General features: G+C 42.9%; 3 protein-coding genes across 5 annotated transcripts; all 3 read left to right on the top strand.

The window, feature by feature from the left end:
- Positions 1-37,013: 37,013 nt before the first annotated feature.
- On the top strand, positions 37,014-70,031 carry cpeb4b (cytoplasmic polyadenylation element binding protein 4b). Of its 3 annotated transcripts, XM_061739479.1 has the most exons (12): positions 37,014-37,436; positions 38,651-39,883; positions 51,167-51,257; positions 56,527-56,577; positions 59,614-59,637; positions 60,597-60,767; positions 60,998-61,087; positions 61,402-61,520; positions 62,599-62,713; positions 63,197-63,378; positions 65,349-65,616; positions 65,747-70,031. In XM_061739479.1, exons 2-11 carry the CDS (start codon positions 38,699-38,701, stop codon positions 65,574-65,576), a joined length of 2,256 nt encoding a protein of 751 aa, XP_061595463.1. In that variant the 5' UTR covers positions 37,014-37,436; positions 38,651-38,698; the 3' UTR covers positions 65,577-65,616; positions 65,747-70,031. The 3 variants fall into 3 exon arrangements, with proteins under 3 accessions (XP_061595463.1, XP_061595464.1, XP_061595465.1); XM_061739480.1 differs by lacking the exon at positions 65,747-70,031 and having other exon boundaries at positions 37,014-37,443; positions 65,349-65,739; XM_061739481.1 differs by lacking the exons at positions 59,614-59,637; positions 65,747-70,031 and having other exon boundaries at positions 65,349-65,739.
- Positions 70,032-72,261: 2,230 nt separating this feature from the next.
- On the top strand, positions 72,262-161,724 carry nsg2 (neuronal vesicle trafficking associated 2). Its single transcript, XM_061739478.1, has 5 exons — positions 72,262-72,630; positions 72,983-73,152; positions 96,686-96,796; positions 150,320-150,430; positions 159,922-161,724. The coding sequence occupies exons 2-5, from the start codon at positions 73,024-73,026 to the stop codon at positions 160,126-160,128; spliced, it is 558 nt and encodes a 185-aa protein (XP_061595462.1). The 5' UTR covers positions 72,262-72,630; positions 72,983-73,023; the 3' UTR covers positions 160,129-161,724.
- An 80,962-nt stretch (positions 161,725-242,686) lies between these two features.
- msx2b (muscle segment homeobox 2b) lies at positions 242,687-245,353 on the top strand. Its single transcript, XM_061739476.1, has 2 exons — positions 242,687-243,172; positions 244,079-245,353. The coding sequence occupies exons 1-2, from the start codon at positions 242,788-242,790 to the stop codon at positions 244,531-244,533; spliced, it is 840 nt and encodes a 279-aa protein (XP_061595460.1). The 5' UTR covers positions 242,687-242,787; the 3' UTR covers positions 244,534-245,353.
- Positions 245,354-275,842: the final 30,489 nt, after the last annotated feature.

Here is a 275,842-nt window from a genome sequence, read left to right as displayed (position 1 = left end):
TGTAGACGGTAGAAAGTACCGGGATAGCCAGATTTGTTTTGAATTTGGATACAGGAAGAAGAAGCAGAAATGACGGGAATTGCGTCATGATGTTCTCCGTGCGTCGCTGGTTTGATCCAAATATCCTGAATGATTAATCACCATGTAAACGGAATATTCTGAATGTTTCAGTAACCGGAATATTAGCAATAACCCCAATTTTGACTGCATGTAAACGTAGTCACTGTGACACAGTCCACACAGAACCTGAGAAACATGAAACAGTTCCAGAGCTGTGACGCCTCCGCGTTTACCACACATCATTGCTCTGACTTTGTTAATGCATATTTAAACCGCTGTGTGTGTTTGTGTGCTCTTGTGTTTGCGTCTTCCCAGGCGGCTCCGTGTTGCCCTAATGGGGCGAGTTAACAACAGGAGATCATAAACGGCAGCTGTGCTGCTCACACCAGGTGTAAGGCTACATGCTTGATAGTGTCTGTGATGGACTACCGACCTGTCCAGGCTGCACCCCCTGATGTCCTCACCCCAGCCACGATATACTCACACGACACAATCACACACAAATGGCTCTGATTGTGTAACATATCGGCGACGTAGCTTTTTGACAACCAGAGTTTTAATAAATGAGCCACTGAAATCACAAAGCAGGGTAATTATTGTTTGTATGCTAATTTCTGAGTAGAAGCGGTTAGATTCATAATTTAATTCTCTTATTTAACAACCCCCAGGCACTACTAAGCATAAGAATAAGCGATTAAGTAATAATAATAATAAGAAACGCATCCAACCCACATGTTCAAACCACGTATGAACCCTCCACTAGTTTAACGGGAGCATAAGTGCCTGCGAGCGACATGTCAGACTCAGATCATTAGCAGCGAGTGCAGACTGCATAGAGAGCCACTTCAGAGTTAGGGAGCATCCTTCTCTTATTTCCTCCCTCCCATGTTTGTGCTGTTTTGGCTGAGGCTGTAACCGCCTCCACACACCTCCAGTTCCTCCATCAGCACCGGACACCGTCGCCAAACAGGCGGAAATTAAATGCTGTCATCAAACTCCCATTAAGACAGCAAACACTGGATCTCCAAGTTTCAGGAGTAATGAAAGGATTTTAGTCCGACAACAAATGAGGCTATTGTCTATTCTCTTAAAAAAAAAAGCCTGAAAAATATATTAGAAAATGAGAATAAATCAAATTTTGCGTGATATGTCTTACTACAGTATTTCATAAAATCCAAATGATTTCTTTTAATCATTTACTGGTTTGACTACTGACCTTGGCAATTTCTACAGTCATCCGAAAAAGGTAATAATAAAATATCACTAACATGCTGCTGATAGTTGGAATAAAGCCCCTGGCACAAGGAGCAAAAATGTGAACAAAAGAAGTTTTCTTAAATTTCTCGGGATAATTTTGTCATCCTGAACGGAGGAGTAGAGTGACTCTGCTGATAGTCTGGGATAAACTATCCACACCAGACCATCAACACACGGCTCTGGACACAGACTATTGGCAGTTGTTACCACGACGACGGTAACCAGAGATACGGGTACATTGATGAGGTCATTTGATGGCCTTGGGAATCAGATCACTTATTACATCAAGCACTGAGCGCTAAATTCATACCTCACACTAGACATCCAAAACCGCTTTTCTGAGTCCGGATACAGACTTTCGAGATGTTTGTGTGTTTTCGGTTAATCTAAAACAAAACATTATCCTCAGTGGGAAGGTGCATGTAATTACCCATTATTTTAACACATTCGGACCACCAGCCAATGTACAGATTGTATTAGAAACAGATAGTTGTTCGTCACTTTGCTTGGAAATAATGAACTTATTTTTTTTTAGTATTAAACCTGCTTAGCTTCACCTACCATTTACGTTTGCACAGTTACTCATCAGATATAACTTTAATTCAATTACAGGTACATTTTTTCCAATTCAATTTTATGTATATAGCATCTATTACAACAGAAGTTGTCTCTAGGATCTTTCCAGAGACCCAGAACATTTATTATATTATATTATAGGGTATTACTATTAATTTTCACACATTTAACAATTATATATTTAAAATATATTTACACAAATGTGTGTATCATGCCCTTAAACTACTATGTACACTCTTATTTTAGTATTAACAACCTCCATTTCTGTGAAAAAAAACAATATTAGCTAAGAACTACATTTCCCTAGAGTCATGCTATACAGCTTTATGCTAATCAGCGCCATATTTGTAGTCACATTGGTTTGGGTTAAACCTAGAGTAACCCTAACCCTAACGTATAAAAACGTTTTAAAAAACATATATCAATTGAATATATCTATTATGCAGTGCATCTGAAATAGTAACTACATTTTATAGAGATTATGTATGTTAAGGAATTGTAAATATATTTGTTTATTTAGGATACTTAATTTAACGTCATGTAAATGACATTGATGTATTCACAGTGATTCAATATAAGTTGTAAATGTACCTGTGTACGGTTTATTTTAATATTTACCGTTCAAAAGCACAATATATTTAACGGTTTACTTCCACGTAACAGTAATCAATGACCACACATACTCGATCCATAAATTGAAATGTTAAATAAAGTTTATAAATAAAAAAAAAACAAAAAAAAACACGTCCACGTCGGGGCCTCGTCACGTGATCAGGATCTCCGCTCGTCACTCTATGATGTAGAGGGGATGCCCAGGGAATTCCCTGTGGTGACGAAATGGGAGAATGGTTAAAACAATGAATTTAAATATCGCCTGTCTCCACTTCCTTGTTCAAAAGCAATTCAAAATGATATTTTGTGGCTGGACGACACTCTGGTTAAAGGGAAAGTTCCGTTTTTTACAACCTGGACCTTATTTCTGGCATTTTTTATGGTCGTATACTCACCCAGGCAAGTTTGGTGTCATTTGGAGTCCTTCGGAAGATATTAGGAGTTTTGTGCGAGCCGCTTCTCCATATAATGGTAGCACATGGGGGCACAGCGGGACACGGACGATGCAGCGTCTAAATAACACATGATTGCCGCGAAACTCGTTCATTTCTTTTATGAATCACTAGATCTGCTTCCAGGACCTGTTGTCTACATCCGGGGCTGTGTGTGTAACAAATAAATCAGTTTGTAAACAAGACCTCTGAACTCATGACGTCATCTCTGTGCGCGCACTCTGTCCTCAGTTCAGTGAGCTCTTCAGCCGTATACTCTGGCTCAAAACGGTAAGGACGTCCATCATATTCAAAGTCGTCGTCCACAACCTCAGAATTTGACAAATATTCAGACATGTTTCAAATAACTAACAGTAAACTAACAGTAGTGAACTCCAGCTTTACACAGAGCTGTGTCTGGGATGCGCGCATATCCGTGGTGCTCACACGGAATTATACCATTTCCGTGTTGGTGCCACGGAAAATAGTGGTGAGAGGTCGTGGGCATTTCACGGATTTTTGTGAGATCAGGTTGTTTGAGACCAAGATTACACATACGGTCCTTACACTTTATTTGAAGATGTACTCCATCTGTTTTGGGTAAGTGATTTAAGACATGAGGCGGGAAAAATAGGCCTGACAATCAAGGGGTCAATGCAGCATTAAAAAGAAAAGACACATAGGAGCATCCTATATATTCATTTACACGTTCCACTACCTGCGTGCATACGTGAGTCCTGTGAGACGACGTGCTGGTGAAAGTGGGGTTAACAAAATGTCTGAGCCACAGACAAGTGAGATTAGGGGACTGGAGCATGATGCCAGCAGGGAAGGTGTTACCTCAGCTTAAAGGGAGATGAAAAGTGGCCTCATAACACCCTATTAGGGCCAAGGAAAATGGATTCAGAGGCTGATGGTGACAAAGAGGCATGTCAGTCAGCACAGCGGTGCCCCAGATAGCCACATGGGGTTAAGCACAGGTGTTGCTCTTCAGAACAGGACCATGTTACGGAAGCAGGTTATTAAAGAAAGCTGCGTGTGGACATCAGGGTCAAGCCAAGATGGCTGGGAGAAAAATGATTACCTCGGAAGTTCATGAAGGGGGGGTGACATCGCGTGTGTGTATGTACAGAGAGTGAGTTTGCCCGTATACAATCACAGTTGGAAAATAGAAGTCGTACTTGTAAAACTGAACCGTTTCACTCTTAGCGGCAGCGAAAGTCTTCGTCCCCGATGTTACATTCATTTGTTTCCTTTTGCTTTACTGACTTGTAATGGACATAATTACTGTTTTGTCCCACATCTAAGCAGCATTAACTCCTCACGTTGACAAACCCTTTAACCCCCCCCGAGGAAGTGTACGGTCAAGGTTTATAAAAAGGCCACGAAATGAAGTGAGCCTCATGTGATTTGTGCAAAACCACAGCTGAGCAAAGCGCGGAGGAGCAGAGCTGACGGGCTGCTTGATTCTCCGAGCAAAGGAGATGCAGTCTGGAGAGGGAATGCACGCTGCTTTTTAATTGTTTGTCTGTTGCAATTATTAAAAAAAAAAATGACAAAGATTTACATAGTTTTAAATATGGAAAAAACAGTTTATTATTATTATTATTATTATTATTATTATTATTATTATTATTATTATTATAGTCCGGAGCTATATTATTTTCCACCCAAAATGCATTGTCTTTAAATCACTATAGTAGTTCGCTACTGCTGCTTGTGACCAAAATACTTGTGCAAATTATTGCTTGTGACTGGAGAATAGTGTTTTTTTTGTTAAGGGAAAAATCTTTTTTGTCGGAGAAAGGATAAAGCATAAAGCAGAGGAAATTACAGCCATCACACAGAAGAAAAGGTGAAGGGATATACAGTAGAAGAGGGGCAAATAGCCTCGTCCTGTTTTTTTTTTGGTCCATGGAGGTTGTTTCCTGGCAACAGAAGGCGAATGTACGTAGGATAAAGTTTTCAGGTGAGGAAACCAATGTTTCCATTTTGGTTTATGCACAGGTCAAGCCTCTCGACTTCAAGCAGTTTTTGGAGTTTGTTTTTGTTTCTTTCTTCTCTTTTTTCCCCCCACATCTTTATTTTCTGTGACCTCACTGAGACTTGGGTTCACGACTCCTGGAAGGAGACCAAAACATTTGGTTCTTATGGATTCTGGTCAGTGCCACCAGTTTGTGTTTGATGAATTTCTAAACCACACATAGAAAATCAATAAATTGATTTAAATAAAACATGAACATTTTCCATTCATTAACCACTGGAAAGCCTGCAGTTCCCTCTGTTTTTATAGTTTCTGATTATAGCCTTTATTCTTCGCGGTTACAGTGCTTGTGCAAGTTTCAGACAGTCTGTGGAATTCATTTGCAGAGTTTTTTGGTCTTTCTGCTTGTTGGGCTTGGTAGCCTCTCGTTCTGAAAGTCTATTCAATGACAGACGTGAGTGTGGAATAACATTGCAAAGATACCCTAAAAAAAGCTACGCCCTCATCTAAATATAAACTTCAATCATATCAAACAATCTCTTTGTTTTTTCTGTTGTTATAAATGATTGTCACTACTTGATTTCCCAGCCCGATGTGACATGAGCATGCTGAAACATGACCTGCACGTGCACCGGGATTCATTTAGCCTCCACCCTATCTGTCCCCCCCATAGATGTTGGAAACCCAGATCCTCTTCCTGGCTGCTGATGTGCTGATGTGGCAAGGAAAAGTATGTGAACCCCTTGGAATGAACTCGTTTTCTTCTTTAATCTGCCATAAAATGTGATTTGATCTTGATTTAAGTCACAGGAATGGAAGAGAACAACATACCTGATAGCATGCAAACAGTTTTTGTCTTTATTAAACAAAACCTTTAAACTTTCACAGTTCTGAAGGAAAACTTAAGGGAATCCATAAGTTAGTTGAAGCAATGAAAACAGTTTAAACATCTGGGGTCCAGTTAATGACATAAATTTCAGACGCTACTTTGAATGATAAAAGACACTGGAGCATTTTAGGTTTTCTGTTCAGAAGAAGCATCTGCTGATTGGATTCACGCCGAGGAAAAAAGTGACCTCTGAATACAAATGAGTGAGAGTAGCTGACCTGCACGGGACAGGAAAGGGATGCACAGTCCGGGGTGGCTGTGGCTCAGGTGCGGGAGCAGGTCGTCCAATGATCCAAGGGTTGGCGGTTCAAACCCGCTCCCCCCACTCATCTGTCATCGTCTACTTGGGCAGACATTTCTCCCTCCTCACCTCCAGGGAAGGTGTGTGAATGTGTTTGAATGTTCTGGTGATGGTCAGATTGGTTTCCATCAGCCTGTCCCAGGTCAGCTGTGACTACACGTGTCATTTACCATTACCAAGTATGATTGAGGAGTAAATGAATTATAGACAACCATTGTAAAGTGACCTTCACAAGTTTAGACAAACTGTTTTGAAAAAAACAGAGACTACTCTTCTAACTAGTGATGGTCGGCCAAGATGCCCCCCCTTCAGGGATGTAAAGATGTCGCTGGAGCTGACAAACATCTCTATTCTTGAGTCCACAACGTGTAATTTATTGAAAAGTCAGGGTGTTCACTGCAGAGCAGCAGAAGAAGCTGCTGCTCTCTGGGACAACGTTGCTGTGGAACCTGCAGATTGCAAAGAGCTCCTCGCTCGTCTTCAGCACTACACACAAAATGTTTTGTGGAATCATGAAACTAAATCTGGACCATTTGGGATGAATGCTCAGCACCATGTCCGGCACAAGAAAGGCACGTCCAGGGGCTTTGTCAAGAAATTTGCCCCCCCTCCCCCCAAAAGAAAACCATTAAATTGGGCCCCGCCAGCACAGCAAAGACAAACACAGAAATGCTATTACCACACTTTCTTGACCCAAATTGAGTTTGTAGTACTTTCACAGATGTGTAAAATCAACTTACTTTATATTAAATACGCCGTTTAAGTTAAGATAACTTCGTTGGTTCAGTTTCAGAGGCATCATGACACTAAAACCATCAACAGAAACTCCCGATTGTCCCGAATCCCTTAATACCAAACGTTCTTAGCTTTGAAATATTGGCCCAAATTTGGCTCCCTTTCCTGGGAGACGTCTTGTATGGGGGCATTTTACTGTTTACATCTGAAAGTATCCATCTGTGTTTTCACTTTCACATATTGTACTGCTCTCTCTCAAAAAAGTCCCTGCTTGCGTGCAGAACTGTAATTTTTGTCCCCAGAATTGCGGTTCTGCTCCCAAATCCGTGGCTGCCCACACAGGCCGCCCTCTCTGCAGCCTCAGCCCTCCCCTATGGCTTTCTGGCTCTTGTGCTCTGGGATTTTTCTCTGTTTGTTGTGGACTAACTCCGTCAAACTTCCCCCAGCCAATTGAAAACCACATTTGATCCTGACCAATGAAATTGTCGCATCTTTTTTGTTGGTGCACTTGTTTTATTCACAGACCCCCCTCCCCCACAGAATGCATCAGTTATTTCCTCCCAAAAATATTACACATTTTACATTAACAGTTTTTCTTGAACTTTCATTAAACAGCTCATTACATTTTTTTTAATGAAATAACAATTACGTTATCTTAAAACAAAAGTGGACCAAATATGACCTACTTCCTGTTGGACTGACAGGGGCAGAAATGACGCCATCTCTGAACGGGTCTCGTTTTGCTGTCGTGGACCAGTGAAGAACCTCAGGTAGGTGTAGTATCCAGAACATATTTGTCAATACTGTTTAATTTTGTTGTCGTTTTGGCAGAAGTAGAAGATGAACCATAAGTAGCCTAAAATCATGAAAACTGATTTTTCCTGATTTTTACATCAATTGGTCTTCTTGAGTGAAGCTATCAGTGTTAGCAATGAATCTGTCCTCCCTACGCCTCCGTTTACGGAGCAGTCTGGACATGGATGAGCGGTGGAAGAAGCTGTGAAGAGGTTTCACTTCTCTCCAGTGACAGTAAGTTACACATATCAGCTGCTTTGAAGCAGAAACCAGTAAGACCTGAGATATTTGCAGTTCAGACCGCGTACGCATCATGGCGGCCACGCGTATCCTGCGTTCATTTGACGCGTCGACGTGCACGGTCTCAAAAAGACACTGAACGCATAGCGACCTGCAGTTCTAGCTCTGACCGCGAGTGGCGCTGGTCCCACCTGGCCACAAGTGACGACGTGGAGGTCGCTGGCGCCGTTTCCTTTGCCGAGATCTCAACCAAAGCAACGTTATAATCTCCTCTTCATCCAATGGTGTCATGTAAACTTGTTTGTTGTTCTTCTGCTGGTGGCGATGAGCATCTCTGAATGCACAACACCGGAACCTGCAGCGTGGGAGTGAGAGAGGCAGGGTAACGGCCCGGTCAGGCGGGGGAGAGGTTTGTCCGTCAAGACTCCTCTCCTTGGCCCTGCCCCTTCTCAACCTTTCCCCGACCCTGAACCTAACCTGGGACTTGCTGATTGGGCCGGAGCTTCGGGAGCTGCGTGCTGGCCTGTCCCCACCCCCGGTCATCCCGCTGCTGCTTCCACCTGCCTGCTGTGCTGTTGCCGTCCCCGACCCCCCAGTCTGGCCTTCGGCAGGAGGGTGATCCTGGTCCTGCTCAAGGTTTCTTCCCTCCTAAAGGGGAGTTTTTCTTGCCACTGTTTGGCTTAAGGTTTTTCTCCCACTATGGGAGTTTTTACCTGCCACTGTTTATGTAATAATTGCTCGGGGGTTTATGTTCTGGGTCTCTGGAAAGCGTCTGGAGACAACTTTTGTTGTATTAGACGCTCTACAAATAAAATTGAATTGAATTGAATTGAATTCTAATCTGCTACTGCTACTACCGCTGATACTACCTCTACTACTAAATATTTAATCACTTTTCCAACTGTTGCTCTGCTTACTGCCCCCTATCGGTCACCGCCGGTGTCCTCGCGTACCACGAGCGACGTTGCGGTTGGTGGTGCACGAGAACGGACGTGAACGGACGTGAACGCAAGCACCAACTGCAAGTATATTCCAGGCATTACCAGTCCAGAAGTGCACGTTTGGTCCCTTCCTGGCAGTAAACAAAGTGGATCTGTCTTCTCTCGCTCCGTGCAGGTTGTCACAGTGGTGACTTGTTGGCGTTTGCGCTATTCAGTCTCGCAAGATCTTCACGCGCCAGTGAGGACCCGAGTGACCCGTGTGACTGGCAGTCATCTAGGGACTCACAGAACCATAGTTACCTACGTCACTTCCGTTATCAATGATGAGGTTTTCCCAAAGAAAAGGAATTATAGAGGAAGCATATTGATTGTTGTTATGACTTGTTATGATGTGTTATCTTATTTTCAGGCCAGTACAGTGAGGAGCAACCAAACCTGAAAGGTTCAGGGTGTGTTTGTGGTAACTGATGTCATCATAGATGTTTTGGTTTGTAGTGATATGTTCAATTGTTCTATTTCTCCACCTGAAGGTTGTTTTGAGGTCCTTCAAGGGCCAGCGCTTCTTTCTATGAAAAGTAATTTTTTTGTTACTTACTACATTATTTTAAATGCCCCTCTAGCCTTCATTTCAGCAGGTACTGTATGGAGAATAATACAAACTGTTGATCAACTTGACAGTTTCAATTCAAGTAATGCGTTAAAGTATTAGTTACCGCCAAAACTAACGGCGTTACTGTAACGCGTTACTAAATAACGCGTTAGTCCCAACACTGTTGCGTCGTGGAGTCAAACCCTCCTCACTCAACAAAAATCACTCAATGTAACCGCACTGAGTCTCTGAACTGTCATCAAGGGGAACATTAATATCTCATATTTCATTATGAGAGGTCGAATATACTGATTAAAAAAGTAAACCTGCTGTAAGGTTACAAGTATTAACACAGTTTTTTAGCATGTGAACTGCTGAGAGTTCTTCAAAACACTAGTGTAGTCTACTTGGTTTCTTAACAATGTGAGAATAAGCCAATTAGACTTTGGTGAAGTTTATTTGAAATATTTTAGTTTGTAATGTAAAACATTTCATTTTCATTCAACGCTGCAGTTACTGTTAAGCATGTAAAAGATCGTTAACCTAAAGACTTTTCACTCTCAGACAGAGTATAAACCTCGGCGACCTTGAGTGCCATGAAAGGCGCCTAACAAATAAAATGTATTATTGTTATTATTATACCTGAATCAAAATGTTGAACAGTAAATATATATGTTAAACCATACACAAGTGAAGATATGGGTTTATTGAATAAATGCTTTTAACATCTCTATACTGTTGGCTTTGTGCTGTTAGTGACTGGTGCCAGCATAAAATCTTCTTCATAAAAACCCTCCATCACACACAGCAGAGATATTTTTATTCATTTTTCTTCTCTGTTTATATTCATAGGCTGTATTAATATTCCTGCTCTGTGCTAAATGTGTAAAGTAGGAGGTCCCAGAGCACAGTGAAAGTTCTGATCTGTTGGTTTGGAGGAGAGAGAGTCATGTTTGAACCTATTTCAGACTCTCCCGGGTTCTGCACGAAAATTGAGGAGGTTAACTGCAAATATACGTCAGCGTACACGCGGCTTTCCCGTTGCCTCACTTTAACGGCTCCTTTGAGAATTTTCACATCATTTTCTACTTCACGTGGCCACTCATTACCAGATGTGACCCGTCACATGCCCCATCTGCATCACGCCCCTGGTGTCTGCAGCGGCGTCACCTCCCCGGCACGGCCCAGGTTCCTCTCCCTCTCAGAGCTAATAGATGCACGCGGTGACAACATTTGCTACTGATTACCTCCCCGCTATCTGCTCATCGTGGCTCTATCTTTGGCTCTCTGTAAGCTTCTTCAGGCTACAAACAACATCTGCCTGTATCACTAAATGTCTGCTCATCACGGCGATGCCTCTCGGTGATAGTGAGCCAGCATCCCCGCACGTTTGAAACCAGAACCGATAAGGCTGTCACACACACGGGCCGTGAGACAGCGCAGCGGACTTTCATATGTAGGAGCTTTTGCACGGTGATGGCGTTTTAACTGTGGAGCTGTCTTCATTATTTATTTATATGCTAAACTCAGCCCCAGATTAGAGCTGACCTACTTATCTTTTCGGCCTCCAAAGCTTTTCCATTTCCCTTCACCATTTTTCATCACACGGCACTAGCTCGCCTCCATCTCTCCGTCTTTCCTCTTTTTTTTTGCCTCTTCTCTCCTTTCCTGTGTGAATGGGTGGATATCTGCAGTGTGAGGCGCGTTGGGGCTGTAGGAGTTACAGCTGGAAAGCTCTATACAAGTGTAAGCCTTTTACCATTTTTACCGTTCCCCCATACGCAGCCGGTCGCTGCTGTTGCTATGGCGAGTCGGTGGCTGCAAAAGAAAAATGGAGGACTGTTTGCATAAACACCACAAATGATAGGTGAAGAGATAGATTTATGGATGCAAGTATGGGAGGAGTTGGAGGACAGCAGGAGGGGAAGGAGGCAGCCTGAAGACGAGGAATGCGGAAAGAAAACGCGTCAAACTGTAAAAAAAAAACTGGGAATGTGAAAGTTAAAGGTCATGTTTCTATCTTATGTGAAAAAGTGTGAATGCGGATGTTAAACCGGAGACGGACGAGTGTCACACGTACTGCTGTTGTTCCTCTTGATGATTCATCACTGTCACCGGGGTTCACCTCAGAAATAACCCCGTATCACGCCCTAGTGTTGTCATGGCAATATCATCACATTAACTTTACCAAACATGGCAATCGGCAGAATCCAGACACCAAAAACACAGAGGCAGGGGAGGATGAGGGAGGTTGGGAGAGATAAAATCATGCTGGGTTCAAATATATAATTCATGTGCACTGCCACTAAACTGTTGGAGTGTTGTGTCCTTTATAGTTTGTGGAAGCACGAGAGAAAATTGATGTCCGTTCCATCTGCGATGATTCACTGCTGCCTCAGGAGCAAAATGGCATCTCTGTTGAGAATGACTGTGCGGTTTCTCTTGTATGGGGACCGGTTTCAGCGCAGTTTAGAAGCTATCCACGCGCTTATCTTTGGTTTGTTTCTGTCTCCAGGTGTGTGTCTGCGCGTGTGTGTGTGTGTGCGTGCGTGCGTGCGTGCGTGCGTGCGTGCGTGCGTGCGTGCGTGCGTGCGTGCGTGCGTGCGTGCGTGCGTGCGTGCGTGCGTGTGTGTGTGTGTGTGTAGCATCCAAGCTTGTGGGCGTTTGGAGACGTTTCTGTCAGGTGCCTTTGTGGAACAAAACCCTCCTGCGGGGCCTTTTTAGATGACCAAATATGACCCAATACACACGGCCGTGCCCACAGTCACACAGAAACACCCTCACAGACAAATGAATATGAATTGGAGTGGAACAGCAAGGTCGCAGTTTTTTCTGGGTGCCACGGCACCCTGCCCCCCCCCCCCCCCCAGAACATGATAAAGTGCAGAGAGGGAGAGAAAAGGGTACAAGAGCAGATTTGTCTTCATAAATGATGAGTTCTCCTTGACCCCAATTACAGCGGCGGGATTATTATCATTTTTCCTTAAAAAAATGAATTTGGACATTTATCCTGCCGTGAGAATGGCACGGAGAGGATCAGTTATCTGAATGAACAGTGGCGACTGGGCTGGAAAAAGACAATATCGTTCACACAGTTGCAGGAACAGTGCGGTTTGTGTCCTTGGGCTGGACACGTGTGTGTATAAATCTTTTACCAGCAGCAAGTCTCCAGTGAATGCATGGTCTGAACCTGCAAATGTAGGGTTTAAATGGGGTAGTTAGAGAAGCAATCACCTCATACACATGTAATTTGCAACAAAATAAAACTAATCACATCTGTAAAAGAGCCTTTAACCGTAAAACATTAATATATTATAATAAATAGAGCAGGAATTGTCGTCCTGTGTTGCAGATTCATGGGGAGAACTAGGATTTTTGCATGTATGTGCATGCAGTAACTGGATGTAGTAACTGGATGCAGTAACTGGATGCAGTAACTAGATGTAGTAACTGGATGCAGTAACTAGATGCAGTAATGCAGTAACTGGATGCAGTAACTAGATGCAGTAACTAGATGCAGTAACTGATGCAGTAACTGATGCAGTAACTGGTGCAGTAACTGGATGTAGTAACTGGTGCAGTAACTGGATGCAGTAATGCAGTAACTGGATGCAGTAACTAGATGCAGTAACTAGATGCAGTAACTGATGCAGTAACTGATGCAGTAACTGGTGCAGTAACTGGATGCAGTAACTGGTGCAGTAATGCAGTAACTGGATGCAGTAACTGATGCAGTAACTGATGCAGTAACTGATGCAGTAACTGGTGCAGTAACTGGATGCAGTAATGCAGTAACTGGATGCAGTAACTGATGCAGTAACTGATGCAGTAACTGATGCAGTAACTGATGCAGTAACTGATGCAGTAACTGGTGCAGTAACTGGATGCAGTAACTGGTGCAGTAATGCAGTAACTGGATGCAGTAACTGATGCAGTAACTGATGCAGTAACTGATGCAGTAACTGGTGCAGTAACTGGATGCAGTAATGCAGTAACTGGATGCAGTAACTGATGCAGTAACTGATGCAGTAACTGATGCAGTAACTGGTGCAGTAACTGGATGCAGTAACTGGATGTAGTAACTGATGCAGTAACTGATGCAGTAACTGGATGCAGTAACTGATGCAGTAACTGATGCAGTAACTGATGCAGTAACTGATGCAGTAACTGGATGTAGTAACTGATGCAGTAACTGATGCAGTAACTGATGCAGTAACTGATGCAGTAACTGATGTAGTAACTGATGCAGTAACTGATGCAGTAACTGATGCAGTAACTGATGCAGTAACTGATGCAGTAACTGATGTAGTAACTGATGTAGTAACTGATGCAGTAACTGGATGCAGTAACTGGAAGCAGTAACTGATGCAGTAACTGATGCAGTAACTGATGCAGTAACTGGTGCAGTAACTGGATGTAGTAACTGGATGCAGTAACTGGATGTAGTAACTGGATGTAGTAACTGGATGTAGTAACTGGATGTAGTAACTGGATGCAGTAACTGGATGTAGTAACTGGATGCAGTAACTGGATGTAGTAACTGGATGCAGTAACTGGATGTAGTAACTGGATGCAGTAACTGGATGTAGTAACTAGATGTAGTAACTGGATGGAGTAACTGGATGCAGTAACTAGATGTAGTAACTAGATGTAGTAACTGGATGTAGTAACTGATGCAGTAACTGGTGCAGTAACTGGATGTAGTAACTAGATGCAGTAACTGGATGTAGTAACTGGATGCAGTAACTGGATGTAGTAACTAGATGCAGTAACTGGATGTAGTAACTGGATGTAGTAACTAGATGCAGTAACTGGATGTAGTAACTGGATGCAGTAACTGGATGTAGTAACTAGATGTAGTAACTGGATGGAGTAACTGGATGCAGTAACTAGATGTAGTAACTGGATGCAGTAACTGGATGTAGTAACTGATGCAGTAACTGATGCAGTAACTGGTGCAGTAACTAGATGTAGTAACTGATGTAGTAACTGATGCAGTAACTGGTGCAGTAACTGGATGCAGTAATGCAGTAACTGATGCAGTAACTGATGCAGTAACTGGATGTAGTAACTGATGCAGTAACTGATGCAGTAACTGGATGTAGTAACTGATGCAGTAACTGATGCAGTAACTAGATGTAGTAACTAGATGTAGTAACTTGCGCTTGGTGGAAACGTATCGTCCTGGTCGTAATTGAGGTGAAGCCGTTTGGTGCGTTCAATGCATGTGCTTAAGGGAAGAAAAATGTCTCTCATGCAGTTCCTCCTCCAAACATCATGTGCACATTCTCGGAGAACTGGAGTTACATTCAGTAACCACAGTTCATGTCGTCTGGCTCGTGTCCAGACAGTCCATGTCCTTGTACACAGCTCTGCACAACATGTACATCCTCCTGGTCCACTTACACACACAAATGTGAAGGTGGCAGCATTTATGTACCATATAATAAACAGTGATTTGGTCTACTTTAACCGGTATAAATCTAAAACAATTGACATTATGTCATCATCTCCAATGGTTTTGTTTTACTTTAATTGTGGTGGTTCTGTTTTCTGCTGGGTTTTTGGCCCCGGGCTGCTGGCTGAGGTCCGTCAGCATCAGCCCTGCTGGTCCTGGTAACCAGGCCCGGTATAAAGCCTGCACCGTCCTGGAGCTGATCCCAGATCATTCCCTCCCCTGGATGGAGCACAGAAGCTGCTGGGGGGCTGTCATGGTGGCTCCTGCCCGCTCAGCCTTACCTAACCCAGCTCAGCAGCCCTGCCCCCCCTGGACCCTCCTGGACCCTCCTGGACCCTCCTGGACCCCCCTGGACTCTCCGGGACCCTCCTGGACCCCCCTGGACCCTCCTGGACCCTCCTGGACCCCCCTGGACCCTCCTGGACCCTCCTGGACCCCCCCTGACTCTCCTCTCTGCCCGTCCACCTGAACCCCGACTACACCCTCCACTCCCCCTCTACATAAATAAATCTCCAGTCTTCACCACAGTCTGGTGTCTGCGTTTGGTCCAGCCATCACCAACGCTGTAACATTCATAGTCTCTAGAGTCTCTAGAGGTTGAAAAGGAAGTTTAAGTGCATATTTACAATTCTTTTATAGACCTATTTTTGGACAACCGTTAGAGTTTAAAATAATTTATTTTTTATTGTTTGTTCTTTTTAAAGGCCTCCTTATGTTTTTGTGGGGGAAAGAAAACCAATATTAATACTGATTTCTCTAAGTTTGATGTGAGATGAAAAACCAAGTTAAAAAAACTACGTAAAATAATTAATTAATCAACAACAAAAAGTAAATCAAACGTGCTTTTCTATAGACCTGGAAAAAGTGGCTGCTTTACTGTCATCCATTTTATTGAAGGGACAGTCGTTGTCAGACAGACACAAAATTCTAAAAGACTTTTTCATGGGGACCATGGATTATCTGCTTCAAATTTAATTGAAATCGGGCCAATAATTGTGGTCAGGTGCCGTGTTCGTCACTGGAGTATTGCTCAAGGGGGAAATACCATTTTGATGGCCATGCATGGAAGGTCAGGGAAGTACTGGCAATCTTTAGTATTCCTCCTCCGCGGGCCATGAATGTCATCGTCAAGTTTTATGAGAGCCACTTCATAGTCAGTGGTTTCACACCAATCTTTGGAGTAGGTGGTGAATCAGCTGACAAGTGACCAACGTACAATATAGTAGCCTACGTATAGAATGTATTTGTTTTATATTAAATAAATGAATTGTGATTTTCTACTAAATTGTATCACCGAAGCCAAGAAGAGTCAAACCACAAGAAAGCGTTCCTGAAGATGACACAGTTATAAACATGATCATTTCATGGTATCTGTATATTTCCCTTATGGTTGTACCCAGTACTGGAGTTGTAAAAAAACATCAGGGGGGATGGTGGATTTTATCATATGGGGACAGATAATTTGTGCTGATTACAAATAATATAATATATTACAAATAATAGCAGTGACCAAAACACCTGCAGAAATACTGCAGGAATGACATAGCAGCAGTTAAATGCAGCCTTCTGTAAGCTTTAAATATCCACTGGGCTTACATCAAATACATCAAAACACAACAATAAAAAACACTTTTCTGAACTTATCAATATGACTCTGTCCTTCACAGGATAAGTAACATGGATCACTGCAAAAACTCACAATCTTAACAAGAATATTTGTCTTATTTCTAGTTAAATTGTCTCATTTTAGTAAAAAAATCTCATTACACTTAAAACAAGACTCATCACTGGAAAAAACAACAATTTTCACCTGTTTCAAGTAGATTTTCACTTGAAATAAGTAGAAAAATTTTCCAGTGGAACAAGATTTTTTTTTTGTAATAAGAAGATAAATCTTGTCCCACTTGCAGATTTTCCTACTTATTTCAAGTGAAAATTTACTTGAAACAGGTGAAAATTGTAAAATAAGTTATTTTCCTGGTGTTATTTTTCTGGTGATGACTCTAAATGTTGAAATAGCAGTAAAACCACATTCATTGATGAAATGACATAAGGGATGGAAAGGAGGGATGGCAGTTTTACAGGGGGGATGATTTGGACCGTTTTTATTTCAGGGGGGATGCCATCCCCCCTCATCCCCCTCATCCCCCTCATCCCCCTCATCCCCCTCATCCCCCTCATCCCCCTCATCCCCCTCATCCCCCCTCAACTCCAGTACTGGTTGTACATATTTGTGTTAATGAACCGAGACGTCAATAAACTAAGAGGAGCAGCTCTCACAACAGAGAAGTTTGCTATGGCAACATACGGGGATCCCAATACTAGAAAGTATACACACTGTTAACAAAAGTAACTAAAATGAGAACTAATTCTGCACAAACATGTTTCTCTTTAGTGTCTTTTGCAAATATTTGACAGCCCCATATAAAAGAGAAATATATCCTCACTTGCCTCTCAATTACTACAAAGAGTCAAAAAAGATCCTGCGAGCGGCTCTAACGGTGTGACATCGTAAATACTTCAGATATGCCATGTGGGTGTGGTTGGGGGGTTGTTAGTTTAATTGAAAGAAAGAAAATTTGTATGTGTGTGATTTCATCAGCAGAGGGCTGATGATTGGTTATCAAGATTCACACTTTCCTTATTTGTGTAGGGAACAATAGTTGTGATTTTACGTTAAAAAGAGTGTGTCACCAGATCTGTGTTGCTATATAATACTAGTTAAGTGTAACAGCGTTGTGGGGATGCATGGCTTGTATTAAATGGGTCTTCTGCTGTGATCCTGATCCTGATGTGGTAAAGTCATGTGACTCTGACTCCTCACTGGTCCATCTCATCTCTCTCTGATCACAGTCAAGGATCCATCTGGTCAGGCTTAAGCCTGTCTTTGTTCTTCATCAACATCTATGCAGCATTTAGACAAATCAAGGTTATCTTCGGGCCGATACGGACGTATTTAAGCGATAGTCTAAAAGAGGCTACTGGAAATATTACTTCAGAAAATAGGAATCAAAACGTTTATCCCGCTTGAAACACTCGTACAATTGTGTTGTGTGATAGTTGTCCTTCAGCAGCCGCTTCATTCATCTTTTCAGCAGGAAAGAGGCATGACAAATATTTTTTTGTGTGTGAGAATCTTTTTTATTATTAATTACAGTGACAGTTAGGGGTTTGAAGAAATAAAAAAAAAAACGACAGTAAATGTTTTCCAATTTGTCTTAAAGAAGGATTATGCTTATAAAGCTGCCAACAAATAGGAATAAGCATCATTTTTAGGCTGAAAGCTAAAAGATTGTCCAGTGATGGCCAGTGCTCAGCTCTCCAAGTATAACAGCGGTGATCCGTCGTCAGGCTGCATGGAGCTCCCCAGGGGAGTTACATTTAATTCAAGTTCTCTCCAGCGATTAAAACAGAGCCCAAGATTCCCCGGAAGTGACCAACAAAATGTTAATTTAAACCGTTGCGTCTTTGTGTCTCTGTCTGCTGTCAGATCTCTTTTTTTTACATTGCTAAGATGCTAAAATAAAGACAAATTCATGATAAACTGTGTATAAACTACTTTTCCAGAAGAACTGTGTTACATTCATTTCATCATCTGCACCAAAAGTTTGACAGTAAGTAGCCTATGAGGGCTATTCTTTATTTTGTCTTTAGTGAAAGAGCATTGTAGCATCTGGGGTTAGCATGTAGCCACGCAGACCGGTGTATTGATGCTGGACGGAAGTGCACCACTTATTTTCCTAGTTTACAGACTACTGAGCTTTATTGCATCTTAAATTGATCCTGGTCCCTGAGTCCCTTCGTGCCTGTGCATCTGTGTCTGCATACGTGTGTGTGTGTGTGTGTGTGTGTGTGTGTGTGTGTGTGTGTGTGTGTGTGTGTGTGTGTGTGTGTGTGTGTGTTGTGATGGTTAAATGGCTCCCCACAACTTGGCAGAGCTGAGTTCAGACCTGGCTATGCATCTTAATGACTGCATGCACTGCAGAATGAGTCAAGTGCTGTCAACACAAGGAGCATTCAGTGTGATCGCTGCCACTGGCTTCAGCTCGGGAAGGCTAAGGTGTCTGTTGGTTCCACCGTCTGTGTGTGTGCGTGAGACAGAGACGGTGGCACAAACCTGCTTTCCCTCTATGTTTCTTAATCAGATTCTGAAATATGAGCTTGCCTTGCAGTGTGTTTTATCAGGTCAGAGGACACCGGAACCTTAAAAACAACAGATGCACGGCCCGACCTGAAGGCAGAGACACCATGTTACTCTGACCTCTGTGCTACTCTGTATCAGGAGTGTTCTGGCGACTTGCATGCATAATGTCATTACAGGGAAATTATACCTGTCTGAAAAACAAACAAACAAAAATAGGCTCATCGGCTCAAACGGAGTTATAAAAGGCTGACGTTTGACAATTACCAGCATCTGCAGGGAGACGTCCGGCTGTGGATGGAGTATGTGTTTGCATGTACGAGCGTTGGCTCTCCCTGTGCTGTATGCATGACTCGGGTATGTTCATGCCTCTTCCATCGCTTATTGCTTGTGTACTCAGAATAATGTAACTATTCATCCGCTCACAGACGGGTGCTTTTGGCTTGTTGCTCCCCGTGGAGAACATTGTGTCACGTTAATTGCAAACCTTTAGAGGCTTCAATGCAATCAATTTCCCACAGTCCCATTTGAAAGCTACGCAGTGCAAGATTTGACTCTAAACATGCCATCTAAAGTACTAAATAAACCTGACTAAAACTGCAGGTTACGTTAGGCTATTGACTCAAAACAAGGAGCTGCTGCAACGGGAGAGGAGTTACCAGTTATATAGTGTGAAATATTATTTATAGCTATGAGTTTTTCTTCTTTTTTCATGTTGATGGTCAAACTATTTAATTTTTTATCAATGCTGTTATGATTCTAGCTGCAAAATTGCTCCAAGTTCACTTTGTCTTAAGTTCAAAGGAACTTTGATGTAAAAATTTGACAAAAAACAGACTTTGCACTTTTTGGAAGATTGAAAAGGGTTTGCCTTTTCATGCAGCCTTCATGCAGCCCCTCCCCACTCTCCTCAGCTCTCCAGATCAATGGCTGGACAGCTGCTAGAGCTTACGTTTAACATAATATTTGAAGAAATCTTACCTGCTCTTGCGTATAAAATATCTGGGTTATTTTTGAGGGTCTGACTTTACTGACCGCCACTCGACAGAAACATCTTGCTGAGCCGGCCGTAATTCTTCTCTACAGCCTGGAAATATGCTCAGTGTTGCAAAAGATACAGACCGAGCATAGTGTGCAATCACATTACAGAACCAGATACCAGTACTGTACACATTTGTAAGACGAGGTCTGCACTGTACCAAACCAGGGTGAGACGAGCTGCAGGATGATTCAGTTCAAAACCAAATGGAGGAGCAGAAACGCCGACTACCGCCCGGTTCTCACTGAGGTGGCCGTGGTTGACTTGGCAACCAAATCTCTGTGGGATTGTTGAGATAGAAACAGACTAATCATTATTAACATCTTTTTTTAAACTAACATGCATGTCAGTACAGATTATGTTTTAGTTGTAAAATGAATAATAAATAATATAGAAGTCCAACTGCTGTGCATCTCAAAGGAAAAATACACAAAACTATTTCATTTTTTAGATGGTATCATTTATTAGATTCATAGTTCTGTTTTCTAAAAAACCTGAGGGACATTTAACTTTACAGCAATGCAGATGTCCATTTTAGTTTCTGTGCCTCCTCCGCCACCTCCACCTCTCCTACTCCTTCTCCTCCGCCTGCTAATCGTCTCACTCTTCCCATCCTCCTCACTGCTGTCATCCTCCTCCTCACACTCTCTTTTTTTCTGTACCTTGACTCATCATCCTTGTCCTCTATCCCTCCCTAACGTCCTTCTGCGTTTGTTTGAGATACGGGACCCTGGGGACTCAAGGCTGCAGTAAAACAAGCCTGATAGATTCAGTATGCCCCGATGAACGTCCTTGACCAAAATTTCAACAATATAAAAGAACCAAAGCCAATACTAGAAGTCTAGCAGAGCATATGGGACGGTTGAGGTTTGAAATGTAGTTGCTCAGGGTTGATGAGCAACAAGGTTTCCTGTCAAGGCGCCATCAGGCACAACCAAAATTCACAGCCTGCAGAGGGAATGTGTGTGTGTGTGTGTGTGTGTGTGTGTGTGTGTGTGTGTGTGTGTGTGTGTGTGTGTGTGTGTGTGTGTGTGTGTGTGTGTGTGTGTGTGTGTGTGTGTGTGTGTGTGTGTGTGTGTGTGTGTGTGTGTGTGTGTGTGTGTGTGGGGGTGGTATGGGTGGGCCTCTGTCAGCCTGTGAGCGTGATGAGTCTGTGTCAGTGAGGTTGTAAATGTTTGATGGGGTTTGATCTGTCCAAACCATCTGTCCAACAGGGATGGTTCAGAGAAAGAGCTGCTGAGTCCATGAGTAGAAACATTGATTAAAAGATTGAATTAAATGGGTAATATGAACACAATTAATCAATAACTTCACAAAATCTGATCATTCATCCTTAAATTTGGGATTGCTGTAAATTTTATGCAAATTTTGCAGGAAATTAGTATGGACATTTTGGGTTTTGGTTATCTTATTTCCCCGTTCATCTGGTTTTTTGGTTTATTTTATGCTTCGGGAGCTGCGTGCTGGCCTGCGGTCCCCACCCCCGGTCATCCCGCTGCTGCTTCCACATGACTGCTGTGTGCTGCTGACGTCCCCGACTCCCCCAGTCTAGCCCTCGGCAGGAGGGTCCCCTCTTATGATCCAGGTCCTGGTCAAGGTTTCTTCCCTCCTAAAGGGGACTTTTTCTTGCCACTGTTTGGCTTAAGGTTTTTCTCCCACTAGGGGAGTTTTTACCTGCCATTGTTTATGTAATAATTGCTCGGGGGTTTATGTTCATGTTCTGGGTCTCTGGAAAGCGTCTGGAGACAACATTTGTTGTATTAGACGCTATTTGAACCTGCGCTGCCCGCACGAGGACTCTACAAATGGCGCCCACTCAACCCACTGAGCTATCCAGGGCCCTTGGCATGCCACGTTTGGCTGATCTGGATAGGGCCTGTGCCATAGGACAATTTCAAGCTGGTGTTTTCAGCAAAACCAAGTTGCAGCATTGTTTGGAGTGAGCCTTAGTACCCTCTCCAAACTGAAGGCCAAGTTCAATACCGTATAACGAGGGATGTGAGAGAGGCAGAGTGGGTGTCCCAAGAAGACAACACCCCTAGAAGACCTCACCATGTTTACTTACCCTACGGTACGTAGGCTGTTTTCTACGAATTAGCAGTCAAGGTTTGAAGGACGATATGGTCATGCCAGGACTGCCCTTCACTGTCAGGCCCGTTTGCGCTGGTGAGTCCAGATTCTTCCAACTGCAGTTGGATTGTAGGGTCAAAGTGTGGAGAAGACATGTAGAACACTATGCTGTTTGCTGCACCGATAGAGTAACATCTTTTGATGGAGGCAGTGTGATGGTACAGCGCAGCATCTCCCTCACGGGAAAAACAAAGATCGTCATCATTCGAGGCAATCTCAATACAGACAGATTTGGAAATAAGATTCTGCAACCAGTGGCAATCCCATATCTCCACAGTCTGGGAGGGAACTCTATCCTCCAAGATGACAACATAACTGGAGAATGGGATAGCATCCCGCAGCAGTGTGTGACCAGCATAAGGAGGAGTTGCCGGGCTCGTATGGCTGTGTTTGGTTCTTCCACATGCTCCTGTTTGTCAAATGGATAAATTGTTAAATTGCCAATATGTGTTGTTTCTTCAAATTTCAATCATCCAATTCACCAAACACCAAACAAGAGTCAATGGCAAAATAAGCTGTTTGGTATTGGCAGAGAAGATTTGGCAAATTCTTAATGGGTGCAACCCACATACTCAGCTTTGCTGCTCATCACACAAATGCTTGCTCCTTACAAATGTGGCACCATTTAAAAGGGAAAGAAACAGGTTTTCCATCAGTATAAGATTTATTGCCAAGAAGCATTGTTACAACAAAGACATAATCTACTGAACACAAATGTCCTTACTTTTTGCGCTAAGTTTAGACTTCCACTCAAGGTTCAAGTTCATTTATGTGTGTTGTTCTTTTAAAATAATTCCTGAATCAGGTCTGATCTCTGACTGGACCTCCCCAAGATTGTAAGTTTCCTTTTATGAATTCATCTCTTGCTTGATGCTGGTGTGTGCCTTGTGTCATTGTTGTTGTGTTGTCCATTTTCAGTTTGTTGAGAGAAGGCAGGTTTTTTTCCCAAATATTTGGATATCTGTAGTTATTAATTTATCTTTACAAGTGGCACTAGCCCAGCTAAAGAAAAGCAGCCCGACTGCATAACGCTATCCCCACCACATTTTACTGTTATGGCGTTCCATCGATGTTCTGTATTGTTTTTTTCCCCGAGCATACCTTTTAGAAATAAGGCTAAAGACCATAGCACATTTTTTCTCAATGGTTTGGCGTGATTTCCTTTTTTTTTTTTTGGTATAATTCAGATGGACTGCATATTCTTTTTTATAAGAAACAATTTCCTTTTTTGCCAGACACTATTGAAGTCCCATGCTGCAGCACGGTGGCTTGGTGGTTTGCACTGTTGCCTCACAAGAAGAAGGTTCCTGGTAGGGCATGTCTGTGGAGAGTTGGCTTGTTCTCCATGTGCTTGTGTGTGCTGTGTGGCTTTTCTCTGGCTGGGAAGCTGGAGTCCCAAAAATATGCATGTTATTGCCAAGTGGTGCTTCTAAATTGCCCGTGTAGTTGTTTTTCAATATGCGGCCCAGCGATGGACAGGTGACCTGTGTATTCCTGATGACAGCGGGGATGGGCTCCAGCATATCCCTGTGACCCCGAATAGGGAAAAAATATACTGAATGGATGGATGGTCATAGACAATAGATGGATGGATGGAGTGATCGGTATCTGCCAGGTATTCCTGTTGTTCCTTTAGTGTTACTGTTGGCTGCTTCTTCTTCTTTAGCCTCCAAGATAAGTTTTCTCCTTATCCTCTCATCAGCGTTGGAGGGTCTTTCTGATCCTTGCAATGTCTCTGGGATGCAACTGGTTCACTCCAAGGACAGTTAGAACCTCCTTTAGAAAGGGCTGTGAACATTAAACATTAAAAATGGGACAATTCTGACATTTATGTTGATATTTATATTCTCATATTTTGAAGGCCTACAATTTTGTAAGGGTTTGCAGACTTTTTAGATCCACCGTGGTCCTTTATCCTCTCGTTCCATTGGCAGACACCTGATTTGGCTGTGTGAGCTCCTGGTCTATTTTTTTGTCGGTGTACCCAGCCTCATTTCTGGTCCATTCAAAACCACATTCTACACCGCTTTTGCCAGAATGCAATAAGCAGTGGGCAGTTTGGGAGCAATTGCACATTCTACAATAGGTGAAAAAGTCCTGAATGGTGTGCTGCTTCAAGAGGAATTTCCATTATCAAACCTTCCTCACCTTATACATTTTCCCAGGATGCAGTGGCCCACGTGCATGACGAACCCCCCAAACAATGAAAAAAAGTAAAACATTACAGCCTCATGTGCGGACATAACATCTGCATCACCTGAGCAACGTGAGGGTAGAAAGTTATATCATTTACATATAAAAAAGTATTATATTAGATTGACATTCTATGATACATTTTTATTTCAAAGAAACTGTTGTTACTATTCGGATGAAGTAATAAAATGTGACTTTTGATCTCTAGTTATTTGCTTGATCTGCCTTTTGACGGGGCAAAATTAGATTAGATGGAGGAATATGCAAGTGTGGTATGGATTTTGTAGCGTATTGACTGCTGGGTGCAGTGGTATTTATGTGTGAAAGCATGCTATGATTAATGTATGTGTACTCAGTGTATATGCTGCATGTAAATGAGTGTGTTTAATGATTTTATGATACAGCTACGCAAGGATGCACACAAAATGCTCCTTTGTGTGCGTGCATGCGGAGACAACCCCTTACAGCCCTCCCAGCAGTCACGTTGCAGGACACCTCCCATGACCCCAGCAGCTCGCTCAGCTCCCAGCAAGTGTGATTTTAGCAGATTGATCATGTTTGTGTCATAATCCAGTCAATGGCTCTAACTACCAACCAGCCAGATTGTGAAATCTGCAAACTGAGGTCAATGAATGCAACAAAAATCCAGGCAGGAGGTTGGGGTATGATTATGTGTGTGTCTGTGTGCGTGTCAGGGGGGCCCAATCTCTTTAAGGCTCTTGCCTAATACTATCACTCGCTGCAAAGGTCAAAGTCCTTCTATTTGATAGTAATGCTAACGTTCCTCACAAAGCAATCAACACCAACCCAGACATCAAATAGGATTAATAAAATCCTGTAAACTCCCACGGCCGCATGACGACCTGTGACTTTCCTTTCACTGTAGCGTTAGCAGGGATTCGTTGGAGAAGAAACTCAGTCTTGAGACTTTACCAGAGATCAGCATTTTGAAAGGAGATTAAGTAATCACAAACTGGATTGTGTTATGTAACTTTGCTCCTGAGGGTGCAAACTAGCACCATATAAGCGCGCCCAACAATCAGGCACTTAAAAGAGTCAAAACTCAAACCCACGGTTCCAGTTTGGCTTTTTTTCCTTTACTGTATGATTTCCGAGGGAGTTGACGTTAATGGTGCGTATACTAACGATGATTGTTGTACCAGCATGCAGCACATGTCATGTCAAATCACGTAACTAGATGAAACTGATGAATCGTATCACAGTGATGTGACTTGTGATGACTAAAACATTGTTTTGTTTCCAGGAAGAGAATATGTAGGGACCAGAAGAGCAGGCAACCAAGATCAGGTATGCATTTAATAAGAGCTATACAGGACTGTCTCAGAAAATGAGAATATTCTGATAAAGTCCTTTATTTTCTGTAATACAAAAATGTCATACATACTGGATTAATTACAAATAAACTGAAATATTGCAAGCCTTTTATTATTTTAATATTGCTGATCATGGCTTACATCTTAAGAAAACTCAAATATCCTATCTCAAAAAATTAGAATATTCTGGGAATCTTAATCTTCTCACAGCCTCACAGCAAGAAGGTCCCCGGTTCGACTCCCAGGCCCGGCAGGGGCCTTTCTGTGTGGAGTTTGCATGTTCTCCCCGTGCTTGCGTGGGTTCTCTCCGGGTACTCCGGCTTCCTCCCACAGTCCAAAAACATGCATACTAGGTTAATTGATGATCCTAATTTGCCCGTAGGTGTGAGCGTGAGTGTTGTTGTGAGCATGGTTTGTGTGTTTCTATGTGGCCCTGCGATGGACTGGTGACCTGTCCAGGGTGTAACCCCTGCCTCTCACCTGAAATGAGCTGAGCTCCAGCAGACCCCCGTGACCCCGCAAGGGATAAAGCGGGTAAGATAATGAATGAATGAATCTTAATCTTAAACTGTAAGCCATAATCAGCAATATTAAAATAATAAAAGGCTTGCAATATTTCAGTTGATTTGTAATGAATCCAGAATATATAATACTAAGCTTTATTAAGGACACAGGGTCCATAGCACAACAGACAACAGACAAAGGGTACAAAAAATAAGGATAAAATCCACAGTAATCACATATCACATCATATTTACATAAAGGCTGATACGCCAATGATTCCAGATTCTGGAGAAGAACCCGACTGAGCTCTGTGCAGGGTTAGTCAGTTTGAAAATGATGTTGTTCCCATAGTCAGACAACCTGCACATACATCTGTGCATAAGGTTACGCAGTACAGCAGTGCAGTACGGCACACCGACACTGACAAACAGCTGACTTCACTGCTCCAGCGTGGAACCTTGAGCAACAGCCTCATCCCATCCTTGTAGGCTACATGAAGTTTCTGCATACTGGTCTTTTTATAGCGACGCCACAAGTGAGCAGTATACATGGGAGTACAATAGGCTCTAAAAAGTGCAGCCTTCACAGGTACAGAGCACACACCAAATTTGCGTACAAGTGTGTTCGCTTGCGCATACAATGCACGACGCTGTCTATAAATGTCCCCATCATCAGACAGGTCGTCATTAATGCAGTGTCCCAAGTATTTAACCTCATTGCACACTTTGAGGACAGTGCCAGACAAAAAGAAGTCAGGAAATGACAGTTTGCTGTCCTCTTTGGTCCTGACGATCATTATGTTGCTTTTTTTTGCATTATAGAGAATGTCAAAGTCGAGGCCATATTGTGAGCAGACCCTCAGTAGCTGTTGAAGACCAGCACTATATGGTGAAAAAACAACTAAATCATCAGCGTACATCAGGTGGTTGATGATGGTGTTACCAACCACGCAGCCTGTACCACAACCACTGAGCAGCTTGGATAAGTCATCCATATAAATATTGAATAAAAATGGAGATAAAATGCTGCCCTGTCTAACTCCATTGCATACTCCAAACGGAGCAGACATAAAGTTACCCCACTTTACATGCATCGCCTGATGAGCATACCAGAAAATCAGAATCCTTAAAAGATACTTGGGAACACCTCTGCTGTGCAATTTATAAAACAATTTTTCATGGTTTACACGATCAAAGGCTTTAGAGGCATCAATAAAACACAGTGTATGACATTTTTGTTTTTTTAATTGCATAACAGAAAATAAAGAACTTTATCACAATATTCCTGTTGGTGTGTGGTCTGTTATATGAATTGCATCATTTGAAAGAAACATACAGTTCAAATTTAAGGCTCACTTTAGCTGATTTTAGTCACTCAGACTGATCACAATCTCTGAATTATTTGGAAAACCCAATAAAAGAAACACAGAGGCACATCTTGCTGCTCAATATGCCAACACACACGCCAAAGGATGCTGACAAGTGATAACCTTGATGGATCAAAGCAAGGAAAAGTGTAATGATTAACCCTTTGTGTACATGTGGCTAAAGCTTCAGGCTTCAGGAGCACGAGCCAGAAAATGCTTAATTCTTAATCAAGATTCTGGGGATTTACAAAACTGCTAGAGGAAGTAATGTTCAGACATGTCAGGAAAACGCCCGCTGTTAGTCACAGCACACATTATTCAGACGGGTTTTTAGTACACCCAGCAGCTGACGCGCACGCCCCCAGTGCGCCGCAGTGTCCTCCAAGGTACAGCTGCGTCCACTGATAACAGACTCTTGGAGCTCCACCTCCAAGTTAGAGAGATCCGGATGAGCCATCTCCTTGAGTGCATACCCCCATCCCTTTTAAAAGCACACACATACTCTCCTTGCACATGCGCACTGCACTGACTTGTGTTTTGAAGAGTTTTACCCATCTCTGATGTGAAACTAACCTCACACTAAGCCTTTGTAACACCCTGTAAGGACTTCTCTAATGAAGGATGGATTTAGTCCTCACAATACGGCAGAGTAAACATTGAAACACATGCATATGGAAAGAGAGAGGCAAACATAAAGGGTTGATGTCTTACGAAGCAAAGCTTAACACACACACATCAATGACTTTGTGAGCTTTAAGGAGGACGCTGCATTATTGATGAGGCCACATGGCTCTGTACCTTTATTGGGGCAGGGAGAGACTCAGGTCTGCCTGACTCAGCATTCCTCTGTTCAGGGCTTTTTCTTTTAGCCTCTGTCAGCACAGTGAAGGTCTGTGTGTGTGTGTGTGTGTGTGTGTGTGTGTGTGTGTGTGTGTGTGTGTGGGGGTATGAATTTGTTGAGACATATACAAAATGCACCATCAACCCCGTTGCAGTCAGGCTTTAACGCCTCATTTGGTGGGAAACTAACATGACAGGGGGCAACAAATAAACTGTTTTGATCTTGTTTCGTGGGTCAAAAACATTTTCCAGGCTTTTGAATGTAATTATAATTGTCATTTCTAGCAAACATTACCTTTTGAATGTACAGTAGACAGTACAGGTAATGGACTGGAAAGGTTCCAGAGCTCAAGATGCCACTTTTTTCACTTTTTTAAAGTAGTTTAAATACAAGAAAAATACAAACCGCGATGGGTTAGGGTTAGGGTTAGGGTTAGGGTTAGGGTTAGGGTTAGGGTTAACTGGGAATGCCGTCCGTCCAGCCTACAGTATGTTTCATGAGAAGGATGGGGGAGTTTCTGCTGGGTGAAACAGAAGAATTAAAAGAACCAGTAAAATGGCTGCAACATATGCAATGTATCATCCTAGAGAAATATGCTAAACAGAAAACCTACTGTTCTTTCAATATTTACCTACTTAGCTCGGGGTGATGGGGAGGTTGGAAGTAAGTATGTGGTTATACATGTGCCCAAGAAGATGAAACCTGGATTCAACGACCACCTCGTTAACATCCGTAACGCTGCAGAGAACAAACTGGGAGCATTGTTGTTCCAAGCAGAGGATCATCTAAATTATAACAACTGACTCTACCATTGATGGAGGAGGAAACACACACACACACACACACACACACACACACACACACACACACACACACACACACACACACACACACACACACACACACACACACACACACACACACACACACACACACACACACATGCTACTTTTTGACAGGGGGTAACATTAAACTGTTGATCTTTTTTTCGTTTGGCTGCCAGTTCACTTGAGAAAGCGCCACTAATGGATGTGGGGAAGCATGGTGGCTTTGTGGTTAACAGTTTTCCAGAGAAAGGTTATTGTTTACTGGTCTGCATGTTTTTTTCTTGTGCTTGGATAGGTTTGTTTTCTCGGTAGTCCAGTCTCCTTGCAGGGAAACTGCCGTACCCAGGCGGATTGGAGGTTGTAAACTGACTACAGGAGTGAGTTAAGGGAATGCAGGTGTTTGGCTCTGTGTGGCCCTGAGATAGATTGGCGACCTGTCCAGGGTGTACCCCACCTTTCCACATGGACACACCAGCAGGATCCTTGGAATACAGAGTAGCAATAAGTGACTAGACGAGTAAAGAAGAACTGGACAAACCCCATTGACCTCAGAGGAGTTATTTACAGGACTGTCTCAGAAAATTAGAATATTGTGATAAAGTCCTTTATTTTCTGTAATGCAAAAATGTCATACATTCTGGATTCATTACAAATCAACTGAAATATTGCAAGCCTTTTATTATTTTAATATTGCTGATCATGGCTTACAGCTTAAGAAAACTCAAATATCCTATCTCAAAAAATTAGAATATTCTGGGAATCTTAATCTTAAACTGTAAACCATAATCAGCACTATTAAAATAATAAAAAGCTTGCAATATTTCAGTTGATTTGTAATGAATCCAGAATGTATGACATTTTAGTTTTTTTAATTGCATTACAGAAAATAAAGTACTTTATCACAATATTCTAATTTTCTGAGACAGTCCTGTACATGCCTCTTTCCCTTTCCTTGCTGCACAGCTTCCTTATGCAAAAGGGCTGAACGACCACGCCTGGAACCCGGGTGAAACACCTCAGTTCAGTCACTGCAGGTTAGCAAATTATCATTAATATTACTTTCAATTCTTTCTGATTAAATCTCCATGCACTCATTGTGTTCAGAGCTGAAACGAGGACTAGCTGGGACCCCTAACCCCCGTCGTCCAGCCTCACACCCGGGAGGTAAGACCCAATACAGCACACAGGCAAACCTGAGAGAATAATCCTGCAAGTCACAGTCTGAGCCAGCGCAGGTCCCAGGAGGCTTCCAGCTGAGAAAGCCTTGATCTGCTGCGGCTCTGGCTCCTCCAGCCCATCCACGCCACGAGTGCTGCAGAGCTGCCAGCGGACGTCCACTGGTGACATCAGAAATGACTGATGTGTTTGGCTGGTTGCATCAAATTAGGAGGAGTGATGTAGCTGCTTAGTGCAGATAATGGCTGGAGGAAACTGATCTGGTCAGAACATTGTTTCTGCATGATTTCTCCATCCCATCATAAATGGATTAAAGCAAAATCCATATCACAGCAAAAAAAAAACCTGACAACTGACCAGCCTGAATCCTCAGACCGCCAAGTAGATTAGTTAAACGTGCATCGCTTTGGAGGCACTGCAGATCTGATTTCACACCCAAATCTGTGCATACACTTTAATGGACATCAGCGTATGTTAACACACATGCACACTGACATGCATGACCACCAATGCTTCTTCTCCTAATGTTTCCCATGTTTTGATTGGTATTAAAATTGAAAGGGAAAATACAGTAAATGCAAAGAAGCAGAGTTGAAATGCTTTGTCGTGAATACTGAACGAGAGAACGAGTATTCCTATTTGACATTGCCATGGCAACAGTAAATTCACACAGTATAGTACACTCGACATCGAGGAACGTGGCAGAAGGAAGTCAGAATCGTTTTTTTTCTCCTGTTCATCCTTGACCCAGTTTCCCCACATGGTGAGATCAATACGTTTTTGTCATAAGCAGGAATTGCATTCAGTCTATGTGTGAATAGATTGTAACATTTTCTTTTCTTAGAAGAATTTGAAAGCTTTCTTATATTAAACTTTCTCCCAATAGTGTGTACTGTCCATATCTCAGTATCCCCTAGCTACACAAGGGGCCAAACTTCATAACCCATATTAAATGTGGGTTCTACGGCACTCTTGAAAAACAGATTTGGAATCTTAAGAATTTTTTTTTCTCTAGTTAAATAAAGGCTAAAAATCTAAATAAAATAAACAAATAACGATTGTCCTCCTAATTCCTTCTCTAAAGTAGGTGCCTTTTTTCTTTTTCCATTCATAAAGTATTCAGCATGTTATCAGTGATGAATAAAATATGAAAATCGACAAGTTGTCGATTTTCATATTTTATTCATTACTATGAAAGTTACATGCTGGTATAGATTCTCAGTCACCCAGGTCATGATACCCCCCCCCCCAAAATAATCTTGAAAAGAATGCAAGTGGACTTATTTTCATGAGTCTTAAAACATTTCCCCTCTCGTCTGAAAGAGGCGCGTTACCGCTGGAGATGCTTTTAGGTGGGCGGTGAAATATGTTTCAAGAAAATGAATATGAATGTTACCTCATCCGCAAACTGAAAATAGCATATTTTCTAGTGTTTTTTGGAGTGCAAACCATTGCATTTGGAAATATATGTTAACACTCTTAAATCCATGTAGGATCAATCAAACATATTGCATGGATGTACCCTCATTTCCAGAAGGCATAGGCTACATTTGGTAATAAGACTTTGCTATTAATTTACTATAACCCTCTATGTAAACCTTTGTAAGGATTTTACAGATGTACTTTTTGCCCATGTAAGGAAGGAAGTACCTTTAATGTGTAGACAGATTTAGGCCCTGCAACATAACCACACACCCCAACTCACGCTCACATCACAGACCCCCAGCTGCGGCTCTTTTGTAATTTATTATCCCCTCTGTACCCAGTGGAGTCATGAAATCAGCCTGGCCTTTGTGGAAAACACACATGCATGTGCGCACACACACACACACACACACACACACACACACACACACACACACACACACACACACACACACACACACACACACACACACACACACAGTCCATGTGTCTCTTTAAACAGCCGTCCAAGCCCACTACCCAGAAAGACCTCTTAGGCTTAATTAGGATACGGTCCCCAGGGAGAGCACAGCAGCACAGAATACACTGGACGGATGAAGGATGCGAGAGGGCTGAGGCTGTCAGGAAAAGAAATGAAGCAAAACTCTGAGATGTGATTATCTGTCATGCAGAAAGTGCATGAAGTTGAAAGCTTTTCTTTCAGTTTCAGATTCTGTTTTGAGTAATTTATGAATGTCGACTTACGGCAGATCAATACGAGCCGTCCCCCTCCCTTTCACCCCGTCCCCAAAGGTCATCTGCATCCCCAGAGCCATACCCAGGAGTGTGTCCACATCATTTTGATAGCTGCATTTAGCATTTCTGAATATTTGATAGAACACAAACACTGCTCTTCCACAGCACATGACGGGGCTTTGTTTGTTCAGGCTCTCAGTCTGCACATCTAAACATCTACATAATTAACAAAAAGGACAATTGCTGTCAGGTGAAAAGCTCATGTTTCCCAGATGTCCGCACTGATATTAAGTGGAAGACGGACCATTTTTTAATTTGTACATCCACATGAGCCCCCTCAACGGGCTTTCCAGAGAAGCAAGACGTTCATCAAATGAGATTCAGCGGCAGAAATCCTCCATAGCTCTGGCTTGGCATGTGCACATTCGTCTTATAGCAGGCTTACAACTGCACACTTGTGCCTATAAACACACTTGTGCACTCTGGGAGGGATTGCACCATAATTACGCCTAAGATAGAGGCGATTAATTTTTTAATGGATCCCATGTTTTATTCATACTACCTATCCGGTGCTGGCCATGGCAGAGCTCGCTGAAAACCACTGGCATAGAGACAGCAAAATGGCACAAATGGCTATTAGCTGTTTCATACCGTAGAACAATTGCACATCCCAGAGACTGTTCATAAGCGGAAACTGTAGATCCACAGATAGAGATTCCATAAATATGTATGCTTTGTGCTTTATTTTGGGGTTGCTCTGAGCATAAAGGATTTCATTTAAAAAAAACATGCAAAAAATCTTGTGTAACAGGCATAGTGGGGGACAGCAGCAGGAGAGGGTGTTGTCTCCTGAGTGAGACCAGTAAGACCGGGTATTCTGTCCTAGAAATCCATTTACAGCTTCTAGCACTCTGCCTTAATCATCCGCCCCGCTGTGAGAGGAATATCGTGTCCTGTGCGGAATATGCTGCAGAGCTGGAGCACAGTTAGGACTTTCCAGCGTTACTCCTTCCTCCCGATTCTTGCCCTCGACTGCATCTACAAGATTTAGCTTGAGCCCGTCTATTTGTGGAGCGGAGCAGGGTTTAAAAAAACGTGGGACAGGACTTGGATGTCACAAGCAGAAATGACATTATTCTGTGTAATAAAAATGCAAGCAGGTGCCAGTGTGGATCTGCTGTACTGGGAATAGTTCAATGATTTAAGTCTATTCAGACTGTCAGGACTAATTATGCCTTTGTAGCAACATAATTACAGAAAGTATAACATAACTGATGCAGATTTTTAATGTCAAATGTACAAGAACGTAATAAATGGAATTATTGATTGATTTTCTGCAACAGTTCTTAGGACTTGTTCTTTTTGTACATTGTGTCCTTGTCTGTTGTAACTAAAAACCAACGTGCTGCCTCATTGTGCTGTAAGTCATATGTAATGAAACTAACTGTAAAAATCAAGTACTCAGATGTTCTTTTGAGACTATTCACCTTCACACATCTGCACATGTGCGCTGTATTTCCCTCACCCATTAGCACGCTGAGAAGTATTATTATCTTACATGTATGCTTTTTTTTTTTTTTATAAATCGGATTACTTTAATCCCTCCTATTGCCTGCTCATCTTTTCTGCGCGTAATGCAGAACAGCGTAGATTCTCTAATTTATCATTGCCGCCCAGCTGGACCTGAGGTGACAGATTTATTAGATAGCCATTTGCAGCTGCATGGAGCGCTACCAGATGAGGGTCGCCGGAGTGGCAGGCAGATCGGTCTGATGACCCCTCTGTGATAATGACCATACCGGAGAGAAGGACACAGAGGAGGACAGGAAGGCAGATAAAGAGATACGAGTGGTGTGAAGGAAAAAAAAGGCTTGACCGGTCAGATATCTGGAAGAGCAGAGTAGTGCACATGTCGGGCTAAAGAAGATGACGTTGTATGAAACTGAGGGTTCAAGACTGGGTTGCAATAAATAATCGTTTACTGTTAAAACAGGGAAAATACAATTCATGGAAATGTTGTCATGTCCAGACTATTTGCAAATACAAAAGGAGGTTATTCTCCAAAGGCACACAAGGCCTTGTTGGGAAATGCATGTGTTGCTGAGACTGGAAAGGGAAGATCGATGCCACTGTCATGTCTGCTCATCAGAGACTGGAAACCGGAGAAACATGCGGTGAAAATCAAGCTACATCACCTTCTACCTATCTGTTTGTTGCTAGGCAACCCAGTTAACATCACAATAAAAGTCAGGCGGCTACTGCAGCGAGAAATAGTCCAGCCTATCATTAGAACATAATTCTTTGTCATGTTTGGATTTCTTTCGTTACTCTGTATTGGTGCTCATTTTTTTTTTTTTTAATTCATAAAGAGAGCCTGAACCCCAAAAACAGAAATCAAATATAAAGTGTTTCCACTGAACTTGTAATACCAATTCCAGGTACTCCGAGAGGATGGGCAAAGGAGTTTATTATATTTCGTTTCCCAAATCAAACAAAACGGAGATAATTGTGTGGTTCGGATAAAGAGGCCATTTTAACGTCCAGAAGATCAACAAGCTGTATATTCCTTGCTGACTACGTCACTTCCAGCGCCGAGAGAAGCACTTCCATTACACTTTTGTGATGAACTGGATTATTGAAATGCCTGAAAAACCAGCTTGTGAACACACAAAACGGTTTTTGCAATATTTGGGAGTTTTTTCGAATTAGAGCCGTTCCCATTGCAAGATATCTGTTTCCATATTTGGATTTTGCGTAAATCTATGGGTAGTGGAAATGCAATTATAAGTACCCCCTTCCTGTTCAGGGTCACGGGGGATATGCTGGAGCGTATCCCTGTTCTCTTCAGGTAAAAGGCAGGGGTACACCTTGGACAAGTGGCCCACGATCCCTCCTATGGACAGTTTTAGAATCAACAAATAGTCCGTGTGAATAGACTGTGAGAGAAAAAAAACAGGAGTATCCAGATTAGCTCGGGGTCCATCCAGGCTCCTCACAGGAAGGCCTGGGTGAGATTCAAACCAGAAACGCTCCATCAGTGAGGGAACACTGTTAACCACCATGGTGCCTTCATTACAATTGAGCTTATACAAATTCATTAGATAGAGTCCAGATTCAAAATTCATGTGATTCATGAAAAACAGCCTAAGAAAGTAACCCAACAGATTGTTCATACCTGGTGTTAGAATCCTTCATTGCTTGCACATCCAGAGATTGCAATGCAATCTGCAACCAGAGCTCACATAGGTGCTCTTTTTACAAATAAATTTGCTACCTCAGTCACTGAAATTTGAAAAGACGAAATGCTAGACTTTGCAATTGGCAAAGATTATCACTTTGAATCAGTATAGCAACTGCCTAACGTTAGTTAAAGAATTTTACTATTAACTATGCGAAAAAGCTCAATTTCTCTATTTATTCTGTTCTAGGGAATATCCACCAGGTATAAAAAGTTGTTAAACGGCCTAAATTACATGATAAGCTCTGCAAGGAAAACAAGGGAAATCATCATAATTTCTGTACAGCATATCCGGCCCTTTTTATAATGATTTTGTACCCTTAAAATTGTCATTTTACTTCACTCAAAGATAGTGTAATCAAGTTTGCTTAAATATATACAGCATTTGTCTATCCTCCCTACTTAAATCTACACCCTTGAGTGCTATCATTACATACTGTGCCTTTAATGACTGTCAGAAAGGATAAGCAACGTTCAAACTTCTATGCAGCTTCTTATTCTGTTTCTTTTCCATCATATTCACATCCCTACCCGCGACAGATTGAGGGCAACTGCGGGTTTGGAATGCTAGCCAAAGGCACTTTGAAATGTCAAGTGAAGAAGTCAAAGATCAAACCACCAACCTTCCAGTTGGTGGTCAATCTCCTCTGTACCAAATACTTAGCACCATGCTTCCTTTTTTCTATACACCAAACCATAAATGGTGCAATGATCAATGGATGCAAAGGGAGGGTGATGAGACGTACATAGGATTGTATAAAACGGAGAGAGAGTATTTACATGCCTTTGTGTTCCTTTTTTTTAAATCATTACAATAAACTAGCATGAGATGAAAAGGGAAAAGCTCAGCTAGGGTAGGGATGCTCTTTTTCAGAGGCTTTTACATCCTTTCAGAAGGGGGGCGGGGTTGGGTTTCTCATTTTTCTCACGACCTGCTGCCGGCTGCATCGTGAAAGGACAGAACCGTGCTGGGAGGAGGATTCTCTCCTCTTTTTTTCCTCTTTTCCGGCCTCGGTGGGCAGTGCTTATGGAGAGCATGGATGCATTATTGGTGCATGACTGCTAAACGAGGAAGGAATCGGGGCCCGCCCCGCCGGCCCGTTGCAGCCAATCACAGGCCGAGGTGTGGCTGCGGAGGGCGTGGCCCAGCGGGCGGGGGGCGGGGCCTGAAGCGGAAGTGTGTGCTCGGCTGATCTCTCGCTGTCATTCGGCCACGGTCGGTTCAGGAGAGAGGGTCGCCACCAGGCAACTGGCTCCAGAGCAAACTACGGCGACAGAAAACACACTCAATTCAAAAGAACAATGAAACCAGTCCAATAAGAGCCTTTTAAAGAGAACCGGCCGCTTGTCACGTTAACGGAGACGCTGTGGTCCTCGCTGGATCCGAGCAGAGAGAGCAGGGAAGGCAGAGAGAGCTGTGTCATTGAGCAGGCAGGACACGTCAGGAGAAGGGAAGAAAAAAAGAAAAGCGCTGACCGACTGCACTAGTCAGCTATTAAAGCCCTGAAAAGCTCAGGCCGCCCCGCTCCCGGCTCCAAGGACACCGCCTCGGCCTCGCCTCGCCCCACCGACCTCGACGCCCAGACGACACCGCCGGGGTGGGAGGTTTGGATCGGAAGGTGAAAGGTTTGATCTCTTCTGTCTGTCCGTTAGCGGCTAGGCGGCTAACGCCTAGCGGCTAGCGGCTAACGTTAGCGGCGGCTGGAAAACTTCGCCTGCTTAAATAACAGCCGGCTTTCCGGTGAAAACGCTGTCAAACGTAGGAATAAAAGAACAATAGCAACAAAATTAATTTAGACCGATGTGTCTTGATGTGTATGTAGTTCGATCTGAAGTTATTCCTGATTAAATGGCCGTTGGTTAATCATAGACTCCTGACAGCTGTCAAACAAGGTCGTGTTTGTTTTACCGACGTTACGGCGATTCATCGGGGATATTTTTAAAAATGACTTTATATGTTAAAATCCTACATCGTCCTTGAGGTTTTAGGGCTGGTGGTTAGATGTCAGTCGTGTATTTGTCGTGTGTAAAACGCCTCCAAATGGAGCCTGAGCCTGACACAGCAGTGGTTTTACTGCCAGCAGCTCAGCTGTGCTCCAACCGCAACGTCACGGGTTATAATTAGATAAACTGGTAATGTTCACTGTTTTTATCAGCCTAATGGAGAAGGAGCTCTTATGTGACTCTAGTTTGTCATAATTATATATTTAGAAATACATTTAAGTGCAACAAGTGTTGGGGAGTATTATTCTAATGAATTGCATTACAGTTCAGTTTAGAATCAATAAGATGTGTGGTTAGTTGCTATGGCAGCAATGTAATTGCATTTCTATTAAAAAATACTGGTGATTAATGTCAGTCATTTATGGAACAAGTTGTAATACGTGTTTAAATAAATTATATTGTCACAAGGACATTCATGTCTAATCACATACAAAATATAAAAGAAAATACTGTACTTTTTCAAAAGCTGTAATTCAACCGAGAACCCAGACCTATGATCTGTTCATAATGGGGATTGTGACTACCACAATCCCCATTACAATATCATCACATTTAGCCATGGTTTACAGTAAACATGTATAGATTTGGACATGTGACACTCCCTGAGAGAACTTATGTCCCCAAAAAATTAAAAGAAAAGCATTGTAAAAGTAATCTATAATCGTTTAGATGCCTCAATAACCTCCCCAATTCTGGACGCAACACAAAAAAGGTCTTTTCATATCTCGATGTTCACTGTCTGGCAGTTTCTAAATCCCTTGATCTATAGGGAAATGAGAGAGGCTGACTGCTAACATGTATGCCATCCTGTGTGTTCTTTTTTCAATAGGACCAAAGAGATCAAGGGATAGCATTTGTTTCTGGGGGGAGAAAACAAATGGGGGATTACGGGTTCGGAGTCCTCGTTCAAAACAACACTGGCAACAAGTCTGCATTCCCGGTCCGAATCCACCCGCATCTACAGCCCCCACACCACCACCAAAATGTGTCTCAGAGCCCTGCTGCTTTCATAAACAGCACCACAGCCACAGGGAATGGCAACACGGGAGGCTCTCCCTGGCTCTTCCCTGCCTCGGCCACCCACAACAGCGTGCAAGATGAAATTCTGGGGGGGGCAGAGAAGCCCAAAGCACAGCAGCAACAGGAAATGCAAGAAACGCAAGAAAAGCAGCAGCAGTTATCTCCTGGGAGTCACCAGGAGGGTGGAAGCAGCGGTGGGATAATTTCAGAACTGGAAAAAGTCAAGGAAACCAAGACGGAAAATGGCACGTCTGAAGGCAGTAATGGAAAAGAGAAGCAGCTTCGTCTTGAGTCACCTGTTCTGACGGGCTTTGATTACCAGGAGACCTCTGGTCTTGGAGGAACTGGCCCGGTACAGTCCAGTACTACATCGTCATCACTTACTGGCTTCAACAACTGGTCGGCTGCCATTCCGCCTGCGCCGTCAACAATCATTAATGAAGACGTCAGCTTTTTCAATCCAGCCTCTGCCAGCAATGGACCTCTGCTGTTCCAGAACTTCTCACATCACGTCAGTCCAGGGTTTGGTGGGAATTTCTCTCCCCAGATCGGACCGGCTGCAGCCTTGTCCCAGCACCACCCCGCTCCCCCACCACACCCCCACTTTCAACACCCCCATAGCCAACACCAACAACATCGGCGTTCCCCGGCCTCTCCCCACCCTCCGCCACCCTTCCCGCACAGGAATCCAGCTTTCAGCCAGTTGCCGCATTTGTCCAACAGCCTGAACAAGCCCCCGTCTCCCTGGGGTCCAGCTAGCTACCAGAGCCCCTCTCCCTCCCCTGGCTCGTCCACCTCATGGAGCCCCGGAGGAGGCTACGGTAGCGGTGGCGGCGGTTGGGGAGGATCTCAAGGCAGAGATTATCGCCGTGGGCTGAATGGAGGGATGACTCCGATAAACTCCATCTCTCCACTAAAGAAGACCTTCCCTAACAACCACGTGGCATCCCAGAAGTATCCCCGGAACAGTCCTGCAGGGTTCAATCCCAAGTCCTGGATGGATGACGGAGTTGGTCGCAATGATAACATTTTTCCTTTTCAGGTCAGTTTGTTTTCAATAGCTTCATTGAATTATTCATCTGTAATCCTGCTTTATTTTAATTAGCTGTAACACGTAAATCTGCATCCAATTATTTATACATACAGTATGTAGATAACCTATGCTCAGAGGTGTGAATATTTCTCAGCTGTGACAGCTTGGGTTCCGAATTGTTAAATGTCAAGGTGCCGTATATCTAAGCTACCGTATATCTAAGCTATGGTATCTGGAAACAATGCCATTTTTAGAAATGATGAAAGGGCATGGATATACACAGTGCTTTTGTTACTGTTTTAAAGCCGTCACTAGACCCTGTGCCTCCACAGCTGTACGTCCACATGATGACTAATGTGGCCCTGTCACTGCAACAGGGTGTGCCGTGTACGTAGGGGGTTGGAAGGGGAGAGAGGGGATGAAGAGGAGAAGATGGGGAGAAGAAGAAGTGGGGTAGAAACAAAGAAAGCAAGAGTGATTGCGCTGAGAACAATCATGGTAATGGTCTACAAAACTGATAAAAACAAGGAAAGGATCATCAAAGGGAACAGACTCTGTTCTTTGTCCTTCTACATAATCACAATTGATCTGTTTGACTTAGAGAAACAGAACCAAATAGTTTTTATTATAACAGTTTTAATAATCACCTATGTCACGGATACAATACCCTAATGGTAAATTACAAAATATATAGTATATTTAAAATGTAAAATTGATCATTTGATCCACATGCAGTTAAATGGATGTAGGAACCAGGTGTGATGGAAAGTGACAGATGCAAGATGGAGATGGAAATTCCTGATAATTAATTTTATTGATCAGTCTCATGATTGATTATATTGCACATTGCAAGGAGGAGGGGCTGTAGGGAGGGAGGTTTCCATAGGTTCATATAGCCTGAAGACCCGAAGAATGATTTCTTTAAATAATGTGCTTATCTTTTGCCTTTTTACCTTTGGACAGTGTTCCTTTATTCACTGGTACGCTGCAGTTTCAAATTAACGTTGGCTTCGTTGTAAGTAATTGGTTGTCATTGGTTCATTATCATAATGGAGTGTTAGATTTTATGAATGGTTGCATGCCTTTTGTTATTTGGGCTCTCTTTAAATGAGCTGATAGTAACAACATTTATCTGTAGGGTACAAGCAAAGCAACACAATTTAACATTTGAAACCAATGCTTATTGTGACCTTTACAGACTTTTTTTTCCCCAGCTCCATTTACAATTAATGACTCACAGAGTTCCAGAGGGTAAATAGTAGGGACCTTGTACTGACACGTCTTGACATGCCTTCAGTGTTTCTGCTGAAAAGCAAAACCAAGTATATTTCAGCAGATATTTACATTAAATGTAGAAAGTTAGTTATTGCTGTTTGAAATCTTTGTATTATTGTGACAATAGAATCAACTATAACCAATCAGGACTTTTTATTTAATTAAATCTACAGCTTAATTGGCAATTAAAAACCATTATAGATACTCTCAATTAGGAGCCACCTCGTCATCAGCTTTAATTAATTCAGATTGCGATTGTACATCTACAGGTATGGATCTGAATTTACCAGAGTTCCTCCTGTTATATCCTCATGCCACATTTAAGCTATGGGTAGCATTACTGTAGCTGTAGTATATTCCTTTTCCTTGTAGTGGAATTAGATCAAATAAAGTAGCATTGTTCTCTTGCCCTCCTTGGCTCTGCAAGGGCAGATGGAGGATGGGCTTTGAATGGCCTTACTGTGTGCACATGCAAGTATAACCCATTTACAAATAAGACACTGATGACATATTTCTTGATTAAAAGGAAATATGAACAAGCGATATTTCCTCTTGGACATTTTTCCGACATGGTGGCCCATTTCCTAGTCCATTTTGCTATAAAATTGGAAACAAACTGAACGACGGTCTGGTGTTCTGGAAGCACTCAGGGTTACAGCCAGGTATTCACTGTTTATCTTCATTTATCTTGACTCTTTCCAGTTGGATTAGCTTTTACTGTGTACTTTATGCAGCTTCTTCTCACCTTTTCCACCACGGGCCCCCTGGCACTTTCTTCATCATCTTTCTTTGAGTCACCTCTCATGTTTTTTTGAAAAACATACTAGCGTTTGGGTTTTTTCTTATCTAGGATTTGTCCTGCAGGTAGTGAACTACAGTAACCTGCATTCCATATGCTCGCACTGTCACAAAGCAGTAATTTAAAAGGGACTCTGATGCTAGCGGTGCTTGGATCACTTCAACAGTTTCCCAGGCAACGACAGACGGATCAAGTTTTGCTGTGTGGAGTCTCCCAAACGCAAATGATTAATATCCAAATGAATGGATATTTGACTTCAGTGTTGTTCTTTTGTTCTGGGTTGGTGGGGCTCTTATTGGTTCAGTTGCTAACCAGGCTCGTACAGGAAACACTGAGATGGCTTGACAAAAGATACACATTGATTCTTAACTCTTAAACTATTGGAGCAAATATTTCTTAAGTGATTTAGTGTTGTATTTGGTTGTCTGTATGACTTTTTAGGCATGCTGAATTCCAAATCAAAGAACTCAGTTTTTAATTGCCCCGCTTCAGAACCTTTCCTCTGATCTTGCCTCTGTGCTTGTGGGGAGCAGTGTAGTTTGGCATAAATATCTCACTTTGACAGTCTGACAAATTTGATCACCATGGTTTTGCCCATGTTCCTCTCCTAGGTGCTCAGTTTGGCTTGAGAAATGTCATTGTTACGGAGAATAGACTCTATGCTAATTAGAATTAGATTTTACTCTGGTTTTACTTCAAACTAGCACATTTTTTTGGGTTGAAAATGAGTTTCTGGCGCGAGTGGGCGATGGACCAGAAACTTGAGAGTGATGAGCGTAGTGGGGCTGCTCTACCGGTCTGACATTGTGAAGACAAAGATAAGCTGATTAGCAAAGGCTTCGATTGACTAGACGATATGTGTTCTGATTCTCAGCTGTGATCATTGCCCCAAGAAGTAAGGTTGGAAATACAAGCAATGAAACCGAGCTGTTTCCTCCCCCTTCTGGAGAGGGTGAGGAGCTTGGTTATCCTAGAAGGTGCTCCCAGTTGTTTCCTCTGCATTGAAATAAATCAGTTGAGGAGATTTGGACATCTATGAAGAATCTCTTATGGTTCCCTTCCCTGGGAGGTGTTGGACTTCTCCCCCTAGGGGGAGGCCTCAGGGCAGGCCCACTACAGATCGTTCAGCTGTCTTGGGAATACCCCATTCTCCACTTGGAAGAAGTAGAGGATGTGGCCGGGGAGTAGAAGGTCTGGGAATTCCTCCTCCAACCACAGCTCCCGTTACCTGGCCCAGACAAGTTGCTGGATGGATAGCAGGAAAAGAAAGATCTACTTTTAGAAGAATATCGCCATTATATCAGATTAAGAATCATGTGCTTCTTTCAATCACAATGATACAATGTCATCTTCAGACATTTAAATTTAATATATTTTATTTGTGGGAGTAATAAGATCATGTTTCTGTGTTCCAGCTGTTTCTGTAGAAACCCTTGCTAAATTATTAAACAAGCAACCCGACCTCGAGTTCATCCAGCAGAACCCTCCTCTTTTTAGCTTGTTCTTAAATGTATATCTTTGTCAGTTTGTAGTCTTTTGTTAGCATGACGGTTGCAACATCCATTATTTGCTTGGGGGATTTACTTTTCCCTCACTTGATGTTGATTCCTGAACAACTGGTCATTGCTTAATTAACTTTGATTGCATTTTTCTTCTCTGTAACTATACTGAAAATGCTGCTCGGCTGTGTTTTTGACTAACATGCCCTGTTCACATCACATTAGCTTACAAAAAGTATTTTCAGGCTTAGCAAATAAGATACTGTGGTTTGTGACCTAATCAGACCCCATCACACTCTTCCACTGGAAGCCCCTCCGACTGCCTCACATACTTCCACTTTTAGCCCCCACAAGACACATGAAGCTCGGCAGCTTTTGCTTCAGAATTCCTGTTGTTCAGCATGGCTGCCATTGCTGAAATAACTTTTCACAGACTATGCCTCGTTATTCAGATTATTTTTATCAATGTGTCGCAGCATAGGAATCTCCAGCTTCAGTGTGGGTAATTGACCTCTTGAAGGTAACACTTCTATAACATCTTCCATAAAATACTTTCATTAACATGGTTTACACAGTTATCCCTTTTTCTAAATGAGGTCCTAATGTTATATTGAGATTGTCTTATCACTTGACTTGCAAATCTTTTTACGAAAGTAAACATGAAAATGACATTTAAGTGTATAACAATCAATACATTTGCCGTGTAGGTGTACAGGACTGTAGCACGCAGAAGGAAACGTTCCAGCTCTGCAGCTTTTGCTATAGCAGGACGTATTAGAGCAGCTTTAATACTCATGACGGGCTCGTGTCCAGGCACATCACTGCTAATGCAGGGTCCAGCCAGTATGTGGCTGCCCACCAAAAATGTCAGAAGAGCTCTGATATCTTTGGTCCCCTTGTCGTGGTATTCTTTCATTCTGTCTCTTATAATTACCTGTTTATTTCAAGTTAAGAAGGCTGCAGTTGTGCGAGGGCTGATTTGGACTGGTAAATTTGGCCCCTGACCAGGTTGAGACGCGCAGGGCCTGGGGGAGAGTAAGCCAGGGCAGGATATTGTCTCAGTAAGCCACCTGGGTAACTGTTGGTTACCGTTCCCACCTTATTGTTTGTGTAGCTCAGAAATACTGCAGCTTTATGTGCTGCTGTTTTCTTCAAGGTATGTTATTAAATTCCCAGTTTGGGTCAGCGCTTATACTGTTTGTGCAGAAAACATGTCTTGTCGAACGTGGGTTTACTTACTCTGTATCCAAATAAGAAAAATAAAGGAAAAAGACCTCTGTCTTCATAGATTTAGACTTGCAAGAAGAGAATGATCATTTTAACACTGGGTGCAAAAGTTGTGTAGTTATTTTTTTAAAACAAGAATTTTCCATCTAATATGAATAGTCTCATGAATTCATAATCATACCTTGGAAATATTTATTTTCATAAATGGTGTTTGGTAGGTATTGATCCTGGAAGGGAAATGGTTTTGTCCAGCAAGTAACAACAAACGGCACAAAAAGCAAAAATACTATGAATTGTGTAATTATTATAAAATACATTGACATTAAGAATAAAACTAAATTATGGTAAATAATCAACGGATAAACCAGTAAATAAATGTTGTAAAAGTGCAAGATGGCATTTAAAAAACAGGAGACAACTTGTCTTCCACTCCATCTGGCCTCACTTAGACCTCCAAAACACGTATCCAAAACACAGTTGAGCTGCTATTCCATGCTCGTTTACTACACCAGCTTGTTAAATTCTGCATATATCCATTATTCTTTTTTTTAATCTCCTATGAGGAGAACAGGGTTACAGAAAGACTGAAAAAATGTCTTTGAGGGGAGAAACAACTTGAATATTTTCAAAGTCGGCATCCATCCAACATGTTTGACGCGTGTTCAAACACTCTCCACCATTAAGCTGCAGAAACCCAAAGGTGCAGCCATTGCCTCCGTTTCTGGTTTTTGAAAAAAATGGATTAGACGGGTTGGTTCTTCAGCCAGTGAGCACTTTTAGCTGTACTAGCAATCTCGTAACTTCATCGCTCAGTCTCATTGGTCGTGTTTCCACTACCCCCAGATTTGCGCAAACCCCAAATATCGAAAGAGTCTTCATTGGAACTGGCTCTAATTCTAAAATACTTCCACATATCGCAAAAGCTTTTTGCGCTTTCACAGGGTGGTTTTTCCAGTGATTTGATCAGATTTATCGCAAAAGTGTAAAAGAAACAGTTTTTGCGTATTCAGGGCTGGGCGATATGACCTCAAATCATTATCATGATAAATTGGGCAGTTTTACCTCAATAATGATAAATGTGCGATAACCCTTAGCCGGCACCAAAAAATGTCTATTTTCTGATTGGCTGATTGGTCGGTAACTCCAGACAGCTGCTCTGAGTTGAGAGCTCAGTGCACAGTAGCGTGCCATGACTTGTTTGTAAGATGGGCTGTTGGAGTTACTGAAGTTCATTTCTCAGCATAAGAAATGCCACATGTGGCGTGAGAGTGTGTGAACTTGTTGAAATGGGCGAGCCTCAAACTAGACAGCCCTGTTATGTCAGCCGCTTCTTCGTTTGAACCATCAGCCATTTTTCTTGGGTTTCCCTTCTCATTCAGACTGGATGGGTGGAGTCACGTGATTACAGACACGCCATCTTAAAGGGGAATCAAACTAGCCTATCAGCACACAGTTAAAACAAACAAAAAGATTTTTCCTATTTTTTTAAATTTATTTTTTATCAAAACACCAAATTTACTGATGTGGGAAAATTGACGTAGGTCATCGCAGTGAATGTTGGTAAGGGTACGTTTTTGGTTTATCGCCCAGGCCTATTCTCGCGTCTCCGTCAGTGCTGGATGTGACGTAGCCATTCAATCTGGAATCACCAAAATCTGGTTTGTAGCTGTTTTTGGCCTCATTAATATGATGAAGTTGTGCTATAACGCTGCTTAATCATCATGCATAACGTAAGGGATTTGCCTCTGAATGATCATCTGCTGCCTTCATCGTCTGACTATTTTCTCGCCAGCAGAAAATGGCAATAATTTTTCAAAGACTAAAGATGTTTTTGTCCCTCTTTTCTACAAAGTAGAAAGAAAAGTCTTGCAAGATGAGATAGAGGAGAGTTACGAGAACGATGCTTATTCGAAGAGCATCCTTCTATGGAAACGCCAACGCCCTCACAGCGCTACCTCTTATCACATATTCCAAGTTTCGATTTTCTTTTGCGAAAAAGTGTAGTGGAAACGCAACTATTGTTCCATTCTCACACCCTTGACGGATGCTCTGAAATAGATTCTATGTGTGCACGCTTGCCTGCATGTGCATGAGCCCCAATTAGTCCTTGGCCTATGTCTTCTGCATATGTGTCTTGACAAAGGAAGAAGACAACGCACAGTTAAAGTGGAGGTGTCAGTTTATATTTAGCCCAGCTCATTGCATGCAATAAAAGAGTCAGTTCAGTGTAATCCTCAGGCAGTCCAAATGCTTCTGGAACTTTTTCCTCTGTCTGTTAAACCCCCATGTGCACACATGCACACACCATTGAGTCATTCAAGCCACACTGAGTAATTGCCTGTTTTTGACAGTTGGGGGTATTTCATGTCACCATGGGACTTTGAAATACTTGACCAGGAAGAAAGATAATCGTAAGCATCAAAAGCTCAACCTGCTTCCCTTTCCTGGGCTCCTTTGTTCTCTTTTTACAATACCTTACATTGCTTGCTTGCTTGCTTTCCCTCTCCTTATCATTCTCCTTTCTTTTGCTGCTATTTCTACCACCTTTTTTGCTTTGGGCTTAGTCTGCCCTTTATGTTGTCTCAGGGATGTGATCAGAATTTCAGTCTTCCCACCAATCACTTTGAGGTGACTGTTAATTTTAAAGGCCTTGAAAATTACACTGCACCCATGTAATTGTTCTTTTGTCCTTTACCTCTAGAGCCAGTCCGCAGTAGATGTTGAGTCAGATTTTCATGCTGCAGGAACATTTTGGAGGCTGCCGAGTAGATTTCTAAACACGCGCAAAAGCCTCCGATGAGGAAAATGGTTTGACTCACCAGGAGCTTCTTGTATGATGTAATTTCACGAAGGAGACACGTGTGTTTATTACGCCTATAAGAAGACCAGACATGTGACTTCAAGGTTAAAAGTCTAGAAAACGTGTGTGATTCCCTGTTGCCAATCAGTCTTGTAGGTTGAATGCACAACAATTGCACAACTCCTAATCACATCGTGTAGTAAGGACCAGAAAATGACCCAAGCACACGGAAAATGGTGCAGTCTCAAAGTTTTACTTTCTCCACTCTTGTAGGCTTCTACAGCTTCCATTTTTCACTAACAGGCATCTAACAAGGATGATTAATGTTGGACTTAATCCCTGACTGCATACTGTGATTAATCTTTTTTTTCTTTTGCTACTCAATATTTCATCAAAATATGATGAAGTTTTCTGGTTTGTGTTGCTTTAACTTTAACCCTGTTTCGAGGCCCCCTTTCCCTTATACAGTTTATATTTGTGGTGGCTATAGGTCTGATTCCTGCCTACTTTAGCTCTGCCTTTATTTTTCTTCCCCTAAAGACTTTGAATATTTTTTTTTTGCATAAAATTTGTTTATATCTATGGCTTTGGGTTACTGTGGGCATAGATTCACATAAGGCATAGACTGTGCTATAAATCTCCCTCTCTCTGTACATATATACTGTATATCTGTCAGAAATGAACACTTTGCTGGTCGGCTGGCCGGTTGCTGGGAGTGAAAAATGCATGAATATGATGATTAATCACTCTGCACCTCTGTAGGATAATGCTAAGCAACCGCAGAGCGCTATCCAAGAGTCCACCTCAGCCACTGAATACATTCTTATCCACAAAAGGCTTATTAGCGATGTATACACATTAGTAGAAGTCCTTTACTTGTTTCAGCTCCTCTTCAATTTTTGCAGGATTTTTTTTTTTTTTAGCCCGAAGCAATGGGCTAAGCCCACATATAGCAATGCGGATATGAGAATGCAGAAGTTGTAGTCTGGTTTACATCCCTGTGTTGATATTTGTTTTGAGGGAGAGAGTGTGTAGCAGGTGTGCCTTCCCATGTCATTTCTGTTTTTCTAGGTTCTCTCTGTCAGTGTGGGAAAGCCCAAATGATGTTAAATTTTGGCTGCAGCCAGGAAGTTTAGATATCTTGCCAGATATCCAACCACGCTTTTTTGACTGATCAGAGACTAAAATTGAGTATTGACTTAAGGAGACGCTGCAGACAGCAGACAGTGGAAGAAAAACGGACTTGTCTGCCTTGAGGACCCTTGGTCATGTGGTTCACAGACACAGGTCTGTTTTTCTGAACCCTGTAGCATTTGACCCCTGCTGAGTTCATGGTAACATAGTGTGCTATGAGCTTTTCCCAGAGGGGTTTCACTTTTTTTCACAATTTTTCTTCTTTTTTCTTTTTTAACTGACATTAGCTACAGCTTGTGAGGGTATGGCCTGGTTTCTGATTAACTTAAATAATAAAGAAAAATGCAGCAAATGAAAACAGTGGCTGACATGTAAATTACCTACGAGCCGACTGATATGTGGGTTAGTTCACATTGTGCAAGATCAGGACGTTATCAGTCAGACGTGCTATGTCGATGCTCATGTCAGGCTGTTTCTCAAAACAGGTGAATTTGACAAAACACTGCATGTTTAATCCTACATTTCTGTCCAGTCATTGTATATCTGTCTTTTAGCTGTTTACAACTCATTTTAGGAGATGGATTTTTGTCCAGTATGAAGCCTCACTTCCTGTTTGTAGGACTTTATTTTGTTTACTTTAGACAAAATGATGAGGTTTTCTGCTTGACGGACAAATGACAGGAAACTTTTGACACACCTGACTTGACGCTGGGTTTTGCTGAACTTGATGTTTTCATTTTAGATTTGAAACTTTGAAAACTGAAGCCATTCACACCATGTTGGTGCCAATTGCTGCATGCTTTGTCAAATCTGGTCTGTCAAGCTTCTTGTCAAACTCCATCAGGGATGTTATTTCAGTCTGAAAACATGTCTGGGATGCTTTCAGGCTGATCTTTTAAGGGCCTGCATCTTTGTATAGCAGCAGCCTCTCCTTCCTGCTGTGTTATTGCATGTAAACTGTTATTGGTTGGTTGTTAGTTTGCTTGCATGTGTGCCATCATTTGAATCCCTGTATCTACTTACATTTTCTGGCCAGTAATCTTCAATTATTTTCCTCTTCGATACAATATAATTAGTTGGGGTTGGAACTAATGGACATAAAAGAAAGTGCACGGAAAGTACTTGCAAACCTTTCAAAGCAGCACCTTGAAATAGTCAGAAATGTACCATTCACACTAAGATTAAAATGTCTTCAGGCATGGCTAAACAATTAGGAGAACAAACCAAACTAAACACGTTTTTGACAGGAGGTAAAAGCCTACGGTAATAAGTAAAAAAAAATTGAAGCCAATAGAGTTGCTGGCTGTTTCCAGTGAGAGATCCCTGTAGAGTTTCTGCTTTTGAGGTGACATTCATCAGAGAATGACTGGAAAATGGTTAAAGAATAAAATGAATAAAAGGAGGAAGGAAGGAGCGAGACATTTAAACGTGTGATACTGTGGGAAAAATTGGACATTTATAACGATGAAAACAATAAAGATATGAATTTCATATTGTAGAGACACATTGGCTGTGCTGAATAGAAGGAAACCGAAAGAGTTTGTCATTTTCAAGTTGTTGTCATGGGCTGAATATTTGGCCGAGGTGGAGTCGGGACAGAAAGCTTATCAGCATGGCACTTGCAGCGCAGTATGTATTTGCATATGAGGACATGTTTTCTGTTTGTTAAAATATTTAGTGTGCACACATTGTATGGGTGTGAGTGTTTACTCATGTTTGTGAACAGCCGTATCCAGTGTGGCTGGTATGCTGAGGATGGCTCTGTTTTGGTGGCAAAGTTGACCTACTGGAATTTGCTCGGCTGCGGCTAAATCCTGCTGCTCGTTTCATTGTTCACTGTCATTATGCAAGGACTTTTATTCTATTCTTTTTTTTTTTATAGAATAAAAACAAGGATGAAAACAAACTACACAGTTTGTCAGCACAAGAACATTATTCAGGTTAAAAGAGAAGCTTCTTGCAAAATAGCTGTGTCATAGCCATCTTTCTCAGGAACTGGCACATTGTCAAAATGGGTACAGCTATGCACAGCTTAAGCATAACACGTCTTGCACTAAAAATATCCATTTGAAAGTGTTTACTTTTAAAATCTCGGTTCTCATTTGGCAAAATACTCTTTTTCTATTTATCTGAGAAACTGTTGGGGTTTATGTCAAACAAATTTTCTTTTATTCCCAATATTTGAATGTTTAAAAGGTTGTTTGTTTTGCATTTGTATAGTAGACTTTGGACATTTCAAATGATATAAGGCTTGTGGATTTAAAAAACAAACATTATTATTGTTAAATATAAAGCCAGGTAAAAAGGCTCCTCTCTCCTCCCATTTCCTTGGTGTTCACTGGTGTTCAGACGGCGTGTAAAGGGTATCTCGATGTGTACTATGAGAGATGTGTCTCGAGTATGTATGCTCTCCAGCAAGTACGGCTTAATTGAGTCAGTCTTACATTAAATGACAAATGTAAGTGCTCCAATTCAAAGATTAAGACCACTGGTTGAAAAGAAATCTGAGGGGCTTCAAAGCAAATGCAGAAAATGAAAGTGTTTTTCTCTCCTTTTAGGAACGTACCAGATCGTTTGACAGCTTCAACATGAACACTCTGGAGAGCTCCCTGATTGACATCATGAGGGCTGAGCAAGACACCCTGAAAGGTAAAAAAAATACTTTTGTCAATTAGTAGCATGAAAACACGAAGCAGAGAACAAGCAAACAAGCACCAGTTGCACCCTTAAATGTCCTGATAGCAGAGATGCAGTCCGTGACATCCCACTTGACCTTTTTTAGCAATAATGTAACGCTTATACATTAATAACATGGAGCTAATACATCATTAAAGAATTAAAGATTTCCATCCAGGATCATCAAGTTGTGATTATTAAAAAGCATGTCAACATCCAGCCTGCACACACAAGCATGCACTATTTATCCATACTACGTTGCCTCACTTCAGTGTTCCGGTTGCCTACAGAATGTAGTAAACACTTCAGAAAATAGAAACGAAAGTAAACTAAATGAAACCATTGTAATCAACCCTGTATATTTGCTGTGCCACTATCTATCTTTATGACGCCCACAATCCTCCTATGCAGTCACTGAGATATGTCTCAATGACTGCTTGAAAGCAAGCTGATAAATGTTTTTCTACGAACTTATAGTACTTACATTATTTAGCCGGGACCTTTCAGTTCCTCCTTGAACCAGACAATGTTGACACTTCTTCTTTTTTCATTTATGGTCAGTGTGTGTAGCTGTCGAGTTACCCTTCATCTTTCTGTCCCTTCCATCCTTTTTATGCAGTCTGTAATTATAGTAATAACGGTAAAAAAAATAGAAACGGAGAAAGGTTTAATATATCTAAGGGGCTGCAACGGATCATCCATGATCGGTTGTCTACGGGGATCAGTCCCTGATCTGTGGCACGTCACTGGAGCCACAGAGTGATTTTTGGTGGAGCAACGTGGATCGTGAGTGCTTAGATGGTGAGCAGTAGTGGTGAACGCGTGGAGCTGGAGGAACTTACTAAGCTTATTTTATTCTTTAAGTCGCCCGTATGGGAGGACTTTAGCTTCCCTGTCGACAAGAATGTGCTTTGAACCGACTCAGTCACATTTCTAGGGAGGTTCATGTTGGACTTTTGAGTAATCCACTGCTGCTTTTTGTTCATAAATGATTTAATTTAATTCCTTGTTGTGAAAGTGTCTAAGTTTAAGAAGGCATCCTCCCTGTCATGTCTTTTGCGCTTTAAAAAAGGCAGTGTTTTATAATTATTCCAACATTTGACCTATTATTATTATTATTATTATTATTATTTTTTTTTTTATTTAAATTTTTTACTTCAGCAATCTAAAAAAGCAATCCTGTGATCTGTGGGGTGTGTGATCTAGTTCAGCACTAATATTTCTTGTGCCTCTGGATATTTCATCCTCCTGCACCTTGAGAACATTATGAAGAAAGAATAAAGAAGCCTAACCCTCTGTATTTAGAAGAAGAATCATGTCTTGCAATTAAGGTTTTTAGTTTTACATTTTTCTTTTCAGCCTCTCTCGCTCACATATAACCTTTAACCGCTGCACGTAATTCGTTCTGGCAATCAGCTGGGTTTAATATTTCCATTCACCAGATTCACCTGGTGATTACAAGCGCGCTCCTTCCTCTTCGTGCAGACTTCTGTAGGGGTTTCGCTTTTAACCGTTTGTCAGTTCAGCTCCCAGTAATAATATTTGGATGATACTAGCTAAACAGACAGGACTGTGGCCACTGTTAGCTATTGTTTGAGAGGGAGGAGCTGCTGGAGAAGTCCTGGTAATGATCATTGTTTGAAGGGAAACACCTTTGATTTCTTAAGGCTTGGGCTGAGTGAAAGGATTTGGGCGGAGGAAACACCAACTGAAGTAATCAACCACATTTCAAAGTACTTATGTAGATAATGTAATCCTATGTAACAACAGTGTTTTGTTTTAGTTTGTTTTTTTTGGGCTGCTTGCTATAATCTTATGATCTGAACATTTGAAACTGATTAACTGAAGCCCTGATAAGTTATCTTAAAGTTACATTCGGTACGATTTAAATTTAAAAAAAAAAAAAAAAAAAAAAAAAAAAGAAAAGAAATCACCAGCTTAATGTTCCTGGAAGGCACCGCCTTGCTGAACAAATGTTCTAGTGTCACTGCCAGGACAACAAGTAAAAGCATTTTACTCAAGAATCCTCCTCCGCTTGTCGGTTTTTTCTTTGCGTTAGACCCGTGAGACTCGGTCAGATCCAGCTGTGATTTTATTTTTTAATGCTGTGAATAAATAAATCTTACCTTCAATATTGAGAGGAAAGCTTAAAGGCTCCTTAATCAGCAGTGTTGCGGCATCTTGGATTCAGTTTTTCTGCTACAGATGAACATTGGATCCAAGAGCTTTTCACCAGTAATCAATACTGTGTAATAAAACCAGGCTGCTGCAGTGTGTGATGCAAAACAGTCTCACAAAAGCAAGTTCCAGCTTCTGATTATGTTCACTGTGCACCCTTCTTTTACAACAGCGTTGTTGTCTTTATCCAGGAAAGAGTTTTCTGGCCGTTTGACTCTATGATGCAACAAATTAATATTCTGATTTCACCGTTTGTTCAGCATTTAGTTAAATGAGATTATTCCATCACAGCAAATGATGTTCCCCTTAGTAACATCCATCTTTCGGTCCCATTCTTATTCCAATCTGTACCACTTTCACAACATGTAATACCCAGGACTCGACTTTTTTTTTTTTTTTTTTACTTTCCAAAAATATATTGCATTCATTCTTTTCATAACTCTAGTTCAGGCTTTCACAATTATGTGGCAAGTGTTGCTGCGGTTTAAGAGCGTGTCCCTTTGCCTCCACATTTACACCACATTTTCTTTGAGTGTTGACTTCTCTCTTGATCTCTTTTGCTTTGTGACACACACACATGCACGTACATACAAACACAACACACAGACAGCTAGCATCCACATCCATATACGCACATGCGCCGATTTCTCATTCCAGCTGAACGTATTGAGTGAAATGAGAGGAACTGAGACAATGCAACAGGCCAAGCAAAATGTCCACAGTAGAGCCGGCTTTGAATCTCTTCCACCATTGTCCTGACTGACAGAAAGGATCCCTCTGTTCAACCAACACACACACACACACACACGCAAGCGCACACAAACACAAACACGATGCTGCGTGACCTTGTGCATTTATGTGCTTTAACCATTGGTTTACTGTACGTATATTTAGCTGGCAGCATAAAAGTAAGGTTCACAGACCAGCAACTCTTAGACCCCGAGCTGCAAAGGGGATGGATGCTCGGGAACCGGTGCTAACTGCTCGGGAACCGGTGCTAACTGCTCGGGAACCGGTGCTAACTGCTCAGAGGCGTTGACTTGTGTCAAATCCAACATCACAGGTTGTGCTAAAATGCACTTTTGACTGGTGTAATTGTTTAAAGCTATCGTTTATACCCTCGGTTAAGTGAAGAGCGACCAGGATTGACGAGGAGTAGGATGCAGTGAGGTGCAGGTTTATTCAAGTGTAATCTGGTTTGGGCTGGTACGTCTCTTTTCACCGCTACAGAACTTGTTGTTTCTAACGCCCGTGATTGTCAGATTCCAGTCCATGTTGTTGACCGTATGGGGATTCATGGTGGGGGTTACCAGCTCTGGTTCTGGTTCCTGCCCCAGTATGCCCAGTGTGGGGGAGGGGCCTGTACCCTCCATGTGACCGGGGCATCGGAATGCACCAATCACCAGGCGGTCCGTGCCCGCACAACAATGGTGGCACTATTTGAGGTCTTTCATCTCATTATCCCTCGGCAGCAAGCTGGCCTTGCATAACTTTGAAGCTTGTTTGGCATCACAACATACATTTGTGTGGGCACTGGTGCGTGTGTATGTTTTTGTGAAATGGCCCAGGCAAATAGCTCGATGTAAAATTTATGATATGAGGCTCGGAGAAGGAGATAAAGATAGGGAAATGGAGGTCAGTGAGCAGGAGAGAGATGGTGAATGTCCTCGAAATCCAGTCACTAATGAGACCTCGGTGTAGGCAACACTGTGCTGAGAAATATCACAACTAAAGCCCGTCCTATTATAACTCTAGAAAGCCACCTTGAACTTTTTACCTCGCTAAAGCCAACCTTTTATCATGTCACTACATTGTGAACAGGAAATGACGCTTGATTTCAAGATTGCAGACATGAAGGAAAGGAATTATAGATTTAGTCCACCATTACCACAAATGAGTGCACCATAGAAAGTATATACAAATGATGGCTTCAAGCAAGCTGTAACAGATGTAGGAATCATCGTGAAGTATGTTCTTGGCTCATGTCATCACTATCTCTAATGCTCAAAAGATGGCGACGGTTGATGTTTTTAGCAGCTGATCCGTGCTCATCTCATGCTCGTAGGCTCTTTCTCTTCCTCTGGAAAGGTTACCAAGAACTCTGCATGGGAGTAGAGCCTTCATAGCTGCCTTTTTCAGATTTTTTTTGTCATTTTGTGGCTCTAGTGGCCTTTATTTGATGTTTAGACAGGGAAGGGGTAGAGAGAGAGAATGGGGACGACATGCAGCAAAGGGCTGGAGGCCGGGACTGGAACCTGCGACCGCTGCAGGAGGACTGTAGCCCCAGTATATGAGCCGCTTGGTTTAACCACTGGGCCACCCAGCGGACCAGCTTTTTTTCTTTTCTAAAAGTTTTCTTTTTTAGTGTCTAGAGTAAAGTCAGAGTTATATAAACATGCTGCGAGGTCTTTATGGATGTGACGCAGTTGAAATGGTCACAGAATATGCTAAAAATAGAATTCATACATTACGATAAAAGAAATTCTTTTAAATGAATCTGCTTGGAGATTCTGCATATTTTAGAATCAGTTTTTTGCAGTAAGGTCTGCAAATGAAGTGCAGCTGCCGATTGTGGGTGCCTGAGTCTCTGCTAAGATGTGAGCACAAAAGTCTTTTGTTGTATTTATTTAATTAATTTTGTTAATAATTTTAGCCAGTAATAGGCAAAAGAAATAACCCCCGGTCCAAGCGTCACTATTTGTGCCTTATCGCTCATCTTACATCCCTTATCTTTTTACAGTATATCCTGTAATAATGAAAAGCATTATCATGCTCACAGCCTTTAGCCAAATTAAGAGCTACTAATGACGGGAATTAAGAGCTAGTTTACCTGATGATATGTTTTGCATAATATTGCTGTCATTTCCTAACAGCTAATCGTTTCTGGAGGATGTGCAATTATGAGAATTGTAACGCTGAAACTATTTGCATCTGCTTTAGTCTCTGTGGAAATTTATTCATTTTAATAATGACTTGGGACAAAATATTGGCTCCATACAAAATTCAAAACCTCGATTAATATTTTACATAATAGACATTTTCTCTGTTCTGTCTTCCTGTGCAGGTCGTCTGGGGTTCCCTCACCCAGGAGGGGACAACCCTCTCCCCCTTAACGGTACGTATTGTCATTTATGCACAGTCCTCAAATATCCACCGGCATTTGGACAGAAAGATAAAAAGATCATTATTTTGGAAAATTAAATTACAACTGACTAGATATGATTTAATAGTCTTTCAAATACATTGAAGTTAATGAATATTTCTTTTTTAGTATTTTTCAGTAAAAATAAACCCTTTCAACCTGTCTATAGCCAAATGAGAGGGCTGGTTCATCTAGCTGTAGTATTTGTCGCTCAAAGCCCTCTTAAATCCGCTGGTGACACAGAAGCAGGTGGAGGTGCTTGGATGATGTGAGATAACCAGGGTTTGTCCCGACGGCTTTGGAGCCTTCTGTTTGCTAGTTCTCCTCGGTTCTTCCCGCTCTGTTCCTTATCGCTTTACAAGCGCCAACACAGAGTAAACTGGAACCGTCTGCTGCTCTGCTCGTCACAGATTTGACTGACAAATCCACTTCTGCGCTTCAACTCTTATTCATTGTGACTTTTCATATTGTCTTTGTCCCTGAATGAAAGAGGGAATTAAAAACAGTGGAATGACAGAGGAGTGGATATTCAGTGCCAGGAATAAGTGAATGGAGGGAAGGAGATGAAAAAGGGCCTATGTGATGGACAAAATCAATTGAATACATGCAACGGTGAAGCAAACTGAACTTTGAGGGTTTTAGGCCTGTGCAATTAATCACCCTTAAACCATGATTTAATTTTTGGTTCCCAACGGAAACAAAAACAATATGAAGAAGAAAAAAGAAGGGTTGTGGTTTGAACCCGGCGTGCTTCAGGCCCAGACGCCAGTTGGCCCCGGCTGAGCCAGTAATGCCGAGGTCATGCTGGTGTTTCTGGCCACAAACCTTTAGGGATTATTGGAGCACTTCTGCCACCATTTGCTCCGTTGGCAGACATCGCTTTTATTTTCATTTAGTAGGAAAATGCATTTGATTGGGAAAACATTTTTACTATGGAATTTTAATGCTTTTATGTTCAACTCAGTAAAAACTGCGCGTTTTAAAAGGTTGTGGATAATCATCTTAAATAATTGGGATTTCAGTGTTAACCAAAATAATTATAATTGGGGTTTTTTTTTTTCAGTAATTGAGCAGCCCTATGTGGTTGATTCTGGGATGGTATTCCTAATTTTGTAGGTTTGATGCTGTATTTTTATTATTTCTTTCTTTTAATCTTCATCCACGCTTTCTGTATTTCTAAAAAACGGCAAAGATTTCTAGCATATTTACTTACCAATTGTGGATTTTTCACAAGTCCAACAGAGTTGGCATATTTGAAATATCTGAAATAAAAGGTTTATTGTTTTCACAACACGTGAAATTCCAAGTTTGTACAAAATAGTTTCCTTTATAATTGTGTAATTGTGGTATTTAGCTCTCGGTGTCTGGCCTTTGGCAGGGATGTAACCACGGAGAGTCCGGTAGTTGGGTCACATGGTGCGATCACATGGTCGTGAGCTGTCATCCAGCTCTGAGACAGATGGTGCCGTGGATAAAGGCCGCACACCGAGCCGCTCGCTCGCTCGGCCTCATAAGGATACGCAGATTGCATTCCTCATTCTCCTGATCTGCCCAAGTCACTCTCATTTTCTCTCACCCCCACACGGCTTTTTATCAGCTCATTTCTCCATCGCTTTCAATCTATTTTTCTATCTCGCACACATCTTTTTATAACACCCTATGCTCTCTTTCAATTTGCTTTTCTCCCTCTCCCACTTGTTTCTGTTTCTGGCTCTCCTCAGTTGAGTTGATGCTTATCTGGTTTGGAAAGCGTTCTGGTTGCTTCTTCACCGTCCCCATGTTCTCCCAGCTTTAGAAGGGTCATTCAGTCCTCACTTTCTAATTATTTCCCTCCAGCATCTCTGCAGAGAGACATTATTTCCCACCTCAAGGTTGGTGCAACTGCTCCTCTGATAGCAGCATCGCAACAAAACCTCTACCTCTGGGAGGATAGATTGGATAGATATTAGTCTTTTTTTGTTTCATTTTTTGAGACTCCACAGATGTCGGGTTACTGCGTTTGACTTTACTGCTGCCCTCAAAGATGATTACTTTGAGTTTTAACACTCCAATTTCATCTTATTTTCCCTGATTTCCTGCGATGTGGATGTAGGTTCAGCCTTTGGATTATTTCTTCGTTTTCCTTCTCCTCGGCAGGATTAATTCAAAAGCAGAACATCTCCCCCTTCTGTTATCCATAATAGCGCACACTTCTGTCTATTGCTTCTCAATAAAGCAGACTAGAATGGAGAAGTTGTGGTTATTTTAGCCAGTGCTGCGTATAATCCGGCCTACCCATTAAGTTCAAGAGAAGCTGCTGTCTTTGTCTGTTGCATGTTTGTGCATGCTGCACTTTGTTTTCATGTATTAATTGGGTTTTCTGTGCAACACCGCTGAAATTCAGTGCCTAGCCCACCTTGAAGAACTCTTTTACCAGTATAGTTTCCGGTATCTGACTTGTTTGGTGAACTTACTTCTCTTTATTAACCATACACGAGGTGCAGCACTTCCTCTCTTCTGAGGGAGCTGGTCTTTCTGTTGCCTTGTTTGCATGTATTGAGTGATCACATTCCTTTTTCATTGTCACAGGAGTTAATGTTTCAATTCTTGCCATTTAACAGAGATTTATTTTCTCTTCTTTGCACCATCTCTTCTGATAATGACACACGTTGCATCTGCATTTTTGAAAGTGTTATTCATAAGGAGGGGACAGAAGCTCCCTCTCAAATATGCTTGACATTTCCTTTCTTTTAAAAAACTGAATGAGGTTTATTGTGCTCATAATCCCGCATTATAACGCTCAAATATGTAGAGAAATAAAATGAATCCCGTCTTTAACGAATATGGAATATAATGCGAGCGTACAGGCTGATTATGATTCATCACTGATTAACAAAATCAAGCGGCAGCAGGCGGACGATGGAACATCCCTTCATTGTCATGAACCATCTGGCACTTCTATTGGTTCAGTGTATTATGCCCCATTTATAAACATCCTCTCCTTCTGATTTATGCTTATTCCACATGCAGCCAGGAATTATAGCAGGAGACGAGGTAAAACCTAATCATGAAATAATTGATCTTTTTCTTCACTTTTGAGTGTTGATGTTTTGAATGATTTTATAATGTGAAACTGTGGTGTTGGGATCTGATTTGGAATGGCCTGCTAGTGTGTTTGGGCATTTAAGCCACGAGTCTTTTGTGCCTTTTTTGTGTGTGTGTGTGTGTGTTCGTTCGTTCGTTCGTTCGTGTGTGTGTGTGTGTGTTTTCAGTGAAGTGACACGTTCGTCTGCATGGTTGTCTGAGTGTTGACAGTTATCGTGAAGTCATCTTTCATTTTAAAGATGCTTCCCTCTCCCTACATTTGCACATCTTTCCCACATTTTCTCAATTAAGTCAGGATGTAATTGAGTGTTACATTAAGCTTGAAGTCGATGAGGCACAGAAAGTGCGGCCCGTCATTTACTCGGCGTGCAACAGAAGCAGCCACACGGCACACGCTGTAAGTTAAACCTAACGCCCTTGCATAAATCTTCCCAAAGCAGCTCAGGGCAGGTTGTATGGGAGCAGGAACAGGACAGGATGAGCTTAGCCTCTAGCAAACACTTCAGACCTGCTCAGTTAAGAGGACAACTGTGTTCCTAAGCCGCAACAACGTTCAGCTTTTAATGTCTGTTATTCCCGCGTCTGCTACACGGGAACAAATTAAGAGTAAATAAATCCAGTCAGAAGACTTCGTTATACAACATTGTTATAACATTACATGTTGTTTTTGTAACTTTTGAATCAAACGGTGACAGTCCTCCTTAGTCATCTCTCCCCAAACGCATTTTCATATATTAAAGTGTCATGATGTTGGATCCAGTTTACAAAAAAGGAAATGCTGCCATTTCATACAAGTGAAAATTGATGTACAAATGTTAATGAGCAATAAATGTCTTCTGGTTCCTATATCACGCTATGGGTTATCTGTTCCCTTACTCGTGCATGTTTCTTCCGGTGTCCTCCCTCAGGCCACTCCTCCCTCTTCCCCATGGAGGACGGCTTTGCCGACGACGAGCGCGGGGACCAGGGCCTGGCCGGCCTGGGCTCCCCACACTGCTTCCCCCATCAGAACGGAGAGCGCGTGGAGCGCTACTCGCGCAAGGTCTTCGTCGGGGGCCTGCCCCCGGATATCGATGAAGGTACGGTAGTTTGTGAGGACTGTTGACCACAATGAGACTGAGTAAAGTCAGAGAATGAGAGTGAAGGGACGGGGCACGCGTCATCGTCAGGAAACCATCCCTGTAAAAACACGGGACGTCTTCCAGGACACCGAGTACACTCACCAGCCACTGCACATCTTTATCAGTGTTTTCCTTCCAAACCCAGCAGAGCACCACTGAGGGGACATTCTGTTTTTGTGTTTTTGCAGACGAGATAACAGCCAGTTTCCGGCGTTTTGGACACCTGTTTGTGGACTGGCCTCACAAAGCAGAGAGTAAATCCTATTTCCCCCCTAAAGGTATCTAAACAGTCCATTATTCACACTGCTGATATTTCTCTAAAGTATTTTACAGGACCTGGGAATCTTTGGTGTAACTCGACCCCTTTTTTCTGCAGCAATTGAGACTGAAGTACTCTTCAGTAAAGGAGGGTTTATGTTAGACTCGTAGATCCTTCCTAAACGGGTACAGGCCTGGCTGCATCTTCAGGCTTTTGTCTGAAGTGTTTCTGTTTGTGGACTTATGCCCTCCGTCTGTGTCGCGATCTGCCGTACTGTCTCCATGAATTCCAGCGAGAGATCCAGCTCCAAATAACCTGTTTCCATCTTTCCAGGCTACGCCTTCCTGCTGTTCCAGGACGAGAGCTCCGTGCAGGCTCTGATCGACGCCTGCATCGAGGAGGACGGCAAGCTGTACCTCTGCGTGTCCAGCCCCACCATCAAGGACAAGCCAGTTAGTGGGAACACGACACAAATCACCTGCTCAACGGAAACTTATTAGGCCCCTTTTTCACAACTCCACACAGTTTCCTACGACCTTAATGAAATGTCTGACATGCCTCATTTAAATGACCACGGTGACAGAATAACCACAAGCCATCTCTCTGTCATGTTTCTGCAGCTCTTTTAATAAGTGCCAGCTCTCGCTGGTGAAGTTGATACCGTCCACTTAGTCCCACTCGTCTGGGGCTCTGCCCTTTTTGACATTGGCAGCATTGTGTAACCATGTAAACGTTAAATACAAGACATACTAAACGTAATCTATGTGCTAACATGTGAGAGAGGGTACGATACTTCACCTGAGAGCTCACGAAGCCACACAGTGCCATCAGTGACTGTTTCCATGCATCAATAACCCTTTTAAAACCCCAATATTGGCAATGACCTGAATTTGCACGGCCATGTAAACACCAATAACACCTTTGAATAACCCGAATTTGCTCATATTCTGGTTTTTAAAAACCCCAATATGAGCCCTGGGTTACTCCTTTTAAAACCTGAATATTGGGTCATGTAAACGCCAAACGGAATATCCCCATCAAACGGAACAGGAATTTGTTTTCTGCTCATGTTCTGTTCACAAGGAATCCTGGTCTTTTGAGTCCAGGAAGTTCTTCTAAACACGGAGAAACCAAGACCAGGAGGAGACTAATCACTTCATAAATGTAATGAAGGATATGAACATTTCTGCATTTGTAGACGGTAGAAAGTACCGGGATAGAAGATTTACAAGAAGGAGAGAGAAAAGTTGCGGGAAGCAGCATTTGTTTTGAATTTGGATACAGGAAGAAGAAGCAGAAATGATGGGAATTGCGTCATGATGTTCTCCGTGCGTCGCTGGTTTGATCCAGATATCCCAAATGATTAATTACCATGGAAACTGAATATTCCCAATGTTTAAGTAACCGGAATATTAGCAATAACCCGAATTTTGACTGCATGTAAACGTAGTCAAGGACTTACTTTTGTATAGAATCTCATGTGAGTAGCTGGTCCAGACGTGTTGATCCTGAACCTTGTTTGTCCTGCAGGTCCAGATCCGCCCGTGGAACCTGAACGACAGCGACTTCGTGATGGATGGATCTCAGCCGCTGGACCCCAGGAAAACCATCTTCGTGGGAGGGGTGCCTCGTCCACTCCGTGCAGGTGAGCTTCTGTCTTTTCACCAGGGGAATTGACAAGTGTGTGTTTATTATCACAACACCTGAGTGTGAAGGATACATGAGGGCTGGATCTCAGGAACGATCAGTGCACTCCCGTATTATCACTCATTCCTCAAAGGCCTTCAAATGTTTGTAGTTTGTGCTTCACGTCTCTGCATATTTGTTAAAAAAACAGAAAGGAATAATAAATAGTCATGCATTGTTTCAATTTTTCTTTCTTTTTCTTTTTTAAACCAAGTGTAAGCAAAATGTTTGGTTTTCCTGCAGTGCAGTCAGATCAATAATGGGTTGGCAGATCAATCCCCAGCTCTGACATATGTCCAACTATCCCTGGGAAAGTCATCGAGCCCCCACATCACCCCTGAAACGTCTTTGTTCCAACGTGATTGCTGGATTTTAACGGGCTGCTAATAAACGCCTATAGCTTTGTATGTGTAAAGCCGTCTGTGCTCTCGTCCCTCTGCAGTGGAGCTGGCCATGATCATGGACCGCCTGTACGGGGGCGTGTGCTACGCCGGCATCGACACCGACCCCGAGCTCAAGTACCCCAAGGGAGCGGGGCGGGTCGCCTTCTCTAATCAGCAGAGCTACATTGCTGCTATCAGCGCTCGCTTTGTGCAGCTGCAGCATGGCGAGATCGATAAACGGGTGAGTGGAAAGAAAAGGGAGTTCAGTGCTCTTCCTTTTCCAGCCCCTTCTGTCTTCAGTTGGACCCCCCCCCCCCCCACCTTGTTTCCTGCTCCGTTGTTTTATGATCACACACTCAACTGCCTTTGCTCCAGTTCTTTCAGTTGTGCTTAACAGATATTTGGTCTGTTACTTGTTATAAAATACAACATTTCTGTCCCTAGTAAAAATTCAGAGAACTGAATAGTCTAAATGTGAACTTTACACAAAATCCACCATCAACAATGGACTAAAATATTCCTAATATTTATGTTACCCTTATTTAAGCAGGGTAAACGGTACATTTAGATGTTAAACATGAATAACAGAAGGTCGTTTTTAAAAGCAATTCATGGAATATATTAATAGAAGGAATGAATGGGAGGATAATCAGGAGCGTTAACAGAACTTTAAGATCAGGGATTGAAGGTTTCACGCTTAAGTGCAGATTAGGAGTCACGGATACCGTAGATTTGTACCTGAAGGGGGTTTTAAGTCAGAACCATACATTCCTAAAAACACTGTTGATCAGCAGTTGAACTGCCGGTTCCCGAGCTGATCTCAGCTGGAGATGCTCCAACACCACTGAACCCCCTCCCCCGACTGCCCCACTCCCTTAGCTCTTCTGTGCAAGGCAGCAACATGGAGATGTTAGAAGGAGCAACACGAGTGCCACGTCCACAATAACGTTATTCTCTATTCAGTGAGTCATCAAGCACGTCATTGGGCTTAATCAAGTTCATTAGGTGGATTTACATTTCAAATCAGATGTGAAACATGTCCTCGGTGATAAAGGGAGCTGGGAACGATGCTGCGGCTGAGCTTCACCATTTTACCCAGAGTCGTGATCATTTACCTTACATAGGTAGCTCATTACAGTCATATCTACTAATCTGTTCTAATGCTGCTAACGACCTGGGGATTACACAACAGGAGAGTGAAGAAAGGAGAAACTTGAGCAGAATATGTTGTGTAGGATATTAAAACCTGGAATGAGAGTACAGCACAAACACATTTACATAATTACTGTGTACATTTTGTGGGTGGAGAGCCTTGGAGACATCCCCTTGTTGATAATGCCATATTCCTTAGTGAGGGAGGGAAAAAAGAAGAAAGAGATGAATATGAATATAGCTTTGCCTTTAAATGTTTCACACAATTTAGCATTTGAACAAATATTAAATGACAAAAAGGTAACTTCTTGCTTTTTCTACACATTTTTGATCAGTGATGACTTTAACGATTAACCTCTCTTATAAATGTTGTTTTATTTTTTTCCATGAGCCTCTAACAGGATGCTTTATTCGATGTAAAGGAACAGTTCTCAGTGATGTTTCCAGCAAAGTATCATGGAAATTAGTATACAGGACTGTTTCAGAAAATTAGAATATTGTGATTTTCTGTAATGCAATTACAAAAATGTCATACATTCTGGATTCATTACAAATCAACTGAAATATTACAAGCCTTTTATTATTTTAATATTGCTGATCATGGCTTACAGTTTAAGAAAACTCAAATATCCTATCTCAAAAAATTAGAATATTCTGGGAATCTTAATCTTAAACTGTAAGCCATAATCAGCAATAATAGAATAATAAAAAGCTTGCAATATTTCAGTTGATTTGTAATGAATCCAGAATGTATGACATTTTTGTTTTTTTAATTGCATTACAGAAAATAAAGAACTTTATCACAATATTCTAATTTTCTGAGAAAGTCCTGTAAAGGAACAGTTCTCAGTGATGTTTCCAGCAAAGTATCATGGAAATAAGTATATAGAGAGATTGATAGTAAATTTCCATTTAAATGCATATATTTTGTCAGAATTGGGTTTTAAAACCAAAGTAAGCCTTGGAACTGTAGAGAACGACAGGACGAGGTTACAGTGCCCCGTATCTGACGTGTAAAGGACTTTACTAGAGGTGTGACGGCTCCCGCTGTGCCCGCAGGTGGAAGTGAAGCCATACGTGCTGGACGACCAGCTGTGCGATGAGTGCCAGGGAACTCGCTGTGGGGGGAAGTTTGCGCCGTTCTTCTGCGCCAACGTCACCTGCCTGCAGTACTACTGCGAATACTGCTGGGCGGCCATCCACTCTCGCGCCGGGCGGGAGTTCCACAAGCCCCTGGTGAAGGAGGGCGGAGACCGACCCCGTCACATCTCCTTCCGCTGGAACTGAGCGGAGCAGAGAGGGAGAGGAGCAGAGGAGCAGAGGCCAGGTAGTGCAGGAGTCGCAAATCATTATAAATAAATGCACTTTTCTGTTGCTGGTTCCTTTTTCGCTCTAAGTTCACTGAACATTTTTCTTGTTTTTTTTTTTGTTTTTTTTTTTTTGTTTTTTTTTTAAAGTTAATATATATTGATATTTTGAAGATAGAAAAAAAAAATTGGAGTTGTATCCAAATATGTCCATCTAGCAAAAGAAAAAAAAAGATGTGTAACATTTTATTTAGACTTTTGATTTTTGAAATATTTTTATTAGTTCTCAAAAAATATATGTTGGAAAGTTTGATGTGTGATATGGTACTGTGTAATTCAATTGGCGTATTTTTCTAAAAAGTATATTTCCTTTTAATTTTGATACAAGAGGCCCTGGAAATACTTCTCCTCATTTGACATTGAGCTAAACCTATATTGTAGCAAAACTATGTCTTCTTACTTTGTACTAAGCGAATGCTGTTGAAAAAGTGAGTTATTGGCTTTGTAATTCTTAAAAGGTGGGATTAGGTTGGAAGAAGGCTCCAGAGCAAATGTAACTTGAAAAAGGTGTTGCTAAAGAAGAGTGCACTTATTTCCAGATTCTAGCGGAGACACCGTATGAGATCTTTTTGTAGTTAACCAAAGCTGAATCTTAACTAACTTTGAAGAACAGAAAGGGCCCACACTGCAGAACGAAATGGATTCTTTTCCCTCCCAGATCAATGGTCCTCCTTTTTTTTATGATTTTATTTTTTATTTCCAAGACCATACGAATATTTTGATGTTACTTGAAATTCACAAGAAAAATTTTTTCGCAACACAGATTTGGGTTTTAATCTCCATTTTGACATGCAAAAACTAATACCTCAAACTCAGCTGCTAATGTGCCGAATACAGTAAAAAGACAAAAAAAAAAGAGAAAGAAAGCAAGAAAGACAACATTAACACTCTCTGGTGTTCTCCTTCCTTAGAAGTCTAATCAGAGGGGAGTGATGCAACCGGCAGAGCGGTATGACTGGCACAGTTTTGTACTCACTTGCTTCACCTCCTTATTTTTGTAATCAAACCCAGGGTTGTGCTAGGGACTGAGCAGAGCATCGTACAGGATAGTGCATTATGGGAATGTATGGCTACGGGAGAGACAGTCAGAGAGAAACGCAGGCCCGCTTCCCCTCCACGTCTGCTCGTCCTCCGCTGAGCGAGCAGCTAACGGGGCCGGCCTGCTCACGGGTCCGGCCCTGGTTCTGTGTCGCTGCACAGCAGGGCTCGGATCCAGACTCTTCAGGACACGGGGTCAAAGCAAAGTCCTCCGCAGAAGGCCGGTCAAACGCGCCGCCTTTTGTTGTGCAGTTTTAACGGGGGCTACCACCAAACAGGAAAATGCCTGACGTTATTCATTTTTAACGCATTTGTGCAATTCTCCCAAGTCTTTAATAACAAAAGTGCCACTTTTGCGTCTAAGAGTGAGCGGCATTAAACGGAAGAAGCAATTAAAGCTGATCTGCTTTTGCAAATCGTCAGCACACATTCGAGTCATGGAGGGATCTGCCCTTTCGGCGAACTCTCTTCTTTCTCCTGCCAAGCTAATCCAACTCAGCATCCAGTGTTTTTGAAGCATAAATGAAGATAGTCTCTGCAGTGTGCTCTACTACTGTGCACTTGTGACCCACATGAAGTTTTCCGCTTGATAACGACATTGCGGGTCCTTTGGGCTGGACCCAGTAGCTTACGGGAACCAAAGATGGCTGTGCAGTAGTGGGTCATACTGTAGCACATTTCTTGTCTTGATATTTTTTTTTTTCCTTCTTTTCTTTCTCATGTATTCTAATACATCTGTCACTTTTACCCAGTTTACTTAATTGTCAAGCCCTGATGGACTCCAGCAAACCAAAGATTGGCCTTGAACACGATCTACACCGCATGTAAACGTGCTGCAGATGTTTAAACTAGAGCGTAGTCGTAAAAGCATCCGGACACCCAGAAGGCTGAGAGACACAAGAGAGGCCTCGGAGTGGAGGTGGCATTTGTCAGGCGCCAATTATCCCACTTTTCTTCTTTTCTTTGTTTGTCATAGCTCCATGACTTTGGAGAAAAATAACATAAAGTGCACATTTCCACAGCGAAGGTGAAACTAATCCTCAATTTTTTTTTTTTTTTTTTTTGGTTGACATTTTAAGTCACTCAGTGGCAACCTTCTAGCCGAGCATTTAAATGTCAGGGAGTTAGTACAGAAACTTGATTATACACACTAGTGAGAATCCTCATATCGGCGTGGTGTCGTCACACCTGTTTTGCACCCTGGACATCAGTTTTGTGGGTGTGGTGGGTGAGCATTTTAGAAGTTAAAACACTTTGTGAAGAATTTGCTGTTAAATGAGATGAAAAAAAAAAGATTATTTTATACATGGCCTGCTGATTTTTGGTACAGTGTTTTCTAGCTAAATTATTTTGTCATGCACATATAAACATTTATTATGCACTACTTTTCTAAATATTTTTTCTTTTTCCAACAGTCATTTTAGGCACATTTTTCACAAATGGGGAAACTCCTTTTTGCAATACCTCAATTTTTCACATTGTGAAAGGTAGCTTTTGTACTTTTGTTACTGAGAGATCTGCATATATGGAAATGTTCATTTTAAGAAAAAAAAAAAAAAAAGTTGAGTGATTTCAATATATATTATTTTCAATTATGCTTTTTATACATTTCAGTGCTGAGGAATCTTTACAACTAAGTGCTCACTTGTGTTGATGCGACTTCAAAATCTGCAGAGGAGAGACCAAAGTATCGTTCGCTTGGTCTTAGCTTTTCATACACTAGATGTGTCCAGTCAATCTGGTCCATAACAGCATGGCGAGAAAAATTAGAAAAATAAAAAACGGAAAAAAAACAAACAACATGTAATCTGAAATTGATGTTAATGTCTCTAAACATGGCTATACTAGTTGGAAATGGTCATTTCTGTCTTGGTTTCCTCTCCATAGATGGAGCATAACTTATTAAGAGGAGAATGCAAAATCTGGTTCATGCTTAACGCTGAATCTTGTACCACAAGAATGGATGTTTGGTGTTTAGGTATTTTAATATTTAAAAAATATATATACATATATAAATATATATATTCTTGAACTTGCCAACTAGCACCTATTGTAATCCTTAGCATGCATGACGAAAAAAAAAGAGCAAATGACAAGTACATGAATTAGATATTAAAATTAATTGTTGTGGTGTGCACCAAATGTTTCTCAACTGTTAAGTTAAGGACACCCCTAAAACCCACTCTCACCTCAGCTCACGCTCCTCCCCTCGACCCCTCGTGTTGACCTCTTTGCTTCCCCATTCACAGACCTCTGCAGGATGCACATGACGGAGAGATTAAACAAAAAAAAAAAAGAGTAGTTAAAAAAAGAATAACAACTTTAAAGCGATCTGGCAGTGCAGGACTTTGAGCATCTGTATAGAACACTGTTTAAAAGACTTGAGAACTTTCCCCGCTGTCTGTCAAGGTGATCTTATATAGAGCTATCTGGAGGAAGGGGAACTTTTAAAGACTTGAATGTGGTAAATGTTGCAAGTTAACTTCAAGTTGTTATGTGCAATACTTCTTTTGAACCTTTTTCCAGATAAAGACTCTTTGCAATGTAATTCTTTAATGCCATTTTTAATTGCAGACATTTAATTAAAGAAGATGTTAATATGTTTTTCACAGTCATTTTCTACTGTTATTGTAATCCTTTTCATGCTGGTGTTTGTAAAAAAGAAAAGAAATCAAACTATTTGTACTAATATAAATAATTGAAGTTATTTTTAAAACATTAAAAGTTTTGTGCTCATTTGCTTATTTTGTTTATTTTAAGCTACTGTGATTGATTGCATTGTAATTATTAGGTCAACAATGTATTTAGCTGTTTATTGGTATATTTTTAATTGGAATGTATAATTGATTTTTATAATTTTGATCAGATTTTTGTTATATTTTTGAGGTGAAGCTTTTAATATGTTAAAGTGTCTAGTTTTTACTAATTGCTATATTGTGCTCCACAATATATGGTTCACATTTTCTGAAGGAAAATAAATATTTAAATATTTGTCTGTTAATGATGTTACTTAATGGCAAGATTTCAATAGTTTTTAACTGTGTTTGGGAAGGTTGTTGTATTTATTATTAGCATTTTTTACTTAAGATATCACCTTAATTTTTATTGTCATTTCACTTTATAAGTTCCTATTTTTGTATTTTCCTTTCTAATTAATTTATGTAATACGGATATGTCCATATTTCTAGGAGTTGGTCTGTAGAAGTGCTAGTGAAACAAAAAAGAAAAATCTAATGTTATTTAATTGTTTGCAGCCAACTATTTATAACAGTATGCATAATTTTTAAATATTTGTAATGTGAAATGTTGAATGAAATAAATCTTAACTGTGATGAAAGTATATGTGTGGTCTGTTTATTTCTGGGGAGCAGGGAGTGTATGAATCTTCTGCAGCTTTTATTTGACTACTAATAGTTGCCTTTTCAAAGATGTGCCATCACGTGGCACTTGCTCCGACTGTTCCTGGACGTGCGTTGTACCTTTTCTGGGATTAAAATAAATCAACAATTTATCAGCAAATGGACCTTCACAAATGTACATTTTCATGAACCAGAGTTTCACTTAAATGTCGTTCTCACGGCAACAATTTATTTGGAGTTACAGTTCATCTTTAAATGGCGGCTGTTCGACACAAACTTTTAAGTGTATTTTCAGACCGACTCAGATAGAAAGTTTGGCCCTGGGTTACCATGGAAACCACTAACTCCCAGGCAGCGCCCCTGAACTCGTCTCCATGGAAACCTCTGACTGCCAGTCAGTTCGCTACAGTTCAGCAACCTTTCTCCACACGCGTTTATGGATTCATCTCAAACTTTTCTGAAGTGTTGTTTCTATTTTAGCTCTTGGAAATGACATGTTGTAGATGTGGACGCAGCGAGGCCAAAGATGTAAAGTAAACCCCCAACCGTGACGTCACGGGCGACTGACCGCGCCCCAAGGTTTCACTATCGAAATAAATTGAAGCTTACATCACATCATATCCCAACACGCCAATACATTTGAATGCCAAAGATATATTGTTATACTATAATCATAAAGATAGGAAAATGCAACACTTGATTATTCCTAATTGCAAAATTCCACATACATAAAACCAAATTGTCCAAAGGTCGACCTTCTTTCCTGTTTTTCTAATCGATTTCAAGAATTACTTTGAATTTATTAAAAAGATTCAGAACAAAACATGTATACAAACGGCTAACAATGTAATGTCTTACTTAGTTTGATTTAATTTCATTTAACTTAGTCATATTTATGTTACTATGAAATATCCTACGGACTTCAATGTATATTTTGTAATGTATCTGCTTATTTTCTTGATGCCAGACTTTGTATTGTTCATGGTCAATGTTCTGACTGTTAAAAATCTTAAAATAAAGGTTTGAAAGAAGACAAAAAGGTACGCTTTCACAATCACTGCAACAAGAGGAGAAACTAGTACACCAGATGTCGCAGAGTGAGTAATATGAGCCTTAGCAGGATCTAATATTTCCTATTCCAACAAATGACATCAGTTAAGGGAAGTCTGTGCAGCCAAAGTGAGATGTAAGAAGAGATTTATGGGGAGTTTGCTGGCAGGAAGTTCAATGAGGAGGTTTTGACTGGACATCTGATATAGATCTCCCCTTTCTGTTCATATTTGCTTGTATTGGTGTGGGAGCTTTTACCAAAATAAACCATTCCCCTTCTGAGCCCATGAATGCCTTCGTACTTGATAAGAATGAAACGACCCTAGCAGGAGGATCTGGTGTTTTCTCAAACTGACCATTAGCTCAGGTATCTGTCTGCATGCTGGGGGCAAAGTTTCTTTTGATTTGAAGAGTGGATTCAACTTTTAAAATATTAAAATATATAAATATACTATGTGATACACTATGTGATATCTAATGCCAAAACTGAGAAATAATCAGTCTACTGAAAGGCTGAAATTAATAATGTATTGTCTGTTTTCCATAGAAAAGTGTATTTTCAATGAAATCAAATGAATGAAAGTCATTCACCAATACTACAAAGAAACACTTTACTGTCACACAGTTGTATAAATATTAATATGTAACTTGGCTTCAGCAAGTTCAAACATACAAGAACACTTTTCATAGTTGTTCCTTGAATTCATTACATCTGTCTTTGGATACTCTGTGACATGTAATTAAGATACCTGTATGAACTCTTTTGGTGGAATAAATTCGTTTTGAAAAACAGTCACAATGTATTTTAAAACGTGTGGGGGTAGAAAATAACTTCAATTTTGTATTGTCAACCTGTGTGTACCTAATTGTACCACCAGGTGGCGCCAAAGGACCAGAAGAATTAAAATGATGCTGCATTTAAGACAATATGAAATAAATCTATTTCACTCGTTCCTTTATATTCTGGTTCTTTTATTTTAAAACACGGACAATTAAGAATATTTCGTACAGCCATTGGGCCAATAAGATCTTATATTGATAAATTTAGATGTAGAGCAATATTTATGAATAAAACCAACTACATAAGGTGGTTGTTAATTCAGAGCGTTCCTCTCAGCGTGAACGCTGACGTTTACGAGCAGTCCGGGAAGGCAACACTAATCGGCTTCCACTTTAGCAAAACAAACGAGACTCTTGACAGTGAGGAGGAAAACAAGGAAACAAGGAATCATCCCTCTAGCGGCTGCAGGGCGGGAGGAGCTCTGGGTGAAGCAGAAAGGCTGTGGTTGATCAGGGGGTTGGGCTGCTCGCTGGTGGAAACCTGCCGAGACACACACGCTTCTGCTCCGGCTGCTCTGCGTTGTTTCCCCGCAGCACCAGCATCAGCACCAGCATCAGCACCAGGACCAGCACCAGGACCAGCATCCCGCATCCCGCATCAGCATCACCTGCTCTCCATCAACACACACTCACACACACCTCCACCTCCGCCGCAGCACTGAAGACGCAGGACAAGGACGAAGATCTGTAAGTCACCGCTTTCGGACCAGTTTCTCTTGATGATTAGATTAGAGACGGGGTATTTGTCATCAGGGTTAAAGGCAATTTTTATGATATGCTCTCATGATCACTTGCCCACTTTAAAAAAAAAAACACGTTTTTTTCATTGTTTCTTCTAATTATTTGCAAATTAGTCAAATACTGTAGGGTACCTCGAACCAAATTATAACAAAGAAGCTTACTTTAAAAGTTAAATCTATCTTATTCTGTAGCCTCGTGTTACATTTTAATGCCACCCCCTCCTACATAGACCCATGTCCATCAGTTTTGCATTGACCTGAAAGGCTGAGCTCCCTTTTTCAACCTTTCCTCCATTCAGGAGCAGTCTCCAGGGAAATAAAGGAATATATTAGGTTAAAGATGGTGAAACTGGGGAGTAATCTTCAGGACAAAGGGGCCAAACCCGTGAGTGTGGAGGATGGCTTTCAGAACGTGCCCCTCATCACTCCCCTGGATGTTGGCAGCCTTCAGAGCCAAGCACCTGACAAGGTGAGAGCCCGCCCACCCACCGTGCAAGTGTGTGTGCACGAGTGTCAGAGCTGCCCTGCATGTTTGCTCATCTGTCTCTTTCCCTAAATCTCCTTCTGTTGCCGTCAACTCAGCGTGGTTGATCTATCCCCCTTTCACTGAACACCCTCTTTTACCGTGTGTGTGTGTGTGGACGGTCTATGTGTGCGTGTGTGTGTGTGTGGACGGTCTATGTGTGTGTGTGTGTGTGTGTGTGTGTGTGTGTGTGTGTGTGTGTGTGTGTGTGTGTGTGTGTGTGTGTGTGTGTGTGGACGGTCTATGTGTGCGTGTGTGTGTGTGTGGACGGTCTATGTGTGCGTGTGTGTGTGTGTGTGGACGGTCTATGTGTGCGTGTGTGTGTGTGCGTGTACTCTCCACGCACAAACACAGCCGCTGCTTCATTCATCCATTCACCCGTTCATTCATCTCACACGCCTCCCAGCCATGTCCTTTTGTTTTTCAACTGAGATTAGGAGACAGATTTGGTGCCAGACAGACTGTCATTTATCATGTTGACATCCCATAATAACTGCGGCGCTGCCGTTAATCCAGTTTCCATGGCGGCAGAGCAGAGAGAGCGGTCGTGGCTGTGGGGTTGGGACGCAGCGCTGCACTGATTGCATCTTATGAAAATGAACCAAATGAAGCACCGGGCAAAGTCATCCTCACTCGTATCACAGAGACTCACATTTCTAGACCGCTGCAGCTTGATTGTACCATTTCTTGATCATTTTAATTCATATTTCCCCTCTTACTGTTAATCAAGTACTATTTAAACTACTAATGATCAGCTCTTGTCTTGTAAAGTTTGGTTATGAGTCTTTTAGAAAGATGAGTTCACAGAAAACGACTAACCAACTCAGACACTGCCTTTGGGCTTTTAGAAACTTCCAGCTTGCTGTTTAATGGTGTGTCTGTGTCAGTGAAAAGGCTGTTAAACACTCATAACACCCTCCTTCCTCATAATGAAGCATTTACCAGAAACAGCCACATAGGTAGGATATATCCTGCAGAACTACGGCTGAGAGTTATTTGACTGCATTCATTTCAGCAAGTAGAATCTGATTGCACTGGTCTTTAAACGTCAAGATGAATCATTTTAATAATGTAAAAAAGGTTTAGAGTGTAATATTTCTTCATATAATTTCAGAACTTGTCATTAAAACCTTTCAAAACTAACTCAAAGATTGTTTCAAAAACCTGGGAGCTGCCTCTCAGTAACAGCTAAACCTTCTAAAGATGAAATAATCAGTGCCCGCGAGGCTGTACGAGGAGGCAACGTGTTGTCAAGCTCATCGTCTCAGCTCATAATGCAGTTAAAGAAATGTGATTGTGCAGGAACTCGGCGGGTCAAGTCGAGGGCTGGATTTCAGGCAGAAGCACTTGTAGCATTAAGGCTGATTTGAACCTGCGTTTGACTGCAAACGCAATCAAAGAAGAATCATCAGTTTGTTTTCCTGGTTGACTGTTGTACTTTTCATTTAAAGGAAGGGTAGGAGAGTTTTGGATGACATGGATCTGTTGATATTTGTTCCAGAACAGCAGGAGCTACAGTAGCTCCTCCTGTCATGAACTCTCCATGCCTCTCCACCCCTGAACCTCCCCCTGCCCGTGATTGGCTGGGACTGTGTTTACTACAGTTCGGGGGGCCAGATCGGCCCCTATCTTTTACCACAAGACTGGCAGCCAGCAGAATCTGTAGGAATGAGATAATAGCTGAAACAGACAGGAGGTGTTCTGGGTTACATGTCGTGTGGTATTGTCTACCAGGCCTTTAAAGAGCCATTGGGGAACATATTCCCTGTGTTCTCATCCAAACATTGAGCTTTAGGTTTGGAAATGAGCATCCAAGTAAGCACGGGGCATTTTGGAAACGATGACTTTGCACAGATTAAGTTAAAATTTCCCCTTTAAGCCACAATGAGCCAGAAGTTTGGAGAGAAGAATGGTGCAGGATTTATGACTTAAATACCTTTTCACCGAATAGGCATGGAGGTGGATCAATCACGCTTTTGTGTTGAGTTGAAGCTTGTAGAGGGACATCATCACTCCTGCTCCACAAACACCCAGTAAAATCACGCATTTCAAGACTAACTACGTGGTTAAAGAGAGAACTGGGAAATATATCACACTGGAGAGGTAAGTATTTTAATTCTCTTTGCAGCTACTTTTACTGCATAAAAGGGACCATAGAGGACATTTTGACATCCCCCTATAGGTGTGGAGGTGGAGCCACTTTTACTGTCGGAGTTTACTCTCCTTCAGTCTCCTGCAGTCACTCATTTTCAGGATGGGAGTCCAAAGTTACTTTAAGTGTTTTTTTTCTGATGGCGGACCGGAGACTGTGAGCGCTAGACGATGTGGCCTAAAAGTAACCAAATCATTCCAACAAATGCAATTGAAATTGATATTCTAACATAGAAATAAAACCTCTGATTTGTTGCTGCAAGTTTTGGAATGAGATATCGGTAGATCCTGAGCTTCTAATGAAATGTCAGACATAATTGGAGTTGATGGTTATTTCAGACGCTCTCGAGCAGTAAAGTTGTTTTTTCTTTTCATACATCCCTTTGAAAAGCTCAGGATGCATGTTTTCAGTTTACATGGAAACTGTTGAGGTTGGTTTACTGAGGATGATCCCGAGACATCCATCCATCTGCAGCGGCTGCAGGGAGAACGTCTCCAGCACAGCTGGAACCCACGCTAAGATTCTGCTGAGAAAACTACTGTCTCTTTCAGTTTCACAAGCCTTAAATGACCTGTCAATCACTGCACTTAAACACACACACACACACACACACACACACACACACACACACACACACACACACACACACACACACACACACACACACACACACACACACACACACACACACAGACGCACACACTTGCATTTTCATTCACCGTGTGCAGTCTGGGAGCTTCCATGTGTTCTGTGAGTGGGCCTGTCTGTGGGTACGTGTGTGTGTGTGTGTGTGTGTGTGTGTGTGTGTGTGTGTGTGTGTGTGTGTGTGTGAATGACATGTCAGTTCTGTTAGCAGCCACCGGTGCATGACATGACATATGTGACATTCCTCTAGGATCAAGAACATTCATACCTGTCGCCAAAGCAGCCAAGGCCTTGACATTATAGTACACACACACACACACACACACACACACACACACACACACACACACACACACACACACACACACACACACACACACACACACACACACACACACACACACACACACACACACACACACATGTTGGTGTTTTCCTGAACTCTGTGACAGATTCCCTGACCCGACCTGAGTGGACTGGGAGTCACTAGGGAGTCATTGATGATGCTTTTGTCACGGAGGAAAAAGCATTCCATCCATCCCTTTCTGTTCTATAAGGGTTTTATAAGAAAATGCATGTTTGCATTTGCTGTCCACTTGCTTACTAGACTGAAAAACTGTAATTTCAGCAGCAAATGGGTCTGTTTGTTCTCACATGGGACACTCTGGCAATTGGAAAGGTCAATTTGCTGCTAAGTCTTTGAATTTTGTCGCGAGTGGTAAGTGTGGGAATTTGTCTTCTTGGCAGGTGATGCATGAACGCAACACAGACCGAGAAATAATTAAATGTGTAATGAGATAGAGTGGAGAGGTTGATGATGAGTGGGTTTAGCAGAAAACTGGAGAAAAAGTCAGCCTGTGGTTCTCCCTTATTCCCTCTCTCTGCCCATAGCAATTCATTAAAGTTCTTTAGCGTATTTCAGTTCCAGCATGCCTTCACATGCACAGTGTTTCTCTTAGTTCTGCTGAACAGGGTCTGTAGAGATCAGAATAAAGAACTGCTTCTACCTCAGCTCCAGTTTCAGATTTCACAAAGCCAGAGTCTACAGGACTGTCTCGGAAAATTTGAATATTGTGATTTTCTGTAATGCAATTAAAAAAACAAAAATGTCATACATTCTGGATTCGTTACAAATCAACTGAAATATTGCAAGCCTTTTATTATTTTAATATTGCTGATCATGGTTTACAGCTTAAGAAAACTCAAATATCCTATCTCAAAAAATTAGAATATTCTGGGAATCTTAAACTTAAACTGTAAACCATAATCAGCAATATTAAAATAATAAAAGGCTTGCAATATTTCAGTTGATTTGTAATGAATCCAGAATGTATGCCATTTTTGTTTTTTTAATTGCATTACAGAAAATAAATAACTTTATCACAATATTCTAATTTTCTGAGACAGTCCTGTAAATGTGTCATCAGTGCTAACAGTTGGTCGTGGCAAGTCAGCGACGAGACCGGAGACATGATGCACTTATTTTTGAAAATGTAGCGATGCAGTGATGGAGTTAGTTGTGCAGCTGTAGTTTAGGGTGGAGTTAGTTGTGTAGCTGTAGTTTAGGTGGAGTGAGTGTGTAGCTGTAGTTTAGGGTGGAGTTAGTTGTGTAGCTGTAGTTTAGGGTGGAGTTAGTTGTGTAGCTGTAGTTTAGGTGGAGTTAGTTGTGTAGCTGTAGTTTAGGTGGAGTTAGTTGTGCAGCTGTAGTTTAGGGTGGAGTTAGTTGTGTAGCTGTAGTTTAGGGTGGAGTTAGTTGTGTAGCTGTAGTTTAGGTGGAGTTAGTTGTGCAGCTGTAGTTTAGGGTGGAGTTAGTTGTGTAGCTGTAGTTTAGGGTGGAGTTAGTTGTGTAGCTGTAGTTTAGGGTGGAGTTAGTTGTGTAGCTGTAGTTTAGGTGGAGTTAGTTGTGCAGCTGTAGTTTAGGGTGGAGTTAGTTGTGTAGCTGTAGTTTAGGGTGGAGTTAGTTGTGTAGCTGTAGTTTAGGGTGGAGTTAGTTGTGTAGCTGTAGTTTAGGGTGGAGTTAGTTGTGTAGCTGTAGTTTAGGTGGAGTTAGTTGTGTAGCTGTAGTTTAGGGTGGAGTTAGTTGTGTAGCTGTAGTTTAGGGTGGAGTTAGTTGTGTAGCTGTAGTTTAGGGTGGAGTTAGTTGTGTAGCTGTAGTTTAGGGTGGAGTGAGTTGTGCAGCTGTAGTTTAGGTGGAGTTAGTTGTGTAGCTGTAGTTTAGGGTGGAGTTAGTTGTGTAGCTGTAGTTAAGGTGGAGTTAGTTGTGTAGCTGTAGTTTAAGGTGGAGTTAGTTGTGTAGCTGTAGTTTAGGGTGGAGTTAGTTGTGTAGCTGTAGTTAAGGTGGAGTTAGTTGTGTAGCTGTAGTTTAAGGTGGAGTTAGTTGTGTAGCTGTAGTTTAGGGTGGAGTTAGTTGTGTAGCTGTAGTTTAGGGTGGAGTTAGTTGTGTAGCTGTAGTTTAGGTGGAGTTAGTTGTGTAGCTGTAGTTTAGGTGGAGTTAGTTGTGTAGCTGTAGTTTAGGGTGGAGTGAGTTGTGTAGCTGTAGTTTAGGGTGGAGTTAGTTGTGTAGCTGTAGTTTAGGGTGGAGTTAGTTGTGCAGCTGTAGTTTAGGGTGGAGTTAGTTGTGTAGCTGTAGTTTAGGTGGAGTTAGTTGTGTAGCTGTAGTTTAGGGTGGAGTTAGTTGTGTAGCTGTAGTTAAGGTGGAGTTAGTTGTGTAGCTGTAGTTTAAGGTGGAGTTAGTTGTGTAGCTGTAGTTTAGGGTGGAGTTAGTTGTGTAGCTGTAGTTTAGGGTGGAGTTAGTTGTGTAGCTGTAGTTTAGGGTGGAGTTAGTTGTGCAGCTGTAGTTTAGGGTGGAGTTAGTTGTGTAGCTGTAGTTTAAGGTGGAGTTAGTTGTGTAGCTGTAGTTTAGGGTGGAGTTAGTTGTGCAGCTGTAGTTTAGGGTGGAGTTAGTTGTGTAGCTGTAGTTTAGGGTGGAGTTAGTTGTGTAGCTGTAGTTTAGGTGGAGTTAGTTGTGTAGCTGTAGTTTAGGTGGAGTTAGTTGTGTAGCTGTAGTTTAGGGTGGAGTGAGTTGTGTAGCTGTAGTTTAGGGTGGAGTTAGTTGTGTAGCTGTAGTTTAGGGTGGAGTTAGTTGTGCAGCTGTAGTTTAGGGTGGAGTTAGTTGTGTAGCTGTAGTTTAGGTGGAGTTAGTTGTGTAGCTGTAGTTTAGGGTGGAGTTAGTTGTGTAGCTGTAGTTTAGGTGGAGTTAGTTGTGTAGCTGTAGTTTAGGTGGAGTTAGTTCTGTAGCTGTAGTTTAGGGTGGAGTTAGTTGTGTAGCTGTAGTTTAGGGTGGAGTTAGTTGTGTAGCTGTAGTTTAGGTGGAGTTAGTTGTGTAGCTGTAGTTTAGGGTGGAGTTAGTTGTGTAGCTGTAGTTTAGGGTGGAGTTAGTTGTGTAGCTGTAGTTTAGGGTGGAGTTAGTTGTGTAGCTGTAGTTTAGGTGGAGTTAGTTGTGTAGCTGTAGTTTAAGGTGGAGTTAGTTGTGTAGCTGTAGTTTAAGGTGGAGTTAGTTGTGTAGCTGTAGTTTAGGGTGGAGTTAGTTGTGTAGCTGTAGTTTAGGGTGGAGTTAGTTGTGTAGCTGTAGTTTAGGGTGGAGTGAGTTGTGTAGCTGTAGTTAAGGTGGAGTTAGTTGTGTAGCTGTAGTTTAAGGTGGAGTTAGTTGTGCAGCTGTAGTTTAGGGTGGAGTTAGTTGTGTAACTGTAGTTTAGGGTGGAGTTAGTTGTGTAGCTGTAGTTTAGGGTGGAGTTAGTTGTGTAGCTGTAGTTTAGGGTGGAGTTAGTTGTGTAGCTGTAGTTTAGGGTGGAGTGAGTTGTGTAACTGTAGTTAAGGTGGAGTTAGTTGTGTAGCTGTAGTTTAGGTGGAGTTAGTTGTGTAGCTGTAGTTTAGGGTGGAGTTAGTTGTGTAGCTGTAGTTTAGGGTGGAGTTAGTTGTGTAGCTGTAGTTTAGGGTGGAGTGAGTTGTGTAGCTGTAGTTTAGGGTGGAGTTAGTTGTGTAGCTGTAGTTTAGGGTGGAGTTAGTTGTGTAGCTGTAGTTTAGGGTGGAGTTAGTTGTGCAGCTGTAGTTTAGGTGGAGTTAGTTGTGTAGCTGTAGTTTAGGGTGGAGTTAGTTGTGTAGCTGTAGTTTAGGGTGGAGTTAGTTGTGTAGCTGTAGTTTAGGGTGGAGTTAGTTGTGTAGCTGTAGTTTAGGTGGAGTTAGTTGTGTAGCTGTAGTTTAGGGTGGAGTTAGTTGTGTAGCTGTAGTTTAGGGTGGAGTTAGTTGTGTAGCTGTAGTTTAGGGTGGAGTGAGTTGTGCAGCTGTAGTTTAGGTGGAGTTAGTTGTGTAGCTGTAGTTTAGGGTGGAGTTAGTTGTGTAGCTGTAGTTTAGGTGGAGTTAGTTGTGTAGCTGTAGTTTAGGGTGGAGTTAGTTGTGTAGCTGTAGTTTAGGGTGGAGTTAGTTGTGCAGCTGTAGTTTAGGGTGGAGTTAGTTGTGTAGCTGTAGTTTAGGTGGAGTTAGTTGTGCAGCTGTAGTTTAGGGTGGAGTTAGTTGTGTAGCTGTAGTTTAGGGTGGAGTTAGTTGTGTAGCTGTAGTTTAGGGTGGAGTTAGTTGTGCAGCTGTAGTTTAGGGTGGAGTTAGTTGTGTAGCTGTAGTTTAGGTGGAGTTAGTTGTGTAGCTGTAGTTTAGGGTGGAGTTAGTTGCGCAGCTGTAGTTTAGGTGGAGTTAGTTGTGTAGCTGTAGTTTAGGGTGGAGTTAGTTGTGTAGCTGTAGTTTAGGGTGGAGTTAGTTGTGTAGCTGTAGTTTAGGGTGGAGTTAGTTGTGCAGCTGTAGTTTAGGGTGGAGTTAGTTGTGTAGCTGTAGTTTAGGGTGGAGTTAGTTGTGTAGCTGTAGTTTAGGGTGGAGTTAGTTGTGTAGCTGTAGTTTAGGTGGAGTTAGTTGTGTAGCTGTAGTTTAGGGTGGAGTTAGTTGTGTAGCTGTAGTTTAGGGTGGAGTGAGTTGTGCAGCTGTAGTTTAGGGTGGAGTTAGTGTGTGAGCTGCAGTTAACGTGACGACCTGTTGGCGGCGTTGTTCATGGGAGGAATCCAAGAGATACAGAATTGAATGAATAATGCATCGGTGTAAATAATATCTTATCAATTCCCCTCCCTGCTGACCTGATAGGAAGCTTTTGTACATTGAGCAAAGAACGGAAACTCGTCTGTCCTAAAACACGATCAAAACCCTCCGGGCAAAAACATTGTTCTTTGATTTTTAAAGTTCAGATTTTTTGCCTCCAGAATAGGTTTTTTTTTCCACTTGTGGAAAAAAAAACAACAACCAAATTACACATTGAAAAGTTAATTTACTTCATTTTGTGTGTTTGACATTTATGCAAAGCACTTTTCATGAGATGATGATTCATTTGCTCATTAACACAGATATTTTCTCAAAACATGCAAATCAAAAAGAAAAGAAGCAGCTGCAGCTTATTGATAAATAATAAATAAATAACAGTTTTCCAGTAAATTTGTGCTTAATTTTTTTTACCACAGTAGTTATAGTTTTTTAATTGTCAGTTTTCTTTTGGAATGACCAAGTAATCCCGCTTTGATGTTAAAACTCTTAAAGATGCAATAACAGTTGTTTTTTACTGCTATTTAACGCAGCAGAAATGAGCTGGGAACACACAACTATTCACGCTTTGCTGTTACTCACCAGCGTTATCGGCTGCTTACATTTGTCTTTGGGGCTGCCTGATTTACATAAATGCAACATTCTGTCCTACTTTGCTTTGTTCCTCTTTGGGAACATATCTGGCTCTTAAGCTGCTAAATGCTCGCCAGCTGCTTGTTAACGTTGCTCTGTGCCAGTTTTAATTCTCCTTGTACGCACAGAAAACAGCAGCAGCTGACAGTAATAAAGCTGTAACAGAGACTAAGAGCTGAAACCCTCCATTAACGCTGCTTCAGGTTTTGCTGCCTCAGACAGAAACAATTCACTGTTAATCAGCTTTTTTTTCTGACCCTGGTTTTATTATTATTGGGTTTTATTTCAAAGCTAAAGTAATTTTGGCGGGGTCATGTGACCTGATCTTTTTAGCAGCTTTAGCAGCGATCCCAGCTGTTTTCCCCCTGATCCACCTGATGACGGCGTGACCTCGGCCAGGGCTCGGTTACCAGGGCTGTTTTCAGGTGCAGGTTCAGGCTAGGGCTGGGGGATATGGACCAAAAGTCATATTTCAATATTTTCTAGCTGAATGGCGATACTCGATATATATCGATATTTTTTCCGTGACGTAATTGGGGTTTCCCCCAAAGCATTATAGCATAGCATCTCTGTTAGCTTCATTTTTTTCAGAGGAAAACCCTTAAAAAAACAGTTTTAATACAAAGCCTCGTGCCAAATGTCACACAGGTTCCTTTATTAACAGAGGTCTGCACAATATCAAAATGTATAAAACAAATTAAACGAAAATAAACAGCCTGCATATATAGAATAAAAATGCTTCTTGAATAAAATAAAACAAATATCCCTTTCCTGCATAACAATTAATTTAAAATACACTGTGCAATTAATACAATGTAGACAGAAACAGGCAGACTTTTCCACTGAGGTTGACAGTTGTGCAAATAACAAAACATTTGTTCAAATCTCAAATAAAACATGTAAACAGATTTTGCATCTCTTTGAGCAAATCTCAAATAATTACAACAAGTCAACTACTGTACATTTTACAGATTTTGTGGCAGGAAAACTAACCCGTCAACACTGTCAGGTTTCAGCGCGAGGGGTCAGTGTTGATGTTCAGTCAATTCGTCGCAAAATAAGCTATATTGATATAAACGATATTGTCTCGTGCCATATCGCGCTTGGAAATATATCGATATATATTAAAATCCTGATGTATGGCCCAGCCCAGGTTCAGGCCCAGGTTCAGGCCCAGGTTCAGGCCTCCCACGGCCCGGGTGGGGATTCAATCTGATTCCATCTTGGCATTTACGCATCGCATCCATCCCTGGCTCACTTATATCCTGATTGGATTGATGTTTGTTTGAAAAAACCAGCGGCCACCACAGTCGAGGGACAGAAATAGACTCTGAAGGATGCAAGGATCTTCTCTGTTTTTCATTTCTTTAAGAGCAAAGCCGAGACTCAAATGCGCGCTTCAAAAACATTTAGGCGACTTAAAATCATCCTTTCATCCTGCTCAACAAGTTTCCTTTTGAAAGTGTGCACGCTTTGAAGCGTCTTCCTTCCCTCCGTTGCTTCAGAGTAGCTTTTAAATCTCAATGGTTATTGATGGCAGTCTGTCCTCGTCCTCATAAATTAGGGATGAATTCCTGCAGGAGCTGGATCTTCAGTCATGCATCATTACGCAACTTTAAATCATTATTTCTCTTTTGTGACAATGTGACGCCTCCTCATCAGAGTAGCCATCAGACAAGTTCAATTTGACAAATCACCACAAATTACACACAAATCTGTCTGTGCTTAGAGGCTCCAGACCGGATTATTGGAGACCTTGAGAGACAAAAATTAATGGAGCAATAATGTCATGTATGAAGGCAAACCTCTCCATTAGTTCTGTAGATGACCAATTTGACTTATTGCTTTGCTCAGTTTAATTTGCGAGGAAGATGATCTAAAGATTCAAATTTGCAGCTTGCTTCAAGATTATTTCCATAAACCACACCCTTGTTAAGTCAAACCCCCAGGGTTTTATATAAATTGGGGCAGTTTGTAATTACTTTTTTCATGGTTTACTGCTCTGCGGAGTGTTTTCTCATTTAATTGATTAATTGTTCGGTCAGTAAAATGCCACTAAAAATAGAAAAAGACATCCATCAATTATCCAACAGCATATACCAGGGTGACAACTCCAAAAGCTTTCACTTGAGTGTCAAATCTAACTGGGAAAAGCAGCAAGTCTTCACAACAGACGGGTTATTCGTTAGAAGGAAAGAGTTTGGCTCTGTAAAGGAACTGCGAATCATAAGAAATGAAATGGTAAAATCCAGTTTTCAGTAGAGATGGGAATTGATAAGATTTTCACGATTCCATTTCTATTTTTGATTCTGCTTAACGATTCGGTTCTTTATTGATTCCCTTATCGATTCTCACAACAATGAGGCAATTGGCACTAATATGATCGGCAGGGTTGGTTGGTTAACTTGTTACCTGCAGTATTATTAGCCCAGGACATGCTAACGTTGCTGCTGGGTTGAGAATTACTGACGTTGGTCCGGAGCGGATCCAAAACGTGACATTCATTGATTGTTATTGGTTGCTGTGTGCACTAATGTTTTTGCATGTTGGTAGTATTTCCTCCCTTTGAAGAAATATTCACTTGGCAAGTATTGTAAGTATTGCCTGTTGTCGTCTTTTTTACTGAAAAGTAACCAGACTTTCAAGCGTTTGTATCGCTTGGGCGCCAGGTTTACTATTGACTGCTGGCAACGTGTGTACTGACGTCATTCCTGCCTAATGGAATCAAAATGGGAATCGTTTGCAAAATTTGCAAGGAATTGAAACACTGGGAACCGGTTCTGAACAAGAACCGGTTCTTGATTCCCATTCCTAGTCATCAGGGTGAAATGGTTTTGATTTGATGTTTCTATAAGAAACTACTAATGCAGATGACTGTGAGTAAACCTTTGGAGGTTCAATCTGAAACCTTCAGATTTCACCTGGTTTTGCTGTTTACTGCAGCCAGAATCTCTTGTGAGTGCTGTGTGTGGTCTTTTTTTAAATCTTTCTTAAAATTCCCACATTTGTTCAGGTTAGGTTGAGAAAAAGAACGTTGTATTGTTTGACAGTCTTTCAGGACTTCATATGAGGGACTAGGTGTCTCAGTTCGGCTGATTTTGACTAAATAAGTCGTTTTGGGTATTACAAACCTATTTTAAACAAGGGAATTATCAGTATTCTTTGTTATTAAAGTAGTAATAAGAATCTATGCAATTTGTGCATTCAATAGTTGTTGTGTTTATGTGGATATTTCATGCTTTCACAGCCACTTAGGACTCCAGTCTTCCAGATCCTGCGTGAGCCAGCAATGCTGCGCTGCTGTCTGTTAGTCGTACAGTTCAGTCCTGCAGCTCAGCGTTCTGCTGTGTTTGTTTCCTTCTAGCCGTGTAAATAGAGAGTGATTTATGCCTGTGATACCAGGAGAATGCTAATAACGGCTTTTATTTACTTGATAAAAAGCCGAGCAGCAGCGCTCACAGTGGGTTCAGAAGAACTGGGCCCAACAACTGGGACTTGTTGAAGCTTAAAGCAACACTACGTAACTTTTCCACCTTAATATCATATTTCCAGAGTCATTGTGATGGAACATCAACTTCCAACAGGTTTAATGAACCTCTGTCATGGTCTGAGGGGTCTGTATCGCCTTCACTGGCACTATGTAACTTTGAGGAGCATGGTAGGAACCCTGCCACACTAAAAAACTACAAATCGTTACGACTTTGACTGCTTTACGGCATACGTCACTTCCCCCTCCTTCCCGATTCGCAGTCGAGACGAAAATGGGCGGGGCTTGGAGCGCAGCTCCGCAGAAGCTGGTAACCCGTTGCTGCGTTGTGGCTGCAGCAGCTCCACAAAACAGACGTGGGGAAAAGATCGCTAATGGTTTAACTTTTCAATGCTTTCCTGCTTGGAGGCAGAACCACGCAGGCCAAGTATCTGATATAACAGAGTAAAAGAGTGAAAGAGTCGTCGGCTCGCTTGGATCGCGGCTGTAACGACCAAACCTTCCACACAGTAAAGCCTGAATTATGGTTCTGCGTTAAATCGACGCAGACCTACGGCGTAGGGTACGTGGCGACGCGTACCCTACGCCGTAGGCTCTGCGTCGATTTAACGCAGAACCATAAATCAACCTTAAACCCCAAACACTCACAGACCGGGTCGGATCAAAACACGGGTTTTATTCCCCATTTCGCCAGCTAAACGCAGTTGCTGTCCAGCTCTCTGCGGTGCAATTAACCCCAATCTTCAGATAAAGCTAGTTTGTTGAGGAAAAAATATTAACTATTTGATTTGTAGCTGCAGAGGAAAAAAATAATCTCACGAGGAAAACAAAAATATTGCTCACGCCTCGGAGCCTCTTCAACATAATATAGCGGTCAAAAAAAAGAAAAGAGAAGTAAGAGGGATACAAAACATGTACTGTATGTTGTACTATTATACAAATTTATTGAAACACATGGCGAGTCAAACATTTACCAAAGCAGCTGCCAAACACTCCTAAACAAGGTAGCCGGAGACGGTGGTTCTGCAGAACTGCAGCAGTAAATCCTTTCTAAAGAGTGCAGCTCCGACCAGGAGCTTCATTCTTCAGTAGGGATTTCATATGGATCCAAACCGTTAATAATCATTATTTTCTCCATATACTGCTCCCTGGCTTCCTTGTTTATGGTATCCCGGTAAATTCCAGTTCCTTTCCAGCAGTTTAACATCTTTTTTTTTGCGTTTCGTCTGTTCACTTGGTGAAACAGAAAAGCGTCCCGTCTTCTCTCAAAACAAATGCAGCGACGGGACAGGAGTTTTCCAGCAGTACGCGCTGGTGCTCATGGGAAACGTAGTGTTCTTTCTGGAAAAGCACTACTGCTTTTGTCCAAAAGATGTAATAATGTCAGATGAAGCGTTCCAAACCAAAAAGAATGAGCCCTCTAGCGTATCTCTCCGTTGCCTTGAACAGGCTGTGTGCTGCAAAATGTGCTGCAATTCCGGGCCGGAATTTCCCGCGCTGGGCTGTGGATGTGACGTCACATGACGCTGCATGCACGTTATCCCCGTTCTCCCGTGCCGGCTTCACTGTTGGCTGCAGTTTCCCCGACGGCCGTCGTGGTGAAGGGTGGCGCTAGAGAGTCTCATTTCTTAAAAGGAGCCTCATGCTCCTTTAAGGTTTTATCAGAATTCAGAATGAGTAATGTAGCAATTAGCACATGTTTATAAAGTCATAAACCTTCAGATTGAACAATTATTTAATTCACGTTATGACCTGCAACCTGAAACTTTTGCAAGTCTGAAAGTTTTTGGTGAAGTGAGTATTTTTGCACCAGACGTAACAGATAAAGTAAGTGGCTACTTTGTTAACAGAGCAGTATTGTGCAGAATTCTTTTCTTTTTTTTTTGAGTTTATGGAAAAATAACTTAACCTGGAAAGAGTAGTGAGTTGTTTGAATGCAGCAGGCGGCCAAAAGCATGACTCCCAATAAGTGATGATCAGTACTCGAGTTGTAAAAAAGAAAATCGGGGGGATGGTGGATTTTATCATATGGGGACAGATAATTTGTGCTGATTACAAATAATATAATATATTACAAATAATAGCAGTGACCAAAACACCTGCAGAAATACTGCAGGAATGACATAGCAGCAGTTAAATGCAGCCTTCTGTAAGCTTTAAATATCCACTGGGCTTACATCAAATACATCAAAACACAACAATAAAAAACACTTTTCTGAACTTATCAATATGACTCTGTCCTTCACAGGATAAGTAACATGGATCACTGCAAAAACTCACAATCTTAACAAGAATATTTGTCTTATTTCTAGTTAAAATGTCTCATTTTAGTAAAAATAAATCTCATTACACTTAAAACAAGACTCATCACTGGAAAAAACAACTATTTTCACCTTTTTCAAGTAGATTTTCACTTAAAATAAGTAAAAAAATCTGCCAGTGGAACAAGATTTTTTTGCTTGTAATGAGAAGATACACTTTGTCCCATTGGCAGATTTTTCTACTTATTTCAGGTGAAAATGTACTTGAAACAGGTGAAAATTGTCAAATAAGTTATTTTTCTGGTGATGACTCTAAATGTTGAAATAGCAGTAAAACCACATTCATTGATGAAATTACATAAGGGATGGAAAGGAGGGATGGCAGTTTTACAGGGGGGATGATTTGGACCGTTTTTATTTCAGGGGGGGATGATTTGGACCGTTTTTATTTCAGGGGGGTGCCATCCCGCCTCATCCACCCTCAACTCCAGCACTCCTTCTCAGCCTCCCTGGTGAAGTCTGTGCAGGGATGCTGGAGAAGAGTCCAAGTGATGGTTGAACCTCCGTTTCAGAAGGATCTCTGTGCTCCGTCCTGGGTGTGGAACACCGGACCAGCGCTTTATCCCCGCTGGGCCACATGTGTATTGTGGACTTAGAGAAGGCATTAGAGTCTGTCTGTCACGGTAACCTCCGGGTAGGCGCTCCGGGAGTATGAGAGGGCATTCAGTCCCCAGATCCACATGGCTGGTGAGTCAGAGTTGTTTCCAGTGAGAGGTAGACTTTGTCCAGAGCTTTTATAGCAGATGATCTGGTCCTTTTGGCTCCATCAACTCTTGATTTTCAGCTTTCACCAGAGCACTTCACAGCCGAGGGTGAAACGACAGGGATGAGAATCGTTACCTCCAAATCTGAGTCCATGTTCTTCAGTCAGAATAGGGTGGAACGCCCTCTTCAGGTCTGGGACCACGTGCTGCCTCAAGTGGAGGAGTTTAAGTATCATGAGGGAGGGAAGAAGAGGTGGAGATGGGCAGGCAGGTCAGGGCAGCATCTGCAGTGATGCGGCCTCTTTAACGGTCTCCTGTGAAAGAGTCAAAAGGTGAGACTCCCTGCTTACTGGTCAGTTTATTTCTTGGATCGTATCCCTTGGCTGGTTTAGAATGCTTTGGTATTCCCGCAGAGGAGCTGGAGGCAGCGGCCGGGGGCGGGAAATCTGGGCCCATCTGTCCAGGCTGCTGCCCCCTGACCCCGACCCGAACTCAGATGAGGGGAAGTAAATGTATGCAGGGATGGATGGATGGATGGATGGATGGATGGATGGATGGATGGATGGATGGATGGATGGATGGATGGATGGTGTAAGAATAACAAGTTATGGCTTTGCAAAAAAATATATATAATAAATCAATATTGTGTTCACAGTTCATGAGCATTCACTGTCAGCAATTATCCCCAAATATGATTGAAAATATCTTGTGTCAGTACAAAACATTTACAATCTCTGCATGCATAACTCATGCATTTTTACTGGGGACTCATCCGACTGTTCCCATTTCATTTTGCAGCTTGAAAACCTCATAAACATTTAGAGCTTTAATCAAAGCCTTGCAACAAATGGCTTTGTTCTCTGCACCTACAAGGCTATCTGTAATTCCAGTCAGTCAAATATGCAAATACTACAAGAGGAGCTGATTAAACATTAATCATATCTGATTAAGTGATCACCTTTTATGACGGAACTTGTGTTATACAACCGCTACAAGGATGAACCCTTTGTTTTCCCATTTTTAAATGGATTTCATTTACGGTTTTATTCATGAGGAAACACTGGAATGAAAGATGTCAAAAAAAGTGTCTGCATCTGCCTTCCATGCTGAAACTTACAACAACTGAGTCTCCGGGGATTAAGGATGAAACAGCAATCACTGTTGTAGCAGATTTGAGGAATAACATACTGGGGGGAAAAACTGCAGAAAAGAGGGTTTGACAGCTTTTCTCCAGGGGATGTCAAATCTGAAAACAAACCATGATTGAAGATGAAAAGATTGGGAGAGGGAAAGACTTTGACAAAATAAAACCATCTCTTCTTTTTTTTATTCACTCAAAAATATGACGTTTTTAAAATATATTGCATTTTTTTCAAGCCTTTTTTCTGTGGTCAACAATCTTCTAGAATAAATTGTTGATTTCAATGATTTACAATAAAAGCTGTGTAATTTGTAACCACAAGGAAGTACAGAGGAATAAAATGCAATGTGGTAATGAAAATACTATTATTTGACTATGTGACAATTACAGATCTTTGGGAGGGGTTAATATTACAAGACACATTTGTACTATTTCCCTCTCACTCAGCTAGAAAACAGCACTGTTATTCTGCAGAAGTCACTGAGGAATAGTGAAGTCCATATTAACCTAAGCTGGGGCTCAGCGCTGGCACATACGCTGCTCATCATAGGCTGCTTAGCTTTACACATCTTCAGCAATATACGTTTTTTAGGCTTGATGGCACATGTGGACAAATGTTTTTGCGGCAGCTCACAAACACCTCTCATCCGGTCAAACATTTGCATTTTTCATAATGCTGTAAATGTATTTGAAGACTTGAGACGGGTTTCCTTCCTTGGCCTGTTTAATGAACCCGGATGGTGAGTTTACAAATGTTGGTTTTCCATGTCTTACAGTACAGTTAATAAACTTCCTGTCTTGAAAGCAGTTAGGATTCCCAAATGTTTTTATTTATTAAGTAAAATGTAAATAATAACAGGGAGATTTATTGACTTGTCTTTAAAGTCCCAACTTTGAGCCCATTCCTCACTGAGAAATGGGTTCTGTTTCCTAGGTTTATACTTTTTATGCCTAGATTACAGTTTGCCACTGCAGATGTGCACAAACTGCTTAATTCTGTATTTGGAGACATGTCCTGTGGTGTGATTTGGCGATTACGGATACTCTCTACCTTTGGAAGAAAAACAAGAGACTTGCAGACCCCGGAGCATCGTCTCAGCTGTGTATTACCGTGGCAGCATGTTGCTGCTGTGATGCAGGACAGACTATGTGGATATATTGAAGCAAGCTCTCAAGACATCAACCAAAACATTCAATCTTGTAAATGGGTCCTCCAAATACCCCAAACATACTTCCAAATGACTTGCAAAATAGTGAAACCACTTAGATCCCAGCCTTCATGTTCAGGGTCTCGCTTGAAAACAACATTCACCCTATTTAGAGAGATAGTCCATGTTCCAGGCCAGATATCAGCACCACTCAAGGTGACCAAACTTACTTATGATTTTTGAAAAGATCCATGTCTGTAGATGATATTCTGGTATGATAACCTTCCTGAGTGGCAGCTGGATCAGAGTTATCAGCTCATGAAGTTTCCACCCCCTTCAGGTTCATTGATGATTCTAAATTGGGTTATTATACATTTCCTGAATCCTTATGATCCTGTGAGTATTCCAGTTTTTGTATTTTTTTGTATTTTTTTTGTATTTTGTGTCTCTAATGTTGTTTATAAAACTAAGCTAGTTCCTTATCTCATTGTTATGTCCTTTATGTGGTGTATTTGCAGATAAAGACCAGTTTGTGACATCAGTGGCTGTTATAGTTTCATAGGAGCCTAATGATGCTCGTCTAGTTTAAGGCTCACAGTGAGCGGTAACAACAATATAGTAGGGGTATATTATACATTTCCTGAATCCTTATGGTCCTGTGAGTATTCCAGTTTTTGTATTTTGTGTCTGTGTTGTTCCTAGTTGACACAGGGTTAAAAAATAGTATATCATTTAGGTGAAAATTATGTAAAAATGTGTGTTGTTTATAGATTAAAGAGCTGCAGTGACCTCTATGTTGGTCAGAAAGATTCACATCTCAGCTTGAATGAATGCTTTAAAGGTCTCCTTTAAAATGATACCAAAGACAATCTAGTGAAACATTGACAGATATCCTGTACATGAGTCTAAACCAGGATATGCAGCAGCATCTAAAATGTAATTTTCTGAAGGTTTTGGTAACTTCATGAGCTGATAACTCTGATCCAGCTGCCACTCAGGAAGGTTATCGTACCAAAATATCATCTATAGACGTGGATCTTTTCAAAAATCATAAGTAAGTTTGGTCACCTTGAGTGGTGCTGATAAGTGAAATGTTGGGCTCTGGCCCCTGGACTAACGGTGGCCCCTGGACTAACGGTGGCCCCTGGACTAAGAGTTAAGGACTTGACAGTGAAGGTACTGGAGTGGTCATCACAAAGCCCTGACCTTTTTTTTTCTTTTGCATTAGTCCCTACTGTAGGTTATGCAAAGAATATACAGTGCTAGCACCTGGGAGCGGACAGAAACATCTTTCTGCAGCACCACTTTGTCCAGTCATGACTCTAAACCTCCACCAGTAGTAGAAGTATTCACCCGCTTTACTGAAGAAAAAGCACTAAAACGAGAGTGAACACGTTCTCATTCACATACTATCAAATATTATTTGTCCCATGCGAGTCTTGCAGTATTACATTTAGGTGTGTGTACATGTAGGGATATAATGAAAACTCACGTTCCACTCTTGTAACTGGTGATTATGTTGGGCTGCTATTCATGATTATGCTCATTAATGTGTTGATTATCACAACTCAGAAAATGTTAAGACTCAGAAAATTATCTTTGAGCCCGGAGAGACTTCATCATAATGTTTTCCTTATCTGAACAAATTGATGGGGAAAAGAAAAAAAGAAGAAATGTACAGGTTTATACTTCTGTAACATTACCACATATTTCACTCGATAAGAGTACAATATTGTCCAAACAAATATGGCATATTGTAAAGAGTTCAGTACTATATTTAAGTGAAAGTAAATTGCAATAACAGACCATAACAGTTTAGTAAAGGTCTGTAAAGGTCTGGTACTATGATACTGGCTTCATTTCCCGGACAAGCCCCGAATTGATGTTACGAGCCGACTCGTTGGGCAGCAGCATAAAAAGAAGGCTCACCATATTTGCTGCTGTTTGCCATGTTGTTGTTGCGGCTCTGGATTCCTCTCAGGGACTCTTACTGTTAATTTTTAATAATAAAGCCTTTACCTTCTTGATTTGTATGATCAGCCTCTCTTTTATGTTGCAGCCTAATGAGCCGGGTTGTAACAGTATATATTAAAATCAGGTGGTCTTTAGTCTGTAGAGGATCCTCTGGGAATCATTATCATCTTATGATAATTCACTTAAATATCCTTGTAGTTCACTAAAGAGCCAAGATATCCAAATCACGGGCTTATGAGAAGGAAAAGTGCATGCTGGGTTGCATTAACCTGCACTGCCATCCATTTTTATTTATTTTTTAGGCGTGTGTCCAAAAGCAGGAGTTCAGGGTAAACCCGCTGGACAGGGACCTCTAACAGGGCCCACCGTCTTTTCGGCCACTTTTTTTTTTTTTTTTTTTGCACATTTTTATCTTATTCATATGCACAATGATAAAACAGTAATTATATTAACAATACAAGGACAAATAATTGTGCAGGAGAGGAAAAGAATAAGAATAAGAAGAAGAAGAAGAAAGAATCCTCCCCCTCAATACAAAATCACAAAAACAAATTAATCAATAGAAAAAGAAAAAGAAAGGAAAAAAGAAAAGGTAAAAGAAACAAAGAAAAACACAATAAACACACAAAAAAAATACATAAAATGGCAATTTCATTTCAATTAGAATAGCCTATTAATTTTCCCTAGATAAGAGATTCCCCACCAAGCTGGTCCTAAACATTTTTAAGGATGATGCAAACTTAAGAGACCGATCTAAAGAGTTCCAGAGTTGAGGGCCATGACATTTGATAAAGGATTTGTGACTGGAGGTTCGACAAAGAGGTAAATGAAAGTTCTTCCACCTCTAACTGAATAAGAGTGAATATCTGATTATAACAGAAAAAAATGATGAAAAGTGCCTGGACTGTCTTCAGCCGCACGCCTCCATCACGCTGTAGCGCCACACAAGAACCTTTGACAGACAACCGTGAGGTCACTGTAATGCACACTTTTTGCTGTTCGCAATTGGCCAGCAACATAAAAGGGACAAAAAAGAAGAATGCAGACGCAGAAGAAAGTGCCTTTGGACAGCATTGGACAGCATTGGACGGGCATACAACCTGTCAGCAACATGTGATGTCAGCAGTTGGGACACCGGTGAATGACTGTTGTTGGTTTCGCTGTAAAAAATTGTTAAATCAAGATGTTGTTGGCAATTCTGCCACCATCTTGGTTGTTTTGAATAATGGTTCTTTGACTCCCCCCTCTGAGTCCTCACATATAATCAGTACTCGAGTTGTAAAAAAAAAATCAGGAGGGATGGTGGATTTTATCATATGGGGACAAATAATTTGTGCTGATTACAAATAATATAATATATTACAAATAATAGCAGTGACCAAAACAGCTGCAGAAATACTGCAGGAATGACATAGCAGCAGTTAAATGCAGCCTTCTGTAAGCTTTAAATATCCACTGGGCTTACATCAAATACATCAAAACACAACAATAAAAAACACTTTTCTGAACTTATCAATATGACTCTGTCCTTCACAGGATAAGTAACATGGATCACTGCAAAAACTCTAAATCTTAACAAGAATATTTGTCTTATTTCTAATTAAAATGTCTCATTTTAGTAAAAAAAATCTCATTACACTTAAAACAAGACTCATCACTGGAAAAAACAACAATTTTCACCTGTTTCAAGTAGATTTTCACTTGAAATAAGTAGAAAAATCTGAACAAGATTTTATTGCTTGTAATGAGAAGATAAATCTTGTCCCACTGGCAGATTTTCCTACTTATTTCAAGTGAAAATTTACTTGAAACAGGTGAAAATAAGTTATTTTTGGTGTTATCTGGTGTTATTTTTCTGGTGATGACTCTAAATGTTGAAATAGCAGTAAAACCACATTCATTGATGAAATGACATAAGGGATGGAAAGGAGGGATGACAGTTTTACAGGGGGGATGATTTGGACCGTTTTTATTTCAGGGGGGATGCCATCCCCCCTCAACTACTGCATATAATCCCACCGTAACTCTTTTACGACTGGTTCTGAACTGGTTCTGATCTGGTTCTGAACTGGTGGAAATGGCCTTGAGCAGCACCAGACCCATTTCACGAGACAGTTTTCATGTAGCGAACGGTAACAGCTGGCCAGGCATAACATGCTACCTCTCATCTGACTTCCTATTGGATCTCACTTTTGAAGATATTGTCAAAGAAAATCACAAATGTAAAAAAAACTACCAAACAAAACAACGGCTGCTTGGACATAATGATGCATGGTAAATTGAAAAGTGCGTAACTGTGTCATTTATATTACCCAGTGTTGTTATGTAAGACGGTTACATTCATAAATCAATGTTTTTCCAGACCTGTCTAATCAGAAAACGGGCCATTGATAGCTAAAGGGCTGTGCAAATGAGGCAACGTTGATTTTTAGTCACTTCATTAGGTAATAAGAAATAAAGAAGTGAGAGGTAGACGAGGGAAAAGTGTAATGAAGCAACTCAAAGTGTTTGTGTTCCTGAGCATTTTGCTGTGAAGTGACTTAAACAATGAGAAAGTTGAACAAAAAAATCACACTGTACTTAAGACTTAATGGCAAGGCTGGCATTTGTTGTTGCTACTCAGAGCTTGGTTATTCAGACAGTCCGGGCAGTTTGTGTGCACAGCACTTCTCTGGCTTGGGCTCAAAGCGCAATCAGCCACAAGGACACCGAGCCATTGTTCTCCTTCTCTTTTCTCGCCATCCACCTCTCCTCTGCTCACCACTCCCTGCCTCGTCCTCTGGTACGCATTAGTGTACAACGGAGCAATGATGACGTGTGAGACAAAAGCACCTTTGTCCCTGTTAGTCGGCGCCACAGAAGAACTGAAGATGCTCAACAAATGATGTGAGGAGGGAAATAGGCAGTAGAAGGGAGGCAACAGCCTCTCACGTATTAGCTGTGAGCCTGTTTGCTGGAGAAGTGTTAGGCTGACAGTACTGGGCCAGAACTGGGCCAGAACGGTGCCGTCCTGTCGTTGTTTGTTTGTCTTGGAGCTGCAGCTCAAAGTGTTTCCCCTACAGACTGTTGCTCTGGAATCGTGTGCACCAGATCTAATTAAGATACAGTCCAGCGTACAGATGTCCGATTCGGATGTTTCCAGTACGGTGGATTCAGATTGGTGTTGGATTCTGTCAGGTTTATTCCTGAACCTTTATGAATGAATACATCGATATTCCTGCTTGTTATTGCACTGATGCTGTGAAACGCCCTTATTTGTGTTGTCCTCATCCTTTCTCAGGTTTCAGTTTCTAATAGCAACAGCTTTTAGGAGTCTTAAATCTCTGTTTAAAGGCTACTTTTGATGACAGTTTTGCAATTCCACAGCATTCAGTGAACGTATGTCCTTCAGTGTTATATCAGTGAGATAATATAGCTAAGATCTTTTAGATTTTAGAAAATGTCACGATTTCTGGCGAATAGCTGAGAAGATAGCCAGACGTGATCGCTACCCTCAGGAAAGTCTAGACAGCACAAGTCTCACTAGGACTAAAGGCATCAGCAAGGACAGCTGCAAATGTAAAAAAGAAAACCACTTCTTTTTTATTTCTGCCACAGATCTGTCCGTGGCATTCACAGCGTTTAGCGCAGCATCGACGTGCTGCCACTCACTCGCTTTATATTTGTTAGTGATGCCACTACTGTGACCACCAAATAATGTGGTTTTCCTGCCTCCACCTCATCCACAACATCTCCATCTCAGTCTCTGTGAAATTTAGTGGCACGGTGGCTCGACACGTCTCATTCATCCTGACGCAGCAGAAACAGACTGCAGGTGGCGCTGCACATGCTCAGCAGGCTCATTTATATGCAAATACAATCATCATGTAGTTTGCATTGTCCATTTATGGTAGAAAGTGGGCGTGTAGAGGGCGGGATATGAGGCAAATTCACGTGCGCAACCTTCCAGCTGGACTGTGATTTATAAAGAGAACATTGCGTGTAAGTGCACACGGTTTTATAAATCCGGATTTTTTTGTGCGCACGCCATTTTCGGCTTTTGAGCGCACGTGCACTTTTAGTATGAATCCTACGCACTCTTTTATAAATGAGGCCCCAGGGTCCTTTACTGTTTGCGTAAATGGCTGCCACCTACTTTAACTTTTCCTTTGTTCCTCTCAAGGTTGTGGTGAAAACCCGCACCGAGTACCAGACAGAGAAGAAGCGGCTGAAGGTTCCCAAGGTGGAGGAGTTCACCATCAGCTTCACTGACGGGGTGTCCGAACGACTTAAGGTAAGACCAGGCAATAAATAATCTCATTGTGGTTTTCTACATGAGTTGTGATGCAGTACCACAAAACAAGTAAACCTGTGTCTGTATTTTCTTATCGTAACTGATTATGTGCATATCACCTCAACTTACCGACATTATAGTAAATTATGCAAGGTACAACACAACAAGAAAAGAAAAGTGTGAAAGCAGGAATCCTATTGGAGGGTTTTTAAATATAGTAAAAAGCTATTTTTTACAGGTGAGTCCCCATTTTCACAGCTTTATTTTGCTGATACTACTTTTTTTGTCTTGTTGTGGTTGAATATTTTTTTGTTAACTGTGTCACCAAGCCTGAGCTGTAAAGAATGTACGTTTTTATGACCGGCTACTGTATTTACAACCACCTATCTATAGTTGTTATTCTTGGTGTGGATAGCCCTTTCATGTTACACAAGCATCTCCATCACCCAGGTTTTCTTTCACTTGGCAAGACCAAATAGAACTTGTGTTGTCATGGCAGCAAGGGAAACCTTCCTCCATGGCAACCCCGCCAGAGAGAGAGCTAGGGAGAAGAGAGTGTGCGGAAGCAGAAGTGATCAAATGTTTAAGTGTGGGTGCATGTGTGTAAATGAGGTGTGTAACTCTAGTCTGAAAGGTTTTTCCACTGCAGGAGGGATACGACTTAGAAATCTGATCACAAAAAGCAAAAAAAGCCTCTCAAATGTGCCTGGATGAGACAGACTGAAGGATGGGAAAGGGCAGCTCAGACTTAGTAAATTATATTATACATCATCAATAATTTACTGGAAAGGTTCAGTTCAGTGAAACAGGTTTCTTGAGTGTGAGTAGTATAACGTAGTATAAAGATAACTTAACAACAAATATTATGAGGGTGTTTTGTGGCTCATTTTACATTGAGAAATCATAAAGGAAAGGACTCAAAATGAACTGAGGCAGGCATATTGATGTGTTGTTTTTATATATTTATAATTTTGTACCATGTCAGATGAATTATTGAAGTTATATAATTTCTCCTCTATTGAATTCCATATTAAAAATTGCAACTTTTGCATCAGAAATAAAAATATGACATACTGATTCAAAAAATTGTTTTGATCTCCATCACTAGATTTCACATCCAACAAGGCTGGAATATCAATTTAAATGATTTGATATAAAGGACTTCATTTATTTATATTACTGGGCGAAGCTTTTTTTTTGGCAGTCTTGGTAGCCAGTGGCTAGCGTCATCACTTCCTCATCTGTCAGGGTCTTGCTATGAAGCTTAGCAAGGTAATCAGCATGCACCAGAAACCTGGCGAGGCCTAGACGCAGGGCTCATCTCTGATTTCACCACCGAGGTGATAAATGTTCACCAGCAGCTCCTCCATCATGGTTGGGCTGATGGATGTGGTGGCCACGGCTAACATTGACATAAGGGGCAAGTTCAAGTCAGCGCCACATGCCTGTTTGCCCATTTACAACATGGTGCCCCACATAACGAGAAGAAAGAGAGGTGAAAACTGCTCTTCAGAAAACCTATGGGGTGACGTTGCAGATCAACTGTCCAATATTTAAGTCTAAGGCTGCTTTCAGACCTGTGGCTCGTTTGTTTTGTTCCGATTCAGGGGCTAAATCGATACAGTTGTTCCGTTTCTCGTTTGTGGGGTTTGTGTTCACAAGGCAAGCATCTGTACCGGTTCAAAGCTATTAACAAATGCCATGCAGGAACCAGCTGTTCTCTGATTGGTCAGAAATGAACGCGGAAGGAGTTTCCTCTTCTGTACCCCGGGAAAAACAACACGCCCCTTTCACAGAGAGGGCGCAAAGCGCAGACACCGCCGGCTTTCCCATTCATGTATGTGTTACCGGTGCAAGAGCGGACCGCTCTGCGGGCGAGAGGCCGCCTGCTGCGGCGTTTGCGCTGCGCAAACCCTGCCCGAATTGAACATTTTTTAATTTCACCGTGCCGCGCTGTGACAACATCTCGGCACGGAGAGAAGGTGGTGGAGGCTGCGCCGACTCTTCTCCTTGCGCCGCGGTCGCACATAGCCTACACATGAATGGAGTTGTGTCGGTTGCTGTGTCGATTATGTTCTCACTACAAATAAAAAAAACAAACCGCTCCAGGTCTGGAATGGAAGCGAGCCAAGACCACCTCTCCTAGGAGATCTCAGCTCGCTTGTTTTGTGCCGCATCCGAGCGCGATTGCTGTGTTCAGATATACCAATAACGATCCGATCTTTAGGGGGAAACGCTCCCTGTTCCGGAACAACTGCTCCAAACGGGACAGGAGTGAAAGCACCCTAAGATCAGTACCATGTTACCTCGTTGCTCCTGCTACATGTATACCCAACGCCTTTTCACGTTTAACATGACATCTAGCTGTTATCACTTTAGCTACCTAGCGCTTAGCATTGTCCTGACAGGACTTCTGAACTGTGAATGAAGGCAAACCCGAGCATGGTCATTTTGATTGTTGTTGTTGTAGATAATATGCCTTTTTGTGCTGTTAACTGTACTAAGAGACCGCTTGGGCCTGTTTAGGTTTGCTTGGAAGGGTTGGGAGTCAAAACGCAGCAGTGGCCAGGACTAACCACAGGAGACCAGCTGACAGTCTCTAGCTCATTGGCTTCTACCTCTTCCAGCAGCTGGTCCTCTGGTCTTTCCTCTGGACTAACCAGACCACTAACCAACGACATCTGAAACAAGCCCTGCTTGAGCTGAAATAAGAAGTACTGGAGTTCCGCTGGGACCTCTGCAGTCACTTGGCTTGAGATTTGTCAGGCTGCACTGATACACTTGCCTGGCGGTTAAGCAACGACAAGCGACCTAACCCCGTGAGAAGCAAGCAGAGTGAGGACTAGACCCTGGGGAGCTCATAGTTTCAGGTCGGCAGGACTTGTTTCGGATGTCGTTTCAGTAGCAACATTTGAAATGAGGATGGTTGGACCGATTTCATCAGAATGAACGTAAAATAATGTTAATTAGCATCATAAGTAGGGATGGGAATCGAGAACCGGTTCCCAGCGTTTTAATTCCTTGGAATCGTTTGCAAATTTAGCAAATGGTCCACTTTTTGATTCCAGTGTGCTCGAATGACATCAGTCAACAGTAAACATGGCACCCCAGCGATACAAACGCTTGAAAGTCTGGTTACATTTCAGTAAAAAAGACAACAAAGGGGCAATTTGCAATACTTGCCAAGTGGATATTTCGTCAAAGAGAGGAAATACTACCAACATGTACAAACATTTGCGCGCAGAGCAGCAATAACAATCAATGAATGTCGCGTTTTCGATCTGCTCCGGACTAACGACAGTAATTCTCAACTCAGCAGTAGCAGCAACGTTAGCATGTCCTGGGCTAATAATACTGCAGGTAACTTTTTAACTAGCGAACACTTTCAATTCAATTCAATTCAATGTTATTAATATAGCATCTATTACAACAGAAGTTGTCTCTAGGCGCTTTCCAGAGACCCAGAACATTAACCCCGAGCAAGAACACTGCCGATCATATTAGCGCCATTTGCCTCATTGTGTCCTTTTTTTTCAAATAAGAGCCGGTAAAGAACCGAATTGTTAAGCAGAACTGAAAATGGAAATGGAATTGTGAAAATCGTATCAATTCCCATCCTTAACCATAAGGTAGCATAAGCTGAGCCATGTCTTCAGAAACCTTTTCGGGATATCTCATGGGGTTTGTCCAGTTCTGCTAATATAGACCATGGGAGTGACCAGTTCCCCTTCTTTTCCTTTACACATTTTTCCATCAGGCGTGTTCACCTTCATCGACGTTGTCTTACCAGCAAAAGCAGACACAAACATGACTATGATGACTGAGCTTTTGCAGTTAGAAACAGTGTTTGCTGGCACCAACTGTACATTTTATACTGACAAGGGTTCTGTGATGCAGTGGGAAACTGTATTGGTGATTCATGGATATGCATTGCTTGCAGTATGGAGAAAAGCAAAAAAAAAAAAAAGAGACTATCCAAAAAATGTGAAATTGCAACTTGTCAGAGCTCTGGCAGGTTTTGTATTCATTGCTAGCTTGCCACAGTTCATCAGCTCTTGTTAAGCGGGAATGCTTTTCATTTTGTGTGACTTTTTTGTGCAGTGTCTGTTAGTTTTAGCTGCTCAGCTGAACTGCTTGCTTTTGCTTGACGTGCTGAGCTGATTCTGCAGCTCCTACACACACAAGCACATAGGCTACACATGCACGTACAGTATAGAGGACTGAACACTGCTCTGTGCAGAGCAAACATTTCTAGATGAAAGGCCTGCACACACATCTCTTCTCTCTTCAGAGCTTTACAGATCGTGTTGATGGATGAAGAGCTCGGGGTTTAAAATGCTCTCTAATCTGCCCTCCCTCAATGCCTCGTTCCTGCGTACCACCATCCTTCCAGCTTCCCAGTCGCTTTCCACACCTCACACATCCCTACTTTCCTTTTCTTCTCTTTAAACAGCTTCTTTTTGGAAATGGCTGCAGATGCAGGTTTATTTGTAGATGGCAGGTCACTGAGCTGCAGCTTTCATGCACAATGGCACACCCAGCCGAGGCGGTGTTGGTAAACACGGAGCGTTCAGAGTGATCTCTCTGCGAGGAAGCCAACATCATGGATAGTCTCCTTGAGTCGTCCCTTGCAGGCTCTCTCTCACCCTCTTCCCTCCCTCTCTGTCTCTAAATATTCCCAGCAGATACGAGCTTCAGCTTATTCCCTTCAGATGTTTTGTTCAGTGAAGAAACGTTTCTCACCTCATTAGTGAGCTAAAATGCAGTCAAAATGACAATCTTTTTAATTGCTATGCATGTAGCGCACGTTGAACCTTGAGAGGTCCTTGCTAAATTTGTAAGATAAGACATGTTCCCCAAAAGACAGATTTACTGAACGAGCCAATATTATCATAAGATTTTAGCTCATTACAAAAAGGTGAATGAACACTGTGAGACTACACACCCACAAATCTGTCATTAAACCGTCAGTAAGTAAATCACAATGATGCAGTCACAGTGAGGTGTGGTTTTAATGTTTGTTTTTTGAGTACAAAATAGCAAAGATAGTCATTTTTGCAGCCTGTCAGTCAAAAAACAAAAAGGAAAAAAAATGTGAACAGTCTTACGCTGACAATTAAAACAGCATCACCCTGCTGACCGTGCTCAATGTTCTGAGGGCAGCAAAGGTTAGGAGGCTAAAGACAAAACCACCAGAGGACACAGTCTGCAGCCTCTGTTTTCCTTTCTGTTCATTATATTGAATGAATATTGCTGAAAAGTGGCACAAGCTTGCGATGCATCTCTGTTTTTGTTATATATCTTAGAGAACCGTTTAATAAAGTGTGGCTTGCACTAGTCAGGATATAAGCCACATTTAGATTTAAACTGATTCACATTAATAATGTGGTAGGCGAAGTATGTCAGTGCCGTGTTTGAATAACATCCCACATTGCTTTGTTCTTTTGTGCTTTTGCATTTGCAATTGAAGCTAAAAAAACAAGAAATTGATAACAATACGCTTTTTCTGCAGTCCAATTAAAACATCATAAATAGGACTTTAAAAAAAAAAGAACAACAATGACTCTTAGATGGATTGGTGCAGCATGACGTCGGTGTACTGGACCGTCGGGGTGAAGAAGTCCAAAGGCGAAGCTCTCAGTTTACCGGTCAATCTACGCACCTACCCTCACCTATGGTCATGAACTTTGGGTAGTGACCAAAAGGACAAGATCGCGGATACAAGCGGCTGAGATGAGTTTCCTCCCCAGGGCGGCTGGACGCTCCCTTAGAGATGAGTTTCCTCCGCAGGGCGGCTGGACGCTCCCTTAGAGATGAGTTTCGTCCACAGGGCGGCTGGACGCTACCTTAGAGATGAGTTTCCTCCGCAGGGTGGCTGGATGCTCCCTTAGAGATGAGTTTCCTCCGCAGGGTGGCTGGACGCTCCCTTAGAGATGAGTTTCCTCCCTTAGAGATGAGTTTCCTCCGCAGGGTGGCTGGACGCTCCCTTAGAGATGAGTTTCCTCCGCAGGGCGGCTGGACGCTCCCTTAGAGATGAGTTTCCTCCACAGGGCGGCTGGACGCTACCTTAGAGATGAGTTTCCTCCGCAGGGTGGCTGGATGCTCCCTTAGAGATGAGTTTCCTCCGCAGGGTGGCTGGACGCTCCCTTAGAGATGAGTTTCCTCCGCAGGGCGGCTGGACGCTCCCTTAGAGATGAGTTTCCTCCGCAGGGCGGCTGGACGCTCCCTTAGAGATGAGTTTCCTCCACAGGGCGGCTGGATGCTCCCTTAGAGATGAGTTTCCTCCGCAGGGTGGCTGGATGCTCCCTTAGAGATGAGTTTCCTCCCTTAGAGATGAGTTTCCTACGCAGGGTGGCTGGACGCTCCCTTAGAGATGAGTTTCCTACGCAGGGTGGCTGGACGCTCCCTTAGAGATGAGTTTCCTCCCTTAGAGATGAGTTTCCTACGCAGGGTGGCTGGACGCTCCCTTAGAGATGAGTTTCCTCCCTTAGAGATGAGTTTCCTACGCAGGGTGGCTGGACGCTCCCTTAGAGATGAGTTTCCTACGCAGGGTGGCTGGACGCTCCCTTAGAGATGAGTTTCCTATGCAGGGCGGCTGGACGCTCCCTTAGAGATAGGGTGAGGAGTTCGGTCACCCGGGAGGAGCTCGGAGTCGAGCCGCTGCTCCTTCACATTGAGAAGAGTCAGCTGAGGTGGCTTGGGCATCTGTATCAGATCCTCCTGGATCCTCCCTAGGGAGGTGTTCCAGGCATGTCCCTCCTTCCTAGGGAGGTGTTCCAGGCATGTCCCTCCTCCCTAGGGAGGTGTTCCAGGCATGTCCCTCCTCCCTAAGGAGGAGTTCCAGGCATGTCCCTCCTCCCTAGGGAGGTGTTCCAGGCATGTCCCTCCACCCTAGGGAGGTGTTCCACGCATGTCCCTCCTCCCTAGGGAGGTGTTCCAGGCATGTCCCTCCTCCCTAGGGAGGAGTTCCAGGCATGTCCCTCCTCCCTAGGGAGGAGTTCCAGGCATGTCCCTCCTCCCTAGGGAGGTGGCCCTCCAGGAGGAGACCCTGGGGAAGACCCAGGACACGGAGAGGGAAGTCTGGGTATCTCTGCTCAGGCTGCTGCCCCCACAACCCGGTCTCGGATAGGCGGATAAAGATAGATGGATGGACTCTTAGATAAGTTTAAGCATGTAGAAACTGTATATTTGCAATTTTTTCATCCTCCACCAGTAAATTTTACACTCTCACTGTACTGTATGTTATGCAGGGAAACATCAGTATGAATTGTTATGCCATTACAACATATCAAAAGAAAACTGAACCTCATGTGGACTTTTATTCAATTCAATTCAATTCAATTTTATTTATATAGCGTCTAATACAACAAAAGTTGTCTCTAGACGCTTTCCAGAGACCCATACCCAGAACATGACCCCCGAGCAGTTATTACATAAACAATGGCAGGTAAAAACTCCCCTAGTGGGAGAAAAACCTTAAGCCAAACAGTGGCAAGGAAAAACTCCCCTTTAGGAGGGAAGAAACCTTGAGCAGGACCAGGCTCATAAGGGGGGACCCTCCTGCCGAGGGCCAGACTGGTGGGTCAGGGACGGCAGCAGCACAGCAGGCAGGCGGAAGCAGCAACGGGATGACCAGGGGTGGGGACCGCAGGCCAGCATGCAGCTCCCGAAGCTCCGGCCCAATCATCAAGTCCCAGGTTGGGGTGCAGGGTCGGGGGAAGGTTGAGAAGGGGCAGGGCCAGGGAGAGGAGTCTTGAGGGACGAACCTTCTCCCCCGCCAAAAAGGGGCCGTTACCCTGCCCCCCTCACTCCCACACTGCAGGTTCCGGTGTCCGGCAAAGGATGCTGCAACATGGACAAAAGAGAGAAAAGGGAGGAGAAGGGGGGGCCAGCACAAGAAACTACAGGAGCGACTCTGACACACTAAAGTTTACACCACCTAGAGATTTACCAACACCAGCTAGAGGTTTACTAAACACTAACTATAGGCTTTACTAAACAGAAATGTTTTAAGTTTAGTTTTAAAGGTGGAGGTGGTGTCAGCCTCCTTAACCCAGATTGGAAGTTGGTTCCATAGTAGTGGTGCCTGATAGCAGAACACCCGTCCTCCAAATTTACATTTGGATACTCTAGGAACTACGAGTAAACCTGCACTCTGAGAACGGAGAGTTCTGACAGGAACATAAGGCACTATCAGGTCTTGCAAATAAAGCGGAGCTAAGCCGTTTTGGGCTTTATACGCAAGTAATACAATTTTAAATTGGATTCTGAATTTTACGGGTAGCCAATGGAGCGACGCTAACACTGGAGAGACGTGGTCTCTTATTGGTTTATCTAACTTAATTTAATGCACACATTCTCCAAATCTCTGACTGACCGAAAGCTGTCTGACCTCTATCATAATCACTAAACACAAGCGCAGCTATGGAAACCATATTTCTGAAGTCAAGAGAGCACGATGAGTAAAAAGGAGAGACTGTATATTCAATATTTTCTGTTCCATTATCTAGCTCTTTAATGATACCCTGAATAGCGCAAGCGTTCTGCTTCCTCCTGTTCCCTCTCCAACACATTGTTTTGCTGTTGTGCTTTAGTTTTGTATGAGACTGTTAAATTGTTTTGCTTTTTTGATATTTTGACGCTTTTAATTTGATGGGTTTTGTTGTGTTCGAGACAAAGCCAACAATAAACAATAAATATCGGGGTTATAGGAAAGCATGGAGGTTGGTGTTGCTGGGCAGGGATGCACGTGCAGGGATGCACGTGTAGAGATGTATAAAAGACACTTTAATTGTCTTGTCCTTCTTGGTGTGGTCCTTTCTGCTGGGAGAGCACTGTGTAGTTGGATAGATTTCAAAACGCACGCTTCAAACCGACAAGCTTACAACCCGAAACACCAGGACAAACCTCATCCCGAGCAAATACGCACGCACGCTGGTTACCACATGGCCGGGCTGTGACTGCCAACGCGGGCTCCGTCTCTGCCAGCAGGAACTAGCAGGATGATGCAAGTAGCTGTGGGAGAGGCCGCCACGGTCCAAAACAATTATCCCATTATTACCTCCATTTTGCCATCGGATAAAAGCTTTGCTGCGATGTGCCACCTCCACAGACGGCCGTCACTGTTCTTCAGGTTGGAGGTAATTACTGCTGTGGGCTGGAACCTTACAGCCTCCACTTCCACACAACATCATTTCCTGACTAATAGCACGTTGATTATAGGGGTGTTCATACGTTTTCAGTAAAACACCCCGCTGATACACACATGCAGAATCAAATGAACAACATGGGGAAAAAGTGAGTCACAATCAGTGTTATTAGTGCGATTAATATAGTGCAGGAAGAGCGTTGTGTGTAGCACGAAGAGCGTTGTGTGTAGCACGAAGAGCGTTGTGTGTAGCACGAAGAGCGTTGTGTGTAGCACGAAGAGCGTTGTGTGTAGCCCGTAGCGCAGAATATACGGAAATGTGTGTGCACATTAAAGTCAGAGGAAAACAACTAAAACATTTTTATGGAAACATGTCAAAAGGGTTTGATGGTAGTTACTGAATCATGTTCAATTATGCTGTAATTGTGTATTGTCATGGTGTTTTTGTTCAGGATTTATGGTTCGAGGCTTCATGATGCAGCGAGTATAATTTTAATGAAACCAAAAGCAGATTCTGGCCCCAACATTTAAAGTATTAAATACGTTTGCTGTGATGCATTTCTTCTGTCTTCATCAAAGAAGTTACAGCTATTAAGCTATAAAGCTGCAACCGAATATCCGCTCTAACTCAAAACTGCTTTGATTTACATTTGTTTTTGTTCTTCTAGATCAAGGGTTGATTCGACTCCACAATATTCCTTTTAATGTACTTCCTTAAAAAACAGTATCTTCCCCTGAATTCCTCCAGTGAAGAACCGAGACAGCTTCACACCTACTCAGAGAATGAAGTTAAAGAGTCTCTGGGCACTCAGTGGATTGATTTTGTGCAGATCCACCGTGATTGAGTTGAGCACGTACCTCATTTTTCACCTGACAGTTTAACAAACTTTCACCGTGAGACAACTGGAATTAAAAAATGCACGACTCCTGCAGTTTATCATCGCCTTATTGACTCCCTCCCTAAACTGTGAGTGTGCTCACCATGCCGACGGCTTGACGGCATCGTTGGCAGGAGACGGCCACGCCAGGAAAGTGGAACTGACCCAAATGATGGTATAATTAGGTTTGGTTTATATCAAACAAAGTTTGCTCTGTTTGCTCCGTTTTTTTAAGCTGATCTGAGCTCTGTCAGTGCCCCCCAGCATCAGACAGAAATGCTTTTTTATTTATGATTTTGAAACCTCATTTGTATAATTAGAGATCATTTCAACCATCTGGCTGTCTGGCTGAATGGTTAACACAAATTTCTGTAATGGGACAAAATCTAGATTTATTTCTGCTTCACTTTGGCCAAAGCATTGAGAACACGGGAGGAAAGATGCTATAACGTGGAGGATTTTACCCTCAGGCCTTCTTCAACAACTGGGCATGCACTGCTTTTTGGGCTCTATTTCCAGATTTTTAAGTAAACTGTAACAACCCCCCAGTTTAGCTCTCTTGAGGTCCATTGAGGATAATGAGGTATGTCTGGTGTTATTAATCTGTTGTAGTATCTTCTTTTCATCTGCAGCCCTTTTAAGGTGTGAACTTTACTTCTATAATTTGCTCTGATTTAATTAAATTCTACCAGCGAAACTCTAATATAATGAATCCACCCCCGTGCTTTAGAGCTTCAGAGGGAACTTATCAGGAAACATACCTTCGCTCACTGCAGTCAAAACGCGTGTGATTTACCTCAGAACAACTTTAGACTCATTTTCAAAATGTATCAGACACGTTTAAATGTTCGTGTACACGATTAAACGCAGCATTTTGTGGCATAATTCCAGAAGTTCGCTAGAAACCCCTGAATGTTGGTTTTTCATGGTGTTCAAAGCTTTTTCTTTTTCTTTCAACGTCAATACCCTCATGTTTGAATGTGTTTGTATTTTAAGGAAGCTTTCATCTAAATTAATTCCCGTGTTCACGTGTTTACGAACATAAATAGTTAGTATATGCATTTGAGCACATTATATTTTGATTATATTCATGGGAGAACGGTAGGAACACATGCCTTAGGTTACTCCACTACTGCTGTTATCTTCTTTTTTGACACAAATCCATGAGCTGATCTGACTTAAATGTGGAAACAGCCTTGTGTTGTTGTTAGCAGCGTTGCAGCAGCTGTGGTTCTGCCCAGGAGCTGCTTTGAACGCACTGCAAAAACTCAAAATCTTAACAACAATATTTGTTCTTGTTATTTCTAGTTAAAATGTCTCAATTTTAGTCAAAAACTCTCATTACACTTAAAACAAGAGTCATTACCAGAAAAATAACTTATTTGACAATTTTCACCTGTTTCAATTAAATTTTCACTTAAAATAAGTAGAAAAATCTGCCAGTGGAACAAGATTTTTTTGCTTGTAATGAGAAGATAAATCTTGTTCCATTGGCAGATTTTTTTCTACTTATTTCAAGTGAAAATCTACTTGAAACAGGTGAAAATGGTCAAATAACAAGTTATTTTTCCAGGGATGAGTCTTGTTTTAAGTGTAATGAGAGTCAGACATTTTAACTAGAAATAAGACAAATATTCGTGCTAAGATTTTGAGTTTTTGCAGTGCGTGACTGGAGACGCGTTAACCTGTTCATCTGGCGACCCCCCCTCCCCCTCTCTCCTGTCCCACCCATCCTTCCTCAACTTTCTCTTCCTAGTAACGTCACTTATCCAGCTTCACCTTTATGCCTCCTTTCACCCACGAGCTCATGTGACGACATGCCGGTGGTGCGCTTGCAATCGTCAAGCGATGCAGAATCCTGGGAAGTATTTAACAGCACTTCTGACACAAGCGCTCACAGTTCAACGGTGCCAGCTTCTGTTGGCGGATATTCGCCGTTTATTTTATTGTTCAGCATTAGCCTCTGACAAAATTAACGAGCCAGATGTGACCCCTAAACCCTCAAGCCTTGGCGTGCAATCGCATAAGCTAAGAACAGCGGCATAAATGAGTGAATGGATGGTTAAGTTTGGGCCGCAGCTAGTCGAGCTGTGTAAGTGTTGGAAAAGCAGCTAATGTTCCCTCAGCGGTAATGGGCTCGCGGCGGCTACACCTTGCAAATCAAAATCAGCATTCAGGCTGATCGTGCTGTTCAAATGTCTCCGCGCTCCAGTGGAGCAGGAATGCAGCCGTGGTCAGGCCGCCGCGCCGCCCCACAGGCCTCAAAGTCAACTCCAGTCTGAGTCATTTGTCACAGCGCGGCCGTCATCCCGTGTCAGCCGCCTCACGCAGACAAACAGACCGGGACAGACGAACACGCCCGGGTCTTCGGGGCTGGGCTGAAAGGCAGGTATAAACAGAGGCAAACGTCGGGGCTGTGAGGGATATTAGGAAGGATTTAGAAGTCCAGATGGCTTCTGTTCTGCTCTGCTTCTTGTTTCAGTTCCAGTGTGATGCAGAACCTCAAAGGACGGCACTTCAATCACTACCTCCCTATCAATAACAGCAGATGTGAATGCATATGCATGAACCGTCTCTTAACCAGTCAATATATGTGAGGAACATTTGAATAATACTGAGCGCATCCTGTTTCATCTCGAAGGTCAAAGCAGACGGGGAAAAAAAATCCAGTTTGAGATGATTAAAAAAACACTTTTAAAAATGAAACGTGAATTGAAGAGATCAGCGTCTACTGCATGTCTTGCTTTAATAGCAGGACTCAGAAGCTGGTGCTTAGACGTTCTGCCAGAACTCAGCTGCTGGGTTTTGCCCAGAAATAAAGGCTTTCTGATCAGAAGCCGGCGAGTCCGTCACTAAGTCCACTGGCACAAATATTCTGATGCAACAGCCTTGTTAAATATTCAGCAAGCTTTAATGATTTTGTTTTCCAACCCAGTCCATGATGTTGTTGACGTGTCCTCCATCTCTCCATCTTCTAATCTCCCCGGAACTAAATCTAGCCACACAAGACAGTGACATGGTGGTAGATCCTCCTGACGTTTCTGGTTGTTATAGAAGTGTTATGACTTTGGGCCAATCCCAATACACCCCCTACTTTCTACCACTAGCTCTAAAAAAGAAGCCACAAATTTTAGGGCCCTGTTCCCAGGGCCCAGTCCCAATACTCCCACTACTCCTACTTTCATCACCACCCCTAAATGTAGATTGCTACGTCACTGCGTGGTTTACGTTCGGGTACGTAAGCGACTGCGTAGTTACGTTTGCACAAACGTCACACCATATCAGGAAGCTGAGAGCTAAAAGCTGTTTTAATTTCCGCTGTAGCGCTGTTAATATGCCACTTTTAGTGTAAGTTTTAATATTTTTTCAGGCTTAAAAGTAACCGTTAAGATCCCCAACCTGGGCTCAGTTTATCCAAAAATGCCTGTTAAGAAATTTGCTGCAATGTTTTCGGGGGAAGAAGAGCAGCCGGCTCGGGAGCTGATTTATGGTTCCGCGTTACACCAACGCAGAGCCTATGGCGTACGGCGCACGTCGCCGCGTAACCTACGCCGTAGGCTCTGCGTTGGTGTAACGCATGTAACGCCATGTTTTTTTTTTTTGATTCAGTCCGCAAATGAGGACGAAAAAAAATTTTCTGGGAAATTTTTCTGGCCCTAGGTCAGCTAGTGAGGATCTGAAAACCCTTTCTTACAAGTTTCCACTTGATCTTAAACATTTTACTTTTGACTTTTAAGTGTAACCACATTTTTACTGTAATGGTGTGAAATGGCAGTGTTCAGGTCAAAAGTGCTCCAATTTCTGCTCGTTCTGCTGCAGCGAGTCCTTGAAAACTAAAAAGAAAAGAAGAATGCCAGGCGTTCCTGGTCGGAAGAGATAACGTGAAGAAAGGATGAGCGCGCCCTGTCCACTGCCAGAGGTCTTCTACTCTTCCACTCTACGCTGTCTTCCTGACAAGTGGAGCCATGGGGGCAATTAGTAAACAGACAGACTGTGGATGACGAGGTCGACCTTCCCCTCGCTCACTCCTCTGTTGTTGTCTCTCCTCCGCCAACGGTCATCCCCTTCTCTCCATATCGGCTGGCCCGTGCCGCTGTAGAGGCGGTTAAATCTCTAAATCATTCAGTAACTCGGCTTTGACAACCACAGGCTGCCAGAACAATCACACCAGCGTTTGTCAGCGTGCTGAAAGATCCATTTCCAGTTCAGCTTCAACTTTCAAGAGATGTTTAACAAGAAGTCGCATGCTGCCTGGTGCCCGGCGATCAGAGCGTATTCTTCTCGGGATCGTTTGGTCCCCTCAGGGGTTTCCTTGTCCTCCGTTTGATGCCACGGCCTTTTGTGCAACACTTCACCGCTTTCGTGTTTTGGAACCAGCTTCGTGCAGCCGACCCCCGGTCTTTGTCGGCGCGGTCGTAACCGAGCAGTTGCTCTGCTATCTTTGATATAAAGAGCTCCCTGGCACCGGCTGCTGATCGTTCACACAGCGTTTTAACACTTAACGGTCACACAATTTGCCTGAAAATCCTGTAATAAAATTCCATATTTTTCTTTTTGAGAGAAATGCTCTGGTCTTCTCTTTGCAGGAGGGATTAGCGAGTTTGCCCAGTCCTGGAAACATCGGCAGCCGTTTGAAATCTACACCGTTTGTAATTATATTGTTTTAAAAGCTGAATAGGAAAAAAACAAAAGCCCCAGTGAATTATTTTAGATCTTGACGTGGGAGCACACCACATGACGGTGTGGGCTCCGGGTCCCGGCTGTCAGAGGAGACGGGGCCGCCTCCACCTCTCCATCGGGAGGCTTTCATTATTACACCTAATCTGCACCCACTGATTTTAATCTAATAGATCTGGAGGTGTGATAAACGTAGGATTAATTACCCTTTTCTATGTTACAGAGAGTATTTTCTTTTGATTTTCCCTCAGTTAAGATCAGGACATCCATTCATCTGTTTTCTATACGCACTTAATTCTGAGTGTGTCCCTGCTGTCATCAGAGGAGAAGGGGATTAACTCAGGACGGCTCATGTCCATCACAGGACTAGATTAAACGATGCAATGATTACCAAATGATTACTAACTTTTACGCTTTTTTTTTGGGGGGGGGGGGGTTTGGTATTGTTTCCAGAAACATGCTTGCCCGTCTGAATGTGAACGGTTTCCATGGAACTGCCTCCCCGAGGCTCTTTCCTCACAAATCCTCCCACTCCTTTCTCACCCCGGAATATTATCCCGTCCAAATCTCTCCGTCTGCTCTCATGAAACACAGAGATCATTTTCAACTCTTCTCACTCATCTTCCTTGAACGCTTTTGTCTGTAACCGTTACAGCGCCGTCGATGTCCGGTGGATTTCAGTTTGCAATGTCTTAGATTTTAGTGGGGATGAAGGAACATTGTTGTGCTGCTGATTGCTTTGGATTTCACTGTCATGTTAATTCCTAAAGTGTTATCGACCTCAAAGTCAAAAGCATCCATAGAGATTCAAATCTGCTATCGTGTTTTATTGATTTTATATACTTTTAAATGAATTACCTCACCTTTTAGGAGCATGTGAGTGTCACTGAGACTGCAGACTCGTGGCTTTCATACATTATGCTCTTTGTTCTGTGTTCGGTTTTAAGTTCGTCTCTCTTATTTTAGCCTTTCTGCTATTTGATTTGGAGTCTGTGCCCCAGGAGCACGTTTTCTTCCGAGCAGCGTCTCTAATGCGACAGCGCGCTCAGGAAACCTTTGAAGTTTTTTCTCCACAGAGACCTGGTTTAATTGCTATGCATTAGCATATTTAGCACCCTTGTCCCTCTAAATGTGCACCGCCTTGCTCCAGTGTGTGGATTCTGATGTTTTTGTCTGACGAATGTCATCACAAAACAGAGTAGGAAGCAACACAAATGCCATCTGTGTTGATGCAGAACTTTGGTACACCCGTATTTGTAGATATTCAAAACAAAATGTCATCATAACATTTCCTTGAGGTTTTTAAACGAGGTATATGAGGTGATGTTTTATGAAAAGTTCGGAAAAATGTTAGTCACTCATTCACCTCTCCATGTAGCCTACATAGAATAAGGCAATTTCTGTTTGCTCATATCTGGCAGAATTCGATTTTTAAATCATCTTAAAGGAGCTTGAGGCTCCTTTTAAGAAATGAGACTCTCTAGCACCACCCTTCCCCACGACGGCCGTCGGGGGTACTGCAGCCAACAGTGAAGCCGGCATGGGAGAACGCGGAGAACGTGCATGCAGCGTCATATGACGTCACATCCGCAGCCCAGCGCGGGAAATTCGGGACCGAATTGCAGCACATTTTGCAGCACACAGCCTGTTCAAGGCAAAGGAGAGATACACTAGAGGGCTCATTCTTTTGGGTTTGGAACGCTTCATCTGACATTATTACTAGAAAACTTAAAATGTATACGGATTTTTTTCATAAATCTTACCACAATCCGGCCTCAAGCTCCTTTAAGCCTTGACTTCAGGGATCCAACCCTGCTGCAGTGACGTGGCTTCAGGGAGGTTTTATTTTGGCTTCTAGTGACCTTTTACATTTGAATAACGGCCTCACATGTGTAGGAAACCGTCAACAACCACGAGGCTCATGTTCTACTTTTTTAACTTTGTTTTTGCCAAAGTGTGATCAGTTTAGCTTGTTGACCTCAGATGAATCGGAGCTTGTGTGCAGATGTCAACTGACCTGAAATCAGAGGGAGAACCTTGTGTTTCCTCGGGGCTGACATTTCAACGGGCCGTGTTTCCGTCACAGACGCGATGCATCTGGACAGAGGGATGTTTGTACATCGTTGCTTCACTACAGTAGCCGTGCTCGCCTCAACCAGATCAACCTTTTCCTCGAGAATCCAACCCCCCACAGTCTCCTTCACATCCCTGTGCCCAGTCTCACATACTCTGCCCTGAGGTCGCCCGCTCCCTAGACTCCCCAAAAAATCAGATTTGTTTTGAAAAGATACATTTCTTGTTTTTCTTTCCTTTTTTTAAGAAAAAAACTGTAGCAGCATTGTGACTGGACATAACTGTATAGAATCAAATTTGATGTAGCATTTCTGCATTTGAACTTCTCTGCTCATCAGAATGAGGGAGGAGAATTGTCCAGCTCTCTGCAGGACTCAGCACTGAGAAAGCTGCATGCACTTTCGTATGATGGTTTATTTTTAGACATATAGTAGTTTTCTTGTATAAAGGGACTGTTGTTTTTCAAAAAAATATATAAACAAATTCTAGCACTAGCATGGCAGCACCTGTGTCCAACTGGACTCTCAGCAGTCTGACCAGCACTGATCCAGTTGGAGCCTCCTAGGGGATTGTTGCTTGTGTTGTTCTCAGATGTTAGTCGCTTTGGATAAAAGCATCTGCTAAATTAGTAGTAGTAGTAGTATTAGTAGTAGTAGTAGTAGCAATAGTAGTAGCAGTAGCAATAGTAGTAGCAGTAGTAGTAGTAGTAGTAGTAGTAGCAGTAGCAATAGTAGTAGCAGTAGTAGTAGTAGTAGTAGTAGTAGCAGTAGTAGTAGTAGTAGTAGTAGTAGTAGTAGTAGTAGTAGTAGTAGTAGTAGTAGCAGTAGTAGTAGCAGTAGCAGTAGCAGTAGTAGCAGTAGCAGTAGCAGCAGCAGCAGCAGCAGCAGCAGCAGCAGCAGCAGCAGCAGTAGTAGTAGTAGTAGTAGTAGTAGTAGTAGTAGCAGTAGCAGTAGTAGTAGTAGCAGTAGCAGTAGTAGTAATAGTAGTAGCAGTAGCAGTAGCAGTAGCAGTAGCAGTAGTAGCAGTAGCAGTAGTAGTAGTAGTAGTAGTAGTAGTAGTAGTAGTAGTAGTAGTAGTAGTAGTAGTAGTAGTAGTAGTAGCAGCAGCAGCAGCAGCAGCAGCAGCAGCAGCAGCAGCAGCAGCAGCAGCAGTAGTAGTAGTAGTAGTAGTAGTAGTAGTAGTAGTAGTAGTAGTAGTAGTAGCAGCAGCTGTAGTAGTAGTCAACTGTGTTGAATGACATTATTACTGAAGAAAACGACAGACTTTCTGCTCCATAACAATCGTGTTAGAGCCAATAATAACTTTTCAGATTAATTTGTTAGGTCAAAACATGTCAGAGCTTAAGGAAAGCAACAGTTCAGGTTTAACAAGTTATTTGATAACCTATGACCTATAACCAAATACACATTCTTCCTCTAAACTCTCAAGTGAGTTCTTTTCACGCAAACATCAACAAGTAAAAAAAAACAAACGGTTGCACAATACATTCAAACCCTTTCCCGTACCCAGCAGCAGCTGATTTATTTATGGCTAGTAAGGGCTACAAACACTCACAATTGCAGTTATGCGCTGCAGCTCTTTTTTCCTCCAGGGAGACGACCATGTCAACTGCTGCAACAGGAAGAAGTGGAAATATACTATATACTATACATCCTACAGGTTGCAGGGATGGATACGTACAGCTTGCTGAGAAACAATGTAAATCCTGTCTGATTACCAGGTGGGAGTGGGCACAGACTTTACCGCACGGATCCAGTAGGGCTCTTTTAGTCCACACTCAGTCTTTGTAAATATATGATAAAGAAGCCATTGTTTTTTGACAAGTTGAGGGAGTAGACTAAGCCAGGAGGTCAAGGTATCAACAACAAATCAACACCAAAGTCATGCTCAAATGTCAGTTCTATTTTTAGATACTTCCATATCCCTGGTTTTTGATGCAATCATGAGCGTTTGGTACCAATCACTCTTTTAAGCACAGTCTTGTTATGGGTCATAGTTTCATCACATCACATAGGGGTAAAAACACCACTGATAGGAACACTGAAGTGACATAACAGTCAGGTGACGTTAATAAGCAAGTTGAAATCCCTCCATCACCGAGTAGCTCAACAAACGGGGCCTTTTTGAGTTTTCAGAGGCTCACAGCGTGATTTGTTGTCCTATGTCCTGCCTGTCTTAGCCAGGACCCTCTTGTAAAAGAGATTTTTAATCTCAACGAGTTTTTGTTTCCTGGTGAAATAAAGGTTAAATAAAAAAATAAAAAAATAAATGTAGCAACGATGCACGCAGCATACATGTAGGACCTGCCTTTTTGTCGGTATATATGCTCGATCGTTGATTATTTCACCGATTGCTCGGTGGCATTGCAGGTTCTTTACTCCAGCGCTGTAGCTTGAAGTGTTAAACTTCTTTTTCCTTTATGTAGCTCAGGCATGGGCGTCAGCAGCTTTTGTAATGTGGGGGACACACCTTTTTTGGGGGGGGTCTGGGGGTCCTCCCCCATAAAATTTTGAAAATAGTAGATTCAATTTCCTGCATTCTGGTGCATTTTACACCCAAAAAAATCTCCCTCTCTCTTTGTTTTTCCTTGGAGCTGGCATGGTCTGCAATTACTGACTACTATTATGTTTTGGTCTAATTCATAGAGGACTGACACTGACAACTTTTTTGGCACTTTTTAGGCACTTTATTAAATGAGGATTAATAATGTCATGCAACAAAAAATCTCTTGAAAAAAAAGTAATGAGGAAATACAAACTATTCAGTGACCTGCAGAACATACAACTATAACTCAATACTCAATACAACCTGTTAAATGTTCCATATCTTCACCCATCTCCTCTTTTATCTGTAAATGCTTACAGCAGGATTTCTACAAATAGAACATAACCATCATACAAAGGCTCCAAAAGTGTTACCTCTTTTGTCATTTGCAGACACAAATGACTGGCAAATCTCCTCTAGTCAAGTTTGTCAAGATGCTCTTGGTGCATGTGGCAAACAGCCACATTGTTCAAGAGCTTTTGAGTCATGAAGAGCGCAGCCAGGTCTTGAGCCTTCTTAAGGCACTAAAACTTCTCTCTGCCTCTGCTGAGGAGCATGGCACAACAAGAAGAAGCCTGACCAACACTTCTACTTGAGTGAACAGACCTGGAACCTCTGGCAGCATAGCTCTCAATGTATCCACCACTTCACTGACTGTGCTGCAGGGATACTGAAGTTGGAACATGGCCAGCTGAACCTCCAACGAATGGCGGTTTAGTTCTGGGTACGAACTGACCACATCCACATCCTCCACCTTTCCAGTTATTAACACTTTATATATCAGTGGCAGCTGGTGACTGAAAAAATTGGGGAGGTTGGGAGGAAAACCAACCCACGGCGTCATGTTATTTTATATTAGTTGATTACTTATCCCTATTTTCTTATATTCAACAAAAAGTAAAAGAATGGCTTACAAGATTTCTTAACAACAACATCATTTTATTCAATCCTGTTGTTTCCAGATGAACCATACAGGCCTACTACAGTATTTATCAAGGATGTGAGGTGTAACAAGAAGCAGGCCAGTGTTCAACACCTGTGAAGGCACCCAGTAACGTCACAGTGGCTCCTTCCCCAATCACCCACAACTCACATCACCTGCGGCGACGAGCACGCAGTGCACGAGCTGTGGGGGTGGGGCAGGCTGGTTGTTGTGGAGGGTGAGTGTTAGGTGGAATGAGTGGAGGTGACACCGTAACAGGACCCCCCCTCGAGCGGGAGACTCCTGGCGACCTGCCGGGGGCGTCCGGGTGGGCCTGGTAGAACTCCCGGAGGAGAACGGGAGACATGATCTGGGACCGGGGAATCCAGCTCCGCTCCTCCGGTCCATACCCCTCCCAGTCGACCAGGTACTGGAAACCCCGGCCACAGCGACGGGCCTTCAGAAGCCTCCTCACTGCCCACTGGGGGTGGCCATCCACCAACTGGGGAGGGGGCGGTTGGGGGGGCTGGGGGTGACAGGTCACTGGTGACAAAGGGCTTTAACCGGGAGACGTGGAACACCGGGTGGATACGTCGGAGGGAGTGAGGGAGGACCAGCCGGACGGCAGCGGGGTTGATGACCCGGTCAATGGTGTAGGGCCCGATGAATCTTGATGCCAGCTTCCGGGAGGAGACGTTGAGAGGGAGATCAGCTGTGGATAGCCAGACCTGCTGGCCGGTCTGGTACTCTGGGGCTGGAGACCGGCGTCGGTTGGCACTCCTGGTGGCTCGGGCGGTGGCCCGGAGCAAGGCAGTGCGCACAGAGGTCCAGACCCTATGACAACGACGGAGGTGAGCCTGCACCGATGGTACCGATGCCTCAGTCTCCTGAGCTGGCAGTAGGGGAGGCTGGTAACCCAGGGAGCACTCAAAGGGTGAGCGACCGGTGGAGTCATTGACCATGGTGTTCAGGGAGTACTCAACCCAGGGTAAGTCCTTGCTCCAGGATGATGGGTGAAGGGAGGACATGCACCGGAGTGCCGATTCAAGGCTCTGGTTGGCCCTCTCAGCCTGCCCATTGGTCTGAGGATGGTACCCAGAGGAGAGGCTGACAGTGGCCCCAATCCCTGAGCAGAAGGCCTGCCACACCTTGGAAGTGAACTGGGGGCCACGGTCAGAAACGACATCCTGGGGGAGCCCATACAGACGGAATACATGGGTGGTGAGGAGGTCTGCCGTCTCCGCAGCCGTCGGTAGCTTTGCCAGGGCCACCAACCGCACGGACTTAGAAAACCGGTCCACAATGGTGAGGATGACAGTGTTGCCCTGGGCTGGAGGGAGACCAGTAACAAAATCCACGGAGATGTGGGACCACGGCCGGCTGGGCACAGGGATAGGCTGCAGCAGGCCAGACGGTGGTCGGTGGGATGCCTTGCTGCGAGCGCAGGTGAGCCTGGCAGAAACAAACTCCCTGACGTCCTTGGCCATGGTGGACCACCAAAATCGCTGACGTAGGAAGGACAGGGTACGTCGGATACCAGGGTGGCAGGCAAAGCGGCGGGCGTGACCCCATTGCATCACCTGGGTCCTGACGGAATCTGGGACGAAGAGATGGCCCTGTGGACCCGTCCGGGGGTCGGGCTGGGTAAGCTGGGCCCTTCTTACCACTGTCTCGAGGTCCATGGTGACCATGCCGATGACCCGGGAGGAAGGAAGGATGGTGTCGGGAGTGGTCACTTCCTCCCCTGCCGCATGAAGCCGCGACAAGGAGTCAGCCTTGGCGTTCTGGGCCCCCGGGCGAAACGTGATGGAGAAGTCAAATCGCCCGAGGAACAGGGCCCAGCGTGCCTGCCGTGAGTTCAGCCGCCTGGCCGACCTGATCTACGTCAGGTTCTTGTGGTCTGACCAGACGTGACGGGATGCTGGGCACCTTCCAGCCAATGACGCCACTCCTGGAATGCCTCCACGACAGCCAGCAGCTCCCGGTTACCGATGTCATAGTTGGCCTCAGCGGGGGTATAGCGGCGGGACAAGAAGGCACAGGGGTGCATCCTCTCGTCTGTGACAGGACGCCGCCAACGCCAGTGTCCGAGGCATCCACCTCGATGATGAAGGGCTTGGAAGGATCCGGGTTGACCAGGACTGGTGCCGAGGTGAAGCGCCTCTTCAACTCAGCGAAAGCAGCGCTGGCTGCAGATGTCCAGTGGAAGGGGCGCAGAGAGGAGGTGAGGGCAGTGAGTGGGGCAGCCACCCGACTGTAGTCCTGAATGAATCGCCGGTAAAAGTTAGTGAAGCCGAGGAAGGACTGCAGCTGTTTCCGGGTGGTGGGTTGGCTCCACTCGACGATGGCCTGGATCTTTCTAGGGTCAGGCCGAGTCTGCCCACCCTCCACGATGAGCCCCAGGAACTCCACAGAGGGGGCATGGAAGGTGCACTTCTCAGGCTTGATGAATAGGCGGTTCCCCAGGAGGTGCTGGATGACGAGTCGAACATGCTGGACGTGCTCCTCGGCATTCCTGGAGAACACCAGGATATCATCCAGGTAGAGGACCACAAAGATGTCCAACATGTCCCTAAGGACATCGTTCATTAGGGCCTGGAACACTGAGGGGGCGTTGGTGAGGCCGAAGGGCATGACCAGGTCCCTGAGCATTCGTAGTGGCCACGGGGGGTCTTGAACGCCGTTTTCCCATTCATCCCCCTCACGAATCCGGACCAGGTGGTAGGCGTTCCGGAGGTCCAACTTTGTGAAGATGGTGGCCCCGAGGAGGGGCTCGAAGTTGGAACTCATGAGGGGGAGAGGGTAGGTGTTCCGGATGGTGATGGCGTTGAGCCCACGGAAGTCAATGCAAGGCCGGAGAGACTCATCCTTTTCACAAAGAAAAACCCTGCTGCCACCAGGGAGTGTGAAGGGCGGATGAGTCCCTCGGCCAGGCAGTCAGAGATGTAATTGTCCATGGCCGCTTTCTCAGGGGGAGCAAGGTTGTAGAGGCGACTGACCGGGTGTTCGCTGCCAGGGCGGAGGTCAATGGCACAGTCGTAAGGCCGGTGAGGAGGCAAGGTGCGGGCTCGCTCCTTGCTGAAAGCCTCTCCGAGGTCGTGGTAGACTTCCGGCACCAAGGAGAGATCAGGGGCAGCAGCAGGCGGTTTTGGGGGTGACAATGGGACTGGTGCGGCACGGAGACACCGTGCGTAACAGGCCGTGCTCCAGCTCAGGATGCGTCCCGCACCATAGCTGACATGAATGTGGAGTTCCAACCAAGGTCGACCCAGGATGAGAGGGGACTGGGGGGACCTCAGGATGTAAAATCGAACCTCCTCCACATGGTTCCCAGACATGGTCATGGTGAGGGGGCTCGAGCGATGGGTGAGGGGTTCCAGATTGTGTCCATCCAGTGCTGACACAGCGAGCGGGGACTCCAGGGTGACAAGGGGAATTGCCGCTGAGTCAGCCAGTTGAGCGTCTAGAAAGTTGTCATCTGCCCCCGAGTCGATGATGGCCTCCAGAGGGAGAGTTCTGCCAGGCCACGAGAGGGTGACTTGAATGAGTAACACGGCTCACCCGGATTCCCCCCTCGGGTGGGCCTACTCTTTTGGCAGTACAGGGCAGGTGTCACGGAGGTGCCCCCTCCTCCCACAGTAGAGACACAAGCCCTGAGCCCTTCTCCGTTCCTTCTCAGCCCCTGTGAGATGGGCCCGGCCTAGTTGCATGGGTTCTTCACCAGGGGAAAGAGAGGCGCTCGGCTCCGCTGCAGAAGGGGGATTAGCTCTGGGTGTGGACCGTGGGCCAAAATCCGGGAGGCGAGGTGAGGTTGTCTGGTGGCATCCTCTTTCTCTCCGGCGCTCCCGGATGCGCCTGTCCACATCGATGGCCGTGGCCACAAGTTCATTAAGGGTGGTGGACTTGTCCCTGACAAGTTCGTCCTTGATAGCCTCACTCAGACCCTGGCAGAAAGCACACTTCAGCCCTGCATCATTCCACCCAATGCTGGCAGCCAGGGTGCGAAACTCGATGGAGTAGGCTGCAACTGTCCGGCTTCCCTGGTGGAGGGACATCAGCCGTACCCCGACATCCTGTCCTGCAGTGGGGTGGTCAAAAACCCTCCTGAACTCAGTGAGGAAGGCAGCATAGTCATTGAACAAGTCGGGGCGGGTGGATAGGATGGACTGCGCCCAGTCCAGGGCGTCACCGGTGGTGAGGTTGGTGACGAAGGCGACACGGGATGCAGGTGAGAAGAACTGGCTGGGTTGGTGGGAAAACAGCAACTCACACTGCATCATGAAGCCTCAGAAATGGGCAAAGGTTCCGTCGAAGGGGGGTGCACTGGCAAGACGGGGTTCATGGGCCTGGCCAGCTTGGGGAGCAGCTGGAGCTGGGACCTGGGGAGCAGCTTGAGCAGCGGGGGGGGGGGGGGGGGCAGGGGGTTGGGGGACAGCTGCAAGTGCAGTAACCTGTGCCGTCCGAGCCTGGGTCATGTTGAGGAGTTGCTGGACCTGGGCGTCACGTCGCTCCTGGTTAGCCTCCTGGACCACCAGGCGGGTGTTCAGAGCCCGGACCGCTGTAGAGGCCTCTGCGAGGGCGTGGGAGTGGTCGGCAAGGACCCTCTCCTGAGTTTGGAGAGGCGTGAGTGTGGGGCCAGGGGACGGAGCTTGCATCTGGCTCCCTGTGTCGGCTGAGTCAAATTCCATGGCCAGATCTTCTGTTATGTCCCTGTAGGCGTAGGGCTCAAGTGCATGACACAGGATGGCAGAGATTTGGTTTAATGCCCGGGAGGGCCTTTATTGCTGTTTGGGGGGGGGGGAAAGGGTTGAGGCCTGGCGGGCTGGATCCAAGGCAGGCTGGGGTGACAGCAGGGTGAAGGAGTGGAGTAGGTGGGTAAGGGGTCAAGCCAGACTGCAGCACAACGGTGAGGGCAAAAACTGTGGAGCAAACAAAAAGGAGGCAGTTATCAAAAAATCACAAAAGGTAGCTTCAGGAGTGTCAACATATAAACGAGCAGCTATGTATGCGACAAACACAGACAGGATACTTGCCAGGCCATTCTTAGGGAAGATCTGGCGATGAATGACAGGAAAACCGGGGTCTAAATAGACAGAGGGATCTGATGAGGAGAGTGGCTGCAGCTGTGCTGGACCTGGCTGGAAGCTCCTTCCCCAATCACCCACAACTCACATCACCTGCGGCGACGAGCACGCAGTGCACGAGCTGTGGGGGTGGGGCAGGCTGGTTGTTGTGGAGGGTGAGTGTTAGGTGGAATGAGTGGAGGTGACACCGTAACATCGGGGACGTCAACAGCACACAGCAGGCAGGTGGAAGCAGCAACGGGATGACCGGGGGTGGGGACCGTAGGCAGGTGGAAGCAGCAACGGGATGACCGGGGGTGGGGACCGTAGGCAGGGGGAAGCAGCAACGGGATGACCAGGGGTGGGGACCGCACGCCAGCATGCAGCTCCCGAAGCTCCGGCCCAATCAGCAAGTCCCAGGTTGGGGTGCAGGGTCGGGGGAAGGTTGAGAAGGGCCAGGGCCAGGGAGTGTAGTCTTGACGGACAAACCTCTCCCCCGCCTGCCCTGGCCATTACCCTGCCCCTCTCACTCCCACGCTGCAGGTTCCGGTGTTGTGCATTCAGAGGTAGTAGTAGTAGTAGTAGTAGTAGTATTAGGGTGTTTTCACACCTGTGGCCCGTTTGTTTTCTTCCGATTCAGGGGCTAAATCGATAGAGTTGTTTCGTTTCTCGTTTGTGGGGTTTGTGTTCCCAAGGCAAGTGTCTGTAGCAGTTCAAAGCTGATAACAAATGCCATGCGTGAACCAGCTGTTCTCTGATTGGTCAGAAATGCACCCCGGGATAAACAACAAGCCCCTTTCACAGAGAGGAAGCAAAGCGCAGACTGCCGCCGGCTTTCCCATTCATTTATGTGCGACCGGCGCAAGAGCGGACCGCTCTGCGGGCGAGAGGCCACCTGCCGCGCTGCGCAAACCCTGCCCGAATTGAACATTTTTTAATTTCACCGTGCCGCGCTGGGACGACATCTCGGCACGGAGAGAAGGTGGTGGAGGCTGCACCGAGTCTTTTCCTTGCGCCGCGGTCGCACATACACATGAATGGAGTTGTGTCGGTTGCTGTGTGGATTATGTTCTCACTACAAAAAAAAAAAAATTAACCGCTCCAGGTCTGGAATGGAAGCGAGCCAAGACCACCTCTCCTAGGATCTCGGCTCGCTTGTTTTGTCGAGCATCCGAGCGCGATTTCTGAGTTCACATGTACCAAACGATCCGATCTTTAGTGGGAAACGCTCCCTGTTCCGGAACAACTGCTCCAAACGGGACAGGAGTGAAAGCACCCTAAAATTCCAATCGGACCAATCACAATTACTGCGGCCTGCCTCATCCCAATACATAGTGGCATCTCTAGAGATTTGCACGTCAGGCTTGTTAGTTCAACATAAACGTATAAACTACTCTTTATATGATCAGAGTCTCTACAAAATTTCCAAATTTGTGCTTTTAATGGCAAGTTATGGAGCGACACTGAAAAACCAAAATGAAAAATGACCAATTTCCAACTATTGACTGGATATAACAAAGTTAGGAATAGGTCTCTACATGCTGTATTTTCAGGTGCGTTCTACCAGAGGTTTTGAGCTGGCAGTGACTTTAAATACCTGAATACCTGCTCTCAAACGGATTTTTTTCTCCACATTATGTCCCATTTAATAAATAAAAGAGTGAGTTATGCTCGCTCATGCGGCTCTAAGCACAGCGCGCTCAGTTTTAGCTGTGACGTTAGCGTCGTGCCTATGAATACCCACTGCAGTTACAGAGATTTGATGTGGGACTTTTCCTTCTGTGGATAAAAGCCTTGTGTTAGAGGGTTTTCAGGTTTAAAACCAGCAAAAGCAGCTTTGTCTGATGTTATAAAGCTGCTGTCCTTAAATGTCATAATGTGCTACAAGATGAAATAATACATCTTTTTTTAGTCTTTATTATATATTCAATTTAAAAACACCTGTAACTTTATCTTTAACTGTTTCTAAATATAATTTTTTTGTGTCATTATGAATACATTGAGTAATTGTATTTATTTTGTATTTGTTTTTAATTGTATTTTTTGTGATGACGGGGGGACGCAGAGGTCTCATCATGTGATATGTTAACCATTATAGGGTTAAACAGGATTTTCTGTGTTTTTCCATGAGGTTTAAAAATAAGCTCTGGAGCCCAGAAGGCCACGCCGTCTCGTCCCATTTAAGTTCCTGATGTTCAGTTCATCACCGAGAAGGCTTGAAGCGATGATCCAGTATCCCACTGATTATTTTGGCATCATTTACCTAATGCTCATATCCAGAGGCTCCACATTTATATTCCATGTGCAGCGTTGGACTGAGTGGAATAAGTGGAGGCTCTGCACTTTGCTCAAGGACACAAACTTGTGACCTTTTGCTTATCAGCTGTAGTTTCCAAGCACTCGTCCTAACAGGTATTCTGTCATACACATCATTAATTTCATTCTAAGAAAACTGCCTTGAGAGGATAAGAGAGCGTTTTGTTTCTATTTTTATGTGGTGAGATGATCCCTGACTTAAACGCTTAGACTTGATGAATAGTTGAGGGGTAAAGTGTCTTGTTCTTCTGCCAGCCCAATAAAATCTACGCTGTTGAATCTGGAGGTGAAATCTTCCGTCCCCAGACGAAAGGCAGGAGGAGTCTTTTCATTCATCATCTATTTTTATGTCCTGATAAATTACGAGAAAACAACCGGTACATGGTCCCAGCGGCCACGAGGACGGCTACAATTTGAGATCAGTCAAAACTGAGCCAAAGAAAAACAATGTTTAATTTGTAATACTGTATAGAAAAAGATAAGTAGAATATGCAAATTGTGTCTTTGACAACTGCTTTCCATTTTCTACTTTTATATTTGGTCATTTTTCACAGTACTGTATACATTTTAAAAGCACTGGTGGTGTTTTAACTGAATAAATTATGGCTGAATTCCATTTAGGTGCGACTTAAATGGATTGGAGCCGTCACTGATGCAGCCAAGTAATTAAAACTGTTGACTCACTGACTCGTCTTTTCATTCTCTGTTCCTAATTTTACTAATTACACAGAGAACTGTTACCAGCGCTGTGAATGGAGAGTCTCTTATTTATTTCTTTGTTTTAGTGCCTGCAGGACTGCCAATACAGTCTCACTCCAGAGTGTGTAATTGCCAGATTGATCCACGGTGCAAAATGTAGAAGTTGACACAAATTTGTTAAATGGATATGTTGTCAAGAATCCAAAATGTACACTTGCCCTGTTGTCTTACCATAAATATAACCACAGAGGACCTAAACCTAAACTGTATTGGAAAAAATCTAATGTATCTCACTTCACAATGTTTGATGCTGCTATGTTTTGGACACAGTCAAATCTAAAAGTCTGTCAGGTATTAAATGTACTCATTTGGCATGCACAGCTGAGTCTTATAGTCTGTTGTCGTGAAATCAATAATTCAAAATCAATCTTAGGACAAATAGGACAATTGAGTCATGATTTTCTGGTTCTTTCATCTTAAAAACAGGGGTATAAGTGATTTCTGGATGGTGTTGCATCTGTGGATATTTGAAACGAAATCCGTCATCTTTATGCTTCCTTTGTTTCATTGTCATTCTGCATCGAGACGCCTCATGAATGTTCTGACCCTTTTGCATGCAATTGTTTAATTAATCTACTGAAATCTGGATCGTCTCTCAAGTCTTATTCTTGGTAACTTAGACACTCAGTTTCAGCCCAGTTATTCACCTGGTTGGAAAGAACGAGTTAAAGAGCATTTGATGGGTTTCTCCACAACAACCATGATCTCTCTCAAGCTGCCCCCCTCCGACCCCAGACACGTCCTGCGGGTGCAGGAGGGACATATTGTGTTTTGGAGGCAGCACCATCCCAGGACCGTGCATGAAGAACAGGGTTTCACCTCTAAATTTAATTTGGATATGTATCCTCTTGTATACTTGTATACGTCAGGACAGCGGTGAAGGCTGGTGTGTGGCTGGCGGTGTCTGGCCCATCCCTCTGCCCGGCGGCCTTCCTCGGGGTCACCTTGAGTGAGCAGTACTCGAGTTGTAAAAAACATTCAGGGGGGATGGTGGATTTTATCATATGGGGACAGATCATTTGTGCTGATTACAAATAATATAATATATTACAAACAATAGCAGTGACCAAAACACCTGCAGAAATACTGCAGGAATGACATAGCAGCAGTTAAATGCAGCCTTCTGTAAGCTTTAAATATCCACTGGGCTTACATCAAATACATCAAAACACAACAATAAAAAACACTTTTCTGAACTTATCAATATGACTCTGTCCTTCACAGGATAAGTAAAATGGATCACTGCAAAAACTCAAAATCTTAACAAGAATATTTGTCTTATTTCTGGTTAAAATGTCTCATTTTAGTAAAAAAAATCTCATTACACTTAAAACAAGACTCATCACTGGAAAAAACAACAATTTTCACCTGTTTCAAGTAGATTTTCACTTGAAATAAGTAGAAAAATGGGCTTCCGGCTTAGCGATACATGGGGTGAGACGCGTTTAGCGGAGCTCCTGCAGAGTTAATTTAATTCTTCATTTATTGGCACTTTTTGCATCACTCCCACGGCTTTGGTTTTAACTAACTTATTTTCAACGCGGTTACATTGACTACTTATCACGGAAATGCCTCCAAAGACCATTAAAGCGGGGAATAACCCTCCAGCTAACCCGCGGCCTGCTGCTCACGCTGTCTCCTCGCCCCGCGGTGAATCTTCTCCGGACAGCACCTGCGCCGCGCCGGCTCCCGCCACGGAGTTCAGCCAGCTCAAGACCGAACTGCTCTCCGCTCTTCGCAATGATGTTGCGGCTATATTTAAGACAGAGCTACAAGCAGCATTGAGTGAGAATTTAACGTCCATTAAGTCCGAGCTGCTTTCCCTTAATGCAGATCTTTCTGGCAGTATTTCCTCCATGAAAGCGGACGTCGCAGGACTTACAGCTACTGTTACGGGGATGGAGCACTCTCTATCCAACTGTTCAGACGACATCGTTGCTCTCCAGAAAAAAGTTGATCACTTGTCGAAAGAATGTGTGAGGCTGGAAGACAGATGCGAGGATTTGGAGTCAAGGTCTCGTCGTCAGAACATACGGATTATTGGTGTCCCGGAGGAGGATCCTGATTCTTCTTCTTCATCTGCAGCCAGTGTGTCCAAGCTGTTATCAGAAGCCTTCGCCCTCGACGCAGAGCCGCTGATTGACAGCCCAAGCCCGGTGACCGGCCCTGCGCTATAGTGGCCAAGCTTCATTATTACACGGACTGTGCTGACATCCTCAGAAAGGCGAGAGAGCGGCAGCGGATAAAGGTTCGGAATATGGCCATCTCCGTCTTCCCGGACCACACCGCCAAGACAGCGCGGGCGCGCGCTGCCTTTAATGACGTGCGCCGTCAGCTGCGGGAGATTGAAGGGATCCGGTTTGGATTGCTGTATCCCGCCCGGCTGCGTGTAACCCATAACGGCCAGCAACGGGACTTCATGTCGCCAGATGAAGCCTTGGCATTCATCAAGAAAATAAAAAAAGTGACTACCAGCTAGTTTTCTGGGACGATTTATCCAGCTTGCTGTCCATGCGGGACTCTGGCCCTTGGTGAGTGAGTCAATTCATAAAACGGGACTTTATGTCGTAATTTTATTTTTTATTTTTTTTATTATTTCTAACTATCAATGGGAACAGCACCGTTTAAAATTGAAGGCCTAATCATTTCTCTGGTATGGTGCCTTGATTAGAAATATGCACACACCCCTGTCTATTGTTTAATTTGTGTGTATGTGTGTGCATGTCTGTGTGGGTGTGCGAGTGCATATATGTATATATCACTGCTCTACAGGCCAAAGATCTCCTTAATTTAATGAATGTTTGTTGTTACCCTGACAAGACAGCGATTGTCAGAATGGCTCAGATTGTTGGTCTTATATGCCTCATATTTTTTTTTTTTTTTTTAAGGTTTTAACTCTGCAGGAGCTAATTTTGTTTTTGTTTTTGTATTTAGCTTTATAGTCGAAAGCATCTTTTTTTGAGAATGGCTTCCTTTGAAGCCTGCACGGCTGTTTCCATCGTTTGGGGATGGGAACATCTAATGTGCGATGGGTGGGTGGGCGGTTGTTATGGGTTGTTGGCTTTTGGATTATGTCTCTGTAGGTATGTATATACTCCTGAGTTTTGTTTGTTTTGGTTTTCCCTTTTACCTCTTTTTCTTATATTTCCTCTTGTGGTGGGTGAGTCTGTCTTATTTTTTCTCAAAGAATGCCTATATGAACGATCGTAATCTGCACAAGCCTGATACTGGATCAAACATTAGATTCACTAGCTGGAATGTTAAAGGTGTGAATAATCCAATTAAGCGATCAAAGATTTTTTCACATTTGAAACGCTTGGACACTGACATAGCTTTCCTTCAGGAAACTCATTTGCGAAATAAAGATCATTTCAGACTAAAACGTGCTTGGGTGGGTGATATTTTTCATTCAAATTTTGATTCTAAGTCTAGAGGAGTAGCAATTTTGATCAACAGAAGAGTTAATTTCTCCGTCTCCAGGACAATATCCGATAAGAATGGTAGATATCTTATTGTTGCGGGCACTCTATACTGTAACCCTGTATTGTTGGTGAATATATATGCCCCTAATTTTGATGACCCCAATTTTACAGATAGGCTGTTTGGCATCCTCCCTTTCTTAAATACACATATTACAATACTGGGCGGTGATCTGAATTGTGTTATTAATCGTTCTTTGGACCGTTCGAATCCTCGTACTTTGACTCAATCCTCTATGTCAAAATCTATTACCGATTTTACAGTCAAGAACGGGCTTGTTGATCCTTAGCTTGCAAGAAATTGCTGCCGCCATTGAAGCTATGCAAAGCAACAAGGCCCCTGGTCCCGATGGGTTCGGCGCTGAGTTTTTCAAAAAATTCAAAGACAAACTAGCCCCCCTTCTACTCTCAATGTACAATGAGTCCCTTAATCATGGCTCATTGCCTCCCTCTTTAATGCAGGCGTCCATTGCCCTCCTTTTGAAGAAGGACAAGGACCCTGAATCATGCACTTCTTACAGGCCCTTGTCTTTACTGAATGTGGATGTCAAAATTTTAGCCAAAGCACTAGCAATTCGTCTTGATAAGATCCTTCCTAGCATCATATCTGAGGAGCAGAATGGTTTCATGAAGGGACGCCAGCTCTTTTATAATGTTCGTACACTTCTAAATGTGATTTTCTCTAAAGATTCTTCTCCACTTCCTGAAGTTGTTATCGCGATTGATGCTGAGAAAGCGTTTGATTGTGTCGAATTTAACTATCTTTTTGCAACACTTCATAAATTCGGATTTGGACACAGGTTTATATCTTGGATTAGACTTCTTTACACTTCCCCTCAGGCCAGCATTCACACCAATGACAACTACTCCACTTATTTTACATTATCACGTGGCACGAGACAGGGCTGCCCTCTCTCCCCTTTGCTTTTCGCTCTATCCGTCGAACCACTTTCAATTGCTTTAAGAACTCTTCCTCTATTTCGCGGAATCTCTAGGTCCAATGTGGAACTCAAATTGTCACTTTATGCAGACGACCTCCTTTTAGATGTATCTGACCCTTTAACCAGCATTGCACCAATATTATCTCTGTTGAAGAATTATGGATCCTTCTCCGGCTATAAGGTCAATCTTCACAAGTGTGAATGCTTCCCCATAAACACTTCTGCTTTACTACTCAAACAATCTGATATCCCCTTTAAACTCAGCCCGTCGGGCTTTAGATACTTAGGGATTAATGTGACCCGCACTCTGCCCTCTCTTTTCACCGCTAATTTTTCCTCACTGGTAACTCGAGTGAAGGCGGACTTACAGAGGTGGAACTCCCTACCATTGTCGCTGATAGGAAGAATTAACACAGTGAAAATGACTGTATTGCCTAAATTTCTTTTTTTGTTCCAATGCACTCCTTTATTTCTACCAAAATCTTTTTTTAAATCACTTGACCAAATTGTTTCCAACTTTTTATGGGCCGGTAAGACACCTAGAGTGAGGGGTTCGCTTCTCCAAAAAATTAAATTTAATGGGGGTCTAGCACTACCAAACTTTTTGCTTTACTATTGGTCAGCGCATATTCACAAACTAATTTATTGGCTTCAGTCTCCTGAGTTATTATGGTGCAGATTGGAGGCTCAGTCACTCTCTTCATCCTCTGTTACGGCCCTACTCTCCTCCTCTTTACCATTGAATCCCTCTAATTTCACAAATAGCCCTGTGGTGCTTTCCTCCCTTAAAGGTATTGTGACATGAAAAACACATTTTTCTTGATTTTTTGTGTTTTGTTGGGTGTCTTGACATCAATTACACCCAAAAAACAACGAACTTTTAACATTCAGTGTATTGTGTGCTTTCTGGGATTTTCCGCATAACTGTGCAAAAACGGCGCACCTGGTTTGGTGGCGGATCGTTACGTAACGACCCGCTAAATCACCGCCCCCTCCACCCAGCTCCCTGCCTCCTCTCCTCTCCAGCGCACCATAAAGGCTGATTTATGGTTCCGCGTTACACCGACGCAGAGCCTACGGCGTAGGGTTACGCGGCGACGCGCACCGTACGCTGAACCCTACGGCGTAGGCTCTGCGTCGATTTAACGCGGAACCATAAATCAGGCTTAACACGGAGCTGTTTAGAGCCTGTTCTGTTCTAATCACCGGAGGAGAACTGCTAAGAAGACCCGCGGCCACTGACTGGACTTAAGATAAGGAGACACTGCTGCTTGCATGCCTTTATTTTTATGATTGTTTGCTGTGGACTGTCTGCTTCGCCCTGCTGCTTTTCTGTGCATGCTTCGCCTGTCACCCCCGGCTTAACTCTCCGACGCTGCTGTGAGTGTATTGCTCGCGGGGAGCTGCGGTCCCGGTCCTCTGGTCCCGGTTGGACTTCATCCCCGGGCTGTAGTCGCCCTGTCTGGGCTGTGTGTCGGTGTTTGTGGTTCGGTGTGCGCGCGTGTGTGTGAAGACGGCAGAAGTGTGTAGCGGTTGGCTGGAGGAGGTTTGGAGGAGGAGCGGGGCAATGATTGACAGGAAAGGGGAAAAAGGACGCGTTTTTCACGGCGCAAAAAAACACTGTAATAAAAAGCCAGGAATGGAGTACTGGAGTGAAGTTTTTCTTGTTACACTCTTTTAGACACATTTGAGGGATGTTGGCCAAGACTTTTAATAGTGTTAAAAGCATGTTAAAAATGATGTCACAATACCTTTAAGATTTGGTCACAGTTTAGGCGCCATTTTAAATTTGCTTCTCCATCCGCCTATACACCTGTTACTAAGAATCATCTGTTCCCTCCATCACTAATAGACACCACTTTTATGATTTGGTACAGCCGGGGCATTAAGCACTTCAGGGATCTGTATAAGGATGGTATCTTTTCCACATTTTCAGATCTGAGGTCAAAGTTCAATTTGCCTGCCTCCCATTTATTTCGCTACTTCCAGCTTCGACACTGTGCCTCTGCTCTGTTTCCATGCTTCCCTTCCCTTCCTGCGAACCAACCGTGGGATGATCTTCTAACTATGAAACTTAGTCAAAAGTCTCTGATATCTAGGATATATGCACTGTGTATGACATTTGATGGTCATTCTGTAGATAAAGCTCGGGAAGGTTGGGGATGGGAGTTGGGCCTGGACTTCACAGGGGAGCTGTGGGATAAAGCTATCCGTAGCATACGATCTAGCACGCCTTGCGCTAGACTTGAACTTATTCAATTCAAGGTGCTGCATAGAGCCCACCTATCAAAATCCCGATTATCTGAAATATATCCCAATGTTGCAGACCTATGCGACAGATGCCAGGGCTCTCCCTGCAATTTAAGTCACATGTTTTTCTCCTGTCCTAGGTTACAGAAATTTTGGAGTGACTATTCTGTGATCATGTCTAAAGTTCTGGTGAAAAATGTTGTTATGGCCCCTCTCATAGCAATATTCGGACTCTCGGTTGACTCCTCACATATCAGCCCCGTACAGTCAGAAGTATTGGCTTTCACATCTCTTTTAGCAAGACGTCGTATCCTACTCTCATGGAAATCCCCCAAGTCTCCGTCTATTGCTCTTTGGCTTAGTGATGTTATGTTTTTTCTAAAATCTGAAAAGGTGAGATATTCAGTAAAAGGCAACTCAGCTAAATTTGTTCGTAAATGGCAATCTTTCCTAGATTATTTTAACTCGTTGAAGACTCTACCCACCGACTGATCCCTCCCCCTTACCTTAATTTTCTTTTCATTTCTTTAATTTCTTTATTTGTTTTGATTATTGTTATTTATGCTGCATTTTATGTTTTATTTATTATTTCCATTTAATGGGATATTAGTGATGGGCATTTGCATTTACCACTGCATTTGTTTTTGTATGCCGCATTTGCTCATCCATTACTCTCCTCCATTGTTCATTTGTTGCTCATCTGTTTATTTTTTATTTAACTCTACAGAGACTCTGTTCTTAGTTCTGTGTGTTTAAAAAAAAAAAAAAGAGGGACAATGTATAATGCATAATTCGTATTTTTGATTATTTGTGTCCATTTTGTCATTGTATGTTGTTTTTTTTTTTCTAAAAAGATCAATAAAAAAAAAAAAAAAGAAATAAGTAGAAAAATCTGCCAGTGGAACAAGATTTTTTTGCTTGTAATAAGAAGATAAATCTTGTCCCACTGGCAGATTTTCCTACTTATTTCAAGTGAAAATGTACTTGAAACAGGTGAAAATTGTCAAATAAGTTATTTTTCTGGTGTTATTTTTCTGGTGATGAGTCTAAATGTTAAAATATCAGTAAAACCACATTCATTGAGGAAATTACATAAGGGATGGAAAGGAGGGATGGCAGTTTTACAGGGGGGATGATTTGAACCGTTTTTATTTCAGGGGGGATGCCATCCTTCCTCATCCCCCCTCATCCCCCCTCATCCCCGTCATCCCCCCTCAACTCCAGTACTGTGTGAGTCCCGGGGCTTGCTGCTCCGGCTGTGGGGGCCCAACACTTGCCCCAGGCTCTCCAGGAGGGGGCCTCTACCCCCTGACCCGACTCCCTCCTCCATCCCAAATAAATAAATAAACACAAACATTTCAGCTGTGGGGAAAGCTGGGGATGCTGGGACCTTTCACCCTGCACGCCACATCTCTCTCTTTTAATGCACTTACTCATGCTTATCAAAAGGAACACAAATACACTTAAAATAAATATATAAACACCACTACAACGCACAATTATTTCCACTCATGCACCTTAGTAGCATATTTCCACATTTCTTGTCAATGAATTCTATAACTTAGCAACATTAGCAGGACATACTGAGCTGCTCTGAGCTAAATTAGCTTGTGTATTATCTGCACTACTTACCACTTTCTTGATGCTTTATTTTGCTCCTCCTGTTTTTTTTTCCTTTAGTTTTCTCATAGCCAGATGGATAGCATCTCTTTCATCATTTTGATAGACCCGTTATCATCAGGTTTGCTTACGCAGTAAGAGTTGGGGGCGGGGCCCTTTAGGGCCTTCTCCACCGGCCAACCGCTGTCATTGCACATTCTCATCTTCATTGCTCTGTTGCAATTCAAAGTTGGTCAGTCTTGGGGCCTCCTTTTAGCTCGGGGGCCCGAGCATTTGGCTGGTATGCCTGTTGGCGAGCAGTGATCACGATAGCAGTGTCCAGCAATTCTGGGGTGGAAATGTAGCCTTGGCCGCTTGGATTAAGGCCCAATCCCAATACCCCCCTACTTTCTATCACTACCCCTAAAAAAGAAGGGACAGATTTTAGGGCACTTGAAATCTTCCCAGGGATCTGTCCCAATACTCCCACTACTCCTACTTTCAGCACCACCCCTAAAATCAGGAAGCTGAGAGATTAAAAGCTGTTTTAATTTCAGCTGTAGCGCTGTTAATATGCCACTTTATTAAGTTTTAATATTTTTTCAGGCGTAAAAGTAACCGTTAAGATCCCCAACCTGGGCTCAGTTTATCCAAATAACGCATGTTAAGAAATTTGACCAGATGTTTTCAGGGATGATAAGAGGCTCGGAGCAGCAGCAGCCTCTCACGGCCGGGTCAACCTGCACCGTCGTCCCGGGGGAGAAACCTGCAGCTCTGTGGAGAATTACCGCTGGCTGAAATAAATCATTTAGGAAGATAAATGTTGGTTTAATAGATGAAATCTAACAGTTGTAGCTACGCCTGTTAAGAAATTTGCTCAGAAAATTTCGAGATGATGATGCCTGCCGGCTCCGGAGCTGATTTATGGTTCTGTGTTACACCAACGCAGAGCCTACAGCGTAGGTTACGTAACCTATGCCGTAGTCTCTGCGTTGGTGTAACGCAGACCCATAAATCAGCCTTTATTCTGGCTTGATCTTCGGCAAACGGGCAAACGAGTGATTACGTTCACTGAGTGAATATTATGAAAGTAAAATATATATTTCTCGCTAGAAATGTAATCAAAACGCATTTTTATGCAGAAACTAACTCAAAATATTGATTTCATTCACTAAAAAATAAGAAATGTCCGCCATGTTTTTTTTGTATTCAGTCCGCAAATGACGACGAAAAGCATTCTGGGAACTTTTTCTGGCCCTAGATCCGTAGGGTGCATCGGAAATCCCTCGATCCGTAGGGACAGATTCATAGCAACTACACTACTTTTCTTCACTACCACTAGGTGGAAAGAGGAATTGGGACACCACTACCCTCACGAGAACGCGCAAAATTTAGGGGCAGGGATGAAAACTAGGGGTAGGGGGAGTATTGGGACAGGGCCTAAACCAAAACTACTGTGAGGCGCATTTTAGCCTTAGCCTGGTACGGAGTGTGCAGACTGATACTTTATTCCTAAAAGATTAGCTCTGACGTTACAATGAACTGTTGATCAGAATCGTAAGGATGAATCATCAATTCTGCTTTAAAATCATTGTGCTTCTGCACCGAGACGCCTGATGTACGTCTGACCTATTTGCATGCAAATGCTTCATTAAATCTACTGAAATCTGGCTCATCTCTCAAGTCTTATTCTTTGGAACTCAGATTCACTGCAGTTTCTGCAGATATTCACCTGGTGGGAAAGAACATATAATAGAGTATTTAATAGGTTTTTCCACAATACATTCATTTCTTTCATTCGGGGGTGCAGCTCACCCTTAGGGGAGCACTGGGTTAATTGATTATTCCAGCTTGCCTGTTGGGCTGCGTATGGTTTTTCTGCAGTGATGTGTGGGTCGGTTTAGAAACAAATCGTGATGGCTCGATGTTTTCAGCCAAAACACGACCACAACTCCATCCCACAAACTAATACGCTACGCGACCCGCAGTTCTTTTCTTACAAAAATAAAATACATAAAGGTAATCCCTTGATTAATCATTGACTGCGTTTCCATTGTTGTGCAACTCATAGGTAGCTTGGCTGTCCAGTTATCAAGGCTAATGATAATTCTATTAAAGAATTATTAATAATTAATAAAGTTGACTATTTATCAAATTGTATTATCAAAAATGATAATTCTCGTAGGGGCACCACCGCCGGGGCCTTACTTCCGGTGGGATTCGATAACTAACAGCAGAAAATCAGTCTCATTATGATTTGAATTATCCTGCAGAACAGCAAATCTTACAGAATAACAGTGAAGGCGTGATGTCCGAACACTAGGCTCTGCTTAAACAAATCAATTTGTGACCAAATCTTGCATGAAATAACACAACCACTCATAAAGAAATCAATCAGAATTTATTTACATACGGGTGTCAAAAGATGATAAACGCAACACCCAAATAAATCTGATGGCAGAAATGGCTTAAGTATCCATAAAACAATTAATTAACTAGAAAACACAACAATCAATAAAATGAAACATAAACGTTAAATGCATGGAATGAAAAGAAAAGAATCAAATGTGATAATAAAAAAGATGATAAAGAACACAATAATGATAACGTACAGTAATACGCATACAGTAATCTCATTAAACATAAGTTCAGCTTTACACCGTTCTAACTGACTGATCGCCCACACGCCACCTCACGTCTCCTCTGGATTCTGGATCTGGGCTGCGGGCTCTGTCGAGGTTCCAGTCCGATGCGGCCTCGTTTCTCTCGGCTCCACCATGCGGCTCGGCTCGGCTCAGTCCTGTGGAGACCCCACGGGCAGGACGATCCTGCAGGGGTTCCCCGGGGCGGGCAGCTGCTCAGCTTGCTCTCCACGTTCCTCCTTTGAAAAGAGATGCAGTCTTTCTGCGTCTCACAGCCGGGCAGGTCTCTCCGATCACGGAGCCGCTTGACGCGCCTCCAGGCGTGCGAGGACAGTCCACTGGAATCAGGGCCGTCGCCGTCTTCCACCAAGGCGCGGGCTCACGGATCTGGAAGAATCTGGCTTCCGGGCTAAGGGAACTCAAGCAGAGAAAAGGTTAAAAGGAGCAGGAGGGCCGGAGCGCTGCCTCGCTCCGTGACCGCAGCGGATCTCCAGGCCAAGCTGGGGCAAGGGCATGCAGAGCATGGGCCGGCCGTGGAGCAACGCTCCGCTGGATCTTCTCTCCCCCCTCCCAGGGGGGGAGGAGGAGATGTGATCTTTGGCCCACAGCCAAAGGTCCAGCTGCTCAGGACGGAAGGTTGGTCGGAAGAGAAGAGAGAAAGTCTCGGTGCAGCACGGAGTTTTGTATCTCTGCGCGCTGCGATGACGTCAGCGGTGCCTCGTTTGTGATTGGATGCGCGCCGCTTGTCAGGCGCCACCCCCCCCCCCCGCAAGGCATGCTGGGGGTGGTAGTTCAGGCAACGGCGCCATTTTATGAGGCACATTAAAGCGGAAAAGGGGGGGTTCAAAGAAGCAGTACCATTTTGAGGTCTGGTTTTGCGCTCCGCTGCATCCCGACCCCTGCTTAGGTGTCATAAAACCCCAAGGAAGTCTGTTTTCCCTGGCAGAAACCCTGCTGGGTCCTTGTTTTGATCTCCGGCCATGCAGTGGGGTCGTAAACGGGCTATCTCGACCCAGGCCGAGATAACCAGGAGTTAGCAGCAGGGGGTCGCAGGACTTCAGGAAGAAGGGGCAAAGTCTGGTTTTACAGGTCCTCAAAATCACAAAATATTCATTTATAAAAGTCCACATGATCACTGGGTGCGGCCCAACAATCCCCCCTTCGAATCGAAAACCGGAATGCAGGGTCTGGTTGTCGAATCTAACAACGGTGCACCAGTCCATGTGGTCATAAACTCTGGTTGGGGGCGTGAGGCTAGCCTGGTTAGTCCACTAGGCGAGCAATGCACAAAAATATGAAAAGAAAAACATATTCAAAGCAATAACATCATTCATTTACCTAACACAGTGATATCACTCTTAAAGTGCGGTAGATGAAAGATAAAAGGAGGGGTTAGTTAGGTTTCAGTATGTACACTGTACCTAAAATCAAAAGCCAACAATTTAACCACTCTTTGATTAATTGCTAGGCGACAAAAACACACAAATTAATTTATGTCGGCTGTGGAAGCCTGGAAATTGTGTGTAGGCGTGAATTTTCTTTTAACGCCCCAAAGTATCCTACCCCCCTTTCAGGTGTGGAGCGGGCTTCCACTTCTGGGTCAGAAAAATTGTGAGGGGGCCGCTGCATACAAGGTAATGCAGCTGTTCAGTGTTCTTTTTGCTAAAAAGGTCAAACGTGGGACCCCCCTTGCTCTGAGGTACGGCGTCTGCGCCTTGGTTGTTAATCGTGATCTGTTCTCCTCTGGTTTACTTTAAGAAAACGCTGAGCTGCTTCTTCAGCGTCAGTAACAGTGAAAACTGGGAAGGGCCGCAGCTCCTTTCGGGTAATTAATTTTTGGCTTACTCATGGTGGCGTCTGACCAGGGGGCTCAGGGGATGAGATGACCGGGCTCACCACTTTTGGGTCCAGCCTAAGAACAGACTTGCCTGTCGGTCGATCTCTATCAGCCTGCATGTCCACCTCTGCTGGTTCTCCGTCCACTGCGATGAGCTCTCTGCCATTAATAACCACACCTCAGCTCACGGTCCAGGCCCCAGCGCTTCGCTTGGGATTCTGGCAAGAGATTACACTTATTAACGAAGTCAGCTCACGTTATCACCCAGATTAGAAGAAATTAAACCGATAACAAACCCTGAGAGACTGGGGTATTGGTTATAACCTTAGAAGCAAGAACCAACTGAAAGGAATTAATAAAGTGAATAAAAAGGGAGGAATCTTTAAATAACTTTAAATTAAAGATTCAACTTAAAACACAGTAGAGATTAATCTGAGAAGATTAATAACTCACATGGGGTAATCAGCAACAGTTCAATTAATAGAATTAAAGAAATTAAGTCAACCATTACCTTCAGTTAAGTATGGTTGCAAAAGGGGATTAATCAGAGATTAATAAAATAGTGATCCATCAATAAAAGTTCAGATTAATAAAAATCAGGAACTTACAGCGCGCCAACCATTAGTTTCCATGGAACCTGGTTGCAAAAGGAAATTACTCAAACAGATTCACAAAAATTGAGTGGTAGAAAAAGTTCAGGTTAATAAAATTAACAGAACTTAAAGCAAACCCAACCATTACCTTCAGTGAAGCAGTAGCATTACCTTCAGTGAAGTAAGGTTGCAGAGGAAATCAATCACAAGATTAATAATCGTGTGATGAAAAATAAAAGTTCAAATTAATAAAATTAAAGAACTTAACAAAGCGACCAACCCTTAGTGAGGCGAGGTTGCCATTAGAACCGGGAGGTTTTAAAATCGTAGGAATCAGATAATGAGGGGGGAAGAAAAATAAAAATATTTTCTTTCCCGATCAAAATTAATGTTCTGTTATTTCATACAAACTGGTCACAAATATCGTTTCGAGAGAGCCTCACGCTGGGGCGCCATTTATGTTGTGCAACTCATAGGTAGCTTGGCTGTCCAGTTATCAAGGCTAATGATAATTCTATTAAAGAATTATTAATAATTAATAAAGTTGACTATTTATCAAATTGTATTATCAAAAATGATAATTCTCGTAGGGGCACCACCGCCGGGGCCTTACTTCCGGTGGGATTCGATAACTAACAGCAGAAAATCAGTCTCATTATGATTTGAATTATCCTGCAGAACAGCAAATCTTACAGAATAACAGTGAAGGCGTGATGTCCGAACACTAGGCTCTGCTTAAACAAATCAATTTGTGACCAAATCTTGCATGAAATAACACAACCACTCATAAAGAAATCAATCAGAATTTATTTACATACGGGTGTCAAAAGATGATAAACGCAACACCCAAATAAATCTGATGGCAGAAATGGCTTAAGTATCCATAAAACAATTAATTAACTAGAAAACACAACAATCAATAAAATGAAACATAAACGTTAAATGCATGGAATGAAAAGAAAAGAATCAAATGTGATAATAAAAAAGATGATAAAGAACACAATAATGATAACGTACAGTAATACGCATACAGTAATCTCATTAAACATAAGTTCAGCTTTACACCGTTCTAACTGACTGATCGCCCACACGCCACCTCACGTCTCCTCTGGATTCTGGATCTGGGCTGCGGGCTCTGTCGAGGTTCCAGTCCGATGCGGCCTCGTTTCTCTCGGCTCCACCATGCGGCTCGGCTCGGCTCAGTCCTGTGGAGACCCCACGGGCAGGACGATCCTGCAGGGGTTCCCCGGGGCGGGCAGCTGCTCAGCTTGCTCTCCACGTTCCTCCTTTGAAAAGAGATGCAGTCTTTCTGCGTCTCACAGCCGGGCAGGTCTCTCCGATCACGGAGCCGCTTGACGCGCCTCCAGGCGTGCGAGGACAGTCCACTGGAATCAGGGCCGTCGCCGTCTTCCACCAAGGCGCGGGCTCACGGATCTGGAAGAATCTGGCTTCCGGGCTAAGGGAACTCAAGCAGAGAAAAGGTTAAAAGGAGCAGGAGGGCCGGAGCGCTGCCTCGCTCCGTGACCGCAGCGGATCTCCAGGCCAAGCTGGGGCAAGGGCATGCAGAGCATGGGCCGGCCGTGGAGCAACGCTCCGCTGGATCTTCTCTCCCCCCTCCCAGGGGGGGAGGAGGAGATGTGATCTTTGGCCCACAGCCAAAGGTCCAGCTGCTCAGGACGGAAGGTTGGTCGGAAGAGAAGAGAGAAAGTCTCGGTGCAGCACGGAGTTTTGTATCTCTGCGCGCTGCGATGACGTCAGCGGTGCCTCGTTTGTGATTGGATGCGCGCCGCTTGTCAGGCGCCACCCCCCCCCCCCGCAAGGCATGCTGGGGGTGGTAGTTCAGGCAACGGCGCCATTTTATGAGGCACATTAAAGCGGAAAAGGGGGGGTTCAAAGAAGCAGTACCATTTTGAGGTCTGGTTTTGCGCTCCGCTGCATCCCGACCCCTGCTTAGGTGTCATAAAACCCCAAGGAAGTCTGTTTTCCCTGGCAGAAACCCTGCTGGGTCCTTGTTTTGATCTCCGGCCATGCAGTGGGGTCGTAAACGGGCTATCTCGACCCAGGCCGAGATAACCAGGAGTTAGCAGCAGGGGGTCGCAGGACTTCAGGAAGAAGGGGCAAAGTCTGGTTTTACAGGTCCTCAAAATCACAAAATATTCATTTATAAAAGTCCACATGATCACTGGGTGCGGCCCAACACCATGCATCAATAACCCTTTTAAAACCCAAATATTGGCAATAACCCGAATTTGCACGGCCATGTAAACACCAATAACCCCTTTGAATAACCAGAATTTGCTTATATTCCGGTTTTTAAAAACCCCAATATGAGCCCTGGGTTACTCCTTTTAAAACCTGAATATTGGGTCATGTAAACGCCAAACGGAATATCCCCATCAAACGGAACAGGAATCTGTTTTCTGCACATGCTCTGTTCACAAGGAATCCTGGTCTTTTGAGTCCAGGAAGTCCTTATAAACACGGAGAAACCAAGACCAGGAGGAGACTAATCACTTCATAAATGTAATGAAGGATATGAACATTTCTGCATTTGTAGACGGTAGAAAGTACCGGGATAGACAGATTTAAAAGAAGGTGATAGAAAAGTTGCACAAAGCAGCATTTGTCGTTCTCCGTGCGTCGCTGGTTTGATCCAGATATCCTGAATGATTAATTACCATGTAAACGTAATATTCTGAATGTTTCAGTAACCGGAATATTAGCAATAACCCAAATTTTGACTGCATGTAAACGTAGTCACTGTCTTAAGGTTACATGAACAGCCATCACAATATGTTAATGTACCATTAGCATATAGTCTACGTCAGTCTGAGATTTTACCTGATGGGACATGGAGCCTTGTGCCGGCATTATCACTGCTGTTCCGTTTTTAAAAGTCACACGAACCAGAGGCAGCATGACCCGAGAAAATCAACAGATCGCCCTATCCTTCAGTTCAGTTTTAGTATGCCTAAACTGTTTGTCAGGGGACACATTGTTGAGCTCTATGGATACAACATTTTGGATGTATGCTGATATGGTAACTGATTGATTGAGTTAATTAAAAAAAAAAAATCTAATTTGGTAAATGATCCCCAACTTAGTTCGTCTATTTACTTTTACTTTTACATATATGGTATATACTGTAGTTTCATCTAACTGCAAAGAACATCACATATGTTCTGAAGTTGTATTACCAAGTTATTTTCATTTTTATGATGTCCCACTACAAATGTAGAATTAAAATACTTTTGGAAATTCAAAGGCGAAATAAGAAAACGGTTTCAGTATTCATCTAAAGCAAATGTTACCAATGGCCATACTTTACCATGATATACGATTTAATGGCTTAATATTTTCTATGTATTTCTGTGGTTATTTAAGTATATCTCTATCATTTTACCCAAAGCAAAGGTAACATAAACAAAGTTTACCACTTTTTAAAGTTACAATCCGATTGCGATATATAGCTCTCGATAACCGATTGTGTTGTCAAGTTCAGGAGTGGGTTGTTGTTTTAAAAATCAATATTGGAAATAAAAGAGCAAAAACAGTAGATAAAGACAAGTCTATATCATCCAACACCTCAAAATAAAAACAACAGTGCTTTATCTGAACAGGACATATCAAGTAGAACTATTTACCGGTGAAATCTTAAAGGTTTGAATTTGAACCAAAGTTGTTTTTTTTTCCGTTCAGTGTTGTTATTGCGATTATTGTTATTGCCAATGTTGTGCCACACAGGTAGCTAAGCTGATCAGTTATCGAAGGCTAATGATAATTCTATTAAAGAATTATTAATAATTAATAAAGTCGACTATTTATCAAATTGAATTATCAAAATGATAATAATTCTCGTAGGGGCACCACCCCGGGGCCTTAATCCAGGGAAAAATGATAACTAAACAGCAGAAAATCAGTCTCATATGATTAGGATTATCCTGCATAACAGCAAATCTTACTATCACTTCCAGAATAACAATTGAAGGAGTGCAATTCGAGCTCTGGCTCTCTCAAACAATCAGTTCGTGACCAAATCTTGTATGAAATAACAGAAACCACTCATTAAAAATCAATCAGAATTTATTTACATATAGGTGTCAAAAGATGGTAACGTAACACCCCGAATAAATCCTGATGGCAGAACTTAAGTATTATAAAACCATTAACTAACTGGAAAAACAACAATCAATAAAAATGAAATGACAGTTAAATGCATGGAATGAAAAGAAAAGAATCAAATGCAATAATAAACATGGTATCAACGAACATGTACGGTTTAAAACACTGTGGCTGCATAAAGATGGCTGCCCTATTTAAAGATGGCGGAACCCTCTTTAAGCCACGTGCAGATCTAGACCGGATGTTACTCCCGGTGTTTTAAACGTGACTACGGCAGAAAACAGCGCTTTAAAACATGAATGACTAGCAGAAAGTGGTGACTACAAATTAATGACAACAGTCATGATGATAATGTAATCTCAGCTCTGAACACAGATTTAGCTCTGAAAACGTTCTTAAGTTACTGACAACCAGGGATCCTGACTTCACACAGTTCTGAACCGCTTAGTCCTACTGATCTGCTGCTCACGGGCTCACGTCTCCTCTGGGATCCGGACCGGGTGCCTGCGGGTTTTGTCGACTGGGTTCGCGGTCCTGCTGGGGTTTCGCAGTCAGGTTCTAACGTCCCGTCCCCTCCCCTGAAACGGATTAGACAGCGGCGGGGCCGCCTCGTGCCGGGCCGTGGTTCCGGACCAACGGAGGCTCACACGCATTCCTAAGCGCGGTGGGGGACCGGTCTCTCCTGCCGTGCTTCCCTGCTCGCCGGTCGCCGACGCGCGGCCGTCCAGGCCCCGGGAGAGCTCACGCCGGGCGAGACGCCAGCCGTCCGTCCCGATCCCTGCGCGGTCAGCAGACAGAGGTTCGGAGCGGGGAGGGGGGCTTCAGTCGGAGCGTTCAGTCGCAGCTGTGTCCCGATCTGATTGCCGGGAGCGCGTGGGCGTCGGGAGCTCGGATCTGCAAAACTTAAAGAGGAACAGAGTTTAGTGAGAGGTCGGAGCCTCCGTGGACCGCAGGTCCAACGGAGCGGCCCGATCCGATGCGGGCCTTACACCTCCCCCCAGCCGGGGGGAGAAAAGGAGATGGGATCTTTGGCCCGGAGCCAAAAAGATCCAGCTGTTCCAGGACGAGATGTTGTAGGAAGAGAGAGGAAAAAGGAGAGAGGGATGCAGCGCGCGGTCCGCGCCGTGGGTCCTCGGATCCTGCGGCTGGAGCACGCGGCGGATCTCTCCTCTTATCCCCCCCTTTAGGGGGGGAAGGTCGTGGTCCCTTCGGCCCGGAGCCAAAGGACGTGCTGACCCGCCAGTTGAATGAAGGAGAAAAAGAGAGATGAACGAGCAGCGCTGCGTTTTGATCCTACGCGCGCTGCGGTGACGTCATCGGTGCCTCATTGCGATTGGATGCGCGCCGCTTGTAGGCGCCACCCCCCCACGCAAGGCATGCTGGGGGTTGTAGTTCATGGCAAGGTGGCCATTTTTGGAGGCACATTACAGCCGATTTTCAGCTGAGCAGTTTCAAAGTTGAATATACACATTCACAAAATGTTCATATACATTTATAAGTTCAGAGTTCACATGGGCATATGGGCGACGCACAACACCGATCAATGGGTTATGTAAGTATCAGCCTCGACACCGGTACTGGATCAGATCGGTCCCGCCCCCAAGTGTGAATCTTTTTAATCAGACATTTAGAAGAAAATAGTGGAAAAATTGTAAATATTCTCAGACTATACATCATTCAAACAATTTTATCAGGCCTCATAGCGACTGAAAAATAAAGTGTGATTGCTGTTATGTCTAGTATGAATGAGTCAGGAAGGAATCTGGTCTGTTCAGTGACATTTAAGCTTTTTTTTATTTTGTTTTTGGGTCATACGGTTCAATAATTTCATTACCAACAAACATGCCAAAAAGGCATGTGATAATACAGCCTCCATAAAACATTTAAATATCCCTTTTATACATTAGTGGCTCTTTTAATGCATTTTTTCATACATGCAGCACAAGCGATAACAACTGAGCAGAAAATAATCCAATAAGAAGTGGCGCATTGAAGGAGAAGGACAATTCATCACAGAGGCATAAAACAGGATGAATGAAAACATTTGGAGAGATTTTCTATCTGCCCCTGGATCTCCATCATCCCCCTCTGTCGGCCTTCTGCTCGCCGTGTTATTGCCATTGTCATCCCTTCTTTTATTTCTCACTTTGTTCACTCTGTCACTCTATCATCAGTTTTTATTAGAGCCATTTTTCTCTCCCATCACCCCCCACCTGTGTTTTGTCCCCCTCCCTGGCAGAGAGATGCTCCTCTCCTCTCCTCTGTTCCTGCACTAATGGCGAGGAGGTGTCTGCTCCCCCGTATGGCCTTGTCAACTTACAGCGCCGAGCGTGTGGGTGGTGTGTTGCATTTTAACAGCACGGCTTTAAAAAAGGAAAGGAAAGGGAGAGGGAGAAAGACAAAGCATATGTCAAACGGTGGTGAAACAGGCTGCGGAGAAGCCATTTAGAAGATGCCTCTGAACCTGAGATGCACCACAGAGTTATCAATAAATAAAAGGGGAATGTATTTTTGTGGAAAACATCCCACTCGTGCTGGATTATTTTCAACTGAGAGTCAGAGAGAATCAGCAGGTGGTGTAAGTTATGACTCTTCAGTTAGATGAAACATCTAGCTTATGCAGACGCTTCAGTGACGGGGTTTTCCCTATTGATGAGAATATGTGACGTTTAAAGTCATCCTCTCAAACAATTAACAGTTTCAGGCCAATATTGACCCAAACATTCAACATCATTGAGCTCCGTTTCTTTTAGTTAGATGTTTCACAAAGTTTAAGTTTGATCTGTGGGAACTAAAGCTGTTCATGCTCCTCATCTTCCTCCTGATGGGCTGCTGGTTTATTATGTCTCATACCTGCTCAGGACAGTTGCAACAAACAGGCATCTCTCTGCAGCAGGTTTCTCACTAGCTCTTGCTGTAGAAAACTCCAGGTGAGGATGATAAATAGAAAGATCTGCATTCACAATTCAGATCCTTAACTTGAAACGTAGGTTTGAAATATCTTAATTGTAGCATGTTTATTTTGCTAAATGTTGTTTTTATATGTAGTATACCGGACTGTCTCAGAAAATTAGAATATTGTGATAAAGTCCTTTATTTTCTGTAATGCAAACATGTCATACATTCTGGATTCATTACAAATCAACTGAAATATTGCAAGCCTTTTATTATTTTAATATTGCTGATCATGGCTTACAGCTTAAGAAAACTCAAATATCCTATCTCAAAATATTAGAATATTCTGGGAATCTTAAACTGTAAGCCATAATCAGCAATATTAAAATAATAAAAGGCTTGAGATATTTCAGTTGATTTGTAATGAATCCAGAATATATGACATTTTTGTTTTTGTAATTGCATTACAGAAAATAAAGAACTTTATCACAATATTCTAATTTTCTGAGACAGTCCTGTAGAGTTAGGGACACTGCACTGAACTGTCCTGGGTATGGTGAGTCAAGCTATGGGCCATGAATGATATAATGATATAAGCAGACTGCTGAAATAATTTGTAGGATTTGAAACATGGCTGCAGGCAGTATTGGTACAATATTCACAATCTGGGATATGGCAAGAATAAAAATGTTCCCATACTCAGAGTTTGACATGCTCCGAACATGAAATCTACTTCAACTGCTGTTTGGATATCACTATCAATTTGATTCATATCTTGTAATATTCAGGGTTCTTGGTGTCGAAGTAAAGTCAGCTCCAATATTACTGATTCAATTCAATTCAATTCAATTTTATTTATATAGCGTCTAATACAACAGATGTTGTCTCTAGACGCTTTCCAGAGATCCAGAACATGAACATAAACATAAACATAAACATAAACATAAACATAAACATAAACCCCCGAGCAATTATTATATAAACAATGGCAGGTAAAAACTCCCTTAGTGGGAGAAAAGCCTTAAGCCAAACAGTGATCAGTGCAGCGCATTAGTAAAAAAGCACAAGCCAGAAAGCAGGCCCTGTAGATTCATACGCAATTATCTCTTTACATGTGGACAAAACCACAGCAACAACAACAGACACTTTTTCTCTCTGCAGCTTGAATCTTTTTATTTCTGCTTGAATAGAATCAAGAGATTTTCTTTCAGTCTTCCCTGGATTCATTGAAACGATTACAGCCCAAAGGGCACAATTACCTGCCGTGCACTTAGTCAAGCTGAAGCCAAACCTTGTTTTCAGCATATTGTTCTTTCTCCAAACTGAAACAACACGCCGCGCTTCTACCTGCGTCCAGTACAAACACTTCCTTATCTGCCAGCAACATGAGGGTTGTGTTGGCGGTGATAATGCTGTTAAAGGGCCAACAGTGCTCTGCTAATGGCTTTATTTTACCAAAATGTATGGAAAGACGGAGAGGAAAGATGATAATTTTGCACCAACTAAAAGATCACATTTCCATTATTTGTATCAAACTGAAATGTATTCTTTCCTGGGAAGGCTGATAGTACGCGCCGACGGCGGCTGCACACTTCAGCAACGCAGAAGATTAAAACTGTGATTTTGATGTCACACGTGAAGAGATTCGTTATAACGGAGCTCGACTGTTACCCCAACGCCCTCCTAAGGTTTACAGCTGAGATTGGCCAGATTATGAATAATAGAGAAAGGTCAGGATGGATTTTTAATGAATTTAGACAGCACATGGCCACGGCTGCATCAATAAGGATTTTATGGCGATTATTTCTATTAGAAAGGGCAGAGTGTGTTCTTGTGAACTCTTGCTTTGGAGTGTGAAGCGTGCTTGAGCAGTAAAGGGTTTAATCCCCTTAATCCGTTTCATAATCTAACTTTGAGATCACTGTAAAGGGACCAGATAATTATTCTTTAAGAGGAAATTTGATTGAGTCAATATTACTGAATGACTGTTTACTAACACTTCAAACAGACGGATGGAAATGGTAATTTCCTCTATTTAAGGAGCACACAATAGTGTAATTTCCTCAGTTATTGGCAGCCAGAATCTTCATTTCATGCGTCCACTCAAAGTCCACATGCAGGCAACTCTTGCTTCGTTTCCTTCTTGAAATGAAGAGTTTTACTGTAATCCCTCTTCCTAATAAGACCATTCATTCAGCAATTCAAAAGGGTGGGAAAAAGCAGGCGAGGGGGTCTTAATCAGTCATGCAGCATCTTCCAGAGCGGAGAAGGCGTGTCACGGTGACATTAAATGCAACCCTTTCACGGCTGTGATGTGAGGAGATGTGAAGGTCCTGTCCCCCGGTTGACTCGAGTAAACAGTCACTCGGCCGTCCCGGTCCACCCATACAACGCTGATGGAGACCGATGATCACGCGCGTGCGTAATTGCCCTGACATCTCGCAGTGACAGATTGTACATGGAGCAGTAATCGGGAATAGTTTAATAGCAGTCAAGAATTGAACATGGTGGATTGGAAAGATTCCTCCAGCATGGGAGATTGTATTTTTCATCAATCTGACTGTACTGTTATTTTTCAGCAGGCGCATGTATAGGCACGACACTTACCTTCAGCTATCCTTTGTGCTCAATTTGCATAATTCTAATTAAATGCTCACTCAGAAGCACCAGTTCGGTTGTTATGTAGGAAGTAGGAGGAAACAGGCCCTTTTATATGTTAATATTCTTCATAACAGCAGTGTGTTGCCCGCCACGGAATTTAATATTTCACACATTCAACTATACATTTGCATCAGCATGTAGGAAGAAAATGAATAATTGCCTTCATTTTAGGTCGGCTCTGTTTTTTTTTCTGGATGATAAACATTTCTTCACACTGTTTTAATTATTTTGATTTTGTACAAGTGAACATTCAAATAAAGGCTGATATCATTTCACAGCTCCGTGTACCGGAAAACGTTAGTTTGTGCCATTTTCTGCAGAGCATTTGGTCAGGGCCAGCGCTCGAGAGGCTCTTATCGCCGCGCTACCCTCCACTTTGCTGTAATGCCAAATCTAACCGTCTCCCTGCAAGGATGAAGCAGAGATCTCGCCACAGATCGGGCGGTTACACAGAAATGCTGCACGGAGGGACAGCGGAGGACTCTGACAAAGATGTGCAGACAGATATCAAAGTTATTCTGATTAACCTCTCTGACTGTCCTGTTTTTCAATGTTTTTCAATGTCATTGGTGAATGTATTATCAATCAAAGTAGCACAGTGGGGTGTGATTCTACTGGGCCTGGTGATTTTTGGGTATATGCTCATGCTATACATTGTGTTAATAAATTCATCAATCATTTAGGGCTTGTTTGGATTTAGCAGATCAACATTGAGATCACCACAGATGAAAATAACTTTTTGATTAGTTTTTGAAAACATTTCTTCTATCCAGCTCTTAAACACTTCAATACTAGAGCCTGGTGCTCTATATATGCAGCTAATTATCACATTTTTCTTTTTTTCTTTACAGATTTCAATTTTTATGCAGTCTAATACATTATCAATCACCGTTGTCATGCTATCTACCACCTTATAGTTAAAGTTTTTATCCACATACACAGCCACTCCTCCTCCAGTCTTATTCTTTCTATTCATATAGTTGAATTCATACCCATCCAGTTCACAATCCATTCCTTTATTAGTGTTGATCCATGTTTCAGATGTGGCAATGATTTTGAATGGTTTTGTGAATGGACTTAGATATTCCTTGATATTGTTGAAGTTTGCATACAGGCTTCTGCTATTGAAATGGATTATTGATTACTTGTTATCCGATTTAATGGTCTGATTATACTGTTCGTTGGTGTGGTAGTAGCAGTCGTTATTAATGTTGGAGAAGAAATGATTATCCGGGTCTATATCATTTTCCAAGTCCAGTGAATTATGGTCAGTGTATTGAAATGTCCTGCAGGTGGTCGTGGGTGGCTTGTAGCTTGCATTACGGAGCACAAGTCTTTCCCTGACCCTGCACCCCAACCTGGGACTTGCTGATTGGGCCGGAGCTTCGGGAGCTGCGTGCTGGCCTGCGGTCCCCACCCCTGGTCATCCCGTTGCTGCTTCCACCTGCCTGCTGTGTTGTTGCCGTCCCTGACCCACCAGTCCGGCCCTCGGCAGGAGGGTCCCCCCTGATGATCCAGGTCCTGCTCAAGGTTTCTTCCCTCCTAAAGGGGAGTTTTTCTTGCCACTGTTTGGCTTAAGGTTTTTCTCCCACTAGGGGAGTTTTTACCTGCCATTGTTTATGTAATAACTGCTCGGGGGTCATGTTCTGGGTATGGGTCTCTGGAAAGCGTCTAGAGACAACTCTGTTGTATTAGACGCTATATAAATAAAATTGAATTGAATTGAATTGAATTGAAATGTTCTCAGTCCCAGTTGATCATGATCAGCAATCATTTGAGTTATGTCGTTGTTTCCAGATGTGGATGAATGGGTTCCTTCAGACTGTGTCATGATTGGCTGTTGTGAATTGAGTTTCATACCTTACAGTCCGGTTTGTGATGATCATTGGTATTTGTCCAGATCCTCGATTTTTATCTGAAGGCTTTTTATCCACGCGGCGCTGTGTTTGTGGGAGACAGGTAGCTTTTAACAGCCCGCAACTTGAGTCATTCATCACGTAACTCAACAGGACACGTTGCCTGGAGGAGCCGTTGGCCTGTGTCCTCAGTCTTACCGTTGGTTCTGACAGCAGTCGCTCAGACAAACGCACACGTTCATTGACCCAGCGTTTGTTCTCCCTGCAGGTGACGATCCTGATCATCCTGGCCTTGGCCTTCCTCGCCTGCATCGTGTTCCTGGTGGTCTATAAAGCCTTCACCTACGACCACGCCTGCCCAGATGGATTTATTTACAAGGTAAGACCCTTAAGCGCCCCTTCATTTTATTTCACAGCTTAACACCAAATCTATTTACAGCCTTAATAAGTCACCGCAGCAGCTGGATGTACCAAAGGTTCAAAAACAGCTTGTGTGTAGTTAAGTCGGCCTCCGGCTAAGGTTGATTTTCATTACCGAGTCATGTGTTGTGTTTACTTTCTCGTGTCGAGTCGACTTATTTATAATTTCTTGACAAATGTAAAAATAATGAATGCAAGTTCCGGTTCCTTCATTCTGTGTATAAAATAAAAAAAGAGAGAAATGATGTGGAACACAGTCTGTCAGGTTTTAAATGGAACAGTCTATCTGGCTGTTTTAATCAAGGAGGCAGAGCAGAAACGTTTCTACTTCCAAAAAGTCAGCGCCTTTTAATTTCTCCTTTGGAGTTCTAGTGTTGCAGTGGGGTGTTTCTTTCAAAATCACACACTTTGTAGGGTGTGTACAACAGTATACTGCTACAGCAGCTGTTATTAGCAGGTAGACGTGTCTCAGGTAGACGTGTCTCAGGTGAGACGCCCAGTACTGGAGATGAGGGGGGATGAGGGGGGATGAGGGGGGTGAGGGGGGATGGCACCCCCCCCTGAAATAAAAACGGTCCAAATCATCCCCCCTGTAAAACTGCCATCCCTCCTTTCCATCCCTTATGTAATTTCATCAATGAATGTGGTTTTACTGCTATTTCAACATTTAGAGTCATCACCAGAAAAATAACACCAGAAAAATGTGACAATTTTCACCTTTTTCAGGTAAATTTTCACTTGAAATAAGTAGGAAAATCTGCCAGTGGGACAAGATTTATCTTCTTATTATCTTTATCTTCTTATTACAAGCAAACAAATCAGATTTTTCTACTTTTTCAAGTGAAAATCTACTTGAAACAGGTGAAAATTGTTGTTTTTTCCAGTGATGAGTCTTGCTTTAAGTGTAATGAGATTTTTTTACTAAAATGAGACATTTGAACTTGAAATAAGACAAATATTCTTGTTAAGATTTTGAGTTTTTGCAGTGATCCATGTTACTTATCCTGTGAAGGACAGAGTCATATTGATAAGTTCAGAAAAGTGTTTTTTATTGTTGTGTTTTGATGTATTTGATGTAAGCCCAGTGGATATTTAAAGCTTACAGAAGGCTGCATTTAACTGCTGCTATGTCATTCCTGCAGTATTTCTGCAGCTGTTTTGGTCACTGCTATTATTTGTAATATATTATATTATTTGTAATCAGCACAAATTATCTGTCCCCATATGATAAAATCCACCATCCCCCTGATTTTCTTTTACAACTCGAGTACTGGAGACGCCACACAAACACAGGCCCAGACGGCTGAAACAGAAGCCAAGTCACATGCGGTTACGGGACTGAAAAGAACAGAAATGCAACAATCTTCTTCTTATTAGAAATATATATGTAAAAAATTAATTTAAATATGCATTTTATATCAGTGTTGAAAAAAGATCAGCAAAAAGGGTTACAACAAGCAAGTGGCACTCATTAGGTAAACGCTTGACTTCACCAAGACTTGGAGAGATTAAATATTTAATTATTTACTTCGACATGTTAGTGTGTTTGCCGTAAAAATAAAAAAAATAAAAAAATAAAGGTAGCCGGCCTCCCCGTTACCCAGAAGTCCCTGTGACTGGTCATCTCCACGATGCTTAGACCGGCATCAGTCCATCCTGCATCCTCTCCTCAGCGTTTCTGTTTGATTCCCTGGAGTTTTGAGAGCTAATCACAAGCCTCCAGAGGGGTATTCCAGGAAGCAGGTTCAACAAATTCCGAGTTTAAACCTGAACTCTGAGTTGACTTAACCTGAGATAGGAAAGTCTGAGTTTTCGGTTTCAGAACAGCGGATATGAGTTAGTTCAATCAACTCTGAGTTTGTTAAGCTCGAGTTAAAAAGCCATCATCAGTAGAGCCCTGAAACAAGGATTCACCATGGCAACCGGCGACAACAAAAGAGCGACATACTTTTTCTTTTTTCTTTTTAAACTTTATTTAACATTTCAATTTACAAAATCCCTTTGAGGAAACATTAGTTTGCATCTGAAGATCCACACACTTCACGCCACTGGAGTTAGAAGTGTTAATACGTGCGTATGGCGAGTATGAGAGCATATTTCAGAAAAAAAACACGAAACACGAGGAGAGAAATGGCGTGGGGGAAAGTTGCTGCAGTCAATGTGTAGGTTTGAATGCAGTATTCATTTAACATTTAAGTGTTTCTACGAGGCTGTTAGCCACTGATGGATTAATAATGCAAATTCATTTTAAGGTAAGATATCAAATCCCCCTACCCTCTTATAAATCTGTTTAAGGGAAATATTTGACTGTTTTTTTACTCTCTCCCTCTCTTTCTGTCTTCTCCTTTTTGCATTTGGACTTTAACTGTTTGAAGTTAAACTGGGATGTCCCAGTGATATTGTTGCACTGACATAGTGAATAAAATACGTTGCGTTTGTTAGATATGCTTTTTCTGCTCTCTCTGCCGCTTGCCCCATTGGCTGAATTGACGCCACTGAGGGAGGAGACAGAGAGAAACTCAGGCTTTATTGAAGTAAACCTGCTACCGAGCAGGTTAGGTTCACAGGCTCAGTTGCCATAGTAACTGACTCAGAGCTTGAGTTAACTCGCTTTCTGGAACTGAAAACTCTGGATTTCCCTGATCTCAGGCTTAACAAACTCAGGATTTTCACTAAACCTGCTTCCTGGAATACCCCTCAGGTGTCAAACGAACATCAAGAAACTCTGTATTATCATTAAGAACGTCTTCCCTTCCATGGGTCAGATACTGGCGTCAGACTGGCATATAGAGCATCTTCAGGCCCACCCACAATTATGTATATAATTAATGACTTTTTGTGGATTTATCCGCTAAGTTATGTCAGTCAACCATGCTGAAGTGTCTTTAAAAGTTTCATATGAGGCCTTTTCTGACTTTTGAAGGTTGATATTTGACTTAAACTGTAATATAGTTTTCAGCCTGTGTATCTGTCAAGATGTTTACAGTTGATTGAGCAGTGAATGGACGTGTTGAGAGAGCAAGGGTCCCCTAAACTCCAGGTGTAGGTGAACGGGGGCCGGGCCTGTATCTCCCCGGACCCCCAGACGTGACTCGGCTCACAGAGAAACATCCTCCAATTGTCTCTGTCGCTGCGGCACGTGACTGGCAGGGCCGTGGTGATTCATCTGGGAACCAATACCAGCAGAGCCAGCGTGAGGAGGGAGGGGAAGGCCAAACACTCTGCTCACCCAAGCACAAAGAGAGAGAAGATTTAAGCTCGCAGGCTAAGAGTTTTGGAGTCGGGATCAGAGTAAAACAACCTTCTTGTGGCGCTCGATCAATGTGAAAAGGGATCAAAAATGCAAAGTGTGGGACCTTTAATCAAGGCGCTGAGTTCTATCTGCCCTTCACTGTGTCCTCCTTTGCTTTCTCACCTGCCTAAAAAAAGAAGCAAAGGTGAGTTCAGTGTCCTATGGGAAAAGAGGAACAGTATTCCCGGCCTACTTCTGTTTCAGGGGTCGTGTTTGAAGCAGAGGCTAACGAGGCCTGATAGACAGACATTAATCAATAAAATCACAGATTTGGTCAGACGAGTGTCATCAAATCTAATGTCAGTGCTAGGGCCAATCTTGTTCAGTTTATACATGCAGCCGTTGGGAAGTATAATCCAGAATCACGGCATACAATTTCATTGTTATGCTGATGATACGCAGCTCTATTTGTCTATGAAGCCGGATGAAACAGAACCGTTAGTTAAACTTCAGGCATGTCTTAGGGACATCAAGGACTGGATGTCCAGAAATTTCCTGCTTCTAAATTCAGATAAAACAGAGGTTATCATTCTTGGTCCAGAGCATCTTAGGAAGGGATTAGATGGTGTTGCGATGGCTTCCAGTGCAACTGTGAGAAATCTTGGTGTTATTTTCGATCAGGATTTGTCGTTTAAACCATATGTCAATCAGGTTTGTAAAATAGCCTTTTTCCATCTCCGTAATATTGCAAAGATTAGGAAAATCCTCTCACAGAGTGATGCAGAAAAACTAGTTCATGCGTTTGTATCTTCTAGACTAGATTACTGTAATGTGTTGTTAGCAGGATGTCCAAGTAATTTGCTGAATGGGCTCCAGCTGATCCGAAATGCAGCAGCACGAGTGCTGACAGGAATCAGCAGGAGAGACCACGTCTCTCCAGTGTTAGCGTCGCTCCATTGGTTACCCGTAAAATTCAGAATCCAATTTAAAATTTTATTACTTGCGTATAAAGCCCAAAACGGCTTAGCTCCGCATTATTTGCAAGACCTGATAGTGCCTTATGTTCCTGTCAGAGCTCTCCGTTCTCAGAGTGCAGGTTTACTCGTAGTTCCTAGAGTATCTAAATGTAGATTTGGAGGGCGGGCGTTCTGCTATCAGGCGCCACTACTATGGAACCAACTTCCAATCTGGGTTAAGGGGGCTGACACCACCTCCACCTTTAAAACTAAACTTAAAACATTTCTGTTTAGTAAAGCCTATAGTTAGTGTTTAGTAAACCTCTAGCTGGTGTTGGTAAATCTTTAGGTAGTGTAAACTTTTAGTGTGTCAGAGTCGCTCCTGTGGTTTCTTGTGCTGGCCCCCCCTTCTCCTCCCTTTTCTCTCTTTTGTCCATGTTGCAGCATCCTTTGCCGGACACCGGAACCTGCAGTGTGGGAGTGAGGGGGGCAGGGTAACGGCCCCTTTTGGGCGGGGGAGAATGTTCGTCACTCAAGACTCCTCTCCCTGGCCCTGCCCCTTCTCAACCTTTCCCCGACCCTGCACCCCAACCTGGGACTTGATGATTGGGCCGGAGCTTCGGGAGCTGCGTGCTGGCCTGCGGTCCCCACCCCTGGTCATCCCGTTGCTGGCCCCCCCTTCTCCTCCCTTTTCTCTCTTTTGTCCTGCAGGTGGCCGTGGGTGGCTTGTAGCTTGCATTACGGAGCACAAGTCTTTTCCTGACCCTGCACCCCAACCTGGGACTTGCTGATTGGGCCGGAGCTTCGGGAGCTGTGTGCTGGCCTGCGGTCCCCACCCCCGGTCATCCCGTTGCTGCTTCCACCTGCCTGCTGTGCTGTTGCCGTCCCTGACCCACCAGTCTGGCCCTCGGCAGGAGGGTCCCCCCTGATGAGCCTGGTCCTGCTCAAGGTTTCTTCCCTCCTAAAGGGGAGTTTTTCCTTGCCACTGTTTGGCTTAAGGTTTTTCTCCCACTAGGGGAGTTTTTACCTGCCATTGTTTATGTAATAACTGCTCGGGGGTCATGTTCTGGGTATGGGTCTCTGTAAAGCGTCTAGAGACAACTCTGTTGTATTAGACGCTATATAAATAAAATTGAATTGAATTGAATTGAATTGTTAAGGTTTCTTTCCTAACACTAAGACCAAAGAACAAGAGTCCATTAAATATGCTCTCAGAAGTTATTAGCTGAGTGCACTTTTATGGAAAGATTATAAAATTAACCTGAACATAATAAGCACATTATGATGTATTTCAGGTGCACATGGCGAGTGCATGAACGGAAGCGTCTCCTGGTTCCATCCGTATTCAGCTCGCTGCTGCAGAAACCCGATGGTGTAAAGTGTGTGGGATGCATACAGACTAGCACTCTTCTCCGGTGATACTTTGAAGATTCACTGTACATAACCTTGTAAGATCACCTTGGAAGTCTGCCTCTCTTGACAAATCTTGTCTTTAAGGTGGAATAAATCTGGTTCCAGCCTGCAGTCTGTAGAGTTATTATAAGCTGTGCCACATGCACACGAGCTGCAAAAGTGCGGATAGAAATACTTATGCACACTTTCCTTTACGATAGGGTGATATTGCAGTAATACATTCAAGTATGTAAATGCACTTCTGTGCAGACGGTAAAAAGTCTGTCATGCACATCCACCAGTCATCTGAATCCACTTTCCCTTTGTATACTCCCATCGGGAGCTGTACATGTTGTGTCAGCCTCAGGGAAAAGAGGCTGAGTGCCTTTTTCTTTGTCCCCATTTCATATTCCCATGTTGGATTTTTCAAAGATATGGATATATATATATATATATTTTTTTTTTAAAGAAACGACACCTGGGAATTAGCTGAGACAGACAATCTCTGCAGTGTGAGCGTCTACGTGGTTCATTCCAGTTACTGCAGCTTGTTCTGAGACCTGTATGAGAGGTAGTTGTACCTCAGATACTTTAGGATGTCTCACTCTGCAGGCTCGCTGTTGCCATTTACAACCACCCCCCCCCCCCCCCCCCCCCCCCCGACCCCCCCCCCCCCCCTGCTTCCACCGCAGACTCCATGTCTGTTGCTTTAATATTATTGTCATCATCATAATTATTATTATGTAGGTAGATACTATTGCAACACAGCACAGGCAGATTTATATACCTATATATATGTATATATGTATGTATGCTGTGTTTCCTCTAGGATTTTTGCAGCAGCAGGAGCAGGCTCTCCAGGGAGTCGTTGCAGCGTAAAGAAATGACACTCCACAACCAGATTTTACTGTCCCAAACTGTGTATTGACTGGCCAGTAGAAAATGGCATTTTCGAGGCTGAATGTAAAACTAAAAACTAAAAAAATAGAACAATAAAGTTAAATAAAAACAAAAACAATAGAAACAATTTCTTTACAGAGAATCAGTGGCAAAGTTTGCCCCCGGGCTCAGAACATTGGATTTTTCTGTTTTTTTTTTGTAAAACGGCTCTGAGGCTCCGTTTTATGGAGATTCTTCAAGAGGTGGCCCGTTGATGCTCAGCAGCATACAACTGCAACGTGACCCCCCCCCCTCCCTGCAGCCTGTTTCTCAAGGCAGTCTTCACTTACAGATAGAAAGAATAACAACGTTGTTTCTCTCAATTTGATTTTAAAATTGTTTCTAGTTTGTGTCTGATATATTATTAAATATCTTACCCTATTCATTGTTCAGAAGCTGGTGTAAAACTGCAGGGGACTTTTGTTGGCTCATTTAGGGCCCCCTTAGGTCCACGTGAACATAATTTAAATACCACACCCTACATACTGTAGGTTCCATGGCAGAAATGCAAAAACCTCCTATCTGAAAAATTTATTCTCTAGTTTTTTCCCAAACAATTATAATTTTTTATGGATACAACATAAATGTTATACTGCTAGGAGAGGATTACCATACTATGTGAAGTGGAGATGAGTGTGTTATTTCCATCTTCTGATGCCACTTCCACCAAGATAACCACGTCATAAAGCTCAAATCTTCCTAAGCTGGTTTCTTCAACCTTAATTGAGTTGCTCAGTAACCTTGAGAATCCAGTTTGAGCCGGTCTTCTGCTGATCCCAACAAAGAATAAAAGACAAAAGAGGATGCAGTTGGAGGGTTAATCTGTATGAAGGTTGTACGAGTACTTGGTCACACTAAACATATTTTAAAAAGTATAAATTTGTACTAACAGCCCTCTCTCCTCGATTTCTCAGATTCTTCAATGTTGCATTACTCAGGGATCCTCCTTTAGGAGAATTGTGCTTTGTGAGCCAAATAGACTTCTGGTCCATATTTTGTTACCACTAAGGGCCTGATTTACTAAGATCCTAAATAAAGAGTACTAAATTGCGTGTGCACTGAAAAAGTTTGCACGTGCTGTTGTGTGTTTTGCGGGTGATCAACTAAGAATGCTTGCGCAATTGATAACAGGTGCAAACAGCAGTATTTAAATGAGGTGTTGCGTGTCTTACGGTTTGCGCCATGGAGAGTCTGGATGGAAAGAAGGATAGTCGCAAGCGCAAAATGAAATTTGACGAGTTGGAGTTAGAGATATTAGTGGAAGAGACAAATAAACGCATTCATGAACTACAGCAAAGAAATTTAAACATTACCAAAAGAAACGCAATATGGGAGAAAATCTGCGATAGAATAAATGCAGTTGGTAAGACAAAAAGAACGGCAGATGAGGTTAAAAGAAGGTGCCAAGATATAAGGCGAAGAACTAAAGAAAAAGTGGCCTTTAATAAAACTTGTGCAACCATTTTTAAAATAGCATGCAGCAGAATAAAGACGCTCTCTCTGCGTATTCTTTGATTTTGGCGATGTCGCCTCCTTGCCACAATAACAGCAGCCATCTGGCGGGTACGCCAGCACAAGAAACTACAGGAGCGACTCTAACACACTAGAGTTTACACTACCTAGAGATTTACCAACACCAGCTAGAGGTTTACTAAACACTAACTATAGGCTTTACTAAACAGAAAGGTTTTAAGTTTAGTTTTAAACGTGGAGGTGGTGTCAGCCTCCTTAACCCAGATTGGAAGTTGGTTCCATAGTAATGGTGCCTGATAGCAGAACGCCCGCCCTCCAAATCTACATTTAGATACTCTAGGAACTACGAGTAAACCTGCACTCTGAGAGCGGAGAGCTCTGCCAGGAACATAAGGCACTATCAGGTCTTGCAAATAATGCGGAGCTAAGCCGTTATCTCACATCTTCAGTTACTTTGGGGGGAAATGAAAGTACTGTAAATACTTTATTTATCACTATTTGCGTGTAATGGCAAGGAAAAGGGATTGGTCCTAAATTTGATTACTTTTTTAGTCTAATTAAGAAGTTAAAGAGGGGAAAAAACAAACAAAATGAAGGCCTATAGAGCACTGTGTAAGAAATCAGTCAAGTCCAAATTTAGATGAAATTATGGCAAGTCTTTGGTATCTTATCCTCCCAATTATTTTAAGTGGACTAAACGAAATCTGCTTTTTTTCCCCTATGAATAACCCATCATTAAAATGCCCTAAATGGGGAAAGTAAGTCATCCCTGACAGTTTTTATTCATCTGTTTTTGTTGTTGTTTGTGTTTTAAGAGCTAGTCATTACCATAAGTGTCAAAGCGAGACTGTTTATATAAGTTTATACTCGACATCTGTTTTAGACATGTATAGTGTGACCGTGTGCTTGTATAACCTTTGTACAGATTAACTGCTCCAACCGCATCCTCCTCCTCATCTTTTGTTCTGTTAGACTTTGCCGACAGGCTCCAACTGGATTCTCAAGGTTATTGAGCAGCCTAACCCGACCCCCCACATCTCTAAAAGATACACTTTCAAGGTTTCCTGAGAACCACTGACCTCATCAGCCACACGTTTCCACACACACGCACGGGCCTGGCCATGACCAGCTCATGCGCATGTAAAATGCACTTTCTGATTGGATAACTCGCAACTGGAAGCAAGGCCCCAAACACTACACACATACAATAGCCTGGTGAATCCTTGCTACGAAGAATTAAGGCAGTTCTGAATTCAAAAGGGGCTCCTACCCAAGGTTAAAGATGGAGTATCCTGAGATGTGGGTCTTTGTTGCTGCCCTTGCTTACTTGCTGTCACTCTTATAAATTGTGTATTGTCTGTGGAACTTGTTTGGCAGGAAAATCAATGCTACACGCAGCACATTAGCCATAAAACAACCCTCACATCAGCCTGACTCTCCCTCTCGCTCTTCCCGCAGCACAAGCGGTGCATCCCGGCCTCCCTGGAGGCGTACTACGCTGCTCAGGACGCCAACTCCCGGGGCCGCTTCTACACCGTGATCAGCCACTACAGCATGGCCAAGCAGACCACCTCGCACTCCGTCTCCCCCTGGCTGCCCGGCGGCGGTGGCGGCGCGGCGGCGCCGGGGCACGAAGGCAAACCCCCGAGCGGCGAGGGCCACTGAGTTAGCCGCGCGGTTCCGGGGTGGAAACACACACGTAGGTACAGGCGAGACAAGGTAGATACAGGCCGAGGTAGATAAAGACTCACACTGAAGCACTCACACATGTCCGTGACTATTTGGAACAGAAATAAATTAAAAAATGAATAAAAATAAGCATTACAGCTACTTATTAGTGTAGAGTGAAGGCATGCATGCAGACATCAACACATACAAGCATATGCTAGGTCGTTCTCTGAATACATCGTCTGCCCATTTGTATGCTCGTCCTCCTACTGAGGGGCATCGTATCCTTCCTCCTCACACATGGGCCCACTCATGCCCACCTTCTTCACTGACTCTCATAATACACGTATTTCTTTCCGTGACGTGTGGGTGTTTTGTACGTGATTCCACCTCTTTCTACAAAACCACAGCATTAAAGCTGGATTTCGTGTTTACTCTCAGCGAGACTCTCGCGAGCACCAGTCATTATTCTAAGTGTTTATACCGTAGTTGCATCTTTTTTACGATCACACCTGCCAAACGTTTCCCATGTCGGGGTCACTCCTTCTATATTTACTGCTGTAACGCATTTTCAAACTCCACATTTCAACATCTACGTAGACGCAGAGGGAATGAATGTGTTCATCTTATCTGTTTGATAGCTCCCGTGTAATGACATTTTTAATGTATTGTGCCATACAGATCCCCAGGTGACCCGAGCTGTACAAACAGTTGTGCATTCGAGCTAGTTTTGTGCGTATGCTTTGTAGTAGCAAGTTTTTCTTTGTATTTTGAATAGATCTACAATTCTTTCACGTGAACTACTTGCATATTGCTTCAGCTGCCAGTCTTGTAGTTTCATTAAACACATTACAGCAGATGGGAAAGGAGAAATTGTGCACCACCTCTTGCCAAACCTCTTATTTTCCCCTGAGTCGCGTTTCCATTTACACTTTTGCGCAAAAGAAAATTGAATCTCTGAAAGTATCTTTACCTCCAAGACTCTTCGAAACAACATTTTGAAAAAAATGGGCTGCAACATCTTTAGTCTTTGATAAATTATTGCGATCGCTCCTCAGCTGGTGAGAAAATAGCCAGATGATGAAGCTAGCAGGCGATCATTCAAAGAGCTTTTCTTATTAAGAATAAAAGCTCTTATGTGATGTGTAATGATTAAGTAGTGTTTTAGCACAGCTACATCATATTAATGAGGCCAAAAACAGCCGGAAACTACATTTTGATTATTTTAGACTGACCGCCTACATCACTTTGAATCGCCTGAAAAACCACTCCCTAGAAGCATTAAAAGGTTTATTTGATATTTGGCAGTTTTTGGCAGTTTCCATTACAGGATTTCTTTTTCAATATTCGGTTTTTGCGCAAATCTAGCAGTAATGGAAACGCGCCTCGTGTGCTGTTATGTTCATAAATGGGCTTCAACTGAAGTCAGATTTGGTTTGTGTACTGTTATAATGATTATTTTTTAGATCTGTTGTTAAGAGCGCTTCAATGAAATATTGTGATGTTCCTAATTGTATCGATACCTGGTGTAATTTATCGGTGTGCAGCCTTGTTCCTGCTCTCTTGGTTTGAATTGAAAATAAAAACAAGCTGTGACCTGTGCCGAGTGTCTGTCAGTCCTGCTTACCGCTGCGTCTCTGCACAAGTCACACTGTGCCCAACGTGCACCCCGGGCCAGCAGTGTGACGGACAGGTGCTTTTCAGGCCTTTTCCTGCAGCTTGTGTCATTTTAATGTCTTCAAATCCAATGCATACCTCATGTCTGCTGCCTATGATGAAGGGACTAAGAGTACAAGAAAAATACCAGTATCCTTTGTGTCTGGTGGGTTTATTATTCATACACACTGACCTCAGTGAATAGAAGACCTGTTTTTAATGAAAAGAATGGTAAGTTTCCTGATTAGAAGCATGAATCCATGTGCCGCCAGGGATCTTCACAACCGGGCCAAAGCTGGAAGTCCACATTTTTTTGGGATACATAAATGAATATCTCACTGGATTTTTTTCTTCTTAACTGAATAAAATGGGTTATTGAATGTGCGTGGGTGTGCGTCCAGACGAACTAAAAGAAACATGACTTTTGGAAAAACAAACTGCAGGGAACCAATAACACTTATTTCTATTTGGCTCAAATACATGAAGGCAGATAAGGGTCTTCTGCAGGAACTGATGGTATTTATAGGACAGAAGTAGAAATGTGCAAATATATAAAAAGAGGAAACAAAATAAAAAGAGACATAATAAAAGGCTGAAAGACAATGTCTGTGATTTTATTGTTCCGTGAATGTTTATTTATTTGTGAATGTATTTTAATCATTTTAAATCATTTTTATTTGTTTTCTTTGGGGGGGGGGGGGGCAGTTAAGCATCGAGCATGAATCAAAAGGCTTAGACTGAATAACACATCACATCTAAACCGCAAATTTGACGAGTTGAAGATTGAAAAGCAACATTTGTGATGTAAATGCTACTGGAAGATCACAGGGAGAGACCGACAAGCAGAACTTGAAAGCAGCTGATTTTGACCTGATATAAACTTTGGTTCTTCTCCTGACTCTATGGAAGCGTAACATCCTTGCAAGGCTTATTGGCTCATTCATCTTAATGACCTCCTAGACCTGATTATGTACAAGAAACAACTGGCAATCAGATACATGATGAAATGCAGCTTAATCCTCTCTCTGGCTCTAATTACAGCTTCAAACAGCTTGCAGGAGTACAAAGCCACTCAGAGCAGGATGTTTCATTGATATGTCCCTTCCCTTCAGTATTTTCTTTCATTTGTTTTGAAGCTTTGTTTTTAATGGACAGCCTGTAGCAAGAAGCTGACAAGAGAGAAGGTAAGTATGAGGTGAGAGACACGCAGGTTCAAACTGATGCATTTACCTCATGGCAAAACATTAAATACCATAAACACAAGCTTTTACAGTATGTAGATAATATACACTCAGCTAACTTTACTCTTGATAAGTTTGTCTTTTTTTCATATTTTCAAATATTAATTTCATTTTTAGTGAAACGTGTTTAGTGGACATGTTGCTAGACTATAGTTTGTGATATTCAATCAGATATTCTGAGCTCAGACCTCAGAGGTGAAAGAATCCATTAGTCCGGGGAGTGAGAGGGGTTAGCCAATAATCAGTTTGATTGTCTGAAAATGCCAGTTTAATAAAAGCTATGATATTTTACTTGCTTAAACCATGAGGTTCTTAGTGCTTAACTCTAACCAGGTCTGTACTACAGTGTAAATGGGGACACAATCGCATTTGATTGTCCAGCTCTTACGGTCCTTACTATCTGAAGTAAATATGGACTTCTGTCGCAGTAATCTGTTACAACAGTGGTTCCTGGTGTGGGGGGGGCGCAGAGCCATTGCAAGGGGGGCCAGCAGTATGAGTGCAGGAATAAATGAATGCATAAGAAATGCTGCCTGCTAACTGTCATACAGGTTAAAAGATGGGGGGGCCCCGAGCCAGAAGGGGGACCCACGAGACCCGACCAGCTTGAATTGTAACAATTTGCGATTCAAAGGAGATTTTCCAATGACAGTGGTCGGCTGGGTATACAATGGATTCCTACAAATACTGGAAGCCTTTGTGTCTCAAAATTCTGTCTGTCGAGGATGTTGAAGATGCCTTCATAATTGGAATTATGATAGCACGATTTCTCCTGATCATCCTCCTGATCGGAGGGGGGGGGGGTTCCTGGTGTATCGACAAACGCGTAAGACGTCGGCAGCTGTTTTGGCTCTTTCAGAGCTGCCGGCGGTGGCTGAAGGGTCAAGCAAGGCAACCAACGCTCAGACTCTAACGTTAGGGGAGCAGGGCCGTAAGCTAGATGCGATTCTAGAACAGAATCGCAGGCTAGCGGCGGTGTTTGAGCTCATTGGCAAGATTGATAACACCCTGGAGAAGTTGGAAGCTCGGCTTGGCGGGAAGTGATCACAAATTCGTCTGATTGGAGCTGCCATTGATGAACCAGAGACTGAAGACAGATGGAAAATGACTGGACTGCCTGTTTTCAATATAATTGTTGATTCTATAATCTGCCCCCGACAGAGCGGTCTTGGCAGGCCGCTCCGGTCACAATCTTCTTGGTGGAATGTAAACAAGGTGACTCTGCCCCCACTTAACCCTCCCCCTCTCCCACGAACACCTACGGATCCCTGTCTCAGAACTGTACGAGCCGCTTGATAACATCAAGGACATTTGGCTGAGAGCAGCTCTGGGCGAAGGTTCACGGACTTATCGCGTCACAGACACCTACTGAAAAACACACACACTTCCCTCAACTTCAACGCCTTTTCTTGGCTCCTCCCTCTCTGTTTGTTCTGTGTGCTGCTGAGGTGTTTTTTTTTGCAACTTGATACTGTGTATTGTATGATATTCAGTGTGGAGATGTATTTTTTTTCTCCTACCCCCCCCCCCCCCCCCATCCCAGTGTTACCCTTTGGAAAATAGGCGCACAATACCATTGTGCCGCCGCCGGTGTATCCGAAGTCAAAAACAGTTTTCTAAGCTGACTAAACCTGATTCTGATTCTGATATATGGATGGATGGATGGAGGATGGATGGATGGATGGATGGATGGATGGATGGATGGATGGATGGATGGATATATAGATGGATGGATGGATGGATGGATGGATATATAGATGCATGGATGGATGGATATATGGATGGATGGATGGATGGATGGATGGATGGATATATAGATGGATGGATGGATATATAGATGCATGGATGGATGGATATATGGATGGATGGATGGATGGATGGATGGATGGATGGATGGATGGATATATAGATGGATGGATGGATATATGGATGGATGGATGATGGATGGATGGATGGATGGATGGATGGATATATAGATGGATGGATGGATGGATGGATGGATATATAGATGCATGGATGGATGGATATATGGATGGATGGATGGATGGATGGATGGATGGATGGATGGATATATAGATGGATGGATGGATGATGGATATATAGATGGATGGATGGATGGATGGATGGATGGATGGATATATTGATGGATGGATGGATATATAGATGCATGGATGGATGGATATATGGATGGATGGATGGATGGATGGATGGATGGATGGATGGATGGATGGATGGATGGATGGATGGATGGATATATAGATGGATGGATGGATGATGGATATATAGATGGATGGATGGATGGATGGATGGATATATAGATGGATGGATGGATATATATAGATGCATGGATGGATGGATATATGGATGGATGGATGGATGGATGGATGGATGGATGGATATATAGATGGATGGATGGATGGATATATGGATGGATAGATGGATAGATGGATGGATGGATGGATGGATGGATGGATGGATGGATGGATGGATGGATGGATGGATGGATGGATGGATGGATGGATGGATGGATATATAGATGGATAGATGGATGGATATATGGATGGATGGATGGATGGATGGATGGATGGATATATAGATGGATGGATACTGGTTGTCATATGTTATTGTATTTCTCTCTTCTCACGTTTCCACAGCAACAGCTATTGGACCTCATGTTACAAATATGGCAACATGATTGCTGTCATTCTGTCTCTTGCATGAATACACCTGTGTATCCCAATGACTTGACCGTATTCAAGGAAAACACATTGACTTTTAAAAAAAATGTGTTTTTTCTAGTGTAGCTCGAGTATCAAAATCAAATTTTGATCAAAGTTCACACACACTCCCAAACACAGACACAAGGCCATGTGTGTCCTACACCTCGGTGTCTCACCTCAGCCGTGTCCCCTGCTGTCACAGAACGGCTGGCTCTCAGTCAGCTCTCAGAGGTGGAGGAGAAAAACAACCCATAGGAATAACCGCAGATGGAGACGAGGAAGGTAAATGGTGGGGAAGCATCAATGACGAGTGTCATCAAAGCTGCAGTCTGGCAGATGCAGACAGTTTCCATACTGCTTTTAACTTTGACTTTTCTGTTTTTATGTCATGAGACGTAAGCAGTCTGTTGGAAGAGGTTGGAGTGTGGGGGAAGGGCCAGTCTTCCCGTCCTGGGCCCTAGACGACATTCCTTTCATTATTTGTTCATTTTTTTGTGGATGTGTTCTCACCCCACTGAGAAATATGGCTCTATTAGAAGAGGAAAAAAACTGCACTACGTTCCAGGAACAAAATCTATAGTTATGGACATATTTTAATGCTATAATATATAAAGTCTGTCTGAATGGTGATGCAGTTAATGGATCATTAACTTTGACATATTTTAATCAAAGGCTGACCTGACTCTTGTGTTATTCAACATTTCATCACATATACATTTTAAGATAAAAAAAATATATGATACAACAACAAAAGGTATTTACAATGAAACATCATGTAGTTACAACACAATTTCCCTCAGTAATTAGAAAGTAAAGACTGGGGAGCTCCCTGAGAGAGCGTGGGATTGTGGGTGGGAGAACAGGAAGCTGGAACTGCAACCTGAAGACAAACAAAGCCATGTGACTACGTCAGTCTTATTTATGCCGCGACGAGGGTCCATGGATGAAGCATACAGGACTGTCTCAGAAAATTAGAATATTGTGATAAAGTTTTTTATTTTCTGTAATGCAATTAAAAAAACAACAATGTCATACATTCTGGATTCATTACAAATCAACTGAAATATTGCAAGCCTTTTATTATTTTAATATTGCTGATCATGGTTTACAGTTTAAGATTAAGATTCCCAGAATATTCAAAATTTTTGAGATAGGATATTTGAGTTTTCTTAAACTGTAAGCCATGATCAGCAATATTAAAATAATAAAAGGCTTGCAATATTTCAGTTGATTTGTAATGAATCCAGAATGGATGACATTTTTGCTTTACAGAAAATAAAGGACTTTATCACAATATTCTAATGTTCTGAGACAGTCCTGTATTTAAGCAGCAAGCAGCAGGTGCCGTCCTCCACAGACAAAGACCGCTCTAGCCCAGCCCTTCTGGTCAGCCCACATCTTTTCAGATTAGTGTGTGCGTTTGCCCTGAGCTCAGCAGAACCAGCTCCGTAAAGCCCAGAGGACCCAGAGGCCGCGGTGGTCAATTAACCGAGAGTCAGCTCCTCCAGGGCCCGCTGTTGTTTGCTCAGCTCCGCTACGACTCCTTTCAAATGTTGCTTTGGTAGCAACAACAGAAATGAGAACAGATGGACAAGTTAAATCCGAATGAATGTTCAGAAGCGCGAGGGAGCGTCAGTGAGGAGTGTCCTGATGGGGCTCTGAGCTCCACCTGTCCTCTCAGCTCCAACAGTAGTCATAGATGATGCTGTTTCAGCTGTGACACCAGAACTGAGGGGGGAGTGTTAGTAGTGTTAGTAGTAGTTGAGGTGTTCCATCAGAATAAGTGTAAGGTAACGATGCTACCTTATCTGAAATAGGTCACTTGTGGTATGTGAGCTAAGGTGGGTGTCCTCCACTGGCTTGTTCTGCTCATTTTTAGAGGTTGGGCGATACAACGCTTGCTAGGGAACTAAAAAGACACGGCTATGTGACTGCGGCATGAGGGCTGTGTGTGTCAATAACAGACTGTGTTTCCATGCATCAATAACCCTTTTAAAACCCGAATATTGGCAATAACCCGAACTTGCACAGCCATGTAAACACCAATAACCCCTTTGAATAACCAGTATTTGCTCATATTCGGGTTTTTAAAAACCTGAATATGAGCCCTGGGTTACTCCTTTTAAAACCTGGTCATGTAAACGCCAAACGGAACATGAATCTGTTTTCTGCACATGCTCTGTTCACAAGGAATCCTGGTCTTTTGAGTCCAGGAAGTTCTTATAAACACGGAGAAACACAAGACCAGGAGGAGACTAATCACTTCATAAATGTAATGAAGGATATGAACATTTCTGCATTTGTAGACGGTAGAAAGTACCGGGATAGAAGATTTACAAGAAGGTGAGAGAAAAGTTGCGCGAAGCAGCATTTGTTTTGAATTTGGATACAGGAAGAAGAAGCAGAAATGACGGGAATTGCGTCATGACGTTCTCTGCACGTCGCTGGTTTGATCCAGATATCCTGAATGATTAATTACCATATAAACGGAATATTCTGAATGTTTCAGTAACCGGAATATTAGCAATAACCCGAATTTTGACTGCATGTAAACGTAGTCACTGTCGGTGCAGGAGCAGGTTGGGGTTTCTAGTAGAGAGGGGGCCGGTGTTTCTGGGTGAGAGGAGCTGCTCTTGGTTGGGAGGGCAGAATACTGATCTGTGTGTGTGTGTGTGTGTGTGTGTGTGTGTGTGTGTGTGTGTGTGTGTGTGTGTGTGTGTGTGTGTGTGTGTGTGTGTGTGTTTCCTCATCTTATGTAGCACTTGTCTTTTGAAGAATTCAAATAGGCATGTGAATGACACACTCTTGAAAACTTCCGCGTATCATTTCTCATTTTGGCAGCTAAGATACGCAAACAGAGATTATGACTGCGAGGGCGAGCTCTGACTAGATCTTCATATATTGAAAATGACAAGGCATTTAACTGTAGCAACCACCAAGAAAGATGGAGAGGAATGGTTAAGTATCCCAAAGGGGGTGACAGTCCTTTTGTGTAACCAGAAGAATGTGGATCCAGGCCAATTAAAGGGTGTGCTGCTCCCGGGGGGACGGGAAACAGCACAGTCACTTACCATCTCATACATGATCAGTTTATCTTTTAGAAATCCACAGAACAAAGTAACACCTCGTCCAACATTTAATGTGAAACTTACAAATTCCTGTAAAGATGGAATCACATTTTTTTATTTAAAAAAAAGACATATACTCTACATCAAATACAACCTTTTGCTAATTGTTAAGAAACATTCACCTCAATTTGAATTCACTTTACCTTAACCAAATAAATGTTAAATGTTAATGAATCTCTAAATGAGTTTCCTTTCCGTGTGAGTGTGTAAGTACTTGACCTAGTTTTCAACATCCTTTTAAGAAGATGTGGGCTGAGGTCATGAACCCGTGCTGTTGCCGGGGTACTCCTGCTGGGGCATGTACATATAATATTCAAAATACTGAGCACAGTTCAATTATTCAGAAAGAAATGTCTGGGTTAAGGCATGCGAGTCTCGTTCTGGGAAGAGCTGCTGAGGAAGCAAAATAATCCGGCTGTCTGCACATTCCTTTAATGCACCAAACAGAAGAATCTGTCTCGGTGGTGTACTGACCCAGGCTTTTTATTATCGACATTATTTCAAAAACTCATTTTGCTCGTAGGCTTGCAAATTAATGTTTCATGTCTGCTTAGTTTCTCCTACATCATTTGTATATGATTAGACAGCAAAAGAGTAAAAACAGACTCTGGGGCCGGTTCCATGCAAACAAGCATATGCATGCACGGTCTAATGTAGAAATGGGTGGACGTGCACGCTTGAACATATTCAACAGAGCTGGGTAGAGGAGACAAAAATTGTACTCAAGTGAAAGTACTGTTACTTCAGAATAATATGACTCAAGTAGAAGTAAAAAGTAGTCATCCAAATAATTACTTGAGTAAAAGTAAAAAAGTACTTGGTGAAAAAACTATTCAAGTACTGAGTAACTGACAGACAAAAGTACAAAATAATCATCTTCAGCCAAATTAAATCAATAAAATAATAAAATAAAATAAAATAAATAAAAAAAATAGTTTAAATTAAAATAATCTGAAATAATCTAAAAAAAAAATGACAGAATAAAAAAATATATTAAGCACAAGTAGCACAAAATGTCAAGCCTTTGTACTTTTCTTTTTTAACCAGGCAGAACTAGAACAAACATGAACTCATAGAAACTCTGTGTGTGTTTGAGTCTGTGTAAATGTGACAAAACATGCAAAAACTAACATTTTCCCCAAATAATCACCCAGTGATGTCATGAGATTGACGCGTACGCGGATAAAAGGGATAAAAGAAAAGTAACAGCTCAACGTAGCCTAATGTAGCGGAGTAAGAGGAACAGTTTCTTCTTCACAAATCTACTCAAGTAAAAGTAAAAAGTATAGTGATTCAAAACTACTCCTAAAAGTACAGTAAATGTAACTCGTTACTACCCACCTCTGATATTTAAAAGTACACACACCAACACCAAAGTAAATGTACAGTATGCAGATGAAGTGACACGGACACGTCACTCAATCTTATCAACAACACAACACACTCCGTCTCCAGTCCCGGTTACCCCTGGCAACGAGTGTAACAGTCAGAACTCATCATATCATGTTTAACAATTATTATTACACTGTTGCTTTGTCGTGACAGGAGATGTTCAGTTCCAGCCTGGGTTCATGTCACATATGCGTTCATTCTGAGGCTGATAACTTTGGTCTCGTCTACGGGGCGAGGCCGCCGGCACGGGGACGACACTGTTCGTCTGGAGTATCCAAGACCTTCCAGGGATTGGTCTCCAGTTCGGATTCAAGAATATATTCATTTAGGAAACCAGGATTGATATAGGGAACATCTGACCAGCGAGTCAAAACCAATTTTCCAGAACAGCGCTGTAGTTGCATGATATTAGGTTAAATACATCCCAAAAATCCTCAAATGTATTAGTTAACAGCTCCTCACTTTTGATAGGATTTTGATTCAGCCAGTAGCTCTACATGAAACACACAATCAATTCAATGCAAAAATGAATTTTCTAAGAAAGTTAAGTTGGACTTTTTTCAAGGAGTTAGTTTTAAGGACTCCAGTCGAGAACATTTTTATTTCCGTTGGCAAAGATTATTTGCTTCGAATGAGACAAATCTGATTAGATTTACTGAATATAAGGCTTATTCTAGAGGGGCTGTTTTTTGCAGCTTTCAAACCTACACAAACAAATTCATTTATCCGTTTTGTCCGAATTATTACTATTCATTATTTAATTGTAGTTATTTTAGACTGTAATGATTTGTGTTTGCTGTGTGTGTCCTGATTCCTCTAATCCATCTCATATGGGCTTCAGTACACAGGGTTCACTGAGACCACGTTCACTGCCAGGTTTTTAAGAGGAAGGTCATCCACCTCATGACACTGAAATCAAAAATTGTTCTCTTTTCTTTTCAACATATTTTCTTCATGAGATCAAATCACCATTCTTGCTGCAGGTCTTGACTTGGCGACCACAGACGAGCTGTGTTCATTCTCATCTTCACAACTATCCTCAACTGCCTTCTACCCTCTTTTTTCTTTGCTTTCCCCGCTTAATCATCCTGAAATTGGGCTTTTGTTCACCAGCATATCAGTGTCATCACAGTGTCACCCAGTTATGGAGCCTAATCAGAGAGAAGTGGCGACGGAGACAAATTGGCTGCTTGGTTATCAGCCCCCTGCTCCTCGGCTTAACCATCAGAGGCTTGCTCTCTTTTTACCAAAATATTGGGGATTTTGCATCAGAGTCAAGGATGATAATATTTTTTCCACTTATTTCTCCTGGCACTGAAAATGTTAGGGATGCATTCAGGGGAAAGCGGATGCCAGAAGAAATTGGGAGAATAAAACATATGGAGCATAAGAGAACAAAACGAGGGCAGGGTGAGTCATAGAAAAACAGGCAGTTGCCTCAGAGAGCGGAAAGAAAGAGAAAAAATGTCCTCTGAGCGAAGGAAAATGAAAAATGACGGTGTGAGGTGCGTGTCTATTATCTGCATTAATGCACATCAGACAGTAATGGTGTCCTGAGAGTGAACTTATGAATATAATAAGTTGAATCTTAGTCATCCAGTTCATGGTAATAACTGGATGTCTGTGTTTTTGAAAATGTTTCTGTGGTTAGAAGTGAATGGTTTCAAGGGTCATGTCACTGGCTCACCTAACCCTGACCAGGGCAGGACTTAAAGTGTTTAAATGGAGGTGCGGATGGTTGTGAAGCCGCCTGGGGATTGCAGTGGAAGCAGAGGAGGCGGCTTCAAATATCAGCTATACCGTGGGCTCACGATGCAGCCTCTACTCCTCTCCCCAGGTGGCTTCACAACCATTTGTACCTTGATTTATGTGACCAGAGCAGCTCACTTCACTTAGAACTGGAGAGGAAAGCACTTAGGATCAGGTGGTGAAGTACATAAACATTTCACAGGGGGTGGTTGGAGGACGCGGCCTGGAGAAAGCCCGGAGGGAACGGTCCCAGAGCTTCAATAAATAAACAAGCCCTGCAGGTACATTGTAATCAAAAAATATCAAATCAAATCTCCAACCTGGCTGTCAAAGTAAAGATGACATAAGGCGTTACATCGAGTCAAATTCATTGATTGTGTGCCATGGTTGAGGGTTTATGGTTTTATTGGTGTTATACTTGGTTCTTTAGTTCTGGGGTGTCTGCTAGGACCTGAGTTCAGTTTAAGGTCGGGTTCTTGGGTCTTCTTGCCTCCGTCCTCTTCTGCTTCTGTTGACTTCACTTCCTGTTTTACTTAGGTCGGTCTTTGTCTTGCTTTCTGTTTAACCTCCTGTCCCTGATTGTTTGCGCCTGTGTCTCGTCAGCTCTGAGTACACGTCGTCTTGTCTGTCCCTTCCTGTCTGCTGGTCTATCTGTGTTCGGACCTGTCTGTTTGCTAGTCATGGGTTTTTGTTCTCCGTGGGAGCTGTTTGAGTGTCTGGGATGTCTGCCTTGCAGCGCTTTATTTTAAATAAAGGATGTGCAACTCCTGCCCCCTGGAGGTCTCCTGTGTTCAGGTCCTCACCCCAACCTCTAACCATAACATTGACTGCAAAAAAACAACAACATAGCAGCATCTTACTTGTGCAAACACAACACATACCAATACCAATTTTCAACCTTTCCCCGACCCTGCACCTAACCTGGGGCTTGATGATTGGGCCGGAGCTTCGGGAGCTGCGTGCTGGCCTGCAGTCCCCACCCCCGGTCATCCCGCTGCTGCTTCCACCTGCCTGCGGTCCCCACCCCCGGTCATCCTGTTGCTGCTTCCACCTGCCTGCGGTCCCCACCCCCGGTCATCCCGTTGCTGCTTCCACCTGCCTGCAGTCCCCACCCCCGGTCATCCCGTTGCTGCTTCCACCTGCCTGCTGTGCTGTTGACGTCCCCGACCCCCAGTCTGGCCCTCGGCAGGAGGGTCCCCCCTTATGATCCAGGTCCTGGTCCAGGTTTCTTCCTCCTAAAGGGGAGTTTTTCTTGCCACTGTTTGGCTTAAGGTTTTTCTCCCACTAGGGGAGTTTTTACCTGCCATTGTTTATGTAATAATTGCTCGGGGGTTTATGTTCATGTTCTGGGTCTCTGGAAAGCGTCTGGAGACAACTTTTGTTGTATTAGATGCTATATAAATAAAATTGAATTGAAAAATTGATTTCAATACATTACATAGTGTATGATATGTGGCCGTCAACAGAAGATCTGGAAAAGCAAACTACATAATCTCTATCTTAAAAGGGACATGTTTTGCCTGTTTTGAAGAGCTTAATTTTTGAGTAATCCTAAATGAATGAGATATTTTAAAATGGGCCAAAGATTCAGGACACCGGAGAGGCAGTGAGGATAACGCGGCACAAACACGGCCGCACATCCAAATGCATCAATCAACAAGCAACGAGCACAAAGAGTGACAGAACAAGAGAGAGACAGATGAAAAGATCACGAACCAGCAGAGAAAGGTGGACAAGACGGGACGACATGAACATTGGGGGGCAATAAGAAACAAGTATTGTAAAGGAAAAGCTTATAGCTGTGTACATTTTTTTGCTTTATTGCAACATGTCCTTCCCCCCTCCATCTCTCCACTGTGAAATGTCACAGCAGAAAGACATTATTCTTTTAGAAACACATATATATCCCAACCCTTTTTCTACCAGGAGAGAAAATCTCTTCTCATCACTTTGAGAAAGTACAGAAAATGACATATAACATTGTTTATACTTCTGTTAACAGAGAATGAATTCATTGTGAAGTTGTTCTCTTTTGGGTTTTTTTCCTACAAAATTTGTTCTGACATATTTGCGCCTGTATGTTCGCAAATAACCTCGTGGCATTCAGAAACTGCAAACATGAATCCAATAACTTGGCTATTCGGGGTTTGTCCTGAATCACTCGTCATGCAGACACAGGGATCGCTGCAGAGGCTGCCTGACATCCTGAGGTTGACGTTGTTGGCAGAGTCTGAAGTGGATGAGTGCATCCGAGGAGAAACCGCCCAGTAAACAGTCCTGTCACATGCTGAGAAGCAGCTACTGAAAATAAATACATAAATAAATAAAAATAAAAAAAGAATTTGCTGTCCAAACATGAATTCATATTTACTTTCTTTTGATATTCTCTGTCCTAAAAGTGAAATCATCATTTACATCCATCTCATGTATTAGTTACATTAACAAAAAACAGTCTCATGTCAAAAGGAAAGATCTTAAAGAAACTGTAAAATAGAGTCTCAAAAAGGCTGCAAATAATTTTCGTTGCAGTGTTGACAGTATATTGTCATAGAAAGAAAAAAATCTATGGATTTTACTCTTATGGAGCTTAAAATCTAACACTAACGGAGGTGTGTAGAGTCTGAAACGCAACACTTGGGCTTCTTGACATTTCTCCAAGCATGAGGTGAACTTGCCTCACATGTGAAACGTTTGCACTGAAAGAGCGATCTTATATGCAGGTAAATAGGACTATACGAGCAGAGAGATGTGTAGTGTTTCATGCAACCAAAACTCACTGATCCATTATGTAACCAGCATGGAAAGAGGGAAACATTTCAATTTAATATAAGTTGTATGATGATGGATTGGTGGACCATTTCCGCAGATCTTAGAGTTGACGGGTGTCAAGCGGACTTGTGTCATTCCACTAGGTGATAGTGTGGATGGGGCCCCTACAGAGCTCATTTTAACTTTGGAAGTGTACAGATCATGTGTAAAAAGTCAGCTACCAACACCCCACAGACCCGTGTCAAAAGACACAAAAGGAGGAGGGTTCATGGTAGTTTTGAGTCTTTTGAAAAGCTTAAATTAGCAAGTTGATTGTAGCAGGGCGAGTGCTACAGGGCCTGACCGACAGGATAGAGGAGGACACGGAGCTTTGTGCAGAACCCTTTTATTCAGCAAGATCACCTTCACACAGCTCCAGCAGCAGCTTCTCCATCCACCCCTTGCTGCTGTCCAGCCCCGCCTTATCAAGGCTGGCAGGGTGGAGAGGCTGACGGGCCACACCTGTGTCCCGTCAGCCTGAGTGGCTGCAGCTCCTCCACTCTGCCACATTGATTTTTTTCCATTTTCTTTTTTCTTTACGAAAGGCTAACAATAATTGTTATTTTTCTACAAATTCATATTCCATTCTCTCTCAAAACTGCGTTGTTTTAATCCCAAACAACTCCTTACCATTGAATAATAAACCTAGTGTTGTTTTTTGTTTTAGTCTTGATTGTTCCCTTAAAGCTTCAGTTCATCTGGATGATCCTGCAAGCTCCAGTAAATAAATAGCTTTTTCAAGGTCTGTAAACTGGGCTGCAACAGCGTCCACTTCCTCTTTACCTGCACTGTTGCTGCAGCATTGATCACATTTCTCTCCCGTGGGCTGAATCCAGTAAAAACCCACTCAACAGTTTTTCAGTGTTTATTAAACAACGTGGGAAGTTCAAGCTCCCTGGTTAACACTGAGGAGCATGAATCAGTCTCTGCTTAACCATCTAAGTGATGCTTTCAACACCACTTTTTTGTTTTTGTTTCCCTCTGAGAGGTTTTAAATCATTTTTTGCTTTTTAAATGATGTACTTAACCACACCTTTCTTGATAATACTAATCTTCACAGCTGTCCCTCATATTTGTAGACTTTATTTTTTCTGCTTTGGGTGTAAATCAAAAGGCACGACTGTGTAATACTGGTTAAAACCATCTCCATGGGCTGCCACCCCTCCGTGTCTCAAACTATCTTTTGACAGGAAACTAAATCATGTGTCTCGCTGGACTGTGGGGGCGGCCGTCAGAACCAGAGGGTGCATGACAGATAAGATACATCTATATATATATTGTTTGTTTGTTTTCTAAACCAGCACCCACTTTGGCCGCAGCTCTGTGCTTTCACTTTGCCTTCCAGGATTTCACAGCTAATCACCTCTAAAATGAATGAAACTCAATGGCACATTTCCAGACAATACATTAGCTCATGATTATTGTGTCAAAAAGGCACTGAGGAGTGAAGGAGAGCTTTTTCAAATCCCTCTTAATCTGTTTACTCCTTTTCTGAGAGGGAAGTCTGGTGTAAAAACAATTCTTCCTCTCTTATGTTAAAAAGACGACAACGGGTCTTGAATTGGTAATTGCACCGCTAATAGACCTCATTTTCCTTGAATGACCAGACTGAACGTGAGGACGAGCTATCTGAAGAGAGGGACACTGGTCCATGGTTAGCCCTTAAAATATATAATACATAGCCCAGTGAATGACGGTGTTTTCAAAGTCTAACAATATTTCTTGGAGACTTTACAATTAAAACACAGAAGATTTGTCTTCAAGAGAAACTAAAAGCATCCATATGTGTAAATATGCTGAAGATTTATCGCTGTTTTTCACTTAGTTTTTTTGTTTGTTTTGGGATTCATCCTCACTGTCATACCAGCTCTGTTTGCATTGATCCATATATAAGACCTTCCACATTTATCCCGTAAAAAACTGTTTCTAGCAGTGAAAACAGCCCACTAAAGGCTGCACATGGAGACGAATACAAAAGCAAGCTTGAAAACAGATCTACAAACGAGAAGGGAAGATGAGGTGAGAGCTAGAGATGTTTTCAGTTCAATTAAAGGAAATACTGGATGTGCAGGGAACATGAAGGCCGTGTTGGGGGAGATGAGAGAGAGATAAATGGACAGTGAGGAACCCTTCAGCGACTCCAAGGGATCTCTTTCGGTTGTTTTGTGAAGAGTCTGACTCATCTATGACCGCAGCAGAAAAACCAAGCTGGACGACTTCATTTTCTGCAAAAGTGAAGAATGCAATTATCTCCTGCAGGACTACGGCGCCAGCGTAGACTTTAATGTTGAATTATGCAGCATTTGCTTTTAAGCAGAAATGGAATTGTTTTGTTGAGGATGTCCACCTGTTCGCCTACGACCATCAGTCCCACTCAGCTGCAGGCGATCTATTATTAACCCAACATGCATCTGTATGAGCAGCAGGAGACGGCAGGATCATCTGCAGGAGGAGCCAGGAACCTGTGTAGTTTGGTTTAATCCCCCAGAAGGTCTGAGCCTAGTTTCATTAAGTACTTTTACAACTTTAGAACTTTCACTGAAGCTTAAAAAAAAACTAATTCAGGAAGTCTAATTTTACAACATACTTCTCCTTCGATGAAATGAACAAGGAAGTTGACGTGGAGAGATAAACAGCTCCTTATTTGAATGTGGGAAGCTGCCAGGAAGGTTTTGATAACAGCCTCTTCAGCGTCAGTCATTTCACTAATCTGTTTTAAAGTTGTTCTTTTTTTAGTTCTTTTCGTGATTTCCTCTCAATTTCATGCACTTTACAATCAGATTTATTTATTTTATTCAAAAAACTTTTGCCCTTCAGCCATTAATTACTCTATTTATTTGTTGTGGTAAAGTGCGTTTATTTGTTTAATGCCAAATTTAACTATGACCCCCCTCTAATCCATTATAAACAGAATGATTTGTGAATAATTAAACCCCTTGTTTTAATGAGTTTAAAATGTTGAAGCTGTTGCTTTCTGAAAATGTGAAAACATATTTAACAAGAACATATTGACTGCTCCGTAGCCTCATCTTTCCTTCACAATGCTCTGTATCAGGTCAGTAATAAGAGGAGACGTACCACTTTTATTTTGAAATTAAATGACAAACGCTTTCATCTGCTAACAGTTTTGTGCTTTTGTTTGTTTGCAGTACTGTAGGTATTACGTAATGCTGCTCGCTGCTGTAAATATCACTCAGCTTTATTGGTGACGTCATATTGCTAAGCACCTACGCGCCTCCACCTTCTCCTACACTCTGGCTGATAACAAGCCAGATCAAGTGTCTCACCCTTTTCTTTCGCCCAGAAGTTACAGCGTATATAATTAGTATTGGGGGACTTCTCTGAAATGAGCTGACATTTTCCCACTGCGGCGTTGATTACAGGGTTGTTTGAAGTCTGAGAGCCGGACTCTCCTGTGAAATCCAGTTAAATAAGCTTCTGTGCGCCGTCTCCACGTTCCTGGAACTCGGCAAAGCTTCATTATTCCTTCTGTGATGTGACGAATGACGCTGATGCTTTCAGAACATAATTTACTCTTTTGTCAAGTTTGTGTTTATAGAGTTCAGTATCACCAGCATATAAATCAGTATGTTTGTTCATTTAATACGCAACAGAGCTAATCCGCTTCAGGCTTCTGGACTCTTCTTAGCAATGGTTCAGCAAACGGTTCGATGGGATGCTGTGAATCTCATTAAAGATAATTAACCAAAGGAAGAAAAAAAAAAATCGGTGGTTCCTTTTTGAGCTGATGAAGCCGGTGTTATTATCTAAAGCTCGACTTGTAAATGGCACAATGAGGTTAAAGTGATGAAAACCTTTTGGCCTCATGTCTGGCTTTGATGATAAAATCCCCTTCTCTCCTTCTTTCGTCCTCACACACTCACACATGCATGCACACGAATGAACGGGAGACGTATGATAAAAGGAAATCCTAATCATTGGCTCTGGCTAGCACATTCTCTCTGGCACACACACACACGTTGTAAAACGGCAAAAGAAACCGTGCAGCCTGAACGTCCGTCTGAGGCCCGTCAGCTGTTGGAAAGGAGAACCAGTGAAGAGCAGAGCAGATGGATGAACTGGTGGCATCATCCCTTCATCGTTCTGCTTGTGGACCAGGATCTACTGAGAGCTCAGCTGGAAGAGCTCAGCAGGTCATGAATTGGAGCTTAACCAGCAAATTTCGGGAGCAGGACCACGCCTCAACCACGCCTCCTCCGGCACCACGCCTCTTCCGGCAAACCTTCAAATACCAGCCTAACCCTCAATTCCTCTTCGCTCTCGTTCTCTTCCAGATGACGTCATCACGCCAACTCCAACGGCGCGCCGTGACGTCGACCCCCGGGTCTCGCACTCAGAAGATTTTTTCCAGTGGCCAGCCGCGGTACTGCAAAAAAAAAAAAAAAAAAAAAAACCCATGGGGCCCCGAAAGCTTTTTCCCATAGACCACAATAGTAAAAGAGAAGCGATCGTACAAACCGGACGTTGAGCATTACCTTTACTCAAAAGGTCTTTTATTAACATTCTCGTTAAACATAATATCCGAACAACGTTGCCTCATTGCAGGAACCTCAACTGCTCATGAGCGGTCCTTCACCTTAAGCCGTCCGTGTGGAAACATAAACAATTCCATCGTTACACTGACCACCTCCAGCAACTACAACAGCTAACTTCGGCCGGGGTTGCTAGCACCGGGTTGCTAGCCCCCCCGTCAGCCCACCTCCAGCAATTACAGCAGCGATCCGGCCAGGGTTGCTAGCACCGGGTTGCTAGCTCCCCCCCCCCCAGCCGTCCTCCAGCAATTACAGCAGCGATCCGGCCGGGGTTGCTAGCACCGGGTTGCTAGCTCCCCCCCCAGCCCACCTCCAGCAATTACAGCAGCGATCCGGCCGGGGTTGCTAGCACTGGGTTGCTAGCGCCCCCCCCCAGTCCACCTCCAGCAATTACAGCAGCTAGATCCGACTGGGGTTCTGGCACCGGGATGTCAGTGCCCCCCGCTGCCCACCTCCGGCAATTACAATAGCTAACTTCGGCCGGGATTCTAGCACCGGGATGCTAACACCCCCCCGCCAAGCTCTTTCAGCACCCTCAACTGCCAGCGGTAGAAGGGGCTCTTGACACCGGATTGCCAGGCGCTTCCCAGCTCCGTCGGCCCCAGCGGGTTACCTCAGTTGGAGCCACCGGCATTGGGACGCCTGCGCCCCCCCCACCCTCCAGCAATAACAGCAGCTAGATCCGGCCGGGGTTGCTAGCACCGGGTTGCTAGCTCCCCCCCCAGCCCACCTCCAGCAAATACAGCAGCGATCCGGCCGGGGTTGCTAGCACCGGGTTGCTAGCTCCCCCCTCAGCCCACCTCCAGCAAGTACAGTAGCGATCCGGCCGGGGTTGCTAGCACCGGGTTGCTAGCTCCCCCCCCAGCCCACCTCCAGCAAGTACAGCAGCGATCCGGCCGGGGTTGCTAGCACCGGGTTGCTAGCTTCCCCCTCAGCCCACCTCCAGCAAGTACAGCAGCGATCCGGCTGGGGTTGCTAGCACTGGGTTGCTAGCTCCCCCCCCAGCCCACCTCCAGCAAGTACAGCAGCGATCCGGCCGGGGTTGCTAGCACCGGGTTGCTAGCTCCCCCCTCAGCCCACCTCCAGCAAGTACAGTAGCGATTCGGCCGGGGTTGCTAGCACCGGGTTGCTAGCTCCCCCCTCAGCCCACCTCCAGCAAGTACAGTAGCGATCCGGCCGGGGTTGCTACCACCGAGTTGCTAGCTCCCCCCTCAGCCCTCCTCCGGAATCTACAACAGCTAACTCAGCCGGGGCTACTAGCACTGGGATGCTAACACCCCCTCAGCCCTCCTCCAGAACCTACAACAGCTAACTCTGCCGGGGTTACTAGCACCGGGATGCTAGCCCCCCCGCTATATTCGTTCAGCAGCCTCAACCGCCAGCGGTAGAAGGGGCACTCGGGACCGGATTGCCAGGATCCTCTGCTTCCCAGCGCCATCAGTCCCAGCAGGTTACCTCAGTTGGGGCCACCAGCATCGGGATATTGGTACCCGGCATCCCTCCCACCGCATTTCAACCCAGTTTCCTTCCTCAACCCGTTCCGGCCCCGCAGGCAACTACTCATTTCACCCCGTCCACAGCTAATCCCGCCGTCCGTCATCCCAACGCTTTCGCTTCCCGCCCTTCCCCATTTCCGGCCAAACCTGCGCAGACAAACCTACAACAGCTAACTTCGGCCGGCGTAATTAGCACCGGGTTGCTAGCACCCCCCACTATGCTCTTTCAGCAGCCTCAACCGCCAGCGGCGGTAGGGGCTCTCGGCACTGGATTGCCGGGGTCTCTGCATCCCAGCTCCATCAGCCCCAGCAGGTGCCTCGGTTGGAGCCGCCGGCATCGGGGTTGGTGCCTGGCCTCCCTCCCACCGCATTTCGGCCCGGTTTTTCTTCCTCGCCCCGTTCCGGCCCCGTGGGCAGCTGCTAGTTTCGCCCTGTCCGCGGTTGGTCCCGCCGCCCGTCATCCCAACGCTTTCGCTTCCCGCATTTCTCCAGTTCCGGCCAAACCTGCGCAAACAAACCTACAACAGCTAACTTCAGGGCCAGGGTAACTAGCACCGGGTTGCTAGCCCCCCCCCCCCAGCACCTACAACAGCTAACTCAGCCGGGGCCGCTAGCACCGGGAGGCTAGCACCCCCCGTCATGTTCTTTCAGCAGCCCCAACCGCCAGCAGCGGAAGGGGCTCTTGGAACCGGATCGCCAGGATCCTCGACTTCCCGGCTCCGTCGGTCCCAGCAGGTGCCTCGGTTGGAGCCGCCGGCATCGGGGTTGGTGCCTGGCCTCCCTCCCACCGCATTTCGGCCCGGTTTTTCTTCCTCGCCCCGTTCCGGCCCCAACCGGGAAATACCCAGGAAAGAAACGATCATCGTCGATCTTCAGCGCCTCATGGCAGTCCCATTCCAAGCATCAATAGGCTGATTCCGAGCGAAGACTTCTCCCTTCACTACGCCACCATCAATCACGCCATCGCCCTCATTAAACTCACCGGGAAAAGGTTGTGGCTCTTAAGCGGATATCACCAGCGCTTTCAAGGTTCTCCCCATTCACCCAGACTTCTGGCAATACTTCAGCGTCCGCTGGCGAGGTGCATACTACTTGCAGTCAGGCTCACCTTCGGCTGCAAGAGCAGCCCCTAACTTTTTGACACCTTTAGAGGCCCTCTGCTGGATCCTCTCCAACAACCACGGCATTCAATTCAATTCAATTCAATTTTATTTATATAGCGTCTAATACAACAGATGTTGTCTCTAGATGCTTTCCAGAGATCCAGAACATGAACATAAACATAAACATAAACATAAACCCCCAAGCAATGATTATATAAACAATGGCAGGTAAAAACTCCCATAGTGGGAGAAAAAACTCCCATAGTGGGAGAAAACTCCCATAGTGGGAGAAAACTCCCATAGTGGGAGAAAATTCCTTCCTCGTCCATCTCTTGAATGATTTCCTCATCGTTACCCCTCTCTCATCGCCACCCGCTTCCGGCCTGGTCACCCCGACTTCCGTTTTCTCCGAACTCGGGGCCCCATTGTCCGCTGAGGAAACGGTGGGCCCCTCCACTTCCCTCGAATGCCTCGGTATCACTCTCGATACGGATCTGTTTCAGGCTTCTCTTCCAACCGAAAAGCTCAACCGAATCGGTCTTCTTATTCATCGGTCTTCTTATTTCCTCTTAGTCCCAGGCTGCACCAAATGCCAACTCCTCTCCCTCCTGGGCCACCTCAATTTTGCCATGCGCATTATTCCCCAAGGGCGGGCCTTCATCTCTCACTTGCCGTCCATCGCTTCCGCTGTTCCATCTCTCTTGTCTCCCATCTCCCCAGACAACTCGAGCCGTGCCGAGCTTCGTTTGTGGCTCAACCTCCTTGCCACCTGGAACGGGATCACTTCCTTTTATGATGACCAACTGGCTCACCCCCACGACATCAATCTATACACCGATGCTGCTTCTTCAATCGGTTTTGGGGGCTTTTACAATGGCAGATGGTTCGCAGCAGGATGGCCCTCAGAGCTTGCAAACCAATACCACAACGCATCGACCGAACCATAGATCATCATCGTCATCGCCATCGTCATTGCCATCATCATTGTCATCGTCATCGGCATCGTCATCGGCATCGTTATCGTCATCGTTATCGCCTTCGTCTTCGCCTTCGTCATCGTCATCGCCATCGTCATCGCCTTCGTCATCGCCATCATCATCGCCATCATCATCATCGTCATCGCCATCATCATCGCCATCATCATTCATCGCCATCTTCTTCGCCACCATCATCGCCATCATCTTCATATCGATAAGTATCGACATAATTAATAAAGGACGGTCCAACTCCACATCCATCATGCCGTTCATGCACCGTCTAGTCTGGCACTCAGCCATACATCAATTTATCCTCCATGCAGCACATGTCCCCGGTCACTCCACCACCATCACCGACTCTCTTTCTCGTTTCTCATCCCCGAAGACCAATCACCCCTGAATACTTCGAGACCCTGGCCAACTACTTGTCTTCCTGGAAAACACAGAGCACATCTTCGACAGATCCTTGCGTCCGAGTCAGGACAGTCGTCACCAGTTCTGGTTTCACCATCGCTTCCGTCATATACTCTCCTTATCTGGCATCTCTCCAACGCACTACTCCGGTCACTCCTTAGGATCGGAGCCGCCACTTCAGCCTCCCGCTACGTATCCCAGAGCACCTCATACAGCTCATGGGCCGATGGTCCTCCCAACTATCATCGCTACATTCGCTCAGATCTTAGCGACCTCAGATCCGCTCAGTCTCATCTCCTTAAATAATCCACGGTTTTGGGGGTTCGACGTTGCCCGGGCGCTGCGGCGGATTCCCTACCAGCTTCCCCACAACGCATCGACCGATCCATAGATCATCATCATCGTCATTGTCATCGTCATCGCCATTATCATCACCATCGTCATCGTCATCATCTTCGTATTAATAAATCATTTAAACGTATCCTGTTGATGGCGTGGTCCTTGCTAGTGAATTGGAGCTTAACCAGCGAATTTCGGGAGCAGGACCACGCCTCAACCACGCCTCAACCACGCCTCCTCTGGCACCACGCCTCTTCCGGCAAACCTTCAAATACTAACCTAAACCTCAGTTCCTCTTCGCTCTCGTTCTCTGCACCCCCCCCCCCACCCCTTTTCTCTTCTCCTTCTTCCCTCTCTTTCTCTACCTCATAGATTCCTAGGGGGTTCGTCGTTGCCGGGGCGCTGCGGCGGATTCCCTACCAGCTTCCCCACAACGCATCGACCGATCATAGATCATCATCATCGTCATTGTCATGGTCATCGCCATTATCATCGTCATCGTCATCATCTTCGTATCAATAAATCATTTAAACGTATCCTGTTGATGGCGTGGTCCTTGCTAGTGAAGGTCCAATTTAACTGTGTTTGTGCTTTACTGGCCTGACGGCAGTTTAATGTACAATTTACTGCACGTTATTTGTTGCCCATTTTACATCCTGCACCGAGCACTAAGCTGTGACTCATGCAACCCAAATTATGGACCTGCGTTCCATCCGACTGTGCTCTGAAGTCTCAGGCGGTTATTATACGGTGCAGGGAGAAGCGTCTCGCCTGCACTGGAGCTTCTCAGCTGTTTAACGAAGTTTAACGAAATAAGAATTTTCTAAGGCAATAGTACAAACTCATGCCCTTTTAACGCAACTGTACTTGTCATACTGTAAGTATCTTGGTCATTTATTTTAGTTTCAGTGATTACTTTGAACAAAATGTTGCAAATCATATAAATAAGCAGAATTTGGCTTCATCTCACACCCATGACTTGATTTCTTTTTTTAAGTCGAGATGGAGCTGTTCGCTGGCACCTTCCGTACTCTTCCATGGAGTGAAAGAGCATATTACTTTTGTTTTCCTTTGTATAACCTTTTTATACATATTCCCTGTTTTGTTTTGGCTTATTTTTCTTTCACTATGGCTTTTTTGAAGGTTAAAGTTGCTGTTACACTCAAATGAGTGATATTAAGTGGTGCCTGTGATATTTTACCCACACGATTACGCAACACCATTAAGAAAACATTTCTAACCATTAGCAAGGTAGGATTTAGGACAAATTTTATAACCAGCCTGTGCTGATGTAACCTGCTTGTACCGCATTGTACTTATCTCATACCGTTTACCATCACGCTGACGTTATGGGATGGAGCACACGTTACCTTCTTGTTAAGAAAATTGTGATAGGTCTGTACTAATTTAAATTCCACCTTTCACGGGACGTTTCTGAGGCTTTGGTAGAGTAAGGCCCTGTCCCAATACTCCACCTACCCCTAGTTTTCATAAATACCCCTAAATTGTGCGCGTTCCCGTGAGGGTAGTGGTGTCCCAATTCCTCTTTTCATCTAGGGGGAGTGGGCATATCGAGGGCGAGTGGTTATGAATCGGCCCTTCAGAGCGAGGGTTTTCAGATGCACCCTACGGATCTAGGGCCAGAAAAATTTCCCAGAATGCTTTTCGTCGTCATTTGCAGACTGAATCCAAAAAAAACAACATGGCGGACATTTCTTATTTTTTTGTGAATAAAATCAATATTTTGAGCTAGTTTCTGCATAAAAATGCGTTTTGATTACATTTCTAGTGAGAAATATATATTTTACTTTCATAATATTCACTCAGTGAATGTACATAATCACTTTTTTGTCGTTGTTGCAACCTCGCCGGAATAAAGGCTGATTAATGTTCCCGCGTTACACCAACGCAGAGCCTACGGCGTAGGTTACGCGGCGACGCACGCCGTACGCCGTACCCTACGGCGTAGGCTCTGCGTCGATTTAACGCGGAACCATAAATCAGTTCCGGAGCCGGCAGCCAGGCAGAAATCCCTAAATTTTCGGAGAAAATTTATTAACAGGCGTAGCTACAACTGTTAGAATCCTAAATGATTTATTTCAGCCAGCGGTAATTCTCCACAGAGCTGCAGGTTTCTCCCCGGACCGGCGGCTCTTATCATCTCCGAAAACATCGGGTCAAATTTCTTAACAGGCGTTATTTGGATAAACTGAGCCCAGGTTGGGGATCTTAACGGTTACTTTTACACCTGAAAAAATATTAAAACTTAATAAGGTGCCATATTAACAGCGCTACAGCTGAAATCAAACCAGCTTTTGGCTCTCAGCTTCCTGATTAGGGGTAGGGATGAAAACGAGGGGTAGGGGGAGAATTGGGACAGACACCTGGGAAGATTTCAAGTGCCCTAAAATCTGTCCCTTCGGTTTTAGGGGTAGTGAAGAAAAGAAGGGCTAGTGAAGAAAAGTAGGGGGTGTATTGGGATTGGGCCTAAGACTCAGAATCATGAATGGGAAAATAAAGTATTTTAACACATATTTATTTTACTTTTCAACATATTTTGGGATAAATCTATGATAATAGGAAATAAATAATTTTTTTAAGCTTAGAAAAGACAAATTTGAGTAATGGCTAGGCACTGAAGTGGGAAAAGCACATCAGTAACTGATTGCATGTCACCGGGAGTCGTTTTGAGTTTTTAGCGCATCGGTATCAGAATGAAACATGTTTCAATGAATCTGGAATCCTCTCAGAAACATCCGGCGCTGCTCCTTTGTTGGTAAAAAGCGTGGGGGTGGTAATTACAGGCTGCCAAACAAAGCTGGTGGCTTTACAAGAACAACAGCTTAAATTGACTGTTGCTTTCCCACAGTTTTCGACTGGAGACACATAATAATCCCCTTTAAGGATGCCCACGACTTTCATTCACTCCAGATCTCTGCTTCACTTTTACCCCTACTGCCATGTCTGTCTTCTCTCTGTCTCTCTCTGTCTGCCTGTCTCTGTCTGTGCTCATTAATTACACCATCCGGGAGACTTTTAAAACCCTGAATCTTCTGGCTGTAGTGTAGCGGCAGCCAGCCGAGCATCAAACCAGTGACGATGAAGGAGATTCCCTGCAGGCCATCGCCGTGTTGTCTTTGTGTCCACATGACAGGATGATATTTGTCCTGTCCTTTGATTTGTTATTACTTGATATTGACTGAATTTACCCTTTTCCTTTCATTTGTTCCCATCTATTAAGAATACATTATACATAAAAGGATGGAGCTTTAATGACTCTTGGAGTATGGAGGTCAGTGGAGGAACAACAAAAAATGCTGATGAAACCACAGAGAGGGACAAAGTCTAGAAGCAAGAGAGAGGATAATGTTAATTTGATGATGTACAGATGTGAAAAGACAATTACACCCCTGTCCAGTTCTAGCATTTTCATTTCAGGATAAAATAAAACATCTTCTGGTCCAAAACAAGTCTTAAAATTCAGTCAATAGTACTTCAAATAAACAACAGATGTTATTTAACAAAAACCAAGCCAAAATGTAGAAACTAGAAAAAAAATGAAATGCTCCTTTTTATACCCAGTCACGTTACTGGCCTGTTGTTATTAATCTAATTACCAAATGCTCCTGCAGGTGTTTCTGATTCATGCCGGTTACTCTCCAGCCTTTGGTTGCCCCCTTCCTGCTTTTCGGAGATATACTGTACATTGCTATTAAAAAACTGGCTTACCGTCAGGTATTAAAGCAGTAGGCGGACACAAGCACAGACGTGACTAAAGTAGGGTTTAATACGGTGGCCGACAAGAGCCAAACGCACTGCAACGGCCTGATGCGTCTCAGTTAAGGAAAACGGCTTCAAGTACAGAAACGATTCAAATTCACAAACTCAAAACGAGGTACAAAAAGAGGAACGTGGTGCAAATGAAAAAACGTGCTGCAAAAAACAAAGACAAATGCAGCATCATCAAACACTGCAAATAGAGAAACGATGCAAAGCACAAAACGATATAAAACAAGAAGCCATGTTCAAAAGAAAAACGCTTCATAACCGGTCACTACAACAAGTGCTCCAAACCTGCAGGGGGCGCTGCTGACTGAACCACAGTGTTTACATCCATGGTTTAAACATACAGCGGGAACGGTAATGTGATTTTTATCTGACTATATTTATATACGATGTTTATATCACTGTATAACGCTGTACATTGTATCGTCTGGTGTAAAATATAATAAAGAAACGTCTCGTAATGGATGTAAACACTGTGGTTCAGTCAACGGTTCAGTCTCTCTACATCCCGTGTGTCTGTCCATTGAGCTGTTACGCTGAGAGCGCCCCCTGCAGGTTTGGTAACTGGTTATGAAGCGTTTTTCTTTTGAAGATGGTTTCTTGTTTTATATCGTTTTGTGCTTTGCATCGTTTCTCTATTTGCAGCGTGTTTGATGATGCTGCATTTGTCTTTGTTTTTTGCAGCACGTTTTTTCATTTGCACCACGTTCCTCTTTTTGTACCTCGTTTAGAGTTTGTGAATTTGAATCGTTTCTGTACTTGAAGCCGTTTTCCTTAACTGAGACGCATTAGGCCGTTGAAGTGCGTTTGGCCCTTGTCGGCCACCGTAGTTTAAGACACCGGTAAATTGGTGTAGGCGGAAACTGGCATGGCCCAAACAATCCCACAATCCCAGAGGGTGAGCTGGGTCTGTGCAGGGGAGGAGTAGCAGGATAACCGGTGAGACGGATTTGGGGGGGGGGGGGGGGTTGGGGGGGTTTGTTATGAGGAGAACTGAGGGATGCTGGGAGTTGTAGTGTCAGGGCCGGTGATCAGGAGGCTGGCCATGCTGGTAAATGGTAAAATGTCAACATCTGCTGTGTTGTTTATTCTACCGGGAATACAATATCAGTCTGTGAGATTTGCAAATCATTGCATTCTGTTTTAATTTACATTTAACACAGCATTCTAACTTTTTTGAAATTGGGGTTGTATATGTGGGGAACCAGTGAAACGAGGGGCTATAAAAATAAGGTGGTACAAGGCAGGTGAAGTAGACAGCAGAAAATAGGAGGACGAAGCTACTTGATGGGTTTTGATGGTTGTTATTCTTGTTACAAAGACGGCAGACGTGATGCTTTCTGTTTTAATTTCACAAGCCTTCACGTTTTATGCAAAGATGTGCCAGAGTTTAGTTTAATCTGGACGGTAGTTTGTACACGCGAACTCTCTAAACACTCCTTTGATTATCTGGCAGCTTCAGCTCCTCAAAAGGGTTTTAAATGAAAGATCTACCCTTGTGGAGTCCTCCAGGGCGATGTCAATGATGACATGTTTCATAGCCTGTCAATGGGAGAGAAGGGAGGGGGAATCCGTTCTTGATTCAGATGTGCTCTCACAGTCCTGAAGGACTGATGCCTCCTGGCTGTATCTCTTCTAAATTGTGAACCATCTGTTTAACTTTGCCAAATCCACGCAATATTTTCAAAAACTTGGCCTAACTGCTGCTGGGAAAGTGTTGTGATAATCGGAGGTTAATTGTACATTGGTCATCCAAATGAAAATCTCCAGGTGCACACTGGAATAAACAACAAGCAGTGTTGCTGGGTTACCACTAATTTATTCCTCCTGATTAAAAAAAATCCCTGCTGGTTTCAATGGAGTTGAATGTAACATGATTACAGCTTCAATGCGGGGGTGAGGCAAAACCCGTCATACACGCCAACCTTCACATGCAACCTTTAAAAGCCTCTGTATCAGTGTTTCAGATGAAGTCACCTTTATTCCCCCATGATTCTGACGCAGTCACACATTTCCAACATAAGAGAGGCAGCATGGTCTCTATCTCACGCTGTTTGGCTGGGTGTGATACCCCCCCTACCCATCAAAGGAGGGGACAATCATTTTGATCCTGAGATGCTGAGACAATAACTATGTTCTCAGATTCCCAAACAACGCAAGATATTTCCAGCTGTTACGTTTTCTATATATATTCAGAGAGGAAAGTGGATTGTGGTCAGGCTGAAAGGATAAAGCTAAAACACTTGGCTATGCTTCAGATTGGTATCAGAGGTGGATGCGCCTCTCATGCCAGCGACTGAGGAGTAATCACATATTCCTCCTCAGCAATGAAGTTAAGCTTGGGGTAAGATTTAAGCAGCCCTTTATGAATGAAACATGTGGTGTTTACACACCAGGATATATAATCACAAGGCTCAAAAAGGAGTAACTGTAAATGTTTTTATGTGTTTATGATCAACTTTGACTGATTGTACTTAAGTGTTAAAAAGACAAAAGATAAATGAGCAGTGAGTAATCAGTAAAGGAGTTTCAAGGAGTCCAGGGGTTTGTGAGTTTATAAGGCAGATAAGCCGTCTACGCTGAGGTTGATTACTCCATCTGAATCTAGTCTATTACTGAGGAGGAGATTGACGTAAAGTTGCAGAGAGTAGAGGTTGAAAATTCAAGTCTGACGCTCCCTCACTGGGGCAAAGACAACAATATTGATCTGTTTAATTAAAAAAAGAAGAAGCTTAGAGCAGAATCAGTAATGAAGCTCCACGTTTAGCTTCATCTCGTCCTCCGAGGGTTGGTGCTTCTGAAAGCTGCCGTTGATAACAACATCCATACTCCGGGATGGCTTTCATCCAGCTACCCTCCACTAGCTGCAGTTTTTTTTAATTAATAGTTTTGTGTTGTTGTTGTTCATTTTTTTTCTTAAGGATTACTTGTATTGATCTAGCTTCTATTCATTTACTTAAACATTTTTCAATTCAATATTAACTCAACTGAATATCTATGTGAACCAGTGATTCACAATTTACTTTCCCGTTTCTTTAGATTAGATTAGATTAGATTAGATTAGATTAGATTAGATTAGATTAGATATTCTTTTATTCATCCCTCAGTGGGGAAATTCACTTTGAGGGGCACCAGTACACACAACACAAACATGCAGAGAAAAAGGATAAAAAAGTGAAAAATATATAAGCAGTATATACAGGAAAAGAAAATAGTGCAGTATGAGATAATAAAAACAGTGTGAAAAACAGGTAGGATATGTATGAAATAAAAAGATATTGCACATCTTGTTATTACACATTTTCACATGTCAAACAACTGAAAGAAGTTTTTTTTTCAAAAATCTTTAGCATCAATTCAACGCCAAATGTATTGTGAATCAAAACTCAAAATCTGATCGACATCAGAGAGCCAAAAAAAAATAAATTAAGTTGTTAATGAGTGTTTTTCCTTTATCATACACGTTGTTAATGTCATTAACAACTTACCTCTATCGACTTGGAAGTAAGGGCTGGAATATGATTGCAGTTAAGCATCATGGCTGCCATGCGTACCCTGCTTTCTTTGGGCATGTCGGTCATGTACACCCCCTCAGAAGAATATGCAACGCGTATGTGATGTGCATTATACCGTACCACACCACCGCTAGTGGTCCTGCTGCACAGCAAGCTGGCTGATCATCTTTGTTGTGGTCCGTATTGACCCAGCGCGTAGCACCACCCCCGGTTATAGTCACATCAGGCTAAGGCGGCGCTTACGGGATACGGTTCCCCGTTACGCTGGACACATGCCATCAGCTCAATGTAGAGGCATAAAACCAGGCTGCAACTTTTCCACCTTAAGCTCCAGAAGTAACCTTAGACTCTGATGCTGAAATGCCTGAGAAACATTTTTACCTCCAAATAAACTAAAAAGTGCACCAACACATCATCAGGTGACCTCAAGGTCATAAATATAAGTTTATCAAATTCAGGGAATGGTTAAACTGCTGCCTGATGGTGGTTAAACTAGCTGAGAGAGAGGAAAGGAGGTATGAAAGGGAAGCAACGGGTGAAGTGAGCGCATTTGACACCATCACTGTAGGTCAGTGCATCTTTCTTCCGTTTGCAGCCTCAAGAAACGTTCTCTTTCTCACAGTGATATAAAAAAATACAGACAAAGGGCTGCATTGCCATCCAGATAAAGAAGCAGAATGGCAATACTCACCAGGTTAGCTCATGTCGAGCTCATTATAAGTGTGTTATACTGCATATGTTGCATAAATTATTAGCACACAACCCGATGTTGACGCTGAGAATATAGTTTGAAAAGATGCCTTTTCAAATTTTCTTTACAGAAACGTGTAATTCAACATTCCCAACATAATCAGTGTCTCGGGTTAGCAGATGAACTAATTAAGTAGTCAAAGCAGCAGCGTTGAAAGTTGAAACATGTCACAACATGTGGTAATCTGTGAAAAGAGTTTCACTTTAAACGTGACATGACATCTTGAAAATTGCACTCTCGCTGGAAGCTAAAACCTCTCAATCCACCAATAATGAGAAGTCTCTCCACTCTGGATGTGGAGTTGCTGACACAAAGCTTCAGACGGATACATGGCTTATGAGTGTGTGACTAATAGAAATAGAGGGATAATCCCTCTCGCTGCTTGGGTCGGCAACTGACTGGCTTTGGAAAAGAGGGGAGAGGCTGATACCCTGCCTTTCATCCTAAAAGATAGGCGATGCGAGGAAGGAGAGGGTAAAAGGAATGATGAATGAGAAAACCAGTGAAATCCAGGCTAGTCATCAGTGAGAAACATCCCAAGGAAGCAGCATGGTGATTCAAAGTTATGTTGGTGTGGATTGCAGCAAATAAAAAACACAAAATACTCGCTCGTGAATGATGTTTGCAGAAAATACTATTTCTTTAATTCATTAAATGATTTGGTTCATCTTCCTCACTAGGTAAAGGACAATAAATTCTGGTTTTAAAGCCGCACAAGTAAAATTGATTGTGCTAAAGTATTATGTGACTAATAAATAAAAGTGTAATAGAAAATATTTGTGAGGCAACAAAACTGTGCCAGTCCTCCTTTAAAACTCCCAACTTGGCTGACATAAAGAAACATTGGTAGATATCTCTAAAATGAAGAGTTTGCATCTTAATAACTACCACACAATCCCAGAAGGAGGTGGAAGAAATGGTTGTGGAATAAATCAGCGGGCATTTATCTGTTAAATCTGGGGTTTATTTCAGAAAGGCAGTTCAACAAACTGAATAAAAAAGCTAACTCAGAGTCGATAGATCCTAAAATGAGAAACTCTGAGATTCTGTTTCACATCTAGGGTTGATATTAGGTTCTTTCAACTCGGATCTTAGCTAGGAGGTGGGAGCACCACAACCATAACAAAAAAAGAGAGAGAGCCTCATGTAGCTCTGTTACCATGAATCGCCATGAATCACCATGCAAACGCCATGCAAACACCATGAATCACCATGCAAACGCCATGAATCACCATGCAAACGCCATGAATCACCATGCAATCGCCATGCAAACTCCATGCAAACGCCATGAATCACCATGCAAAAGCCATGAATCACCATGCAAACGCCATGAATCACCATGCAAACGCCATGCAAACGCCATGCAAACGCCATGAGCAAACGGATGAGATAATTCTATTTTCAATTCAGAATTAGAGTTTATTCCTTTATAAAATGAATATGGATGATTGTTTTCAGTGGCACAGGGAAGAGAGTTGATGTGAGAGAACTTCAAGTGAATACGTATTTTAAGTTTAAAATGCCACAAAGGGACTATGTCTTTGTTCAGGGTCTTTGTGTTATGGTTTTGATTTTCTCTGTCTGTTTTTCCTGGATTTTCTCATTTTGTAGCCCATCCTGTTGTCTTTTCAAAATTGGTTTCTTAAGTTCAGGTGTGACTTCCCTTGTTTCGTCTATCCTGATAGTTTGCACCCGTGTCTTGTCAGCCCTTTATATATCGTGTTGTTGCCACTCCCTCCCTGTGGTCCGTCTGGCTGGTTCCCTGGCCGTTCCTCCTTGGCTGTATGGTCATCCTGGATATTTGATTGTTTTTTTTTTCCTTGAGTTTTGGAAATCAAGCTTTTTATTAGAATGTTTTTTATTTACCCATGGATTTCCTTATGTATTGGTACTTTGTTTGTACTTCTGCCATCTCAAGCTCCTGCATTTGGGTCATACAACTAAACTGAAAAACGTAGGTCTATTACACCTGATGACCTTTTCATGCAGGTGTAAACCTGCTGGTACAAAGTAAAGTAAAATTAAATTCAAATACATAAAAAAGAACCCCTGGAAGCAGTTTAAGATGATGTATACTGGTCTATCATGTAAACTACACATAATCCTGTGAAATTGATCTTTAATGGGATAAATAAATTACAAATAAATACATTACAAAAAAATAAAAGAGAGGAGCAGCTCTGAATAGTAGTAGCTAATTAGCTCTGGCACTGGCACAAAAACACGAGGTTTGTGTCTTGACTGGGACCTTTCTTTGAGGAGTTAATGTGTTCCCACCATGACTGAGCAGCACAGACACGTTAGGTGAACTGGTGATTAGGAATTGTCTCTAGGAGTGAATGTAAGTGTTGTTTATGTCATGGACCTGGGATGGACCTGGGATGGACCTGGGATGGACCTGGGATGGACCTGGGATGGACCTGGGAGGGACCTGGGATGGACCTGGGATGGACCTGGGATGGACCCGCCATCGGTCCTGACTCTAGAAACCCCCCCAACTCTGGACAGATAATGGCAACGATGGGCTCCAGTCCCTCCTTAAAGGGGACCTATTATAGCATCTAATTCATATTTTAAACAGGCCTTGAATGTCTTAAAAACAAGCTTTTGATTGTTTTTGCTAAATAAATTAGAAATTCAGCCTCTGATCCATGTCTTTATCTTCCCATTCTCTAACCTCATTATCTATGCAGGATTCTGAGTGGGCGGGGCTATGATAATGAGGCTCTGTGCTGATTGGCTGCCTGAATGACGTGATACACCGCTACGAAAAAATGGCGGAAGCTCCGGCCGGGGGAGTTAGTTGTGGGCGTGGTTTCACGCATCGGAGGCCAACCTATGTAAATCGCTCCTGTCGTTCCGTAACGACAGGAGCAGAATCTTATTGGCTCGTAGATCCACATCACACTGGACGGCTCATCCGGGCGGCTGTACAGACACTGCAGAATTTGGTTGCTTTCCTCCTTCTCTGAGTTGGCAGGCTGAGGGGAGACCACTTTATAAATGTTAAAGCAAGAGAAAACCTGTTTTTCATAATAGGTCCCCTTTAACTCTGAACGCGATCGGATGGATTTAGAAAGTGAATGGATGGAGATCTTATGGATTTCTTGGTTTCTACGAATGTAACACTGCACCATTTTACTCTGGGGACTGTCAAAGTATTGTATTTAAAGCGTCTAAGTTTACTGTTCTAACTTCAAGGCTTGAAATTGTAGAGTTTTGGCTCACACTCCCTATCTATAAAGGTGTCCAGCTCCAGGGAGAACGTTTTTGATGAAAAAGCTCTGAAACCTCAGGTATTAAAAATGTGTCAATGTAGTGATGTACAGTAGAAGTAAATATTCTCAGACCCAATTTCTTTCTTTCATTCCAGGGCAGCATGACTCAGCTCTACCTTATTTGGGTTGGCAGTTTCTGCTCTTCTTCAGTCACCAGCAGCCATCTCCCTCCATGTTTTTCCTTCCATTAATTCCTTCTATCTTTTAAATGAATCCATGCTTCAGTTTAGTCAGTTGTTTCATAATGTTCTGTCTGTGCCATTCTTGTTTTACTCGATGAAGTCATTAAAGTGCTGCCTGGAGGCTGAGCGAGTGAAGACTTTGATCAGAGCATCTTGGGATTCATGGCAGTGAGGCTGGAAGGCAGGGATTGAGTATGTGAATGGAGGCAGAAAATATAGAGGATGTTCTCTTAAATGAATTCAGGGAGTTCTTAAGAGCAGAGAGAAATGAAGTCAGGAAGCTCCTTTGATCAGCACTGCTACCAATCCCAAAATACATCCCATGATTACAATACACTCAGTTCATCTCGCTGTGACGGACACATTAGGAAGTTTTACGTGTATCGTTCCTCATGCTGGATAGGTAGCACATGCGCTACTTTATCAGGAAACTTTAGCTTTACAAAGCGTTGCTCGTTCGTGAGTTCAATACCCTGATTGTTCTCTCGGGTGATCAAAGCTACTCTGAGGACTATGATGTTACCAAACGCTGCATATTCAATTCAATTCAATTAAACTCAGTTTAGCTGGATTTATATTGCACCAAAATCATGACAGATTTCATCTTAACTGCCTCCAAAGTAGTCCAATTAATACAAAGCCAATAAAATAACAATAATAATCATTGCTTTGCTAAGGAAACCAACAGACTGCATCAAAACTGTTCTTTAATAGAATCTGCTAACCTGAGAAAGCAGCAGGCGACTGTGGGAAGCAAAACCCCCCTTTAACAGGAACAAACCTCTGACAGAACCAGACTCAGGAAGGGCGCAGTGGCGCCACCAGGGGGTGGCCAGTGGGGTGGCCAGTGGGGTGGCCAGTGGGGTGGCCACGCTTCCCCCTACACATTTGCTGGCCACCCAACTTGCCTCAATAAGAAAAGTAAAAACTTGCCGGTCACATAGATTCTATCATCAGTTATGTGTTTCATCCCACATCATTTGGGTCAAATGCATATCCGTAGGTGTTTCTGAGCCTGTATACTACAACAGTATAATACAATCCTGTAATGACGCTTTTTAGTTTTGGTGTCCACCCCAAGAATTTAAGTGGCCCCATCTAGCCAGCCCTGGAGGGGCGGCCATCGGCCTCGCCCGGTTTTGGGGTTGAAAGGACAGGTGGGTTGGAGTAGAAGAGACCAAAGTGAGGAGAAGGGCATCATGGGAAGTCCCCCAGAAGTCTACGCTTCTAGCAGCATGACTAAGGGAAGTTTCAGTAACTATAAGCTTTAACGAAAAGGAAAGGTTTGAGCTTAATCTTAAAGGTAGAGAGCGTGTCTGCTTCTCAAACAGAGACTGGCAGCTGTTCCAGAGCAAAGGATCCTCACACCTCATTCTACTGCTAGTATCTCTTGGATTTTAGCAATACTACAAAGGTGAAAAATGGCTATTCTAGAAACCTGTAATACTCCAATCACAGGACAGATTGTGGTGAGAAATAGCTCCCAGGTTCCTATCGGTGGGACGAGAGGCCAAGGAAATGCCATGTAGAGCAATCACATACCTGCAGTGTGAGAGGGAGACTTCCTAATGTTTCATGACTGAAGGTGCTTCAAAATAATACAATTGTGAAACGAATGTCAATCAGTGAGTGACAGAGAGGGAGGAGTTTAGGATAGTAGGACATCAGGGTTGTATTCCATGAGCCAAGTTCAACAAAACCAGCCTCTTTTCAAGAAAGCCAGCTATAGAGGTAGAAAAGCTGGGATCATCCACCATCAGGATTAAAACAGTGTTTATCAATTGGATTATTTTTTATTCTTTTCACACAAAGTTCACAGATTGCTTTATTCATGGGAAGAACACATTGAGCAGAGGTGAAGAGTGTGAAGATCATGAAAGTATTGCTGCTGCAGCAACAGAGGGAACTCATAAAAACATCATTCTTGCAGATCTGTGGTGTAGACGCAAGAAAGCTCAAAAACATTCAAGTCGATTTTCAAGGAAAACCAAATCTGTCTGATACTGCTTCATAAAATATTTATGTTGGTTGAATTTCACTGGTCAAATCTCCTCTGGTACTGTGATGGACTGGTGACCTGTGCAGGATGTGCTCCATCTCTCACTTCCCCCACCACCCTAAAACGCTTTAAAAAAACACAATGACTGAATGGATAAATAAATATGTTCTAACACTCTAGTTCACGATTTTATTTAACTGCTGAATATCAGATATTACAACAGATTTGTCAGTAAATCGACACAAAGTCTAAAAACATCATGGTTCCCATAGCAACGTGACGCACATAGCTTCAGTTTAACTGTATATGCAAAGCTTCTCGGGAGGCAGATCACACAGCTCAGTGGGTTTGGACATTTGACGTTTTCCTAAACTGTAATTTACATCCCAAACTGGTAATTCAACAATAGTTTCTAGTTGTACAATTTCTGGAATTCATATTATTAATCTGAAGGGTGCTCTAACTGTGATCAATTGTCAGGTTTGTCAATGCAATGAACAGAAAAAAACCAAGTAATTCCCAAACTCACAGGGGAGAAGGTGTGTTTGAAGGGAAGAAGGTTGTTGTCAGAAATAGTTTGAAATCCCATCATTCTTCCAGACGGTTGTATCGCCGCGCAGGATGGTCAAATATCAGTCTGCCAGCAAAAGGGACTGAAAGGCAATCAGACTTGTGAACAGTGGCGTCAATTCAGTCAAAGCTAAGGTATGGCAAGCAGTGTCGGAGCGGGTCTCAGTCCAGAGGGGGCGGAGCATTCTCCATGGGCCCTTATGATAGTCATGTTAACGTTTAACAACACCTCATCCTACCCATCAAACAACAAAAATAATCCAGGTAACGTGGAAAACGGGGTAACATTCAAAACTTTGTACATGCTTAGTCCTCTTTTAACGTTTAGCGCTTATCTCCTTCATGGCCGCAAATTTGCAGAGTCGGCAAATTCGCTGTAACGAATTAAGGCTGATTTATGGTTCCGCGTTACACCAACGCAGCGCCTACGGCGTAGGGTACGCGGCGATGCGGACGCACGCCGCTTACCCTCGCTGGGAAAATCGATTTAACGCAGAACCATAAATCAGGGTTTACAGCCAATCAGCGTTGGCTCACAGCCCCGATGCGTTCAGGACAGTTGTAAAGTAAGAATTAGCCTACACTGGCCGCACAATGCACATTTTATTATTATTATAGCCTACAATTTACCATTATATATGAACGTATCACACAAAACGGGGCCCTATGAGCTTGTGGGCCCCGTGGCGACCGCCCCCTTGCCCCCCCTCTGGCTCCGCTACAGATGGCAAGGTTATGAGTCCCAGAACTTAACTACAGTATCAACCAACATGCCCAGCAAATACTCATCACAGAAGTCTGCTATGTAGCTTATCTGTGTGGTCAAGAAAATGTGAACTTTTTCAAATGCAGTCTCACTCACATCCTGCTAACATAACTACGGACACTACACTTTAACAACATGTTAATTACGCATTACGCATCTGTTTTCTGCACCATGGGCAGCAGAGTTAGAGAGCAGAAATCTCTTAGTGTAACTTAAAATAGTTAATGTCCAAATGCAAAAAGGAGAGGGAGGGAGCAGAAGAGAGAAAGAGAGTAAAAAAAGTCAAATATTTCCCAGATTTATATGAGGGTAGGGCGATTTGATATCTTACCTTAAGATGAACTTGCATAATTAATCCATCAGTGGCTACAGCCTCGTTAATATCCTGACTGGGGCAACATTGGACCCATCACTTGCCTTCTTTTTTTGAAAAAAAAAATTGCGGGGTTGCCTACTTCCTTTTTATTTTTTTAAGTTAGTAACACTGCAGAGCGCGCTAAAAACGAGATTGATAGCGTCCACTGTCGTCAGGGACGCTGAGACATCACATTTCAACATATGAGGGGGGGGGGTACATATGTTGGGAAAGATAATACCTAGTGAAATCGATCATTTTGTTCTTTGCATTTGTAGTTTGCATTTGTAGTTATTTTATATGTATTAAATAATAGAATAGTCAATACAAATAGACACAGAGTAATTCCATACATTTATTTAAAAAACAAACATTTACATTTCCCACTGAAGCCAAGGTGTGGCGGCTGCCATACCTTCCCATACCCAATTGACGCCCCTGCTTTTGAAAACAAGTGTTAGCGTCGCTCCATTGGTTACCCGTAAAATTCAGAATCCAATTTAAAATTTTATTACTTGCGTATAAAGCCCAAAACGGCTTAGCTCCGCATTATTTGCAAGACCTGATAGTGCCTTATGTTCCTGTCAGAGCTCTCCGTTCTCAGAGTGCAGGTTTACTCGTAGTTCCTAGAGTATCTAAATGTAGATTTGGAGGGCGGGCGTTCTGCTATCAGGCACCACTACTATGGAACCAACTTCCAATCTGGGTTAAGGAGGCTGACACCACCTCCACCTTTAAAACTAAACTTAAAATCTTTCTGTTTAGTAAAGCCTATAGTTAGTGTTTAGTAAACCTCTAGCTGGTGTTGGTAAATCTCTAGGTAGTGTAAACTTTAGTGTGTCAGAGTCGCTCCTGTAGTTTCTGGTGCTGGCCCCCCCTTCTCCTCCCTTTTTTCTCTTTTGTCCATGTTGCAGCATCCTTTGCCGGACACCGGAACCTGCAGCGTGGGAGTGAGGGGCGCAGGGTAACAGCCCGGGCAGGCGGGGGAGAAGGTTTGTCCGTCAAGACTCCTCTCCTTGGCCCTGCCCCTTTTCAACCCTTCCCCGACCCTGCACCCCAACCTGGGACTTGATGATTGGGCCGGAGCTTCGGGAGCTGCGTGCTGGCCGGCGGTCCCCACCCCCGGTCATCCCGTTGCTGCTTCCACCTGCCTGCTGTGCTGTTGCCGTCCCTGACCCACCAGTCTGGCCCTCGGCAGGAGGGTCCCCCCTTACGAGCCTGGTCCTGCTCAAGGTTTCTTCCCTCCTAAAGGGGAGTTTTTCCTTGCCACTGTTTGGCTTAAGGTTTTTCTCCCACTAGGGGAGTTTTTACCTGCCATTGTTTATGTAATAACTGCTCGGGGGTCATGTTCTGGGTATGGGTCTCTGGAAAGCGTCTAGAGACAGTAAAACAGACAATAAAATTGAATTGAAATTGAATTGAATTGAAAACAGAATTACAATGGCAGAAAATAAGTGTATGCATATAAATTATAGATAAAAATATACAAAAATAATTAAAGTGGGACATAAAAAAATTGTATGATTTGAACTAAAGTAAAAAATAAAATTACATGTCCAGGGTGGACCTGCCTCTCGCCTGTAATGAGCTGGGATGGACGGATGGATGGATGGATGGATGGATGGATGGATGGATGGATGGATGGATGGATGGATGGATGGATGGATGGATGGATGGATGGATGGATGGATGGATGAATGAATGAATGGATAAGGTAGACATATGGATTCTGAGTTCCAAAATAAATGTGAATATATGTTCTAATATGTGCAAAAAGATGAAATAACAACCAAATGACAACCCTGTCACTTTAGTTCAGTGAACCTTTCAGGTTTGGTTGATTCTGGGGTCCCCAACCCGACCCTGAGTAGAAATATCTAGTTTCACAATCTCTTCCTGTCAGAGACACATCATCTGGCGTTCTCGCTTTCTCTGAAGTTGGTGACTCAATGATGCAACACAGATGCACACGCTGCAGATTAAACCAGGCCAAGTTGGTTTAGTTTTCATAAACTAATAGAAAGCAACATTGCCTCTTTTCTAAAACAATCGAAAAATGAGTATTTCCTTGTTTATTTAATGATGATGCACTGCAAAAACAGCCCCTCTACAAATAACCCAATATTAAAATTGTCTTATTTGAATCACACATATCTTTGCCAATGGGGTAAAAAAACATATTTCTTGACTAAAATTCTTAAAACAAGCAAAATAGTCTAAAATAATCTGTAAATGAGACTTATTTTATTTTTTATTTATTAACTTAGAGAGGATTTTTTTGGGGCGTGGCTGCTAGCTCCTAATTTGTCAGTCGGCTTCCTAAATGATGTGGTTAAAATTGAAGAATCTGGTTTGGATTTGCAGAACATTTCTTAAAAGTACGAGCAGCAGAGGTTTAGAAACCCTGCATTTGATGTGGATGTTCAGAGTTGGTGTCCTATTGGAGTCATAGTGGTGGTTTTCTGTTTAATGGGACATGTATGTACTTACAGCCGCAGCTGAACCTGAACCAGTCTTTTAGGTGGAAGTAGACAAGATCTTTTCAAAGACTGGGCTCAGCAGTCGCCGCTGAAGAGATCCTGTATGTGAGCTGCTCAACGTGACCCGGCCGAGCTGCAGTCTCACTGTCGTTTCCAAACAACTGAGGAGGAAAGATAAGGATCAGAGATGAGCAGCAGAGATGGAGGTAGGACGGAGCTTCTGTGTGTGTTTGAGTGGCTACAGTGCACCACCCGGCTCCATTTAGCTCCTTTAAATAGGCCGGTGCAGTCGTGGGTGTCACTGCAGCCTCACTGGGCTCACAGGCCTGGCCATTGAACATTAGTGCTGTAGTAGCATGTGTCTTCCAACTGTAGTGTCTTCCCTCAAGAACCAACGTTCATCTAAATAAATAAGTAGATATAAAAAAGTAATTTCAGTACTTATGGAAGAAACAACCGTTAAGCTTCCCAGAGAATATAAACTGTCAATGCTGATGATACCACTAATCTTAGAGGTGAAACGCCACATTATGTCTGGATATTTGATCAGGCAGACAATAAGTAAGAAAATTGGTAAAAAAAAAGAAAGAAAGGCTTAATGAACAAGCATGAGTAGATAGCACATCCTTTAGCTTCAAATTAACGGCGTTGGCCAAGCAGATCCCATCATTTATTACCTTTCTCTCTGTGTAACTGGTGCATTCAGATTGTGAAATGTGTCCTCTGCAGAGGAAACCTGCTGTTTTATATTAAACATCCTAATTAATGAACCTGAAGTGAGTTTGTACCGCAGCCGTAATCACGGGCTAACCCTGCAGCAGCAGCAGCAGCGACGACATCAACCACAAAAATCAGGTCTTCTCTAAACTTGATTTCATGTGTTAATATTTATGCATGTTACATTTCAGGGCTGCAACACTTCCAAACAAAGAGCAGTTTAGGGCTGATTATGAGGTGAAGAAACAGACTGATGCTCTTTTAAACCGGGGACGTCCGTATGAAATCGTGATCATAGTTTGATACAAGATCACACGGCTACTAGTTATGTTGCAGCATCCTTTACCGGACACCGGAACCTGCAGGTGGTCGTGGGTGGCTTGTAGCTTGCATTACGGAGCACAAGTCTTTCCCCGACCCTGCACCCCAACCTGGGACTTGCTGATTGGGCCGGAGCTTCGGGAGCTGCGTGCTGGCCTGCGGTCCCCACCCCCGGTCATCCCGTTGCTGCTTCCACCTGCCTGCGGTCCCCACCCCCGGTCATCCCGTTGCTGCTTCCACCTGCCTGCGGTCCCCACCCCTGGTCATCCCGTTGCTGCTTCCACCTGCCTGCTGTGCTGTTGCCGTCCCTGACCCACCAGTCTGGCCCTCGGCAGGAGGGTCCCCCCTTATGAGCCTGGTCCTGCTCAAGGTTTCTTCCCTCCTAAAGGGGAGTTTTTCCTTGCCACTGTTTGGCTTAAGGTTTTTCTCCCACTAGGGGAGTTTTTACCTGCCATTGTTTATGTAATAACTGCTCGGGGGTTCATGTTCTGGGTATGGGTCTCTGTAAAGCGTCTAGAGACAACTCTGTTGTATTAGACGCTATATAAATAAAATTGAATTGAAATTGAATAGTTTTTGAGCAGCAACGACTGGCAGAGGACCTCCAAGAAATGCACCAAAAAACTGCTTAAATGGTTGGAAACCATTTGTCTGAATGAAAGATGAGAAGATGTTTCATCTTGTGTAAGATCAAGCTGGACACCCGCGATCTCTCATCTCTACATCAAGAAAAAGAATATAAAAACAAAACACCATCAGTAATATTCTTGTCTTGCATTGTTTTAATCTGATTTCTACTACAATCGACATTAGATCCTTCTCCGTTTCTACTCTATTTCACCAACACTACTGAGCTACTAAGCAAAGCTATGATGAGAGAAGAAACTGAGTCTTTCTTTTGTTCTTAATTGTCAGTCCGACAACATTGAAATCCTCCATCTGTCACCTTTTTTTCTGAATTGCAGTTTTTTTGTTTGCAATCAGGGGACAGGGGGGGGATAGATACGGCATAAATTATTCTAGCAGATAAAAGTGACTGGCTGCCCAATGACCAATCAGCATGTATGCAGTCACCTGGTGTAAGAACCATGTGACTCCTTAATGAAACAGGGTTTGTACACCTGAAAAAGGAAAGACAGACTCCCAGAAAATAATAATAATGAGGAGAAGGAGAAAGACAAGAAGGAGGAGGAAGAGGAAGAGGAAGAGGAGGAGGAGGAGGAGGAAAACAAGGAGAAGGAGAAGAAGAAGAATCTTTAAAAGTGAACAATCCACCCCCGGTATATACTGTATATAGTCCTATATGGTAAATGTGTCATGATAATGATGAGTTTTCACAAGCAAAGGAAGTAAACCAACATGAAAGTCAGGGGTATAACCAGATCAGCCCTGTTTTTTATGCAAACACTGCTTTGTTGTTTTCCAGATGGTACAAAAATAACACAAACCAATAATCTTGTTTGTGTGAAACTTAACAGACACGCCTGTTTGGTTTTTTTTCATCCTGATGAAGAAAAAGAAAAAAACCAGCTCTGAAGGCTTGCACACAAGTAGCTTTCTTAACTATCAGAACTTAAATCAAAGCCATGCAGCCTTCTGTCCTCATGAGTGGAAAATCCTCTGTCCCAGTTTACCTTTGGAGGAAGGACAGTGACACCTAGTGGACATTTACTTTTATACAGGAATCCGTGATTAAGTGCCAGAAACATCCATTGTACTCTGAAGATGGATTTTATTTGTCACCCACATATTTCACCAACAACAGTTTCACACAACTCTGACAAAATGATGATGAATGTTGATGAAAAGTCTTCACTTTTCCCCTGTGCGTGTGTCTGCTGTGGAGATGTGAACAGATGTGAACAGATGCAGCTGCTTGAAGACGCCATGGCTCTGAACGCTCTCTAATCACCTATTTTCATGTCATTTTTTTCTCATTATATGTTTATGAACTTAAAAGGGAAGAATAAATTATACATTTATGTTGCCTGTTTTGAATTTTTAAAACAGATTTATACTGAAATAAGGTCTGCACAGTTTAGCAGGTTTGAACTAAAGGAAGTGATTGATTGATGAAGCCTCTGAACAAGGCTGCCCTGTATTTTATTAAACTAGCTTCATGTTGAGCATGTGTGGTTGCTGGTGTTTAAGCAGCTCTGTGATGGACGGGTGACCGCCCCAGGGGGACCCTTGCTCTGTACCTGAAGAGAGCTAGGATAGACCCCTGTGACCCTGGATAGAAAGAACTGGGTGGAGACAGATGGATGGATGGATGGATGGATGGATGGATGGATGGATGGATGGATGGATGGATGGATGGATGGATGGATGGATGGATGGATGGATGGATGGATGGATGGATGGATGGATGGATGGATGGATGGATGGATGGATGGATGGATGGACCAAGAAACGCAGCATGAATGTGTGAAACGAAGCTTGTCGTGTAAATGACCAGCAAAACTTGGAATAATCACTGTATGAATGCAAAACATTCAACATTTACTAATTGTAGGGTGTTTTTTTTAAGGATTTAACCTTTTTTTTGTAGTGAACTCATACAAATGAACTCGAAATGTAATAACAGACCGTCAGGTGAACGACACAGCAGCGCTAGCCACATCTGGTGGTCACGATGGGTTTTGCATCCGGAGTGGTGTCCACTAAAGCGATGCTAGAATAATAGACAAAATATCATTTAGCTTTAACCATTTTTTCCTAACCCACTGGTTTAATGCAGAAAACCAGTCAGTGTTAATACATTGTAGGATAAAGCTTACAGTTTGACTTTATCTTTGATTCAGCAGAGTAGGTTTGATCACAGGTGACTGTAGCTGCACATAGTGGCTTTACTATTTAACCCTGCATGTGTCTGGGTGAACAGGCAAAAGGTTTGTGAATAATTCACAGTTTAAAAGGTGTTAGGAAAGACCTGAACATTTACTCTTCGCCCCATGCAAACTGGCCTTGAAAAATGATACAATTTCTAATGATTTTTTCACAACAGCAGTTAATCAGTTTATTTCTAGGAATGAACGTCACGTGCCGGCGGGAGTTTCTTTACTGAGTAATAGCCCTCTACTGTAGCACGCACGTGCATGACAGCCACCATCAGCTCTGAAACATTAGTAGGATAACCATAAGCGCATACCATAAAAAATTAAATCAGAGGACACCAGTATGTTACTAAAAAAATAATCAAGGCGCAGTTCATCTCATCTACTCCGAATGACTTTAACCACGTCTGCATGCCAAGTCAGTTTATTACATAGATATTAACGTCACCACTGATGTTCCCCTGACAGCAGGAGCAGCGTTTGACAGAGACCCTAATACACCTAGAGATACAGCAGAAGAAAAACTGTGCAGATTATATGAAACAACAGCGACTCCCCACAGGGGAGAACTGCTCCACTCAACCTGTTAGTGAGCACATTATTCTGAGAAACTGCCCCGGCTCTTTTTTGGTGAACAGCTAATCTAAACCTATTGCCTCTTCAGTCTGGAGAGAAGAGGAAATAGGAGGCAAAACTGTTTCTGCAAAACATGTTTTAATTTCTCTATTCATCACGTTTTGCTGCCCTGTGCTGTATTTAAGGTAGCAAAGCTATGAAGGCGACGCCCAAAGACATTTTTCATGCTGTATTCTGTTGATTTGATCCCATTTGCTCCAAGATTGGCCGTAAAAAGAAGTCCTCCTCCTCCGGCTGGACTCGGCTGTGAGCATCTGATTTTGTCATAAGGGGGAGCTCCTGCACAAGTTAAAGCAGCACAACGTAACTTTCAGCTTTTCTGAGTTTGGCGGCATCTTTTGGACAAAATCGGTAGTGTTTTACCAGAAAGAACACTACGTTTCCCATGAGCACCAGCGCGTACTGCCGGAAAACTCTTGTCCCCTCGCTGCATTTGTTTTGATGAGAGGAGACGGGATGCTTTTCTGTTTCACCAAGTGAACAGACGGAACGCAAAAAAAAAGATGTTAAACTGCTGGAAAGGAACTGGAATTTACCGGGATACCTTAAACAAGGAGGCCAGGGAGCGGTATATGGAGAAAATAATGATTATTAACGGTCTGGATCCATATGAAATCTCTACTGAAGAGCCATATGTTTCAATAAATTTGTATAATACAACATACAGTACATGTTTTGTATCCATCTTACTTCTCTTTTCTTTCTTTTTTTGACCGCTGTATTATGCTGAAGAGGCTCCTCGTGAGATTATTTTTTTCCTCTGCAGCTACAAATAAGAGTTAATATTTTTTCCTCAACAAACTAGTTTTATCTGAAGATTGGGGTTAATTGCACCGCAGAGAGCTGGCCAGCAACTGCGTTTAGCTGGAGAAGTGGGGAATAAAACCCGTGTTTTGATCCGACGCCCGTCTGTGTGAGTGTTTGTGGTTTAAGGCTGTTTATGGTTCTGCGTTAAATCGACGCAGAGCCTACGGCGTAGGGTACGCGGCGACACGCACCGTACGTTGCGCGTCGCCACGTACCCTACGCCGTAGGTGTGCGTCGATTTAACGCAGAACCATAATTCAGGCTTTACTGTGTGTTTGGTCGTTACAGCCGCGATCCAAAGCGAGCCGACGACTCTTTCACTCTTTTACTCCGTTATATCAGATACTTGGCCTGCGTGGTTCTGCCTCCGAGCAGGAAACCGTTGAAAAGTTAAACCATTAGGATCTTTTCCCTGGTCTGTTATATGTGGAGCTGCTGCTGCTGCTGCTGCAGCCGCAACGCAGCAACAGCTTCTGCGGAGCTCTGCGCTCCAAGCCCCGCCCATTTTCGTCTCGACTGCGAATCGGGAAGGAGGGGGAAGTGACGTATGTGCCGTAAAGCAGTCAAAGCCGTAAAATTTGTAGTTTTTTAGTGTGGCAGGGTTCCTACCATGCTCCTCAAAGTTACATAGTGCCAGTGAAGGCGATACAGACTCCCTCAGATCATGAAAGAGGTGTCATTAAACCTGTTGGAAGTTGATGTACCATCACAATGACTCTGGAAATATGATATTAAGGTGGAAAAGTTACGTAGTGTCGCTTTAATGTCCTTGTCTGCAAGTTTGCAACATAAACCTCTATAGAAACACTCATGGAGGGATTTTAAATAACTGTAGACCCCCCCCCCCCACCGCACACATTTCTCACGCCACTACATGTACGTGCCTTCTCTGAGTTTGAGAGCGATTTAGACAAAAACACTGTTTACGTCCAGACATTCTCTCAGTCATCAGGTGGTTCTCACAAGATTACAACTTGAACATAAAGAAACAGTTTATATATAACCAGAAGCTTTAAGATTATATTTATGACTTTTAAAAAAAAGCCTGAGGACAGTCATGTAGAAAGTCCTATAAAAGATTGTGGTTAGAAATATTTTTAGAACTCTTTTACGTCACATGAGGACAAAAACGTCCCATTGAGGCAGATGTCTCTCAGTTTGCTTCAACAAAAACCCTCCATATAAAAGCTTTGCAAAATTAAATTCAATTAACATTTACTCAGACATTTCCATCCAAATTCCATCTGAAAATAAAAAAGTTGCTCCAAGTTGCAAATCTGTCTGATTTGAGTGAAGAAGCTAAAGAGTTTGTGTCTAAATCTAGTACAGAAAACCAGAAAGTGAGTTGAAAATGTGTAGATACACACACACACACACACACACACACACACACACACACACACACACACACACACACACACACACACACACACACACACACACACACACACACACACACACACACACACACACACACACACACACACACACACACACACACACACACACACACACACGGCCGTGAGGAGGATGAGTGGCTCACAGGTCAAACTGACGGGCTTACAAAAATCACAAAACAGGTTCCCTCATTTGTAACGGAGCCACGATATTACTAGTGCGTCTGTCATAATGGGGACAGGTAGAGTTTCCGTGTGGTTGTGTCAGGGACCCGGAGCAGCACAATGGGCCGGACCGGCCTGCTGTTGGCAGCAGCTGTGAAGAGGAACATGAGGACTGTCTCCACCGACGCTCCGTCTCCGTCTGTCTGATTCACCGTCCATCTCTGTCTCGTCTCTGGGAGCAATCTGATATCCTCCCTCCATGCATTTAGCGCACCACGCTAATGCAATATGATGAAAGACAGAACGAGGCGGGGAGACATTTCCACAGAGGTTTGCTCATAATAAAAAGAGGTCTCTGAATAAAACATGATGTGACAAGAGAGCAAGACAAGATGATTCATTCACTACTATCTGCTCTCATCAGCACAGCTTTCATCAATATAATTTACCCATTTTCCTTTCTTTCCCATCTTTCTCTGTTTAGTTCTCATGCATTAATTTTGCATTTCATTGTCTTCCTGCCATGTCAGCCAGAGAAATGTATATTTATTTAACTGGAGTCTTTGTTGTCAATGACTTTATAAGTACGGCCTATGGAAGTTTGACCCCGAACTACAGGAACTGTGTAAACACTTTAAATGTTGTCTGCTAAAAGACTTTTTAATCATGACTGTGGTCTTTTTTATCGTAATAGACCTGAAGTCATGAGGCTTTTTTTCCTTGTCTTTCCAACGTGAGGGAGCTCTGCGGCTTCACACCGCCCTGTAACAGCCCTGCAGTTTCCCACTTTGCTTGTTTATGTGAAGATGTATTGACGGCACGGGTAATAAAGATGGATATTTTGAGGTCCGTGTTGTGCGGCGCCCGCTGATGCTGATGTGAAACACTCCGCGCAATGAGGCCTGACAGTAACTCTGCAGTGTTGTTCACATTTTCAGACTGTTAAAATAACTTAAATGCACTTGTGCACGCGCATTACGACTGAGCTGTTCTGTCAGGCGTAATTAAAATGATGGACTCTAATTCTAAGGTGGCTAACGTTGCCATCTAATTACTTTGAGGATGTTTACTGAGTTCGGTTCCTCAAAACCTGTCAACCTGAGACATAAATTTAAAAGCAAAGTGCAACGAGAACGGGGGAAAAAACAAGTTAAATTCCTTTGGGTTGAAATTGCGATATCAAAATATTTTCCACTTTGGCTCATTGCAAGTGTTTCTTATTTGCGAGGACTAATTATTGGCACGTACGATCGGCTATCGGCGAGGTCTGTATTTCTGCTGCATTAAAATGCAACTTTGACATGTGACCTCTCTTAAACGCTCCAACCGGCACAATGACATAAAATATTAAGTGTTGCAACATAAAAAGAGCCAAACCACAGGCTTTGAAGGCTAATCCAGGTTCCCTCCATGAAAAGGGAGACGCTTTTTAAGCCCTAATAAGTTCTTAATTTAGTGGAAACAGAGCAGAGAGGCCAAGCACACACACACACACACACACACACACACACACACACACACACACACACACACACACACACACACACACACACACACACACACACACACACAAGGTTAATAGCAGCCTCCCACCATGGATGAGTTATTTCCCCACAAAATTCTGATTTGTGTGCGTCCTTGTGTGCAAAACACTTTCTGGGGTCCAGTTTCAGGGGATTCCTGCTAAAGGTCATGTGGACTATAAAGTTTCTGTCACTGGGACGGAAACATTTGGGGATAATATAAGTAGTGATCATTTGAACAAATCAGTCATGTAAGTCATTAAGTTGAATTTGACGCTCTGGTAATTGCTCATTATCCTACTTTATTCCTTCTTTTATGCCTGTTTTGGGTGTTAAGTTGGAAAGTGGCTTCAAATCTACTGAGGCCGGTAATCAAGAGCACGTGAGTAGAAGTGGGCCCTCTGTCATTAATCACAGCAGTTCTTATACACGTATATGATGATACGGGACTGAGCTGCAGAAGGTGAACGGATACGTCTGATTGAAAAGGAGCGGCACTTACAATATTGTACTCCTTTTTTATTCTTCTGCTTTAATCGGAGTCAGCTGCTATTAATATTTGAGCATGAGAATCAACTTCATATCAAACTTCATAATCTTTTTCTGGCTTTCAAAAATGCATTGTCTCATTTTAAATCGATTCAAGTCATTGCAAAATGTAAAAGAAGTGTGACAGGAAAAAGTGAGAATATGAATGAAGTTATGATGAGGATAGCCAGCTGCATGTTTGAATTATTAAAGGAGCACTCTCGCTTTAAATTGTTCATGCAATTTTTTATTTGAAGATCATTTCCAATTGCAAACACTCATGGATAGGCTTCCTCATCTATAAGACTCTTAGTCTGATCCCAGATGTCAAATATTAGAAAGAAGGATCTGTGTGAGGCGGGAAGTGAGGCGGGATGACACACATATACAACCAGATCAATTATGAACAAATGAATCTGACCCAAATCAGACTAATAGTGAACAGCATTCATGAAGAAATACTGGCTTTTTGAGAGTCATCGTGAAATTATAGGACATTTTTCACTATTGATGAAGTCCAAATTATATGACAGGTATCGTGTGTTTGGCAACATTAGCTCTCATTTCCAAGTCAGGCGGACGCGGGACCAATGCAGGGATGGAGTGATGAGTGTAGCACGGACTCTTTTTAAAAGGCGCTATTTATCAGATTTAATTTGTTTGGAAAAATATAAATGATGTCATTCGTACGGTGGCCGACAAGGGCCAAACGCACTGCAATGGCCTAATGCGTTTCAGTTAAGGAAAACGGCTTCAAGTACAGAAACCATTCAAATTCACAAACTCAAAACGAGGTACAAAAAGAGGAACGTGGTGCAAATGAAAAAACGTTCTGCAAAAAACAAAGACAAATGCAGCATCATCAAACACTGCAAATAGAGAAATGATGCAAAGCACAAAACGATATAAAACAAGAAACGATCTTCAAAAGAAATGGAGAAACAGCTCAATGGACAGACAACACGGGATGTAGAGAGAGACCGAACAGCTGACTGAACCACAGTGTTTACATCCATTACGAAACGTTTCTTTATTATATTTTACACCAGACGATACAATGTACAGCGTTATACAGTGATATAAACATCGTATATAAATATAGTCAGATAAAAATCACATTACCGTTCCCGCTGTATGTTTAAACCATGGATGTAAACACTGTGGTTCAGTCAGCAGCGCCCCCTGCAGGTTTGGAGCACTTCCGGTTGTAGTGACCGGTTATGAAGCGTTTTTCTTTTGAAGATGGTTTCTTGTTTTATATCGTTTTGTGCTTTGCATCGTTTCTCTATTTGCAGCACGTTTGATGATGCTGCATTTGTCTTTGTTTTTTGCAGCAGGTTTTTTCATTTGCTCCACGTTCCTCTTTTTGTACCTCGTTTTGAGTTTGTGAATTTGAATCGTTTCTGTACTTGAAGCCGTTTTCCTTAACTGAGACGCATTAGGCCGTTGCAGTGCGTTTGGCCCTTGTCGCCCACCGTACATTCGCCTCCCACACCGACCAATATTTTCTAGGCCTTGTAGCCATCCTGCATCCCTGACGCCCCCTTTTGGAAGTAAAGCATCACTAGAGGATCACAGGAAACACACACGTCCTGCAGAGGTCTAACTAAAGCATGAAGCCTCAACCAGACTCCAACTACAACTTATGCATTTTGACAACAAAGAATATTTATTGAATCCAACAATTAACAAGAAAGCTAATAAAGTAAGTTTAATCAGTTTTTTTTATACTCGGTGGCAGAAACTGCGTGTTTCCTGTATGTTTGAGTGTCTGATGCCATGCATGATAAACACCGGGCCACATCAACACGTATCCATCTCTGTGAACCGGTATATTCAAGCCTATTGCAGCTTGCAGTACGCGTGTCTGTTTTGTGGAGAGATAAGTTAAAAATAAGTCAATCTTATCAACAATCTCATCACAAATCCAACATCAAAGATACACAAAGTACATTTTTGACTCAGAATCAACTGTTATGGATGGTTGCCTTCAAACGTGAGCTCTGAAACTGCCCCCACTCTCCAAAGGTTTTGTTTGAAGAGGAGGGAAGTGCAGTTAGTTGCTTTATTGACAAAAGCATGTTAACATGCCAAACACGTTTCGTTGCATGAACTTGCGGTTCAAAGCACGGCTCAGTCTGAAACTTCTGATATCTGAGAGCTGACCCCAACAAAAGCAGTGCTTATTTATATAAAAACCTCTCTTGTGATTTGCTCTGCGTGCTAATACGTATTTATCTACAGGACCTTGGAGTGCAGAAGGGAGGAAAAACAGGCGTTAATGAGAGGTACTGCTATACCTAGTAATAATGCTTTTGAGATTTGTCAAAGCACCGGCGTGTGCAAACACACACCGGCGTGCAAAACATTAGTGGACAGTTGTCTGTAATGGCAGAGGAAGGGCAATGTCAAAGCAGAAAATAACCCCAGAGATGTATTTGCATCGGTATACATGTGAACACGACTTGTTATTCCATCAATTTGCTGTCAAAGGAGCTCACTGTGTCTGCATACGGATGCTTGTTTGTGCAGCACAGACGCGTATGTATGAATAAATGTTTCCAATTACAGCTGCACCGTGTATACAGGCACACACACACACACATGCACGCACACACACACACACACTGCCTCCCCGGCAGACTCCCACATGGCAGTCTGGCATTCCTCTCTATTGACAGTTGACAGCTCTAAGCCGACACAAAGTGTGGATTTCATTGCTGCCGTGTAATTGACATCCTGTTGCTTGTCAGCCGGTTCTGCTATCCTGCTGCTCCTTCCATCAGAACACCGGCGCTTTATTCTCACACTGACAATGCCGGTCACAGAGTGAAGCCTTAGAAAATTACTGTCTTGTTTTCTTTTTTGAATGCAGGGGTTTGACTGAACTTTTTTCCAGTGCATGAAACTCCACCTCTGGAACTGAAGTGGATTTAGGGGTAATATTTGAAGCTTGCGTGTCCTTAATAGTATGACTGGTAGCCTCCCGCAGCGTCAAAGACCAGCACAAAGGCAGGTTACCTTCTTAAATGTTAAGAAATAATGCTTGAAGCTCCAATAGGAGAAGCAAAATAATAAATGTGTTGGTGTAATATCATGTGCAACGTGAGCTCAGGTTGATACTGGAGGAATGGTGAAATATTCCTTATCAATTATCTCAGCGTATTGGGTAACTGTAGAGAGATGACTGTTAAAAACCCGATGGTGTAGAGATCTCACATCAGTTTGTGTTTCAGAGGGCGGTGTCAGCTGAAAAGCTGGTATTGGTTTGTGTGTGCAGGTTCCAGATAAACTTTAGGATTTCAGATTACAATCCTTCGCCAAAAACGGCAGATTGTTGTTCCTCTTATCAGAGCTCGACGCCCTCAAGCTGAGAACATTCCCACTAAAACAGAGGAATGAGAAGAGGAGCAGACGCGCATCAAGATAGCGCTTAAGACCTGCTGATACCCCAACCGGGTCTTTGTCAAATCAGCCAAGAACTTTGAAAAAAACTAAACTAAATAAAAATATAGCACTAAACGGAGAAGAAAATAAAAAAGAAGTGCAGATATGTCGTCTTCCAATATGTGGTAGGAGAAAGAAACTCTCTTCTAGAAACGACATACGGGTCCATTTCAAACCCAACAGCACCCTCAAGTTAGAACTGTCTCCCCTCCAGGACAGCTCTCCCAGACCAGCAACCATCATCACTATACAGCACACATGGGGAAAACAGCAGAACCAGAGGAACTACAGAGACGCTCAAATAGATGGGACCGATAAAGGTGTAGCTGAAACATGAGCTGGTGATGCCTTTAACCCTGTTATCATACAATCAATAGTAGACAATGTTTATAAAGAACTGCAGGAAAACAAGTTAATGATTGTTAGAGGTAGGTGCAAAGAAGCAAACAAAAGCCTAGTAATAATTGTTACACTATGAAATTTGGTGTCAATGAATTTGATTGCATTACAGTATATCCCATTACAGTATATTTTTATACCCATTGATAGTCTTAATTTTAAACATTTTTTTAAAGGTATGGATCAAACTACACATTCTTAATTCCCTTTTGCAACAATTCCATAGTTTTACACCATTTACTGAAATACAATGTTCTTTTGACTTTGTTCTTGCCTTTTGGTTTTTGAACAAACCTGCATTTCTCAGTTCATATTTGTTTTCCTGGATTTTGAACGGCTCCTGGATGCTGCGTGGAAGGAGATTTGTCTTCTGATTGAGTTTGTCTTCAAGTCCCCAGGTGGGATTAGCTGTTTTGATCCCGGTTAAAATAGACGGGTGTGGAGTTTGAAGGTCAGTAATTATAAACTCAGAAATCCACATCTGTTTATTTCAACTGAAGAAATCTTCTTCTTTTGTTCTTGCAGACGTTCAATCCTGAGGACGTCCAGATGCCTCGTCTCAAGCCTTTGAGAGTTACAGTGACTGCGTTTACATGCATCAATAACCCTTTTAAAACCCCAATATTGGCAATAACCTGAATTTGCACGGCCATGTAAACACCAATAACCCTTTTGAACAACCTGAATTTGCTCATATTCAGGTTTTTAAAAACCTGAATATGAGCCCTGGGTTACTCCTTTTAAAACCTGAATATTGGGTCATGTAAACGCCAAACGGAATATCCCCATCAAACAGAACATGAATTTGTTTTCTGCACATGCTGTTCACAAGGAATCCTGGTCTTTTGAGTCCAGGAAGTTCTTATAAACACGGAGAAACCAAGACCAGGAGGAGACTAATCACTTCATAAATGTAATGAAGGATATGAACATTTCTGCATTTGTAGACGGTAGAAAGTACCGGGATAGCCAGATTTACAAGAAGGTGAGAGAAAAGTTGCGCAAAGCAGCATTTGTTTTGAATTTGGATACAGGAAGAAGAAGCAGAAATGATGGGAATTGCGTCATCACGTTCTCCGTGCGTCGCTGGTTTGATCCAGATATCCCAAATGATTAGTTACCATGTAAACGGAATATTCCGAATGTTTCAGTAACCGGAATATTAGCAATAACCTGAATTTTGACTGCATGTAAACGTAGCCAGTGATTCACACATTTTGGACAGAGAAGACAGAGAGGGTTTGACAATAATAAATTTGAGGTTGGGGCTCATCACGATGCTGTTTCACACCCGTCCATCCTCGACTCATGTCACCAAAACCAGGTAAACAACTGACAGTTGACAATACAGGAGAGGCCACGTCTCTCCAGTATTGGGCGTCACTCCATTGGTTACCTGTAAAATTCAGAATCCAATTTAAAATTTTATTACTTGCATATAAAGCCCAAAACGGCTTAGCTCTGCATTATATGCAAGACCTGATAGTGCCTTATGTTCCTGTCAGAGCTCTCCGTTCTCAGAGTGCAGGTTTACTCGTAGTTCCTAAAGTATCCAAATGTAGATTTGGAGGGCGGGCGTTCTGCTATCAGGAACCGTTACTATGGAACCAACTTCCTATCTGGGTTAAGGAGGCTGACACCACCTCCACCTTTAAAACTAAACTTAAAACCTTTCTGTTTAGTAAAGCCTATAGTTAGTGTTTAGTAAACCTCTAGCTGGTGTTGGTAAATCCCTACGTAGTGTAAACTCTAGTGTGTTAGAGTCGCTCCTGTAGTTTCTTGTGCTGCCCCCCCCCCCCCCCCCCCCCTTTCTCTTCTCTTTTTTTCTCTTTTGTCCATGTTGCAGCATCCTCTGCCGGTGGCGAAAAGCATCTCTGAATACAAAACACTGGATCCTGCAGTGTGGGAGTGAGGGGGGCAGGGTAACGGCCCCTTTTGGGCGGGGGAGAAGGATCGTCCCTCAAGACTCCTCTCCCTGGCCCTGCCCCTTTTCAACCTTTCCCCGACCCTGCACCCCAACCTGGGACTTGATGATTGGGCCGGAGCTTCGGGAGCTGCGTGCTGGCCTGCGGTCCCCACCCCTGGTCATCCCGTTGCTGCTTCCACCTGCCTGCTGTGCTGTTGCCGTCCCTGATCCCCAGTCTGGCCCTCGGCAGGAGGGTCCCCCCTTATGATCCTGGTCCTGCTCAAGGTTTCTTCCTCCTAAAGGGGAGTTTTTCCTTGCCACTGTTTGGCCTAAGGTTTTTCTCCACTAGGGGAGTTTTTACCTGCCACTGTTTATGTAGTAATTGCTCGGGGGTTTATGTTCATGTTCTGGGTCTCTGGAAAGCGTCTAGAGACAACTTTTGTTGTATTAGACGCTATATAAATAAAATTTAATTGAATTGAATTGAACAGTGGGGAAGACAGGAGCGACCAGAGGCTCAGTGGTTTATAACTTCAATTCAATTCAATTCAATTCAATTCAATTCAATTCAATTTTATTTATATAGCGTCTAATACAACAAAAGTTGTCTCTACTTCAAGAAATACGTCAACTTCAACAGCTTAAAACCTCTAAACTCCCCAAAACAAAAGACAGTCCAGTCGTCTTGGTCCAAGCCTTTGAGAGAGAAGGCTGATCTGGGGAGGAAACCTCCGGCTCCACCCATCCAACAACGCTGCTGGTTGCTTTTCTGATGGCATTTATACCATTGTGTCAATTTAATTAGTATATTACATATATACAATAAATAGTGTATTTCTTTAAGGACTCCCTCAAGTGTATCTACTCAAATGCATAAAAGGAAAATGCCATTAAGTCTCTGCAGTTACATAAGTGTTAGTTGTTGTAGGGCGGTGAGGTATCACTGGCTCGAGTTGATAATGGATACTTCTGGAAATGTCACACTGAGGACAAAAGACAGAACCTGAAAGACCATTACAGGTGTTCAAAGACCTTGTAATTATGTAGTGATAGTCAGCTTTGACAGCTGTCAGGTCAGAATAATGAACGGTGTTAACCGTCTCGTAGCTCTGCATCATTCCCACGCAGGAAAATAACTATCCATGCAGCGCTGTCCGTACATGATACATGCAGACTTGACTCATTGTAACGAACAGTACTGATGGTTTTATTAATTCTCCTCACAGATTTACTGTAAAGATATACAACTCAATATGATCTTAGTTGTATAATCTGAGGTGATACTGTGAATGAAAGATGTCAAAAACACAACAGATGTGTTGTAGGATGTACAGAAAATGCTGTGAAGCTCTTTAGAACAAGATGTGTGTGTGTGTGCGTGTGTGCGTGTGTGCGTGCGTGCGTGCGTGCGTGCGTGCATGCGTGTGTATGTGTGTATGTGTGTATGTGTGTATGTGTGTGTGTAAATGACAGTAAACAAAAAAAATAATAAAAAAGCTAAGAAACTGACATGTAAGAAGATTTTTTGACAGTTATGATGCTTAAAGTCCATATTTGACGTTTGAGCTGTTTTTTGTGTTTCATACTTTAGTTTTACTCCCAATTAGCGTTTACTTTTTTTTCTCTTTTTTATTTTGCCTTAGGTGTTAAAATATTTTGCTTTGTGTTCTTTTATGCTATGTTTTTTGTAGTTTTTTTTTTTTTTTTTTGTTGGAGGACTACATATATAAATGAGCTCTTAGCTAAATGTGGCATGTATAAACACAACATGGTGAAATTGTACCGCCGGCTCATTAAAACACACTGTCCTCTCAAAGTAAATGGATAGGGTAAAGAAAAGATAATAGCTTCACAGCTATTATCTTACCACATGTTTGGAAATCAGATGTGAGTTTTATAAAAATCTGCACATGTTCAAAAAATATGAGAGACATAGTCATGCATGACTTTAAACTGTAAAGGTTGGGTTCATCTGCAGAGGAAGGAGAATGCGAGCAAATTTCATGGTTCAATCATAGGACCAGGATCTGTTTTTATACATTAACACTTGTCTGAACGGGACCGTTCCCAGGCATGAAATTGTAAACACAATGTGTTTCAGCACGGTTGCTATGTTTTCATACATCATCATGTTGTGCCATAAAGCTCCTGTTTGTTGCCTTGAATCACATGGTTTCAGAGAATCAACACTTTAAACACAAAGCTAGGGACTTCATGACATGTTATCATTAAATCCTGAAATTTCTGGATTGCACTAGGATCTGCTGAATTTAAACGTCATATAACATATAACGTGTATGCCCTCCTACACACACATTAGTCGAAACTAACCCATACTTTGGGTCATTCGGGCCCATTAGGGCACTCTAACAGCACTTTGTGATCTTTGTGAAACACGTGTTCTCTTAAAAGTACAGAACAAGAAAGAAATATAAGGAGTGTTATACAAAATAAGTGGTATAAAACTCCAGGTTTTTGGGCCTGCAGCTAATCCATGACCCAACCACTGCTGAGACGGCAGGCTGAGACTCAGGTATTTCATGCACTTCACAACTTCAAATTAAGAAGCAATTATATTCTCTCCTGGGTCATTACTAATCCTGTTGAGGTAATGGAGCCGCACCCACAGCCTTAATTGCAGGGATTACAACAGAAAAGGCACCGTTTCTTTAACCAGCACTGTCAACAACCAAACCATAACAGGAAGAAAGGAAACTTTAATACCTCATTTGCTAATGCCGAGAACTATTTAAAAACCTCTCTCTGTGCTAATACTTGTCTTTTAAGCTTCGGCCCGCTCTCTCCTTCTTTTGTTTCCACTTTTCAAATGAGGAAATGATGTGCAACAAATGTCACGTGCAAATTCCCCTTAAAATTGAGGGCCTTGAAATTCACCCGTAGCTGTGAGGAGACGCTTTAAACAGATGAATAGATTAGCTGCTTTCTCCAACATTAGCAAATGCATGATTTTTGATAATAGTCATTGTTTTATTCCCTAATATAGCACGTAACTTATAGATTCTCTGGCATACAGCTTCCTGCACGGGAGAAAGTCTGACGCTGCTTTTGTGCAGCTCTGTGACAGCACCAAAAGTAACTCTGGTAAATGCTTTATAGGGGCAGAGATTCAATGCAACTTTTAAAACTCCCCTAGGAAAACGGAGGAAACTTTTAGCCTCGTGCAAACACAAGCAATGAACTTCTAATGTGCAGAGGCTGCAAGGTCAAAGCAACCAGTTAAATCCAAAAGAGGAGAAGATAAGAGAGAGAAGAGGTGAGAGTTGAGGAGTGCAGGGCAGAGGAACATCCCCTTCCCATTAAGTAGTATTAGCCCTGACCTTGTAAAGGGAGGAACATTCCCTCTCGTCACCGCGGTGTCTGCAGGGGGCGGGGAGTCCAAACCTGAACCAATTATGTGCATTTTCTCTTATTATAGCCTGTCAAATCCAAATTTGGTGACTAACACTTGTCTTTTATTGTATTTTCTCCCTAATAGTCTCCATTTACTGGGACCGGTGGTGAAAATAAAAGCAGCTGGAATGATCACAGAGCTATGACTCTTCTCAAGGGTAGCCAAACAGAGTTCACCACTGCTGCTTTTCAGGATGCACGAGCGTTTAGAACCGAAGCTGCAAATTATTTCTACCTATTAAGTTCACAAGAAATGCAGACAAGAATGGAACAAATGGCGTTTCCCTTTTTATCAAAACTCAAAAACCTTTTTATGCATGTAAGTACTAGAACAACAACAAAAGTTTGGGAAAACATCAGATAAACACTAAATCTGAGGATAAATAATGTGTCCTGAGACACATAACAAGGGTAGGTGTCGGTGTAATGTCGGATTTTGGTGCCATGCATGGGTCAGCATGTTCCAGGACCCTTAAATCACCTGAGCGTTGGTGTAATTACAGCTCTCTGGGACGCCACGCAACCTTCTAATACCCAGGGGGCTCGGCAGCGGCGCCACTTGTTGCGCAAGTCTTCACAGAGAGGGAGCTGTGGGAGGGAAACGGCGGGGAGGGCTGAAGGGAAGGGAGGGAAGGGGGATGGGGGAACTGTGATGGCCTTTGGCAATTTCGAGGTTAATCCTCTAAAATGCCAGCTGACAAAGCAATATTGCTGAGCGAGCGTGCATGCGAGGAGGGGTGTTGACCGGGGTGAAGGGAGAGGGGCGTGTAGGGCTGCGAAGCAAATGAGGGCGACATTAACATGAGAAGGTTTGTCAAAGACCTCAAATTGTAACGCCTCTTCAATCAGAAGCAGGGATTCTACAGACCATAGTCACACAAAGATTAAAGGCTTGCTGGCAGTGCCTTCAGCTGATGTTGAAGTTTGAGGAAAACTTTCACTTGCTTTCCCTCCTGCTGTGGGCTGGGGGATTAAGGTAACGATGTCTGGCGACCTCCTTTGACCTCCAGGCTTCTGGAAGCCTGACATGATGTAGATATGTTCCTTCAACACGAGCCTCGACTTCAAAACATCTAATCCCAGCTGGGGACTTTGAGACAGACTCTTATAAGCTAAACTAATAAATGACGCCATCTGTTAGCCACTGCAATCCTTCAGAAGATCTCAGTTAAATCATGATACTTGATATTTAGAGGGAGAAATCACATGTTCAATGTATGCTTTGCAGGGAAATGGAGGATTTTCTGTAACAAAACAGTTAAACTGGGGACACAACATTTGGAACCCTATGATCTAAATTATCTGTCACCATCAGTGTTTACAGGAACACGACTTTGCACATGGCCTCGCAGAGCTAAAGAGAGTATAATTTAAAGGGAAATGTCCTGAAATGATGGATTACATCGTTCTCCATCAAAAGAAAATTCCCCATTATGTATGAATGCTTCAGACTAATGCTCATGTTAACTGATTACGATGAAGTGAAGACCATGTAGTGTAAAATTGGTGGACTAATCCTTCCTGACGTCACTCATAGCTTTTTCTGAAGAATGTGTTTTTAAAGGCTGAAGGGGCTATTTGCATCATTGTATGAGGAGAAAACCTTGTACTACGCGGCGCAATGATGCAAATGAAGACCTAGCTAGGAAGCCAACTGAACACGCCTACCTTCTGTCAATCAAAGTTATGACTACCACTCACTCACCTACATACTCACTCCACAGTTCTGGGGGACAGATAATCGCAGTAGCCTAGTCTTGATTCAGTTTTAGAGACCTGGAATGGTTGTTGTTTGTGTCTCTGCCTGTTCTCGTGTCTGTTCGTTTGTTTTCTCTCTTGCAGATTCCAAAGGTTTGTGTGCCCGTTGTGTTTTCTTGTGTTTCTCTCATTTCAGATTTGCAGTGTCACCCCCCCCCCCCCCCCCCCCCCCCCCCCCCCCCACCGCCCTATCCCTGTGTTTATGTTCATGTTCATGTTCTGGATCTCTGGAAGGCGTCTAGAGACAACATCTGTTGTATTAGACGCTATATAAATAAAATTGAATTGAATTGAATTGAATTGAATCCCTCTTACATATATGTTAAAAAAAAAAAAGATTAAAGAGATTAATACGATTAAAATGCATATATATGCTTTGGGTTTTACCAGGCTTGGTATTGACCATTAATATGCAGACAAGGGGAAAAAAAACTAAAAAAAGTTCTGACTACCAGCCGACTTTCAGCCGATCCACGCCAGAGGAACTCTGGGAACTTCTGCAGCGCTATATCCTGATTCAAGTCAGGTCAGCTGTCATTCAAAGAGCCCCCGCTGTCCCAGAAATTCAACTAATCAGGAGGCACTAAAGAACCCTTCCGGCAGTTGACCAATCAGAGGAAACTTTGCATAACAACATCTCGTTTTAATGGACGTTGTATACACAAACTATTTTTCTTTATCTACAAACAGCTTGGAGATGTGATGGGTGCAAAGCTAACGCACAATTGCCCTAGTTAAAACTAAAATGGCTAGAAATGTGCATCTGACTTCACTTTCTAAATCCATCCGATCGCGTTCAGAGTTAAAGAGGACCTATTATGAAAAACATGTTTTTTCTTGCTTTAACATATATAAAGTGGTCTCCCCTCAGCCTGCCAACTCAGAGAAGGAGGAAAGCAACCAAATTCTGCAGTGTCTGTACAGCCGCCCGGATGATCGTCCAGTGTGATGTGGATCTACGAGCCAATAAGATTCTGCTCCCGTCGTTACGTAACCAAAATGCGATTTACATCGGTTGGCCTCCGATGCGTGAAACCACGCCCACAACTAACTCCACCGGCCGGAGCTTCCATCATTTTTTCGTAGTGGTGTATCGCGTCATTCAGGCAGCCAATCAGCACAGAGCCTCATTATCATAGCCCCGCCCACTCAGAATCCTGCATAGATAATGAGGTTAGAGAATGGGAAGATAAAGACATGGATCAGAGGCTGAATTTCTAATTTATTTAGCAAAAACAATCAAAAGCTTGTTTTTAAGACATTCCTGTTTAAAATAGGTATTAGATGCCATAACTTAAGTTAATTTATGCTTGAAGTAGGAGAAGATGAAGTGAGTCTCTAGTTAAAGCAATCTAAAGGTTTACTATGATATTCAGCACTGTCAACATCAGTCAACATAAATGGCCGTATATGTATCTATTATGTCATACATGTGAATTATAGGTTTTACTTTTTTCCAATGTGTATGTTGGGCTCCAGTTTTGTCAACATGTTTATGATGCAGTCGCGGTACACTAGCAAAGGCATTCAGCGCATTAAAAAGTGAGACGGTGTGGGTCAGTTGATGTAACCCAACGTCATGTTTCCATGGATCCTCTGAAATCACCTGACCTTTCCTCTGGTGCTCTCCACTATCAGGACCAGGCATCACAAGCCTTCTTTCCATACACTTAAGATCCAATTCACACTGGCGCCTGTCTTTTTGATGCTTATTTTCAGATTACATTCAAACTGTAAAGGCATTGATGAGCCAGTAATGACTATTGGCCCCGAGGGACTTTCACGTGAAGAGAGGAAAAATGTTGAACGTTGAAATCTGAACAGGGCCTGCTTGCAGGGACAATCATCCTCTGTTACATTTGTGCTGACTGAAACATTAATTGTAGGTAGTAACATGATTAAACTGTAGTTTATTGCGCAGGTGCACCTGCACTGGAATGTGCTTGATGAAGCTGCAGCCATGCTGACGGTTCTGCACAGACTCGTTAGATCTGTTGATGTGGCCCTTTCATGAAGCTAGTTTGAACCCTGATGCTCCGTCTGGGAACAGACAAAGATGTTCACGGGGGTGGCTGTTTTTAATATGAGCTGCAGGATTCCTGATAAACAAACACTTAGCAACGGTGGCCTTAAACAGGTTGCAGAGTGTCACATGTGCGATGTTATGGCAGGGCAGCGCAGTGGCAGCACAGCTAGAAGGTCCCTGGTCCGAATCCTTGTGCATCTTTGCATGCTCTTCTTGAATTTTTTTTTCTGTCTAAAGGATGACTTTTCATTGATCCTACACGACAGCTGGAATGGACTCTAAGCGAAGCTTTACTTTTTTGTCCATCGTTCCTGTAGTTTCTTGTGCTTGCCCCCATTTTTCTCTTTTGTGCATGTTTGCAGGCCAGAGCTTCAGGAGCTGCGTGCTGGCCTGCGGTCCCGGTCCCCCCCCCCCCCCTCTGGTCATCCCGCTGATGCTTCCACCTGCCTGCTGTGCTGTTGACGTCCCCGACCCCCCAGTCTGGCCTTCGGCAGGAGGGTCCCCCCTTATGATCCAGGTCCTGGTCCTGGTTTCTTCCTCCTAAAGGAGAGTTTTTCTTGCCACTGTTTGGCTTAAGGATTTTCTCTCACTAGGGGAGTTTTTACCTGCCATTGTTTATGTAATAATTGCTCGGGGGTTTAAGATCCTAGAGACAACTTTGTTGTATTAGATGCTATACAAAATTAAAATTGAATTGAAAAAAAAAAATTGAATTGAATTTACTATGAATAAAAATCAAGTACAGATGATGGATGATTGTTTTGTCATTAGAAGCTTCCATTAGGTTAAATTACATCTTTTGACGTGAACAACTCCCAACTGTGGATGGACTGTATTTTAAAGGCACACCTTAAAACACAAGGATCCCGCTTTCATAACATCATAGAGAACTCAAAAGAATTCCCCTGAAGGAAAAGGATTGTAAACCTTCACATGTTTAGCTGATCCCCAGGTACAATTCGCAGATGCCTGAAAGTCCCACATCCATGTGTTGAAAGCAGAATTCACACATAAACACAGCACGAGAGCACATCACAGTGATCAAGGAGAAGACAGCTTCTGTGTCCCAGAGATGACGGCGCTTTGGTGTGAAATGTGTTAAAGATGCTGTCTGGAATCAGCATGGTAACATTATCTACAGTAAAACATGTTCTATATACTGTAGGTAGGAGTACAGAAACAAAGACACTGCAACAAAACCACCACCACAAAGAAAAAAGTTAGAATACAGTAGAGGCAAATAAAACAAGGAATTTAATTTCTGGGTATGTGCTTTGTGGTCTGCTGAGAATGAGCTGGAGGTGTTTGGTCGAGATGCTCATCACTATGGCCACGTTTACACATAGCCAGGTATTTACAAAAACGGATATTTCCCCCTCTACGTTTTGAATAATACCATAATTTCCAGGAACCTGCATAAATATCTGTTAAGGTGCTATGAGCAGCCAAACCTACAGGGGGCAGTGTAACGAGAAGATAAAGTCATGCTAGCCAATCAGAATCCTGGAAAAAACATCAACAAATGACACGTGGCCAAACAAATTGTAAACGCAGGTCGCACACATGACGTTGGTGACGTTTCTGTTGCATAATGTGACGTTCTGAAGCCTAAATGTCCGTTTCTCTCCGTCTACAAGCAAACGTGAAGACGGAGTTTTTGCAAATCTCCACTTTGGCTGGAGTTTTCAGGAATTATCGTTTTTGGAGACTTTGAGCTTCGTTTTCGTGTAAACGAACGACCAAAACGCATGAAAACACCAGCGTTTTTGCTACGTGTAAACGGGGCATATGTTTGAAGGAAAAAGGAGGAAGCTCGGGGGCATCAGGACACCATGCCAACCTCAATATAAGGGTGAGAATCATGCTGTGGGGCTGTATTGCTGCAGGAATGAAATTGGCTTCGTGGCAGTGAAGTGAAAGTGTTGACGTGGCCTTCACAAGGCCTGACCTCACTCCTAGAATATTTGTGGGTGGTAATGAAAAGACGTATGCTAGTAGCCCACAACCTTGAGTCAGTACCGCCAGTTTGTTCTGGAGAAATGGGCCAAAATGTCCACAGAAAATAGCAAAGCTTGTGGAAAGCTACCAAAACACTCTAAACCAAGTGAAACAGATCTGAAGCAATTCTATCAAATACTCACCATATCATGCAGATTTCAAACTTTTAAAAGGCGTTTATGTGGGGCACTGCCTCTGGTGGTGGATTTGGGCTTGTTGCCGGCTGGTTCATCCTGTGTGTGGGGGAGTGGCATGGCTGTCCTGGTGTTGCCTCGGGTTGTGGGTTGTGCCTCCTGCTTGTTGCCGCTGCCGTGTTGGGTGTGTCGTCCTGTTTTTAACCTGTTTTCACTGTGTCTTTGGAAAAAGAGGATTAGCGTGGACGTAACCTAAAGGCGCTAATATGCTGGATAATGTTTTTGATCACATGCTTGGGGCAAAACTTGAGCAAGCTATGACTTATAAAGGTTAGAAGGTTTTAGAAGAAAGGGTTTTTACTGCCAGACAGTAACGCAGTTTTATTTCTTAGCCTTCATCGTTAAAGTGTTCCATTGTGGATGGATATAAAAACAAAAGTTCACTGAAGTTTTAATGTCACATACAACAAATAAGCAGCATGTTTTCTGTGTTTACTTTATTCATTGCTGCCAAAACGTAGTCAAATCAAAATTTAAAGACTGATCTTGTTTTGTGACTTATAAAGCGTGCGCATTTATTGCCTCACAAATATTGTTAGCATCTGTCCAACATCCGTGGATTACAACGCACCGGAAGCCACATGCACGCACAGTATGTATGAGCAAGGACGCACTGATTAAATAATTCCCTTGCCTCATTTATTTTTCACTCATTTCACCCATCACTTGTCTCAGATTTGACAGGGTTCCTGGAACTTTGTTCAAGTAATTACCTGTAGACATGGAGCAGAACAAAGCAGTCAGGGAGGGTCTCTAAATATGTTGTCTAGACTTGGTGTCTCGCTCCCTCCCTGCGTGTCCCTCCATTTATTGTGAGTCCTGTCGTCTGACCCGACAAGGAGTCAACTTTTAACTTTAAAGAGGACCCATGGCACCATTTGTCTCCAGCCCATTACTTGTCATTTATTCCTTAAATCTTAGCATGAACACATTATTGTGTTTCCAACATTGCATTCTTCTTTGAGATGCCAACCGATTTCAGTAGCTCAATAGTTACGGTATAATATATCTAAGGCTTTGGACTCTGAGACCTACAACAGACCAGTGGAGTGAAGAGACAGTTTGTCTCACCCAATCTAATGGCCCTCCTTTGAAGTGATGGAGATTGTGCTTGTAATCAGCTTAATTGATTGTAACAAGGCACCAGGACCAGGGAGCGAGATAGAGACGGAGCTCTGTGGGGTGTTTCTGGAGAATCACTTGTGTTTGGGTAGAGGACTAATTCACCATAATGACAGCTATTATTGCAAACACAAACAATGTCACTCAGTTCTCCAAATTCCGGGTCAAGCTGGCAGATAGTGGTAGTAGGAACACGCAGCCACAGAGGCTACGAGTTTTCACTGGTATTCAAATGCTGCTGAATCCTGAGTAATTATTAGCTAAATGCTGCAAACACAAAGCTAATCTTATGTGGAGCAGAAAGTGATTTTTTCTTTTTTTTTACCACGAATGTCAACAAGCTAATTCTAAACTTAATCAGCAACTACTGACTATTTATCGCATCTAATGTTCAAAGAAGCACCTTTTTTCCCCGGGATCTATCCACCCGGCTCTCTGTTTTGTCAATTACTTGTTCTCTGCTCTCTCTTGTCTTGTCATCTGGAGTTGATCATTCCATTTCCTGGCTACCATTACAGTTAACGATTATCTTCAGATCAGCAGACAGGCTGACTTGAAAGGTCTGGAGGGGCTACCGGCACTAAAGCGGGGGCTACAAAAAAACAAAAACAAAATTGGAAATTATTTACTTCAGGAAGTTTTTAAACCTGCAAAAACGGATTATTTTTCTTTAAACATGGCTGAAACTAAATGTAAAGTGACATTATTGATGTGAGCAGTGCATCGCAAGATATAAAAAATGGCAAAATCTTTAGCATTTTAAATGGTGAAACTGTGTTCTGCTCATTATTATTGAAGAAGTTTATGGTCAAAGGCACTTTGGTTTTACTAATGCTAACTGTTTGAAATCAACGCTCAAGAAGATGATGGGACGACAGTCATTTCTTCAGAAATCTACTTTAAATCAGAGCCATCTATGGGCTTGAATATTTAACTGATTGTAATAAAAATACATGAACCAAAAAAACTAAAATGTCATCACTGTGGACATTAATGAGTAGAAAAGTGAGAAAGGTGCGATTAAATATGAATTGAGATGAGGATGTCATGGATGTGATCAAAGCTGACAACTGTCTCCTTTAGTTCTTGTCCTGCCCTTTTATGGGTGAAACCTTGGTGATAGTATTATAGCTGCTGCCGTCCCTGCAGTCCGTTTAACAGCACGTTCCTGCTGCTCCGTTTCAAAGGAAGCATGTGGAGGTCCACAACCTTTTCATCCTGCGGCCAACAAGCAGGTCACCACAAAGAAGTACACAGTCCCTGCTGCTCCGCGGGGTCAGAGCAAAGATCAGAGCAAAGATCAGAGGGGTTGTTTGTGCTCTAGCTATCATATCAACTCCAGCGCGGCCTCGTTAAACAGTGAGTCTGAGTCTCGGGCAGAGCGCACGCAGACAAACACAGAAAGCTTTCCTTTGACGGGGGGATCTGGAGCTGCTCTGATGTCGGATCATATGCTTGTTTTTAATCTCATTTTAGGTTTCTACTGTCCGCTGGCTCGCAGGACGGTCCGTCCATCAGATCGCCTCCCAGAGATTTAAATAATCAGCTGCTCAGTTATTCAATCAGCCCAGTGGTTACACAGTAATTTACTAATTCAGGCAGTTAATCATCTTAGACAATGTAATCAGGGCTGGCCTGAGCAGCGAGCCGGTGAGCCGGCCAGTCCCATCCTGACTGCTGACCTTTAAAATGCTGCAGACGGGCTTTGATGTTCCCTTTTTCCTTGTTTTGGTGTAATAGCTGATTTGTTTATTCAGTTAAGATACGACTTTATGGATCTATAAAACTATCTTTGGCTAGACACCCTTTGCCAAAGTACACACACTGAATTTAGCCCTAGGCGGTGAAAGGTTTAACCTGCAGTGAAAGCAGCGGATTTATGATGTTATATTGTAGAGTTGAAACTTTTAGTGATATTAAAGAAACTGGCATTCAACTAAAGGATGAACTGATTTTTTTTTTAAATGATAACAAAGTATGAAACATTTTATCCTTTTAAACATTATTTATTATATTATCTTTTGTTTGTTTTCAAAAGAACAAAAAAAGAAGAAAAAATACACTGAATCCTTCCTGGACATGAGTTCTCAAGCTTTTAAAAACCTTGTGTGGCCAACAAAGAGTCTTATATGGACTTTGTACTTCCTGGAAAAGTCTGGGAGCTCAACATGTACTGCTCTTTTGAGGTTTAACTGATTACAGTTGTGTTAATCTCAGGGCCTGAAGGAGCAGGACATAACCCGTTTCTTGGTGTGTACCTGTAAGCTTGGCCGGCCTCCTTCTTCCACTGCTTCTCCTGACTGAGCGCACAATGGCCACCGTTTACTGCCTGCAAGATAATATCTACTCACACACTCCTCATACTAATGCCATCCGTCCATCGATTCTTTTCCTTTATACCCTTTTGATCCCGCTCAGGTTAGTGGGGTCCTGGAACCCGTTTCTGCTGAATGAAAAGCAGCAAACACCTCCGACAGGTCGCCATTCTGTCACAAAGTGTTGACTGAATCTTAAATTTCCCCAGAGCAGACGTGGTTTTGGTGGACGATGTCCGGCCACTGGAGCTCACCAATCCCAGACAAATGACCTTTTGGTAAGTTGTTGGCCACCGTAGCTTCTGTTTTTATAAGAAACCGATTTATGTGAGCTAACAGCCCAATAACTGTAAAATGGGATTTTTTAAATCTTTTTTTTTTTTACAAACAGACAAACAAAGCAGTACAAAAACAAAACAACAAAATCAATGTTTTTGCTCAAATTTCTTCTTATATGTGGACGTGTATTTCGGTGTGTATGAGTATGATGGTTTTCTAGAATGATGGTTATTTTAGGAGAGAGACAGCAGCAAAAAAAAAAAATAATAAATTAAATTAAAAATAAATGAATAAATAAATAAATAAATAAGGAAAAATTATAAATAAATAATCATTAAAAAAATGAGAATTTTATGTAGTCACGATAACAGGTGCCAGTAATGCATAATGATAATGCAGTTATAACACAACTACATCATATTAATGAGGCAAAAAACAGCTGGAAACTAGATTTTGATGACTCTAAATTGAAAAACTACGTCACATCCAGCGCTGCCAGAGACATAAAAATGTGCAAAAAGTGTTTCCATTTGCGATAAACTCGACTATCCACAACGTTGTGAAAGGGTGAAATGTTTTTTTGCAATATTTGGCAGCTTGTTTGAATCATAGACGTTTCCAGTGCAGGTTTTTGTTTGCGATATGTAGGTTTTGCGTTCATCTAGGGGTTATGGAAACACGACTAAAACATTTTCTGGAGGTGCAGAGTCAAACCTGGTGGACTGAACACTTTAACTTCATCTGAAATCCCAGAAGTGATGGTGACAGCTCAGCGATTTAATCGTTTGGGAACATTAAAACCAGACTTTAGGACATTATTAACGCTGGCTACTGGCTGTTTTATCATTGACCACATAACTCTCAGGGACCAATAGATTAAGAGAGGATCATTACTTTGAGGATGATAACACTGTACATTACTCTGTGGTTTATATTACTTACAGCACCAGATTAGATGACGTGCAGGAGATCAGAGTGCCCATTACACCCATCCATAAGTCAACCATAAGATTGGTGAACTTCTCTGCCATGTGCTTGTCTTTGTGCATGTGTCACAAGCCTGTACAGCTCTCCCTGCAGGAATTGCTTTTCAAGCTTTTCTTCCACTAAATAACATTTTCTTTTGGTTAAAATGATTGCAACAAAGAGAGGGATACGACATAAGCTCATTATCCAGTTTCACCTGGATAAGGATTTGGGCTCCAATTTAGTTTTGTCTTTCAACTTTGCCTCAATTTGTTTTGGCGTTAAAGTCAGTTGCTCTTGTGCAACATCCCATTGTTTTTATAAGATCCCACATAAGGGCATGAAGAGCGGAGACACAAACAACAGCAACAGATGGCGGTGGGGCAAAGCTACGGAAGAGTATTAGGGCCAGGCAGGAGAAAAAATATTTGAGAGGGGAAGATTTTTTTTTATTGTGCACTTCGAGAAAAAAGTCGAAATGTCGAGAGAAAAAAAGTCGAAATGTCGAGATTAATGTTGAAATACAATTTCAAGAATAAAGTCAAAATTTCGCCTTTTTTCTCAACATTTCAACTTTATTCATGAAATTTTGAAATTTTTCTCAACATTTCGACTTTTTTCTCGAAGTGCACAATAAAAAAAAATCTTCCCCTCTCAAATATTTTTTCTCCTGCATGGCCCTGATACTCTTCAGTACAAAGCTGATGTTGAATAGATGTGCCATATATTTTTTTTCATATATTTTTAAATTTCCAATCAAAAATGAATGTCAGGATTGTAAAACATCAGACAAGCTTCTGTTTGGTGCAGATGAACATGACCCTTAAGCTATAACAGACAACAGACTAAAAGAAAAAAAAAAATGAACACGGTGTCAGTTACAATTAAACACTGAACTTTTGATTTTCTCTCTCCAGCCACAGTTACTGAAAAACGTGCATTAAGTACATTTGCCCCACTTCAGTTTAAGTTGTAAACAGTTTACCTTCACATGAAACAATAAACGCTGCATGTAACTCAGTCATAGCAGCTATGTTGCTGTTTCTGCCATGAACTGACATGTCATGCTTTAAGAGCAACATTTGTCTCCAGTAGATTTGTTGCTGTAGTTCTCAGTAGTTTGCTGTGTGGAAGGTGGATTTCCCCAATCTCTGGAAAACTTCCCAGAAGACACTGCAACATTCACACAATCACATGCAGCACACACACGCACACAAAGAAATGCATGCATACATGGCCCTGCAGCGCCACTTAAAAACAATTATACCATTTCACTGCCTCTCCATAATAACAACTGTCCTTGTGATTTACACAATGGCCTTGTCATAAATCCTACCTGTCAGTGCTGATTAAGATATAGAGTGTCACAGGGAATCTACTTTGTTGTTTGAGGATCGGATGGCCCCCGGCTAGTCTCTCTCACCCTGTATGGAGGTTGGGAGTCTGACATGGAGACTGAAGTCATGCGCCCTGTGATGCACACTGACTCATCTCTCAGAGGCCGAGCTTCTTCCTCTGCCTCATCTTTTTGGCACTCCACCGTTAATCACAAACAGCCTGATAGCGATTTGCCTCAGTTATATTTTACCATATAGTGCCAATGTCAAATGCAACATTGCCAAATCACAATATCAGTCATATCAACTTTACAAAGTAAAGTCAGCTGAGGCCGATGGTTTCCCGCCCTCCTCCTCCACCACGTGGAACACTCAGGACAGGAGATCCAATGGAAGTGATTATGAAGTACCATACACCGCTTTTGTCAGCTTTTCCCACCTTTTTACAACTTCAAATTTTACGAAAACTATGATATTAAATTAGACTGTGATTAAATGATTGAAATAACTGAATTCATATTAACTGGATTTATTTGCCTAGAATTAAACTTGCCTTCCTTCCATAAATTGCTGCAATTCAAATAAACTGAACTGAAATGATGTGAAAATTGAAACGATGATTTAACTAGATGACTCTGAAACACATCAGACTTTAGCTTAAATGGTTTACCATTTTAAGAAAAAAAAAAAAAAGAAAAAAAAAAGACCACAACTTATTGAATCATTGCTGCAACACGTAGAAACTAGCTGTCAGAGTTGAACCTGCGGGGAAGGTGAGGAGGTGACCGACCTCCAATGTGCTCTTCTAAAATCCTTGCAACTATTTTTCATTTTTCATTAACGAAAGTAAGATTAGAACAATGACGGATTATACTCCTGTGCAGCTTTTAATGTAATTTTACACAGGTAGTATTCAAATAATTCACCAAAGAGAAAAAGAATGTTCAGAAAATGTAATTGCAATTGGTAGTTGACCTTTTTTAAACACAACTTAGCACGGTGAAGAAGTGGCTGCCTCAAGCAGCCTAATTAAAAAGCTATCTTTTTTAACAGTACGTGTTTATAAAGTCCTTCACTGTGCACCTTTGTGACAGTAAAAGCCCGTGAAGGCCCGCAGTCATCAGCTGACTAAACTGTAACACAGCCCAGGACTTAGGCAGCAACAGTTTGCCTCCTCCTCTTGTCATTAGCAAAGTGGGCATCAATCTTTCACGTTACAGGAAGCCTCATTCTCTGGCTTCTGAATAGATCTGTCTCCTGTGTTAACAGCTAATTGGCTCTGGCGCCATTGTAGCATTGAAGGTAGTCATTTAGGTGCATTACAGGCGGAGGTTGTGAGGCTTCCCAAGCCCCGGAGAGGGAGAGGTGGGCGGGGGACGGCACTCAGGTCATCTGGATCACAGTCAAAAGCATGGGATTAGAGGAGTGTGCATTTGCCCGTTGTTTATAACGTGTCCCACTGGTTGGACGAGTTACTTGTATTACTAAGAAGAGGCTGACTTGAAGTAACCGTTTAGCACGTTGTGCTTTTATTGTAGCCAGGCACTTCAGAAGCAAGATACGTTTAGTTTTTTGGTTAAAACAACTTAAAAACAACACAAACTGTCCAGTTATCATGCCATTTTCAGATCCTTTTAAGTGTAATTAAGAATAGATCAGTGACTGTGTGTACGATGTGTCAAATTAAATCACATTTATATTCACAACCTATTGCGTTTATACCATCAAAGCAGATTATAAAATCTTTATGAAGTGTAACATTTGTTGCAGAAAAGCCATGAAATCTCAATAAAGTGATTTAGTTTTCTTACTAGTGAGTATTTCCAGCCACATCTCACGGCTCAGCCTCGGTCAAGATGGAATGTTTGTTAAAACACAAAAATGACCCAAGCCAAGCGCCTTACAAAGCTTAAATATAAATAAACCTTACAGTTTAGCTGTTATATCTACTCTGAACCATCTTTTTTGTTTTGAAATACTTTTTGTAATTGTGAGAAAAAAAAAACGCAGAATATGAACATGAACTTGGGCAGAACTTGGGTTGGTTTCAGCTCAAACTCCAGTCTGCAGATTAACGTGAGGACTGTCTCACTCCAGCATCTTAAAAGAGTTATCTTCTAAGAGTCCTAAGAGTGGCAAACATAACCTTCAGCACCTTGGAGTTGTTTTGATTTATATGTATATCGTAACATTATTGTTAAAGTGCTACAGTACATTTTGTGCAGTGGACTAATGTTGCTGCGTTGGAGTGCGATTGGACCACATCTCCACCGGCCAACACTTATTAAGGCAAAAAGCAGCCGTGTTGATTTCTGTTATTACAAATCCACCAAATCTGATTATTTCACAGGGTCACATGAGCGTAGTTTTCTTTACACTTTGCTTTATTTTCAGGGGATTGCGCTGGGACATACGTCATTTCAAGCTCTGTTTGCTCGGAATATGAAATTGGGTCGTAGGACCAGTGGTCATACGACGCCAGACAGCCAATCAAACCATCCATGATGGATATTTCCAGGATGAATTCCTTAACAACGGCCAAAGATCTGGCAGTGTGTAGGAGCATTTAGCGGGCTCTGACGTCCACTGGAGCTCCGGGAGCTGGAGGTAAGTAGGTAACTTTTTTTTGGCTGGCTAGCTTTGTTTGGTATTTTGTATGTGTCTTGGCTTTCATGTCTTCACGTGAGGTCACAGAGCAACAATGAAACGGAAGCAAGTTGAACTATCAAATAATGCTGTGGGTTTCAATAGAAATGAATGTAGGAGAGCTACAAAAAGAAAAAAGGACAGTTATCACATTTTACTATCTTTCTATCAGCAAATACACGTTAAAAAAAATCAAAGCTTGATTGTATTGACGAGTGCTTTAATGGAGGAGTAAAGCCTGCTGATTACCCACCAAACATTCCACCACTTCAAAGCCTGGCTGTAATTATAACGCTGCGAGGTGTGCCCAACCCACAACCAGAGGCTCCTAACACTCTGTCACACATGCACGCACACTCCAAAGGCTCCACTTAGTACACACACAGACAAACATGCTCAGACAAATTGCTTTCGCTATTATCAAGCTTAAATGATATTATGGAAAAAAGGAAGTGGGATGTGTGGGTAATTTTGTTTCACCCAGGAGGGAACCCCTCTCGTTTCTACCCCACCTCCTTCTTCCTTCCTTCCTTTATCCCTCTTTCTACTTTGCTTCACCACTTTCTGGCATATTTTAGGCATGAATATACACAATGGAACAGATTTTCCTTATTTTTTCTAACTTTATATGTAATATTAAAGTACCTCCTCAATGGACTGCAGGGAGTAGCTTATACTGGCACAGCTTGGCTCATGGGTTTGAGGGTGATAAAGTCGTTTCCCAGGTCCAGGAGTAATACGTGCCACAGATAAAGATTCATACGTAAACTAAAAGGTGGCAAGTGAAGGTTGCGAGGATAAAACGGGGAAGTAGAAAAGAAGGAAATGTGCCCGAAATGACTCAACCTAGAACGTGTTGTGTGACTGACTGACAAGATGCCTGCAGGGTTATGGGCACAGCAGAGAGAGGGTGGGGTGGGTGGAGGAGGAAGGAGGTGGGAATCCTGAGCAGAGCTGTAAAAAGAAAAAAAAAGAAGAAAAAAAAGGGCAACAGTTTCTCCCCTGAGGAGTCAGCCCTTTCATCTGGCCGCTCACTGGCGCCTTCACAAACCTCTGATTGTCTGTGAAATAACCCCACTTTAATAAGGCAGCAGTGGCAGGCTCCTGGGAACTGAGCTCTGCTGCAGTCTGACACAGACAGGCCTGTTGGCTGCACGTAACAAATACACAAGAAATCCCAGCATGCTCTAAATAAACCTTTCCTTGGGGGTGTTTGTGGGGGGCAACATACAACTTAAAAACTTTCAGAGCCATCCCAAACACAGCCTGGGACAGTGTGCAGTGCTGGCCGGGGGCTGTGCATGAAGGATGCCCACACACTGGAGCCAACCTCGTAACGTAAAAGAGTGATTAATTACCCAGAAAAATAAAGAAAATGCTGTTCCGATTAGCTATGGCCTTGGTGTTAAATATGAATAATTAGGCAACAGATAAGAAATGACCATGGGGGAAGAACTCTTAAAAGATGTGAAAGATGTTAGTAAGAACGACTTCAACCACCATCAAATGGCTGTTTGTTCAGATACATGGATAAAGAAGAGTGCACTTTTCCTCAGGGAGAGGAAAACCTTCATCTGACACAGCGTGAAATTGTCAAAGTAAAAAAAAAAAAAAATCACAATAACTTATTTGATATTATGCTACAATGAGTTACTGTGTGCAACGCGCTCATACTGCAGCGCATGCGATGGCTCTTGGGACCAGAACTGAGTGGGCTACAGACTGGGAGAGCGAGAGAGACACGTGTCCTATCTAGTTTGTGTCCAGTCGTCTCCTCAAAAGCAGCTGGAAAAAGCTGAGTGTAGTTGTCTGAGGTAATTTATTCTTGAAGTTAAGCGTAAAAAACACGTTATATTGCTGGATGACTTCTGTCCACAATAGCTTTGAAGATCACAGTGGAAAGTCCCATTAAAAGGAACTGCAAACAAGTCAGGAAAAAAGGGGATGAGTGTTTCATCTCTGGTATAATTCTCCATAATTATCTGCATGGGGCCCGTGTTTACACATGCAGTTGCATGAGTTTAATGTTGGAGCTAATCTATTACTGCACTTAACATGTGATGATGTTGTACCACAGCTATGTCATTTTTAAAGCTCATTTCCTAGAATTTACTCATCACTTCTGTTTCCATCATGCTTTCAATTACACAAATCTGAAATGCAAACGGAAAATAAGTCTAATGGAAACAAGTCATTTTCTCTAAATATGGCAAAAAAAAGAAAAGTCTTTAGGCATGAGGCGGTTTCTTTATCAATTTGAAAAATACTGAATCATTTTCTGAAGTGAAACTCGTACCAAATAGAGCCACGGTCTATTTTCTATAGAAACGAGATCCTTGACGTGACGTGGCAGATGCAACAAGAGGGATATTTCCTCACATAACTCATCAAAAGTTGTCTTTGTCATCCTAAAATCATCAGTTTTGTGAAAAGTGGAATAGAAACATGGTGTCTGTCATCATCTTTTCAAATAACTTATTAAAAAAAACGTCTTTCTTAAAAAAACATCTTGCGTCGATATCTTTAACAGCAGCTTGGAGGGGTAACAAGAATGTCCTATTGGTTTAAAATGTATTTGATAAAACTGCTAAAAACTCAAGCAGTGAAAACCTAATCAGTGTTCCTCGAAGACATTTGTCTTTATTGAGAAATGTCTATTTAAATTAGGAGGGTTTTGCAAACCCTGCCTGACGTCATCCATGGGTTTTGTAAAGACAGTGATTTTGAAGTCTCTGTGCTTGTACTCTGCAGAGCGATGATGCAAATGGGCAGAACAGACAGTCCTAGGAGGGCGGCTGGAACAACCCTACCTTATTTTAATCAAATGTACCTGTGGCTAAAAGCTCCAATTACGCTGGGCAGTTGCTGGCGAGTGTTTTCAAGACGTTTTGGTGGTGAAATCAGACATGGCACTGTGTTTGGGTCAGCACGAGCACAAGCTTCCCTAAGCAGTAGCAACAGTGATGAAGAAGTGATGAAGGCTTGCCACGGATCAAAAGTCTACGCCTATTCATTCATAACTGTAGTACTTTACTTTGACTTAATGTCAATGTAAAGCACTTTGAATTACCTTGTGTTGAATTGTGCTATATAAATACATTTGCCTTGCCTTGCCTTGCCTTACTTTATATACATTTACTTGATATGGTACAAAGACAATGATGTGAAATGTAGCCATGGAGACCAAAATAATGTTTTGAACCAAGCTGTAGTTGAGGGATAGATTTGGACTAGACGAACATGAACAATATTGCTACCTGCAAATAAAGGAATATTATCAGAAAGAGATCAAAACTGACACTGAAAGTGAGGTTGTTGAGGTATTTCAGAGAGTTTATGAAGGTAAAAAATGCAGAGTAATCTCAGTCCTTTATGAAAGTTTGATGTCATGTAGAAAGTATTCTTCCTTTTATATCAAAGAAAAATGGGAAAAGGAATGAAAAGAACAAATAACAGAGGAAGAGTGGTTTAATATCTGTAAAACACCGTGCACGTCCACTAGCTCCAGGATCTGGAGAGAGTTTAACTGGAAGAATATGGACAGATTTGTTATAGCCCCAAAGATTAAGAAAGGGGCGGTGTCTACTCAGCAGCCACATGGATGTGACCATACACTTATATTCTGTTCCTGTCAAAGCTTAAAAGGATACTGGGACAAAATATGCAGGGGTTTACAAAAGATAATAGGGTAAGAGATACCAAAAACATGTAAGATACTTTACTTGGGGAACTTAACACAAAATACAATACAAAAAGAAGATGAGTACCTTGTCAAAGTATTGATGTCAGCCAGTAAAAAAACTATTACCAGAATGTGGTACAAAGTAGACCCTCCGACTGAGGAGACGTGGATGTGACTGTGGAAGAGATTTTTGTAATGGAGAAAAATGACACATTAACTGAGACTACAAGAGACACAATTAGAGGATAAATGTGAAAAATGGACCGATTACAGAAGATGAGAAGAGCACAATAGAGGACTGAATAATAAAGACATTGATATAAGGATGAGTGCTTAACTATGTATGTATGATGCACCCTCACACTGTAATTGTTGAAAGAAAATTGGAATAAAAAAAAAAGTAAAAACAAAAAAAGAACCAGGCTGTAAATACAGTATGTTTATTTCAATTTTCAATTCAATTCAATTTTATTTATTTGTTGACAGGGACTGTACATGATGAACACAGGTGTAAACATGCATGGTTATAACCATAGACTCATTTCCACCATTCGTCCCTGCGGCAAATCAATGCCAAACATAAAATGGGACACCAGCAAACAAGGAAGACAAGATATAACAACGAAAGACAACATTTAAAAGACACGACTGAGCCAGATAAAATCAATAAGAAATAAAAACATGTTACAATTGAGACCAGTAATTAAAGCAGCACAACGTAACTTTCAGCTTTTCTGAGTTTGGCGGCATCTTTTGGACAAAATCGGTAGTGTTTTACCAGAAAGAACACTACGTTTCCCATGAGCACCAGCGCGTACTGCCGGAAAACTCTTGTCCCCTCGCTGCATTTGTTTTGATGAGAGGAGACGGGATGCTTTTCTGTTTCACCAAGTGAACAGACGGAACGCAAAAAAAAAGATGTTAAACTGCTGGAAAGGAACTGGAATTTACCGGGATACCTTAAACAAGGAGGCCAGGGAGCGGTATATGGAGAAAATAATGATTATTAACGGTCTGGATCCATATGAAATCTCTACTGAAGAGCCATATGTTTCAATAAATTTGTATAATACAACATACAGTACATGTTTTGTATCCATCTTACTTCTCTTTTCTTTCTTTTTTTGACCGCTGTATTATGCTGAAGAGGCTCCTCGTGAGATTATTTTTTTCCTCTGCAGCTACAAATAAGAGTTAATATTTTTTCCTCAACAAACTAGTTTTATCTGAAGATTGGGGTTAATTGCACCGCAGAGAGCTGGCCAGCAACTGCGTTTAGCTGGAGAAGTGGGGAATAAAACCCGTGTTTTGATCCGACGCCCGTCTGTGTGAGTGTTTGTGGTTTAAGGCTGTTTATGGTTCTGCGTTAAATCGACGCAGAGCCTACGGCGTAGGGTACGCGGCGACACGCACCGTACGTTGCGCGTCGCCACGTACCCTACGCCGTAGGTGTGCGTCGATTTAACGCAGAACCATAATTCAGGCTTTACTGTGTGTTTGGTCGTTACAGCCGCGATCCAAAGCGAGCCGACGACTCTTTCACTCTTTTACTCCGTTATATCAGATACTTGGCCTGCGTGGTTCTGCCTCCGAGCAGGAAACCGTTGAAAAGTTAAACCATTAGGATCTTTTCCCTGGTCTGTTATATGTGGAGCTGCTGCTGCTGCTGCTGCAGCCGCAACGCAGCAACAGCTTCTGCGGAGCTCTGCGCTCCAAGCCCCGCCCATTTTCGTCTCGACTGCGAATCGGGAAGGAGGGGGAAGTGACGTATGTGCCGTAAAGCAGTCAAAGCCGTAAAATTTGTAGTTTTTTAGTGTGGCAGGGTTCCTACCATGCTCCTCAAAGTTACATAGTGCCAGTGAAGGCGATACAGACTCCCTCAGATCATGAAAGAGGTGTCATTAAACCTGTTGGAAGTTGATGTACCATCACAATGACTCTGGAAATATGATATTAAGGTGGAAAAGTTACGTAGTGTCGCTTTAAGTGACCGTCATGTTTAAAGTGCTGAGTGCTTAAGTGCAAGAGATTTAAAGTGTTAATGCAGATTACACATCATCCCATTATTTCTTTAAAGTGCTCCAATTTTCTTTAAAGTGCTCCAATGCTCTAATGCTATTTCTGCCCTAAAGTTGGACATTTTAAGGGTGGACATTCACTTTTGGGGTCGATGAAACTGCCGTTTCCCCGGATTTCCGCATCAGCCTTATAGTCCATGTTCCAGACCAGATATCAGCACCACTCAAGGTGACCAAACTTGCTTATAATTTTTGAAAATATCCATGTCTGTAGATGATATTCTGGTATGATAACCTTCCTGAGTGGCAGCTGGATCAGAGTTATCAGCTCATGAAGTTCAGAAAATTACATTTTAGATGCTGCTGCATATCCTGGTTTAGACTCATGTACAGGAAATCTGTCAATGTTTCACAATATTGTCTTTGGTATCATTTTAAAGGAGACCTTTAAAGCATTCATTCAAGCTAAGATGTGATACATTTCCTGAATCCTTATGGTCCTGTGAGTATTCCAGTTTTTGTATTTTGTGTATCTGTTGTTCCTAGATGACACAGGGATAAAAGATAGTATATCATTTGGGTGAAAATTATGTAAAAATGTGTGTTGTTTATAGATTAAAGAGCTGCAGTGACCTCTATGTTGAGAAAGTCAGAAAGATTCACATCTTAGCTTGAATGAATGCTCCCTGGAGGAGCTGTACAACACCCGGTGTCTCAAGAAAGCCAGGAAAATCATCAAGGACTCATCTCACCCTGGACACTCACTCTTTGAACTGTTGCCATCAGGCAGACGTTTCAGGACACTGAAATCACTGAAATCACTGAAATCACGCACAAACACACTCAAGAACAGTTTCTATGCCAGAGCCATAACTACACTCAATACTGCTAAATACTCAAACTGACTTTTTCCATGTGCAATACTGACCAAACCGGGCAATACCTGCCATAGAATCGTACAATACCTGCCAAATGTGAATACTGTATGTTGTCTTCCTGTTTGTGTCCTTTTAGAGATTATTTATTTTTATAGTTGTTGTTTTAATATATCTATTTTTTAAACCATGCACCTTAAAGAAGATAGCATCCAATTTCGTTGTACCTGTACAAATGACAATAAAGACATTCTATTCTGCATGAGTCTAAACCAGGATATGCAGCAGCATCTACAATGTAATTTTCTGAACTTCATGAGCTGATAACTCTGATCCAGCTGCCACTCAGGAAGGTTATCATACCAGAATATCATCTACAGACATGGATCTTTTCAAAAATTATAAGCAAGTTTTGTCACCTTGAGTGGTGCTGATATCTGGCCTGGAACATGGACTATAGACCCCTTTCCAGCCTACGTCATCACAGGATGCGCGCGCATTGTTGCGGCAGAAAAGCGGCAGAAGTTGCATGAGTTTGAATAGAGCGAGGGAAGATTTGTTTCTTAAATTGCGTTTTTGGAGTTGCAGTAACGTTATAGAAGAACAACATGCCCACCAGCTGTTGTGTGTACGGGTGTACAAATCGAAATCCTGAGGAACATACATTTTTTGCAATTCCCAGAGGAATAATGATGATATTGTTATTGTGTGTGCTAGTCTCACAAACCTTAGTAAAAGTGTTGTTCCGAAAAAATCTAAGAAATAAGGGTTCTGAATAATAACATCAAGTCTTGACATTTTTTTATTTTCTCATCAGTGATTTGGAGCTGTGACTATGAATTGAATATCAGCCATTAATGATTTACTTGACTATTAAAATGTTGTTAATAAACTACCGGAGTTATTTGTTTTTTCTTGCTGATTGTGTAAATGTATTGATTATTTTCTCTTTTTAAAGCTACAAACATCCAACTTCTACAGCTGTAAATATGCTGCACAAATATACATATATTCACTATATGTGTTGTATATCAAACTCAGGTATATGATAGATATATTAATCCCCACAAACCGTCAAATAAAAATAATGAATTTACCTAAAAATAATTAACTAAGTTTTAAAAAACAGTATTTTGCATTATATGCCTTTTAATGTTTTTCTTTTTATCATATTAGTGGGAATATGTTTCTGTAAATTAATGGTGATAATGTGAGATGCAGGATGAACAATAAAGCTCATATAATTTTTAATTTTTAATTTTTTTAAAAATAACTATCAACTTCATTCAGCCAACACAGACAAAGGTACACATGACATGGCTTTCATTCAAAGGCAATGCTTAATGAAACTCATTAAGAAACAAAGGGGACACGGTAAATTAACAAAAATAATAAGATAAATTAAATAAATATGAAATATAAATATAAAATAACTTAAAATGTCTAGTGTATAAAATACATTCAGTTGACTGTCATAATTCTTTACAAACTTCAGCTGTGACAGCTGCTGACAGTGTCGCAGCTTCTCCTGAGTGTAAACACTAGGTTTCTCAACCAAATACAGATGAATATCCGGCCATTGGACATCGGGCCACTTTGTGATATCTTCCTCCGGGAAGGAAGTTGCTTTCCATCCGCCACAGTTAGTTTAGTAACGTAATTTCCACGATCTTTTTCCGTCAATCGGCTGGTGTAAACTGTCATGAACTCCGTCTTTCTGCCGCAACAATGCGCGCGCAGCTTGCCTACGTCATACTTGTTTACAAACACGGAAAGGGGTCTATTAGTACAAAGTTGTTCTGCTCTCCTTAAAAACAAAGCGCCAGTTTCCTACCGTCGTAAACGCAGCACGGGTTGACTCGTAAACATGTAGCTCGTCGGTGATTGGTCAACGCGGGCCGGCGTTGACCAATCACCGCCCTCCTACATGTTTACGAGTCAACCATGTGAGGTGAGTTCCCGCACTGACATCCCATCATCATCATCATAGTCACCAGCACCACCACCACCAGCACCAGCACCAGCGCACCACGGCGGAGCTCCGGCCTCACTTACCTGTGTGTTCGGCGGAGAGCCCGGAGGACAGCGATGGCCTCCCGGGAGACCTGGAAGGAGTTTAAGGGCTGCAGCTCGTCCGAGGAGGACGGTCCCCGCGCGGCCCCGGCGCTGCGGCGGCACCGGCACCCGTTCAGCGTGGAGGCGCTGATGTCGGGCAGGACGGGGGCGGACAGCCCCAGCCCGCCCGGGGATCACACCCGCATCCCCCCCGGGGAAGACGCCCGCAGCCCCGGGGGGGACCCCCGCAGCCCGCCCGGGGATCACACCCGCAGCCCCGGGGGCGACCCCCGCATCCCCCCCGGGGAGGACGACTCCCGCAGCCCCGGGATCGACGCCCGCAGCCCGGTCAAGTCCGAGGCGTCCGAGCCGGAGGACTGCTCGTCCTGGCTCCACGCCGGCTTCCACTCGCAACCACGTACGTTCACGTTTCACTCCCAACTAGGACAAACTCCACTTTCTCCAGTCAAAGTCAGCTGTGTTTTGTGTCACTAATAACTAAACTTTATTGCATAAAATGCCCCCTTTTACCGTTTAATCACGGAGAGGCGTTCACGTGCTGCTGGAAATATATTATTATTATTATTATTATTATTACTATAATTTTTACTATTATTATTATTATTATTATTATTATTATTACTATTATTATTATTATTATTATTATTATTATTATTATTATTATTATTATTATTATGGTGTTAAAAAGGCACAACTGTGGCTTCACTTCCATTTCTGTTCAAGTCTATAGCCTGTTACGTTATTGTAGTCCTTTTCCAGAGACAACTTCTGTTGTAATAGACGCTATATAAATAAGATTGAATTGACAGGGTTTCTACAGGGGCTTGGAATCCTTGGAAGTGCTTGAATTTCAATGTTGTGTTTTCAAGGCCTGAAAAGTGCTTGAATTTTAGTTTAGGTGCTTGAAATTATAACTCTGCGTCTTTCACAAAATTGGGATCAGACTGTATAGTTTAGTTATTACAAGGAGAAATACAATCAGTAAGATGAAACATAACTAGACGTTTACAGCACGATACAATGTACATAATTGTGATAAAAAGCAGAAAAAATTATTTTGAGTGTATATATTCCTGTAGATATTTTACCCCAGCAATAAGGTACTTGAAGATTTTGAAAATGACCCTTGAAAGTGCTTGAAAAGTGCTTGAATTTGACCTTGAAAAATGTGTAGGAACCCTGAATTGAAAAAAAAATAATTAATTTCTCCTGGTGGAGCCAGCTCCTGGGTGTTTATCATAATGTCATAATCAGAGGATTTTGTACAGATGCAGTTGTCATCCTCACATCTTCCTCCTCTCAGGTCACATCACTCCCTCCTGTCAGCTGAGGAAGCACAAGACCAACAGAAAGCCTCGCACCCCCTTCACCACGTCCCAGCTTCTGGCTCTGGAGAGGAAGTTCCGGCAGAAGCAGTACCTGTCCATCGCGGAGCGGGCCGAGTTTTCCTCCTCCCTGACCCTGACGGAGACCCAGGTGAAGATCTGGTTCCAGAACCGCCGGGCTAAAGCCAAGAGGCTCCAGGAGGCCGAGCTGGAGAAACTCAAGATGGCCTCGGACGCCAAGACGGCGGTGGCCACGGCCACTGCCACGGGAGCTTTACACCCTGGCTTTACGTTACCTCTGTCACTGGGCGCCATGTCTCTGTACGGACAGTCGTACTCCGCCTTCCATCACCACCACAGACCCGTACTGCCCATCACACACTTAGGACTCTACGCGGCGCCTCTGGGCTACGGCATGTACCACTTATCATAAAAAATGGAAATAAAATATCTTATCCGGCCTTCTAAAGTGGACAGAAAAAAAAATCTTTCTGTATAATATATATCTTCTGCACAAGAAGAAGTGCAACTTTCAGAGCACTTCAAACCAAATAAAGAGTCTATTTTTTTCCCACCTAGCGAGGATGAAAATACCTCCTCTCTTGCGCCATTGGACTGCCTGTTTACACGACTGGCCTGAGCGAGGAGGGGTTTCTACTCTTCACTTGAGCACATCTGCAATAATTGAGCGGGCCGTGGACCCGCGCCCGGCACCAAAGCACAGACAGCCGTCGCATTAAAGCTCGCTACTCATCAGAGACGGCCTTACTCCCAGGATGCTCGGGTGGATGAACCTGCGTTTCGACCACTCAGGCCAGATAAAAACATATCAGTGAAGCCTTCGGCTTCAAAAACATGATTGCCTTAAAAGAAGGAAAAAAAAAACTAACAGATTTTTTGTTGTTGTTAAGTGACCGTGTCTATTCAGATCCCAACTCTGCCGATGTTTTCTCTCCTGTAGGAATAAACAGATTTTCATTGTTAATTTGAGAACAGAAATATTTATTCTCCATGAAATACAGTTCTGGGACTGTATGAATGCACCAAACTGTGTATTTATCACAGGTTTTTTAGAATATGGTTCGATACCACTCACCAAATGTGTATTTATACTGCCTTCTTCTTGAAGGGACTATATGTGCTATGCAGTTTCTGTCTAAACCCCTTTTTAAAATCATCTGAAGTTCAGGTTGTTCAGATTCTTGACTTTTACATGTTCTTTTTGTGAAAGAATAAAGTAGCACAAGCAGCTATATTTCCTTCCAACGTGACTGATTTTGAAAGATTTCAAGCAATATTGGAGTGAAAGCAGCTATTCGTCATGGTTTTTATTCCTTCGTGCTCAGCATTTTGCAGATACAGTGGCTCTGGGTGTGTGTGTGTGTGTGTGTGTGTGTGTGTGTGTGTGTGTGTGTGTGTGTGTGTGTGTGTGTGTGTGTGTGTGTTTGGGTGGTTGGTTTAATTTCATGTCTGTTTCCCATCAGAGAGCGGTCAGTTCAAGGCAATGTTTGACAGGCCATAAATGATGCCCATCAATTACCCGGCTGCTCAGATAGTCGCTGTCATCACTGTGTTGGTGAAACTGTTGCCCTCCTTTGCTTATAACGCTGAAATAGACCTTTTTTAATTTTTGTGATGAGTACTACTGAGGTATTGATGTGAGCTGCATTAGTTTCCAGATAGTGATAGACAGTGATCACTGCCACTTTTCGTTAAAACGTGACTTTACTAAGGATGGTTTCCAGTTAAATAATCTCTTTTTGCTTGTGGGAAGTGTGTTGATTGGGAAAAAATTGCAGTGTAGTTCAAATCAGATTGCTTATTTATTACCAATCAGGCTTGTCAGAGTGGGGTCACACACACACACACACACACACACACACACACACACACACACACACACACACACACACACACACTAGAGCTCTTAATCTCTTTAGATTTATTTCCTCCTTCCTCATTAAATGAGTTAATGACCGCTGTTAACCTGGGCCTGAATTGGCGTGATTCTCCCACGGCCCTGCCGTGTTTTGTGGAGCTGCAGGCGGGTTTTGACGCTGTGTGGCGCCGCAGACGCAGCTTACAACTTCCGTGTGACTTTGATGTGACGAGGAAATTGTTTATATGCAGCGGTGTATTTACGAGGTTCCTCTTTAATCAGAACAAGGCGCAGGGGCCGGGAGAGGCGAGTGGCTCACACAGGCCCAGCAATCAGCCTAATGAAGTGCAGATTGGCAGCAGTGGCTGTGGATCTCTCGTGAAACATCAAGTTTGCCCGCGTCGTGGGGGCCTGTTGGCTCTCAGTGGAGCAGAATCCAATAAAGAGGTGTTTTTTGTGTGGGGTTGTCTTTAGTAATGGGGATTTGTTTTTGCCACTGTTAGTTAATGCTCATTTGTCAGTGATTGGTCATAGTTGTGGTTCTGAATGTTACTTAAAGGCGCCATGTGACTGAGCGCCGCTCAAAGCCGTGTATTGTCTCCGTCTCCCTCTAGTGGCCGTTGGGGGAACAGCAGCCACTCCAGCCCTGTCCCTTCCCGTCTGGATAAAAATAGTGGTTACAACACAAGTCACGAAAGTTTCCAGTCACCAGTTTTATAATCTCCTAACTGAGGCCCTTTTAGGTAAAATAGGACCACGGGCAAACGTTCAATCAAATCAAGATTTTGAAAATGTGTTGAGAATTATTTACAAGCACATTTTCTTCTACCAAACCCAAAACAGAGGGAGGTGTCTTTTTGAGAGGGGAAAACAAAACAGCTGCCAAATGTTGGTTAGTCTTCCAGTTGCTTTAGAAATGCCACATAAAAGGTGTCTATTTTTACAGATTTGCTGGTATTTCCCAGAACAACCCAGAACGTGCACATACATGTTGAGTACCGCTGATGCCTCCTGGTCAGGGAATTGATTTATTTCAGCTGAGATGAGCGACCCCCGGGAGTTAAACACAAGTGTACCTGAAAGTCTCTTGATGACGCCAAATGGCCCGAGTTTACGGTAATCTTTTCAGTTTTCGTGCCAAAACAATGACCGCTTTCCCCAGAGTCACACACGTGACATGAAGCAGCAAGTTTTACGAGCTCGTGCAGTGAAAATTGCAGATAAATCCCTCCATCTCTCGGGGGAGGCTGACGCTGCAGTCAGAATCTTTATAAATGTCATGTAATGATTACAGGGTTGAATCTGTGACATTAAACTACCAAACAGACCAGCAATCCAAATGTTATTTTGAGATTTATTCTCAGTAATTTAATGTCATTTCTTCTCTTACAATTATATGTGTTATAGTTTTTTTTTTTGTTTTTTAATCTTATTTAATGATGCTGACAAAGCCACCCTTAAAGAGAAACCCCCTGTGACTTTCTACAGACTGTGTGTGTGTGTGTGTGTGTGTGTGTGTGTGTGTGTGTGTGTGTGTGTGTGTGTGTGTGTGTGTGTGTGTGTGTGTGTGTGTGTGTGTGTGTGTCAGATGTCAGGAGATTCCTCAGAGCAGACCAGAGGTCGGGGAAGATGGCAAAACTTCTAAATAGTAGCTGGTTTTTCTCTCACACACACACTTACACACACACACGCTGACCCGTTTCTGTTCCAAACATTTAAAAAAATAAAAAATCTTTGCACTCTTTCAGTTAGTGCTATTATTTTCCCCTCACTTTTAATTCTGCTACTTTACTTTGAAGCGTTTCCCCTTTTTCTTACATGTTCATTATTCCGCAACATTTATTAGTTTTTTCCCTTAAAAGAAAGATGGAAATAGCTTGTAAAGTGTCTGAAGCTTTTAATATGATCAGTCTGCTTGAACAGAAAATTCAGTGAATCATTGATACCGTTACTGCACGCATCGTTCCAAGAACTATTGATCCATGCGCGTGAGCTGGAGTTAATTGGTTTAAAATCAACACATGGTTGTCACGGACAAAAACACTCACGCCAGGAACGTGCAAGGTTAACTACTAGCATGTAAATCCAGGATTCTAATGCAGCTCAAACCCTTTAAAGCCGGATATTTGAAATGATACACAGAAAATCCTGTTTTACTTTAATTCTAAGTGTTTATTATATATTAAAATGGAAAAATACCCCACATTTGTTTAACAGTTTCTAAATAAATGTTTTTTTGTATATTTATGAACATAGTGTGTAATTGTATTTATTTATTTAAAATTATTATTATGGGGGAGGGTGCAGAGACAATGCACATTAATAAACATTTCTGTAAATATGCCAGTTTAGCCAAGTTGGCTAATTTTCAACTGTAGTCCCCATGCAGATGAGCACAACAGTTAAAACGCATTAAAAAACAGTACTATACCTATTTATAAAAGACATGGCATACAATAATTATAACACATACAATAAAATAAAAATACAAGCCATGCAAGACCTTATAAACCAGACAGGCCTCTTTGAATTTAATAAAGTTGTCCCATCTCAGTAGTTTCTGATTTGTAATGCTGTGATGACGAATGTTTGTCTTCCTGTCCAGTCAAATGTGAAACATCCAGCATCGTGGGTCTAATTTAGAATCTGTCCCATACACTGTGCGTTTGCACTGGATTCTGTCAACATTCCCACTTAAACCGGGTCTGATTGTGCATGTTGTCCTGCTCCGTGGGAGTTCCACACACACACATACACACACACACACACACACACACACACACACACACACACACACACACACACACACACACACACACACACACACACACACACACACACACACACACACACACACACACACACACACACACACACACACACACAGGACTGAGGGGGAAGCAGTTGCGTCAGAATGTCATGCAATTCCTCATTCATCATTGTTTACTCAGAAAACTTTGACGGCCGCCCTAATGACGCCTCTAAAAAGGAGCACAACAGCTCAGCGGCGTATTTGATGCTCCTCAGTCACAGTACAGCTAAAATACTTATCTCAGATACGCAAAAATCAAACCCCAAGGAGGCGTATGACAGCACCACCATAAATGGCCACTTAATGCCACTTACACCGCGACCCTGACATCATGAATAAGCTTGCAATACAAATGTGACGCCGGCCTAACTGAAACCGCCACGCCTTCTCCGGGACTCACTGATACACCGGCAGCACTCGGAGAGGACGGGAAGAGACCCATGCTGATTTAAGGCTGATTGGCTCCAAAGAAATGTCCTCTCACGGATGCTGAAGTCACAGAGACCAGCTGATTGTAGAGCGACGAGTCAAAGAAATGCATTCAGAGTGATGATGGTTGGGAGTTTTGCAGACACCTCAGATTTGATTTAAAAACCTTCCTAAACACACGTCTTTGTCAAAGTCTTAGGGCTCATTAGTCCACCAAAGCTTGTTGACGAGTGGATATGTCCTTCATGAGGGATTAACTCAGTCCATTAGCATACACCACTTAATGTGAGGGTTGCAAAGGTCAAATCATTCTCCACTGCTGCTTCCAGTCCTTTAAAATGGAAAAATATCTGTTTATATTGTGGAAACCTGGGACAGAAATGTACCCCTGCTGTTGAGAGCTTCCCTGATCACGTCAAAAACATCAGCGTATCATGTAAGAAGGTCTGGGATCTTCTACAGGGTTCTTGTCCCGCTGCGTAAGGGCCGACACCACTGTGGTTCCACCTCTAAGCCTCGTGTACGTGCATCTGTACGGTTGGCAAACACATTCCAGCTTCCCCTTCTGCATTTAATACAGCTCACCCACTAATCATGGCTGGCAGATTGAAATAGTTCTGACTGGACTCAAAACTAATCATAGGGATTTTTGGATTTTCATGTGCAGATCGCAAAGGATTACACGAAGGAAACATTAGGTGGGGGTTAAATGTATCAGTACCGGAACACCGCAGGTCAAGGTGCTGTCAGACGTGGGAAACATGGACTGTTAGAAATACGTTATGATGGAAATAGGTTGAAATGGGAAAAGTCCACATTATAAATGTCATTGTGTGAAATGTGACGCACCTCCCAATATATCTGTACCGGACTAAACATCCAACAGCCTGAGTTTTTATGAGTTTATCTACATTCTGATTATTTATTTTGGCTTATGAGGATGGTTTTGAATTCTTGTAGTTGCTTTTCTTTTTCCCAAATTGATGTGGAGGCTATCCATCTTGCAGCTCTCAAAATGTAATATTAAAATTTGCCTGGACTGGAAAAGGTTTCATATCCGCTGCTGCATAATGGCTGCGTTGCTACCCGTCCTGATTTCCTGTGTGACACATTAATTTCAGAAACACGCTGTTTTGTTGTTGTTTTTTTTTTTTTTTTTTTCCAAAAGCTCGATAAGGGCCAGAGATGGCGAAAGTAAAGTTCCCACTGTTGTCCAGCAGGTGTCACTACAGCAGTAGGTTTCATCAAGGGTCCCCTCACTGAACACCATGACACCCACCTGAAGCCACCGAAAAACTGGCAGCTTGAATGCGGCTTCTGTTCTTTATGATTGTGTACCATCCATCCATCCATCCATCCATCCATCCATCCATCCATCCATCCATCCATCCATCCATCCATCCATCCATCCATCCATCCATCCATCCATCCATCCATCCATCCATCCATCCATCGAAGGCCAAGTTCTTAGTTCCCAAGGAACTATAGATATTTTTGACCAAATATATTGACAAATGATGTGATTTTTGGCATCAACCTTTAGCCTGTTGGGGCCTGTTTTTACTGCTTCAGACACAGGAAACCTCGTCAGGGGGCATGGGATTGTGACAGGATATCACATTTCCCGTTGCAGAATTAAACGTTATTATTGAACTAAAAAGAAATGCTATCCATTCATCTATTTATTACATTTTCATTTTAATTAAAATTTTCTGGCCATGCACTCTCAAGGTTTGCCTAGAGAGTGCATGGCCGTTTTAAATGTGAATGAGCTCTATCCGCAGTGTTTGATGGGGCAGCGCGGGGGCTTGGTGTTTAGCACGGTTGACACACATCGAGATGGTTCCTGGTTCTGTTTGCATGTTCTCCTCGTCAAGTCCAAGAACAACCGTAGGTTAAGTGGTGATTCTAAATTGTCCATAGGTGTGGTGTATGTGTGTGCGTGCATGTGTGTGTGTCTGTGCTACTGGAGTTTTGTCCGGAAGGGCTTTTGGTGCAGCACCGCTGATCTGGTGCAGATCTGCGATGGCAACCGCTGCTCTCCCAGGGCACAAGCTGAAATGGTAGAGAGAGACCAGTGTTTGAGAAACTAGCAGCTATTACGTCACTAGTCACTGCTGTTACTGACTCGGCCATTTCACTGTCTCATTGAGACAGTGACAATAAAGCATTGAATCTTAAAATAAGACTTCTGCATAAAGATATACATGACATATCAGTGTGTCTTCAGAAATACACATGACATTACAAATGGCATACGCTCTCATCGCTCTTATATTGTTCCAACATCTGTTTGACAGCAGCAGAAATGTGTTTTAGTGCCTGTGGGAGTGAGTGTTTGTGCACGTGTTTGTGGGAACCCTTTTTGCATGCTTAAGTACGGGTGCGATGTGTGCGGCGGGAGGGCCCGAAAGAACAGATCTGGGTGCTTCATCCTTGTGACTGTCACCCACCATCCGGACAGCGTTTCCTACTTTACAGGAGAGGAAGGTCGAGGAGTCGAGTGGTCTCAAACTGTCAAATACCCCTTTTCCACCAAACCGGTTCCAGGGCTGGTTCTGGTTCTGGGCCAGTGCTGAGTTTGGAACCAGGCTTTCTGTTTCCAGTGACAAAGAACTGGCTCCGGGCCAGTAAAAAGCGGTTCCAAGGTAGCACCAACTCTTTGCTGGGCTAGAGCAGGGGTCGGCAACCCGCGGCTCTAGAGCCGCATGCGGGTCTTTAGCGCCGCCCTAGTGGCTCCTGGAACCTTTTCAAAAATGTTTGACCTTTTTTTTCCTTTTTTTCTTCTGTTTTTCCTTTTTTTCTTTTTTTCTCCTTTATTCTTCTTTTTTTTCTTTTTTCCTTTTTTTCTTTTTTTCTTCCTTTTTCCTTTTTTGTCCGAAATTTTGACTTTTTTCTCAACTTTTCGACTTTTTTCTCTACATTTCCACTTTTTTTTTCGACATTTCCACTTTTTTCTCGCCATTTTTACTTTTTTCTCGACATTTTTACTTTTTTCTTGACATTTTTACTTTTTTTTGACATTTTTACTATTTTCTCGACATTTCAACTTTTTTCTCGACATTCTGACTTTTTTCTCGACATTTCGCCTTACGCCATTTGCCTTCATTCTAAGGCTTATACAAGACTTTTCATTTTTTGCGGCTCCAGACATATTTGTTTTTTGTATTTTTGGTCCAATATGGCTCTAAAACATTTTGGGTTGCCGACCCCTGGGCTAGAGGTAAGAACCGCTTACATAAGCCGAGGGGGCTGAGTTGTTAAGATCAACGGCAATAGACGGCGACATTTTCAAATAAGCGACAAATTAATCTGGATGCAGCAAAGCAGCATTGGTCTGTGGGGGAGACAACCTGTCTTTTAGCGATATGGTCCACGGAGGAGCAACACGGACCAAATCCATATTAGAGCAAATACGTATTTGCTTCAATTTTCGCGCAAATGCAAACGCAGCGACGTAACTGACGTTTGCAGCGACGTAATGACGTTAGCACCCGAGCTATGAAAAAGCAAACCAGCTCTCAGCTGGTTCACAAGTTGAAGCAGTTGTGAACCAGCACCAGCACTGGCCCAAAACCAGCGCTGGAACCGGTCTGGTGGAAAAGGGGTAATAGAGCCTGCCATATGTACACGCTCCAACACATACACACCAACACACATGTGCTTGCCCTTTTTCTGCCTTAGAAATGTCCCAGTAGTGGGCAGAAATAATAATGCAAACAAAGCACCGGCTGCAAACTTTCCTCCTCAGTCTGAAACACATTGACTCACACAGACGACCTTTAGAGCCCTCCTTGCTCTTGTGTACAAGATACACACACAAACACACTTCACCTCTACTCCCCAACTCATTACCTTAGAAACTTCGCACAATCTTCCTGAATGGGCCAGGGAAAGAAAAAATAACATAATACACAGAAGTGAATCTATAAATAGCTCTAATCCCAGAGCTACAGTATGCTGTAGCTCTGGGATTACACACACATCACACATCATATGGCGTTAAGAGCCTGCAACAAATCGCGCGCCTTCGGACTCTACTCAAAACCAACTTGATGGGATGTAAGTGTAATTGAATGCTGAAAGGTCATACTGCATCACTGCTTGAGCCAAAGCTATTATTGCTTTTTCTTCCTCATTGGAGTTACACTTGAACTTCTCATGCCCTAAATTTCAAATCCTGTCAAAAGCTAACTGTGTTCTCCACAATAGTCTCAGGAAAAGTGTCCACACATTGACAAGAAAAATAGTTTGAAACAAATCAAAGTAAGAAGGGATTTGTTTCTTTTCTTTTTCATTCCTCTTTACAGTTCAATGCTGGCTATTTTCCTGACTGTAACCTGGCAATTATAGATATTTCCTCCTCATTCCTGCCAAAAGCTTATCAGCTCTCGCTGAGTGCTGAGTCCTTGACTGGAGCAACACGAGGAGGATGAGAAGAGGATGCAATAGTACAGCGGCGGTACGTGTCTGTGGTATAGGTGGATGTGTATCTTGCGGACATTTCTCCATTTTTAACATGACATTTTGCAGTTCAGGTACAGTACTTCCTGGTCATCGGAAATCAGTAATTGTTGCTCAAAACTATACTCCTTAAGGGCATACGTTCTGTGCCTGCGCGAGGCGTAATACGTCCCCATAACTGCAGGCGCCGCTAATCTGTGATGTCGCCCAGAAACAAGGGAAAGAAGAACAACCGGAAATGACGGATCGCTATAGTCTCAAGTTCTGGACTGAGCCTGCTGTTTTCAGGGTTTTCACTTTTGATAGAAGTCAAGAAGGACGAAAATACGATGTCTAATAATGGAAATATAAAACAGTCAAACACAATCCAAATCCAACTAACTACTGTATAAACAACAAGCGTCTATTGTTGGCTGGTTTTACAGCCGCTAAAAGAACCACATGCACATGCACATCGGGGAGGGAATGGCTTTTTGCTTACCGGGATATTGCACAGCTTGAGCTTTCTACAGCTCGCCTACATTATGCCAAATCATCAAATATTGATTGCTGGTCAAATCTATTAGAGAAAAATTCTGATAGGTTATGAATGTTTGTGGTACAACTCATCCATGGTTTACATGATCTTTGTCTGTTTGGTTTTATGTTTAGAATGGCTTATTTAGTGAATGGGAATGTCATGGGATTCCTGGATGGCAAGGGGAGGGGGTTGGGAGTGGTGTACGTGCTTTGTGTTTTGTTGCTGCTGTTGTTTTTGTTTTGTGTGTTCTGTTTTTTTTGTAAGATATGTATATGTACTTATTTATTTTTTCATGGTTCTCTGCATTGGATCCATTATTTGGGGGGTATGGGGTGGGGGTGGAGTGGGTTGGTGGGAGCTGGAGGGTGTGGGTAGGAAGGGGGGAGCAGCATCTGAGCAGGTGGTGTTTTGTTGTGTTTTTTTCCTGGACTGTGGGGAAGCTTCTCCTCTCTCTCTATATATATATATATATATAAATGAAAAATAAATAAAAAGTTGATCACAAAAAAAAAAAACAATCCAAATCCAAACCGATGTCATGATAGAGTGTGGTGTAGCGTCTGTACCATCACTAGTAAGTTTCCCAACGTCATTTCCGGTAAACTCTGATTCGCTAGTCGAGGCCTAGAACTCCACCAATCAGATTAGTCATGGAGGCCGACGGCTTAATAAGTTCTACATGTCGAATCGGCTGAAATGAACGCGACGCCGAGTGACGACTACACGGGACACACCAAGCTGACTCCAGTCGTGCCGATAATCAGGTTAGTGCGTCCTGGCCTTAAAACCAAAAGTAAAGTCACTAATAGTGTTTTACTGCCCATGTTATTTAAGAACTTACAAATATGACACTTAGGGCCCGATTTACTAAGATCCTAAATAAAGAGTACTAAATGCGTGTGCACTGAAAAAGTTTGCGCGTGCTGTTGTTGTGTGTTTTGCGGGTGATCAACTAAGAATGCGTGCGCAATTGATAACAGGTGCAAACAGCAGTATTTAAATGAGGTGTTGCGCATCTTACGGTTTGCGGCGCAAACTTTGCGCCATGGAGAGTGGATGGAAAGCAGGATATAGTCGCAAGCGCAAAATGAAATTTGACGAGTTGGAGTTATAGAGATATTAGTGGAAGAGGCAAATTGTTGTGCCGTATTCAGCACCCCTGCCGTGAAAAGCACCCCCTCGTATATTCAATGATAAGTAGACCAAGAAAAAAAACAACACACTGACACTTCAATATATTTATATATACACACTCACACAAACACATACTTAGGAGTTCATATTATATATATTTACAAATATTATGGAAGACAACACAGTAAGCAGGCTATTAATTAATGACATCAATAACCATTTACCCGATTTTTGTTATGTGTGACTGTGATTGTGGGAAAGTATGACTATTGTGGAATCCATGAGCGCATTTAAACATGAATCATTAACACAAAACTGGACGCTAAACAGAACGTGACACGGAATGAGAATATCATTTTTGTCAGACGAGGGGGTGCTTTTCACGGCAGGGGTGCTGAATACGGCACAACACCGGGGTATGACAACTGCAGAACAGGCGCACAATGAGAAACACTTTTTTCTCCATGAAAACACGTGATTGATTTATTATCACAAATAAAAAAATGAATGTGCCTCCTGTGGCAACCTTTTGCTGAATAATACTCGATTTAACATTCAAATAAAATATTTCTCCTTTTGCATGTGGAGATTAGCACCTTCCTTTCGAACGTATTAAATACAGACGCAATCACAATCCCCGCAAAAACTTTCAGGCTTGGTAAATCTCATTGCGCATGGTAAATGGACCAATTTGCATCTTCCCCTCCCAGTATTTAGCGATTCTGGCGGGTACGCCCCATATTGATTATTCATCAGGGCAAAAGTACTAAATGAATTGCGTGTGCTATTTTGCGCATTTGAGAGGCGCAGTCCTCTTTGCACGCTGTTAGTAGATCAGCTGGCACTTTGGTTTGCGGGTGATGTCAAGTTTGCACACGTTTTTACACACGCAAACCTTTAGTAAATCGGGCCCTTAATAGGTTTTGCTCACCTTTGACCATCTTTTGAAGCAACCTCTCTGCGTCAGAAGCTCAGATGTGCGGTTGCATGACAGTTTTAGCTGTGTATGTAAGGGTGCACATATTAGTAAGCTGTATTCTGGCAACAGGCAGAGAGATGTGCACACATATACTGTAAGTGTGTTATGTCTGTGCAAAGGTTAGCGCTTGCACAGCATGGCAATAACTAAATTACATTTAGAAATTGTGTCCCGCCGGATAATGGCCGGTACGGTCCGCCTGTCCCCCGCTTCAAGAAGCAGGTGTGGAGAAGAGACAGGTGGTTATTCTATCAAAATGAATATCAGTGCCATATTTTATTATTGCCATTTTTCAAAATGTGTGTTTTCTTTTAAATTATTAAAGCTTGAATGGGGGAAATATACAGCATTAGTTTTCTGAAATAGGTCTATTGCCTCTCGCCTGAAAATTAGCTGGGATAGGCTCCAGCAGACCCCCGTGACCCTGCAAAGAATATAGAGGGTAGATAATGGATGGATGGATGGACAACGTCTATTTCAATTTGTCTGTGAACACCTCACCAGCAAACCCACTGTAGGGCAGCTGGAAAGAAGAAAGAAGATGACATGTTGAAACACAAACTAAGGTAATTGTTAAGAATGAGTTGTAGGAGGACAAGTACACGTGATGCACAGGCAGGAGTGCAAAAAGGTCCTTTATTAACAAAAAGTGCTGCACTGGCAGGAAATTCAAAAATCAATTCATAAAAGGCTTCCAACTAGAGCATACAAACAGGAAAACAGGCTGCAGGGAAAGAGACAGTAAGGAACAGACGGACCAGCTGGGAGGAAAGGAAAGCGAAGAAAATATACAGACAGGGCTGATGAGAGCAAGCACAGACCATCTAACGACCGGGTTGAGTCTCATCCAGAAGTAAAGTTAGTTGTAGTTCCTCGACTGGCCGCTAGAGGCTGCAAAAGCAAGTCCCTCTTCATTGACTCCCATGTTAAAACTATAAACACATTTACAGCCTGATTCAAAAACTGTTTTGGTCTCAATCGTTTGATTTCAAATCCAGGACAACTCAAAGGAGCTGAATGTTTTTGTACCACGCCAGGAGGGTTTATATCAAACAATCCTTTTATTTCTGATATGATTGATTGACAGTCAGCTCAGCCCAATGGCTAGCCATTATCATTCCCCCCTTTGTTTTCTAAAGTTGAATGGTGAGACACCGGCGCAAACAATCAAGGAAGATTGGGCACAGGAAGACAAACAAGAACCAAAACAAACTGAGAACCAGATTTAGAAAAAAAATAAAACAGGAAAGAAGTGAAGCAACCCCAAACGAAAACATCCAAGAGAAAACACCAGAAAAAGAAATCCAAAACACAACAAAGACCATGATAGTAATAATACAAAGGTAATAACTGAGGAAAATGTTACATTAAATATAGAAAACACATAGCAAGAAATAGCTTTTTCACCTTGTCAGTTCCATTTAACCACTTTTGAATGCTGGCACATTTTGCAGGATTAATTTTGGTCGATGATAAGTCTCAGTGTAGGATGAATAAAGCAAATGATCAGTGGCTCACGGAGAAGTCATAGAATGGAACCCCTCTAAACTACTACATTTTTAACTAATATATTTGTGACTGTGGTCATGACTGACAGCCAAACCGTATGCATGTTTTTAGTTAACAGAAACCTGGAGTTGTGGAACAAAAGGTATAGAGTAGGATCCATAGGGAACTTGGTATTGATTGATTCTAACAGTGAACTATGAGACCCGACAATGAAGAGCTTCAGGGAATCACCATAAACACTGCGTTCACTTACCTACAGTACTATCCCGGCAAAATGCACAATAAGGACTCAGAGCCAGTCCCATTATAAATGCAGCGGTACACATAAAAATGAATCATTTTAATTGACATTTGGATCAGTCAAGGTTTCTTTGCAATTCATTTACATCCTAGGCAGTTGCGAGTAAATGCTGAATGTATATGACTGAGTGTAGTTTCACTCCAAGGTCCCAATTAGTATTTTAGGTTTTAATGGCCTAACATAACCTTAAGTACGGAAACAAACACTGGTTAGTCATCGTGTGACGTGAATCACCATATTTTATTTGGGGTTTGGATTCGTGAGGGCGTATGTCCAAAATACAGACTTGATAAAGTCATCGCTGCATTGCTGCATCACTGCCTGTGATTTTATCGTTTGTGATGGTGTTGCTCCTCTTCCTTATGTGTTCCCTGATCCACTGTGACTTATAACAACAGGCGACACACGCACTTGTTCGCTGTCAAACATCCAACAGACTGCAGCTGTGACATCTGAACTTCTGTCCAAGGTGCTACTATTGTGCCAAGTTATCACATGTGTGCCAGCCAAAGAGAGAGAGAGAGATTTAATTTATGCATGACCTTCTCTTTCCCTTTATTTATCTTGTTGCATGTTCAAGTCTCAAAAGAAGAAGGCTATTTTAATCATTCACAAGCTGGTGATAGAAGGCAAAGATACAGGAATACAGATTCAAACAATGACTTGTGGGATCTGGTTTAATCTATGTTTTATTGATCGCTGTTGTAAAAAAGAAATTAGTGTGAACCCATCAAAGATAAGGCAATCAGGGTTTTGGTGACTTTGATGAGACAATGAAGCCTCTAACCTTTGTTTGCACTTTGACTGTTGTATGACCCTAATGTCTCTGTCACTGAATTATCCAGATTCTTTCATTTTTATGTTTGTGTCTGCATAGATCAACATGTTCACAGGTGTTGTTAGATATTTGATCAATGCAATGTCCCCAGATAAGGCATTGTTTTCTAATAATCCAAAGCATGAATGTGGTGTAGCACCCACTGGAAATATTCAACAACACATTTGCAGCTGTAATATCTACAAATAATTCTCTTGCTAGACATTTAGTTAATTTGCATGACATGTTTGTTTGTCTTTTTTATTTCTCTTTGGTTTCATCAAAGTCTTTATGAAAGAAGTTCAAAGTCTGGTTAAAAGCAAATAAGGAGCCAGAAAAAGCAACAGCTTGATGTTTTGGTTACGTTAACATCCTTGACAAACCAAATAGTTTGCTGCACAACCTAATAGCTCTGATCAAATCTGCGTTGGGGAGGGTTACGCCTTCTAACCATCGGCCAACGACTGCGGTCTCATATGTCCACCTGGATTTAATATAATTTTGCAGTGACATAGATGTTTAATCAGTCTAACCTGTTTTGCTGTAGAAGCGTGATTGTATTAATTCAACATATTTGTCCCCTGCGGTAGCTGTCTTGGGAGTGCTGAGAACAAAGTCCTCGCAGGCTGCCTTTTATATCCCTGCTGCCGTGCACAACTTTGCTGTCTCCTTAGCAACTCTAAATACTTTTTTGTTGCTGTTGATGTGGTTTTTGTAGCCTCTTAGTCTTGTGCCTTGACAATAAAATAATGTCTGAGTTAGCAGGTTCCTTCAGCCTTTTATCTGGGCTCTTGCGCGCTCAACTGTGACCCTCCATCATCCAGACAGATGCTTCCTGTCCAAACAGGGTCAAATCTATGCACATTACTTTCTACAATTATTGCTGCATTGATTACATTTTACTGTGTGTATTGTTACTGATGCATATTGCTTTACTGCTTGTTGTGTTTTTCATGTATGTTTATAATTTTGAATCAAATTATAAATGGATTGTGTAAAATAAAAATGATTTTGCTGTCTCTAAAAATCCTGTTTAATCAACTGAAAGGACCAGTAGTGGATTCAGATCAATGTATCCAACTATAACAAAGCCAGTTAGATATATTTGTATTTATATCAATTATTTTATTTGGCTATAATCTAAAATGATCCCTGATTTCTGTTTCAAACTGAACTGATCCCTTTACTTCCTGCTTTTTGTTGGACGATTCAGAAGAATGCTTTGAGTTAATTCTTGGTTTGTTTGTTTTTTTGGCTCTGTTGGAGAACCTTTGGGGTGTTTGACAAATTCATTCTGTTTTCATCGGGTATGTTATCTCGTTACATATGCCCTTTACTTCCTGTTTCCTGTGGGAGAGCTGTGTTTGCTCTAGGGGGCATTCAACAAAATTTATTTTGCTTTCATCAGAATAGATGAAATTTGACTGCCTCAGTCCAGCCCCCACAGCGCACTCACTGGCAGCGCCTTTACGACACTGTGCGCTCTGAGGCCTAGAAATATAGAGAAATTGGGCAAATGACAAATAGTATATCAAAAGGTCTGAATACTTACATCTGAAATCCTTGTGAGGGGTAAAAAATGTTTTTTTGAAATTGTGTTTCCGTTTCGTCATTCGGATATTAACCTGAAGATCAGATTGTAGCATTTATACAAAAAAAAAGAACATAATTTGTGAAAAAGACAGGCTTTGAATGCTACTGTATATCTGAAACCTCTGTAATCTAAAAGGAGCTAAACATCTGCTGGGTACATGCAGACACACAGAATCAGATCATGTCCACCCATCAGATTTTACATCCAAATATGTGAGTAGGATAACCGAGGGGGTTTCATTACCCACATTTGCTCTCACCCGGTCAGATGCCCTTGCATGGATGAATGTATGTGACTCAGAGGATGGAGGGAAGACCTCCCACACTGCAGTCTCCAGCAGGAGAGTCTGGCTGTCAGTCAGCGTCCTACACATCGTGCATTCTTAAGCGTCAGCAGAACTCTCCACTGCTGCGTCACATTAAAGGGAAGATGACCCGAGGGGGCATGCTGCTTGCTTTGTCAGTCTGACAAAGCCTGCTTGGGCCGTTTCGTACCAATGCAAGGCCAATTTTCTTTGTGTGACCTTTCAAAGGGCGGCATAATATGACAAGAGCTGTTAACATCTGATGAACACCTTGGGGTTTCTGGAGATATAGGTCATTCTTACAGTTTTGGAGTTGGTCCATTGGTCATCGTTCAAATGGAAATCCTCTTAGTTTTCACGTCAGCAAAGTTTCGTAAGAGCCGGGAGACTTCTCTCACATGCATCACATTTTCTAATTTTGTGGTTCACAGTGGGGTGTCAACATCAAGAAAACAAAAATCGCTAAAACATTTATTTTTTTTGAGTTTAGAGGGGAGATGCATCTATGGCCCCTTGTTCAACCATGGTACAGTAGAGTCAAAATTATCACCCCCCAAGGAACTATAGAACATATACCTAAAATAGTTATATAATAAATAAATAAATAAATAATTGTAAATATTATTAATATATTATTAAATTAATAATAATAAATATAAATGAAGATAAATAAAGAACTGGCCAATGATCACATTATACAATTTTACACAGTACGGCATTCCTCAATGGTAGGACCCCTGTTTGGTCCACTTACACAAAGTGTAGTGGAAATTTAAGTGGTTGAAGTTATTAGATCCATTTTGCTCTTAAGGTTCACCTGAACAATCAGTCAGCATTTCTATCCCAGTAGTTAAAAGACTCCATGAGGAGGACTTGTGTCAGTTCAATGTATGACTGCATTCCAGGCTGATTTAACTACTTATTGACACGGTGATGTCACCTTGCAAGAATCTGAGAGGAATGTCTCAAACAGAAGATAATAGTGCCAATTTGAAGGAGAAATCTATCTTTTCCAAATGTTTATTGTGTCCAAACCAACTCTATGTTGCATCATTGCAAACTACAACGAGATAAATTATGTTAAAAACAAACCTGGACGTGTCTAAAAGTATAAGATCTCCAACATTTTGAAGAGAAATAGTAAGAGATGTGAACAAAAATCTGTCTAGGGTGTCTACAAATAATATTGTGACCAAACTGTCCTTGGTGTTTCACAGAAAAACATTGTGAGGGCTCCATGTTGAAGAGCATTTCCACTGCTCACACAGTTGCACATCCAGGCCAGACCGAAGTGTGCCCGAGAACAAATGAAACATGAGTTTCATAATGCTGGATTCACACAGCGGTGTTGGGTGTATCACCTGTGTCCTTCTCCATAGACTATGAATGGCCTGACATCATCTGCTGCTGCTGCTGTAATTGTGGGTTGAGTGTGTTGTCTCTGTCACAAGTTGGGGCAGAGAAAAAAAACCAGGAGTGATGCAGGCGTAGCAGTGAAGACTGATCTAACCCAACGTATAAAGGGTTACAATAGTCCAGCCTTGTAATAAAAGAGTGGACAGCTCTTTCAAGATCATTGTTGGACAGATAAGACTCAAGTTTTCCTAATAGCCTTAATTAATTAAAAAAAACACTTTTCACCTCAGTGCTGATACATCCAATCTAATAGTACTATGAATAGTGACACCAAGGCTCTTAATGCAGGAACCAAATTTCAATGCAAGAAGCCCCAAAAAACCAGAGGAGAAGCAGGAAGAAAAAGCCATGACAACATTAGCAAACAGCAAAGACACCACAATTACAGTAACAATAAACTACAGTTATAATAGACACAGAGCAATAGAAACAACAAATGCTGCAGTTACTTTCACGTGCAGCTCTGACATCTTCACTCCTGGAGATTCCCTCATTTAATCAACGTCTGTCACACCCTAATGTTCTCCACCTGTGTCTCATTGCTTGTGTCTATTTATGAAATCACCACATGCAACTTCCCTTTGCCAATTCGTCTTTGTCCCTTGTGCCAAGCAGTTTAGGCTTTGTTCTTTGTCTTCCAGTGATTCTTGACCCGGCTTGTATTGTCGACTTGCCTCGGTACTTTGAGTACCGACCCTGGACTGTATTAAAGGTTAATTGAGTTTTGTCACTGTGTGGACTCTTGCATATGAGTCCTTTCCCTTCTACCGCACGACGTACCGAAGAAAGACCCAACTGAAGACAATAAAAATAAACTCAAAGCAGCTCTCAAACCACTGCTCAGCGCTAACAAAATAGACAGTCATATAACATCTAGTACCCACAGCCGACATCATCCACAGGATCTATGGCACACCCTAAATATACAAACCAGGTACACCCCTCCGCCCCATGAGACAGTATTGGATCAGTAAGATACAACCTATCCAAAGCACTCAACAGAAATGGTAAAAACACTACTGGGACTCACGGACCAACGCTGCAAAAACAACTGGCTACAGAACCCCTCAACATCAAAGTACAACAGGATGAAATGTTCATATCACATGACGTCATATCCCTCTTCACAAAAACACCAACACAGGCAACCATACAGATAGTACAGGACAGGTTAAGAGCAGACAGGATGCTCAAGGGACGCACAAACCTCACATTACAGGACATCACTCAACTCCTCCAATTCATTACCACATCCACATACTTTCAATTCAGGAATATAATCTATAGACAAATAGAAAGATTTGCCATGGGAGATCCACTGTCAGCCATCATGAATTCATTCTAGCACTAGCATGGCAGCACCTGTGTCCAACTGGACTCTCAGCAGTCTGACCAGCACTGATCCAGCTGGAGCCTCCTCTGTGTTTCTTACTGTGTTGTTCTCAGATGTAAGTCGCTTTGGATAAAAGCATCTGCTAAATGACAGTAGTAGTGGTGGTGGTGGTAGTAGTAATAGTAGTAGTAGTAGTAGTAGTAGTAGTAGTGGTGGTGGTGGTGGTAGTAGTAGTAATGGTAGTAGTAGTAGTGGTGAAGGTAGTAGTAGTAATAGTAGTGGTGAAGGTAGTAGTAGTAGTAGTAGTAGTAGTAGTAGTAGTAGTAGTAGTAGTGGTGGTGGTAGTAGTAATAGTAGTAATAGTAGTAGTAGTAGTAGTAGTGGTGAAGGTAGTAGTAGTGGTGGTAGTAGTAGTAGTAGTAGTAGTAGTAGTAGTAGTAGTAGTAGTAGTAGTAGCAGTAGTAGTAGTAGTAGTAGTAGTAATAGTAGTAGCAGTAGTAGAAGTAGTAGTAGTAGTAGTGGTGGTGGTGGTGGTAGTGGTGAAGGTAGTAGTAGTAGTAGTAGTAGTAGTAGTAGTGGTGGTGGTGGTGGTGGTGGTGGTGGTGGTAGTAGTAGTATTAGTGGTAGTAGTTATAGTAGTAGTCCTGGTGGTAGTGGTAGTAGTAGCAGTGGTAGTAGTAGTAGTGGTGGTGGTGGTGGTGGTAGTAGTAATAGTGGTAGTAGTGGTGGTGGTAGTCGTGGTGGTGGTGGTAGTAATAGTCGTGGTGGTAGTAGTAATAATGGCGGTAGTAGTAGTAGTGGTAATAGTAGCAGTCGTGGTGGTAGTAGTAGTGGTGGACCACCACTATTACTACTACCACCACCATTACTACTACTACCACTACTACCACCACTGGTGGTGATAGTAGTAGTGGTGATAGTAGTAGTTGTGGTGGTGGTGGTAGTAGTAATAGTAGAAGTAGTTGTCATAACCTGGCCCGTAGGCCATGACAAAAATGGACAACAGTGCAAATAAAAATATGCTATTTATTTTAAAGGTAAAATACGGCAACGCAAAATAAACCAACTTGTGAGGTGTGGAGGTCAGCATCAGTAGTGTTGTTAAGAAAAATAGAATCAAAACCAAACAAATGAATGGGGCTGGCAGGGAAGAGCGAGCCACACTGAAGGCAGGGAGGTTTTATAGCCTGGAACACTGGGCCCAGGTGCTCCAAATCAGCCCAATCAGCTCATCTCACACCAGACTCCTCAAAGACAAAACAGAGAAAAAGTCAGGAATGCCCACAATTAGACAGGGTCGTCACATAGTAGTGGTGGTAGTAGTAATAGTAGTGATAGTAGTAGTGGTGGTAGTAATGGCAGTAGTAGTGGTAGTGGTAGTAGTAGTGGTGGTAGTAGTAGTAGTAGTAGCAGCCATCATGTGTAGTTTTTTCATGGAAGACCTGGAACAACCAGCACTCACAACAACCCTGGAGCAATACAGACCATTTCCACTATGGAAACGCTATGTGGATGACGTCCTGGAAAAAGTAAAAACAGGAAACACACAACAACTCACAGACCACCTGAACACCATAGACACCACTGGCAGTATAAAGTTCACACATGAAGAGGAAACAGACACATCTATAGCCTTTCTGAACTTGAACAAAGAGCACACAGTAAACCCACACACACTGACCAATACCTTATCTGGACATCTGAACATCCCACGATCCACAAGCTGTCAGTCATCAGAACCCTGAACGCTGAACAGTACTCATGCAGCCGGAGGATAGAGAACAGGAGTAACAACACATACAACACGCACTGAGAAGATGCCAGTATCCACAGTGGGCAATAACCAAAGGAGCAGGACAGGTGAGAAACAAATACACCGCAGCACAAGGGGGAAAGAGGAAACAAACAAATAAACAGGAACACTGAGGCGTAGTAACCCTGCCATACATAAGAGGATTCATTCATCTCTTTTTTTTTTTACCTTGTCTGCACATATATTAATGTTTGATACCATGCCGGTGAAAACCTAAGGCATATATATGTGCATTATTACTATATTTAATGTATATATATATATATATATATATATATATATATATATATATATATATATATATATACGCATACATACGCATACACATACATATATATATACACATACAAACCCAGTGAGTTTTTTTTTGTTTTTTGGGGGGGCGGGGGGGGGGGGGGGGGGGGGGGGGGGGTGACATCCACTGTCAACTCAGGAAGCAAAAACACACGGGGGCACACGTCGAGCACTGGAAATCTGCAACAAAAACCACAAACGAAACACAAAACCGACACGAGCCGACCAAAACACGAGCAGCAATCGACCCAAATCTCGATATCTGATCATAGTCTAAGCTAAGCTACCGCGATTAACTAACCCCAACAACTACAGAGCAAGCATGCAGGTGAACAAGCCAGTGTATATGTCTATGTTTGTGTGTGCGTGTATAGATGTTTGTGTGGCTATGTGTGTGTGTGTGTGTGTGTGTGTGTGTGTGTGTGTGTAATAATCCTATGAAAGCTCCACCTGAAGTGTATCTATAGTGGGGGGGGGGAGGCAACCCCGCCACCTGCGAGACCAGAGGCCGACAAGGAAGAACCTGGAACCCAAGCCACCAGCAACCCCACAGAGGGGAGAAGAGGGCGGGAGGCAACCCACCGCCAGCGAGGCCCCTTCCCCCCCAGCGAGGCCCGCCCCCTCACAGCGGGGCAGAGGCAGCGGGGGGGACCGGAGACGGGAGACGGATTCATTCATCTTTGATGGTGATGAGTCGGCCTACAGGAGGGAGGTGGACCAGCTGGTGACCTGGTGCGGTCAGAACAATCTAGAGCTCAACGCTCTAAAGACAGTGGAGATGATTGTGGACTACAGGAGGAACGCAGCCCCACCTGCCCCCCTCACCCTGTGTGACTCCCCAGCAGACACTGTGGAGTCTTACCACTTCCTGGGGACCATCATAACCCAGGACCTCAAGTGGGAGCTGAACATCACCTCCCTCATCTTCCTGGGGACCATCATAACCCAGGACCTCAAGTGGGAGCTGAACATCACCTCCCTCATCTTCCTGGGGACCATCATAACCCAGGACCTCAAGTGGGAGCTGAACATCACCTCCCTCATCTTCCTGGGGACCATCATATCCCAGGACCTCAAGTGGGAGCTGAACATCACCTCCCTCATCTTCCTGGGGACCACCATAACCCAGGACCTCAAGTGGGAGCTGAACATCACCTCCCTCATCTTCCTGGGGACCATCATAACCCAGGACCTCAAGTGGGAGCTGAACATCACCTCCTTCACCAAAAAAGCACAGCAGAGGATGTACTTCCTGCGTTCAACCTGCCAAGGAAAATGATGGTGCAGTTCTACACCACCATCATTGAGTCCATCCTCACCTCCTCCATCATCACCTCCATCCTCACCTCCTCCATCACCATCTGGTTGCTGCTGCCACTGTAAAGGACAGGAGCAGCTGCAACGTATCATCCGCTCTGCAGAGACGGTGATTGGCTGATCTTCCATCTCTCCAGGACCTGCAGGAAAGATTGCAGCAGACCCCTCTCACCCCGGACACAAACTGTTCCAGACTCTTCCCTCTGGCAGGAGGCTGCGGTCCATCAAGACCAAAACCTCACGCCACAAAAACAGTTTTTTCCCGACTGCAGCTGTCCTCATCAACAAGGCCCCGGCCCCCCCTCTACCACGGACTGCCCCCCCCATCCCACTCTACGTTACATTAACGTAAATACTTCAATCCTGACCTTATGCGTTACATCAACGCACATCCTAGGTCAACTCTGTACAGACTCATATCCGGCACTTTAAAACCTCATGTTGTACATTTTCTCTCATGTTGTACATTGTCTCTTTTCATTATATATTTGTTCTTTGTATTGCACCAATCACTACAACAAATTCCTTGTGTGTGTCTAAAAAACTTGGCAATAAACCTATTTCTGATTTCTGATTTCTGAGGATTCATTGAACGCATCCAAAGGACAATGGAAAAACACAACATCAACACACCCATCAAACCACACAACACTTCGCCAGATACTGGTTCATCCTGAGGACAAAATACACCCAGAAAACAAATGTAACACCATTTACGAAATACCATACCGATCATGCAATAAAACATTCATCGGGGAGACAGGGAGGAGCTTTACTACAAGAAAGAAAGAACACAAAAAGGAGTGCGAAGGAAACAGCAACAAGACAAACAACAGGAACACTACTAGTCAGCCATTACCGATCACTGCAAAAGAGAAAACCACAAGATGGACTGGGAAAAGGCCAGGGTCATCTGAACGGAAGACAACAAACACCAGCGCTGGATCAGGGAGGCCATAGAGACCATTAGGCGGGGCCCGAGGACCATCGACAGGGACGAGGGAGCCTTCATGCGCTCTCCCACCTGGAGCAGCATCCTGAAGGGGGCGAAGGGACAGCAGAGGGCGGGACCCGTCTTGCATTGTTCATTAAACATCAGCTGATAAAGATGAGTCACACACCATCATGTGACACTCTAATGAAGGTGAAAGATTTCCACGGAAACATATTCTGTAAATAACAACCTAAAAAATCCTTGTCTAAGTTTCATTGTTAACTAAAGAAAGAAGGAACTTTATTGAGTTATTGTTAACCAGAGGAAAGGTTGGGGTCCATTGTGCCCAAACACAATGACTACGTTTCCATGCAGTCAATAACCTTTTTCTAACCGGAATATTGGTGTAGCAGTGTGAGTGCCACGGGGGCCCGACCGACAGGATAGAGAGGACACAGAGTTTAGTGCAGACCCTTTTATTCACGCAAATCACCGAGATCACCGCCACACACGTGCAGAAGCACCTTCTCCCACAGCATCCACCAGCAGCTCCTCCGACCCCTTGCTGCTGTCCAGCTCTGCCTTATAAGGCAGGCAGGGTGGAGAGCGGCAGCCACTCAGCCGGATGGGACACAGGTGCGTGTGTCCCATCAACCTCTCCACCCTGCCACTCCACCCTGCCAAACACCAATAACCCCTTTGAATAACCGGAATTTGCTTATATTCCGGTTTTTAAAAACCCGAATATGAGCCCTGGGTTACTCCTTTTAAAACCCGAATATTGGGTCATGTAAACGCCGAACAGGATATCCCCATCAAAAGGAACAGGAATTTGTTTTCTGCGCATGTTCTTTTCGCAAGGAATCCTGGTCTTTTGAGTCCAGGAAGTTCTTAAACACGGAGAAACACAAGAGGAGGAGACTAATCACTTCATAAATGTAATGAAGGATATGAACATTTTGGCATTTGTAGACGGTAGAAAGTACCTGGATAGCCAGATAGCCAGACCAGATCCAGCACCGCTGGAAGACACTGAAAAAGGCGAACTACAGGGCCAAGAAACAAAACGGTACCAGCAGGTCTGATTATCCGCCGTGCTGCCGTTATTATTGTTTGTTTTGGATTTGGATCCAGGAAGAAGAAGCGGAAATGACGGTAATTGAGTCATGATGTTCTCCGTGCGTCGCTGGTTTGATCCAGATATCCCAAATGATTATTAACCATGTATACAGGGACAACCCTGTTTGCTCACGCATGGAAACAGATTATTCCCAATGTTTCAGTAACCGGAATATTGATCTTAACCCGAATTTTGAGTTCATGTAAACGTAGTCAATGACTCGCTGCAGAGACTCCTTACAATCGACTCCTAAGGGGAGGCAGGTTTGTTCGTCATCTGCAAAGGCGTGGAAGGAGAGATTGTGTTTACATTTCATTTTAGATCTGGCAAACAGACAGTCAACTTTCAACTCAACATGAGTCTAAACTCCTGCAGTAACATCCGACGACTCCTTCGGATCGCCAGGCTTACACAGCAGGAGTAAGTTTTATCTCATTCTGTTTAACGTTTAAGCATGAAAAGGCTTGTGAGATTTTAAATATTTTGTGCGGAGTCTGCGAGCCAAAACAGGCAGCAGCTCAGATCAGCGGAGTGGGACTGCAGATGTTACTGACAGCAAGAGATTGAAATGTTTTATTAATTGGGACAGAAAGAATAATCCCCCAGAATAAAGAAAATAAATACTCACACCTTTTGCAAGGATGTAACTCTGGAGATCAGACCAAGAACAGCTTTACAGATGAAAATATATCAGGTAAATTTGGCTTTTCAACAGATGTTCACAGGAATCTGACAGTTTGCATTAAATAAAACGAACAGTACAAACTTTCCGCAACACCTGGTTGTTTTTTTTTCTCTTCTTTCTCTCGACATCTGGGCCAAGTGAACGAGAACACCATTAAAAGTGTCGGAGCTACACCCCATGTTTCTGCTCGGTGCCTCACTATGAACCAGTGTTTACAGCAACTCCCATCCACTGGTCTTTTGTGAGATGCAATGTTCAAAGCTTGATTTAAAATGGTCAAACAAATTTTTCATTTAAAGAGATTAGCTATCTTGGACTCCAGTTACATTATTTAACGGCATATAGACAGGAAAGCAGGAGGAGAGAAGGGGGGAAGACACACAACTAAGAATGGCAGTTCAAGACTCAAGCCTGGCTCGGCTGCAGCAGGGACTCGACGCAGCGCCCCGATTATCATATTGTGGCAGGGTGCATGCCACGGGGGCCCGCCCGAAGGATGGAGAGACACGGCGTTCAGTGCAGACCCTCTTTTATTGTATTAAACACCCACATGTGCACAAGCATCACACACCGCATGACAGCAGCTCCTCCGACCCTTTTCTGTTCTCCAGCGCTGCGTTATAAAGGCAGGCCGGGTGGAGGCGTGGCAGCCACTCAGGTGGATGGGACACAGGTGCGTGTCCCGTCAACCTCTCCACCCGGCCACACACCCCCAACGCCAATCTCGAGCCGGGGTCAGTCCGGAACGAGCCTACTCCCCCCCCCCGCCCCCTCCTCGGAGCGGGAGAGGAAGCCCGGAACCCTCCGGGCCTTCCTGGTCGGGGGGTCGTCCTCGGCGTCGGCCTGACCAGCGCAACGGTCGGGGGGGTCGCCCCCGGCGTCGGCCCGCCCGCCGTGGAAGCCGCTCTCGGGGCCGGGCCCATGGTGGCCTCGGGCCACACGGTGCGTCCACGACCGCGTCCCTCACGGCGCAGCCCCGTCCTGGAGCTGGTGCGTCCCGGACCACGCCCTCCTTGGTGACGCAGCCCTGCACCGGCTGCTGGTCCGCCTCCAGGACCGCCACTTCCCCCACACTTTGCTCCGGCCCCGTCTCCGCGGGACCCGACGTCGCTGGCGGCTGCGCCTCCGCAGCCGTCTCCCCAGCCAACTCCGCCTCCGTCTCCGCCGCTGACTCCATCCCAGGAGCCGTCGTCTGGTGGCCCGCAGCTTCTGCCTCGCGGCCCCTAAGCTCCGCCACCAGCGCTGCCGCGGCGAACCTCAGACGGGGTGCAGGGATGGGTCGCTCCGTCGGTCCCGCCGTCTCGGGAGCCGTCGCCTTGCGGCCCGCAGCTCCTGCCTCCCGGCCGCTGAGCTGCGGCGCTGGCATCTCCTCCCGCGCTGCTGGCGCTGGGGTGGGTCTCCCCGCGGCCATGAGCGCCTCCATCGCGGCCAGCTGCCGCTCTCCCTGGTCGCGGAACATGGCCGTAATGCCCACCATGGCCTGGGCGAGCGCGTCCAGGGCCCGCTCCATGCCTCTCTCGTCCACCTTCGAAGGCCCCACGTTGGGTGCCAGATGTGGCAGGGTGCATGCCACGGGGGCCCGCCCGAAGGATGGAGAGACACGGCGTTCAGTGCAGACCCTCTTTTATTGTATTAAACACCCACATGTGCACAAGCATCACACACCGCATGACAGCAGCTCCTCCGACCCTTTTCTGTTCTCCAGCGCTGCGTTATAAAGGCAGGCCGGGTGGAGGCGTGGCAGCCACTCAGGTGGATGGGACACAGGTGCGTGTCCCGTCAACCTCTCCACCCGGCCACACATATCTATCTAACTTTCATGAGTACACCCGAACACTGTGCACCTTCTTACATGCACTGTGTGGGAACAAGTGCTGTAAGAGGTTACTGAGTGCTGTCAAAGTGCCATTGCAGACATGCTTCACCTGAATTACCAGCAAGATTGGATTTTTTTTATTTTATTTTGTTGACTGTAATTTCCTCATCTTGTTTTTAATCTCTTCCTTTTTATCTGACATTAAAGCTCCCTCTGCTACATTGACATTGGTATCCAAGCTTCGTACTCTATTTTGTAAACATGTTTATTTTTTTCAAGCTCAGTGAAAATTCTTTGTGTTTAATATTCATTCATTTACATAACATATGTCTTATTTGTTGCGCTGTCATGTTTGACCTACATGTACTAAAGGAAGAGGCAGCTCATCACAACACAAACGACAAAGGACAAGCAATAACCGGAGGCTGACAAGACGGCGTTGCGTTAGGGCTCGACGCGAGGTGCTGCTGATGTGCCTTTGTCAGACCATAAACAGGCAATCACATTTCTTCATGTTCGCTACACAACCCAGCAGGATCTTTTGAAACTGAACGATACTATCGGCTAGCACAAGCTGCATAGACGCAATCTGATAGACTGACACTCGCATGGAAGTGTTGAAAAATAAATATTCCCCAACTTTTGAAATAGACCAGGCCTTCCCTGACAACAGGTGTTGCTGTGTGTGTGTGTGTGTGTGTGTGTGTGTGTGTGTGTGTGTGTGTGTGTGTGTGAGTGTGTGTATCAATCAACCAATAAATAATGAACTCAATCAAGCTTTATTTGCATAGCAGTTTTTTGGTGTTTTTTATCCCAATTTTTTCCCCATTTTCATCACCCAGTGCTCCTACCTAAGCTACAGTCCTGGGCGTTGCTCCCTCTACCAACCCCAGGAGTTCCTGCACTGAGCTCAGGTCTCCTCCTTAACCTGAGGAGTGAGCAGAAGCAGCTTCTTTTCACCAGACAGGGTGGGGCTTCTCCGGCCGGACGTAGCGCGTGGAAGAATCACGTTATTCGGGCCAGATCCTCCCCACCCTATCTGGCGCCCCGGTTGGCCAGAGGGGGCAGTGTATAGCCCAGGACTGTTGCATGTTTTTGTGAGGTAGGTCACATTAGCTACCCAACACGGGGCGAACATGCAAACACAGAAATGCCTTCCACCAACCCCACCCAGGGTGTGGGCGCCGAAGTCATGGGGGAACTAACACGCATTCAGCACCCACAGCGGGAATTGAACCCAGTACCTTCTTGCTGTGAGACGGCTGCACTACCAGCTGCACCAAGGGCCCCTGCATAGCAGTTTTGATCAAACTCTGCAACACAGAATCCTTTAGAAAACTGAAACAGAAGCAAAAAGAAATACTAGAAGATAATACTAAATCGTCCCTGCTCCTGCCCTTAAAACACTTCCAGATAAACACTAATTATACACAGATAGATATGACTCACCAACACATACCTAGCCCCATTTCAATAATTTGAATAAGAAGGGAGCAGAAATGTGAGAAACACTACCTTTAGTCTAAGAGAAAAAGCTTAAAACGGACAATTAAAACATAAAACAAACACTTAAGCAATTGCATAACTAAACAGGTACATGAAAAGCATAGCATATTAATCAATAAGTCCATGTATTATGGTATTTATTTCACATTTCAGTGCCTGTGTTCAGCCAGGGACGTTAGGTGCTCACACGTTCACTCTGTTTTGTTTATAATTCCAGTTTGGCAGTAAGTGCATGTGTGTGCCTGTTTACGGCGGCTCGGTTAAGTACCGCTGCTTCTGAATAGGCGATGTTAGTGAAACAGCTCGCCTCTGGGGTTTAACTTCCACTCCACACGCTGTGAATGCTGTACTATTCTAAGAGCCTGCCTAAAAAGTGAGAGGACCACAGCCGTCACATTTCCTGACACTCCTACCTCTGGTGCAGCTGCTGCTTGGTTCCGACGGCGGGCAGGAGGGAGCAAAGGAGGGCAAGTAAAACAGACAAGGGGACAAAAGTGAGAGAGGCTGATACATTTACCCTGAAGGCCTTCACACTGCCAGCCAACCATGCACTTACATAACCAGCTGGCACGCTCGCCAGTCAATCAGCCAGCCAGCCTGTTATCCATTAATCTAAAAAGAAAGCCTGCCCCATAAAAGGAAACTATAATTCCCAGCTTTCTAGACCCAAACTGAACTAAGATGTTGATTTGGACCACGATGGTGGCAGATGCGGGCCTTCACCTTCAATTGACCACCTGACTAGTGATTGCTAACAGAAAATGGCAAGACAGGAACTTCCCAAAGCCTTAGTAAGCTCTTATAATGCAGAAAGGGACAGAATGCAAATCACACCCAAAAAATGTTGGTATATTTGTGTTGTAGTTTGTATTTGTAAGTGTATTTTTCCTTGTGATCTGCTATTGTTGGTTTAAGTTACTCTAGGTGGTGCTCTGTGACTGTTAGCAACGCTGGACATTGCTGCTAAATTCTGTTAAATTCTGTCAATGCATTGATTTCATGCTGTGTTGTTAATGCTGCCAGAAAAATAAACACTTCTCTTGCCTTTTATGTTTAATACTCCGTGATTTGAGGGGTGTACATAAAAGATTTAATCCATTATGTACACTGAATGTGGGGTCAGTAGGCCTACTATTTACTTAAATAAAAAGGAGGACCTTACTTTAACAGTCTCCTCGTAGTTCTTCGTCATCTTTTCTCCAAGTATTTCTCTTCTCCGTCTGGAGTGATTAAAGCCAGTCTGTGGGGAGGGATGCTTAAAGTACTGAAGGAAAAAACTAATAAAAGACAAGCCAAGGATAGGCATTCCTTTAAAGAGGACTTGACAAATAAGATTTCGGCCTTGGAAGAGCTGTGAACTAAATATTAAATATTAAAAAAAGTTTTTGTCTTGAATGTGCTCAGCATTTGCAAGATTTCAGCATCATAATATCTGGTAACATTTACAAAACGACAACAACAAAACTGGTGGAGGTTATTATAAATAATACCATAATGAATATCATTAGCAGGCTGGATGAAAGCTCCAGCAAAATGACAACTGTCATGTTTATGGACAGACAATAGCTACCATTCACATATGCACACACACTAACTAAATTAAACTAAACCAATCAAGTGAGGAGAACGATAATGTGCTGTATGCTCAAGAATAACAAAAGAATAAACATTATGCCAGTCTCCATTTCATTTGCATGTTACACCAACAGAGTACACACACATATAAATTGGCATTTCTCTCCCTCTCTTCCTGAGTTTATGCACAGACACCCAGACAAGTGGAAATTGATACATATGCCCCGTCATCTAAAGTGCTGGGTAAAAAAGGTGCATGTGTGATTCCAAGCTTTGGGACTGCTGCACGTTCTCATCTGGTGTTATGGTGACTGACAATGAGAATTAATTGCAGAGTGTCCTGGGCAGAAGAGCAGAACAGAAAGGCTGCTGAAATGCCAATCAAATGTGCAAGAAAGCTATCAGAAATCTGTCTGACGTTATAAGGCTCCAGTGATGCCGAACATTTTTCTGAATTAGAAACCTGGGGAATGAGTCAGTCATGTCAATCAAAACCATAGGGCTTCTACAGTACGTGTGTACACTGGAAGAGCAAATTATCAAAAGTGCATGGATCTTCAGCAAAAAGACAAACAAATAAAAAACAGTCAATACCAAGTCTCTGCTGGAAAAAAATCCCTGGACAGAAGTTTTCGAGTTGTTTTGATTCGGGGTCAAAAAGTTGGGAAATAAGTTAACAATGTGCAGACATTTTTTATTACTTTGTAAAGTAAGCTCACTTCTGCAATGACACCCCCCCCCCCCAATTAAAGGCTGTGGAAGAAATGGGTGATTGGAAGAGAGTAGGCAAAGTTATGTCTAAAGGATACATATTATGCCCTTTTTTAAAAACTTTCAAATTTCCTGTGTATTAATGAATGTCTGGCCTGTTTCGGTCCAAATACCAAAGGGATTGAGTGGAAAAGTCCCCTTTTCAACTCATAACTGCTGGTTTTAGGGCTACGTTATATTGGATTTTTTCTGTTCGCGTTCACGTGGGGTACCCAAATATATAATCTCGACCACAAAAAGAGGGATATTTTTTAATCATAGATATAATGGAATTATGAAGGGCTTTGGATACAGAGTAAAATGTGTAATGGTCATTATACATTTACTTTCAAACAACACTGTTCATATTCATTCATATCAGCAGTAAGTCGTGATGAAAGACAAACAGAAAGTGAGCAGGCTGCATAAGGAATAGAGTGA

The sequence above is a fragment of the Cololabis saira genome, chromosome 14 (assembly GCF_033807715.1).
Source record: "Cololabis saira isolate AMF1-May2022 chromosome 14, fColSai1.1, whole genome shotgun sequence".
Lineage (NCBI taxonomy): Eukaryota > Metazoa > Chordata > Actinopteri > Beloniformes > Belonidae > Cololabis > Cololabis saira.
The sequence above is the reverse complement of the archived record's forward strand: the minus strand, read 5'-3'. Positions and strand labels throughout refer to the sequence as shown.

Bases quoted from the DNA above. Each gene is read 5' to 3' on its own strand.
- cpeb4b (XM_061739479.1), top strand. From the start codon at position 38,699: ATGGGGGATTACGGGTTCGGAGTCCTCGTTCAAAACAACACTGGCAAC. The intron at 59,638-60,596 runs GTAAAACCTAAT...GTCCTCCCTCAG, and splicing joins GAATTATAGCAGGAGACGAG to GCCACTCCTCCCTCTTCCCC. The intron at 61,088-61,401 runs GTATCTAAACAG...CCATCTTTCCAG, and splicing joins ATCCTATTTCCCCCCTAAAG to GCTACGCCTTCCTGCTGTTC.
- nsg2 (XM_061739478.1), top strand. From the start codon at position 73,024: ATGGTGAAACTGGGGAGTAATCTTCAGGACAAAGGGGCCAAACCCGTG. The intron at 73,153-96,685 runs GTGAGAGCCCGC...GTTCCTCTCAAG, and splicing joins AGAGCCAAGCACCTGACAAG to GTTGTGGTGAAAACCCGCAC. The intron at 150,431-159,921 runs GTAAGACCCTTA...CTCTTCCCGCAG, and splicing joins CAGATGGATTTATTTACAAG to CACAAGCGGTGCATCCCGGC.
- msx2b (XM_061739476.1), top strand. From the start codon at position 242,788: ATGGCCTCCCGGGAGACCTGGAAGGAGTTTAAGGGCTGCAGCTCGTCC. The intron at 243,173-244,078 runs GTACGTTCACGT...TCCTCCTCTCAG, and splicing joins CGGCTTCCACTCGCAACCAC to GTCACATCACTCCCTCCTGT.